The 258801-nt window shown below is 49.3% G+C and overlaps 4 protein-coding genes and 5 long non-coding RNA genes across 17 annotated transcripts; 6 read left to right on the forward strand and 3 right to left on the reverse strand.

Moving 5' to 3' along the window:
- Nucleotides 1-4142: 4142 nt before the first annotated feature.
- tlr3 (toll-like receptor 3) lies at nucleotides 4143-8949 on the forward strand. The gene is made up of 6 exons (XM_003972308.3): nucleotides 4143-4379; nucleotides 4938-5023; nucleotides 5151-5640; nucleotides 5939-6133; nucleotides 6209-8064; nucleotides 8138-8949. The coding sequence occupies exons 3-6, from the start codon at nucleotides 5182-5184 to the stop codon at nucleotides 8367-8369; spliced, it is 2742 nt and encodes a 913-aa protein (XP_003972357.2). The 5' UTR covers nucleotides 4143-4379; nucleotides 4938-5023; nucleotides 5151-5181; the 3' UTR covers nucleotides 8370-8949.
- A 135-nt stretch (nucleotides 8950-9084) lies between these two features.
- On the forward strand, nucleotides 9085-12371 carry cyp4v2a (cytochrome P450, family 4, subfamily V, member 2a). The gene is made up of 11 exons (XM_003972307.3): nucleotides 9085-9404; nucleotides 9485-9597; nucleotides 9679-9764; nucleotides 10189-10379; nucleotides 10483-10552; nucleotides 10639-10765; nucleotides 10834-11007; nucleotides 11078-11180; nucleotides 11369-11503; nucleotides 11729-11908; nucleotides 11989-12371. Exons 1-11 carry the CDS (start codon nucleotides 9212-9214, stop codon nucleotides 12165-12167), a joined length of 1551 nt encoding a protein of 516 aa, XP_003972356.1. The 5' UTR covers nucleotides 9085-9211; the 3' UTR covers nucleotides 12168-12371.
- Nucleotides 12372-36551: 24180 nt separating this feature from the next.
- On the forward strand, nucleotides 36552-45583 carry LOC115253310 (uncharacterized). The gene is made up of 3 exons (XR_003891623.1): nucleotides 36552-36646; nucleotides 42236-42329; nucleotides 44796-45583. It is a non-coding gene; the product is annotated as an uncharacterized lncRNA (long non-coding RNA).
- A 25371-nt stretch (nucleotides 45584-70954) lies between these two features.
- mtnr1aa (melatonin receptor 1A a) lies at nucleotides 70955-92653 on the reverse strand. Its single transcript, XM_003972287.2, has 2 exons — nucleotides 92186-92653; nucleotides 70955-72421 (listed from the first exon to the last, which is right to left on the reverse strand). The coding sequence occupies exons 1-2, from the start codon at nucleotides 92367-92369 to the stop codon at nucleotides 71553-71555; spliced, it is 1053 nt and encodes a 350-aa protein (XP_003972336.1). The 5' UTR covers nucleotides 92370-92653; the 3' UTR covers nucleotides 70955-71552.
- A 3771-nt stretch (nucleotides 92654-96424) lies between these two features.
- Nucleotides 96425-146118, reverse strand: fat1a (FAT atypical cadherin 1a). 9 transcript variants are annotated; one of them, XR_003891690.1, is made up of 31 exons: nucleotides 144614-144768; nucleotides 140311-143606; nucleotides 133327-133641; nucleotides 126406-126467; nucleotides 123186-123515; nucleotides 122273-122489; nucleotides 121694-121762; nucleotides 121089-121228; nucleotides 116610-116885; nucleotides 116255-116465; nucleotides 111796-115869; nucleotides 111259-111455; nucleotides 111022-111175; nucleotides 109787-110020; nucleotides 107180-107566; nucleotides 106879-107093; nucleotides 105867-106004; nucleotides 105641-105784; nucleotides 104477-104674; nucleotides 103433-104029; nucleotides 103064-103286; nucleotides 102848-102979; nucleotides 102614-102771; nucleotides 101643-102111; nucleotides 101125-101278; nucleotides 100939-101049; nucleotides 100221-100861; nucleotides 99995-100132; nucleotides 99775-99839; nucleotides 98599-98634; nucleotides 97883-97988 (listed from the first exon to the last, which is right to left on the reverse strand). XR_003891690.1 is itself a non-coding variant. In XM_029851360.1 (30 exons), the coding sequence occupies exons 2-30, from the start codon at nucleotides 143576-143578 to the stop codon at nucleotides 97330-97332; spliced, it is 13947 nt and encodes a 4648-aa protein (XP_029707220.1). In that variant the 5' UTR covers nucleotides 143579-143606; nucleotides 145984-146118; the 3' UTR covers nucleotides 96425-97329. The 9 variants fall into 9 exon arrangements, 7 of the variants coding, with proteins under 7 accessions (XP_029707220.1, XP_029707219.1, XP_029707221.1 ...); XR_003891691.1 differs by lacking the exon at nucleotides 97883-97988 and adding an exon at nucleotides 98974-99033; XM_029851360.1 differs by lacking the exons at nucleotides 99775-99839; nucleotides 144614-144768 and adding an exon at nucleotides 145984-146118 and having other exon boundaries at nucleotides 96425-97988.
- An 821-nt stretch (nucleotides 146119-146939) lies between these two features.
- LOC115253356 (uncharacterized) lies at nucleotides 146940-147559 on the forward strand. The gene is made up of 2 exons (XR_003891692.1): nucleotides 146940-147035; nucleotides 147329-147559. It is a non-coding gene; the product is annotated as an uncharacterized lncRNA (long non-coding RNA).
- Nucleotides 147560-167526: 19967 nt separating this feature from the next.
- LOC115253385 (uncharacterized) lies at nucleotides 167527-192259 on the reverse strand. Its single transcript, XR_003891725.1, has 3 exons — nucleotides 192134-192259; nucleotides 190622-190702; nucleotides 167527-167679 (listed from the first exon to the last, which is right to left on the reverse strand). It is a non-coding gene; the product is annotated as an uncharacterized lncRNA (long non-coding RNA).
- Nucleotides 192260-217906: 25647 nt separating this feature from the next.
- Nucleotides 217907-222259, forward strand: LOC115253309 (uncharacterized). The gene is made up of 3 exons (XR_003891622.1): nucleotides 217907-217999; nucleotides 221675-221912; nucleotides 222174-222259. It is a non-coding gene; the product is annotated as an uncharacterized lncRNA (long non-coding RNA).
- Nucleotides 222260-243690: 21431 nt separating this feature from the next.
- Nucleotides 243691-244514, forward strand: LOC115253326 (uncharacterized). Its single transcript, XR_003891646.1, has 3 exons — nucleotides 243691-243888; nucleotides 244067-244235; nucleotides 244316-244514. It is a non-coding gene; the product is annotated as an uncharacterized lncRNA (long non-coding RNA).
- The last annotated feature ends 14287 nt before the right edge of the window (nucleotides 244515-258801 follow it).

Below are 258801 nucleotides of genomic sequence, written 5' to 3' on the forward strand. Positions count from 1 at the left end.
TTTAACCAGCTCCTGGTGGACCAGAGAGTTTCCTGCTGAATGTTCTCAGTACCTGATTTTGCTTCTCTAATAACCTCAGAGGCCAAGAGATTCATATATAGCCATAGTTCCTTGAATGCATATTTGTATCTGTACCATTGCACATGAAACACTTGGATAACCAGGTGGATTCTAAGAGCAAGGGGTGCATTAAGACCCATCTGCTAACTGTCACTGACTGGCAGGCTGAGTTATTGGTGCTGCCAGGCCGCCCCAGCCACAGCTTAAGGAGCTGGGGAAAAGCTCGTCCTACCCTCCTGGTAATGGGACAGTGTTAGAGAGGGGGAATCTCCTCCTGAAAAGGTCAATTGTCACAATTTTCAGCTCAGTGTCAACATTTCACTGATGCTCAAGTGCTAATGCTGTCAACATTAGCATTTTTGCTATATCAAATGTGAAAAGTAGTTCCTTTGTTTCTGCCTGCACTTTTACAGAGCTCTGCTCTGGAGAATTATGAGTCCAGCTATGGATGCATGCAGCCAATTGCTCTTGAGCTTCGATTTGCTGTCAGGCTCTGGCCCCCGGGGGACACTTTCAGTGAGAAAAGAATCTGACGCGGCGCTAATTGAGCGCTCGCCAGAGATGAGACCCAGGCAGCTTCAGCAATTTCCCAAATTAAAAGAGGAGAACAATGGCAAAAATGAACAGTTGTGTTCCCCGGCACCACTGCCGAACGTCTAACCGCGTTCTGTTCTCGTCAGCCTCCGTGCAGCACGACACATGGGTGGGGGGTGTTGTTCTTCTGATGTGATCAAAGGAAACGTTGTGTTTTACATGTACCCCTGTTGTCCAGTTCCCTCAAGAATCGACATCGTCTGTTGTCCTCATCCTCTAACCTGTGTGTCTGTGACCTCTAATCATCATTACTCAGCAAATTGGGGAGCGGGAGGCGGAGGGGGAGGGGGCACTCTGGTAATACCGCAGTGCCTCTTGGCTGCACAGTGAAGAGAAGAACACGCTATACGCTGCTGCAGCCTCGTTCCCTGCATGTGTCATTGATATCTGCTTTTCTTCATCAGGAGAAGATAAAACCTGCAAATGTAGCCATCTACAAACTGCTGCCATGCTGACTGCAGGTCAGGTTCCCACGTCAGAGCATCATCAACACTGCAGTAAATTAGAGGCTAATTAGGGGGTAATTAGCATGATTTTAGTGAATATCAACCTATAGAGAGAATAGAAATGTGCTGATGGTTATTTTAGTTGCTTACCGTGCAGAGGTCCCTTCAGCAGATGAGGAAGTTGAGACGTCTCCCTGTCTGTGCGAGACAGACAGAAGAAGAAGAGTGCAGCAAACACAAGTTCATTGATGGAGTAGTTTGTTATCCCTCTCGCATGAGTGCGTGACACCACTCAGACGTGCACAGTCGCAGACCAAGTGAGGCATGAACAACGCGGCGCTGTCGTTCAGTCCAGAGCGCAGCAGGACGTCTCCCACATGCTCTTAATCTGTCCTTTCAGTGCCAGAAGATTTCTCCCCTTAGAATCTGAAGCTGGCTTCGTTAGTGGGGGCTACCATGTCTCTGTTTACACCCCTCCCCATCTCAGCTGCAGCACTCTCTGGCTCATCATCTCTCCCTATGGCCCTTTTGGTTTGCAGAGGTTCTTCATATCTTTTGCATTCTCACAGTTTACTGCCGGGCTCTTGCAGGTTCTGTTTCCTGTGCTTGATTCAGGTTCTGTTACCAAACAGCAAACAGCCCTGTAACCCTCCTCGGCTTAGTGGCCCTCTAAACCAATCAGGTGGCCTGGAGATCCCAGTAAAGAGCTGGTCCACTAATCTGATGGAAGATCAAGAGGTGAAAACAAGGTTCTAAAGGTGTGTTTGTCTGCATCTGTGTGGCTCCAGAGGATGGAGAGGTTAACTCAGTCAGCTAAGGAGGGCTGATGGAGACAGGAGAAGGGATGATGGACCTTCATAGTCCCTATATATTTTTCTGAGGCATCATCGCTAATTCAGAAATCCAAGACCACCACGTGTCTTTTAGATCCCATCCCAACACACCTGTTGAAGGATGTTTTACCATTGATAGGCAGTTCTATCCTGGACCAGATCAGTGGTTCTTTAGTGACAGGTTATGTACCCCGGTCCTACAAGGTGGCAGTGATTAAGTTGCTTAAAAAACCATCACTGGATCCTGATGTCTTAGCAAATTACAGGCCGATATCCAACCTTCCGTTTATCTCTGAAATACTTGAGAAGGTGGAGTTGACTCAGTTACTGGAGCACCTGCAGAGAAACAGCCTGTTTGAGATGTTTCAGTCAGGCTTTAGAGCTCATCACAGCACAGAAACAGCACTTCTTTAAGTTACTAATGATCTTCTTATGTTGTTGTTATGTTCATTGTTATGCTGATGACACTCAGCTTTATTTATCCATGAAACCAGATAGAGAAGATATAGAGGAGATAGAGAAGTTAGTGAAGCTTCAGACCTGTCTTAAAGACATGAAGTCTTGGATGTCTTCAAATTTCCTCCTCCTTAACCCAGGAAAAACTGAGGTCATGGTGTTTGGTACTGAACCTCTCAGGGATAGATTAGATCACATGATCACTCTAGATGGTATCTCATTAACATCTCGCCTCTGTGTGAGGAATCTGGAAGTAACTTTTGACCAAAACCTGTCCTTCAACTCAAACATTAAATTAGTCTCTAGAAGTGCCTTTTTTCACCTGAGGAACATCACAAAGATCAGGAAACTACTGATGCGGCATGATGCTGAAAAGTTAGTCCATGCATTTGTTACTTCCAGGCTGGACTACTGTAATTCTTTATTATCAGGGTGTCCAAACAACTCTTTAAGAAGCCTCCAGCTGATCCAAAATGCTGCGGCCAGAGTTCTGACAGGTATTGACAAAAGAGAACACATAACTCCTGTAATGGCATCCCTTCATTGGCTGCCCGTTAAATTTAGAATAATTTTTAAAACCCTTCTTTTGACCTACAAGGTCCTCAGAGGCCTAGCTCCATCCTACCTGGAGGAGCTAGTGATACCTTACCAGCCCAATAGACCGCTCCGCTCTCAGAATGCTGGTCTACTTGTGGTTCCCAGAGTCTCTAGGAGTAGAATGGGGGGCCGAGCATTTAGCTACCAGGCCCCCCTGCTATGGAACCAGCTCCCTGTCCAGGTACGGGAGTCTGACTCCATCGCTACTTTTAAGATTAGGCTTAAAACCTACCTCTTTGAAAAAGCTTATTGTTACTAATTCTGTAGTTCCAGTTACTATTATAGACAGACAAATTATCATACTTAGAGGGTCGTCTCATCGTTAGGTCACATCTTAGCTATGCTGTTATAGGCCAAGGCTGCCGGGGTCCGGAAACATGATCAACTGACAGGCCTCTGTCACCCCAGCTCCTCTCCTCTCCTCTCCTCTCCTCTCCTCTCCTCTCCTCTCCTCTCCTCTCCTCTCCTCTCCTCTCCTCTCCTCTCCTCTCCTCTCCCTCTCCCTCTTTCTCTCATCTCCTCTCTCTCTACCCAGCCGGCCATCAGCAGGAGGGTCCCCCTACATGAGCCTGGTCCTGCTCAAGGTTTCTTCCTGTTAAAGGGGAGTTTTTCCTTGCCACTGTTGCTTGTCTGGGGTTAGGCCCTGGGATTCTGGAAAGCGCCTTGAAACAATTTTGATTGTAAAAGATGCTATATAAATACCGGTAATGATTGACTGGATTTGATAGTGGATCATCACTTCATCTGACATTAACTCACACTAAAGTCCCCAAAAACAATCATAAAAATTGAATCATTTAAAGATACCCATAAACAGATCAGATGAAGAATATATATAATATTATATATATTGTATTATGATTACAATGAATAAATGCTAACTGGATGTTGAGGCTTTGAATGAACAGAGGTGTTTCAGGCCATGACTAAAACCTTATATTATATACAGTAACTCTTAGAAATGACACTCGTACAATGTATTTATTCTTTTGATTGAACATAAAACATTTTAATAAATCCCTTATTTCTAATGAGGAATTTATTACACAATTAACCAATAACACACATCTGGACAGAGTTTAATCCGAAACTGGTAGTAGTGTTTTACTGCCCTCTTCTGGCTATTTCATGTACCGCAACTATTCCCTTTGTGGCTCCATTTTAGTTTCACTTCTCCATATTCGTAAAGGAGGACACGTTGCGTCTGTAAACTTAGCAGATTCATCCATCAATGGCGACTTGTACGGATGAAGAAGACCTAGAAAAGTGCTTTGGACGCATCTATATTTGTGACAGATGCTTTAAAGATCACGTAAACCGTCGTAAAGGCATTACTCTCAGCTTTAAAAAAGTTTCATTTATTTTTTATAATTTCTGACTTCGTTTACTGGAGGTGAGCAACTCTATCACATTTCTATATGGTGGAAATTATAGGAACTAGGAAGTAATGTCAGAGTTTGTGATGTGAATATTTTGAAAATTGAACTTTTTGACTATATCAAACTGAACTCTGTTATGCCACAACAACAGCAATGCAGGTTACACAGTGTTGTAGATGATCTGGTATTTTAATGTTATTAGGATTGATCATATTTGGTCTAAATCAGAGGATTTTTTTAAAAAAGTTTGTGGGGTATGGAGCAGCCTGTAAGAATTCATGAAAATATGAGTCATGCAATAATGTGACATGTTGGATTGTCACCAACAACGTACAAATAAAGCTGAATTGAATTACACATGAGTTCGAACACCAACAAGGAAGGCAGATAATGAACATATGACTCATTTTGCACAGCCGGGAAGGTTCTATTTCTTAATAATTAAAAATAAACATGCTGTAGATGTTGATTACACTTTTATTCTTCTGTCATTTCATAAAATATGTGATTAATCTTCTGAGGCACCAGAGTAAACAAACACAGTCTAACCGGTTTCAACCACACCTCTCTAGATTCTCAGACATCCCGGACTGGAACGACAAACCTTCCGTGCTTTCCAACAGGCCCAAACCGATGCACCAGGAATATGAACGTGAATGTAATTTAAACATCCCTATTCTGCTACTGCTCTACAAAGCCAATATTTGCAGCCTGTGAAGCAACAGGGAAGTAAAACTGGACAAGAAAGCTTTTCATTTCCTTATTTTCTATTTTTTGGCTCAAAGTGAAAACCACACGCAACAGACCTGGTCGTTCATGATGCTCGGTGGGCCTTCCCTGTTCCTCTTTTCTCTGCTCATCACGTGGTGCTGCATGACCGGACGGCGCCACGCTGTGTATGGCCAGAAGAAGACCTCGTGTGTCGTGCAAGGCAGCAGCGCCGACTGCAGCCACCTCAGCCTGTCCTCCATCCCTCCAGACCTTCCCAGGAACCTCACCAGCCTGGACGTGTCTCACAACAGGTTACGGGGGATCCCCCCCGAGTCTCTGAGGCCGTACCCGGGCCTCCTTCACCTCAGCGTCAGCTACAACACCATCGCCAAGCTGGACGGCCGACTGTGTGAGACGCTGCCACGGCTGCAGACACTGGACGTTGCACACAACCAAGTGTTGGCGCTGAGGGAGGAGGATCTGAGCCGCTGCAGCGGGCTGACGGCGCTGATTCTGCGCAGCAATCGGCTAAAGCTGCAGGGGGAACCTTTCTCCGGCCTGCAGGTACCAAATGTCACTCACACAAAGCAGAAACCCATCACAGTGAATGTGGTGTTTGGGGAAATAACTCTGAGGTTTATCTCAACCGTCTCTATAAAAGCTATCAGGAGATTAGCTGCAAAACAAGTGAAAACAGAAGATAGGAGCAGATAAGGCAGGAGCTCATCGCGGGTAGGGAACTTTGGTAGGGATAACCTGGGAGTGTTTCACAAGCAAGTAGAAGAAAAGGTCACGGTGGCAGATCTCTCACCAGTCTTTGTGGTTTGAATCTTTGTCCTCTGTCCTCCTTTTGTCTATGTAGAAGCTGACGTATCTGGACGTTTCCTTAAACAACCTGCAGTCGGCCAGGCTGGGCTCACGGCCTCAGCTGCCCGCTCTGGTCAACCTCAGCCTGGCGCAAAATGGCATCACCGTCCTGAAGAGAGATGACTTTTCCTTCCTGAATCACTCGTCCTCTCTCCGAGTGCTCAACCTGTCATCGGTGCCCCTGAAAACGGTACATTTTAACTCTGTCCCCTGATTTGTTTCACTTCTGATGCCACGGCGTGATGATCTTTATGTTCTCTTGCAGCTGGAGCCCGGTTGCCTGAAGCCCATTTCGGGCCTGAGTACTTTAATCTTGGACGGGAGCAACATGGGCGCTCTGGTGATCGCTGGAATCTGCTCGCAGCTGTCCGGGACGGCCATCAGCAGCCTGTCTCTGCGGAACATGAAGCTGGCCTCTCTCCCAAACACCACCTTTGCAGGACTCCAGCAAACCAACCTGAGCTGCCTGGATCTGTCCCGTAACGGCCTGGGGAAAATCGAAAACGGCTCATTTCAGTGGCTGCCACGACTCGAGACCCTAATTTTAATGGAGAACAACATCAAGCATCTGACCCGAGACACGTTTCAGGGTCTCCAGAGTCTGAAAACCCTCCAGCTGACAAAGGCTCTGGTGAAAGGTCACACCTCTGCCACCCCCATTATTGACAACTTCTCCTTCCAGCCTTTAACGACCCTGGAGAGTTTGGTATTACAGAAAACTGCAATTCGGGAAATTACAACGCAGACGTTCACGGGCTTGACCAGTCTGAAGGAGCTGGACCTGAGCTGGAGTAGCTGTCTCTCACTCAAGACCATTACTAACGAGACCTTCCTGTCTCTGGCTGCTTCTCCACTCAGAAAGCTGAATCTGACGGGAGCGGCGGTAGTGCAGATCAGTCCTGGAGGCTTCTCCACCTTAAAGAGCCTCACTGTTCTTCTCTTGGATTCCAACTTCATCAAACAAACCCTGACTGGCAGAGAGTTCGAAGGCTTGGGTCAGCTGGAGGAGATTCACATGTCTCTGAACTTCCAGAAAGTCAATCTAAGCTCCGCCTCTTTTGCTGCTGTGCCCCGACTGAAGGTCCTGACTCTGGGGAAGAGCCTGACCAGCACGGCCCTGAACGTGGATCCCTCTCCGTTCAGCCCCCTGGTCAATCTCACCTTCCTGGACCTCAGCAACAACAACATCGCCAACATCAGGAGGACCTTGCTCAAAGGTCTGGTTAACCTCAGGGTGCTGAAGCTGCAGCACAACAACTTTGCCCGTTTATGGAAGAACAACAATGTGGGTGGGCCGGTAATGTTTCTGCAGGACACGCTGAAACTGAAGACCCTACTGATGGACAGCAACGGGCTGGATGAGATCCCAGCTGGGGCTCTGAGAGGACTGAGAGAGCTGCAGGAGCTGAGCCTGGGCAACAACCTCCTCAACAGCCTGCGGCCGTCTGTCTTCGATGACCTGATCTCCCTGCGCGCTTTGTTTTTACAGAAGAACGTGATCACGTCAGTGAGGCCCGAAGTGTTTGAAACGCCCTTGAGCAACCTCAGCCTGCTCGTCATGGGCAAGAATCCCTACGACTGCACGTGCGAGAGCATCCTGTGGTACGCCACTTGGCTGAACAACACCAACACCACCAGCGTGCCGGACCTGGCGGAGCAGTACACGTGCAACACCCCGCTGACCTACTTCAACCGCTCCATCATGACGTTCGACCCCCTTTCCTGCAAAGACATGACCCCCTTCCGGGCCCTGTATGTGGTGAGCAGCACCACCGTGATCTTGCTGCTGACGGTCGCGCTCTTTATGCGATTCCATGGATGGAGGATTCGGTTCTACTGGAATATCGTGGTCAACCGCACTTTGGGATTCAGCGACGCCACGGTGGAGGAGGGCCGTCAGTTTGAGTACGACGCCTACGTCATACACGCCGAGGACGACGGCGGCTGGGTGGAGAGGCGGCTGCTGCCGTTGGAGAATGGGAGGTGCAAGTTTTGCTTGGAGGTTCGAGATTCAAACCTCGGAATGTCGCAGTTGGAATCCATCGTCAACAACATAAGGAACTCCCGGAAAATCCTGTTCGTTGTCACCGAAACGCTCCTCATGGATCCCTGGTGTCGACGGTAAATCCAACGCTGACTTCAAAAGGTCTCTGTGTTTTCAGCGAAGTCGAATTATCTTCTCTCGCCTCCTCAGGTTCACGGCTCATCAGGCTCTGCACCAGGTGATCGAAGCCAGCAGGGACTCCGTGGTCCTGGTCTTCCTGCAGGACGTCCACGACTACAAGCTGTCTCGGACGCTCTTCCTCCGCAGGGGCATGCTGCGCTCCTGCTGTGTCCTGTACTGGCCCGTCCATAAAGAGAGGGTCCCAGCGTTCCACCAAAAGCTCCTCATAGCGCTCGGCATGACCAACCGCTTGCAGGACTGACCCTGTCCCAGCTGCAGGACTGACCCTGTCCCAGCTGCAGGACTGACCCTGTCCCAGCTGGGACAACGGGACCTTTCCTCTGTTAACGCTTTAGTAGCTCTTAGAGGATAGGATGCATCATTTTGGCTTAGATTTGTGTGTTTAAACAGACTTTTCTCGTGCGTATAAAGTTGCTGTAACAACTTTCCGAAACTAAAGTCATCACTTTCATTAGTGTTTGAACTCCATGTGACTGTTTACATTCTGCATCAGGTGATCCACGAGCACGATGCTCGTGCGAGAAACTGTATTCATTGCATTTAAAATATGGAAAAACAATCTCAAATCATGCACTAACCAAGTGCCAGGCTGATTAACCCGAAACGTTCCCATAGCAAACATGTTTTCCTGTTGGGAAGCAGGTCAATACTGGACCCCTGATCAGCCAGGAAGACGACACCTACGTAATTCTAGATGCAATCGGTGCCTCAGAAGTGAGAACAACCACCAAAACCCTGCTGGTTCTCTGGCACAAACATAGCCTGCTGATAAAACTGTGTCATGGGAAACATTGAATAAAACAATCTGGATAACAGTGAAACTAAGTCTCATCTGTCCTATAAAGCTGTTAATAATTAACATGTTGGATTGGACCAGATGATATGAGGTTCACAAAAGCAGGACAAAGGCCTCCATCGGCACAGCACGGTAAATAATTAACCTCTTTAAAGAAGCCCTCCTTTCACTGATCCTGTGCATGGTGTCGATCCATAAGGAGTGTGATATATGTGTGATTCTGAAAAGGGCTGGAGAGAAGACACACACAGTCCTGCTGGTCCAGACCACACGGAGGGGCCTGAACAATGGCAGATCTCCTGGGTGGCTTCACGCTGCCTCTGCTCGGAGCCAGCGTCTTCGTCGCCGCGCTCACCTGCTTCACCTACAGGATGCTTAGCGACTACCTGCACAAATGGTTCCAGATGAAGCCCATTCCCGAGCTGGAGGGGACGTATCCTCTGATTGGAAACGCCCTGCAGTTCAAGCCCAACGCCGGTGGTGAGCGACCGTTCCTTTTAGATTTCCTTCCAGCTGCCTTTTAGATTTGATCCAATTCTATAAAATCCTTCTTTTGGTAGATTTTTTTAACCAGATCGTGGAGTACACCCGTGAAAACTACCATCGTCCGCTCTTTAAGATCTGGGTGGGCCCGGTCCCCTTTGTGGTTTTGTTTCACCCTGAAACCGTCGAGGTAATTGCACTGACAGCTCCTCCAGCCCCACGTGTGCAGGAGTGTTTATGCCTTCAGATTTATACTGTTGCGTCCCGTTAGCCTGTCCTGACCAACGCTGTTCATATGGAGAAGAGCTACTCCTACAGTTTCCTCCACCCTTGGCTCGGGACAGGCCTCCTCACCAGGTGGGGCTCTCCTCACTTTACTGTTGAAAGGCAAATTAAAGATAAGTATGATGCACATAAGCTGGGACAACATTAAGATGATTTCACTTCCTCCCTTCTCTGTATGGTGAAGCCCGGGGGGATGGAATAGTGCTGGGGGGGGTTGTTTATCTGCAGCGTGGTTGATGGGAAGCTCAGTGGAGCAAAGTTGAAAAAAAACCCTGATGTCCTCACATTAAAGGTTAATCTCCAACTATATTATAAACCTAATAATGTGGGATAATGTGGGAGTGGCTTCAGTGTCTGACCCGGTCCTGACTTGGACCCAGTCAAAGAGCTTTGAAGAGCCTTGAAAGTGACCAGTTTTGTTTTTTTTAAAGATACCATCGGGGTCATAATCCAGCAGCCCTTCCTTCACCATCTCCTGTGCTCTTCACGCTCGCAGCACTGGTCCCAAGTGGCGTCGCAGGCGGAAGATGTTGACGCCCACCTTTCACTTCTCCATCCTGGCCGACTTCCTGGAGGTGATGAACGAGCAAGCAGAAATCCTGGTGGAGAAGCTGGATCAACAGGCCGGGAAGGGTCCCTTCAACTGCTTCAGCTACGTCACCCTGTGCGCCCTGGACATCATCTGTGGTCGGACACCCATCATCCTGCCACACGAAGCGTCTTATAAGCACTTCTGTTAACCTGAGTAAATGTGCTGCAACTTTACTTTGAACCCTTTTTTTCCCTACAGAAACTGCGATGGGAAAGAAAATATACGCCCAGAGTAATTCAGAGTCAGAGTATGTTAAATGCGTCTCCAAGTGAGGACTTTTCTGCTGCTTGCATGTGGACGACAGTCAAGCAGGAACCGCCTCGGTCACTGGCTTTGTTCCCTTTTCGTCCTCAGGATGAGCGACATCATCAGCCGCAGGCAGCGGACGCCCTGGTTCTGGCCCAACTTTGCGTACTACTCCATCGGAGACGGGCGGGAACACGACAGCACCCTCAAAGTCCTGCATTCCTTCACCTACAAAGTGAGTAGCGCAACTGCCGTTTTAGAGCGGCGCCTCCCGGGCTCGACTCTGTCCCGTCCTCCGTTCAGGTCATAACCGAAAGAGCGGAAAACGTCTCCTCCGTGGAGTCCGACAGCGACTCCGACCACGGCAGAAAGAAGAGACAAGCGTTCCTGGACATGCTGCTGAAGACCACGGATGAGGACGGCAACAAAATGAGCCATCGGGACATCCAGGAAGAAGTGGACACCTTCATGTTTCGGGTTGGTGGTCACGGGGGACGAGATGAACGACTGGGCTCAGAGTTAAATGTCGTCTTCCGTCACCATGCAGGGACACGACACCACGGCGGCGTCCATGAACTGGGTCCTGCATCTTATGGGTTCCCACCCAGAGGCGCAAAGCAAAGTCCATCAGGAGCTCCAGGAGGTGTTCGGTAACCAGCCTCCTTCACTGCAAACTCATTTATCAACACTCGTCCTCCATTATTATCTCCACTCTATAACAGAGCTTACGGCATCTTGACCTTTGAACGTGCATCTCATCAACCAAGTCTTGGAAATGTGGAGCAAGTCTCCGATTTACGGAACAAGAGTGAATGTTTGTGCGTTTATTGTGTCAAAGGTGAGTCCAACCGGCCGATTACCACCGAGGACCTGAAGAAGCTCAAGTACCTGGAGAGTGTGATCAAGGAGGCCCTGCGGCTCTTCCCCTCCGTGCCGTTCTTCGCCCGCAGCCTTGGCGAGGACTGCCACATCAGTGAGTGCCCCGAGGAGGGGGAAGGGCCTGGCTCGCTGAGACGTCGGTGGTTTTCAGGGAAAATAAAAGTAGAGGATTGAGTTGTGGATTTCTCTTTGGCGCCTGAGGTTTTCCTGCAAATACCTTGTTTCTGATTGAGATCTGAAGTTTCTTATGAGATCTGAAGTTTCTTATGAGTTAAATACGATCAGCAGACACCAGAACTCACCTCCTTTGCTCCTGCAGATGGTTTCAAAGTGCCCAAAGGCGCCAACGCCGTCATCATCACCTACGCTCTCCACCGCGACCCGCGCTACTTCCCCGAGCCCGAAGAGTTCCGGCCCGAGCGTTTCCTGCCTGAGAACTCGGTGGGACGGCCTCCATACGCGTACCTGCCCTTCTCCGCTGGACTGCGGAACTGTATCGGTGAGAGCTGGACGGATTCTGCCGAGAGTCCTCCGGGCGAGTCCTGGAAGACTAACGCGTCTCTCCTCGTGCCCCCTCAGGTCAGCGTTTCGCTCTGATCGAGGAAAAGGTGGTGCTGGCGTCCATCCTGCGGAAGTTCAACGTGGAGGCCTGTCAGAAGCGCGAAGAGCTGCGTCCTGTGGGAGAGCTGATTCTGCGGCCAGAGAAAGGCATCTGGATCAAGTTAGAAAAGAGGAAGCCGCTAATTCCGCCAAGCTAAATGGCTGTCAGGACGTTACTGTGGCGACCCAAAAAAAAGGATGTTATTGGGAGAAAGCGCGTCTGACACGGTCAGGTTGGCAAAACACTGAAGTGACCTTCATGTTTGGATTTGAAGATATTCTCATCGCTGCAGTTATCGTGATTAGGACATGAAAATCCCTGTGAAAATAAATGGAGGAACCTGAATATTGTCAGTTTATGGGAAAAAGACCCATGATGCACTTTGCCAAGTCTTTATATCCCAAACTGTACACGTTTGTGTCATGAGAACGACAACGGCTCCATGCAGGGCTCTCTCTGAAAATAAGTAAAAGAGTGTGTGTGTGTGTGTGTGTGTGTGTGTGTGTGTGTGTGTGTGCGTGTGTGTGTGTGTGTGACTTGGTGTTAAAGTTAGAATTGGGCTTAGGTTAGGGTTAAGGTTAGCGACTGAGCTGTGACGCTAGCTCGGGGGAATGCTTTATGTCACTGAAAGTCCTCACAAAGATAGAAGAATCACAAATGTGTGTTATCTTTGAGACCCCAAAACTAAATTTCCAGGATATGTTATGGAAATGTGTGCACAATGCACAAATTACCAGGAAATCACAAATTCCAGCTCCTTCTGGAACTCTCCAAACAAGTGAGGACATGTGCTGTTAAAAATGACTGATTTAAGTCTCCACAATCTGCTTGAACTTTCCTGATTTTTATTGTCTGTGGGAAACGTTTATTTAGACAGTCCATCGTGCTGATTAAGCCTGTGTGTTTTATGTGGGAACATCCTGTTTACTTATAGCACAATGTATATTTCATAGATAACAGATACTACACACACACAAACACGGCAGTTTCTAACACATCATATTCAGTTTTATGAATATTATGTGCTGAATGTCTGGACTTTATTGAGCCCAGACGGATCCACTGTGGCTAAAGTAGCAATCGCAGCATGACACAGTTACAAATGACCCCATCCATAATGTCAGAGGGTGATTTAGCTGGCATGCCTGTGAGGGTCGCTGCCTAACACTGGAATGACACGGCCAAAGATGGATTGCTTGCTCTTTTTCATTGCTATAAATTAAATTATTGAGGACAATCGATGGCTGATAGAGCCCATGTGCCCAGCTTCCAGATGAGCCAGGCACAGTTCATTTGTCTGTGGGTTTCTAATAAAGGACTCAGTGGCCAGGGTGGGCGGCAGCAATGGAATCACATTTACATACAATAAAAATGCATCAAGACTCAAAGTGATGCAATATTTTACCTTTAAATAATGATAAATGGAAGGTGTTGCACACTGTGGGGATTATTTGGATTAATTTTCTGTGTCAGGGTCCTCTAATGGAATATTTCAGGCTCCTTAGAGTCACAAAGTGTCCAGTTTTACATTTCTCTGAAGCAAAAAGCCTATCTGACATACAAAGCCATTCTGTTACATACACTCATGCATGTGGTAAAGCTTTACCTTCGCCAAATTACCAATTATACACCCGGACCAAAGATCTATGTACAATAAATACGGCATGTGTGATGAGCGTTAAAACAGCTTTTAACCATCTGCTATTTTTAGCTTGAACTTGCGTGAGAGATTTCCATCAACAGCTCTGATGTGTTTACATAAAACTGCTGCTTTGGCCTTAAACTCAGTTCCGCCACAGCCTCGCAAAGCCTCTGGGCTCTGTGATGAAATAAAATGAAATCACTTTGAGGTGGGAAATGATGGTAGTTTTCCCCCCTCATCTCACTTTCAAAATTGAAAATTTGTCCAATGGATTATGAAATATTAAAGCTGCGGACAAAATGAACAGAGGACTGGAAGGACAGAGTGAGGTTCTGACACGTCATTATGAAATGACAGTCATTAAAGGAGGGAACTCTTTATTTCTCGCATATCTGCCTCATGTATGACCTTTAAGGTGACCTCTGAGCCACGCCTTAGAGGTCAGCCTTTGAGAAGCGCACAAATGAGATGCAGTTCCGGTCTATGTCCAGACGGAGGCAGCAGTGGACGCCCTTTAACACAGGCTGCAGGAAGAATTCAAGTCTGAAAACCGTGCGCGTGTTTGTGCGCGTTTGTTTCCATCTGCTTCAGTGATCTCATGTCAACATGAGCCACACGAATGCGAACCTTTTACCGCTGACATTTAAGTGGGTTTCAAAAATGACAAATACATATTTTTTATAGAATTTAAAAGCAAAAATTTGGCTTATAGGTTCAAAATGTGACGTGATATCAAGACAAAAAAAAAAAAACAACAGCAACAAAACAACAAAAAGAGAGAAACAAAGTGGATTAGAAAAGCTGCCAACAGCTATTCTAACTTTAATCTACCGTCACGTTCTACAGTGGCAGTGAAAATAAGCGGGATTGTGTTGTGTTGTTTGTATTCCGAAAGGGGACGCTCTGAAAGAAAGAAAGACAAAGAAAAAAAGAACACACTTCGTTTTTAATAGGTTTAAATGATCCTTTAAATGGAAAAATTAGAAATGTCTAATTTACCCAAACTACCGTAGAGAGTGTCTTTTGCTGCTTGACCTCAAACAAAAGTCAAAGCCCTTTTAATGATGCATCAACATCAATAATCAGCCTGGAGCTGCAGTGGCCTCGGGACACAACATGGAGGTGTGGTTGGGGTGGTGTAGTATTTATGACTACATCCCCAGGATGTCTCGTGGACGTCCACGGAGGCCTGCAGAGACCCGTGCTGAGGCATACAGGATGTGACAGCAGACCTGGATCTGAGTGAGCACCATGCTGGGGCCTCATGAATGGCTGCTCCCTCCACTTTTACTCTCCTGCTCACGTGCACGCATCCGGCACACACGAGTGTGAGGAAAAACACATCAGGGACTGAGGCTTTCCACAATTTTCCACATCGAATAATTCCTCCCGTCGGAAGCTGGACTGTAATCAGGAGCGAGCGGAGAGTGACTGAAACAAATAGGTGAACAGGAAGTGGCTGAGATAAGACGAGAGGAAGCAAATGAGGTTTTGGGCGTGTGAGAAGTCAGAAGGAACCCCAAATTGAAAATGAGAATTAGTGAGACACAGTGATTACGCAAAGCGCATCATCTGTCTGTGAAAAGCATCAGCCGTGACTTTCCCGCCACAGCCAGGGAGGGATTTCTCTGCTTTAAAATAATCCCATCGCCCTGCCATCGTGGCTGTTGCCGTAGAAACATGTGAGGCGGTTAGAGGTGGACTGGGGTGCATCGCTGAAGGCGCCAAGGGCGCGCAGTCTCCTCATCCTTTGAAGTGCACCGATATTTAATCTCACAGCTAAATTGTTTGAAATGTGGGTCATGGCTCCAATTTTACTGTGCAGTTAGGCCTTAAAAGTAAAAATAAATAAACAAACAAACAAACAGGCTTGGCGGAAAAACGTGCCTCCCTTCTGTGGACGTGCTTTGTTGTCACGTTTCAATGGTGAGCAGCTGCAGGTAAACAAAGGTCTCTGATCAGGGACGGAACAGTTTGTTAAAGGTGATGATGAGGAGTCTGAATACTCTGTCCTGCCTCTTGTTCCTATTGTGTTCTTCTCCTTTCTGGGTCTCATCGCACTGTTCTTTATTTTGGAAGCTTATTTCTGCACGTGGGTCCCATTTAATGCCTGAAAAACGTCCGTCTCCTTCTGGAAATGCAGCCAGCACCAGGGTTGTCAAACCTGTGGCCGAGGGCCACACGCGGCCCTTCAGAAATGTACATGCGGCCGCCAAGTTTCATCTTTACTAAATTATGCAGGCAGCGAATCGGATTTAGATGGCTAAACTCTTCTGTCTTCTGCTGCCAGATTTTCACTTCTGTGATTCTTTTCTGCAGTTTATAAAAGTGTGACGAGAGAATAAACAAGAGTAAGATTCACATTTACCTTCTTTGATGTGAGTGAAAAGACCATAAACAATAGCAGATTATTTGAATAAATAGCCAACCAGGGCTCTGACAAATGGCACCAAAATTTTAACAAACAAGGCAATTTATTAAAAATATATTTTTTAAAAAGACCTGAGAGACTTTTGTTCAACAATAATTAAAAAAAAAAAAAGTACTGCTTGAAGCGCTGTGAAAGAATGTGTTGTATTTATGATAATTAAAGAATATTTTGGCATTGGCCCAGACAGCGACAGATCAGGAGCTCAATCCTTGACGTGCACAACAGGGGGATTATTCACATACTTTACATGTTAAAAGAACCCCCCTCCTGGTGCTGGTAATGGGGGGCGCTGTCTATTGAGGGTTGTGAAATCACATGGTTCATTCTCATTAAGCCATTGCCTGCCCCCGTCATGACCTGTGTGCCAGCCTCTCTATAGTTCTCATCACTAATGGCTGGATTAAATGACGTTACCGACTGCGGGGCTCCTGGAGACACAGAGGGGGTGGAGCTTGTTGGACTTCTGAGACCACCGCCGTGACGTTCCAAAAGCCTGTTTGGTAACTCAAGTCGAACACAGACGAGGACGGAGCCTTCGGGGCATCTGGTGCAGGAAGTGACCTTTGTGTGAGTTCCCCCCGCTGTCATGAAAGCAAAGAGGAGAGCCGGAGAAATGGAAGGACTTTACATGCTTCCGGAAGTCTTATCAGCCCCGTGATGACGGGCTACTCCGGGGGTCCCGCAGGGTCTCCGTTGGGCACAAAGAGAGGCAAAAGAGAGGGTGGGTGAAGTGCCTGCCGAAGGGGCAGAGCTGCATCCCAAAGTGCCCACAAGTAAAGAGGAGTGTGCCATTACCATTTCGAGGGGAGAGCGTGATAGGAGAAGCAAAGTGGAATAATCACACGCATCAAAGTGCCCAAGGTTAAAGCCTCCGCAAGGTCAAAGCAGAATTAAACCCTTTGTGTCTGCGGGTCCGTATTCCACGTCACGAAGACCGTTCGAACGCCAAAGATAGACGCCGAAACGTCGGCTTTAGGGTCCTTCAAAGCAGACAATTCGCTTTTCTGTCGAGCCGTTTCGGTTTTACCCTCATCGCCCAGCCGGAACGCCAGACTTCTGTCCCGAAGCTCTTTCCCTCTCCGTCCACATCATTTCGAGCTCCCTCTCTGAGTCTTTCTCGCCACTGGCTGAAATAATAAACAGGTTGTTAAAAGCTTTCATTTCGTGGAAGATGCAGGGCGGCTTGTGAAATCTGACCCCCCCCTCCCACCCCCTGTGTTTACCCTGGCGGCCATGTTTGGACAGATATTCACTGTACCTGGTGGAAAAACGCCCCTGGAATCAAACTGTGCAGTTTGAGCCGTTCTTTTTTTACGTTTTTGCACCCTCACCAGATTAACAGTGCCGATGGAAATAAAACAACAAACAGAACAAATGTGCTCGGATGTTTGCTCCGAACAAAAACGCGTCACTGACGCACAATAGCCCAAAAGGTCAAATTGACCAGTTGTAAAAAGAAAACCACCCAAAAAGCTCCCAGCTGCTGGCGACGCGACGGCTCCTCGATTTTATCTGCCGAAATCGTCAATTGATTCCGGCTGGAACGGGTTGACTGGAGCGCGACGCTGCCGTTCCGCAGAGGTGAATGCAGATGGAGGCGTTAACAGGACATTATTTAATGAATGGTAATGGACCTCTGGAGGTAATCAAATCTCCAGTGGCCCATAAACACTCTCTCGCTCGCTCTCTCCCCGTCAGACTTCGACAGTTGCAGCGCTGCATACCGAATGTACGGTCAGGCACCGGCTGAGCCGCCCCAGTGTGTGGCGGCCCCACGGCACTCTTTAATCTCTGGGGGACTTCTGGACCACATGGGGATCTGTAGCGAGGGGTGGCACTGGGATCGGGCCTTCCTGGTCTTCTGGGAACAAGCTGAGGAGGGATGGCGACGTAAATGTATGAAGACCTGCTGGTACGTGAGGTTAAAATAGTTTTATTTGTACTTTATGGGCTGTTTTGGAGGTGCAGTTCTGCCCGTATCGACCACGGGCTGAATGGCTGCACCTCATATCTGATGGACCCTGCAGGAGCTCCAGCCTGGTTGAGTCGAAGCCAACGGGCAGACTGGAAACCATCCCCCATCCCAATGAGACCAGGAGCCCACAAAATCCATACGAGGGTGATACACGTGCAACACACAACCTCTCATGCAGGTTCAGGGTGGACGGTGTGTGTAGAATGAACCAGAACAACAAAAAAAAACATTCATGTTGAATTTGTTTTCCTAAGAGGCGACCCGGGAACGACCGGCATGCTTCCTTGTGGTGCGCAGATTAAACACAGGCTTTTAAAGCAACCTGAGGAAGACAAGGATAATGTCCTCCTTTTACTGGGGTGGATGTAATTTCACTAATCGGCAGGAAGCGTCGGCATCTCCTTTGTTGAACACGTGCTAATGGTTTCCATGACATGAAAGGACTACGTTCAGGGATGAGGAGAACTGCCTGGAAGTGGAATAAAAAAAGGTGTCCATTTGATTCCCAGCTAGCTTTTGTTGTGGCTGAGTATTCTTATTTAGGAAAATTGGTTTCTTTTGATCTGCCGAATCTCAGCCGATCGCATATGCACAGTTTAGCTCTATGTGAAGTGGAAGTGCAGCGGTTTTAAGGAGGCCCCGACACGTTTTAATCGCTTAAGATTCAAACAGGAGCTCCGCGCACCCAAGGCTGGAAAAGCCGGTTTGGATCCAAGGAAGAAAGCTGAAACGATGCGCCTAAACAGACGAGATGAGAACTCCTCACCTCAGGAGTTGCAGAGTGCTCCGATGACCGCGAACGCAGCACGTGGATATCAGGCAATGAACAGAAATGACAACCCCAAAGGCACTTGATGAGCAAGAATTGAGTGTTTTTCTTGTCATGAAATTGAATAATTAAGACACGATTCAAATAAAATATAAGTCGTCTCTGAAAGCGCTATTTCATTGGGTCCAAACCTCATCGAATGACAACGGAGAGAAATGGAATCAGAAATGTGTCACATTGTCCTCTACCTAATGAATAACACAGAGATTGCTGCAATCAGTATGGAAATTGGTATCAGCACTGTTCACACATCCTTAAACATGAGCAAAAAAAGAAGTTATCTATATGCAGAAATAGTGAAATAGCATGTGCATCCGTCTGCATAATGCACTGAACCACTTTAACCACCGCAGAAGCCTGAAAATATATTTATATATGCCAATGCCATTATATATCACATAGATCACATAAATAGACCATGCCTGCAGAAAAGAGGAAGCGTTTATTAACAGATCCCGGGGGAATCTATCTCCACAGCAGGGGATCCTAACCCTAACCTAACCCTATTCTACCCTAACCTAACCCTAGCCCTAACCTAACCCTAACCCGAGTGCACCAATATTCCAGAGAACCCATGGCAACAGTCCGAACATCCCAGAGCCCCGGGGGCTCCAAACCACAGCTGAGGAATCCCAGCACCCGGAGGAGTCACACTGTTTACAGCCGAGCTTACGTGTACAGAGCGCCGTCACATGACCACCAAATGACATCATCCCCATAATTAGTGTTCAGTTCTGGGGATATGAGCTACTCAAAAGGTGCTGGGGTCCCTATTATGACACAGATTCCAGAGTGGATCCACGTTCCAGAGTGGTCCCTCTCAGCCTTATTTAACTGTTTAAAGGCCAGGGAGCTTTTCCCAGGAACCCAGAGGCTCTTCAGATGTTGTGCCCGCACAGCTCCGGCGTTTATTCCTCCCCCTGTGCCAGCCGACTCTTTGTGCCGGCCTCTCGTGCGCAGCGACGGCAGGAAAAGCTCCAGGATCTGGAGCAGAACCTGGATCCTGAGCCAGACCCTAAATCATTCCACGCACTTGTTCAGGGCTCGTTATTAAAAATCCCCCCCCCCCACACACACACACACACGCACTTCATTTCTGACAGCGTCTGTCAAGAACGGCGCCGAGGACATTGTGGTGTTTTTAGAGGTTGGGGTTAAACTGCCGTTACGGCTGCACGGAGCTTATTAAACTGGTAGCCATAGCAACAACACTGCTGCCAGAGACGGCGCCGGTGGAACAAACAGAAACGACTGACCAACAGATGACTGACTGAAATAAATGATTCCCCATTTGCTCAGAGGCCATCAGAGGTCAAGGCTGTGCCGCGACCTTTGTTGTCATAGCAATAGAGATAATCACAGCCAAGACACCTCAGCCCCAGCACGTCATTAGCACTAACGAGGTTGACAGCGGAATCATGTCATACCTTTTGTGAGTACCACCAGGTCGCTGTTGATGGCAGACCCTCCCTCTCAACACACACATTCTTCCCTGTTCAGGGAGCTTTTTTAAATCATCTGTCTTTCTTGTCATAACTATTTCCCCCTTGTGCCGCCGCTCCGGTCTCTTCTGGCTCTGCCCTCTTGCCACCGCCACATTCGGACCTTCTGTTGCCTTGTCTCGTGGTCCGGGAAATTAAAACCAAACTAACAGGGGTCATTCTGAGCCACTCTGGCTGTTTTTGTAGCCAGAGTGGGAAACCGGCCAGACCTGAGTGGATATTGATGAGGAGCGTAGACTCAGCAAAGAGCATGCTGGGAAAAAAATCCTCTTTTTCCCTTCTCCTGAATTTTAGCGGGACTGCGGCCCGAATCACAGCGGATTAGAGGAGGGGCCACGGCGGCGGTTCCATCAGAAACAATGACAGGTGGACGAGGACTTTTCCTGCTTCCAGGAGCTCAGAAAAACGCAGACCTGGACACAAGAGAACTCCCCGGAGACAGCAAGACTGCTGGATTCCTGGTCATTCAAAGTAGAAGGGAAAACCCAACTATCATCCCAATCCTCACGTTTGATAAACATCTCCTCCGTGCCTGCTCCTGTGAGCCAGCTCCTCGGCTCCTCACAGCCTCAGAACTGCCGACTGTAGCTAAAATTCCCGCTGGCAGCATGAAGCCAGAGCTGTTCTCCACACTGACCTTTAAATAAACATCTCCTGCAGCCTGGGTTGCACGGCTTCGGCCTCCCTGTCAGCACCGGCAGCGAGCTTTAGGTGAACGCGGCAGCGTTGTGGCTCGGGGGAGCTCCCGATGTAAACCCATCAATTGTTTGGATCACGCTAAGCTCCCCGGTGTCGTCTCCCTCGTGAGACCCGGCCGGGAGAGGGAGCGGTTCCCACGCCTCTGCCTTTGAACCGCTAATCTTCCTCCGACAGTTCCACGTGGCACCCGCAGGGACGTAGCGAGGTCGCTAACCACAGAATGCTAACCTTGATTATGTTTACTCCATCGAGGGATGAGGGCACTGAATCACTGATTTATCTAATTTACGTATTCAAACTTCCACTGAGTGACGAAATTCTGTGAATAAAATCACTTCTTACAGTTTCCAGAGGTTAGAAGACTTTATAAACACTGGATTTGTGGTGAAAGACAACATTAAGGTATGAACACCATCATATCCTGAACATGCTAATCCTGGTTCCCCCTGGCATAAGAGATATTGCTTCAATATAGACGCAGAGCCGCTCCAATGGTGCTGGAATATCGCTCCCCTGATCTCCAAATTCCTCCAAATCGAACCCTCATGCTGTATAAAAAGCCAACAACTTCCTGGTAACATTTAGCTGATTGATTAAGAGACCAGAGTTATTCATCCAAACGCGTCTGAAGCCTCCGTGTGGGTTTGTTGCTCGACAGGAAACTGGATTAACCACCGCTCCGGGATCTCTGTGGAGCGGCAGGAAATACCTCCTCCTTCCCTCTAGGGTCTCCTCCCTGCTGTGGGTTTGACGCGCTCACATTTGCAATCGTCACCTCTGATCACGTGATCCCATCAGACGTGAGCATCATCACTGATCTCCGCCCTCACCCGCCACTCACGGGAGGGATGTGACGCTCCCAGGGATCCGCCCCAACACACCTCTGCGTGCTCTGTGTTGTGTAACCAGGCTCGCTGATGGGACGAGACGAGACAGACGCCCGTTTGTCAGGCGGCCGTATGCTAATGGTGCAGTTTAACTGGACAGCAGAGGTGTCGTCCACGCGTCTCTGGAAAGGAGACGTCAGCATTCCCTACATGCCTCCGGCCCTCCTTTTATTCTGCCTTCGCTGAGGTTGAGCAGCTGAGGTCTCCTAGTCGTACAGAACCCCCCCCCCACACACACACACCCTTCCAGTGTGAGCTGGAGGGGAGCAGCACGGGACAAGACTGAGCCCTGCCGAGCTTAATGGCCAGATTAATAATAAATCCCTTGTCTAATTATGAAATGGTCAAAACTAATGAGACTTGTGCCGCCAGTTTTCTAATGAGCAGATCTCCACTTCGGGAGTCTCTCTGATAGCATCTGCACGTGTCGTGTTCCTGGAAGCTCACGTCGCCCACGAGACCGTTCCGGTTTGGCCCAGGAGATCCGGGTGGGGGGACGCGACGCTTTCCGGCGGTTAGTTCGCGTGCTGCTGCTGTTTTTACCGTTCGATCCTGTTGCTGCGTGATTATTACTACAAACAACTCCCCAGGGAGCCACGCTGGGATGCCGCAGTCTGCTCTTAATTATAACTTGAATGGAATCTGGATTAAATTAAATGAAAGTGGAATTTATAGTGTGCTATATTGTCTGCTTGATGTAAGGCTGCACTGTTTATGGCCTCTGTGCGAATACGCCAGCAGTTTGTCAGCAGGTTCAGAGGTGAATCTGATCGTTTAGAGAGGTTGCACAGATAATTTAAGGTGGTGCGGTGACGTGCAGGTTCCCCCGCTGAGGCGTTTTAATAATAAACTGAGAGTTACTGTGAAAAATATGCCTTTCTGCTGCTCGATTTATATATATATTTTGTTCAGCGCTACCATTTCAAGCCGTATTTAGCAGAAACACGCATCTCTTTGTCCAGCAGCTCTGAACACCGTTTGTGATGATGTTGAAGGTGCTTTTGGACTTCAGTTGATGCGTCTCTCAGGGATATGTGATGAAACCTCCCTTGGGTGTTGCTACTTCAGCTGGTGCATCCTGAAGGTGACACTAACGCTAAAGAGAAAGGAACATATGGCAGAGTCATACCAGACGAAATTGTTCTTTTCAGCAAATACACACCGGAAAAGTGTGGATGGAAACATTCGAGTGAGGTGGAAGTAAAAACTGTGTTCAGGAAGAAGGAAGAAGCATAAAAGAGCTTAAAAAGGTGCTAGGTTAACGCTCCAACTAGAGGGTCACGGTAAGAACAGTGCCATCTTGTGGCAGGCTGTCATTACAGCAGCTTCTCATTAGCGACCCGCTGCTGCACGTCACCATTTCGAGATGATTGCTGTCAGATGACACCCAAAGAAATGAGATCACAACTCAGCACTAGCTACTTTAAGAATTCAACTTTACAGAAACGATGATGTAATGTGCTATTCGGGCGATTGACTCTAAAAGGGCAGAATCCATTTGGGAAATGCCAACCACCCTCTGACATGGCTGCTCTTCAGCACTCAGTGTGACATAACATCTTGTGCCTGCAGGAGAGCCCAAAAAAGGGCTTCTGTGAGGATATTTGACCTTTAAGGCAAAGTGCGCGAGCGCTACAGAAGTGATTCAATTTAACTGGCAAAAAGGTAGCGTAAAAATATACATTTAAGCAACTAGAACCGCTTGTGTCTAACATCATAAATGTTGATGCTGCGGCGCACTGGTGGGTGGAGTCAGTTCAGGAAGGGTTGAGGGCAGAGCCGGGACACGTGACCTCTGGTTTAGGCAGCTGGAATTCATTGAGCAGCATTAGCATTTAAACCCCGGGGCTCAACTTCAGGAGATGACCTGATGCAGTAGGACGTGGCACGCACACGATCAAAAGCACATAATTAATACAATAACCACCTGTCAGCACGCTCTGATCTCTGAAATCAGATCTACGCTTGAAGACGGAAAAATTCAAAGAGAGAGTCCGGTCTTTCGTCAAGCCAAGCTAGCGGAACCGAATTTATCTCGTTAAGGGCCAGTTTAGAAGAGCGCCAAATTAGGTTCTGACTCTTCCTGACCCAATTGTGCTTCACCACAGCGTGATTCAGGCCCTATGGAGGCTAAAAACCATTGATAATGTCCTTTTGTGCGTGCAAAAAGATCACCAATTACAACAGCTTTCAAAACGAACCAGCCCGGTCATCAAATACCGTTAAGTGTGTCAGCACGGACGGAAGCGTCTCCGGCTACATCGACAGCTTCCTCTAACCTTGATTAGCTGTGACGTCACTGGTTTCCCAGAGGACGCGGCGAAAGCCCTCCCCCACCCAAATATACCGCTGAAAATCCCATCATCCTCCACTTGGGTAATTCCCTGAAAATAAATTCCATTATTTCATGCGTCCTCGTGTCTTTTGGCCTCCTTTGGGTCGTCTTCGTGTGTCCTTGTTGGAAGTGCACAGGAGAATTGTGGGTAAAATTTCCAGAAACGCAGAACTAGTTGTCGCGTGACTGATGTGGGACTATATTTGACAGCCAAGCACGGCAGAAGTAAATAGACAGGCCAGGCTCCAGTAACAAACAACCTCTGTTGGGATTATTAATGGTTCCGTTCGTACAGATCATTAGCGCTCCCGCCGAAACGGGGGCGAGGATAAAGAAAGTGAACTAGCCGGGTAATTATCCCGTTTACGTGATCAGCAGAAAAAGAAAAAAAAGACTGCTGTAACCTCAACCTTTAGGGCACAACTGGAGAAAAAATAGATAAATAAAAGAGGAGGTGCGGCAGCTCGATGAGCTCCTGGAAAGCTGCAGCCGTCAGCACGTTCGTGGCGCTTCGGTTTCAGCTTCGGTTAGCTGCTTCTCAGCCGCGACTGCAGCTGGATATTAGCCACTGGATGCTAATGCGCGACACTTCCTAAACAAAAGCAAAGGAAAAGCAAACACGTACGTTTCCAAATGTGCCACTTAGACAGAAAACTTGGATGCTCATTTTATGGCCAATTTAACATGCAAAATTAGCACCACAAAAGTAACTTATTCAAGTCGTGTTTGGGATTCTGTAAAGCGCCTAGAAGCAATTTTGATTGTAACCGTCGCTATATAAAAAAAGATTGATTGATTGATTGATGTAACTTACATCATTTTAATTAAATACTTGAATGAGCTGACATTCTATGACAAATACCAGGGCAACCCTTTGTGCTAACCGCTACTTGCTAATTGCAGGGGTGCTGGAATCCATCACAGAACACCATGCCATCCACTTAAGTGTCTCTAATCAATCTAATCCTTTTTTTTTGGGAAGGGACAACCTGGAAACTCCACAGAGGCCCAAAATCGCTGTGAGCCATTGTGCTTACGGCTCCAACGCCGTGCCACCCACAACCATTAGCTGTCGTATGAATCCACCACACTGTCACATGACTGGATGTGGGTCGGCCCACATATTTATGTCCCACGCTCGTTGCATCCATTGCTCAGCATTGTGGCTGCCGTTGCTATTAGCTGTCATTTCGCTAACATGTCTCTCGGGGTCGTGGGTTCATTGAGCAAACGTGCTAAAACCATAAACAGTGGCAGGCTGTTGGTTTGTGAGGGACGTGCACTTTAATGCGCTGCCACTTAATCTTGGCGGCGCCCTAAAGTTGCGCTCTGGTGACTCTTCCAACGTGGGCGTCCCTCCTGTGGATACTGGGCTAATTTAACAGGGAGCATATGGTTCAATTTGAGATGCATTATGTTGTTTGGAGCCCTTGACTGTTGGTGGCGCTTTAATCCCCACTTTACTCTCCGTCCGCCATCACCGCGTAACGCTCCTCCCGCTTTAGTTTCACGTGAAACCCGTGAAGTTTCTGTCGGCGCTGCCAGCTGGAGGCGCCTGAGGGCTGGGTAGATATTGGCCCGCGTGTTGGTGCAATAATTGTTTCTGGCAGCGGACGGGAACGTGGCGCGGCCGGGCCTCTCGGGGACGATGCGGCGAGCTCCACATCTCTGACACACAGGTTTTCGTGCCATTTTGACACCTTATTCCATAAGCTGAGCTTGCATACAGCAAAACATATACTCGGAGCATTAGCATAGCTTCAAATGTAAAATGACAGCGCTAACATCCTGTTATTTTCCCCTGATGAACAGATGATGTGTAGCACCGCACGGTAACACGACTGGACCTCCCCCCACAGCTACAAACACCCCTGGTATCACACTCATTTGCTCCATCTTCCCAAATTCCTTCTCGGTTGCGTCGCACTCGTTCCGACATCTGTTTCCGACCTCGTTATCAGGCGTTTGGAATGAATGTCAACCCATTTCTGCCGGCATCAAACGTGGGCTTAGACGCCAGGAGTTCCACGTTTGTGTGTGTTTAGTTGGAAAATGGGTCGTTTTGCAGCATCAAAACCGTCGTTTGAATCAGATTTGGAGAGAAAAGGTTGCTGATTCATCCTTTTCCCCTTTAGCGCCTGTTTTTCTTCAACATGAATGGAGGCAGCGCAAAACGTATCGATCTATATTTGGCCACACATTGCGGCTCAGAGCATCGTGCAGGTGGATTATGGGAATTTTCCTTGTGACATTTTAATCTTTTCCAGCCCTCGAAATTTACTATCCAAGCCAACATAAATTCAGGCGACTGTTCTCTGGGACAAGTTAGCATCAACAGTTGGATCCCACGGGGGTTAGAGTACATATATTATACTTAAAATATTTCTTTGGTGGCTCAATTGGCTGAATTCGGACATCTGTGTGTAGGAGAAGGAGAAAATATTAGAGTGAAGGATTACGAGACCAACCCAACTGTCCAAAATTAGATGATTGATGACAGCAGTGCGCTAGCAGCCTTTAGGGATCTTTCCGATGGTTTTTTCCTTCCCGCATATAAGGAAATTCCATGTGTAGCTGCAGCGGGTGATAACGGCCCACGCTAATTTTAATGATTGGTTCGGGGCTGTTCCTTTATATTCTGAACTAATGTGCGTTTAATTTTCCTCCTTTTGTTGTTGAACCAGAACAGCTTCAGCCGGGTCTTGCCGGGGGTGCGTGACGTTCATTTTAAGAATGCTTTCATTAAACGGCTGGGGCGAAGACTCTCTTCCTCGTTTCTTGTCCCAGCTAGAGAAACGTCCTGCTGACTCTAATGCGCTAACAAGAGTGTGACAGGAGAGTCCTCAGGGTCTCCGGCTGGTGCTGCTGGGCCAGAACGGAGACCTGAGATGTTAAATTTAGGTGGTGAAGGAGAGGAAAGGGAAATTAGGACTCATGTCATGATCCAGGCGGAGAGCACGGCTTAAATACAGGAGTGTGGGGCAGCGATAACGAGGCACAGGTGAGAGACGGGACACAGGTGGAAGATGTGAGGGTGATCAGGGAGAAGGACCAGAACAGACAGGAAGGACAACATGAAGTGTGCAGAGATCCTACATTTTGAAAAATAAACGGACATAAACCGCTTGTGACCTGAACCAGCGCGCCGGTTTCCATCCCTCTGACAGAGAAATCCAACCCTGGCCGCCTTTTGTAGACGCCAACACGCTGTTCAACCCTCGATTCCCACTCGTAGACCTTCAAACTAAAGTCCAAGAGAGCTCGGAACTCTTTCAGAGGTTTTATTCTGCTCAGACTGTAATAATAAAGTGATATCCAGGCCTTTAACGTGCAGCAAAAACTTTAAAGTGGGTCAGGTTTCACACCATGAAACTTTGGAACAATGTCTGCCTGCCAAAACCCAAAGAACTGGACATCAGTCAACCAGTAACGGCTGCATTTAGAGCCAGTTAAAGGAACGTGTTTCCCTCCTCCTCTTCCTCTCAAACACTAAAGCTCAGTTTTTCCATCAAGCGTCGCAGCGTTCCCTAGACGTTCCGCAGACGACGCTCCGGCACAGTGTGTTTCTACAGTTCTACAGCCCCCGTCACAATACTGTGATGGAGGAGGAGGAGGAGAACGTGGAAGCTGATTTTCCTGGTCGGCTGCTCTTGACAAGACTGGTCAAGGATCAGACAAGCCTAGTTAAACACGTGGGGGCAATCAGAGATGATCCGGACCGTCATAAGGGCGGGAAACACGTTGGGGTGTGTCAAGCACTTCCTGTAAAACAGGAAGTGAGACGGCTGTTGTGATGTTAAGACCAAGGCGATGGAGGGGAGACTAACGTAGATGAACAGACTGAACTGTGCTGTCCCTCAGGTCCCAGGTCGTCCTCTCCTTCGTTGCCCCCCCCCGAGTGTCCTTGACATCACATCTGTAAACCGTTTTGATGTGCGCGGATAAAAGCCTCCCAGGCTCCAGCCAATCAGGCTGTGGCAGCTCTGGAGTCTTCTTCGCACGCACGCAGCGCGCTCACACGCGAGCGTGGGGGGGGGGGGGGGGGGGGGTTCGCTCTCTGAAGTCGATCCATCACCCGTCCTGTGCCAGCGCCCCGGCGCCCCGAGAGATCCCGCGCTGAGGATCTGTTGGCGCGCGGCGAGCCAGCCCTTCCCGCTCCGAGGACTCACGCGCCGCTTTGAAATGAGCACAACTTGTTCACGTACGCGCCGGATCGTGGCGCCGCCGTTCCGCCTGGCGTGCAAAGACCAAAACAAATGTCACATTTGTGACGGCATTTATTCCCCTTGAATGTTGACCGCGGGCCTCATCCCACGTGCACAAACAAGGACCCCGTCATTCCCCGTCAGCAGCCCTGCATGCCTGATAATTATTGACATGCTTACCTTACACTTTCTCGCCCCTGCGGCGTGCCCTTGCCTGGCCGTCATGCCTTTAAAAAGCAGCTAGCATGTGCACGTGCGCTCGCCTCCAGAGTGACACTGGTTTGCTGACTCATGACTTCCGTGACTTTGGGAAGGACGGCAGTCATTACAACTGCCATCCTGTTAGGTGCAGGACAGCAAAGGGGCCCGAGCGGCTTCAGGGGCGGCGAAGAGCCTCGGCAGAACAAGACGGGCGTGAAGCTGCACGCTACAGAGGAGGCGGGACAGCAGCTTAGAGATTAGATTGGAGATCAGCCTTTAAATGGACCCCGGCTCATTAATGAAGCCGTCAGAATCGAAGCCTTGGGAGAAATCGGAGCGGAGGTGCAGGAAACCAGCGTTCCTTCTCAGAACTAGAGTAGCTGGAAGCTGAAAAACCGGCCACCATCATGTTTAGCTGTGTTTTCGCTCTTCTAGCCGTGTTTTCGCTCTTCTAGCCGTGTTTTCGCTCTTCTAGCCGCCACCTGGGTTCAACCGCCTGTTTAAGTCCTCCCGCCTCCCCTCGCCAACACATTAACATTTCCAGGAGACATCTCGGTGTTGTTCTCCCACCACGTCCGCCGTCTCCGTGGCTCTGCCGCGTAGGTGTGAGACTCCGCTATCACACGCTGAGATAATTGGCGACTGCTAGCGTAAACATCTCCTTGTCGCAAGTTGGACGGAAAAGCGCGCATTCACAGCCCCTTTGTTATGTTTGAAGCCTTTTTTTTTTGCTCCCTCATCTATCAAAGGAAGGATGGAGGATGTGGAAGTTAAGATTAAACAGGTGTGAGTCCTGATATTTGTGGCAGGAAGAGAAACGCTTTCATGAGCTCTACGGCTTATGAAAACTGGCAGAAGTACTTTTGTGCAATGCTCTTAAATGTGTGCATGTATTTCTCCTCAAGCGGCTTTAGTGGTAGATAACGCATTATTAAAAGGACAACTGTACACGGTTAGCCATATCAGGCCGCTAGGTTGCAGATGCAGGACTCCCCCCCTCCCCCAGCGCTGGATTTCTAAGCGTGTAGGATGGTGGCTGTCAAATTTAAAGGTGTTATTGGAGCCTTTTGCTCTCTAACCGCTCTCCCTCTCAACACTGTTAAGCTGCATTTATTGAGATACGCCAGTAATTGTTTAGAGGAAGCAGTCAGGAGCAATCTGTCGCTGTCGGCGGGGCCCCAGGATGCCGCCGGAATATTCCCCGGCTCTTTGGAGGCTTGAGTTTTGGCAGCCGGGCTGTTCAAACACGGCCCGGGTCGCCGGCTGTTCGGGGAAAGCCAATGGCGGCGCGCCTGGCCTCAGTTCAGCACGAACTCAGCTGCATCTGTCAAGCTAATGAGAGGAATGGATGAAATTTGTAGATAGCGCCTGACACCGAGCGAGGCGACGCGTTCTGACACGCTGTCGACATGTGACGAGCAGCGGAGGGAATCTGGCTGGCGTGCGGGGACCACCAGGGGCACGACACGGGCGCTTTTTACATTCCGCAGTCCAGAAACATCTGAGACACACACGGCGAAATAATTCTAATCACTCAGGATCGGCTGTGGCCACTGCCGACTCGCAGGTGCATGTGACTGAGAGGACAGCCTCTCATTGGTCCATTGGTCTCGTTGATCTTCTCAAAGATCTTTAGCAGCGACGTCTGTTGGGGCCTCGGGGTTCACCTGCGGCCAATCGCCCCTCCAGATGTGAGAAAGCTGGACTCCTCATCGGTTTTCAGACGTCGTCTCCCCGGCGACCGCGACCTTGACGTCGGACTTCCCGCACGTACGACCGGCGACTTCGCTGTGGGGACGTTTGATTTGTGAAGTTAATTTGGCATTTGGCAAATGTGGCATTTATGTTCTGCCGAACTAATTTATGGCCCTTTTCCCGCGAAATCTATCGCCCTTTTCCTCGAAATCTATCGCCCTTTTCCTCGAAATCTTCGGATTTTAATCTTCGGATTATTCTTTTTGTTTACAGGCTTTTTTCCTTCCATTCATCCACCCAGGATTGTCCTGGGATGTTCCACCCCTCCGGTGTCTCCAGGGATCCAGGGATCTACCCCTCTAAGAAGTAAAGGCCACCCAAAGAAGCATTTACCTTTATTTGATCGCCTCCTTCTGCCTCTGCCATTTCACAAACTGCCTGTAATCGAGGCAATCAGCCTGAACAGCCTCTCAGCAAATGCAAATGAATTCTCAGCGATGTTTGATGTTTGTTATGCGTCAGACAAGCTGAGCCCGCGACGGCGTCTTCAGCCAGCGAAAGTCCATCTGAAACCGCACTTATCCTCCTCGGCAGCCGCAGCAGCGCACACGCTGACATTTCTATGGATCAGTCAGATGGTTTAGCATCAGCAGTTTGTCAGGATCTTCTGTTTTGGCCTCCCTTAACGCTGATTGAGATAGCGTGACGCAGCATCCCTGTCGGGGAGAATGACAAAGAATTTGGAGACGTGCAGACTTCATCTGAAGAAGCAGCCTGTGAAGGTATCTGTGGACAGCTTCTGTGCTCTTGTTAGGGCCTCAGCTGTGCTCGGCTAAGAGGAGGACAGTTGAAATAAAGACTTGACCCTGCCTCTGAGTGACAGTTCTTCTAAATTTGCCCACTTTTACCTCAAAATCAAATGTAAAAACCTTGAACTGGGAGCCAGGGGGTTGTTTAGCATGAGATATCATCAGCTGCGTATTTTCACTCTTACTCTCTGAGTCTTTGACTGACCAACATGTTAAAGCTAGCTGCCACAGTTGTGCACGTGGCCAGAGAGATGCATCACTCCAACAGGCAGAGCAACACCAGTAGCCTGACCAGAGGGGGCGCATCAGCAGCGGGTTCTTCACCTGCTTCCAGACATCAATCCGGCACCTCGCAGCGATTTGCAAATGTGCTCCATCTGTAGGACCAGCATATGTGGAGCGGCTGGTCCAGGACGGTGCTGTAGAGTCAGGTGAGGTTCGAACAGATATCTTCTCTAACCTTCTCTGCCCTGTCTTCAACCGTATGAAGACATCCACGACAGCCCCAAAGGTCCCTGAAGTGCCTGACGAGGCTGGTTCTCCGATACATCACGTCATGCACATCATGCACCAGTTGTCAAACACCAGCAGAAGAATCCATCTGCGCTGGGCTCCAAGGTTTCCCAGACCTCCTGGAGGCTAATGGAGATAAAGGCTGCACGGAGGTCGACAGAGAGAACAGTTCAAGAACCATTAGAGGAAGCGTTCTGGCCATCTGTCACAGCAGTGCCACATTCCTACCCGAACCCACCTCCCTGAACCCACCAACCTGAACCCACTTACCTGAACCTACCTACATGCACCTATCTACCTGAACCCACCTCCCTGAACCCACCTACCTGAACCTACCTACCTGAACCGACCTCCCTGAACCCACCTACCTGAACCTACCTACCTGAACCCACCTACCTGAACCTACCTACCTGAACCCACCTACCTGAACCCACCTCCCTGAACCTACCTACCTGAACCGACCTCCCTGAACCTACCTACCTACCTGAACCCACCTCCCTGAACCTACCTCCCTGAACCCACCTACCAGAACCCACCTACATGAACCTACCTCCCTGAACCTACCTACCTGAACCCACCTCCCTGAACCTACCTACCTGAACCTACCTACCTGAACCCACCTACTTGAACCCACCTACCTGAACCTACCTACCTGAACCTACCTACCTGAACCTACCTACCTGAACCCACCTACCTGACCCCACCTACCTGAACCCACCTACCTGAACCCACCGACCTGAACCCACCTACCTGAACCCACCTACCTGAACGCGTCCTCCCTCTTTGGGGCAGCAGAGACAGAAAGTCCTGACACAGAATTAGAAAAAGGGCGGACTGCTGCCCACACTGGACACCATCAACGCTGACCTCCTGGAAACGTCATAACACAAGATTTATAAACAGTTTTATCCCGAAGCATCACCGTCCTCAAGCACATCCTCTTTTACCCACTATGCTAAACCCCCCTGAAACACTCTTTATTCAAAGGCACTTACAGCAACCGCTGGCTGCCTGTTTTATCCCTTAAATGTATGTATATTGTGGCGGGATGGTAAATGTGCATATATAAAGGATGGAAATGTTATTTATCTTCCTGGTTTAGTGTTTTTATTGAACCGAAATTGGAGTGCACTTAACCGAAATATACATTTTCAGTGCACAAAGTGCAGATTTCACACAGCCAGGTTCCACCTGAGGGATGCTGCTGTCTCTTCATTCAGGAGGCAGGAGGAGGCGCCGGGTCCTCCATTCCACCTCTCTGTAGGACGGTGCGGGCGTCGCGCCATTTACCGCTCTGCCAGGAGAAAATTGAGTTCCGCTTTCATTAACTCTCCAATTAAAGTCCAATAACTTGCAGTGTCGGTTGCATCCACGGTAGCAGCTTTCATTCAAGTCGTCCTGCGTTTTAATTTAAAGAAACCCACCACAAACTATTAACTGATAACACCAGATAAGCGCATCTGTGTTTCCCGTGTAGATCTGCGTGTGGTCATCTGCCCTCTGCCATCACAATTATGGCAGCCTGATGGAAATACCATTTAATAACACACACAAGACGTCTTAGTGCTTCATCTGCGGAATAATCTTATTACCCTCACTGTCCCAGGAGGCAGGAAACTCCAGATAAACTTTAGCTGCTGCCAGGGTTCATTAAACGGGCTTATTACAGGGTCCAGGATGAGTCAAATATGTTGAATTGTTGCTTTTTAAAAGTTAAAATACAACCAATAATTACTGATAATACCAGACAGATAGAATTGGACTTCATTCCTGTAAAAGATGCTTGCTTCCCATGATGACTCCAGCATGACACCCTGCCCCCAGAATTCCTTTTCTCTCAATCAGAGCAACATTCCAGGGACAACGGCCCAAAACAACCAAAGCACGCGGGCAACTTGATGTTCCGCTGGTGTCAGTCAACTCTGTTTTTTGCTCTTGTTTTTATTTTGCTAACATGAGCCCTCGTTAGGACCATTTCCTGATTAAAAATACCCCCCCCCCCCCCCCCCCCCCCACACACACACGTACACACGCACAGTCCGTCCTTGTGTTGTTGGTTCAACATCAAAGGGTCCAATTTGCATAGCGGCGAGCACGGCGAGCCAGCCTTGTTTAACCGATCGCTGGCATTTAATGGCGGCGAACAGATGAAAAGAAAACTCCAAACTCATAACTGCGGCCTCTTCTCTCCCACGCAGGAGAGAGTTCCCTCAATAAAAGTCAACGGCCTCACGATTGCGTACGACTCTAATGGTCTGACCTCAGATCAGTCATGTCGCTCATTTTTAATAATCGCCTGTTTTGTTCCCTTTCTTCTATAATAACAATTTACTACTTAGACCCAGAGCTTGATGACCAAACGTGGGTCGCCATGGCGTTAAGAGATTCCCGACGGCGCATTAATCACAGGCACGGGGTCAATGACAGACGCTTGTGTAAACCTGTGTTTATGAGGTCATGTGCACGATTGCTCGCCATACGTCCGTGCTTTACGTTACCTGTAATGAGATTACACTGGGCCCACGTTCATGGCAGCGCAAAGACTGGCAGCCGGCAACGCCGGCGCTTTCTGCCTTGACCTTGAAATCCTTCCCCGTGTGGGCGGGCTTGTTTAAGTGCAGCATCGCACGTTGGATATGAGCAAACGGAGAAATATCGCGCAGTGACGGACGTGTGAGCGCCAACATTCCATAATTCCCCTGACTGAGACGTTGAGGTCCGGAGCGTCGGCTTTAATTCTGCAAGAATGCACTTTAGCCGCGCGTGCCGTGGCTCGGAAGTTGATGAGCGCCCGTAATCTGCACGTGAGGACTCGGGATGTTCTCTTATCTGAGCATAATCAGGACATCAAGGCGGTTTACCAGCGCGTCTTCTCAGAGCGGTAGGAGACAGAGGACGTGCTAACTAGAGCCGCTGCTTCTCCGTCTGCCTTTACGTGTATTAAATCAGAACCAAGCAGCAGCTCTGCGCTAATGAGCCACTTACTGTTAGCATTAGCACCGCTGCAGCGTAAATTGTTGACTGAAAACACCTATGAGTTTGGGCGTTGTTACAGATACCAAATGCCCCCAAATTAGCCGTCAGTCACGATGATTCACCGTCGTTTCCAGCATCCACTGGGTAAACGGGAGCCGATCTATGATAAACAAACTCTGTGGGGTGACAGAGACCATCTGTCTCAGAAGTTTACAGTATTGGATGTCTGACGTTAAGTTCTTGGTCCCATCTGCTGAGACGGGCGGGGGAGAATTTATGACCTGTGCTGACGGATAAATCTGTTCTTTCGGGAGGATCATGCATATGTAAATACTGCTATCTGTCTTCTGGAACATCAGTTCCCACACGTGCTCTCTATAAAAAGCCTTTTTTTGTTCTCTGTGATATGTGTGTACGGCCATTTAATGCTCCCCATAAAAGACCATGTAATTAACTGCAGAGCGACCTCTGAGAAACTTCTAACCTCAGTTCCATCATTTCTATTATCTCCTTTCTCCTGATTCAGGCCTGATGATGGATTTAGAATCCACAAACTGGTTGGACGCTTCGTCTCAGTGCGGCAGATCCGCCTCCACCGCCCAACTTTGATGGTACCAAACCACTTAAGGTCTTTACTGCGTGACCTCCATCAAAATCCAGCCCCTCCTGTTAGACAGAAGGAAACCTCAGCGGGAGATGAGTTGTCACACTCTCAGCCAAAGGCGGCGCCTCCCGGGGCCGGTGTCAGGCCCTCACGACCGCCGGTGAGAGGATGGAGGCTGATATTACACCAGGGCACCTCGGAGTCGGAGTTCTAAACGGTATTGGAATGTCATCGTTGGCAGTTAACTGGGATTGCATCGGTTCTGTCCTGGGAGATTACGGGCAGGGCCATGGGGCTCCTGGGAGCCGCCTTGTAATGGAGAAAGCAGGACGAGGGTGATGGAAACGGTGTTAGTGGCTCCTGTGTGTGTGTGTGTGTGTGTGTGCGTGTGTGTGAGAGAGAGAGTGACAGGTTTTCAGGTTGTTCTCTTTGCAAGGAGGCTTGTTTTATTCCCTAAATCTTCTGTGTGGATGAATTCATGTTCCAAAACCACCCAGCAGAAAGGAAGTGGGGAAGTCATTGATTTCTCGGCTGCGCTCTTTTCTGATTATCTGGCAAATTTCCACCGGCGGCTTCAACAGAGAGAAAAGAAAAGAAAGAGGGAGAGAAGGAGCCGTTGTTCTTGTCCTGAAACGCGACAAATTGAACAATAACAGGCTGAGTAAGCTGCTGAAAACACAATTTAATCATTAAAAAGCAGAATCTGCCGAGGCTGCTGCCGGGAGTTCCCATGACTAAAATGGGATCGGGTGGCGAGAGAAGAGAAGGTGGTTGGATGTTCTTGATTTCACGGAGGGAAATTTGTTGGCTTAATGGCCGCTGCCTTAAATAAACAAGTCATCGGACTCATCAGAGAAGCACTGACAACGAGGACAAACAGAGAAGATCCAAGAGGATTGTGGGTAAACTCACTGGAGGGAAGGGAGGTGCTGTGTGTGTGTGTGTGGGGGGGGGGGGGGGGGGGCAACAGCCATAGAGGTGGATAAATCTCCCTTGTGCCCCTGGAGGAGCGATACCACACGTCTAAAAACACCCAGACGAGGGCTGGCGCACACAACATGTGGATGACGGCATACCTGACATGAGGGGTGTTGCAGAGGTCACCAGAGGTCACCCACCCCCAGAGGGACAGCAGAAAAAAAAGTGGGAACAAAGGATCAAAGCCTCAAAGAAAGAAAGAGAAGTGGAAGGCCTTTTGAGGTTGTTTCAGACGTCTGTATTAAATCCCACTCAGACAGATCTGCCCTTCGCCCCAGCAGAACGTCCTTCAGATCATTTTCTAAAAGGTTTAAGGTCACGTGATCGCTGCCGACACTCACGCCAAGAACAGCAGGTAAGATCTTTTCTTTAAAAAAGGCCCAGTCATGCATTTAATTACAACCACATGATGCAAAACTCAGACTAACAAAAAAAAAGAACCATGTTGTTAAAAGACCCCAAAAGCTCCTTCTCAGAACTCCCTTTAATCCCCTCTGATGGATTTGGTTGGACCTGAAGCGCTTTGATTCGCGTTTGCTCTGTTGCTTTCACTTTGCTGTGTTTGTGAGGCTCCCTTGTCCTCGCTGTTCCTCCGCCACGAGTCTGAGCCGCGCTGCCTTGACGCAGGCCCGGATTTGTCTTTGTGGGGGTCCTCAGGCTGCTCACCTGAAGGGCTGATTGATTCCAGAACTTACACATAAACAGCTGAAAAAGTCCTGGAATTATCCTCCACCTGTTCTGAATGCCAGCAGAGGAAACCAGAGCTTCTGTTCACAGCAGATTTATGGACTCAAGCGTGAAGCGGAGTCGACTTCGGGTCAAACGGCTTCTGGATTTCAGCGTTCTAGCTCCCTAAAGACTCCGACGGGAACCCTTCAACCTAAACTGTAGCCTCACTTTTCCATCCTCTGCGCTGATTTTGACCCGTATATTCGCCTGATGACGAAAAATGGCTTCAACAGCTAATCTGCTCGGCCTTTGGCGGCTCACACTTCACTGTGAGCCTGCATATATGAACCTACAGCAAATGGCTTCCTCGCCGCCTCCGGCTGGACACGATTGAGGCTCCCCAAAGCGTCTCACTGGGGATGGACCAGACGGGCATTGAATTTCTCCCAAGACATTGGCTGTGAAATCTAATCTGGGAAATGACGACGGTGGTGCGTTCACTGAGCCTGTGATGTGCTCTCCTGTGTACGTCTGCAGATTTTCTCCCTGCGTTTGACTGAAAGGCTGAAGGCAGCCGCTCCCGGCCAGCACAGGTGATCTGTCAGAACTGCTCAGAGAGAGTTTCTTACAGTCGGGTTCCAGCAGAGGAATCGTTCTCAGACATCCATGACCCAGGATGCATCTCTGTTTAGGCCACAACTTCCCTTAAATGAACATGTGCTTCCGACCGCTCCTCCCGAAGCCTTCGGTGGGTCTTCCTGGGGACATCCTGAGGTGAAACCAGGGCGTCTAGAGAGAGGATGAAGAGCGATAAAGAGCCCGGCCGCCTCTGACGGAGAGGACAGACGGGTGGATGCTGCTACGGAAGCTGCCTCATCGCGCCGCTGGAGGAGTCGGCCCGATGCACAGTTCAGCTCAGGAGTTTATTTTTAGCGGATGAGATTATTTCCAGCGTTTGGCTCTTTGGCACAGATGTTTGCAAAACATGCAAAGCTGGTTTCTGCTCCCAGAGACGAGGAGTAACGGCCACTGTCTCTGCGCCGCTAATTCATGTTGTCACACTTCACTCATCTCCACCCCCTCCCCCCACACACACACACATGCTGATGATGACATCATCGTACAGGAAAAATATGCAGTGTTCAACATTGTTGAGGAAAACCAAACCTCATTTTTAACCAGGACAGTTGTTAAACTTTAAACACCAAGATCTCTTCATGCTAATTAAATAGAAAAAAACCTTCCTCATTCGCTCCTCATGTTTCCAAGTCATGGCCATTTATCACAGAAAACCGCGAATACATCTGGCAGGCTGCACGGTCATGCTACATCAAACAACTGGGGCACATCCAGCATTAAACTAATTTGCTCTCCGATAGAAACGGGGCGCAGCTACATCATCTTCGACTCACATTGTCCTCGGCGGGATGGCTGCAGTTCATCTGACGCGAATGAGCCGGACAAATAAACGGAGCGGCGGGCAACGGATCGACTAAAAGGGTCAGGATTTGAGGCTATCGCAGTGGCTTTAAGCAGACAGAGGATTAACCCTGGCGCCGGTGCAGGTCCGACTCCATCCCAGCGGTGTTTCCATTAAGCATCCTGTTAGAATTTTGCCGGAGCAGACCTCAAACAGGATCCTTCATCCACACCTCAGCACCGTTGTCACCAGTGCAATCAGAATTTCTAACACAGAATTAACCAGAACAGCCACCACAGCTGAAAACGTCACTAAAAAATGTCTTCAGAAATCAACGTTGGTTCTGTTTGATAAAGAAACTCACTTGGCCTGTTAGCTTACTGTTAAGCTAGCAGGCATGAGTTGGTCCCTTAGAGACATTTTGGACAGTTGGACTTTGTTCGACTGTCCTGTGAGGAGACAGAGGGTGTGAAACAATGAGGTGAAGGATGGAGGGAGGGCAAAGGGGTGTGATACTGGTCATAAACCTGAATGACTTTGAATTATTAAACTTTCATCAGGTTGAAGGCCAAAGCTCTCAGATCTGATCTGATCATGAAGACGGCCCCCTCCCCTCCACAAAAGGCAGCAACAGGTGGATGACCAGAGAGAGAACGCGTGGACAGCTGAGGAGGGAACCACAGAGATCTTTGAAATAACCACAACACCCTGTGACCTCCCTCCTCATCGCTGGAACATTCACTTTATTTTTCCTCCTTAGTTTTAATGGATTCGCTTATTTCTCTAATGCGCCGGAGGAATTCTCTCTCTTTTCACCGCCGCTGTTGTTACAACTGTCATTCTGAAGAGTAATAACACCCCGCCTTGGTCTTCACTCCACACGTTGCCTCTCTCTCAGACACCCACACGTGCACGCACACATGCAGGAGGGGGCCGTGCCGCAAACGTCTCCTCGTATCTGTTATGATCTGCTGCATTCATGCAACTGCAGATTCAGTCTTGATGCTTTGAACGCAGCTTCACTCACCCAGGAAGATAAATCTCATCGTCCTGAATTCACAAATGAAAGCAGCCAAACCCGTCACGGCCGCCCCGATCCACAGAGGCTCAGAAAGAGAAGGATGTTCATCCGGATGAACCCGGTGACCACCTGAGGGGCGCGAGGCGGAAAAATGTCCGTGTGCTGTACAAGCCATCAACTCCCATTTTCTGTTCATGCAACCCAGTCGTTGGCGGCACATAATTTCTTCTCGTGGGCATCGGCTGAGCGAGGACACAGACTTTCCATTAGGTCCAAGCTGGCACTGGTGTCAGGTGACCTTGTTCCTACTTTGCTACTAGCGGCAGACAAGCCTTCACGCACTTACAGAACCTGCTTCGGCCTCGCGCGGTCGCCCCTTTAAAGCTTTTGCACCTGAAAAACAGGACAAAAATGGATCTGGGTTCAACGGTATGCAAGCAGGAAGGCACTTTGCCGTCACTTCTGACCAGAACCGACCTTATACCTGCCTCCAGGCGGCCGACACCCGCTCCGATCCGTCCATGTGCTCGCGCTTTATTTTATCGTTTCGGGGGGAACAGATGAAATCATTCAAACATTCAAACACCGCGACGACCACACAGATTCATCGAAGAGGGCTAAAATTGCACCTCGGTGTCGTCTGGGTGGAAGCCCCCCCGCACAGTTTCTTGACGGATGAATCCAGCGTGCCAGTTTCCTCATTTCCAATGCATTTAAAGGATCAGCCAAATCCCAGGAAGTCCGAGTGAGCACGCATTCCCGTGCTTTTGTCGGCTTTGTGAGGGATAAGGTCTGTTTATGGCGGTCAGTTTTGAGCGGGAGAACCGCAGCAGCTGCAAATTTGCATGCATATCTTAAAGGAGAATATTTAATTAACCCAATGAACAGAGTCAATAAGAGCAGCCAAACAATGGTAAGATGTTACAAAAAAACCCCGGCTTCGTTAAGAAGCTCCAGAGAGAAATATGACTTGTTAATAGCAGCCAGTAAAGACCAAAGCTGCCTTCTGTGGTCATTAAGTCTGGGGGCTGGGCTCAACTCAGTAATGCACTGGGAATTATCTCTTCCCACTTGTTTTCGAATCCCTGACACCTCTCCTTAATGACTCTAATTACATTAGTTTAATATTATTTTATAGACACTCCTGGGTGTTAATAACAACCCTGTAATAGTACTTCGGATTTGGTCGTTTTATGGTGTGAACTTATTGCATAAAAGTATCAGGAAATGAGAGAAAGATTATTAGAAGAGAGTCTCTGGGAATAGAAAATATATGAGTTCCAGCAGAAGCGGAAAGCAGAGGTTGGCTTCTCGACAACCCTCCTGACTGAGGTGGTGGAGCAGGTTTGGAAACCATTTTCTATTATAAGTGAGATTAATGACTGTTTTTGTTTTGGGGTTTTATCATATTCGGTGCTCAAGTTCTGGATCAAATGCTCATAAGTAAATTTAATTGTCCATCCATCCATTCCTGTGTGTCCCAGGAGTCCCTGGGGGAGACCAGGAGCTAAATAAATATCATATATTGGAATATTGAAAAAAAATTTAATAACCCTCTTGGCCCAAAAAATAGTCATGTGTCACGGTTCTTTCTTGCTCGTGGGAATTAAGTGAGCAGAGCCAACTCCAGCAGGGAATGAGTGAAATCAAATAAAATGATGCCCCTCCCACCCAAAAAAAAATCACAAACGTGGTGACCAGAAAAGAGGGAGGGAAGTCAGCAGTTCATTGTGGAGCGAGGATTCCAAGTGTAGCGGCTCCACAAGCACCCATACTGTATTATGGTGCATTCAAATTCTCAGTAATTATGAGCGCTCGGCAAAGGTCAGTTACATTAGCATGATGTGTTCAAATGTAAATGTTTCTTTCTGTTGTTTTCGCAGTGATATGAATGAAAAGACATCATAATAGCTGACAATAACCAAGTAAAAATGTTGGAAATGTTTTCACTGTTGCTGTTGACGGAACCAGCAACAACCAATCAAAGTGTATGAAAGTGCTGGAGCCCCGATGCTCATAGTCATTCAGGGGAACAGGGAATTCTGAGCAAATGGCTCATCTAAATGGAGACCCAGAACCATCTCGCTTCACTTCGCTGTGAGCGAGGGTACTTAAGTCATACAGAAGAAACACAGGCAACAAAAAACGATGTTAGCTAACAAACCTGCTAAGAGAGATGACTTCCAAGATAAGAGAAAAGTTGTGTTTTAACAGGATTAATTAGAAGGACACGATTTTCAAGGTCTCATATCTTCAAAGTGTGTGAAACGCCTCCAGACTGATGGAATTCTCTTCCTCTTCCCACTCCCACTGCATGTTCCTGCTACCTGGAAGTAACGGTCTGCCTTTCATAAGCAACCTTTCTAATCAGCCAAGCACAGATAACAGCCTGGGATCTAATTCTGACTGCCGCTGTGATTGATGTGCCCCCCAGTGTGATTCTGAGATTTTTGGGAATTTATCATTTATTCATCATTAATTCGGCTCCGACTCCTGCGTTTTGAGTGCAATCCCGTGTAAAGCGCCGTTACGCAGCGCTAGACATGAACACAACACGGGATGATTAGCGTGAAAAAATAAAAACGCATCTTTGGAGCCGAAGTGCACCGGTGTGATCGGGGCTCGGCAGGACGGATGAAAATGTCACTGTTAATGAGCGTGCAGGCGGTGTTGAAAGATGGTGCCTCCAAACACTCAGTGTTATTGGTTCTCTTCCAGGTTCATGTTACCTGTGGGATTTTCAGGCATTTTTTACTTGGACACATTGGTTACTGGTCCCCAGTATAAAGCTGCTCTGAGGAGGGGCTACTCATCTTCATATCTGACTATTTTAGCACATGGAGGGACACGGGTCAGGAGGTCGGAGTATCATCAGAAGCAGCCTGTCAGAAGGGATCCGTGAGGAAGTGTTCATGTAGCTGTAACTGGGTACGAGTGACTTCTGATCTTTAACTAGTTGGAAAAGGTGGGAGGAAACAATTAAAACCAGAACTCTTAGCTCTCAGGGGGTAGAGATGAAACACGGCTTCCCACAGATGCTGTGCTTCCTTTGCCTCCATTTAGGAGCTGGAAATGGTAGAAAGGGAGTTTCTGAACGTGAGGTTTAAACAGAAAGTCCACCTCGCAAATAAGCAAAGCTCTCGCCGCTTCTGTTTCGGGGCCAAAGTCATTACGGCTCAAACAGAAACGGCTATTAAAGAGGAGGCAAATTGGATCGGTCTTATTTGTGTGCAGCTTGATAAGGAACGTGGCTCCGGGCCCACGTGGCGGCGGAACCCAAGCAGCCCGGTTAAATGGCGACAGAGAGGGAGAGAAAATCTGGATGAAAGAAGACTGCTACTGTGTGCACTGAGGAGAATCTGTGTGTGCGTGCGTGCGTGCGTGCGAGTGTGTGTGTGTGTGGCAGGGGGCATGGACGGGAAACACCTCTATTTTTATCACGTCTCCTCTGAGAGCAGAAGCATGAGCTGAATGATGCCAGGCGCGGAGTGTGCGTGCGCGTGTGTTTGTGTGCGTTGTGCGTTTATTTTCGTTTTATTTTTAGCTGCGCTGCATTCATATATTTATGAATCGCACTGTTTGTTGCCTTCAGCGAATCCCATCTCTGCTCGGCTTATTTGTGAACAGTACACAGAACCGTGTTGGAACACTATCAGCTGTGGCAGGTTCGGGGCGCACGTGTGAATCGAAAGGCGCGCACGCGGCGGGCTGTGGCGCGTGTCTGCGCGCCCGCTCGTGTGCGCTCGCGTCCAGGAGAGTGACAGAGTTGGTGTGCGGCTCTGCTGTGAAATATCCTGAAATGGCTCGCCTTCAGGGGGTTCTGAAAGTAGGAAGCAAAACGTGACCGAGGAGACAGTGCACGACTGAATGGGTGTGTGTGTGTGTGTGTGTGTGTGTGTGTGTGTGGGTGAATGAGAAGGTAGAGGAAGAATGGGAGGGGGGGGGGGGGGGGGGCAAGTCAGCCAATTGAAGAGAGATTGGAAAACATGGGACAGAGTGGGGAAGGGGGGGGCTGTGAGATGTATGCACGGGAGCGGAGGCGGCGTGCACGAGCCGAGCCCGTCACGTGCAGCTGTGGCACCATTGTAGCTAAAAATAGAAGGCGTATAAATAGACCCCAGACTGACTTTTACTGTCTGAATGACAAAATGTCTGCGGCGTATTTATCACAGCGCTCACCCCGACGCTCCCACCCGCCTCAATCAGAGATTAAGAACGAGCCTCCGCCGACAGAACTTCGCTGATATTCTGGCTCTGCGAGCGTGAGCACGTGCGGCGGGGATCCATGCCACGTTGAGAGGGCGGCCATGACTGGATGTCTGCTGAGCTGTGACACACAGGAGCAAATAGAGGAGGTGTGGCGTTAAAAATATATGCTGCGTTCGGTCCATGTCCACAATTCCCAAACAGGGATGCATGGCTATAGAAGTTAGCATCTATTTATAGGACACCTTTAGGGTCCATTGATAATTAGCCATGATAATGTGACCTCTGACCTCAGGTGTGGTCGGCACGTTGCCGAGTCATGGGCTGGGCGTGCTAAATACGTTAGCATTATCCTGCTCATTCAGGCTAATCTGCACACTCCTGCGGCCGTGATGAACGCTCTCTGTGACGTGTCGGCCGGTGAAACGTGCGGCTCCAGATCGAGTCAAAGCTGCGTGACGGCCGTGGCCCCTCTGACACAAACCGCCACGCACACGTGAAGCCTGACCTCGGCGGCCTGGACGCGTCCCAGTTTGGAAATGTGCTGAGACTGGAAACAATCCCAGCGGTTGACTTGGCGAGGAAGAGCACTGACGGATGTGACGTCCACCTGACTCTTGTGGAAAAGCTGCGTGCTGCATTTTTTTTCTTCTGTTTTGTGTGTGTGTGTATGTGTGTGTGTATGTGTGTGCAGGAGGGAGGGAGGGAGGTGCTTTAGAACCATTTTATTTAATAAAACAACGTTTTTTTTATAAAACACTCAGGAGGGAAGAAGATGCTCGATGGTGATTTCGATGAATAAAAGCAGGAAACATGAGTGATGGTGAGAATTGGGAGGCGTGAGAGTGTCGGATTTAGGATCATTTATGCAAATACCAGCGCCACAAAGCTGAACATTAGATCTTCTACAAACATGGAGCCACGTGGGAGCAACAGAACCAATCATTCCTGCTCACATTCTTCCACCTCTCCCTGTCAGGAATGCAGAAACTAATGTGACCACAGGCGCAACATTACGGACAGGAAATGAGCAGCTGATTGTGAAGCGGTTTTACACCAGGAATCCAAATTAACTCGATCGACTGTAATTACAATCACACAAATTAGTGTGATTGTTGAGTTTGTGTGCAGGAGCCATTGTGTCTCCTGCTTCCTTCTATGCCCTCTCTCTCTCTCTCTCTCCCCCAGGTATCCACCTGTGATTAGGATCTGGATCTGCACCAAGAGGAAACTGAAGATGAACATCTTAAAATCCTGGTCCTGGTGGAAGGGACTGTATGCATGTTTATAATAATGATGATGATGATGATGATGTTGTTGTCCATTAGATCTTCATCCATTGTTATGACCTTTTGATGTTTTTGTGCTTCCTGATCCAAGATTTACAAGAACATGTTGTGTCTCTTTATTAAGTGACCCAGAGGTCCTCACTCTATATTCCTCACCAGTACACTCCTGAGTGTTTTCATATGTTAGTGAGGACACTGATGCTTTTCCAGAAACCATCACCTTGATCAGTCCATGAAAAAGCTGCGGTCGACAGAATTAAAGTAAAGCTGGACAAAGGTCAAGAACAATGCAAAGTCACCCACGCGACCTCGGCGCTGGGGAGGGATTTGAAACGCAATGCATTATGGGACAGCAGCAATATCTGGAATGTGAAGAGGCATCTGAAAGCGGAATGTCCTCACAGCAGCTTTGGAATATTTTGGAACACAATCAGAGGACGGCGACACGATGGTCCGAGGTGTCGCGCCTACAGAGGAGCATCCAGCAGTAACCACGGTCACCGATCCACGCCGCCGGCGTGCCCACGTTACTTCAGATGGAGAGAATGGCACAGACTCGCCACTGGAGGCCTCAGCGATGGTTTGCCAACAGCAGCGGTCCAGTTGGGATGCGATCGGTCTCTGGCAACGTTGTAGCAGAAACATCAACCAGTGCAAAGTTGAACGCATCATCATGCCAAGTGTGACGATATAAAACAGCATTAATCACGCAAAGTAAGGACAGATTTCATCTCAGTCCCCCTCCCCCCTGTCATGTGACCCACTTCTGATTCTCTCAACAGTGTAAACAGCAGATGACGAACCAAAACGGGTCTTTTCAAATCAGATTTGGGCCACTTTCGAACCGATCGGATTTCCAACCTCAGTCCCAACAACAATGGGTTCCCGTATCGGAATTCAATGTGACCTTGACGTCACTCTTGATTGACGTTCATCACAGTTATGTGCAGACGGGGTTTCCCTGGAGACGCTTCATGGAAAACAAACACGGAGGAGCGACGGTGGGGGGGGGTAACGAGGATCCGATGCAGATCTGGAAAAGAATCTAATAAAGGTGTTTGTTGTTTGCGACACCCATGACTACTATAATGAGACTGTGACTGCAGCAGCTGTTGCTGTTGTTCAAAGAGCAAATTAATCTCCAGCAGAGCTGAGCCAAAGACACACGGCACCAACTGGGAGAAGCTTCGTCAGTCTAACGAGACCAGTTTTATGGTTGGGTCAAATAAACACCGACATACATCCTCGAATTTCTGTCTTTGAGCGTTCATTGATTAACCTTGAACTAAACATGCGTATATTCTAAACATACGTATATTCCCTTACCAAAAATGTCACTGAATGTGGATTTCTATGCGCAATATATAAAAAGAACAGACAGAGAGCCACACAAATACTCACGAGTTATTTTGGTGCTTCTCTTCAGCAGGTCCCGAAAGCGTGATAAAGATATTAATAAAGTGTTAATACATGAATAAGGAATGCAGAGACCAAGGTTTTGGTTGGGGGTAATTTGTGTTTGGGCACATGAAACAATAACGCTTGCACATCTACCTGCTCTTGGCCTTTTATCCACGCCTGCAGCAACAGATGCTCTTATTTAGTGATGCTGACCTTCGCGCTGCCACAGGCAAATATTTACACAACTATTCACTGAATGATCTGCGCACAGCGACGTGAGCAAAGAAGTTCGCGAAAAGTAAATAGCAGTCAGGGATTGCTCACATGTTTGAAGAGCAAACAGGACAATGGTGTTAACATTAGCTCCGGATGTGTTTTAACACACACACACACGCACACACGCACACACACACACACACACACACACACACATGCGTGTATCTCCAAGAGCAAACTGAATAATCAGTTCAAGGGTAAGAGTTAATTTAAGATAAGGCTGCAGTCCCAGAGCGCTTGAAATCAAAATTGTGACAGAAACGCATCACCAGCCCCCCCACCCCACGGATGAGGAAACCACCTTGCCAAGCAGTCTCAACATTCTCATCATTTGCATCATAGACACAATAACCTGCAGCACGACGCCAACGCAAACAAACTTTGCAGGAAATTATCCCCATTAACCAGTGGATGTTGGTTGCTAAGCGACCACATCCATGTCTATTGTTTAAAACACTCAACTGGTTCTCCTTCTGGATGGGTCGCAGACAGCCGGTCAAAAAAAGGTTCAATATTTAATGTGCATCTGTTATCGGACATTTTATTTTGAAAAAAAGGAAGAACAACTTATTTTGAAAGGCACGCACCAGACACATGCACATGTATGTTGCTAGTAGGTTAGATGGCAAAGTGTGAATATGACCTGGGGTAATTAGTATGTGGATTTTCCTTCATTGGTGACACTGAGGGACAGTATGTTCCATGTAGACAAGCATGAAACTTGAAAACTCATCCGCACAGTTTTTTTTCCCCTGAAAAAAGAGACGCCCTGGGGAATGTAAAGATATATTACATAGTTGCAAGGGGAACAAAACAGCTGATTCCACCTGTCCGTATGGTCGTTAAACCATTGAGAGCTAGCTGGAGGCACCGTGTGTCCACATTCTCAGGTTTGTCTTAATCAAAGGCAAAAACCTTTTTAAATTAAATCAGGCGCCAAACAGTCAGTTTCACCTTACCGCAGGTACTGTGCTGAAGTGTTTAAATTGCACATACCGAGTGCGTTAAATTGGGTTTTGAACATCTGCCTGGGGAAACTTGTGCACCCATCAAGACACGGTTTCCCGTCTGTACACATTTAACGACTCGGCCTGTCACTCCCAACCTCTTCGTTCCGTTATCTGTGAATGGAGCTGCCACCTGTTGGGCCGCCGGTCACTTCATGCGCACAGAAGGAAAAAGTACATAAATGTTTCTGCAGCTGTTTCTGCAATAGACCTTTGCGGTTCCCTTGAAAAATTATAACACACACATATCTGAGAATACACAACCCAGCTCTTTACCCTAACCACTGCAACTAACTCCCTAACTCCCTAACCCCCAACGCTAACACTAACCCCAACACTAACCCCAAACCCAAGACTAACCCCAACCACAACCCAAGACTAACCCCAACCACAACCCCAAGACTAACCCCAAGACTAACCCCAACACTAACCCCAACCACAAACCCAAGACTAACCCCAACGCCAACACTAACACTAACCTCAACCCCAACCCCAACCCCAAGACTAACCCCAAGACTAACCCCAACCCCAAGACTAACCCCAAGACTAACCCCAACCCCAAGACTAACCCCAACCACAAACCCAAGACTAACCCTAACCCTAACCCTAACTCCAACCCCTACCCCAACACTAACCCCAAGACTAACCCCAACCTCAACACTAACACTAACACTAACCTCAACCCCAACCCCAACCCCAACCCCAACCGCAACCCCAAGACTAACCCCAAGACTAACCCCAAGACTAACCCCAACTCCAACACTAACCCTAACACTAACCTCAACCCCAACCCCAACCCCAACCCCAACCGCAACCCCAAGACTAACCCCAAGACTAACCCCAAGACTAACCCCAACTCCAACACTAACCCTAACCCCAACCCCAACGCCAAGGCCAACCACAACCCTGACTTCAACCCAATTTTACCTTAAAGTTGTGGGGCCCAGTGACATGGACCTGTGTTGCTTGTATAATCAGATTTTGGTCCCTCAATATACCAGGATAGAAAATTTGAGAATACAAACTCAAATGAACTTGATGAACAAAATCAGAAAAGGACAAAGACGACAAGGTCAAGGAAAGACTTTCTGAGGAAATACAAACTATTTTTGCAAAATCATTTTGCAAAATCATCCCAGTCGATCACATGCTGCCATGGAAACATCCTGACGTAGTCATAACACACTGCGTGAGGATTGAATCATTCGGCCTTCAAGCATCTTAAATCTTTCATTCTCATGTCCCTGCTGTCACAGGCGGCTCTGATTCTTGTGGGAGTTCTTGTATTGGACACCTCCTGGGGCATCCAGGGCCACAGATGACCTTCCTTGAGGTCAGGGGAAGAACCAGGAGTGCAGGTTTGCTGTTGCCCCTAAGAGAAGAGCACTCTAAGCACTAAACGTGTTCCACCTGTTTCGTCGACTCAAGAAAGCCAGTCGAACTCTTCCACCCCCCCAGGCTGAAATGAGGGGTTTGCAGTGCCGAACTAAGTCACCTCCTCAGGCTTGCCTCGAGCCCCTTCCCTCTGAAATGCCTCAGAGGTGTGTGTGTGTTCACCTGTGTGTGAAAAGAGCTTCAGCTGGGTGTTGCTAAGTGATTTGCTAGAGCAACAATGACGGTGTGGCTGCCTGACACGGCGCATCATCATCAAGCGCATCATTTCCTTTAAAATCCAATTAAACAGCAGCGACTACATGACACATTTATTATTTCCAGTCCATCATCCCTGGAGAATTAGCATTAGCCAGCCTGAGAAAACGGAAAAGGTGGGGGGGGGTTGTTTCCATAGAAAAATGTACGAGAAAGACCGCTGATTACACTTAATCAGTAATATATTGTGATTTATGAAGTGTCGCTTGGTGGTCACATGCAGGTGATTCCCAGAGTCGACCCGGAGAGAAGGGGGATTAAACTCTGCCTAATTACGTGACCAAGGCGCCGAAGCGTTTTAATTTTTAATGTTGAGATCCATAATGCATGTTGCCCTTTAACCCCCAGACGCTCTGTTTAGGTGGAGGGCGGAGCCAAAGCCCTGCATGTGTGAGCGCAGCGCAGGAGGATCATTACAGGTTATAAATCTCTCCTTTCAGAGAGAACCAACGATCTGCCCCTTAACTTTATCTCCATGTAATTTATTATAATTACGTCCAGCTACAGTTGCATGAAGTCATTGATATGGAGGATGGGTCGAGGTCAGCGACGTGAACCTGTGAGTAAAACTGGCTGCAGGGCGGGGGGGGTTGTAGTCATTTTAGATTCTCGGTTCTGGGCTGAGAGGTCCTGCTTGAGGTTTCTTCCTGTTTTACATATTGATTCACTCTGCATTTGGTTTCCATTTGTTTCTGATTCATTTTTGCCATTAAACTTTATGGCACTACTTATTTTAATAGCTCTCTCTAGCTTCGTCGTAAAGCTCGTGAGATGTTACCGATGAAACAGTCTGAAATTTCTCCTGACCAAACTGTTAATCAAATACATTCTGATCCTTTATTGCGCTGCATAAACGTGTGATGCTACAGCTAGCAGCTAAAAACGTGAACAGATGCTGCCTTCGCAGGATCCCGCAGGAACATGGAGACTCCAACATCTGTGCAGCAGCAGGTCAGGCTGTAAACGCAAACCGTGAGCAACATCGGAGGAGCTGAAGCAGCAGATCCGGCTGGGACAACTCAGGCCTCCCAACGTTCGGCTGTTAACCCTAACCCTAACCCTAACCCTTCAAACCAACGGCGACAGTCATCTGACGCCAAGAGGCGGGACCAAGGACGGAGGAACGTGGACGACGGTAGGTTATTGGCTCCAGGCTCAAGAACAGTGAAGGGCCTTGCTGGTACCGGGAACATCGCCTGGAGCACCACTGCTTTTGACCCCAGGATGCCATTTCATGGCAGGACATGGCCATCATACATCAGCTGAGGTGTGAGATGGCGGACAATGATGCCGGTCTCCATGGAGATGAAGAGTAGAGCGTTTCCGTGAGGAGGTCGTTCTATTAGGATCGTTAAAATGAGTCGGGGTTTGTGAAGAGGCTTCTTGGATGGGCAGATGATGGATGGATGGATGGATGGATGGATGGATGGATGGATGGATGGATGGATGGACGGACGGACGCATGGATGGATGGATGGATGGATGGATGGATGGATGGATGGATGGATGGACGGACAGATGGATGGATGATGGATGGATGGACGGATGATGGATGGATGCATGGATAGATGGATGGATGGATGATGGATGGATGGGCAGATGATGGATGCATGGATGGATGGATGGATGGACAGATGCATGGATGGATGGATGGATGGATGGATGGACGGATGCATGGATAGATGGATGGATGGATGGATGGATGGATGGATGGATGGATGGATGGATGGATGGATGGATGGATGGATGGATGGACGGACGGATGATGGATGGATGGATGGATGGATGGATGGATGGACGGACAGATGCATGGATAGATGGATGGATGGATGGATGGATGCATGGATGGATGGATGGATGGATGGATGGATGGATTGATGGATGGATGGATGGATGGATGATGGATGGATGGATGGATGATGGATGGATGGATGGATGGATGGATGATGGATTGATGGATGGATGGATGGATGATGGATGCATGGATGGAACTAATTCTTCATTTCCAGTAACTGTGGAACGCATCAAACATTTCATCAGTCCGAGCAGAGGGTTGTGCCAGATTCATTACATTTCCCGGGGTTCTTCCCGGGAACACGGCGTCTCCAGCTCCGCCCCCTCTGCCCCCTCCGCTCTCGGATGTAGAGGAAAGGCAATCAGCACCATTTGCATAAGCATAAAAAAAAGTGTTGGAAACCTTTGTGGTAACCTTTAGCGAGCTCAGTTAATCTGCCTCCGCATCAGCATAACAAAGATTTCCTCACTGAGGAATGAAAACTGGAGCAGCTCTTCCAGCCCGAGCTCCCAGTCTATTCCCAGTTGAATTGGGGAGCAGCGAGGCAGCCTTGTACCTTGGGCTCTCTCCGAATTAACAACAAATGACTACTGACTCGGTCTCCAATGAGACCGGGGTTGGGCAAACCCTTTCTTTTTGACAAACATTTTCATTAAAATAGAGCCCAACGGGATTATCCGATGGAAGGTGGAGCCCAGTCAGAGTTTCACCACAGTCCGGCTGTGAGTCCCGCAACATAAATCTGCGCCCCCCCGCTGGTTCAATGGCCGCTCATCTCCTCTGCAGCAGCCGCCATTACCGCTGACACACTAAACCACCAAATAGAGCATGAAAACTTACACCAGACTCGGAATTCTGAAACATGCATGTGTGCTTCTACATGTTCGTTAATAATTCATTGTTTGCCGACATGAAGCTATTTTTAAAAAGTGTGCCAACGCTAAGCCGTGCGGAGTTCCTATTCTTTAAATATTTACTATTTATGTTAAGTTTATTCCATTTACTTGCACATTTTTCCGTAAAGATAAGATATCAGGGACATGAGACCGGGGTTTCCTTATAGGCCGTGTGGACTCCAATTCATAAATCTTAGCATTCCCAATGGGGGATAAGCTAAGGCGGAGCGACCGACTCATTTCGCGTTGCTTCCTTCTGCAAACATATTAGCTCACATTTGTTCTTGTTTGACGGCGCAGAAAGAGGATGAGGCTACAGGAACATCCACGCCGTCCTCGACCGTCCCAAATCCAATGCAACGGCGATAGATGCGGAATTTAATTCCGGGAAACTTCCACAGGCCAGGAAGATTCCCTGTCTTCCGAGCGCTCGTGCCTGCCTGCGCCAAATGTGTCAGCGCTCGTTAGCTTAATGCCGAACAAAAGGTCATTGAGTTTTTTTGGGCCAACAGGTGAGAGGACCCGGGTCCAGCCTGTGATAAACGCTGACCGGGGGCTAAAACAGGAGGTGAGGAGAGCTCGGCGCCGGCGACCTCTGACCCCTGTGCATGTAAACCGATGGTACAATCGCACCCCACTGTTTGCACACACGGATACATCCGCCCGATCCCGTGCACACGGCCGAGGTGTAACGTGACAAACAAAGGAGGACAGGACAAATGAGATCATCAGCTTCCGCCCACGGCGCTCGACACCACTTTGTCTCCGAGTTCATGCTTCATTTTAGGGAAATAAATAACGTCAGCGTGCTGCGTAGCGGCTGCAGGAAAAATACCGCCGGTTCCACACGGGTGCCGACATTCACGATGATAAACAAGAGCAGTCAGAACAAAACACAGTGAAAAAGAAGCAGAATCATGCAGCAGATTAGGAATGTTGACTCTGGTGGCTTTAATGTCCTGATAGTGGACGTCCTGGTGGTGGACGTCCTCCGTCTTTAGGTGTTCCAGAGGACACCAGTAACACCAGTAGCACCATAGGACACCAGTAACACCAGTAGCACCAGTAACACTACAGGACAGCAGTAACACCAGTAGCACCAGTAGCACCAGTAACACTACAGGACACCAGTAACACCAGTAACACCAGTAACACTACAGGACACCAGTAACAGCAGTAACAGCAGTAACACACTCTCTGATGATCTAAATCTGGGGTTTCTGTGACCCTGCATCAACAGTAAACACAGATGTTGCCACGAGAACATTACAGATGGAGAAAAGGGGATTATGGATGAATAAAAGTCAAGAGAAGGCTGGAACGCACCCAAAACAAACCGTTCCCTGCCTGTGAACCGGAACGCTGCTCCGTCTCTCCACAACATCTCTCTGTTTTCAGGACTAAAGTTCCCTTTCACCTGCTTTGCAGCGTCGGCGTTTCTGTTGGGGTTTACCACCAAAGATAAAAGCTCTGACCTTTCCTTTTTTTAAGCACTCGAGCAGTTCCATGATTAATTTTAAGGCGCCGTCTGGGATCCACATCCATCCCGGAGCACATGAGGACGGAAAAGTTGGATTTTAAAAACACAACAAAACATTATCTATTGATGTCTGCCCTCTTGAAACAGGATAAAATGATGCTGACTGAATGTGGAAAGAGTTGACTGTTGGTATTTGAGCCAAAGCTGCGGCTTCAGGCTGCTGTTAGCTTACACCCGCCGATATCAGATGTTTTTGCAACTCAACACATTAGCATCATTGGCGTCTTCACGTTTTGTTGTTAATATCCAATTAACCGCCTAAAAGCAACTCCGGGTGGATTCATTTCGCTGGAATGAAGCTGGACTGGCCTTTGAATATAAATCCAGCAAGGGTGGGGGGGCAACTGGGGTCGCAGCCGCTTCAAGGACAGAGAGGTTAAAGACAGACACGCGGTAGCAATACAGATAAGAGCTATTCGACCTCCCTCCACCTCTGGCAAGGTGGGTTTGAGATGATGGACAAGCTCACGACCCATCTAGAACAATACTTTACGCTTTCTCATTATGATGAACGACGCGTAACACACGCCCCCGCTCACCCGGGTGCGCCCCTGCGGCACGCTAGCTGCGCAGCGCTTTACCAGAACTCTGATGAAATGTTTTCATCAGGGAAAATACGAGGCTCACTATGGGTTTTAATTACCGTGATGATCAAGTATTGTTGTGATGAAGTGTTGGAACATAAAATGGCCGCTTTCACGTGGATCTCTGCCACTATGCGACAATGTCAGGCAATCTCAGGTCCCAGCCCCAGCAGGGCCGCTGCGTATAGACCAGAACACGCTAGCAAGCTATCGGAACGGGAGCTACGCTGCCTCCATCTTCACCCAGGCTCGTTTATTTTGGTAGAGACACACTGAAACACTGCTGCTGTGAGCTGAATAGATTGGGAGGTGCTTGGCTCTCCTGCAGACTCCTCCAGGGCCTCCATTACTTCCCACAGCGTGCTTTCCTTCTTTTTCTAATAAATGTGCCGCGCTACAGAGATCTGGAATCTCCTCGCTGACCTCTGTTTGTTCTGATCATCTCGGTCCGTAACTCACAAAATCCTGGGATGATGATGAGGAAAAACAAATGCAGTTGGAGTTTCGGAGCGCCAAATCTAACCGTGACCCTGGTGCTGGCTGATATTCACGATAAAATGCTGCGGGTTTTAGTGCAGATTTACGGATGAACTAATCCGAATCCCTTTCCGTCAGGCACTGCATCAGTGTCAGTAGTACGAGACAGATTATTATCTCATTTCTGGGGCCGGGAGCTCTCCCAAACCAGTCAGAGTTGCTGCGTCCCTCAAAAGGAACGAAGGGGGTTTAGTAATCGCTGATCGAAGCCGAGGTGGACCGGATTCCGAGCTTGACCGGACAAATAAACAGCGAGAAACTGGCGCGCGTGCTGGGGCGGAGCAGGAAGTGGTCGCCGGTGTGCGAAAGCCTCCGTGAAATTGATCTGAACCCCAGATCGAGAGGAAAAATCCAGTTAAGTCTTCAGTTTTAAATGGAACGTGGTCCAGTGGTTTCCAGGGGCCCAGATTACAGGCCCCTCCCGTTGGTTAACGGCGTTCCGGCTGCAGCGTCACACCGTGCTCCACTGACGGAGCACACGGTGGAACACGTGGAACTGAGATTTGCTTCATCAAATTACCAGCAGACAGGTCCATTTGGAGTTCCAGCGGAGGGGGTTTATACGGATTGGACTTGTCTCCATCCGCTCCTCCGCGTCTGGGCGGGAGGGGGAATATTGATGAGCAGATTCGGGATTCTGTTTGGGGCCAGATTAGCACCTAAAGCCCCGCTGAGGTTTAACATCCTCCTCAAACATCTTTTCGTTTGTCAGGTTTTCCCCCTCTTTCTCGTTTTCCTCAATTATTTTGCTCCCATCTTTCCCCACCCCACCGTTCCTCCCCTCCACCAGCCCCCCCCCACCACCTCTTATCTCGCCGCCCTCGGCTTGCGTTCCTCCGGAGCGTTGACGGGCGCCGTGATGGAGGGATGAGTGACAGCCTGAGCTGATTTTCACACGCTAATCGTGACATCACCGCTCAGTCGATTTCACATCACATCAGATCAGGCTGATTGAAGAGAGGAACGACAGAAGATTCCCTCCGACTCCTGTACGCCGATATCAAGGTGGAGGAGGATAAATCGCAATCCTTTGAACGGAACTTTCGGATCTCTCTTGAGAGGCGGCTAATCTGGCTGCTTAGCACGCTGCTGCCGCGACAGGTCGATCTATCACACAGCGGAAGTTTGTCCAGAAGGCCTCCGGAAAGCTATGACATGACCATGGAAACCGAATAAAAAAAATCCAGATAAAGACAGGTTTTGGTAAAATCGGATTCTCTGGTGAAATTTGGAGACGATCGGAGCTTCAGGTGAACGAGGAAGACGGGATGAATAAGAGGAGGAGGTGCAATAGGGACCCCAAACAACAACCCAATGGGTGGACTGGGTAAATGCTAACACGTCCCATTCTGAGGGGACAGAATAGAGGACATTTTGGCTGGTGCACACAACCTTAAAGGACTGCAAGGACATGGTTTTAAGGTCGGGGTTAGAATTGGGTTTAGGTCAGGGTTAGGGTCAGGGTTAGGGGTTAGAAGGGATGGTTGGGGTTAGAGTAAAGGGAATGCATTATGTATATGAAGGTCCTCGCAAAGATAGAAGGACAAGGATGCATGTGTGTTTGTGTGTGTGTGACCGTTGTTGTTCCTGTCAAGGTAAAGGAAATACCAGTGGATCAATGCGTGTAACAAGAACGAGGGGTGCGACATATTGATCCACAGAAACAGCAGCTGTTAGCAGGTAACTTTGAGGAGCCACATCAGGCACAAAACCGACGGAGAACAAGACTTCAGCCCCTTTTCAGCTCCTCCTGGAGTCCAGAGGGAGTCTGTCAGCAGTAGGCAGATTACCTCCGTGTCCCCACAATGTCAGCACTCAGGCAGGAATGTTGGAAAAGTTCGGCAAAGCCGAGTTAGAAGGTTGCTGAACTTTTGAAAGTGACGCGAAGGTGCAAAAGACGCCGCAACTTAGCAGAGATAAAGCCAAATGAGCGTTCCCAATCAAGAACGTACCACTTTTATGGTTGTTTTTTACACCTTGGTGATGAAATGATCTCATTATTTCTACCTTTATGAATGCAATAAACTTTGAAGACCTCTAATGGCTCATTTCTTCCGAGTTTGTCACGTTTATACGAAGCGAGTTCCACTTTTCCATCGTAAAAGCTGATACATGGGCGGACGGCATTGGCTCAATATACCAAGCAAGGCTGGCAAAGTGGCTAAAGCACTTACCCCCATGACGCTAACTCAGCGACTCTCCCTCATCTCCCACTCTGTCCACAAGGCCGGCTAAAAATAGCATCGGCACTCCCCCCAAATCATCCTCTGGTGGCTGTAAAAAGAGTTTTAAAACTAATCAACCTCCTAGCCTGTCGCTAATCGAGGTGACGGTACATAAGCAGGAATACGCCGAGACTCTCGCAGTCATCGCTGACATTTCTTATTCTCCTGCTTGCCATCCGCAGCCTTCTGTTGACATTCCCAAAGCCTCACGTGCAGCAGCAGAAACGGGTGATGGAGGATCTAAAAATAGCCGCGTGGCTGAGCGCACCAATATGAGTGCGCACATTTTTTAATATCCCTCCCCCATTAAATATACATGAGATTAGCTAGTTTCGACGGCGGTGTTTATGGTTTTCCCGCTCTTCGTCCCTCTGCGGCCGGACCTCTGGAAGCTGTTTTCCTGCTTACACCAATAATGCCTGACGGATTGGCATGTGATTCTAAAACAGATATGGCTGAAAGCGCCGCCGCTCACGCGCCTGCACTGTAATTACTGGCGCGTGGAGAAGTGCTCGCCGCATCCACAACAATACAAAAATACATTAATCATTTCACTGAAAGTGCTAATTAAAGCATGTTTGTTTGCAGCGACTGCCTGTAATTTCTCCGATAGATGCTTAATCTCTGAGCTGCATGAGCAGACAGGCTTCTCCCGCTGCCACGGCCGTCAGACTCGTGCAATTAAATCTGTTAATGGCGGTCTGAGTGAGGGAACGTCAAAGGTTAGCCGCGGGGCCTGCGCTCGCTCATTTCCTCCCTGCAAAGCTCCTCTAAAGGGCGTCATTGGGAGGAAAACTCGACCGGCGCTAATGATCCAAGTAGACGCCGTTAATTTCGGATGGAGGTCATCGCCCGTGACTCCGGGAATCTCCGGGATGTGCGGCACGGGAGGCGACCGGGGTCGCGGCCAAACTTCCCAGGTGTACTTCAGGACGCTCCCTCTGTCAGATTTCTCCCTGATTTGCCACAGAGGTGCCGTTTCCGTGGCACCAACAGCCACAGACATCACCGGGCGGTTAAAATCCCTTCACTCCAGAGACAGCCTCGGTAATCCGTAGGGACATGTGTTGCCATGACAACGGCTCGCCCTGAGCTGAGCTGGCAAAAGCTTACAAAAACGTGATTACATGAGTGAAAAAGCCCGAGTCTCTGCCAAATACGCGGGCGCGAGTCCGAAGGTGGGCAGCGCACGTTGGGACGGGAAATGAACTTTGATCCATTAGGAGATATCCAAGAACCGTGAACGCGGCGCGGCCTCGTTGCGTTATTGGCCGAACCTGCAACTAATAATAGAGCGCGTGGATCTCACGTGGCTTTGAAACAGCAACACCAAAGGGTCGCTGGAGCGCTCCGAGCTAACGGAATCCACGAGGAGCTAAATGTTTTCTGCCGATGAGTCACAGTTCCAGCCCTCAAATTCCCATCTTGTTATCACAAAGGAAGAGGATGGCGAGCAGCCGCCAGGACCGCAGCGGGGCGCCAAACGTAGGTCGCAGTTGCTCATTGAGGTCGTCGACTTTTATCCGGTTAGCTCGTCTCACCGCGGGCTATGGCTAGCGCAGGGCTTAATTAAGAGTCTTCCCTCATTCTTCTAAATCCCTGCTCGATTGTTTGCTCTTTAGTTGTTATCAACCGGAGGACTAATCTGAGAGGAGGATAAGAACAAACGCAGCGCTGGGATCCTGTCAGAGACTGTTTATCTGCCTTTTCGGGATTTGATTTAGGGGAACGATGGCGCGTTTGATTGTGAAAAATGAGCTCAACGTGGGAGAAAGTTCAGATTTTATTGTGTTCAATGGTAAATAACTTCTCCAAAATCCCCCCACAGAGCGTCCTCATTAATACATGAAATCACCTAAGGGACACGGGTCGACCCTTTGAGCTCTGCAAGGGCCCCATCATGCCTGCTCCTGTCTACAGCTGGAGCTTTCCTGCCCTGTTAGAACCTAAACACATCAATGCAGACAAGTTGCAGGAGCTAATTGTGCTGCTGCTGCCTTTTGTTCTTCTGTCTCAGGATTGATTCTATTTTGAGGCGGAGCCGTCTGAGACCATCACGGGTGGATTGCAGGAGCAAGACCAGCATAATTCTTGAGAGCACATCATTACTACTGATGGATCCGGACGCAGCCTGAGGCCAGGCTGCAACTTGTGCATATGCATCTCTGTCGGGCTGATTCATCCCCTGTCGGCAGGATGCTAATGGTGCATTTATAGCCCAACATGGAGTCCATCAAGGGACAAGAACCTGCTCTTCTTCGAGGGTAACCAAGTGCCTTTTTGCTGTATTTACAAAAACTGTGATGATCTATTGTTTTGAAGTTAAGGATTAAAAAAATGATGAATAAATAAATTAGGCAGGAGGACGATTTAGGATTGAATTTGAGCCAATGATGACGCTAATTAGGAGGCTAATTTTCTTTGATCGGTCCATTAAGGACGTTTACTTAGACTCGATCAACAGAACGAACCGGCGTTTATCCTCACCAGTTCACTCAGATCTGGTTCTGTCATGAACTTTCTTGTTTGCACCCCCCCCCCTCACCCCCCCCCCCCCCCCCAGACATTAAAATTTAAAGGACTCGATTCCTTGTCAAACTATTTTTGGAGGCCAGAACCCACAAAAGCTACCAACTCACCGGGCAGTGCCCAGCGCCACTATAAGTCAGCATTCTAAAAACCGCTCTCCTGTTTGCACTTCTGATGGAGAGCATTAAAGCATGCAGGCATTATAAGTCCTACTCTGTTGACTCCAGCTTATATTCTGGCAGAGCTGTCTCATCCAGGAACCCTTCAAATTAGCATCTCTGCCCACAAGGCAGCGCTGGGGAAAACATTGGACTGTCTGTAACGTGGGAGCCAGGAGCTGGCTGACAAAGCCCAGAGGGGCCGAGCAGCCCTCGCTGCCTTTGGTTCAAGGTTTTAGAGAGGAGAGATGGAAGGAGTAGGTGGACAGTTCCATCAATGGGGGGAAAGGGAGGTGTGGAGGGCGGCTGCAACAAACCAGGGGAGAGTTGAGTTGATTAGCTACTGTGAGAAAAAGTCCATTTAATTACCCTTTTAAACAGCCTCTCAAACCCACACGTTCATTCCCAGGCATGCATGCGGCGCCGGAGCGGATCGCGTCCATTGAACCGCACGTTCTGCGGCGGTTCTCCACACAATTAAGGAACAAGAGCTTCGTCCTTCCGCATATTTTGTGTCAATTTTGCAGCTGAACGATTCCTCGGAGGTGGCGCGCAAATCTGATGCGGCGGGGACCAATTTCCTTTCTGACCATTCCAGCACATTTTTTAAATCACAAAAGGCTGGAAACACTCTGCTTGGGTTTCAATTAAGAGAACGCGGCGTTCCCTTCGCATCTGGGCGCACGTAAGGAATCGTTCTTGCCGCTGGGCATTATTATTCCAGAAAACTGAAGGCCTGAGCAGATTTGTTTTCAATAGCGGAGAAAGGAAAACTCATATCCCTGCGCACTCTGCTCTCTTGTTTCCAATCAAATACACAATTTGGTGCATGAAAAATCTGCTTTCGCATCTGTCTCGCAGAATCGTGCACGTGTTTGCGTACAGCAGAGGTGTGCACGTGCACTGTCTTGGTAAATATTCAATGGGAACGTTTGAAGTAAAACCAGTACGTTGGGGCTTTCCTGGTTTCCTCCAGGTGGCGCCAAAAAGCACCAAAGCCATCCATATACCACTCCGTTTGTCCTGACCACAGCGTTCCAGCTCGGAAGATCTCCCTGACTGGTCGAGAAAGGACTCTCTTGACACGTGACGTCACTCGAGGGATGATGCGGTTTTTGCCCCTCAGCTAGGATGCACGCCGGGCAGGACCAGGTCCAAACGGGGCCAGATTAATAGTGGACGAGCTCACCAGACCCGGGCCGGGTCACCATTTACAGACTTTAAGGCATCAACGCCAACCAAAGTGTGATATTATTCTCATTTCTACGACTGTGGAAACCTTAGAAAGCCCATTTCCTCTACAGCTTTCACCCCCTCCACCCCCCCGTTTCTATTTTGGGATGTGCAGCGAGTCGTCCAGCAGAGCCTTCCCTTCCAGAGGCTTGTTACTGCGAGCTGGCGGGATCTGGGCACATGTGTCCCTGTTTGTTTCCCATGTATTTTCAGAGAGGTTAATACGTGCTGACATCACATAAATGTCCTCTCATCCAACTGAAAATATGCCAGGCATGCAGCACGGCAAGTCACAACACACACTCACAGGCGCGTGCACTGCACAGGCGCGCACGTGCGCGTGCAACGTTGCATTATCTTTGTGGGGCCTTCACGGTGAATTTTCAAGTCCGACTCCGTAACCAATTTATTCCTAATCCTAAATTAATCTCATTTATCTTGCTACTTTATCATTCTTCATTTCAAGAGCCTGTTTTCTCTACCGCCCCCTGTTGATTATAACTGCTCATGTCATCGTCGGGGTATCAGTGAGAGCGTGGTAAACATGAATAAAGACAGCCTTCATTTGAAGACGGCTGACTTTTCTTTCTTTTCTTATTCTCGGCTGCTGCCGCCGTTCAGCCGCATCGACGCTGCAGAGTCACAATTAAGCCTCCAAACCTTCATCTGCTGCGACAAAGCGGAGGGCCGTCTTCCTCACAGCTCTGCAGAGACGCTTTAAAGACTTCCTGTCGCCTACAGCGCGCATTGTGCGAGGACGAGCTCACCTTGGTGCACAAAAGGACGGCGGGAAGTGCAACAGCGGAAAGTTTCCTTTAAGCTGCCTCAGAAGAGGAGCGTGCCGCTGCAGCGGCGTCGTGGCTCCGGGAGGGCGTTGGGAAACAAAGCTACCGCGCGGTGATGAATCCGTCCTGATACGTTTGAAAGGTTCCAGTGGATTTATTGAAACAACAGCGTGAGGCGCGCCCCGTTTTTACAGAAGAGATGTAAAATGATGACAGTTTGCAGGACAAATGATGCAACTCTGCCGCTTTTTCTTCACGGAAGCGACACCAAAGGGCCAGAAAAAAAGCGGTTGCGGCAGAGTCACGTAGGAGCAGATAGGAGCGGGATGACTTTGGAGCGTCGCTCCTCACAGTGGGTGATTACGGCCCGGACATTCCCACCCGGAGAAAGAGGGGAACTGTTCCCTTCCAAACAGGAGAAGACATATGTCCCAAGCACACAGTTCATTAACCCCGTATGTTGCACACAGGGAGACGCGGCACACACCAGACGCTCCTCATGGTCGCTCCAGAACAAACAGGCTGTTTCAGTGTGACATGTTGGATATGGACGGAACACACTTTAGGAACGTGTGAGGGGAAATGGGAATGTGTGTTTTTCATCTGTTGGAGTGTAACAACGCAAAGACACAAAGGCTGCTTCGGGTTTTACAAAGACAGCCGTGGGTCCTGATGTTCTGGGCTTTGTAGTGCGTGTGTGTGTGTGTGTGTGTGTGTGTGGGGGGGGGGGGTGTTAGGGAGGCATTTAGGGAGACAACTCCAAATTCCACATCTCTAGCATATCCACATAGGAGCATTCAGCGTGTTTAGCCAGTGTTCATCAGATGCGGCTGTAATCACCCTCCAGGGGGGGTTACAGGTATCACAGGGTCCAGCGACGGTTGTTTGACATTTCAGGGTCTCATCGAGCATTAGTGTTTGATGAGATGAAGTTGGGGGGGCCAGAACCTTTCACATTTACAAAGGACAGTGAGCCCAGCCCAGACTGATCAATTTTGAGCTCTCCTGAAGCTCCTTGTGACGCCGTTATTGGTTGGTAGAGCTGTGAAGGCTGCGGCTGGTTAATTATAACTATTTAATAAAGGGTTGCCCACTTAATTAATAAGGACTGAATTGTTATCAGACTGGAGGCCGCTGCTGTGGGTGATAGATGTCAGAGTAGCACCTGCACGTACAGCAGGACCCGACCAGGTTCCCCAGCAGAACATCCTCCCTCCCTCCTATAGAACAGTCTGCTGCCATCTGTTCCCCCAGGTTGATGCTGGAGATGCACCTGCCACCCAAACCATGTGATCGGACCACAGGTACCGTCCTCCCCGTCGCGCTGTGACTCTGAGGTTGGGGAGCGGCGGGGGGGGGGGGGGGGGGGGGGGGGGGGGGGGGGGGGGTCGACCTGAGGCCGCATTGACGCATCAGGACCCAGAATCTGCTTCCTCTCCTCACGCCTTCCTCAGCAGAGCGATGAGGTCATAAGGTCACACGCGACTCAAGTTGCAGTTTTGTGTCAGTTATTTTCACCAGGCTCTGGTTATTCAACCGTCACAGATCCGTGTGACACACCTGTGTCGTCCTCCGTGCTTCTGCTACGAGGCTGCCTGCATGAACTAATAAAGTGGAAAATGACAACGCTGGTCACAGTTTCATTAACTAACTTCATGTTTCATCCAGTAGACATCTGATGTAATCTTCATTATCAGCCGGCCACAGGCACACACGACTATATATGGAGACTTATATAAATAGTATGTACTTATTTATATGTAGCGAAAGTGCCGTTAGATCTAGTGCGTTCAGGATCCACCTGAACCATCGTCTAGGAGACAGATCGGTGTCGTTCTGAGGGGTGAAGCCCAGCGCCACGATTTCACTGCCCCCTCGGGATTAAGTGCCAGACGCTGGTGGAGGATTCAACCAGCCTGCCAAAGATCCTGGTGCACAGCTGTGCAGCTGGTGTGCAAGACGGATGCGAGATCCACATGAAAGCACTGGGTAACCTGCATCAAGGCAGCTCATTCTGAATGCAGAGCCATCTGTGGCGCCCTGGACAGATCTGTGAGACCTTTAGGCTCCGTTCCTGAAGGACCACTCCTCGGGTGGAACAAACGTCACCCAGACGGGTCTGGTGGCCGAACCATCGTCATTCAAGGTCGGGAAGAGCGATGAAGAACCTCACCAGGTGAGTGAAATCCTGTGTTTTCTCTTTAAATCACTTCATGGCTGCGTAAAACAACCACAGGTCGCATTAAGTCCTTTATTGGTCTGAACTTGAGGTGTTTAACTTGCTTCATGCTAACTTCAGCTAACCCCAACTTTAAAGGAGCTCTAAATGTTATTGAGTTGCATTTAAACAGCTGGTTCTGTCCGAAACAACTGCTTCTCCTTGAGTTTGTCTTTTAATCGAGTCGCCGTGGCCACAGAGCGGTGTTGGCGGTTTTTGAGGAACCCGTCACAAACTCCTGGAAGACGGCAGCGGGCTAAGCTGGGAGAAGGTGACTTTGAATTTGGCAGCCCCAATCTGGATTCGGCCCCCTAGAGAGACGCGTGTTGGAGTCTGGCGGGGGTGCAGCGCCTGCATTCCCTCCCTTAACTTTTCAAACAGATGTGCAGCCATTTGTTGCCACCTGGCTCCAGGTGTCCTCTGACTTAACTGAACCCAGAACTAAGTGCTGACCCTGAATCACAGAGACTTCAAAGGATTTTCTCTGGTATTTAGGGATTTAAAGTTCTTGAAAATCCTTATTAGACCTGGGAGAAGGTGCTGGACGGTAGTCCCATTGCTGTCCTGGTCGTCTCCGATGCTCGTGTGTGAGGACAGGGCGCTCTGACCGTGTGCAATTACCAGAAACCAACTCTTGAACTCAAGAGCTCGATTCAACTCCACTCACCTGCGGTCTCAAGCTGTGGGTGGAAAAGGTTCTGGGACGTCCTGCAGCCTCCGTGACCCAAACCTGTGAGCAGCAAGGATCCGCATTACTTTTCCACCTTTTCTTCTTCGGCTGGGACATTTTCAGGACTAATCCAATCTTTAGACCGGTGCATGTGGACGGAGCCGGCTGTCAGACACCAACCACCACTCACAGCCCAGTTGGGCCCGTTGGGGTGCCGGAGCCAATCACCAGGGGATACTGGAGCGCCCCAGGAAACAAAGATCAAAAACACGTATAATAACGTATTTTTGACATGTCAGAATGGACCAACGCTGGATATGCAACCCCAGGCTGAGGTCCTCGTGGTCTGAAAGCTAAATCGTTAAATTGTCTGTCGTCTGTCTGCAGGAGGATGGGGGAAGAGGGGTGGGGGGAGGGGGCATACCGCATATATGTGTGTGAATATAGGGTAAATATACTGTATGCTTTGTCATGGAAGTTATATGCACCCCCAGCTAGCCCAGTTAACACTGTTTAATGACTTCTCAGCATGTCCATCAGGCATCTTGCTCCCTCATTAGGAGCCAGTGTCACTGGCTGGACCTTTGCTTAAAGGGACCCCCTGCTGTGGGCTGAAAGAGAGAGTACACCGCTCTCTACGGGGGCCGCCCTTGAGCAACTCCCTTTCTTTCTTTGTCTCCATACCAATCCATCACTGCTCTGCCTGTTTTATCCAGGACACGAGGAGGGCTTCTTAATTAGCGGCGTCATTAAAAGTAAAAAATCTTTCAAAGGCGCCGTGGAGGCAAGCGTTAATTCCACATTGAGACGCCATCAGCCCTCTGCCGGTGGGATAGATCGGACGGTCTGAATCTGCCGCTACGTGATGAAAATGGCTAAAAATAACTAATGTAGTGATTTATCCCTTTGAAAATCCATCAAGTCGTCTTTTATCCTCCTATTAATCCATTACACCGTGTCTGCAGGAACATACAATGAGATGATCACTTGCAACTGCGTGGACACGATAGCTAAAGCGAGAAAAACACACTGGCTCATTTTAATAAAGAACCACTTAATAATGGCCAGAAGTTCAGAGAGCTTCATTGATTGTCATCGATCTGTTTGGAGGAGGGCTGAAATGAATCTACAGGCACGGTGGAGATGTCAAAAGGTCACGAGCGGCTTGGATAAAACCTAAAAGCGGCACCACCGCTGACGCCGCACCTCCTGTAAAGTGTCAGACGTGTCATATTATGGATAGTCATGCGCTACGGGAAAACTGAGCCCGTCCCCAAAGCAGAGGTCGTGCTTTGCAGAGGCCTTCAAAACACCGGACTTTAGAGCAGCCGACGAGAGGAGAGGACAAATGTTCGTCCACGCTGGACAATCAGAAGAAGCCTCAATAATCCAGACCATAATCACCTATAAGACCCACCACCTGTGTGCTCCCCGGGGCGTCACCCCTGACCTTAAACTACTCACACTTATCTGTCCTCATCCTCCCACCTAAATCCCATCCGCTGTCACTGGTTACCGTGGCAACAGCAGCCATTTTTACCATTTTTTCCAAAAAAAAGAGAAAAAAGATAGGGTTTTAGCCGTAACCTTTGGTCCTCCAGACCAGGACGGGATGAGATTCAGACGCGCTCGGCCGTGACGGGTGTTTTCCCGTCTAGTTATTTGTTTCTAAATAGCAGATTTGGTTCTGGCTCAGTGAACCTCACACGATCTAATAGCTGCAATTATGTTTTTGGCTTCAGCCAAATTGTGACCTTTTCCGTTCGGCTGGTTCTCAAGTCTGCTCTCTGGCACGGCGGTGGAATATTTTGAAAATATCACTGCATCATCATCATCTCTGCCACAAAATGGCCCAGTTGACTGAAAACAGCCTAAAAAGCCCAGAAACAGTCCGACGGGACCGTCTGCCTGTTGTTTTTGACGGTAGGATCGGTGATGCGTGACTAAATTCTACATGCGAAAGACATACAATCACAGCCAAGATTAGCATTTAGCTCCTGGACAGTTTTAGACAGAGGTCATAATTATCCTTCCTTTGATGTATTCCAAAATAGCCGACCTACTGGCGACTCAGCCGGAGCACATTAATAACTGATGGGCTTCATACCCAGCAGGTAACGACTACGGTCGCATCAATGGTTCCCAGGCTTCCCAGTTTGTGCTGACTAAGCATCATTTTGTTGTTCAGGTGTGTGTCTGAGAGTAAGGCAACACTTTAGAACGAGTGTCAGTGGACGACGCGTTAGATCGCAGCCGTGATCAACAGTGGATTCGCTGATAACTCAGAAACTCTTTGTGAACTCTGAATCCAAAGTGATACAAATCTCCCCCCCCACTGCTTTTTGTCACCAGTTTGCCACCGCCGCCGCCGCCACCGCCGCCGCCGCCACCTCCTGACCTTGTCCACCACCTGCAGGTTAAGCTTTTCCATTAAGCCGGTGGAGCAGAAAGTGTCATTAAATTTTAGGGTGATGACTTAAGTCCAAGGTTAAGCTGTAAGTGGAGGCGGGCTGAGCGGGAAAGTTGAGGAATAATTTGACTGGGGTCAGAGGTCAGGGTCAGATTGTACAAGTGAATGGGAAATAATAGAAGTCAAAGGTGTGTGTGTGTAGATGTGTGTGTGCGCGCGCGTGTTTGCCTTCCACATGTGATCTGAAAAAGGTTTCACAAACACAAGAGTTCCCTTTTGTGATCTCAAACAGGCGCCTTTTTATTCCCTGTAAAAACGCTCTGCTGGGATCCACGTGACCGAGAAGAATCTCTGTCCATTTTCTAATCTCGTGTCAACAAAGTTCAGAAAACACACGCTTCCGCCTGCACAGATTCCACCAGCCGCCCCCTCTAATCTGCTCCGCTGGCAAAAGTGTTCAATAATGTCCATGAGTGCTGGATTATTCCATCACAGGATATTGCCAGGAAAGGCGGCGACGTGACTCACATTTGAGGAACCGCGTTTCAGGAGACCACCCACCACCCCTCCTTTTTATCACTGAGATTTTGAATATCCTGTGCAGAGCATGTGCACAGCCGCAGGATTGATGTCTGCTGCGTGTGTCCTCGCACTCAGCAGAGAGAGAGTGGAACCCACTGGGACCCACAAGTTCATCGGACAGTTTGAGGGATAATGGTTATAATGTGAGGAATATGAGAATGTGTGTGTGTGTGTGTGCACGCACACATGCACACTCGAGAAGATGCTCAAGAACTGTCATGTGACCCACCAATCAAAGTCTTGGCTGAACTGGACACATCATGGACAGTGCTGGGTGGAGTTCCAACTGAGGAGAACTTATTTGAACTTTGACCTCTGTGTCTCTGAGCAGTGAGCAGCAGCCTGGTCTGTGATCCAAACCCAGGACTGTGCTGACCTCTGGATCGCCTGCTTGGTTCGTTCTCTCATATCGTCTTCCAGGAAGCAGAGACGCTCTTTAAATGAATCCATGACGCATTTTCGGCATCTTTTATGCATGAGCAGCGGTCTCATCCCCGCTGTCGTGTGAGGATGAAACCAAGTTTCTCCATCCTTCCTGAACAAAAGCCAGGAGCTGCGGCTTTATGCGTCGCTCCGTCAGGTGAAAGTACCGCGCTGCCACTCATCTGAGGTGGGTATTTTCAGCTGTACTGCCCCCCCCCCCCCCTGCGTTCGCCGGGCTCACCTCTCCCCCCTCTCTGAGCCCTGCAGCAGGTCCACCTCATTCCTGTGTGGTCAAGCAGAAACTGGTGCTGACATGCTTCGCTGGGAAACGCCATAAACGGCACATGTGAAAACAAATTCCATTAGTAGATCAAAGGGAAAAGGCAAAGAGCAGTTTTGTCGCTCCTCAACGGCCGCGAGCTTCAGAAAGAGGCTCAATATTTCCCCCAGAAGGTGGAATTTGAGTCAAAGTAAATGGATTGTTGTGTGGAACCGGAGTGTGACTGTCGCACTCACTGGGTAAAATGGAGCCGGGCTTCTGTGATGACAGTCTGAGGAGTCCTGGGGTCCAATAAATCCCCTCTGGATCCTGTGTGGGAGAGAACAAATGGACCAACGTGCAGCCAACTCGTGAAACCACCCGCCGAGCCCGAGTTCATCTGCGAATTTGGCGCCAGGACACACAGGAAAGGCACGAGCAGACGCTCATGTCAGTAAACTGTCGTTTCCCCGTGAGAGCAGAGGCAGGCAAATGTCCACATGTCCTGGTTCTGAACTGGGTTCTGACCGTTTGTCTGCTCTCTGCAGCATCCTCGTTGTTTTGAGCTTTTGCTTCTCTCCCTTCTGCAGTGAAACTAAACTGTCTTCATTTACTGCGTCCTCAGCTGTAACTAACGTCTGTTAGCGTCTGTTTAGCCCGACGTTAGCACGGTTACGTATGATCTGGTCACTGAGGGACTGATCGTGCGTCAGAATGTAACCTCTGGCGCGATGTCGCAACAAAGGGAGCGGCTTCGTTACTCTTAATCGCTATATGTGATTAATCAGAAATTTAGCTAATTCCTCCTGCCGCCTTTTCTTAGCCTCAATTTGAACGCCGAGTACGCTTTAATGTACTTCTAAAATGTAAACATTTACAGTTTAAGATTGATCCTACTTCATTTTGGAGCGGCTCTCGTGTCTCACGCAGCTTGTCAATCTGGGCCCGGTGGCCCGGCGCCGTGAGGGCGGGCTTAATTTGGAACAATTATAAGTGAAAGTGACAGCCTGAAAGCAAGGCACCAGGTTTGACCCAAAGTGGGAGAAAAAAAACAAAACAAGACAAAACTGTTCGTCACTGCCTGCGCGCCTCCGAGAAAAAGAGGGAAAATTGAAAATAAAAAAGCAAAATTGAAAAGTGGCTGTTTTTTTTTTTTAACGAACATGCTGGAAGGAGGGTGAAATGAAGCCCAGAGTAACTGCAAGTGTATAATTGTGCTGTTCCAGTTGCTGCTTTCTGTGTTAATTTGCAGATCTGATTATCGCCTAATAAATTCAACAGAAATGAAAAGAAAAAGTTTTTTTCCCTCCGACCCTGACGGCTGTAACAACACACCAGAGTGTAATGTCATTAAAGTCTTTCCCTACAAACACGATGAGTGCCATCGACCTCGCTGGAAACGCTCATTTTCCCACCTAAAAAAGACGTGCTGGTGACTAATTGAAGGCTGAGTTCAGCATCTGCACAAACGGGGGCGCTGCAGCCTGGAAACCAGCTCCGCCATTAAAACGGCGGCGTTTGATGATGCTTTAGAAATGATGACGGGAGCCTTAAGGATCCTCACCACTGCTGTGACGCAGAGGTGACTCACAAACGAGCTCTTCAGGAATGGCGACGTCAGGTTGCGACGATGAGTTCAGCCGTAAATTGGGGTTAGGACTAAATAGGACAAATGTGTGCTTTGTTCTTTTGGATTAAAGAGAATATCCTCTTTGATCCTGTCACAGGGAAGGACACCTTCACTTTCCTTTCTTCTCTTGGTTGTGCTGGAATGCCGACCTTTGGCCATGTGACCCGACTTTCCTCTTCCGTGTTGCCGCACACCCTCGGCTATGGAAATCTTTCTGGATTACAGCCTGTTTGGGGGCAGTGAAAATCCCCAGGATTTTTGCATTTGCTCATTCCCAACCCCATTTATTCCTCTCCTGCCACACACAGCTCTTGGGATTAAACAGATAGAGAAGGAGTGGGGGGGTGGGGGTTTTGGGGGGGCGGCCTACAGGGAGTAGGCTGCGAGCTGGCTCTTTGAGCTCTGGCTTTGAGGATGATGGTCAGAGGACATTATGTAAACCAAGTGGATTTCAATTGCACAGTTGAGTATTCCACTTTGATGCATGATTCCTTTGTCCGTGTTCCACTTACCAGGTCGCCCAAGCGTGCTTCGCGTGCACATGCAGGCGCCGATGCACAGCTGACGGCGGTCCTTTGCGGCCCAGAGTCCTTCACGCCACGAGAGGCAGCTGTCCCCACCTATGCGTTATTTGCTCACCTTGAAATTTGTTTGCTGACAGAATCCGATAGCCCGCGTATGCACACGGGGCAGATGTATGGAAAAACGCCCCGCGCGGTATTTTCACGCTTATCGGTTCAGCCGCACGGCTCGGGTGCCTTCACAGCACGCCAGGCTCGATTGTCGGTTTGCTAGCTCTGGCCCGTCAACGGCTAGTTTATCTCATACCTCTTTGATAATGAAAGCGAGCCTGTCTCGCTTTAGTTCTAACAAAAGCTCCCACTTCCTGTCCAACCCTGATCCGCCCACCTGATGTCTGCTTGGCCGCGCAGCTTTAATGTGTAGTTTAAAGGCGCCGTTTTAGTCTTGTCGATCCATCGAGACGGCTTTAATGATGGATGGTCTTGGACCTTTTTCCAAGACGTTAATAAGGGGAATGAAGATTCACATTCATAGATTTGTGACGTTGTTTTGCCTTTCTTGCTCGCGGCGTCACTCTCCAGATCACCTTGACGTTTAGGGCGTACTGTCCCTTTAACACAAGCTACTTCAGCAATTTTCAGGCCACTGGAAGATCTGCCGCTACTATCGTTTCTGCATGAATTCAAGTAATCTGCGGGTAAAATGGAGAGGAGGCAGACGCACAATTAATATCAGATTTTATTTTGCATATGAACAATTCCTGATATCCATGCATACAGTATAATGAGCTCATGAGGTGAGATTAAAATAGATTTATATATATTCCACCAAATGTATTGCAGGATATAATTAGACAGCAGCAACCCATATCGCTTGCACTTAATTACTGTAAGAGTCACATATGAGGTTATTAAAATCGGTTAACTTGGCATTTGTTAACGTCTTGTTCTGCTTTAACCCGGCCCGATAGAAATAGTCTCGTGGCCGGATAAAAAGGCGTCCTAATTCTTCTGGAACCTGATATATTTTACTATATACCTACATGACATTTTATACAAAATAAATACTCATGGTACATTTATATCATCACTGTAAACATGAAAACTAAACGGACGTCATATATTTACTGTACTACCAACACCAGGTCAAAAAAAGTGCTTGATAAAAGACAGATATGCACCCCTGCTCTTACTGTGATTGTTCAGGGGTCACGAAGCACCATGGTACAGTCCGCTCAGGTGGCGTAGGCTGCTCTATACTCATATTTGGTATTGTTTTGTTTTTTGTTTTTTTACGTCCGTCCTCTGGGTCACTGGGAGTTCTGGCTCAGACCGAGTCCACTTTCACCTGGTTGTTGTTGGTCATGAGCGGCGACGGTTTGCTCTTGAGCCTCTCCCCCGCGTCGTTTGAGCTGTCCTGGAAGAAGATGCGCGCGGTGCACACCGACACCACGATGCGCTTGTACTCGCGCCGGAAGTTCTGGTTCAGCACGCCATACACGATGGCGTTAAGGCAGCTGTTGAAGTAGGCCATGAAGTAGCTGGCCACGAATAACCACTCGGGGATGAGGGGGACCACCACCTCGGGCTTGATGGCCACAGCCAGGCCGATGAAATTGAGCGGCGCCCAGCAGACGGCGAAGAGCACGAACACCACGAACATGGTCACAAAGTTCCTCACATCGTGCGGCGTGATCTTGGGCCGATTGTCCGGCTTGACCCGCCTCCTCACCTGTATGACCAGTATCCAAATCCGCAGGTAGCAGTAGGTGACGATCATGATGGGTAATATAAAATGAAAGAAAACCACCGCGATGGTGTAGGCTGAGCTGGCCGACTGCTCGAAGGTGCAGGAGTACACCCGCGGGTCGTACTGGAGCGACCCGACAAACAGGTTGGGCACTATGGCAACCACAGTCAGCAGCCAAATCAGCATCACATAGCACACAGAGTTCTTGTCGCTGTAGAGTTTATCGTACTTGAGGCTGTGGCAAATGTAACAGTATCGGTTGATCGCGATGCCTGTGATGTTGAAAATGGAGCCGATGACGCTGACGCCCATGAGGAAGCCGCTGATTTGGCAGTGGACCGAACCCAGGTTCCAGCCATTGTGGAAGATAGAGGTGAGAACCAGAGGGTACGGATAGATGGCCACCACGAGGTCCGCCAGCGCCAGGCTCACCACAAAGATGTTCCCTGCGGACACAGGGAAGAGACACGTGAGCCACATGACCGCGGGAGCAGAGCGGAGGGGACTGCGTCTTTGACGGACGAGCCGACCCAAATCCCCAAAGTGGAAACAAGCAGAAACACGGTTGCCGCTTGTGGTTTCGTGCCAACTGTAAACGAGCTTCTCTTATATCAGGACCAACTTAACTGGGTAATGAGGTGTCATGGTCAGAGCAGGAGGGCAGAGCAGAGGGGGGAGTTCAGAGCGGGTGATGCTCCACTTCATTAAATGAAGTGGAGCATCACCTTATCTCGCGCTTCATCCCTCTTCAATTTGGCTCTGGCGCACCTCACCTCGGTTGTCTGGGAAGTAGAATGTGTGTGTGTGTGTGTGTGTGTGTGTGTGTGTGTGTGTGTGTGTGTGTGTGTGAGCCAAGGGAATCAAAGCACCTGATCCCATTTACTTTTTATCTAACATGCAAAACACTGTGTGGCAACAACGCCTTCCTGGACCCTGCAGGAACCCAGGTGACCACGCTGGGGGGGTTTAGCAAAATAAAGCCGAACTGCCGCATTCCAACACTTCATTTGCGCAGCGCTGGCTGTTATTTGCGGGTTAAATTTGGCGTGGGGGGTGGGGGGTAGCAGCTGAGAGTTCAGAGCGCTCCGGACATTTAAACAATATCTTGCATCAGCCCGAGGAAAAAGCCTGGAACTATATTTTGTTTGTGTTTGCGCATAAACACTGGCGTGAACGCCATTGCGTGCAGTTTTCCGTGATTGTTCCGCATGTGCGCACTCCGCCGTTGCATTCTTTTGTGACAAATTGATGGTAAACAATGAAAAGAGGGGCCCCTCCTTCACAGCAATGCATAGTCTAATCCTGGCAAGGTCTGTTCATGGTGCATTCAAGGTAAACGTAATTTACAGGCTGGGTGGTAATCAAGGGCACAGAAGTGGATCCTTTGTCTCCGAACTGAAAATTAGACATGGCCCGTTGGAAAAACACTGGAGCATGAAGAGGGGAGATGGTTCTCCACCTCCGAGTCAAATACATGCCACGCACATGAGGGAGACAAAAGAAGAAAACGCTCCGAAAACACCCGCGCACACTCCTTATCGCTCCGCGTCGCGCTGTACTTTTATCGTCCCACGACTGGAGGATCGAGACACCGCCCCATCCCGCATTCTCCACGACTGTCACAGATCACAGGCTGGCGGGACGTGTGCCACAGACGGCTGTGAAGGCCGCGCCGCGCCGCATAATGACAGGTCCATATCCCGCCTTTGCCTGTGACATCCCCTGTCACGGAGGATAGGATGCGCTCATATCAGATGGGAACTCGGCGCGTCATATATCTCCACAATCTCTGCAGGGCGAGAGGCAATTTCATTTCTGCGCTGACGTTTCGTCTGTCAGTATCAGACACACTCCCCCGACCTGCAGGCGGACCTGTCAGTCTTACCTGAGCATTAGAGGCACGCCACTGATCTGCCCGCTGGCCTGTTATTGCCCATAAAACATACCCACTATTCTCCTGCAAGAGCTCATATGTGGCCATTAATTTTGTCCTCTCCTATCTGCCATTCATCTGCCCTCTGAGGGGAATTAGGAACACCTGCTGTTGGACAGATCCCAGAGCAGCTGGAGAGCTTTACTGTAATGTGCCCTGCAACAGTGTGTGTGCATAATAAACCTGTAATTTCTGATGTCTTAACCCTAATCGCCTACCCTATAAACGAATATGGTTCCTGGGCGTATCTGCTGAGGCAGCGGGGACGCGTTGGACGCGTCCTGGATGGGTGGTGACGATTCCATAATGATGCCGATTTAAATGCAAACGGCATTTTTAGGTAAGGATGAACAAATGGGACATATTACCTACATGCTGCCGTGAGTGTGTCGCGTTATTAAAGCGGGAGGGGGGGGGGGGCGCGTTCAGCTGCAGGTCAAAGGTCATTTAGCATGTAGACACGGCCAAATGAGAGCGTCCCCTGTGTGTGAGACAGTATGGAAACATGGTCTTTAAAGGCTTCCCGTCCCTCCCCCGGTGCGTGTTTGCTGTAAAAACCCTGTTACTGGGGTTTAAACTGCAGTCACTCAGCTTTAACAGCCTTGACCTTGACAAGGTCGTGCTGTGAGAGGCCCACAGGCCACCGGCTGCACTCTGGCTCACTATCTCTGTCAGTGTGACCGGTGCCTCTGTTTGATGCATCGCTCCCAGATTCCATCCATCTCCACAGATACGGATGGCGTGAGCTGCCTCTTCCATTTCTGTAATCCCTCATTTTTTAAACCAATTTCTCTCCGGGATTTAGGAGCGAGCGCAGCGCCTCTGAGCGTTTTCCCGCCGTAGCCTGTAATGAATTTTGCCAACTCAAAGGACGTACAACGAATTAAGCCAGCCAGCTCGACTTGAAACTATTGTAATGAAGTCCATGGACCTTTTTTTTGGTGGGGGGGATTTTTTATTTTTTTTTAATCAGCATTTATTGATCCAGTCCCCAGAACGCTCCGCTCAAATCAGGTGTAAACACGTCAATAACACGAGGATGACTATTTTAGTGAGGCCTCCGTTGGCGGCGGTCTGATGTTTACAAATTCCAAATCAGCGTGGAGGCCTGGGGGGGGGGGGGGGGAGTAACCAGCATTTCCACCACCATCATCCTCCATATTGTTTTTTCCCCCTAAAATTAGATTTGATTCCATGACTCGCTTTGATGTCCGTGTGAGTGGCAGGTGTGTGATAGGGCGGTCCGGCGTGTGTTTTCAGAGGATTAGAAAGTTAAAATCAGCTTAAACTCTCCTCATGTCGGCGCTCGCCCAGGTTTTCAAAACGTGGTTAGAGTGGAGCTGGACAACACGTCAATACAATCGTCATTTCAGCCAATATCTCCCGGCTTCTAGTCCGAGAAGATTTACAGCAAAGCCGTGCTTTCAAATGACTTTTCATTCTCAAAATGGCCCTCGCTGCTGTAGAAATGACCCTCTGTGCACTCACGTTCACGATCTCAGCACTGACGGCTTGATTTTGCAGGCGCTAATAGTCTCAGGACCCGCTGCAGCGTGAATCTGACTGGTAGTTAGGAAGACACGAGAGTATGGCCTGGAGTGCTTTGTAAATAAAGAAGGAGCGCAGCGCCCTTCTGTCATCCATCCTGTCGTAAACAACACTTCCTGCGAGGTAATCCCACTCCTCAGCGAGTGCGTCAGAGGCCGAGGAGTGAAGTTTGCTTTTCATCCCCGTAAAGGTCGACTGGACCGTTTCTGCCGGCACACCAAATGTCTCACAGCTGCGCTGTCGTTAGCAGATAGGCTGTCCCAGATTAAAGTAGGCCTGGGTGAAAGGTCAAAGGGAAGACTCCTCTGTAACAGGAGGAAACCTTCAGCAGAACCACGCCGATAATTATTACGTGCTTGACTATTACTTCTAAAACTTGCATGCTAATGTGTCTCCACCTTGGAAAAAGTCAAGCAAAATTAATTTCTGAACGTTCCACATAGTCGTTTCTGGCAAAATATCCTTTAATATTCCCCTAAGCGGTCCACCTACCGACAGTCTGTGCAGACAGCTGTCCACCAACTGTTGGAAACAGAACCGATTTAAAGGCCTCCTTTGAAAGGGGGAAACTTATCTCCATGTGCTCGGGAGCAGCTGAGGGAACTGAGCGAACGTCAGCTGAGACGCTCGAAACGAACCCGCTGCTGCCGCAGGCACCGCCCAGGAGTCCAGTCCAACTGGAGACCAGGTAGGCCAGGGGACGGGGCAGGTGCCGGGAAAAAGGCGGGAGCGCCGGGAAAATGAAAGCACGGAAGGCCTCCGGTCTCCTGCTCGGGGGCGGCTCATTTGAATTTATGCTAATGTCTGAGAAGCTGTGGCAGGAAGGGAGTATTTCCATAGATTTCGTCCTCCCTCCATCCTCTGTAAACATCCGTTTCCACGACAACCGCTCTTTGCCTCCTATGTGGACAGAGAAGGTGAAGACTCGGTGATGCCCCGAGATCATTCCCAACTAATCCGCGGCGAAGAACACCGTTGTAATGTAATTTCTCATTAACGGGGCTTCTCCCTGAAGTCGGAGGCAACTGTGGAATCATCAAAAGGCAGCGGCGCGGATGCGCTCGCCGTCGACGCCGCAACATCCAATTTGGAGAGCGCCGCGGCGTCGAGCGTCACCCGCGCACGTTTGCATTTTCCCCAACTTCAAACAGCAACCTTCGCATTACAGCACGCATCAAAACGTGCGTTTCATTAACGCCCTACGCGGCGCGTGGTATCCCTGGAAACACGGGTCACGCTGGGAAAAGTCTTCAGATGAAACGCGGAATCTGGTACCGCGGGGTACGGAAAAATCCTGAAGGTATGTTTTCCAATCTCAAATATGAGCGTTCCTCTTTCTATTACTGAGATATGCAAATGCCGCTCCGAAGTGACGGCGCTCAGCACGTGCGGACACGGCGGCCATGTGATGAAATGTGCACCAACAGATAGTTTTCCCCACGACACCCGGAGCAGATTTCATATGTAGAAAGTGACCCCGCTAATGAGAAACTGACTGCAGCCCAGCTGCGATAGCTACCTGAACAAAAGGCAAGAAAAAACCCCAAAACAGCGCTTTTCTTTTCTATAATGTGTGTTGGAGCCTGCTCGGCTGTGCGCAGCATGTGGCCGATACCTGCTGTGGGTTCGGATAAAACAGAACCCCTGACGGGAGCGTCCGGAATCTGCAATGTTGATGAGCCAAATGCCTTTATGCAGGAAGGCTCAGTTAACGTCTTAAACAAAACGACATCTCCCTATAAAAACCCGAGGTGCAAATCTGTGCTACACCACTGTCAATGTAGATTTCTGGGTGGAAGGAAATAAAGATGCACGGTAGATTGTTGATATTTCCTCCGCTTTGATCATCAAAGGAGGAGACTTCCCCGCACAAATCCTTCAGCCCCGCGACTGACAGAACCTCAAATGTTCTGACTCAAAGAATGTGGCTGTGGTGCGTTAATGAGGTAACACACTCATCCGCCACGCCTTTATTTACATTCTTTCACGTTCCCTTTAAAAAAGAAACCCTTCCAAAACATCACTTTTCAAAGAAAGGGCTCCATTTGGGAATCCTTTTATGTCATGGGAGAGCTGATAATAATGAGTGACTGTGGCAGAGTTCCAAAAAAGAGCAAGGTATTGTGGAATTCTCTCAAAATATCCCCCAGCTAATATACGACAAGAAAAACCTAATTACCATAAGACGAGGATGACAGCTCATGGCCGCATGGACAAAAACGTGCCAAAATCCAGGCAAGAATGCCTCCGGACTGTTGTAGTTAGCTGCACGGCTAACAACATCGGAGGGGAGAAGCAGGAAAAACAGGGGGGAGGGGGGGGATAGATAGATGGAAGCAGCCGTATGAAGGGAGTGATTACATCCCCGGGTCAATATTGGATTTACGGATATTGTGTTTATGAATAAAGCCGGTGACAAGCGTGGATGATGAGACTCTTCCGTTAATCTCTTCACTTCTTGCACAGAAGCTATTTTGGGAGTCCAGGATGAGTTGAAAATACTCACCAGAACGTGGAGCATTAACAAATGCTGGGAGACAAAATCCATCAATCGGCCTTTCTGTTGCTCCGCAGACACTTTGTTTCCAGCTGCTGAGAAGAGCGGAATATAAAAGCCCTCCGGGATTTAGCTAATGTTGTTTTTTTTTCCTACCCCGGTGAGGCAAAAGGAAAGAAGGGATTTACAAACTGACCCAAAGTGCCCTCTCTGCAACGGAAGCACCAACCCGACAGAGAGGACTGGAAAGCGGCATTATGCACTGTCAACCTGATTCCCGTTTCTGTCAGGCAGAACGGCTGTTGTGTAAAACAGCTTGCTGCCTGTAGCCCCGAGACTGTTGAAATGTCAGGATGAAATTTCAATTACGGCACTTAACAGCGAACACGCAAGCCGCCGCTCCCGTTTGCAGCGCGGCGGGGACCGGCGGGTCATTTTTACACCTCCGGAACGGCTCGGCCACGTCAAACCCCCGATACGCCGACTCTGTCGGGAAAAAAAAAGACGCCATCCTTCCCGCTGAACGGCCGCGGTTCCAGTTCTGAGGCTCATGTGTTGTGAAAACACCTGTCCGCCACGCTTACTTTCCCAGGGTAGGGAGCGGGGATGACAAAACACCACGGGTGGTGTCACACTGGATGTCAGCCAGGCCCCCACAGCTGGTGGCCTGACACGGCGTGACAGGTCCAGTCACGTCTTCCAGATAAAGCCCCCCAGACAAGTTGTCCAATGTCATGTTGTCAATCTGATTTCACAGCCCTCGCCAACGAGCAGCGAAACAGCAAGGAAAAATCTGACAGCGCGGGCTAGCTAACCAACGCCGGTCGCAACTTGGATGTGTTTGAAACAATCGCAATGTCTTTCTTCCCACAACCCCCCGCCCATCCGTCTTACCATCCTACCGGCCGTGACGAGCATCGGGTCATCGTGTGGTGACTACAGTACTTTTAAATCCCCTGAGGAGCACTGGGTCGGGAGAACCATGTGGCTGTGGCTCGTGTAGCTGCTGGTGCTGCAAAGATTTAGAGCAGGCTCCAGCTGTTCCCCCAGCCAGAAACACTGTGTTTCAGCATCTGTTCCGGAGCACCATTTTACACGTGTGCCCTGGAACATATGATAAAAATCCACCGTTCCCTTTATAATGTGGCAACTACAGGTTATGAAAGCGTTACATGCGCGGCTAAATGAAGCTGTCAATCAGCCCCGAGCGAGCCGCTTACTGATGCCACGAGCTCAGGAGAACATCTATTGGACCACGTTCTGCAACTAAGCTAGCAACCCAACAGAAACTCCCAAACTCCGGCCAAGTCTTCCATTCTCCGTGGTAAATTCGAGCGGTTATAAAGGTGGGATCTCGCGGTCATCCCAACCATGTCGCGCCCATTATGGCAGTTTATCCCGAAAGAATCGATCATCCGTGTGAAAGTCCCTGCAGACACACAAAGCCGACGCCTTACGGGACAAAAACAACTTTCTGAGACGGTTATTACCCTAAATGAGCTGTTTGCCAAAATTGCCCAGTCCATCCTCCCTGAGAGGAGTGTGGCGGGGGGGCGTGGCGGGGGGGGGATGGGCTGACCCAGATAGGGCCAGACCCTACTGTTATTGTGACCATCGCTCACTGCGGATCCAAACCCCAAACCACTGCAACCGCCTGCTGACAGCTGAATCTGCCATTCAGTCGGAAACACATCCGAGCCTCTGCAGCCTCCTCGTGCGCGCTCCTACTCCTGCACCCTGAAAGGAAGGACTGGCGAGAAAGCCGACCCAAGGCAAAAGTGTTCCCAGACAGAGCGCTGCTGTATTCATGAGCATAAAGGAGTGCATGTGTGAGCGCGGTCACATGGACTCATCCAACACAGGCTCAAACTCAGCTAAAGAGCCTCCGGATATATCAGCTGAAGCGACGTGTGGCCGCAGCTTTGATGTTCAACGCAAATACAAACGTAAATACACACATCGATCAGACAGGTGATGACATATTCACACATGTAGGTGCTCAGAGGTGCACAATGCCAAGAAAACGGGGTATTCAATGGGCTGTTTCACTATCTGTTGTGCAGTTGTAGACCATCAGCCAGCACTGGACACACACACTCACACACACACACACACACACACACACACACACACACACACACACACACATTTTTAGCAACCAATTACGGGTGGCTTGGAATCCCATTTGCAATTACCAGGCAGCTTGATCCTGTCAGAAGATTGGATTGATTCCATTTATGTCGTTTAGGTCCCTGAACAGCAAGTATTTAATGAGGAGTCACTGCCACTAATTATGAAATGAGCACAGTCACCGTGCATCAAGGTTATTTAAGATATTTTACCATGGAAACCCAGCCTGAGACACATTCGGGGGGAGGACACTTGAGCAAGGGAATCATTCCCGTGTCACATCTCAGGGACTCCTGGCTGAAAAATGACCAGCGCTGCAGCTAACAGCGAGGTTCGGCGGATCTTTGACCGGAGAAACACGCTGTTCTGACCCGTGGCCCGGCCACTTCCTTCAAAAACAATGGACTCATCAGTCCTACGAACGGTGAAGACAGAAAAACCGCACGCAGCATTTATACAACCTGACTTCCAGACCTGCAAACAAAGTGAGGAACTATTGTATCAAAGTGAGAAAAGCCTGCGGGGGTGAAGCTAGCGCACGAGCTCACGTGCAAATGCGCAGGCATCGTGCGCGAGCCATAAATCTCAATTGTGCGTTCGGTGTAGAGAAAGTCGTGACTGCAGATGTTCGCTTTTCCCTCCGTGACCTGTCAGATAGGCGGATTTTGCTGCCACTTCACCCACAGAAAAAACCCGGAGTCAGATTTACGTCCAGGCATCTCGGACTGCCTTCGGAAGCAGTTTGGCACATCGCCAGCCCTCTACAGATTTATGGTTCTTTAATGCACTCGACTTGGATTTTGATTTCAGGTTTAAAGGACATCGCTGAGTGATTATTCCTCTAAATTTAGCAGGTAGCGTTTCTTTCACCTTGGACCTCAGATGGAAAAATGTAAGGCTCTATTTTTTCTCCGTCCATCACACGCTGTTCCCACTCACAGGAGCAACTTGGAGCCTCCAGCCTGCCTAACGAGCACGTTTGGGACTGTGGGTGGACCCTGGAGAACCAGGAATCTGCCCATAGAGAAGCCTCCAGTTGAAACGTGAGCTCAGAACCGGGGTCGCGTGCTGCTGAGGACTCCTCTCACCTTCTGTGGCCTTCCCCTTCGTCTTGTGTCCCCCACCCCTGGCCGGCTGCTCCACATCGCCGGTGGAGCTGCGGATGGTGGAGAAGCAAATATTGCATATGGGCCGAGTTACGTAATGTTACATAAGACATCACGTCAGACTCTTTCCCCCGACCATGAAGTCCTTTTCCTCTCTAAAGGGGCCGAGTGTTGACGCGAGACAAGAGCATTTCTTTGTCTTGAGAGCCGAAACGACCATGTGACAGGAGATGTGCAGACCCAGCACTGCACCCGTGAGAGGGAGGGAGTTACTTATGGAACTTCTATGTTGATATCGTGTCGCTCCTCCAGTGGAAAATCGGGGTCAAACTGGAGTTCAAGCATCTGTTGGGCATCTTTGTAAGGGATTAAGTCATCGTCCTAACTGACCCTGTGTGACCTGGGATAGCTCAGAGCAATCTTCCTTCTCCATAGTTTGGATTCTTCTCTGAATGTCATCCTTTCTTAAGTGTTCGCAGACATATATATAATACATATGGGGGCTTTGGATGGATGAGCCGTGTTTTATTGGAATGGTTAATGGCTTATCTCGCCCCCCCCCCCCGAATGTCACTCCGAGCTTAAGCTTTGGACACAGTCTCTAATTTCCTCTCTTGCTCGGTGAAAACGGTTCTGCTTCAAAGTCACATACAGAGCAGGCAAAAATGTCATATCCTGCCTAATCCTCATATTAAAAAGCCTCCATCTTTTTTTTTCGCGGCCAGTGGTTTTCTCGCATTCGCGCCTTCCCCGATCTCCCGTCGCAGAAATTCCCGTCGTAATTATAATGACGGGATCAAAGGTTCGCTTAAACACATGGTCACGCGCGTTCGCAGGCACGACACACAATAAGCATCAGTGTAAACACAGAGCAGCAGCAGGGATGTAGGCATCAATCGGCCGCCCACGCCTGACACGGAAACCTCCTCACATCCACTCGACGTTCCGGAAAACACGTCACATTCCGCAGCCTCTCCAACGTGCTAACATCACGGCTAATGCAGGGCAGGGATTAAAAACACGTGTCGGATGAGTTTCATACTAAAACGTTTTGTTTTTCACTTCCCAGGGTGGGATGAAAGGGTGACTCTTTCCATTTTTTCCCCTGGGAATTCTTTTCCGGCAGCAGGGGAACTATTTATCGGAGCTCTGATCAACTCTGACAGCGTCGGGACAGGCCTCGCTGGCCACACCCCCTGCTCCCGGGGAGCCGATCGGACCTAAAATCAGGCTTAAACTTGTCAAGTGTGTATCAAGGCGAACAGAAAATGGATGGCTGGAGGCATTTTGTGGACTGTACTGCAGCCATCCACCAGAGGGAGCTGGAGTTCAATGCCCTGATACGCCTCCTCAGCAAACTCCAACACCACACATGGAAAGACAGAACTTTTTTAGGTTGTTGTTGCCTGCTGGGTTCTTAACAGTCATAAGACTCCTTTTCTCTGAAAGATATAGTGTATTTTGTATCAGCTGCATTCCTTTAATATCTCCATTCATCCTGCTGATTATAATAATCTCCTTGAGTTGTAAATTAACTGTTGGAGCCATGTGTTTGTCCAGATTGGTTTTATCCTGAATGTCTTTCCTGTCTCCGTGGACCAAAAGTTGTTCGCATTTGCACAGTTTTAATAATTTTTTAGGTCATATTTATCTGTCTTGATGAAAATAATTGAATAAAAACAGACTTGATGGAGGAGCTGACAGCAGCGGGGCTGGAAGACGTTCAGGAATCGGGCTGTTGTGGGGGAAGCTCTAAATGGAAACAAATGCCTTCACGCCACCCCCATAATGGCCTTATCTGTAACATGGTCATTGGGAGCTGCTATCAGAGAGACACACATGGAGCTAACAAAGCCTGCAGTTCTGAGCCAACAGGAGGTGCAAGCGCTGAAGAATGGGTGCAGTTCCGGGAACGTTGGTTCGTTAAAGGGACGCATCTCCATCATCTTCTGCTCATGATGGCGTCAGCGGGGGAGTCGACCAAAGTTGCTGGAGAATCCAAACTTCTGACGCGGCCCGGCGAAATCTTTCCCGTATTAGCTCCCCTAGTGGCAGCAACAGGAAGTTGCGTCACAGCTGACACGTTTCAGGCCGATTCTTATCCACCTTGCGTACTCAACGACTAATTGTGCGTGCTATTAAGCCACTTTGGCCATCCCACTTCCCAGTCGCACGGACACCGCCTTGTTTTGTGGGTGGCTTGCGTCCGCCGCCTCCTCCGTTTCAGGAGAGCAACGCCAGCAAAACAGCGGTCCATAATCTGACACCGAATCACACCTAACGTTCCGAGTACAAATGGGATTTTCTGAGACGCCGGCTCACCTGCGGCAGCAGAGTCGGCAAACACAGTTTTAATAAATTTCTACGAGATCACGCGCATCGACCCACGTCTAGGGTTTTATAACAAGGCAACATTTTTCATAAAACCTATCAGGTTACTGCTTCATATTGCCGCCCGCCGCTTTTGTCTCTTCTAATATTCTCGGAGAACCGCGGGCTCCGTCTAATTCACAGTCTGCTGAGCGGCACCAACTTCCTACGGCATCATTTCCTCTTTTCTCCTGCTTTTGGACGGAGCCCAAAAAAGGCGGGCGCCAACCCAATGAGTGTTTCTGAACGCGTGACCGAACGCGCTCCTTTGGATGGCGTTGATATAGGAAGTCTGACGCTGAAGAGCGGCGCGCAGGAACCACCTAATTACTCTGTAAATGTGATGAGCAGCGAAGTAAGGTGTCATAATCTGCCTCCTGAGAGTCGGTGCACACCTCCACGCTGCTAAGTGTGGTGTGTATGGGGAGGAAACGTAAATACCAGGACAAACAAGGACAAGCGTGTTTAAATCGTCTTCCTGTCTGTGGTGGACGTCGGCTTTAACCGACTACCCGTATAATCCTCTGAGGGGACGCGCTGCTCCATTCAGTCGCAACGCCGGGCGCCTGACTGCGCCAGCGATTTCACCGGCGTCGAGATCAAATATGATTTTATAGGACAAACAAATGTGGAGGACATGTCGTCATGGGGGGGGGGGGGGGGGGAGTCCAGGGGCCCATGAATTTGGTGAAAATCCTGAGTTCGTTAACCCTGGGATGAGGGTTTTTTGGCTTCACACAGCCAGTTCAGCGTAACCCCGAGTTCAACCCAGGTTTGCTTCAACCAACCCCGAGTTTCTCCTGGTCCCTAGCGAAGCCGCAGCCTGATGGCAGTCGTGGGTATCCGTGGAGGAGAATATGATGAACTTTCACTTTCCCAGTAGCCTCCAGACAATCCCAGTTCATGAGCCGTGAACATGTGATTAAACCCAACTACACTTTCAGATTATTTCCCCCGCCACTGCCGGCCGATCGAGCTGATTTGGGTTTAATAAAATCAATATGCTTATTAAGCCTGCAGGATGTTTAACCTCGGTCATCCCTCCGTGACTAATGGAGACGTTTCCTCCGCAGATGTGCAGCTGCCGTTGGATGAGTTCTCTCTGCCGTCTTCCTGCCATTTCTAGTTATTTCCCTTCCTTTCTACACGCCTGCGATCCTGTTTTCTTTTGCGCCGCCTGTCTGTCTGGGTAGCGTCGTGGGCGTATCTTAGCAACAGCAACATGGCAGAGTAACGGTGTTCCACTGGTCAACGAGAAGCTCATTCCAGACAGGTGTCCTCAACCTAATCAGCTCAATTAGGGACGGATAGTTTAGCACTTCTTTTTTCTCTAATTACCACTCACGTGTCGACTCAGTCAGCAGTTTCCTACCACAGGAGCTCTTTTGCTGCTGCTGCAGAACAGATTTTTTATATGCTCACTTTCTGCATATGCACTCATTAATATTTCCACTGGGGAGAAGTGGGGAGGTGGGGGTGTTTTCACCTGTTGCCATGGTGAATCATGTTACTTGCATTCCATTGATAAGGCTTTTTGGAGCCGCCTGCATGCGCTTCACTCAGGGAAATGGTGACTTTGTTGGTGGAACTAAAGCTTGACACCTGTTCTGAGACCCAAAGGTGGACAGGTCAGAGTTGGATAACCTAGAGTTCAGGTTGTGAAGCAGAGTTTGCTAAAGCCGCTATCTGAAACGGGCCCCAGGTCAGAGCCATGAGGGGAGGGCTCCTGGGCGCGGGTGTGTTGGCGTTTCACTGACGCAGCCTTGAAATTATGCCACCAAGTTCACGTCACCAAAATCATCTCAGGAACTGCTGCAGCAGAAACAGGCCGCCATGACAACCTGTCATCAGAAGGGACTGAGAGAATGGCTTAAATACAGGAGGAAGGGGGCGGAGCCAACCAGACACAGGTGAGAGGCATCAAGGTGATCAGGTAATGTGGAGACCAGACCAGACCAAACAAATGTGAGCGTTCTGTTGCAGGCAGGGTACATGATTGGGTGGTTACACACACAAAGACCACAGATCACCTTTGACCTTTCAATAAAGGGTCAGCCTGGACAGGTCCAGGATCAGTCAGTGAAACCACGAAACCTACATATGGGCTAATTCTGGTTCTGGAAGCAGCGGTATCAGGCGTGCGTTTGTGATTAAAGCCCATCTGATTCTTTGATGATGGCTTTGATTCCTCTGTACTCTCTGATCCACCGCAGATCTAACAGGGATCACTTCGCTCCCCCCTAAATAATGCAAAACTCCAGGTCTTTGTTTCTGACACAACTCAAACTTGACATCCACCAAAATTAGACGACGGCATCAAACAACCAAGATGCTTCTCTATTTTGGGCTTGTTGCTAATTTTGCCAGGAATTCAGGCGCCTGTCTGACCTCCGCGTTTAAAATTAGGACCTTTCGCCCTCGGACATCCACTCCGATGTTTCTCCGATCGGTAATTTCACCTCAGAGGTGAGCCCGGTCTGAATTAAGCCGAGCTCCCGGGGTCACACCAAATGGCATTTGTGCGCCTGCCCTGTTAATCATCATTATGTCACCCGGCCGGATCCCCTGTCAGCTGATGCGGAGTGACAGGGCCGTCTTGATTGAGGTGTGCTGGAGCCCAGGACAGGGAAAAGGAGGTTGTGTAATTCTGTCTGACCTGGTTGCTGTTTGTTAACCTCCGATCTGACGCATCCACAGCTGGAAGCTGCTGAGTCCAACTGCAGGAGAACCAGGGAGGGTTCAAGGGCACCTTCTGTCTCTTCCCCAATTCTTAACTGGGATTCAAACTGGCACCCCTCTCATCACCAGCCAGTGGCGTGCACTCCTGGGCCGCGGCCACCTCGGCGGCCCCTGTGCGTGCGTAATCAAATCACTTCCGCTCTACAGTGAGCGTTCTACAGTATGCATGTGTTGTGCGCGGTTCCCCTCGGATGAGCATTTGGTTTTACTTGATCTCACAGCCTTAAGCCTCGCATGTGCGTCATCCCCGTCTCCCATCAGGCAGAAATGAGTTTTCACTGTATAATATTGTAAATGATTAAAAATAGAATGGGGGGGGTGTGTCTAAAGGGTAGGGGCGGAGCTTTATACGGCTGATCGTGTCTTTCTTTTGCAGCGAAAACACAAAGTGTGCGAGACAAAGAGACAGAATGGGAGCAAGGGAACAGAAAGATGCACGGGGGGGGGGGGGGGGGGGGGGGGGGGGGTGTCCACAGTCATGACCAGATGCCAGATGCCTCCTCTTGTTAAGTCTGACCCGGTCAGACCGGCTATTGTTTAACACTTCTCAAAATACGGGCCCGGTTCTTTCTGTCCACTTAGCCGTGATGTCATGTGGAATCCACGAGGCTCCTGTTGCCCCGCTAGCTTGACGCAAAGTGCTATTGGCAGAATCCCTCCACAGGTATGTGGCCGGACGGCACAGAGGACGGGGGGGTCGGATCAGAGCGATGCAGACTGACAGAGTGTCACGGAATATGGAGCCCCGAAGGTCAAACTTAGGGTTCTTCTTCCCCGCCCAAAGGTGCGTGTTAGTGAAGGCGCCTCGGGGGAGGAGGGATGAAAAGAGAGAGGTGAGGTGTAACAACATGGGAGAGGCGAGAAGGAAAACAATGAGAGGAAGCAAGATAAAGAAACCAAACAGAGAGATGTTTTCTCAGAGGAGGAACCAGGAGAAATAAAGCGTGCATTCCTATCAGACACCAGATGCCAATCACATATACAGAAGGCATTCTGGCCGGCGAGCTTCCCGCACCAGCAATCCTGCAGAAGTAAAAACAAAACCCATGTAGGAGGCCAGGCACCTTGTAAAGGAAGGAGCGAACTGAGCTCTTCCCTGACACATGACCCCAAAAACCCAGCAGGACGAGGTGGCACCTGCCAGGACTGTGAAAGCGCGGTCAAACAGAGTTTAACCCAGCAATTTTCCCCTGATTTTGGCTAATAATGCGACAAAAACATGAACGCCTGCGGCGGCGGCGGCAAAAGAGTTCGGCTGATTAGACGATTAAAGTCGCAGAGGAAAAAGAAAATTCCAGCCCGTGTCCCTTTATCCCCACCTTCCTCTCTGACGGTAAAACACGGCAGCAGGACCTGGTTAGCAACAAAAACAAGGATAACATCACGCACACGCTCCCAGAGGAGCGGCCAGAGCCGCACATATATCTGCTCCCTAATTAGATCCGTGTTTGATTGCTAATTCTTGCCAGAGTCCACCCCCCCCCACCCCGTCTTAAAGGAAATCTGTTGGATTAATCAAAAGGCAGAGAGTCCTTTACATGTTTCAGGACGCTGCAGGAACCCTGGAAGACGCCGTTACTGCTGACTGCAGCACAGCAGCCTTGGGGGACGTGAGCGCCGCTGCCTTTTTCCCCGTGTCCTGGCCAACAGCGGGGGCATCAACTAATCTATAGCAGCCAGTTAAATGCCCCGTGAGTAAAATAAGGAGCTCCTTATCCGTCCCCACTCCGCGTTCATTTATTCAGCCAAACTATAAATTAATTGCAGAGTCGTGACCCCGCTGGCTGTTCCGGGTCCCCAATTAGTGCCTGTTTTTCACCCAGCGAACCCTTTATTTCCCCCACTGGGTTCTGATGCCGTGAAGCTGCCCCGCCACACTGTGCCGCTCCGACGGTTATCGCGGTGATCGCCGCGGAAACTGACAAACCAAGAGAGCAGCTCGGGCTTGCGTGCCTCCGCACATCGCTCATAGAACAGCAGGAGCGTTGGGGCATGATCCGCCAGATACGGGCTTTTAATTAAAGTTGTCTTGTTTCATTAATGTTAGCGTTGGCTGGTGCTGTCGCTGCTCTCGGCCCGGCAGAACTCCGGGCCAAACGCGTCTGTCGGTGTATAAGAGACCAAATCCGACACTGTGGGCTTGACTTGGATTTATTTTGCAGGACGATCTGATAATATTTGTCTCAGAAGTGGAGCGGATACAGAGGAGTACCTCCTCTATCAACTCCAGCGCCCTCTCTGACCCGCAGCCTTCCCAGATATCGGGGGCCCCTTTCCCAACCTGAGCGCTGAGGCCCGCTTGGACTCTTGGATCTTAGATCTGCTCCATGTGTGGAGATCTAAAGCAACTTGAAAGGTCTAAATGTTGCTTTAACATCATCTAATATTTCTGCCTTTAAAGGCCTGAAGGATCTCGTATAGTCTGGTATAATGTTGACATTTATCGTCCCCCCCCCCCCCCCCCCCCCAACCCTAACCCCCCCTTCCCCCGCAACAGCCGCTCGGTTTATATAATTTCTGTAATTACGGCCAGCATTCCCACGGTGGACCCGGAGTTCACATGATGCATGTGTGTAATCCAGCATTACGGCTCTGTTCCGCTGTACATCACACTCCGGGCTGGCTCACTGTCGGAGACGTTGCTGCTAATAGAAAAACACACGTGCGCGGGATCCCGCCGCCGCCGCCGCCGCGCGGCTGCAGCCTGGCACCGAGTCAAGCAGCGGCGAAACGGAGGATCACTCAGGCGCAACACGAGGGAGCGAGGCTTCCTCGGCCGTGGAGGAATGTGCCGAAGTCGTACAAGTCCAGGAGCTAAACAGGCCTTTGAAAAATGGACGCTGCTCCCATCCAACAGGTTACTGGGAAACAAAAGGATGAAAGGAACTGTATCCCAACTGTCAGTTTTTAGCAGGTTCGGCAGCTCGAGCGCGTTTCGGAGGTTCTCTGCTCCAGATGGGAATTAGCTTCTCCTCCAATCTGCTGCAGGAACTGATCAAATAAACCCGCACGTTGGTGGACGTTCCCACTCCAATGTGCAAACGCGGCGTCTTCCCGGAACGCTGGTTTAACATCATTTGTCAGAGAAGAAAAACAACTTTCACGGTCGCAACGGGTCACCCGGTCACGGCGCTCTGTTGGGGGACACCGCGGCGGTGCGAGCCGGAGGGGGCACAGCGGGGGGCCGCCGCTGTCATCAGAGGAGGGTACACATGATAGAGCAGCCTGATACTGATCCCACTGATGCGGGATGCGTTACCGAGCGCGGGGGTTATCCTGGGCCGCCGTGTCAGGCCCGGGAATCCTCCAATTTTTCATCTGGACTTCGGCCGTGCAGGGAGGACAAATCCAGACCTGGGAGAAGAAATGAGCTCCTGCTCCGAAGATCCGACTCAAGATTTGAATAGGAGATAGAGGCTCGGGTACACGGCGTCCTCCAACTCCAAACGGATGAACTTTAATCACAATCATGCGTTCCGAGTGCGCACGTCCCCTAACGAGGCCTTCAAAGGGCTTCGCTAGTGATGAAAATCAAACAGAATGTCGCCCAAATGGGTGCACAGAAGCGGATTTGTTTGCCTTTCACACTCGTCTCTTTAAGGAGCGCCGCGGCGTCGCGCCTATTCCCACTCACAGTCTCCCAACAAAGCCTGCGGATATTTAGGAATCCTAAAATGTTCCTTTTAATTGGAAACACGCACAAATGCTGGTTAATTCTGCATTAAAATCATTATAGCCGGAGCGGTAATGCTGGAACAGATACGGTGGGGAATGACGCTCCGCCGGCACCGGGCCAGGAGGGAAGGGGGGGTGGGGGGTAAACTGTGACACGCTGAAAGGCAGACAGCACCGCTCCGGTGTGGCGCTCTTCTGCTCCGCGGAACACGGCTGTCACTCCAGAGTCAGAGCTTAAACCTCCTCTGCTGCCCAAACTGTCAGGCTTCCTGCTCCAGAGCCGCCCCGACAGGAAGGAGGCGCCGGTCCTGACGCGCTGCGCTTCCGACTTGACAAGTCAGGCTAACACGTGTAGCCGGAAGAGGCTTCCGAATGCCGCTGGAGTCAGCACGTTTTGGGATGGTTTGTGGATTCGAGCGAGCCAGAAACAATCAGCAGATAACTATTCCTCGCGCTGCGGCGTCCACGTGGCTCTGCCTTCGGAGCCTCGCGCCGCTCCTTCAGCGGGAGGCGGGAAAAGGCTTATCTTCAAGAGAGCAGCCGCGTTCAAAATGACCCCAAATTCGGTGCTGAGCGGAGCTCCAGCCGCGCGGTCCAAGCTGCTCGGTGCTGTAGGAGGGTCTGGGGGTGCAGGGCCCGCCTGGAGCAGGAGGCCGCGCTGCCCGCCAGCGCCTCCACAGAGGGATTTATATTCCTCCTTATTTCATTTTCCTCCTTCAGGTCTGACTGGAACAGCATTCCAAGCGCAGCCCGGAACAACAGCCAGTTCTATGAAAGCTGTCGGGATGCATCAGACCTGCTGGGGCCCGGTCCAAGCCGGATTTGTGGCCGCCAGCCTTTCAAACAATTATCCGAGGCATCGGATTCCCACTGTTAGCAGAGTGTCCGGTCATCCAACCGAACTGGAAAAGTTTCTCCTCAATCGATAAAGTCTGACAATCTGCATTAGATCTGCCAAGGGGATGGGGGGGGGGGGGGGGGGGGGGGATTAGAGCAGAGCTGCGTTAGACATGCACGCCCCATCCAGAGCTCTGGATCAAAGCAGCCAGCGCAGATCAAAGACACAGACGTCATCAGGAAGCATCAGTTCAGCCGGGAATCCGTGATGGAATCCAGGGAGTTCCGTGGTGACGGGAGTGAATGAAGGCGTTTAGGCGAGTCACCGAACGCAACATGAATGTTTCATGGGCAGCTAAGTCAACCAGAAGCTCAGTTTAGTTCTGTTCCCGCTTCATTTTGACCTCCTTACATGTGATTAGCCGTAATTAACAGGCAACAGCATCAAAGATGCCCCCCCATCCCTAAAAGTCTCCTTCCTCTTGTCTTTCCTTCCCATCTTCTCCAGGATGAGGATGCTCCTCCAGCCTTAAACGCTGATCATCAGAAAACAACAGGAGCCGCTCTGCATCCCGCTCGGCTCCGGATAATGTTGTTATTCCAGGCAGTGCCCCCCCCCCCCATGATGGAAACCCGTCCTGACCCCGCTTCCCCGCGCTCAGTGAAATGGGAACGTCAGGAGTGTGTTTAGCAAATCGGCCCACAAGAGCATTCAAATGATGACAGTAGTAATATGCGGAGCTGCCAGTTGGTGCGCGTGTACCTCAGCACGACAGCAGACTCCTGGGAGCGCCCCCCCCCCATCTCTCCGTCCTCTCCACTATTAAATTATTTTACCCCCGACAGGAGCGCTGCTGCAGCAAACGCGTCCGCACACTGAGGGGGCGCGCACTTCCACGCACAGCCCCGCGCCATCATTAAACTAAATCTTTACATTTAGACAGACAAACAAAACAACAACAACAAAACACGCCACCGTCCTTCTTGTGTGAGAGGAATGTGGCACCAGAGAAGAGCCGGACTTTCCTCCGCGTCCTGTCAAATTACGCACGCTCCAAAAGTAGGTTATGGTAAACGCACGGCCACGCAAACCTTTCCGACGCGTGGAAGTGTCATTAAAGCGGGGAAAGTGACGACTTTGCGGGTTGTTGTTTTTTTTTTTTGTAATGAAATAGTCCCGCCATTCACAGCAACGCGGCGCGTGAATCGGTGCGTGACGCAATTTTAATTCATAAAAGTGTAAATGCGTCGACCTACTTTAGAGTTTCGCTGCTACCCGCCGCGTCGCCGGTTCGTTTCTGTTTGTTTCGCGCACACGCACGGACATGCACTTTATCCAACCCCCCCCTCCAACAAAGCAGTCGGCCGCCCTCACCTGCGTTGCGGAGCTTCTTGTTGCGGTACACCGAGAAGATGACCAGCAGGTTGCCCAGGATGTCGACCACGATGGTGAAGATGAGGAAGCAGCCCAAAGTTGTGGTGACCCAGGGCGGGCGGTACAGGGCGGCGTCACTGGGGTCCGGCGCGGAGCTGTTCAGGTCAGACCCATTTATAACCATTGTCCACGCTCGCTGAACTTTCCTCAACGGACAGCGGATTGAACGCGCCTCGGCTCCCCCGCCGCGCCTCACCACACCGCGGTTCTGTCGGACGCCGGTGGTGGGGAACTGTCGCCTCCCGCGGGTTTCATCTTCATCTCCTCCTCATCGCCTGCGCCCCGTGGGTCTCCTCCGCGTTCCTCCTCTGAGTCTGGCCGCCTCGGTGCCGCCGACGCGCCGGTGTTCCATTCACTCCGCGGGTCTGAAGCCGCAACTTGAGAGCGTGTGATCGAAGCGTCCGGAGAGGAGCGGTTTTATCGGCGGGGGAAATACTGACACCTGGCGGCCGCGCGGCGCAAGCGCAGCCCCGCGGATCCCTGCGCGCCCTACTTCCTCTCGTTTAGCGGCTGCGCGCTCATTCATGCACTTTGCGTCCGCGTTATTTCAGCAGCCCCATTCATCGCGTTTTTGACGGATCATTCATGCTTTTTCCCCCAGGAGAAAGCGCTCGCCCCCCCCCCCTTCGCAGAGCACCGGGATTCGAACTTTGATTTGAACGGCGCACATTCGTCTCTGAAGTGAAGCTGAATCTTCTCCACCGGAAAACGCCGCGAACGTCGTGTCATTTCCACGTCTGGACACTTTTCACCTCAGCAATTAATCCGCCTTTAATGCAAACGGGTTGATAATTATTGAAGCAATAAAGTGGCTTAAATGGCGAAATGAGCGCGGATTCCGCACAAAGGACGGCCCTTATTGTCCCCTAACAGTAAATGGGTCATCCACCCCCACTATATACAGTATAGGCGCTCGGGCACACGCACACGCACTGGCACAGCTGTCGTGGGAAACGTCAGATGCGATCCTAAGACTTTACACATATTTCTCACGTATTTCTGGAGCCAATCACATCAGCCCGCCAGATGTGCGGCTCCGCTCTCGTGAGAAGAAAGTAAAGGAACAGATTACTGAGTATTTTTAGTCTTTATTTCACGAATGAGAGGCCACTTATCCTTTCTGTCTTTATTACCTTTTTACTGATTATTACGCAGATCACCAGCTTTTTACCCCCCCCCCCCCCCGGTGTTCCCACACCCCCGGCGGCCATGGGGGCTCACGGGCAGCTCTCGAGGCTCAGTAACACCTTCGCCCACTTCTCTGGATCACTGGCGGCTCTCTGGGCCCACGTGTGGTCTCGCAGGCTGAAGCGTGTGAACCCTGACGTGCTTGACCCCCCCCCCCCACGCCGCCACGTCCCCCACCGCACCTCTCTGGTGAGCCCCCTCCAGTCAGCCCAGCGCCATGGTGGCCATGTTTGGGTTCTCCCCGATCGGGTCAGTTACTGGAGCCTTTAGCTGCCCGGGTCCGATGAGCAGAAGCGCGGAAAGAATCCAGGACTCGCTGTCGGCTTGGAAACGGGCGGCTCGTTCCACTTCTGGAGGTTCTTGAGTGAACTGACCTGGAAGTGTTTGAGTGGTGGTCACAGGATCCACCGAACGGAGATGGAACCATGAATCATTGATGGTTCCTGTTATGTAGCAGATGAGCTCGTCCTCCCGGTCCTTGGCGCTGCCTTTTCAGCTAGCCGCTAGCTAGCATCCTGCACTTAGCATCTATTTGGGGTCACTATTCAGATTAGATGAGCACCTCCAGGAGGGCCAGCTTGAATCATTTGTCGTGATAGCCCCGGTAGCAGCTTGGCACATGTGATGAAGCAGAACAAAGGAAAAAATGAAACAAATGACTCTTTAATCAGACAGACAATGGTGCGGTTTATGATATCATTGCAGATCGAGTCCTTAATTAAGCTGTTTGTTTGCTCGTTGGAGACAAATTTCCTCACCCTGCGCAGGCGGCGCCGCAGCGCCATGCTAGCTCATTAGTAATCCTTTACTGCCTTTGTAAAGTTACGCCCTTTTTGGAAGCGAAGGTCAGAGAAAGTTTTCCCCTTCAACTCCAACTAATTGGAATTGAAGCTCGGAACCTTCGCCGGATGTGTTGCCTTTTACTGAGTCCGTCCGGTTCAAAAACACAATAAGCGTCTGCTCTCGTAAGTCGGGCTGTGACCGAACCACCGATGAGTCAAAGGAGTTTATTTCCTGCATGGATGATTCATAAAGGCGTCAGATTTAGGCGTGTGCTACGTCGGCGTCGTTAGCCAAACTCGCTAAATGAGCAGCTCACGTTTGCACCACCCTCCCACTTCCAGAGAGACATTTGTCCAACTGTTGCTGGACAATAAAAAGGAAGACGTGATGGAGACAAGAGGGAGACCTGGAGGGGTTTCATCACACCATCCGGACCAGAGGGTCCAGGCAGGAGGGTTGGGGGGGGGGGCGGGGGGGTGCTAAACATGTGATGGAAGGAGAGGGCAAAGGTCAGACCTGAGGAGGACCAGAAGCCACCAAAGGAAAACAGAAAGTACCCCCCCTCCACCTACCCATCCATCCACCCTCTCCCTCTCCATCCGCCTCTCTCGGGCCGTTGCTATGACAACAGCAGAGCTCCACCCAGGAAATAGATGAAGAAAGCGGATTACCGGGGTCAGCGGGCTCTGCGTGCGAGTCTCTCTGCCCGTCATCGCTCGCACGTGATCCTGCCAGCAAGCGTCAGAAGGTGGAAGCGCTTGTTGCTGCTGCCTTCAGGGCCCGATTCTTGTCTTTTGTGTGTTTTTGGCACATAAATTAGCCCCAATTCATATGGACCATATATAGATGGATGGGTTGGGTGTTCTATCGCCCCCTGGTGGTGGTCGCAATAAGCCCCGCCTCTTTTAACACTGGTTTTAAGCGCAAAGACGAGTTCTGTCACTGGAAGCTACAAACGGACTGGCTGTTGGTTCTGACTGTTGCCAGAACTCCTGTGAAACCACAGAAAAGAACCAGAGGGGATCACCCCCCCCCCCCCCCCCCCCTTCACGTGAACACCCCAGTGAAGCCTTTTCCTTAGTCTCCCCCCCAGACGTGAATCCGTCTGATCCTCCGTCCTTGGTTCCGTGTGTCGACCTGCTGTCGAGCCTCTGACGGACTCAGACTGTTCTGGGAGAAGAACTTCGATGAAGTCGGTGGAGAACGCACGATGAAAACATCCCTTTCATGTCTCCACATCAGCTGATCCATTAATCACATTTGAGCTGAGCCAGAAGGATTCCCGCAGCCAGCAGCACCATTAGTCGGTTCTGCCGCTCTGGGCCTTCAGAACTTTACCAATGCCGCCATCTTGTGGTCTTTCTGGGGAATTACACCTCAGGTATTGTTGTCAGAACAGAAACGTTTAAATGTTTGAACGCATTAAAAATGATTTGATCCTAAAAGGAACTGGAGGAACACGCTAAAACTGGAAGCCAGAAGCTCCCAGTTATTTTATTTAAAGGGGAATAAAATCCACAGAGATGAGTTTGAAAGGTTGATACTTTCGCTGCATCAGAATTACTGGTTCAAACCTCGAAATATCCACTAAAAATGAACGTTTGGTTTCACTTTTCGGTGATACTCTGGGAATGAGAACGCCAAGGTCAAAGGTCAGCTGAACAGCAAACAGTTGATGATTTCTCATGTTTAAGGAAAACATTTAAAACTAAAGCTATTTCTGACTCGACATTTTGGACTTTAATTTTAGGCTCCTGTCAGTTTCTGACATGTTGACTTTACATCTGTTGTTTTAGTTCCCATGTAAGAACAATTTACCCCATTTTCTGTCCTATTTTAGATAGATAGATAGATAGATAGATAGATAGATAGATAGATAGATTAGATAGATAGATAGATAGATAGATAGATAGATAGATAGATAGATAGATAGATAGATAGATAGATAGATAGATAGATAGATAGATAGATAGATAGATAGATAGATAGATAGATAGATAGATAGATAGATAGATAGATAGATAGATAGATAGAACCTTAGGTCACAGGGAAGCCCCGCCCACTGAGCCCAGCAGGAGTCGTGGGCGGGGCCAATGGCCTCAAACCAGGAAGTCAAGCACCATGAGGTAGGAGAGGCAGCTCCACATACGGCCGAGGGGCACGTCCGGGCTGTAAACAGGAAGTAAGTGCAGTCAGACAGCAGGAGTATTTTTTAGGAATAATTTATTGCCGTAGGAAAGCGTGAGCTCGTGGCAGTATTCAATAAAAACCTTGACAAGACCGTAGCACTGCTCACAGACACGGACACTGGAAACCACGCATCCGTGGACGATCTGCACTATAAATATACTGGGTCCCATTTTTCTCCGGTGGAAAAATAAAGAGGTTCCAAAGTCAAAATTTACAAACATAAAAAAAATAAAAAGAAAAGAAAACCCACACGAATATGCGACCGCTGATCTGAGACCCTTTTAAAATGAGCAGGAGACAGTTTTACGAGTGATCGGGAGGAGCCACGCTCGTCTTTTCTTTCAAATCTTTAGTGAATGAACGCACAGTAAGGCCGATAACGTCACACCATTTAGCTCTGGTTGAAAATAAAAGCTCAGAATATCTACAAAACCTAGCAAAATCAAAACTGTACAGTTAAATTTACACTGAAACGAAGGAACTCGTATAAAAACAGTTTGCTCGTCTTTTTTTTTCCCCATAGAAACAAAGATTTTGCATCTCGGACAACATTTTTTTTTTTCCATCATTCTTTTTTTCTCTTGTACATTAAAATGTGGATCCTTCAGACATCTACTGCGTTATTTTTTTTTGGGGGGGGGGGGGGGGGGGGGGGGGTGTATAGACACAGACAACCACACACACACACACAATTTAGTGTTGCCGATTCACCTCAGTCTTCCAAATTCATGTTTGGACCGGGCAGAACCAGGCAGACACGGAGAGAACACAGGAAAGCCCCCGGGGGCTTTGAACCCAGGACCTTCCTGCTGTGAGGCACCGCCCACTCCGTGATGTGTGTATGTGTGTGTGTGTGTGTGGGTGCTGGGTGAGCTCTAACAGGTCGGGTTTGTACTTTCAGGCACTTTTGTTTGGATCCAGTGTCAGACTTCAGTGTGCTGTTGGGAGTCCAGCCCCGGGATGACCAGACGCTCAAATTGGCCCTCGTCGCCGCTCTCGTAGTCGCTTATCATCACTTCAGACTCCTCGCAGCACGCCGACATGTCTGAGCAGGACGCCGTAGACGTGTAGAGAGACATGGACATGCTGTCCAGAGCCGAGGAGTCAAAGTCCCGACTACAGCCCAGAGGGAAGGCCCCTCTGTAGCCGCCGGTGCCCAGGGCGGAGGCGGCGGAGGCGGCGGTGGCCTCCTGCCCCTCGGCGTCGCTGGCGTAGCTGTGCTGCGGCAGGTACTTGTTAAGGCTGTAGAGCTGGGGCAAAGCTGGGCGCTGGCGGATCCCAGGGGAGCCGCCCGGACTGCCGGCAGCTGGATCCAAATTCCTGCCCAGGGGCCGCAGCGTGTCGCAGCGGTCGCCGTACTCTGGCAACGGTGGCGGCGGCAGGTCCTCGTTGGCGGGGAAGTCCTCCGGCGGGGGAGGAAAGTCGCTCTCGATGTCGAAGCCACCGGGGTAGTAGTCCGTGTCGATGGCGTTTGGGTCGCTGTACAGTGGGGCGGGCGTCTCCACAACCTCATACTGCGGAAACTCCTGGATTCCAGGAAGCTGAACACTCGGCATCCAATCAGACGTGTCCCAGTGGTATCCTGCCGGCGGAGGAGAACCATCGTTAATGTCGGCGCCGGATCGGAGGGATCCACACAGAAAGTGAGCCCACACCATGCAGTGGTAGCACAACACACCGGCGCCATGAGTTGGTTAATGAACAACAATCAGGAGAACGTGTTTAACACACTGGCGTCCTGTTATCATGCCAAATCGCTCGATTTCCAGCATCATGCACACGGAATCCTGCAGAATTACTAAAAAATCTGCTGTAAACGAGCCTTTTTAGCTTCTAGTAGAGTGAGGAGACGGTGATGTCAGTCGATAAGCCCCGCCCACCTCGTCTATCTGATACCACTACTTGACAACGTACAATAAAACAGAAAATAATAACGCCAGGAAAGAATTAACAGTATTTTAGGAAATTGTAGCAAAAAGGAACGACGGGAATTTCAACCACTTAACAAAAGATTCCACTTAGTCACCGTCAAAGCCATGCAGGGGGGAGCTTTTATGGGATTACGAGGAATCTAAGAGGACGCCGTGAGCAGCGGCGGCGGCCTTCAACCGCCGCCTCACGCAGCGCTAAGGTTAGCTGAGGTTAACGGGGTCGGTGCACACCACGCAAACACAGATGTAAAAAACAGTCACCTCTCGGGTTCTTCAGATCATGAGCCAAAAAAGACTCTTTAGGAGGAGGAGGAGGAGGAGAAAGAGAGAAAACAGGTTTAGATCTGACAGGAAAGAACAAGTCGGCCATGAATCAAAGCAACCGTGAGGATGGAGAGGACGCTGACTGATGGACACCTCTGCTCTTTTCTCAGACAGACTTCCTCAGGAATCAGCCGGCCGCCGCTCAAACTTGAACTCTGCCGGTTTCTGCTCTCGATTAAACCCAATTAAAGTCTGGCGGCTCGGCGTTTTCAAGATAAAGTCTGTGCGAGAAAACTCAAATGGCGGTTGTAGCCGCTAAACTCCCGACACCCAGGACGACAGTAGTGAGAGATGAGAGCAATAAAAGAGTACCTTCTCCTCCCACCGTGTCAACAACAGGGCTGACAAGGTGGATTACCGTCACTATGGAGGCTTGTGAGAGGCGGGGGGGGGGGGGGGGGGGGAGAGTGGGCGGGAGAGAGCTAGCATTAGCACAAATGCTTTTAGAGTTGGAAAAGCAAAAATAAAAAAAGAAACCCAACAAACAGATGAGGAGGTCATAGAGGTGGGAGTGAGACACTTCCCACCCAGCTGAGAGGCACACTTTTAGTTTGCATCAGTGTGTGTGTGTGTTGAAGGAGGGGGGGGGGGTGTTTATGGCACGACACACTGATGGAAGGCAACATGGAGTGCAGGGGGGGGGGGGGTCTGGCTGGGATTGTGTGAGATAACACCACAACAACAACAAGATACTGAGAGGCTACAGGGTGCCGCTGACCATACAGATGGAAGAACCGGCGGAATTCCCCGCGGGCAGGAGTGTGATCCGATTGGATAAGAAGGAAATACAAAGGTGAGAATACAAAGGCCCGTTTGGAGCTACAGAAACGGAGGGTTTGATGACTTCTGGAGGTTTCTCCGATAATGAGACAGGCAGAACGTAGAGAAGGTGTTTATACCCCTGTGATACGATCCTGGATGCTCGTGCTAAACATCCGTTTGAAGCTGACGGAGATGGAAACAGAGAACAAACATGCTCGTAAACAAAAGAAAAAAGAAAAAATCAAAACACGTGAACCACGACACAAGTCATCAAACTCTTGGGTTGGGATAACGCTAATCCCGGGAGAATCCCGCCGCTTCCATCCGTACCGACAGCGACTGAGGACTTACGGGCCGGTCCCCCCATATTTAAAACCTTGTTCTGGATCTGTGGACCGATTTGATCCAAATGGGAGCTGAAGCCCCGTAGCACAAGGGAAGAGAAAGAGAACAGGTGACCTCCTGAGTCTCCACGTCAGAGCCTCGGACTCAGCATGCAGAGAAACAGTGTTAGCATAAAAGCTGGCAAAGGTTGAAGGTCGAGAGCGCCCGTGGCGGCGCTGCGGCTCACCGTTATCGTCGCAGGACTCCGACTGGAAGGAGCTGAGGGACTGGACCTCGGACATGCTGCCCCGGGTGTTGTAGGGGTGACAGGCGCTGTCCTCCAGGGGCTTTTTGGTCAGGCACGGGTCCAGATCCACCACTTTAGCTGCGAGAGGAAGCGCGTTTTGGGATCATCAAAGAGATCAAAGCAGAACGGGGTGAATTCTCGACAGCAGGAGAACCTGCGGCTTTACCGTCGTAGTCGTAGTCCCAGTTTGGCTTCTGAATGGAATCGCTGTCGGAGACGGAGTTGGAGGGCGGGGGAGGGGGCAGATTGGGGGCGACGCTGCAGACGGCCACCGTCTTCCTGTGTCCGTGCACAGAGTCGGGGTTGAAGGTGCTGAACTCTGGATGCTCCGGGATGGCCGAGCCCTCGAAGGAGTTCCTGTCCAGGTTGTTCCTGGAGTCGCTGGGAATGCTGGGGGTGTAGGAGATGGGCCTCACGGGGACCTGCGGCGGGATGTCCGAGTAAATGTTCTTGTTGAGTTTGGAGTCAAAGTAGGGCCTCTGGAGGAAGGAGTGGGGCACGCTGGAGCCCCCCGGTGGCTTGTCGCCGCCGGCCGTTGACCTGCTGCGGCAGGCCCTCTTGCGGATGATGATGAAGAGGAGCACGAGGATGAAGATGCTGGAGACGAAGACCACGATGCCGATCACCTCTTCCAGGCCGATGTTCCAGGCGGTGGAGATCAATTCGTTGCGGACGTCTGTGAGGAGTTCGCACGCCTGCCCCCCGAAACCCAGCGAGCAGTTGCACCTGTAGGAGCCGTAGGTGTTCTGGCACTGGCCGCCGTTGGCGCACGGGTCCTTCACGCACTCGTCCACGTCGCTCAGACACCTGAAAGGAACACGTGCGTCTCAAGGCTGTCGCGCGGGATCGGGAATCCGCCGCAGGACGGCGCCTCGCCGACTTACCTGTCTCCTTGGAAACCGGGTTCGCACTCGCACACGGGACCGTCCAGACTGTCGATGCACTTGCCGCTGTTCTTGCAGGGGTTGTCTCTGCAGTACGGCCCCAGCTGGCACCTGAACGCAACACAACGGGCGTCACCACCTCACACGCTAACTGAAAGGCTCGCCATGCCGAGGGCGCCGCCGTACCGTTGTCCTGAGTACTGGCCCCTGCACTGGCAGTAGAAGTCCTCCGCACGGGGAACGCAGGTGCCCCCGTACAGGCACGGGTTGGAGGCACAGGGGCTGATGCCGACCTCGCAGTGGGTGCCCATGAAGGAGGCGGGACACTTGCAGAAGTAACCTGAATAATTCAGAAGAGGGCGACAAAGATTTCCAAAGGTTAACCTTCAGCCAGGGGAGGAAGCGGCGAAAACAGACGACTTCTACCTCGACGGCTCGTCTGGGAAACTGCATTATTGAAAAAGTGCAGATGTTAGAGCGGCTGCAAACATCCCGCAACAAAAAGCCCGCGGGGGAGAGGGAGCCAACCCCCTGCATGCGAAGCAGCTTTTAATGTTAAAGTCTGAGTGTGGAGAGAGTGAAGGACGGGAGCGCCGAGCCTGGGAGGTCGCTGTGTTCCAGTTGGAAAAGCAACATGATTTTTTAATACGGGAGAAAAAGGCAGCTTGAAGTTAACGAGGAGTGATCGCGGAATGATCCCGTACCTCCGTTTGGCAGCGAGGTGCAGCTCCCTCCGTTGCTGCAGGGGTTGCTGGAGCAGCTCTCGGCGGGTGCGAGCGCGCAGCCCGGAGACACGTCCACGATGTCCTCCAGCACGGCGTGGGCGCGCTGGGCTTTGGTGTTGAGAGGCAGCTCCTGGCCGTTCAGGCTGATGGCCTCCAGGCAGCCGCGCAGCCCGTTGGCGACGGGCAGGCTGCGTCCGTGCCGGACTGAGCCGTGCTGGCGCACGTGGCCGCCGAAGTAAATGCGGTTGTCCAGGTTGAGGGTCCTCAGGGTGCCCGGGGCGGTGCCCGACGCCGCGTGAACCCGGTCCAGCACCAGCTTGGCGTAGTTGCCGTCCACCTCCAGGGAGACCGTGTGCCACTCGCCGTCGTTGACCTGAGCGCTGTGCACGGACACCAGCCCGGGGCCGCTGCCGCAGTCGAACTTGTACTGCAGCCGGCCGTTCACGATCTGCCCCCAGACGATAAAAAGCAGACCGGTTTAAATCCCATCACGTCGTTTCATTATCTTAATGAGAGGAGCGGGTTCAGGTTCCAAACGAGCGCATCCTTTTATCTCCACGCGCTCATCGTTATTATTATGTAATGATGCCATCTTTAACGATGACTGACCCCTTTATTAGCTTTAAATAACAGCCGCATCTGTCTGGATGGATCAAACAAAGAGTGCCTCTGAGCAGGGCAGCCTCGGCTCCGGCGTCGGGCACCAGACGGACTCTCAGAGGAATGTTTGGAAAACTACTTTCTGTTTGCCTCCCGCTATTAAAATAGCTGCTCTTCAAGCCACCGCCACATTCCAGCCGCCTCTCATGCGAAACTGTTTGACCTTTTGAACCTGCCGCTGTCGTGGCCTAGAACAGATGGCTGCACGTGCTCGGGAGAGGCCGACGTGCACGTCCGACCCTCCTCTGAAAAGCCGGGGGATTCATTTTCCAGACTCCCCTCGGACCCACCTCCAGGATGCTGTAGTCGGTTCCTTTGGCGTACATGACGGTGGCGTGGCTGGAGAAGGTCCGGAGCCTGAGGGAGAGCTTCAGCAGCTCTTTGTTCTCGTTCTCTATCAGGTGGTACTTCACGTAGCTGCTGCCGCTGAACGTCAGAGAGTGGCCGTCTGAAGGGAGGGGCGACAACTGGGCGTTCAGACAGAGCGGGTGATGCCAGAGGTAAATATATGCGGCTGCTCTTACCGGAGCATTTGCCCTTCTTGCCCTCTGGACACACACAACTGTAATTGTTCTCTCGGAGGTCCTCCACGCACTCCATGCCCTCAGGACAGGGGTTCTTCTCACACACGTTGTTCAGAACAGGACATTTGTCGCCTGAAAGGAAAGCAGGTGACACTCAGAACGGCGCTTCCCGACGGAGACGTTGTGGCCACCGGACGGCGGGCGGGGCGGGCGTACCTTCGCACTGGCACGTTGCCGTCCTCACGTGTCGCGGGGTCACAAAGCTGAGGCGAGCCGTGCTGTGAGTGGACATGGAGCTTTTGTCCAGTGTGATCAGCTCGTCGCAGAAACGCAGAGGACACTGCAGACCTGCGCAGAGCTTCTGGACCACCCGGACGATCCGGACCCCCGTCATCTCTTCAATCACCCCGGCGGAGGAATTTAGCTTACGGAAGACAACCTGAGGATGGACAGGACAGGCGGTTAACACCGAAGACAGGTCCGGAAAGAGTGCAGTTGGACGGTCAGGCTTCCGGCCTGTCCATGTTAATCAAGCCGGCCCATTTCCACATTCCATACCGCACAGATTCCATCCCATGCACTCACCTCCTGAGACTGGTACGGACTCCCAGATCTCTCCAGAGTCATCAGCACATCGAGGTCACCTTGTTCCGAAGACTGCAGACTCACTAACTGCACTTCGTTCCTCCGAACTCCGGCGATGTTCCTAAGCGCGCGCTGAAAGTTCCGCCAGTAGTCCCCGATGAACTCCTCCGGGGCGATTCTGGCGAATCGGACTGCGATGGAATTGTGCAAAGCCTGGCGGGACGCTTGCCTGACGTGGACGTTGACGTCAGCGGCCGCCACAAAATGGCCGTCGGTCACCGTCACATTGAGAGGGTAGTGGCCCACGTCCAGCGGCCACAGGGCGATGACTTTACCATCGGAGGCGGAGACGGAGAACAGGGCGGCGCTGTCCTCGGAGGGGGAGGAAGACGACGGCACCAGGCTGTAGGTCAGGGTGTCATAGATGTCCTGGTCTGTGGCGTGGATCTTGCCCAGGACGCCGCCTGCGTATTCCTCACCAGTGGTGGTGACAAAGATGTCCAGCGGGAGGATGGCGGGAGGGTACACACTCTCCTCGATGATGCGGACGCTGATGAAGGCGGAAGAAAAGAGTTGCGGTCTGCCGCTGTCCGACACCTGCACAGAGAGGGGCAGGGACATTAGAAGGCAGACGAGCTCGTCACCGCTAAAACGCTGGGAGCTTATCAACACTCCTCATCAAAAGGGGAGCAAAACGCCAGAAGCCGACTCGAATCGGAGTGTGCCTCTTGTGCGTAACAGGACATCGCGCTTTCATTTCACATCCCATCTGTCCACTTGCTCGTCCTCCTTCTAAAGTGACACGCCGACACACTTGATCACAACGTTTTCTGGTTGTTCTCTGCTGTGAGGCGCTCACTGAGGGCACAATTATTCACAAGGTGAAAAGCTTTTTTCTCTTCTTTTTAGCGTGAACACATGCTACGAATGCTAACGCAGATGCGGGCTCTGAAACACAAATAAATCAGGTTACTCCGGCCTGACGTTAAATCAATGCGGCCTCTCGGTTGCTGTGAGAGTTTCTGCTCGGTTGCTGTGACTCACCTGCGCTTGAAGTAAGTAGTGTTCCACATTTTTCTTTTTCAGCGCCCCCGCGGCCACGAGAGCTCCCTGCTCGCTGATGTGGAAAGCGTCGCCCTCGTTCCCGTCCACGATGGCAAAGGTGAAAGGTGGGCCGTTGTGGGAAGCGTCCCGGTCCGTCACAGCGAGCTGAAGAACGCTTGTGCCCTTTGGTCGGTTCTCCTGTGGGGAACCAGAGAGGACCGTTTAACAGTTCTCTCGCCGCTCTCCTGTTTGTTTTCCCATCTTAGGCCATCGTGGACAAACTGGATGTTCAGTTTGTCCACTAGGGGGAAGCAAAACCCCAGTCATGTGTCACAGGGCGACTAGTCAAAGGGTTCTTATTTACACATGCAGCCCTTGTGCTGCTGTATTATCACGTTGTTGCTTTGACCCGTTGTGTCTGAAGGAGTTGCCTTCTCCTCTTATATTCAGGTTCCATTTCCAGCCACCCTCTGAGAAAATCTCCCTTCGCCTCAGAGCCTTAACATAAATGCAGCACGTGAACTTTGAAAGCAGATGAAATATCAGCCCTGACAGATCTGAACCTCTGCTGAGATGAAAACATCATTTCGTGGGGACGCTCCTGCTTTTCCTGATTACACTTGTTTACAGTGCAGATATAAATCCAAGGTTCTTCAACCAGCACAACCCTGTCAGTTTTAGAGGGATGATTTTGTTTTATCTGTAATTGTGTGAGCTGTGAGCAAAGTGTGCAGAGGGAAATTAATCACTGTTTTGTTTGTGTTTCCTCATTTTTGATCTCCCGCACTCGAACACAAGGGCATCGTCTTCTGCTTCTCAAGTGTTGCCTTTATTTCTGGAGCCCATCTGTCTTGAGCTCATTATTGTTTGTATTCCTATCCTCAATTAATCCTACCTTTCCTTTGTTTTCCTTTTCCCTGCATTCCATACTTAAGATTCAGCCTCCGTCTCACATTCCCTCACTCCCACCTTGTCCTTACCTCTGTTCTTTCTCCCTCTTCCAACTTGCTTTTTGAAATTCCGGTCGCACAGTCTCCCATTATTTCTCCCTGTTAATCCTTCTCTACCCCCCCCCCCCCCATCCCAATTCCCCCTGCACCTTCCCCCACTTTCTCCCACACCGTGCACTTGAGCTCAGCAGTCCACACGGACGCACACACCTACCTGGATGATAAGGCTGTAGTTGGCCTGGGAGAAAAGCGGCGGGTTGTCGTTGACGTCGGAGATGTCGATGTTGATCATGGCGCTGCTGGAAAGAGGAGGCGTGCCGCTGTCTGATGCCACCACTGTCAGGGTGTAGCCCGAAGTCTGGCGAACAGAGACAGAACACTGTGGAAAAGGAATCCTGGAATTCTGTGGACAGTCATCACAGCGGTGTTGTTGTTCTCACTCGTTCTCTGTCGAGCTGACGAGCAACTTTCAGCTCCCCTCTGGCGGCGTCGATGGTGAAGGGGCTGCCTTGGTTACCAGCCACGATGGAGTAGCGCACCTGACTGTGTGAGGGCCCGTCCAAATCCTCAGCGTTCACCTGCCAGTCAACAACAAGCCTTGAACTCACGGAGGTGCAGTCTGGTTTTCTAAATGGTCTTTAACTTTAAAACTTTAGCGTCTGCTCTTAATTCTGTGAGAGGGAACGTTTCACTTTTCCGATTTAAGTAAATGGAGTTTATGACCAATGGAAAATTAAGGTAAATTCACCTTTGACACACAAACTTCGATTATTTAGACACGAACAGGTTTGGACCGAAGGAACAAAGAGCTGGATCTCAACAATTGCCGAGTAGATCCGTGTAACCTTTTCTATTTCTACTCGCTATTTCTTCTTGCTTCAAAAACACACACACACGCGCGCGCGCACAGATTTGTGCACGCAGAGGAACACCCACAGCCTTAAAACCCACCAACCACTGCATACTGAGTGGCTCCCCCAGGGAAATCAGCAGACAAAAGAGATTTACAAGCCTGAGACAATGGCAGGTATTAAAATCTAATTTTCTGATGGACAATTTATATTCAGGTACATTAGACACTGAGATAAACGGCCATAAGCAGAAGACTTTTATGAGGCATGAAGCCAGATGAGGGCACAGACGGGAATAGATGAGGGAAAAGGCAGTGTGCAGAAGGCAGGAAGCGCCTTATCGTGGGGAGAGGCTTAATGAATCAAAGGCCTTTCAATTAAACTGTGTGAGCATGTGTGACAGATAACGCATGAGGACGGGGCAGCAATATGGATGAAGAGCGCCGGTCCTAATTTAGCTGTGCCTCCAGATGGTGACTTTCCACAGGTGCAGATATGTGATAAGTGTAAGCAGTGAGTAATGTGCAGTAAATAATGACGGAGCGAAGGTGCTGGGCCGCGGGATAAAAGGGAGAAAGTTAAAGTGCGGATGTGGCCTCACCGTTGCAACCGTCCTCCCCAGCTCGGTGTCCTCGCTGACCACCGCTGTGTACACGTCCTGGCTGAAGACGGGCCGGTTGTCGTTGACATCGGTCAGGTTGATGTTGACGGTGGCCATGTCGCTCAGCGGCGGCGAGCCGCCGTCCGTAGCCTCGATGGTGATGTAGTATTCGTGAGAGGCCTCGTAGTCCAGCGGCTCGATCACAAAGACGTCGCCTGAGGACAGATGGGTTGTGGGAGACATGTGAGGCAGGCCAAAAACAGGCGTTTGTTTACTTCCACGTCATCTAGAATTAACATACCGCTACGTGGGTCCACGCTAAAGAGGCCGTGTTCGTTCCCGCTGATGATGCCGTAGGAGATCTCTCCGTTAGCCTCGGTGTCCCGGCTGGCCGCCTGCACTCTGAGCAGCTGAGTGCCCGCGGTCACGTCCTCGGACACGGTCGCCGTGTATTCGCGGTGCTCGAACACTGGAGGGTTGTCGTTGATGTCCAGGACGGAGATCACGACCAGGCAGACTGAGGAGAAACGTGGCGAGCCCTGGTCACTGGCCAGGGCCCTGAGCTCATAGGTGGCCTGCAGCTCGCGGTCCAGGGGGCGTTCCAGGCTAATGACGCCAGTTTGCTCGTCAATAGAGAAAAAGCCATCGGCAGAATCCAGCAGAGAGTAGACGATGTCGCTGTTCAGACCTGAAATGTCAGGAAAAGCATGAATTAGGGTCTTCCAAACCATTAATCGCAACTCAAACTGCCACTCTGCAGTCCTGCAATCCACATCTCAGCAATAAAGCCGCCCCGTAAAATGTTACAGGCACCATTAAGCCTGATGGCCGCGTAAACAAAAAACAACTTTAAAGTACAGGTGTGAGCAAGCATATTGATCCTGCGATCGATGTGTTGATGCCTGAATTATTCAAGTCGAACCCTTCCTAAAGTTTTCCAGATCATCAATCATCTCCACAGCCTTGGATAAATACTTCCTGTAAACATCTCATGCCCGCCGTCCTCATAAGTCATGTGTTCCCACTTGGAAGGGGCTCCCAGCAACGAGACAGAGACGTATCACAATAATGATCCTAATGTCTTTCTGCAGGTGCCCCCGTTACAGACCCATTTATCAGGTAAGTGCCTCCATCCTCTGAGGATCTCGTTATCGTGCTGGAGAGGCTACCAGGGGGGAACCCTCCTTATATGGATTCCCATCACATTTTCCTGCTCTGATCATCCTTGAAGCAGTTGCTTAAGGGGAAATGGTGCCGACTCCTGATGATGCCTCACGCATATATGGTGTGACTGTCTGTCTTCATCCGTCCGCTGGAAAGATGCAAATATGACAGCTAATAGCCATCATGCATCTGAAACCACTGAGAGAATAACTGCATCTACAACCATCTCTTTCTTTTTCTCAACATGTTAAACAGACAAGAGCCTTCAAAAGGCCAGAGATGGCTCTCCTCTCGGGGATTGTTTCTCTACAATATCATAACCTATGGTATTGTGGAAAGAACCGATAACTCTTTCCACAAAGGAGCCCATAAAGACTTTTTTTTTAAAAAAAATCAACAATATAGTGGAATAAATATGATGCTCTGGTCAAAGTAACAAGAAAACAAACAGGATTTATGCAGAAGCAGAACAGGAATGTGTAGCGGTCCAGTGTGGAAGGCCTTGCACAGCAGTTTGGACGTGTCTCCCACGCCGAGGAGCGCTGCTTCCTACAGTAGCCTTCACTGACGAGCGGCACCGTGGCTGCGTATTGAGACAAATGGGCCTGTCCGTGGCATCGAGGACGTGACACATCGCAGTCAGGGCCAAGAATGAGTCCTGGCAGTGGTATGCACTCCCAGATCTATGAGGATAAAGCCCCTCTTTAATCTTGGAGAGGGCTCCATTAGGCTTCACATACCGACGGCAACAATCAAGTCGACAGAAGCCTAATGAATTGAGGTCAAAGCCACAATAACTATTTTTTATCTAGATGGTACAAGATGTTTGGGACTTGCCAAATGTTCAATTAGTTTAAGATTTGCTTCAATAAAAAAAAACCCACAAAAGATATTCAACAAGTGAAACCTGGATGTGAGAGCAATGGAGAAGAAGAAAAGGGACCATCTGCTTTCACTCAGTTTAAATAATTATAGCATGCAGCCAGTTTCATTCTGCAGCTCACCTTCAAGTACCCTTACACATGATACTGGAGGTCTGAAATGCATTTTGAACCAGCCAAGCCTTGGGGAGGAAGTGTCTTTTTAGCATAATTCTGTGAAGGACCCAATTCTACAATCCTTTTCAGTCTGTCAAACTGTCAGTCGAGCTAAAACAAGAGGCTGAAATAATAACTGGAAGCTGAGGGCATCATTCCGCTGATGGTAAACAGCCTATCGTGGTTCTTAAGGCGACAGTGTGTTGCCTCACCAGACTCAAAGTATAATATCGTATAATCTGGAATGGCAAGCCTGAAATAAAAGGAAACTCAAATAAGGTGGTGTGGGGGGGGGGGGGGGGGGGGGGGGCTACAGCGGTGGATGCCTCCGTTCTGGCACTCTCTAAAAAGAGAAAAGATTAACCTCAGAATAACGTGTGGCTCCGCACCAGTCGATCGGAACGTTGTGGTCAGCCTTCTCGAGGCTTGAAGGGAGGCCAGTTTAATTCAAGTGTTATGGGCCTCCGAATTATAAGGGCTGATCATTTGTGAAATTTCACATTTGTAATTCCGCCTTCTTCCCATTTAGCACCGGGAAAATTGCATAAAGATAATAAGCAATCCATTTACTGTGGTTTGTTTCAGTACAACAATCTAATGCCTTCATTAGTATGTCTGTATGGAGGGAAATAATAGGTGTAGGTTGGTGTTTTATGCCATCCTGCTGATTTCTTGCCTGTATTAAACAAACTGATGCTACAACTCACCAACATCGATGTCGCTTGCCAGCAGTTTGGCCACGTAGGTGCCGATCTCAGTGTTCTCGAAGACGGTGAAGGTGTACGGATCGGATGAGAACTGGGGCGGGTTGTCGTTGACGTCCTCCACGCTGACGTGGACGTCAGCCTCACAGTAGCGGCCTCCCCCGTCCACCGCTCGCATGGTGAACCGGTGCTCTTCCTGCTCCTCTCTGTCCAGAGGCTGCGATGTTTTCAGCTCTCCTGGAGGTGACAGACAGAAATCAGGAGTCACGACAACGAGGAGACGACGACTTCACAGCTAGAGAGGGGGAGTTAAGCTAGAAATGAAACCGAAAACTCAGCAGTTTTAAAGGGACAGAAGAGAGAAATAATTAAGCCATTAAAGCGGCACGATGGGCTGATCCATTGGAATTGGCAGCTAACAGCGATGAGAGGAAGCCAACAGGCCCACAAAGCCTCTGTAAAACTCCCTTGATAATCCTCATGTGCAATAATTCTACTGGTAACATTCCCTCCCCAGGATCGTAGCTCTGCTGCTGGAAACTCAATATTGGGGGTTGCCAGAAGACAGCTGGCTACTGTTGCTGCCTTATTGTCTGTCGGGTTTGGGTTAGTACGTCTCTCAGCAGATTTCTGTCCTTATTTTCATTGTGAGGGCACATGTGCTGTATCGCGAGTAAATCTGTTTTAAGGCCTCACTAATGCTCAACTTTATATTTGAGTTTAAAATCAGCTTTTTTGTTGATTAGAGAGAGTTTCTTGGCTTGCTCTTGCTCTGTAAGCAGCCAGATGGAATGGAGAAAAAAAGGATTGATTTAAGATGACCTCCCAGGAGAAATCTGCAGGCACGCAGCATCGCAGTCAGAAAATTCAATTTAAGCACGCAATTCTATATTTTAGTCGTGCCGAGGGTCTTTCAGGAGCCCTGCAGGGAACTGTTCTTGGCTCCTTTTAAATTGAATAAATAAATAATAACTGGGCACCAGAAGACAATAAGATTGTGTCCTACATTACTGATGATTTAGTCAGACACACACCCAAGCACACAGACACACACTGCATGGAATACTCACACCTCCACATTCTCAAATTTGAAATAAAAAAGCAGAGAAATTGTGTGTCTGTGCAGAAAACAATGTTTTTAAAAAAAAACACCAGTTAACATTCCAATACCCTGCGAATTTAAAATATTTGCATACATATGAGGACACGTGAACATGCTGGCACACACCCACACACACCTGTGTCAGAGTCAATGATGAAGAGCTCAGATCCAGCTCCCTGCAGCTCGTATGTGATGTGTGCGTTTGAGCGGATGTCAGCATCTGAAGCGGAGACTTGCAGGATGAGTCTGCCAGCAGGGGAGTTCTCTGGGACGCTCTCGCTGTAGAGCGCCTGCGGAATGAGTCGGAAAAAGGAGGCGTTATTGGGAATAACAGGGAAGGAGGGGGAGGGCTGGAATGCTAAAATGAAAGTACCTTTTCACATCTAGGGCTGTTGTCATTGGCATCCAGAACCTTGACCTCCACAGTGGCTTTGGCAGTGAAGATCCCGTCGCTGGCAGTGATGTTTAGAAGGTAATTGTCCTTCTCTTCACGGTCCAGGGGCTTTCTGACAAAGACCTTCCATTCGTTCTGAATGTGTTCGATGGCAAATTGGCCGAGCGGATCCCCGCCTGATTGGTGTTGAAAGAGACACAGCACTTTAGCATGAGCAGGCAGAGAAACCCAGGAAGTATCCTGGTTCATCAAAAGCCATCTCCTCAGAATATTGAACAGAATTTCACCGTCTAATTATTCAAACTCGCGTCTGTACATCTTGTTTAGCATCTGCCAAATTGTATTTTAGCTACCTAAATATTTGACTGGGATTTTTGCAGTCTGTCTGGTTAAAGAGACTCCCAAACAGATAATATGGTTGTTTCAAATATAAGATATTAACATATAAATGGATACTCTCTATTAATCTCGAGCAGGAAGGATCTCCCTGAACTGTGGAGGCATACGAACGCCCACCTGTGATGAAGTAGTTGACTTGTTTGTTGATGTCCTCAGAATCGTCGTCAGTGGTGCTGAGGATGGCGATGACCCCGCTGGGAGGAGGATCGTCCTCGCTCACTGTGCCCTTAAAGACCTCCGCCGTGAAGCGTGGTGGGTTGTCGTTCACGTCCGCAACAGTGACTTCCACTCTGGTACCAGTCACATGTTGGACTCGGTCGCCTTGGTCGGTGGCTAGGACGCCGATCGTGTATTTTTCCATCTTTTCACGGTCCAGCTCTTTCAAAGTAGTCACCCATCCTGTTTCGCTGTTGACGGCGAACAGTTCTGAGATCTCCTGTGAGCTCTGCCTGGCATCCAGGCTGTAAACAACATGGCCGTTAGTTCCAGAGTCCTGGTCGCTGGCTCTCACTTGGATCACCTGAGTCCCGCTAGGAAGGTTTTCCACCACCACGGCCTCGTAAGGGTCCGACTCAAACGCGGGTTTGTTGTCATTAACATCTTTTACTTGGACGTTTATGATCGCAGATGCCACGATGTCATAGTTCTCCTGCTTGGTTTGGGAATGCAACACGAACTGGTACCATTTGGTGGTCTCGTGGTCCAGACTCTTCTGCAGTTTCAGTGCCCCGCTGTCTCTGTCCACAACAAAGACTTCGTCTACGTTGCTCTCAGGAGTGCGGCCTCTTACCAAACTGTAAACGACCGGCTGCTCGCTCTCGGCCTGAATCACGTCGATCTCTGTGCCGATGGGAAGGTCTTCGGCAACGGTGTAGCGGTACTGTGCTTCACTGAATTTTGGAATTGGTGTCTCAGGAGCAACAATTCTAATGTAAACCTGAACAACGGAATGTTTGGGTGGGTTCCCCGTGTCCTTGGCTCTCACAAAGAACGCATAGAGTTCATTTTCCAATCCAATGAGACTTTCTTTGGTCACGATGACTCCCGAGGTCGGGTGGATTTCAAAGTTCTCCTCCACGTTTTCAACATCGGCCTCAATGGAAAACTCAATGTCAGCATTGCTGCCCTCATCCGTGTCTGAAGCTGCGATTCGGACCACCGAGGTTCCTCTCGGGGCATCTGATGCGATGGTGGATTTGTAGTCTGCTGCCCTGAACTGCGGAGCGTTGTCATTGACGTCGGTGAGAATAACGCTGACTACGCAAAAGCCCACTTTGCCCCCGCCGTCTCTGGCGATGAGAGAAATAGGGACAACCTTTTCGATGTTATTCTCACGGTCAAGGCTCTCCAGAGTGAAAATCTCTCCATTTTCATTGACAGAGAACTTGTCCTTTGCAAAATCATTGACTATCTGGTACGTTATTTGCCCGTAAACTCCTTCGTCGCCATCTGTGGCCTTTGCCTCGGCGACCAAAGTACCGACGGGGGAGTTTTCAACAAGCTCCACCACGTACTCCGTCTGAGTGAAGGTGGGGTTGTGAAAGTTGGCGCCGATGACTGTGACCAGGACGGCAGCTGAACCTCTGAACACACCGTCGGACACCGACACGCTGAGGTTGTAAAAGGGCTGCAGGTTGGGCCTCCGGTGGTTGGAGACGATGATGGCTCCTGTGTGTTTGTCGATGGAGAAGTTCAGATCCTCGTTGCCGGATGTGAAAAAGAAGAGCAGCTTATCTTTGTCTGAGCTGTCGGCGTCGGAGGCCTGGACTTGGGTGATGAAGTGTCCTCGGGGGGCCAGCTCACTGATGGTGCTGTTGTAAGTGTTCTGTGTGAATTCTGGGGCGTTGTCGTTCAGGTCTGTAACATCTACGGTCACCAGGACCTCACTAGTGAGGGCCGGAACGCCTCCGTCCACGGCGCGCACCCTCAGCTTGTGCTGCTGCGTCTCCTCGTAATCGAGGACCTGAGCGGTGGAGATCACGCCGGTGTCACGGTCGATGGTGAAAAGGTCAGAACTCCGCCCCTTCTCCTCCACCAGCTGAAAGAAGACGTCCTGGTTGTTGCCAGTATCGGCGTCTTTGGCGTCGACTTGCAGGATGTGCGTTCCGATGACGGAGGCCTCCGAGACGTTGGCGCGGTAGGTCTTTGACAGGAACACCGGGGCGTTGTCGTTGACGTCTTCCAATATGATGTCCACGAACACTTCGGAGTGAGCTCCGGTCAGAGAATCCGTGGCCCTCACACTCAACTTGTAGGCGGGATGCGTCTCAAAGTCCAAGGGCTGAACGACGTGAACGACACCTGTGTTGAAATCAATCGAAAACTGCTTGAAAGGATCTCCCTCAGAGATCGTGTACACAACACGGGGGCCTTCCGAGTCGTTGGCCTGTACGTGAAGGACAGGTGTGTGCAGCTGAATGTTTTCAGGAATCTCAATGGTATAAAAGGCCTTCTCGAACACAGGCATGGCTTTGTTCACCACGGTTACCGGCACCTCCGCCTCCGCCGAGAGTGCCGGCTCTCCGTTGTCCCGGGCCACGACGACAATGAAAAAGTCCGTGTTGAGCGACTCCTTCTCCAATTTCTTTTTCAGAGAGATTTCCCCAGATGGGCTTATTTGAAAGTGCTCCTGGTCTTCCTTCAGGAGATAATGGATTTCCGCATTCTGCCCGATGTCTCTGTCCACTGCTGTGACCTGTCGGATAACCTGGCCTTCCTCGGCATCCATCTGCACGAGGGCGTGATAGGGCAGGTCCACAAACATGGGCTTGTTGTCATTTGCGTCTTCCACCGTCACGGTTAAGAGCACGTGAGCGCCATCTTCAGGCTGACCCTCTCTGGTGACCTCAACGACCACTTCAAATGTGTCTTGTGTCTCACGATCAAACGGAATCCCGGTGGTTGAGACCACACCGGACGTGCGACTGATTTCAAATTTCTTGTCAGGGTTCAAAATTTTATAGAACAAAGGCTCGTTCACTTGATTGCCAACGGCAGCGATGACCTCTAGTGTTTTTCTCTCGGACGAGTTCTCTTGAACGAAGGCTCTGTAGGACTCCCTGGTGAACTTGAGCCTACTCTCTTTATTTTCTTTGACGTGTATTTTCACGCTGGCAACACTGGCAAACCTACCATCTGAAACCCTGACCTTCAGTTCATACCTGCTTCTGAGCTGTGTGACATTCTGAACAGAGATCATGCCCGTGGCGGGATCCATCCTGAACTTTTCCCCAATATTCCCTTCAGAGATTGAAAGGAGAAGTTTGGAGTTGGGCCTAGAGTCGGAGTCTGTAGCGTTGATCTGGATAACTTCCACTCCTTTGTAAGTTGGCACGATGACAGTTGCCTCGTACATTTTCTGGCTAAAAACTGGAGGACAGTCGTTAACATCTATTACTTCGACGGTCACGTTGGCGGCGGCCTCTGCGAAGAGGCGGGGCATTCCCAGATCGTGGACTTGGACCGTGAAGTGGAACGCGTTTCTCTGTTCATAATCCAAAGCTGTTGTGATTCGGATGGCTCCGGTGTTTGAGTCGATAGCGAAATAGTTGTGCGCAAAAGGTTCGACGATTTGATAGACCAGCATGGCGTTTTGGTCGCCGTCGGCATCGGAGGCTCGGATGACTAAGGGAGTGTTTTCGCGGGTCAGAACGACGCTGTTAACTGGGGCCGATTCGCTGATGATGCCCGTGAACTCCTTCTGGGTGAAGATGGGAGCGTTGTCGTTTTCATCCTTCAGGTGAACCAAGAGCGTGGTGTTGGTGCCCAGTCCGGCCATGTTGGTGCCCTGGATGATGAGCGTGTACTGCGGCGTTGCCTCGTAGTCTAAAGGTCGCTGGGTCACCACCACTCCTGAGTTTGGATTGATGTCAAAAGCGCCGTTGATGTTGCCCCCTTTTATTTGATAGAAGACAGAGGACTGGCTGCTGGCCGTGACCAGGCTGACGAAGCTTCCGGGCTGAGCCGATTCGCTGACCTCTGCAGAGAAGTCCTTCTCAGTGAACCGGGGTGCGGCATTATCGGAGACCGTGACCTCGATGTGCACGGCGGCTGTTGTCGACAGCGGCGAAGCTCCATGATCAGATGCCTTCACTGTGAGCTCATACTGGGCTTTGCTGTTACGATCCAACTCTTTGGCCACTGTAATCGTCCCGAGGACGGGGTCGATAGCAAAGGTGTTTGCGAAATTTCCTGCAAGACAAAAAAAAAAGAGATGTCTTTATTAGCATTTTCTGATGCGATTTAAACAACGTCTGCAAAGCAAACCAGGCATACTGGAGCTATTACAAATAAATTAAGAGCAGTGGGTTTCTTGTTCTGATGTGAGAGCTTATTATAGAAGAATAGCATCATGGGAAACTCTGAGCCAGCTCCCACGTCCTTGGGAGATTCTCTCAGGACAAAGTCTTCAATAGTCTCCCACTCTTTGTAAAGTATTCCATTCATGGTCAAGATGCAGTGGGCAGAATAAGTCCAGATGACTCATCTTGATGATCTCATTTGATGTAATATTTGACAAAGGCAGCTTTCTGCTGAGGGAAATCAATAGTGGCGGAGCGAGTGTAAGTGTGTTTACCTGATTCCAGGCTGTACGCGATCTCTGCGTTGTGCCCTTTGTCTTTGTCACGAGCGGTGACCTGGAGCACGGCCGACCCGACGGCGGCGGACTCGAACACGCGGCCAGAGTACGGCGTGCCTACGAACCAGGGAGCGTTATCGTTGGTGTCGTCAACATTGACGATGACACGGACCAGGTTCCGCTTCACTGGAATGTCCTGGTCGCGGACCTGAGGAACGGGAGAGAAAGAAGCGTCGGAGATGAATGAGAGAGCCTGGAAGGCACAAGTGATTCCAATCATTTCAAAATGTAAAGCGTTTAGGTTCAGATGCGCGCTTCCTGTAAAGTGTAATTAGGAAGCGTTGGTTCGCACCATAACAGTGAGGATGTGGCGGTGCATGGTCTCGTGATCCAGCTTCTCTGCTGTGTACAGCGTGCCTGTCCCCGGGTCTAAGCGGAACTTCCTCAGGCTGAAGGGATCGGTGCTGCTCAGCAGCGTGAAGGTCAGCTTGTTCTTCTCGTCCCGGTCGCTGGCGCTGATCTGCAAGACCTCCGTCCCTGGAGGTTCGTCCTCAGCCACGTTGACTTCGTAAAACTCCTCGGAGAACTGCGGCCGGTGATTGTTGGTGTCGATGACGCGGATGAGCACCTGCAAAAGACAATAAACACACACTTTAGAGAGCGTCAGGTCGTTCAGAAGCTCAATGGAAATACAGAGACCAGATCAATACAAGCGACCGCAACTGCATGAGCCCATGAAGCCACCTAGAGTTTAATACATTACAGAATCAATAAAAAGTAACAGAGTATCTTAGATTGTTTTGATCAGATTTTGGGATGTGATCGTCTAAAATGAAACTGCGCTCGGTGCTTTGGATGTGCAGCCACCGAGCGCACCAAAGACAACATCCTCAAACTGTAAAATTCCACCCAGAGCATGTTTTATCAACACCAGCCACTTGTCTACTGGACTTCCGACAGAGGATTATGGAGAGCTGCTGGAATGCCATCTTTGCTTCCCAGAGCACCGAGGGGGCTTCTACTGTTGCCAAACATGGGGAACAAAGGAATCAGCTCAGATTAGACACCTGCATACCAAACACGGGGGAACGGGGGAGAGGGGGGGGGGGGGGCTCCCATAAGAAAAGGGCTGAGGCGAGCTGTTTGGTGCGGGAACGCTGAAGTCAGAAACAGTCAGACCGGCGCACAGCCGGCTCGCTGACCAGGATTTGTTAGATCTCGGGTCAACACGAGTGTGGGTTAACATCATAATACTGTTTATCGAGCCCTATGAGCTTATATCAGAGACAAATATAGACTCAACCTGACAGCACTGATAACATTCCCAATCTGCTGTGTGCTGGGATGTTGGCAGCGATGCTCAGCCTCACACATGTCATCTTGCAGGGGTACTGGGCTGCGTGCTGCGAGATGGCTGCCTGCCACAGGTCATGTGTCCTAAACACACTGCTAATCATCACAAAATACGGAACTAAATAAATGCTATTTTCTCATTTCGATGGAAAAGACAGACTGTGGTTTGTGCCGAGCACGCAGCGTGTTGATGATCTCTCCCGTTCCGAGCAGGCCCCGACACGTCATGCCAGACATCATATTGCACCAGATCCCCCGTGTCTCCAAATCCACCTCTGACACATACGCATGTGCACATACTGGCGCGTGCACGGCTAGAATCACACAAAGAGGTAGTCCAACGTGTCTCAATCTGGCCAGTGTCAGATAACACCTCTTGTGAAAACTGAATAAGGTGCTGAGAGCTGATAGTCTTGTCAAGAAGCAGAAAGGAATGGAACTCGGTCAGACTCCGCATCTGCAATGTGCTATTACACGGGCCTTAGGGGGCAAACAAGGGGCTATTCACCCCCACAGCCCCCGTACGCTGACAAACATGCCTTTCCCTTTCCGCCGAGGCTCTGAGGAACTTCAAAGCAATTCTGCCCCCAAACATCACAAAACAGCAGGACGCCTCTTGATGCTAGCAGACGTGTTTGTAGAAGAAAAGTCTGCAGTCTTTCTATACGGCCTCCTCTGGGAGCCCAACAAGGACTCGGACCGAGAGACAGATGGAGACGCTAAAGAAAAAAGAGCGGTGATGGGAAGATGAAAGGGGAAGAGACCGAAGCGACAGCCAACAAACTGTCAACGGTCAAATTTAGGGTAAAAAGATAGTGGGTGGGAATGACAGAAACACACAAACAGCTGACAACAAGAGGCGAAACTGAGTTCACGTTTGACAAAATGAGTTTAGGGTGTTAAAGGCGATGGTGAAAGCGGCACATAAAGAGTGTCTCTGTAACATGGCGCAGAGAACACGTGACGTGGCAGACCAGGAACAGATTGCGAGCAGAACAGCTTGAGGTAGTTCTGCAAAGCCAAAGGAGGATGTCGTATAGCTGCTGGTGGGGGGAGGGGAAGGGAAGACGAGCGGCGTGCCGATCCCGCCTCGCTGGCGCAGTTCCTGGCTATAAGGTGCCTGAGTCGGAATACAGCAGCCGTTGTCTCCATCAGCTGATCCTCTTAAGACGCTTACAAACAGCCGCTATGGTTAAACTGGAAGGGAAAAAAGGTTGTTTTTTTTTATCTAGACACAAACAATAAGCTTCATGCTGATATTTCCTACTTTGATCACAAAGAGGACGCAGTTCAATCCCTTTTCAAACTCAAACAGCAGGAGGCCTCGTTTGGGAAAAACACTCAAAAATGCACTCAAGAGGTCACAAAAAGGAGCTTTTTAAAACCAAACACCTTTTTGCTCCATCCAGAACAAGACACGGGGGGCAGAAGTCTTGCTCATTGTCCTTCTGTGTGACGCGTAGAAAGGACATTCCCTGCCAGGTGGCAGGTTGTGGGCAAAGGCAGGGCACTGGCAACATGGTCCCCAAACAGGATTAACACAGCCCACCACCTATGGAGCTACAGCCCGGTTCTGCTTCATCCCCCCCCCCATACCTGGCTAACAAAGCTTTAGAGGGGGGGGTGGGAGAAGCAAGAGGGTGAGAGAGTCGGGAAGAGGGAGAAAACTTTAGAAAGGGAAAATAGGCCAGCCTGTCTGGCAGCGCAGCTTCCACATGACTTTGATTTGAGGAACAGATAAGTCTCACTTTCAGCTGTCACAGGGCGCTCGCTGCACAGCTTCAACTCTTTGCCCTGGAAGGTAGCGACACACTCCACAATCACTGTTTGTTTTCTGCTTCAGTCTTTCCTAACATCTAAACCTTTAAAGCTGGAGTGGAATCAAATCCAAAAGTGTTGACATTGTCCATTAGAAAGCCTCTACAAACTACGATATGTCAAGGAATGCCTTTAAATGGAAGACTTGTTGTATGGTATATGGCAGACAGCTGTCCTAAATCACCAGTTTTAGTTTCCAGGGTGTCCAAACCTGAGTGGTCCTTTAAAAAGCTACAAAAAGCTTACCTCATCCTCACGTTCAGGTTTTGCCTGTTAATAGACTGGAATAAAGAACTGAACCTGTTCAGAAGGTCACAGCACGTTTTATTGCAGAGATACTTCAGTTGAGTATCTGCTGGCGCTACTTTAAAAATCTGCTTCAGGAGACAAAATAAGGGGCGAAAAATAGGCTATCTGTAAGGTTCTGCTCTGAAGGACATATGGCTTCTTTAGATGTGCTGCAAAAACGCCAGTGAAGGCAGCATTTTATCCAAGGCTCAGTCAAGCGCAGCAGCCAGATGATGAAAGGCTGCATTCATACAGACTGACAACAAATAGATTCTTTTCCAGTCTTCTGTCGCTCCTCTCGGAGACAAAGGACACAACATTTTAAATGCCACCGTGCCATAAGGCCCAACTATCATGTAAAAAATGCTCAAAATCTCAAGGACAAGGCATGACCGTCGAAACAAAAAGCAAGGACAACGTCCAAGATTAAACGCGTCTCTCATGGCCGTTTAACTGGGCTGTAAATCCAAATTAACATAACAGATTAAAAATGCGAGAGTGCAGCAGAATTTTGACAAAATCTGAATTGTTGGATGGTTCATCAATAAGCCTCCGCATTTTTGGTGTATTCAAGGAACGTTTCTAGCTGAGTTGGCAGGGTTTTATGCAAAATACAGGAACATTAGACAGTAAAAAGGACAAATATCTGCTCGGATCTGAGCAAAAGTAGAGGAGCGTCCACTGGTTCAATGAGACACAGAGGAGAGGAGGAGTAGAGGGCGCTCAGGAATGCACACACACACACACACACACACACACACACGCATGCACACACAAATCTGGCTGGACCATCATCACACAGGCTCACATAAGGAATGAGACAATGGAAGATTCCGAGTGTTCAACAGTCAACTGAGAATGTGGAGAACAAAAGCAGGAGAACAATGACCGTCCACATCTTGGCCTGAAGACACATTTCACTGAGTCTTCTATAGTTTACCCCCCCACCCCCACCTTCCCCACCTCTCTTCATGAAGGATCAACGCTTTGAATCACCCCGAAACATTTGTTGACATATTTAAGACAAAAATGAACTGCCCGATTAGTTTATTGACTGTTTTAGATGGAAGTTTAGTTGCAAAACGGTAGAAAAAGAAAGGATCTTCAGTCAGAAAAGCTAAACTTCAGGCAGCCGAACAGCTGATGGGTGCAGTAATCGTGTGTCTTGTTTCAATCTGTTTTCCTGTGTGTTCCACACAGTTCCCATTCAAATGAACCTCAGAGCTACAACCTGTCATTTCCTGCCCGGTGAAAGCAGGGATATCATCACCACGTCAACAGATCCCAACAAACAGGACAATCCAGCCAGGCCGTCCCTCATTACCGTTGCTGTAGTCATCGACGCTGACCGTTTCAACGGCGTTTCATTTACCTGCGTGCTGACATTCCGTGTCCCATCCGTGGCCTCCACCGTCAGGTTGTAATTTGATTTCTGCTCGGCGTCCAGGGGCCGCGCGACAATCAAGGTTCCGCTGGCCTTGCCCACGTCAAAGCGGCTGTCATAATTACCACCTGTGGAGTTAGAGACAAAGGATCAGACACCAATCGTTGCCACGTTGTCTGCACCAAGCAACGTAGACAGAGAGACGTGGATGAAGCGCAAACATTGATTTTTTTTACAGCGCTGACGTCAAAAACAATAATGAATAGATGGGTTGTTGTTGTCACTGTCAACTCAGCAAAGTAGCTACTTATCAAACCACAATAGCAATTTCATGCAATGGGTACAAAGTGATGAATGAAGACTGTTATATAGGCCGTGATAAAGTTAATAAAGTTGATCACAAATAAACAAGATAATTAAGGTTTAAATGACACAAGGTCAAAGGGGGGGGGGGGTTCCTAATTGACACAGGTTTAAGGGGAAACACAACAGTGGTGTGATACAAATGAACCACAGCCAACAGGCAGCACCAACACACAGTGTGGGGTGATCTCTTAATACAGGAGAGCCTATTAGGAGATCCCAGCAGCTACCTTCTGCTGTACAGTTGTAGTCACAAGCCATCTGAAGGATGTAAAACATCTCAGAATCCTCTATGCCGCCTTGCAAAATCCAACCAAACAGAACATTCCAGAGAAAAGAGGGAAGCAGAAGCAAAGCACAGAGAAAGAGGGGAGAAATGTGTCAGTCAGACATTGATTAGAAGGAGGAAAGTCTGGGAGGAAGGATGAAGCGCCCAGATTTTTTTATCAGTCAAATTAGGTTCTCTCATGCATACAGAGTGCCTATAATATATTTAACACTTCAGAACAGAGCTTCCACTTAAGGCTGTAAAGGCATGGTTTCAAAGTTTGAAAAGTATCTGTTGAACAGTTAAAATTTTACTTCGTGCAGGTGCAAGTTGATTAAAAATGGACTTTCAGAGCCCAAAACACGAAAACCTACATGAATTATACAGACAAGTGAAAGAATATCTCGGTTTTTCTCTATCAAAATATGATTTTAACCTTATAGAACATTCATCCTGTTTCAAATGCAGCTCCCATAGAACCAGTAAACTCTGTTAGCTCTGATATATGGAGCATTTCACCGGGATGGCGGGGGGGTCGTACCTGTGATTTCAAACCACACGGGCACATCTGACACTTCGGTGGCAACCACGCCCACCATGTGTGCCACGGGGTCACTCTCCATGACGGAGAAGACGAAGGGGGACTCCTCGAACTGCAGAAGAGCTGCGTCGGACGGCAGCTTGGGTTTGGGGATCCACTCGATGTGCAGGCGACAGGAGGAGGATTTCTGGGGGCGCCCGTTGTCCACGGCTTTAATCTGAGAGAAGGGGGGTGGCGCATAATTAAAGGCGGTTATGCAAAGACCGTGTTATGCAATGTTCCGTTGAAAATGAGTGTACGCGCGGGCCTGTGATTGATCCTGAGCCTGAGAGGCTCCGGAGAGTTTGGACATAAAGAACAGAAGCGTAAACAACGCCTTCGCCTATACGCTGAGCCAACGTGCGCGAGGAGGAGCACAGGTTAATGCTACATATACCGTATTTTCTGGACTATATGTCGCTCCGGAGTTTAAGTCGCACTGGCCAAAAAATGCATAATAAAGAAGAAAAATTGATATAGAAGTTGCACTGGACTGGTAATAATAAAGCTTTTCAAGGCTCGGTCCTGTCCGAGTGCTCGGAGGTTCTCAAACCACCAACAACAAACCAGCTTTTGTGAGCCATTCTTTTGTGCTTCAACCTTTTGGGATGGGGGGGTGGCTTCAATTACTGGAAACTGCGGTGCGCAGTGTACTGGTGTGACAAGAAAAAGCCACTTTGGCTGTGCCGGGACACGAAATAAAAATATACGGTTGAAGTACGGTTCCTCGTAAATGTCAGCGGATTTAAAGGCCCTAGTTGTGTCGCAGGCCGGCTTGAAGATGCTGACCATCAAATTTGACCCCACATTAATTAGACCGATAATAAAAAGTATGAACAGAGAACACAGGTGACGGAGTAGTCGTATCACTTACTGTCAGAATGTTATATTCTCCAGCGGAAGAGAACTTTTTGGACGACACCAACCCGGTCTTGGGCTCGATGAAGAACTTTCCGTTTTCGTCTCCCTCCTCGATGCTGTAGGAGATCTCGGCGTTGGGCCCGTCGTCGCGGTCGGACGCGATCACCCGGTACACCGGGTCTCTTTTGGTGGCTCTTTCCTTCTCCGGCTTTTCGCGCTCCGGAAGCTTGATCTTGTAGATCTTCTCCAGGAACAGCGGCCTGTTGTCGTTCTCATCGAGCACCTGGACGATGACGCGTACGGTGGTGGACTTGGCGGGAACGCCGTGGTCGGTGACCGTGATCTGAGGAGACGGAGGGGCGAGCGAGCACATTCATCGTATCTTGCAAGGAAATGAGCATCGGTGAGTAATTCATAACACTCAAATAAGTCTTCCTCAACTTTCTTATTATCTTAGACAGCAAGGGTGCAAGACTGCCAATTAGGCTCCTTTGATTATGTCTTTGTTGATTGTACACAGCGAGCAGCTCGACAGGCTTTCATTACTATCCAATTTAATAATGATAATTAAACCATTTTAGGCCACTTTCACAGGCACCCAAATCAACCTCAATCTAAATTCTATTCACCATCCACTTGTGTGATGGGTGCGCGGGGGGAAAGGTTCATTTGTATGCGACTGTGTACTAAAAACTTCAAAAATGGGAAGTAACATTTGATTTGCTGCCTTGTGATCATGATAAAAGACGCTTGGGTGGCTGCTGCACTAACGACCCACCAGACCTAATTATTTTTAATCAAATGCACCTCTTCATTCTCGTCACTGCACCAGCTGTGCATCAAATGTGCAAAAAAGGTAAGGATTTTGCTGTATTAATAATCATGAACTCATGAATCACGGCACTGGCAGGAAAGACAAAACCGCACAACCTTATCTGAGCGGAGTGTGTGTGTGTGTGTGTGGGGGGGGGGGGTTAGTCTGCACGCTTTTCTCCCACCGGCTGAAACTGTCAGACCTGCTCTGACTCCACTCGAAGCCAAGCGTGTGTACGTTTAAGCAGAGCTGCTGCTGCTCTCTGAAACTCCACCTGAATGTTGTGGTCCTCGCCCGGAGTCTGGGGGCCCTTTCAGGAGCACTGCGCGATAAATACATAATCACACATCTGCAATCCAAACCCCGGGGCCACCTTTTGCCGTGTTTCTGTTTAATTCATAAACGTTGGCTTCGGAGTAATGGCCGCATTAGTTTTTCCCATCATGCTCTGGGAGCGTGGGCATGCATCTGATGTCCATTGCTAGATGGATCGCATCATAAAACATTAACATGTCATGTTCACCGTTTCCCGGGAGTCCAAATGGTGTCTAATCCCCAACAAATCAAAAGAATAACTGTTAAATGGCCATCGGTGTTAAAGAAACACATCACTGGCTTCAGCTTTATCTCTCTATACGGGGGGATTTGCCCTGTTATTAAAGGTTTACGCTCAGGCTCGCTGCATGCTGGGAAATGTTGCAGACAACAGATGTGAACGGCTCGTTCACCTCTGCTTTTTCATCACAATAATGCTCTCTGCAGTCCAGGCCCTGCATGCTAAGCATGTCCTGGCATGTCCCACTTTAGTTATTTACCCACCCCCTCCTCTTTCCTGGGCCGCCGGCCTCTCATCCTGCCGCTAAAGCCCACACTCAGACGATCGGGAGCGGGGCTGTCTGCTCCTCAAATTCCCCCGCCGCTTTTCCGCGTTTAGCTCTCCCACTCTCGCACACAGGCACACGACTGCCGCTCACCAACCCCCATCCGTCCCACCATAAAGAGGCCGGAGACCCCCCGTGCTCCCTCCACCTCCTCCTGGCATTTGGTGCAAACAATGCTGACACAGCCCCCACCCTAATTGCTCCACATGTTCCACATGGCCCCACATGTTTCATTTCTTCTCCTACAACAAGCTCAAACAAAAACTTTTGGGTGGATTTGCTCTGCCAGCGCCCAGTTCGCACACAAAGGCGTGTGTGTGTGTGTGTGTGTGTGTGTGTGTGTGTGCGTGCGTGCACGCTCTGTGAGTCACGGTAACTCTCGATTAGCTGCCCTGAGGACACGGCGAGGTGTGTGCGCGTGGGTGTGGGGAGGCTGAATTTTAGGGTTTAAGGGTCTGTTCTACCCTGTGAATGTTTAGCCCATTAAAGAGCTTCCTGCTGGATTCCCACTGACCAGCAGACGTTTTTTTTTTTAAATTTACCATGGTAACGCACTCCTCCTGAGGGTGTTCACTCAGTCACTCTTTGCTGATTTAGGTCAAATGTTACTTTTTCCTTGGCTCTTGCTCACATAAACGGGAACAGGCAGGAGAAACTTTTGCTTTCTCTTTACTTCTGAGTTGCAGATTTTTAAAGTTAAACCTCGGCAGGAAGAGAAAAGTGGTTTTTATTTCAAGAAGAATTTTAAGCCAATTAAACTTGTATTAAACTTGATTTCAAAGTCCCGCTTGGTCGATTGAGACGAGCAACATTGACGAAACGGTTTGTGCCTCTTTTAAACTGAATTTCCCGAGTATAAAAGTAGTTAATGGGTAGCTCGCTGCCACATTACGGGACTTCGGTAAATCAATAGCAGAGGGCTTTGCACGGGAGCCTGCACACCAACGTAAATTCCCAACGTTGCTTCATTTTATTCATCAGTTAAATGCTAAAGTTTTCTGCTACTCATCAATTTTAGTGCTGTAGGCTCAGTCCTGGAACACCATAAGGGCAGAGGATAAACTCCACTCCGCTCTGGTATGACCCGCTGATAAATGAACTGTGTGTATTCTAATAATGATTAAAAGGCATCTGATCCGCTCCCCGTCGGCCCCGGAAACGCAGTTGAAAGAGCTGTTATCAACCTCCAGTCTGTGGAGGGCAAACGCAGCCCGGCTCAATTTAAACCCACAAGTTTAGACTGTGGCTGGTTGGGGCCGACGACGCTTTCCTGTCCCGGCTTGCTGCGTCCACGAGATGGAACGGTGGAGAAGAACAAAGGAATAGTGGCCGTGATCTCCCACACACCTCCCACTTCTCCACCGCCCCGTCCGGAAATCGGAACAAGGACAAGATTTAGCCAAATGGCCTTTCTTGTGAATTCCGGTCTTGTTTTTGTGCTGCCAGAGTGGGTGTGCAGGAAATGACATGAATATTTTGTAGAGAACGCGAGAAGGCACATCTCATCCGTCCAAAGCGGAAAAAAAAGGAGCCCTCACCTCAAGAATATGCTCATCTTGTTGCTCCCTGTCCAGTTTTCTGGAGGTGGTTGTGATCAGACCTGAGGGAAACAGTGATAATATCAGTGATTAGACAGGAATATATCAAATATTTGGAAAGAGGCTTGAAAGCGGTGAACTCACTCAACTAAATTTGCAAATCAGATGGAACCGAAGACAAACCAAGACACGCAAAGAAAAGAAACAGCATTTAAATAATAAAGCCGAGGGAAAAAAACGGACCCACCCACTCACAGTTGGGTGACGCAGTCTGAACCCTGCTGCTTCTCATCAGCCCCCCCCCAGGAGGACTCTCCCTCCAGGGCTTCCTCTTGTTGGTCACGTGTGGACCCACCACACAGCTACAGACACGTGAAATATCACCAAAGTGTGCAAACTGGCGGCCAAACGGCACGGCGGCCCAACACCTCGATTCTAGCTCCTCCACAAGCTGAATAAATAAGACGGAGGCGGCCGCCAGCATCTGCACTTTTAACCCAGGAACAGGAACCTTCAGAAAAAAGAACCCCGCTGCTGCTGGAAGTGTTCTAGCTCACCTTCAGAGCCTCGTTCAGGATTGATGTTATAGGACAGTGGGGGCTTTGTTAAGGCAGGCCGGGAAGAAGTAAAAATAAAAGCAACCCCTTTGAGTTCCTCTTAAATCAAACTGGAAATCAAATTCACCAAAAAAAAAAAAAAAGATGTAGACTGGTTATGTTATAGGCAGCGTTCCCTTCTCACAACCAGTGTAATTGCAAGTTAGCAGAGAAGCTGAGTGTAGAGGAGACGTGCCAGCTCCGACCGCACCAGCGCTGTCTGCGCGCCAACTGGGACTGATTAGCATAAAGCAAAGGATTTCCGAAACCCAAACCCATCAATGGCGCATGAGCCTGCAACGAGAATAGCAGGCCACAACTTACAGTTCCTGAAATATAACCTCCCTCCCTCGGCACAGCAATCGAGGCGCCTTTTCTGCCTGGATCTTTTTTCATCCTCTCCTCTCCTTCGCAGGCTTTATTTAATCTTCAGACTGAGGCGATGTGGAGCTACTGGAGAGATCTTTGATAGCTCCTCCGACGTGACGACACGGCTGCGCGTTTAAACGTCATGGGGTTTTTTTCCCCGTAAATGATGAGACAAATGAAAAGCAGCGCATTTACTTTTGGACATTAGCGCCTGTGCTAATGGTTCAGCCCCGCCACATCAAAACAGACCCCTCCGACTAATTATTCATGCACTCCAGCCGGGCCGGGGGTTGATGGATGATAATGTTTTCAAGTTCCCCCGTGTGCTACGGCGGGCAGCTCTTTCTCTTCACGCACATTACAGAGCAGAATACAGATGACAGCATTAACCACACGGGGCTGCGTCGCCCCACAGTAATTCCCATGCAAATGAGACGCCCAATCAATGCAGGACTGCGCATCATAACAGGTACAGGGGCTTCAAACGCAATCTGTCCCACAACAGAACAACGGCAACCAAAGCATCGGAAGCCGCGCATCAATAGTTGGAGTTAGCAAACCAAGTGTGGACCCAGAGTCTGCAGACCCAAGTAGGCTGTAAGTTAATGACACTGCATAACACAGTAATGAGGACATTTTTCTTTGGGGGGCCATACGGGCCGTGTAATCAATCTCATCCTTCCCATAGCTGTGGGATATTTACGGGGCTGCAGTAATGTGCACATGCTAATCCAGAGAGCGCGCGCTCAGATTTCATGATCGACTCCCATCAGAATTTCTCTTCTTCAGTAAGGTGTCGTAAATATGCGGCTGGTTGGATAAACAAGACGCTCCCCCAGTTGGGGTTGCGCCTCGGCAGCGGCGGGACGTGGAACGTCTGCTGTTCCGTCCCACAGAGCCGGCGTCTATCCGCCATTGTGCGGCTCTGTCGGTCGTCATTCCTCTCTGCATGTTTGTTTTGCACCCGGCATTTAAGATTTAATTTCGAAATTAAAATGAGTGCAATCGACGTGACGTCTATACTTGATACATGAAAAAAGACCTTTTCCTCTTTTGCCATGAAACGCTCATAAATAGTAATCCGCCGGCTCTCTCGTCTCTGCAGCAGAATGCTAATTTTCTGCGCAACCTGTTGCTAAGCTGTGGTGTACTTTAAGTATTCATGAAAGATCTAATTACCAGCGGTTATTTCATCAAACCTGAATCATATAGAAGCTCACTGGCCCTTTCGGTCCACCCAGCAGAGGTGCATACCTCTCAAACTGCACCTAAATGTTAAGGAATGGTAAAATGATTGCTTGGCGAGCCAAACCTCACCAAAAAAAGAGTCTCGAATTCCAAACCGCGGTCTTTGTAACAACACACATACACACAAAAGCCTTCTCCAGGCGTGGGCCGAGCTGGGCCGACAGTAATTATAGCCGTGCTGTTTTGAAAAGGAGAGGAAAACAACAGCAGAGCAGCAGTGGCACTTTCAACCATATCCTTGAGTGCTGCAGCCGCTGCTCCAAAATGGAGGCCTGGGGAGCTGAGGCGTCCAGAGCATTGCTGGGGCAGTTCATGCCCTGGCATTGCTCCTGTGATTAGGAGCCTTGACAACAACACACACACACACACACACACACACACACACGCAGCATTTATGTGCCACGTATTTAGCTCCAGACAATCTGGAATGTCTGTGTCGGTGCTTAAGAAATTTAGAAAGAGTAATTTTACAGGATTACCTAATTATTCATTTCCAATCCCTTGGCTTTGCTATTCGTGGAGAGAAAAACAAGACAAAAGCAGGCACCAAATTTCAGAAGGGCAACTTTCTTTCATCCATCACATGATGAACATCATATGAGAAAGAATCAGATTTTAATGCTAATGACGCCGATGTTCTGAGAGGAAACTTAAGAAGGAGTTGTTTAAAGTGTTCTTTAAAGCTAACGCGTAAAAATTAAGTCAGTGTTCAGCGCTCGGAGAAAAAGGCGTTAACACGGGCAACAGAGGGAGCCATATATGTAGAATAATGGCAGCATCTGACCTTTGGTAAATGTGTGAAAGGCACGTAGCCGCAGAGCGTCGTTTATATTGGGATTGAGATATCTCAGCACCCCGCAGCTGCAAAGCTTATTTGTGATATGAAAACAAAACCACGCCGCGGAGGACCGGAGACGATGGGGAATTCAAGTACCCGAGCGCTGGTCCCGATCCAACACTTGGAAGTGCCGCAGCAGCCAAGGAAAAGCATTACAGACCACAGCAGCGGGAGGTTGTCTCCCTTTTTTTAAGCTTGTTGAGACAGCAGACAATTTTTGTTGCCCCCTCGTAGCCGTGATGTCAGGGCATCCCATTATAGATAGCAATAGGGGCTTATTAGCTCGGCCAAATCCATCGGCATGTTTAACTACAACAATTTGTCCGGCTTGGCTCGTGTGTTTAGCATTTAGATTGTCTATTAGAGCTGCTCTCAAAGCAGCGCAGCAACAGAAACACAACCTACAGGTCACGTATATAGTACAGCTACTACAGGATGAGCTCCACCACATGGATGCGTCGAGTCTCCGCAGCGTTCGAGTCCTGTTTGCAGAAGAATTACATCACCGAAAAGAGCTTTTCAACTGTACGGCGAGTCCAGCAGGGACATGTGGACAATGCAGCATTTAATGATTGACTACAGCTAACATGGGTGTGGAAGGCTGTATAAAATGAAGCAAACAAAGCCCCGTTTGGTGTGCCAGGCGTAGCCGTTCAGCCGTATCGTGACCGGATCCGGTTTCTTTTTAATGCCTCGGGTTTATGCACGGCCACTGACGCTGCTGCAGCAGATGTGCTGAGCCTGTGGGCCACCAACGGGGCAGGCAGGCCTGCGAGAAGCGGAAGTCACAGCTGAGAGGTGAATAAATGTTTACCTATCTGCAGCCTGACAGATAACCTCACTTTATCTGCATTTCCTCCAAAATCATTTCAAAGCTTTATTAAAAAAATGAAAACGTGCCAGGGTAATATTGTCTGCCACAAAGAGCCAGGAACCAGGAAGATAATGCCCCTGTGATCCCAGGTTGGATTACAAAGGCGCTGTCATTAAACTGAATCCCAGCCAGCAGAGGGCCGCGACCGCTCTCGGGAACGCCGCCGTTTCTCATTTCCACGTTTTTCCCCTCGCTGTGGCGACCGACCGGGCGCCGAATCACCGGAAACATCAGGAAGTTGTTGGAAGTATCTGTTTCCTAGCTCACTTCCCCTGATAGTCGTTGGGGCTATTGGCCATTGTGTGTGGCGCGTGTGTGCGCACGCCGTGGTGTTTTCTCCCGCGAAATGAGAGGATGTCAGCGAGCGCAGATGATGACGGCCCGCTGTTCTCCTCGCCGCTATTGATTAGAACCGGGCCTGACGACGGCACAAAAACTGGCTGAAGGCGCCCGAGCCTGCTGACGCGTCTCCTGGGGCTTCCTGTCCCGTCTGAGGATTGTTTAATGTCTCGGGCGAGTCTCCTTTTGGGCGTAACCGCCGAGATAACGGCTCAAGGGTTTACGGGAAAACCGGCGTGACGTAACGTTAAAAAAAAAAAGAATAGAACAGAATAATAAGGTGTGGCAAAAGGTAGTGGCTGACTTTAAGCAGTAGAACGAGGAGCGCTGAGCAGGAAGCATCGAATTTTATTTTCCTATTCTGCAGCCAAACAGCAGGAATGGAAGGATACCTGTGTCTGACCCCCCCCCCGACAGGGGAGGAGTGTCCTCACTTGTCCCTGGGTGGCGAGGACGCCCGTGCTGGATGAGATTGCGAAATCCTGCATCCACAGTCTGTTATTTTAAATCCACTCATTAACAGATTTCAGAGGTATAACTTATATCCAGCTCCCGGGTGTGTTCGTCTCCCTCTTTTTTCCCCCTCTGGAGGTCCCAAAAGCAAGGCTGCGTCAAACCGGAGCTCGCGGAGCCTCCACAGAAGCGCTGGCCTTGCACTTTAATGACAAGCTCGCCGGTCAAAAAACAGCATGACTTGTTTATTTGGCAGAAACAAAGGAATCCGGGCCTTTCATTCGAGACCTGACCGTGCCACTGGAGCTCTGCGGTGGGAAAAAAAGGACAACCAACGCCACCCAACGCGTCAACTGGAGCCCTCGAACGCGTTTGATGTCGGGCAGGCGGCTCGCGGAGGCCCTAACCCAGAAGGCTAGCTATTTAGCTCGAAACACATGACTGCGAAGTTCCCAAAGCCACAAACAAAACACAGGCCTTAACGTCTTTTCCGTCCTCCCGCCCCTTGGTAACGCTTTGTAGATACGCCAAGGCTAGGCCTGCGCTGCCTGTGCAATTTTAGAAGGTGTAATTACAGAGACGTGCATGTTGTAAATTTAAACATTTTCAAAAACCTGTAATATGCGGTGGAGCTGCCATATTGAGCTGATCATGTGGACAGATATCAGGCCTGCGTTGCTCTCATTTACCACCGCAGACCAGAATAAATAAGCCTTAGCGATCATTCCCCGGCATTTTTAATACCTCTCGTGCCGGCGCTGCTGTCTTACAAGGCAAATAAAGAGACTTAAAGCAAGAGCAGAGAACGACGGAACTTTCTTTCCGTCCTGAACCCGTCGCCGGGGGGCTGCGACGCCCCAGTGATAAAAATTTCAACGTGCTTCTATATGCATGAAAGAGCCTTACCCTTATGCTTTGGACGCCCTCATTACCATGGACTTTTTTTTATGAAAGAGTACTAAAACTCCAACAGGCAGTGCTCCTGCACAGATGGTTCTGCTCAGAGGGGACGTGGCCGTCACCCGGTAACCACAGGTGTAAGAAATAGACCTTATTCCACCGCTGTGCGGTTTTATCACGCAGTCATGTGCGGAGGAAATATGCGCCAGAAAGCATCGGATGGAATTTAAGATTAGCGAGTAACCTTTTTAGGAGCAGGACGTGCGTTTCCCCCGGCATTATAACTGGGTCGGCGTCCATAAAAGAGGAAAAACCGGAATATATCTTGGGGGAAGTCGGATTGCAGAGATAGGTTTCTTCACAGCTCATCCTTCTGTGTTGTTAAAACGGCGTTATGTATCGCTGCTCTGTCTGGAGATAACTGTTCGATTCTGCGGGACTTTCATTTTTCAGACTTCTTATCAGCAAACATGAGCCGATTCTACATGCGCGTCTTTGACTCCAGCATCTATCTCGCCCGCCAGCGCCCGCTGAGCGGTGCCCGAGCCGAGACGGAGCGTGATCAATCCTTATTTGGTCAGAATTTCTGCGCGATGCCTCTTCCAACAAAAATAACCCCATTTTGTTGACAACCTCGGGAAACAGGACCACACACATCAGCCGAGGCCCAAACGGGACAACTGCGCATTCCTCGTTTGGCTTTAACAGGCACGCGCGTGCTTAAAAATGACAAATCTGCTCGTTCGGACCATCACAGTCAGCAGCGGAGCCGCTTTAATGGCCTTCCTTTAATACCTGCACCATGACCTGAACTCCAGTCTTTCACAAGCTAACTCAACTAAATAAACATTGACTGTACATGTGGCTCGTAAATCCACCGTGACATAAAAAATAAATCTGTGCTTCTACAGTGCTACGAGTGGCCCCGCCTCCACTAAACATAGCCTGCTCCTGCAACTTTAAAAGAACCCACTAAAATATTAATAATCACACCATTTTCATGTCACCACATGAGAGCGCACTTTAGAGTGTTAGAGTGGGACAAACCCCTGTTGGCTGGGGTTAAAATATGTTCGCGCTCTCCGTGCGTCCTGTCAGCCGTGCACGACAGGACCCACTTTGCTGTAAAGCCAGTCAGGTAAGTCATGTGACGTGGTCAATCCAGCCGATTTCTAGCGGGATAAAGATTTTTAATGGGAGCTGTAAACCGTAAACGCTCGTGATCTGGGGCGAGCGTTGCTAGCTGAGGCGGCTAGCAATCGTGTCGACGCCACGTCAGCTTTCCGGTGAAGCGGAAGTCTTACCTGTCCTGCCGTTAATGGCAAAGAAGCCCTGGGGATTTCCGCTGGTGATCCTGTAGCTGAGCTTGTCGCTGGCCTTGGTGTCGGGATCAATGGCATTTATCTGGATGATTGACACGTCTTTGGGGGAGTTCTCCATGACGGAGGGGTAGTAGACGGGCTCGGAGGTCTGCGGCGCGTTGTCGTTGACGTCCTGCACTTCCACGTAGACCTCGACGAAGGTGGAGAGCGGCACCACGCCGCGGTCCATGGCGTAGACCGTGAGCCAGTAGTGAGGCGTCGTCTCATGATCCAGCAGCTCTTGCGTGCGGATGACGCCTGGGGGGCAAGAAAGAAGCGAGGGTGAGGGAACGTTTTCATGTGGAACACGTGCCAAGAGTCGGTTATTGACCGCCATAACAACCAGCCCCCGCCCCGAGGACAGACAAGGCTGTTTGATAACTGAAACATGTCAAGGTGGGACATTAGCTACAGCCAGTCAATGCTGCTGTTTACATTCACCAGCGGGGGTGGGTGGGTGGGTGGGGGGGGGTTACTGCCAAATGGGGGCTGCAGCCTTCAGCTGAGCAAACAGCAGAGCTCTCAGAGGCCTGCGAGCCGGGCGGGTTAACAATAGAACGACGGGTGGAGGATGGTGCTCCTCGGGCTCCTGCTTTTACCACAAGATAGTTTCCAAACTACCAAAAATTAAGTGTGTGTGGTTCGGTATAAAAAGGCGTTTCTGCGCCGCCAGTGCGGCTTCAAAAGAGAACATTTTCTACACCCGCGGAGGCATTTTTAAATCAGGGGAAGAGCAGAAGTGTGAGTGTCCTTGCAGGGAAAAGGCAAACAGCAAAGTTTAGAGGAGGAAATTTACTTTAGTGCTTTTTATCTCCAGCCGACCCCACTTAGAAGCACTCTCCAGGTGCTCAGTGGGCACTTTCAGCCCGACTGTAAAAAAGATGCGCGTGTGTTCCAAAAGGTGTGGAAATGTTTCTTTTGGAGGATGAGGGTGTGTGTGCGCGCATACATGCGTCAGTTTGGTGTGTGTGGATGCATTAGTGATGGGCACTTACAGAAATCTGCATATTTACTTGCATTTACTTGAGTATTACCTTGCAAACAAGCCATTTCAACTAAAAATGAGGTCTGAAACGAGCGGTGGTCGCAATTAGCGACGGCAGAATTAACCGCAGCATTCTGGAGCCGCTGAACCTAGCTGATGTAGCTCGGCCCTCCGTCGTTGGAGACATTCTTTACGACTGAAGCACATGTCATGAGGCTCCCAGGGGCCTTTGTGTCTCCGTTCAACACATCTGTGATCCTGCGGCTGATCGGCGGCCTGGAACCATCACAACAGCACATGCTTGCTAACAAGACATCACCTGATATGTGATAGCCTTGTGTTTAGACTACAAATAGTCCTTCCTTGGAGCAGCTTTGAGAAAACATCAGCACGGCCAGAGTTTCGGCTATTGCTACGAGGATGCTATCGTGATCCATCCCTCCATCCATCAATCCACCCACCCGGAGACGAGCGAAGGTTTTTCCATCAGTGTTTCCAAGTTCCTCTTTTGTCTGAACACGTTATTTCATTGGCAGCTGCTAGAACACGCGTCACACGTAAAGACATATTCCCCCCTGATGTGAGTCATGTTAGAACACAGCAACGTTTATGACGGATCATTAAGTATAATCAGATTGAAACAAACCAAATGGTGCTAATAAAGGCTGAGGGGAAATGAGGAAGTGGCTCTTGTTAATGAGTCAACCATGTTATTTGAATAACTTGCACATGATGAGTCTCCATGACAAGCTCAAAGTCCACCAGATTTCACTGTTACACTATCTGAAAATAAAATAATAAAAGTAAATCATCAGGCGGACACACCCAGAGCGTAGGTGTGCACATGTCTCATTTCCTACACGGTGCCCCAGTTCATGGAGTCCTGAACGCACCCGCATGGACACACGCGTTCAGGTTGGAAGGGTTTGTGTAAACCACCTCCGCTGACACCTTTATTCACTCGGTAATCTGATGAGGTCCAAAGAGGAAGAGAGTCCGCCTCAGGTGATCTCTGGGAGAAGATTGCGTTCCAGCAGAGGAGTCGCAGAACTTTAACGCGGGGTGGGATTTTGAGCTAATTTGTTCGGTCACCCTGCTTTATTTTAGCTCCTGTGTATTTTAGGCCCGTAGTCGCTACTCATCAATCACTCTGGCTTTCAACAGAGCTGAAGGGCGTAATAAAGAGGACAGACAGGACAGAGGAAATAAGAGTCTTCCTAACATTTCCCAAATTAACCTAACAGATAACAAGTTAGGCTAAGGTATGAGGAGGCACCTAGCAACCAAAATAAGCTTTAAAAGTCACGTAACTAACGAATTTATATGAAATGAACCAAACTACTTCGGCGTTTTCGACTTTTATGTTGACGGGAGGGGAAGAAATGTGGGAAATGTGCTCAAGAAAGCACAAATGTCTTCAATAAATAAGAAATGCAGATGCTTGTGTCAGCCATTCCGAGGAGACAGAAAAGGATTACAGGGATAAATGTTTCAGACACCGGCGGAGCGGGAATTAGGAGGGGGGAAAAAAATCTTGTTCAACACTGAATGAATAATTATTACAGCCAGAGCGGCAACATATTCACGGCACTTTGATTATTGTTTGAGGGATTCAGACTGTGACATCCCACCGAAAGAAGAAGCTTCATTTTAGTTTACAGCGCAAAACAAACGTAGTAAAGTGATCCAGTGGTGAGAGTGTAATGCTGAAAAATGGGCTGCGAAGCCACAGATCACATTGCGGCATTTATTTATGGGGTTTATTTCGGTGCGCAGGTTATTCTGGTGCTCGGGTTTCCTCCTGGTCACCGCAGGCTTCTCTGACCGTCCAGGCTCGTGGATAGCTTGCAGATGCTCGTGCCGGAATTTCTGTACGTAAAAATGATCGTTCCTCTCCATAAACAGCTGCCAAACCACACACACGTGAGCTAAGGTGTGTCGAGCAATACACACACGATACAGCCTGTGCGATATGGACTTTGGCTGAATAGATCCTAACAAAGACTGTGCCTGAAGCCTGAAGAATGTTGTTGCCCCACCTTTCCCATATACCTAACCTACCCTGGAACACAAAGGCAGAAGCTGCCCGGGGCCATAAAAACCAGCCCCTGCCAGATTTGCATTCCACTTTTCCCTCTTGCTCTTTTTTAATCCCTCTGGCTTTGTTCTTCAAAGTTAGCGGAGCACAGTGGCGTCTTCAGACAGTCCGGGGTTTTTAATTATCGGGGCATTCACCGTGCGAGTGTAGCAGGAGCCGACCCGCGTGCCGATACAGTTGCTCTTTATCAGCGGGCCCAGTCGCAGCGAGGCCGCCGTTTGAACGGTCGAATGTAGCCGTTTGAAAATGTTAAACGACTGTCACAGGTTGTCAAACGCGTACGGCCGATCCGAGACAGAACCCGCTTTGTCTCCAACCGATTTTCCAATTTCACCCGGCTGGAGGAAAAAACGCCAAGAGCCGGGCCACAAAGCTGTGATTATGCAGCCAGGATGTTCCTCCTGCAGTTGAAAAGTTGGGGCTTTGCTTTGAACTGCTCCGTTAATTCGGCTCACCCCTTCCCCGCATTCCTCAGCCTTCTCAGGCCTCTCGCTCACATGCTCGCATAAACTAACTGGGTGCCCTCTCTCTTTTCCACAGGCCTGGCAGAATTCTTTGAATTCCAGCACCGCGCTGTCAGGCCCAGTCTGAGCGGAAGAGTCCGGAACTCGGCTCGCCGCTGCCAAGCAACTCGATATCACAGCGAGGTAAGACCCCGACACGTGTAGCCGTGGCTCGGAGGCACGAGCGTCGACGTCTTCGTGTATAATCAAACCCAATCGAAAGCCCAGAAAGGCCCAGTGGGTTGGTCACCATTTACCGTGACTGTAATTGTCCCTCCGCCTTTGAAGAGCAAACGGGGGTGACCGTGAATGAAGACGAGCCTAATGATGATGCGGCGTCATGGGAAAAACTCCATCTTTCCTCCCTCCATCTCCTCGCCTACAGAGCCGCCCCCTCCTGGCGCGACAGCGTGCGCCCGAAACGGCGCTCGTGACTCCACGACGCCTTCGTATGGGCGGCGTACAAGTGCCGCGGCTTTCCTTTATGGATTACAGATGTACAACATCTGTCAGATACATGGTATAAACACATGTTTGGGGAGAGGCTGCATTGTTCTTTGATGCGGCGGCTGTTTGATCTGGAGCGTATGACTGCTTCTTTTTCTTGCTTAAATAATATTCACTTGTATTGATTCCAGTGGAGATAACTCTCGGGCCTCGGCGGGCTCCTACAAAGACTCCATTGTTCCAGTGCTGCTTCACATGCACGGAGACCGGCCCCTGAGCAGCACTTCTCCATTCAGCATCGCGGTACTATTTACGAGCAGCCGCTCCACCTCCCGGCAACAGAGATCCCTCCGCCGCTGCGTCTAATAACGACGTGGTGAGGGCTTCATTCATTTGTTCTTTGTAAACCGGCCCAGATGGGAGCTTCCTCTCCGTTACAGATGACGGCAGAGCGGCCGGAGCCGATCCGGACCTAGCAGGAACTTCCCTTCTCTGAACCCAGCCCGTCGCATCAATGTCGCCACGACAGCGACGAAAAACGACATTTGCCCAACCTCCCCCACGCGCTTCATGTTCGGTGATTTACGGTATTTCAAGCGAAAAGACGACGAATGCGCGAGTAAACATGGAACTGAACTTCCTGTCAGGTGATACAACTTGCGGCTAATTCGCTTTATGAGTTCGAAAAGCCGAGGGCGCCATTAATTCGGCGGCCTTTGATCAGCTTTGAGGTCTCAGAGACCAGAAGGTTCACGCGGAGGTTAGATCTCTCTCAAGTTCCACCGGGGCTACTGACTAAACCTGATTAAAATGTAGACGGGCGATTCGTTTGGGAAGACGGGAAACGAAAAGGCAACCCAGCAGGTATCGGGTGGGTGTGGCCTGATGTGGGGCGGGTCTCCATGACGATGGTCCAGATGTGCTCCGAGCAGTGAAGATAGCTTTATTGCACTTGTGTTTTGCTAGCACCCACAGCTGACCTCAGGCCAGCAGACTAAAGGTCTACTTCTCTGGCTATATATAAGATGTAGGCCCTACATGGGAACTTATAATCCTCCCAAGTTTCCTACTGACCCACATACAGAACAGAATGCTGTTTGGGATTATTCTCCTCCACAAAGAGAGCCATTTATATTTAAAATGAGCGATGAAGCCAAGCGCACCTGCCCCTGGGCAGAGCTGCGATGTAAACCCAAAAGTCCAGCGCCAGGGATCGATAATCCATGTTAGTTAATATTTAAACCTGCACCCCGCCACTTATGCAATGAGAGATCCAACACGTGTCTGATTTCAGTCCGGTAGAGCGTTTTAGAGGAATGAGTCAAACGTCACCACGCTGGTGGAGAGAGAACTGGCAAACTGGGCCAAAATGCTCCGCTACAACCGATCGATCCGACAGCACGGCGGTTTCCTCCAACTTAGTTAGGACGTTCAAGTACTTGTGCCAAACTTTTATAGGTCTAGGTGAAGTTTTAATGGTGCTGCCGGACCATGAGAAGCGGCTCAGACAAGAGTCTTGATGAGGAAAGTTTAAATTGAGATGGCTCGGAGCCAGTGAGCTTTTAATAACAGACTCCTCAGACTTTGGTCCAGAAAAAAGAACCGTATCTGCAGACAAAGACCAGGATGGGACGCAAATGTTTTACGTAAAGGAGAAACCTCCTAAAAATAAGTGAAACCCTGAGAAAAGCATCCGTGGACGAGCCAGAGAGGCTATCCTCAGCCATCCCAAGAATCCAACAGCTGAAGGCCTGTGGCTCCCGTCTCCTTTCCTAATTTAACATTCTGGTTCTATTCTGAAAGATTCCGGTTGAGATTCCCAATCTGCAGCTGCAGCGCGGATCGAGCGTGATGCCGCGACACCGTGCGATGTGATCCTTAAGAAGGAGGAGGTTCTAAATGCGGGTGCCGTGACGGTCAGTCAGCTAATCCACAATAACAGGACCCAGCCCAGGACAATCCTATCATTTCTCCTAATAATCACTCATTAAAGGCTTCTGGGATTAAGACAAAGATCAAACCTGGCTCTTTGATTCTGAATCCTGAGCAGGATCCCGTGTTAGAAAGGGACTAGTTGCTGGCCTGCAGGTGAGGCTATAATCTACCTGTTGGAACCACACCTGACCAAACCCAAAGAATCTTAAGAGTCAAAGCAATCCAAAGAAAGAAAACACAACTATATTTCCATTCAATCAAAGGCTCCGAAGAGAAGACAGAGCCGGCGAGCGTATTTTCACACGCTTCCTGACATCACTTCCTGTTGACTCCAAAGGCCACATTTGCCATATTTAGCTAGAAATACAAACCACAAGTGACACATTAATGTGCGTGTGGGTGCATTGTACAATGCCCTCATTTAGGGATTAATTGTGTGTTTTTATCTGGAGGAAACGTCTAATTAGCCTGCAAGACGCCATCATTACTGAGTCTGGAAGAAGAGGGCGGCAAGTCCAAAACATTCCAATCAGGTGATTGTTAGGTTTCGGCCAGGAACTCCTGGAATTTCAGACTGCTTATTTTCAGCTAATTTGAGTCAGCTGTTAAAATCCTCCAGGGGAGCTCAGCAAGCATTTACAGATTTTCTCCTAAATAATTAGAAAACCACAGAGAAATCTCCTGTAATAATGTAGAAAAATTGCAGTTGCAACTTGAAGAGAACTTTTTCCTCAATGAAAAGGCATTTGAAAGCAAATATTTACACCAAGAGAGGTGGTCGAATCACCCAGGAGCCTCCAGCAACTCCTTGAGAACGTCCATACAAACCAGAAATAAAGCAGCCTTCCCAACAGTCTCCTATTTCCTCATATCGGGACTATTTTAAGGCTGGAAAACTCAGACTGTTTGTGCAAAAGACTTCCCGATGGTGCGTGTTTAGCTTAGAAAAAGCCACTCACCGGTTTCCTCGTCAATGGTAAATGTCCCCAGGCCCGAGCCGTCTCGTATGGAGTAGCGGACCTCTCCGTCCCGACCTTTGTCTTCGTCTTCGGCCGTCAGGGTCATGACAGAAGTGCCAACCGGAGCGTCCTCTTTAATAAATCCCTTTTCCACGAAGGATCGGAACAAAGGCCTGTACAGATTCTCGTTTACATCCACCACGTGCACCTCGATGAAGCAGGTCGACGACAGGGACATGGGCTTGCCTTTGTCTTTTGCTTTAGCCGTCAGGTTGTACACTTGCTTGGTCTCGTAGTCCAGGTTCTGCACGATCCGCAGGGCGCCGCTGAGCTTGTCCACTTCGAAGTGGCCGTCGCCGTTGTCGACGAGGCTGTACCGCACCTGACTGGAGGGTCCGATGTCAGGATCGTGGGCCTCCAGCCACATGATGACAGTACCAATGGGAAGGTCTTCCCGCACCTTCACTCGATAATTAGGCGGGACGAATTTGGGCGGATTGTCATTTACGTCTTCGAGGCTGATCGTGAGAGGCACCGTGGACACCAGCTGGGGCTCATTAAAGGCTTGGTCACGTGCCGCTATCTTCAGGACATAAACTGGGTGGAGCTCGCGGTCCAGCGGCTTTGTCACGCTCACCACGCCAGTGTTTGCATCGATGGCGAAGTGATCCGTGCCTCCCAGAATAGAATACAGCACGACGCCGTTATTTCCCTGATCCTTGTCCGACGAATCCACCTGGATGATCTCGGTCCCGACGGGCGTGCCCTCGCTTATCTGCACCGAGTAGGAATCTTGCAGGAACTGAGGGCTGTTGTCGTTAGCGTCCAGGATCTTAACCCCCAACAGGCGCGAGGATGACTTCTGAGGTATGCCGAGGTCGTAAACGGTGATGTTGAGGGTGTAAGAGTCCACCGCCTCCCTGTCGAGGGGAGAGTAAACCTGAAGCCAGCCGCTTTCCATGTCCACTACAAAATGGCTTCCCGTGTTTCCTCCTGAAATAACATACACAAGTTTCCCGTTGAAGCCGCTATCTGCGTCCGTGGCGCTCAAATGGACAATCCTGGCTCCGACGGGGAGGTCCTCTTTAACCTCGATCACGTTGGCGAATGCCTCAGCGAACTGAGGAGCGTACCGGTTGACTGAGTGAAGGTCCATTAAGTTGTCATCCGGCTCGGTTTGTGTGTGGATTTTACTGCCCTGGAGGAGCTTCTCGGCCAGCATGCTAGCAACACCCGTCTCCACGCACTTTAACTGGACGGGCTTGCGGGCCGTGATGACAGTAATGTTCATGAACATGGGCCGAGTCTCGAATTCGCCGTCCGTGGCGACCACCTGTACGCTGTGCAGGGAGACTTTGGCCGCCTCGCCCTCGCTCAGTGTCTGCTTCAGCGAGAGCACGCCGGAGCTGGGGTTCAGCTCGAACAGGTCCAGGTCGTTCCCTGCTTTTATCTTGTAGCGCACCAGTTGCAGCTCGTCCGCGTCGATGGCGGACACCGTGGTGATCTGCTCTCCCACGCCGTGATCCCGGGGCACGGTCACGTCACAGTCTACGTTCTCAAACAGGGGCTTGTTGTCGTTCAGGTTGTTTAATGTGACGGTGACGTACGCTTCCACCTCCCTCCGGTACGGGGACCCCCAATCGGACGCCCTGACTTTCAGGTTATAAATCCTCGGCATCAGCTCGTAATCCAGGAGCTCGGAGGTGGTGATGACCCCGGTGAAATAGTCGATGGCGAACGGCTGCGGGCTCATGTTTGTGATGCTGTAGGTCACGTAGCCGTTCTCGCCCCTGTCGTGGTCGGTGGCCTTCACCGTTAGCACGCTGGTCCCCGTGGGGACGTTCTCATCTACGGTGGTCTTGTAGGACGTCTGCTGAAACTCGGGCGCGTTGTTATTGACGTCGATCACATCGACGATGACTTTGGTTCCTGCTTTTGCGTCAGCGGTGATCACTTCCAGCTCAATTTGAGGGGTTGAATCAGCATTGATTGGGCCCGCGGTGCTAATTAAGCCCGTATCTGGATTGATGGCGAATCTGTTCTGGTTGTGGCCAGATTTGTACTTAAAAGCATATTTCTGCTGTGGGTACTTTGGTACAGCCGTTACCATAGTGACAGGCGTGTGGAGGGGGGCAAATTCACTCAAATTGACTCTGTAAATGGCCTTTTCAAAGACAGGAGGGCCCGCTTTGAACTGGGCAGGAGTGACATGTACCAATTTAACTGATGAAAATTGAGGAGGGCTGCCTTTGTCCTTGGCCTGCAGAGTGAGGTTATATCCAAAAGGCTGCCCGTCCCAGTCCACGTCTTTGACCGCTTTAATCTTGTACTCCTTGCTGCCCGGACTGCTTCTCACAGCCTTGAACTGCTGAAGAGGGTCACCAGCCACGATGCTCAGCGAAGCTATCTCTCCGTTCGGCCCGTGGTCGCCGTCCTCCACCGTCACAATCACATAAGTGGGGTCAGGGTCCATGTCCGAGGGGACCAGCGTGACAGCGGCGATGACAGGGGCGTGCTCGTTGGCCTGCTCCACCCTCACGGTGAGTTTGGCCATGCTGCTGAAGCCGCTGCTGCCGTACAGCTTCATCCCTCTGTCCACCGCCAGGATCTCCAGCTCGTACAGCCTCGTCTCCGAGAAGTCCAGTTTCCCGGTCAGCGTCACCACTCCGCTGGTCGGATGAACGGCGAACATGTCGGACCACTCCCTGAAACTGTAGTAGTATTCTCCATTCGTACCGATGTCCGCATCCGTAGCCGTGACCTTAGCCACGCTGGTGCGTATGGCCGTGTTCTCGGGGAGGGAAACGCTGTAGGACGTTGGCGAGAAGAGCGGCCTCAAGTCGTTGGTGTCCAGTACCTGCACCTTAACTCTAGTGCGGGACTCCACGTTCGTGTTCCTCTCTGACGCTTTAACGGTCAGCACGTAGTGATCTTTGACCTCCCGGTTCAGGATGGCGGTGCTTCCTCCTTTGGTCCTTATCCGCAAAAAGCTGAAATCTCCGACCAGGTAGTCCTCTGCTTTGAACAGGTTTTCGTTGTCTCCGGAGATGATTTTGTACCGTACCTCCCAGGCTGGATCGGAGATATAGATCCCCATCTTGGTGTGACTCTCCAAGTAGGTCTTAGCAGCAGAGTTCTCGTATATGGTTGCATTGTAAACAGGCTGCGTAAACTGCATGGAGGCGGCCCTCGGCACCCTTTGGTCCCCCACACAACCACAAAGGAGCTGCAGGAGCAGCACGAGCAGCGTCACAAAGTGCTTCCCCATTATCGTACCGTGATCTTCAGAGAGTCACCTGCAAATGCACAGAACACTGATGTTAAAATACATTAAAAATGCGCCCAACCCTTTAATGTTAAAGCAACTGATGGTCCGCCTGATCACTGGTGCAAATCTTTTCAGTTTGGTGCACGTTTAATATTATTTCTGCAAAGAAAAGACAAATCTGGCCACCCAGAGAGAATTTAGACAACAAAACTGCGCAGCCAACAAGTTATTGGATCATTTTAAGGCATGAATGTGACGAAACTGTACAGTGAGCTGCAACCACGAGTGAAAACGCTTCAGATCGCGGATTCTCTGCCCCCCCCGGACGTTTTTTCCCTCAGTCAGAGCCGCACAAAGACAATAAAAAGCGAGATGTCTGAGCAGGAGTCTCCAGAAAGCTGCAACATTTACTTTTGCAGCGTAAAGGTGGAATTATTCAGGCTTTCCGAGGGGTTCCTGAGTGACAAAGCTTAAATCAGAAACCATCACCTGCAGCCAACTCACAAAAGAACCATCTGCTTTAGACTATTGTTGCCCCCCCCCCCCTCCAAAAAAAAGTGCAGACTAAAACTTTATTCCACATTTACAAGCAGGCGTTTTTAATATCTCCGGTTCTGTCTGCTGACGCAAAGAAATGACCCGTTTTGCTGGGATGAAAGAGAATATTTGAAGAAGAGAAGTTAGAATTCCTGGAGACTTCGCTCTCCCCATCCCCCAACCGGAGCCATTCACTTCGGCAAGGCGATGAAAAAACACCCCGCACTTTCAAATAAGACGACAATAAAGAACCAATTAAACTGTTATGGGCACGCACAACAAACAGCACAGCCACCGTTTCTTTTTTTTAAAGAGATCCAGCCCGGACGTGTGTCTTCTTTTGATCCTTTGCTGGGTCTAAACTTGCCCGGAGATGTGAAGCAGGCAGCGGCTTCTTCCACAATAGTCGCCCGAAGCCCCTCGAACTTTTCCAAGCCTCGAAAAGATGCCCAATTCAAACCCCGGCGGGCCGTTATGGTGAGATAAACCTTCACCTACCTTTTCTTTTATTCGTCACATGTGTTTGGGGGGTTTTCGCGTAGTTTGAGAGGTCCAAATCTCGGCATGGTCATACGTGGACTCGTCTCCTCTCCGTTACTCCATGGAGCAGCAGCGGGCAGACTCTCTCTCTCACTGCTGCCCTCTCTCTCTCCACCACGGACGACCTGCTCCGTATCTCTCCGCGCTGCGCAGTTCCGGATCTACTTTACGGGCTGGCAGCGGGATAGATATCTTTCCGCCGCGAACCTGGGATCGCTGAACTACTTTCGCTCAACTCTGACCGCGCGTAATCTGATCAACAATATCACGAAAACGGCAAAAGGACGTTGAAGCCAGATTGGTTTATTTTACTTGTACGGTCTGATTAACATATACGCACAAGAGAAGGTTTATTTTGCTTGATCACGCACACCTGCAGAAATTAACCTGTCACCTCTATTTAATGCGCAATTTCTGAGTCACCCTGATAAATCAATAGCAAGCTGCCCTTGGAGATACCCTTAGAGAGAGTAAAACCTTATTCTCCTTAAATTAGTCGACCCTTAATTAAATATGAACCTCCTCATCTGCACCATTGATGTGTCGTGACGAGGTGGTTGATGGTACTGAAGAAACAGTAATTACTGTTTCATTGAGACGACAAATTACCTTTGATTCGATGAGGGCAAAAAACTGTTCAACAAAATAAGATCAAATATTTGTAGTTTGGACATCTATTATAATCCATTTATATTTAACGGCTTGCAAATACATGGTATTCCAGCGCGTAGTACCGCTTGACGTAATGTAATAACTAGGTTATAGTGGAATTAATGTGCGCTCCGGGGTTTGAACTTTGGCATTGGTGAGACTGATGGCGAAGGCAGAGTCGCCATGAAGTCGCTGATTCCACCTCCCCCCACCTCCTCTTCAGCCCTCAAAGCCATGCTGACTGCCTCTCACCGCATTCCCTCCCGGGAGTGTGGCTGCTACTCGATTGATGGCGCTGTCTCCCTGCTCTTGCCCGGCCTGCAGCGATCCGATCGTGCGCCGTGAGAGGTCCCGTGGTGCCGCGGCTGCATGCAGCCTGACGCCTGACCTGGTCAACTGGTCAACTTATACTGCTCGTGTGTGTGTGTGTGTGTGTGTGTGTGTGTGTGTGTGTGTGTGTGTGTGTGTGTGTGTGTGTGTGTGTGATACCCGCGCGCGTAGTCCGGGATGCGTGCGTATTTACGCACCGGTTGGCTGCTTGGCACAAAAATCATCACATTTTCCTTACAGCGTCATTAAAAACGCTTCAAGTTTAGGAGCTCCAAAGTTGGAACAGTTAAATTTGGAGCATGAATCAAGCTCCACACTGCTTCTAATTTTACTCAAAGCCCACTCACCGCAGCAGCTGAGAGACCGCCGGCTATCGCTCCAAACTTCACTTCACATAAATCCCGACAGTTTTCTTGCAAACATGTTTTCGGGCATGTCTCGCACCAGCGAAGCGCCTCGTCTGTGAGAGAATCCGCCACCTTCTTCCTCGGCTTTCAGCTCCTTCTATTCCGATCCTCCCAGTCTCAACTCACTCGGAGCCTTGATGCGCTTCAGCTGAGCTGCGGGCTGGTGTGCGTCGCTCTTCTCCGGTTCAGGTGAAGTTGCATGGTGTTGCCGCCTTCAGGTGATGTCGGAAATATTGACGCTTTATTCAGAGCGCCCGAGAATATCGGAAAATCTCTACAAAGAAATATTTTGTTGGTTGTTAAAACAAACAAAAAAAAATGCTGTCTGCAGCCACTCGCCCAAGTGACAGAGAGAAAAAAGAGGGAGGCGGAGTGAAATGGAGCCGCATGGAGAAGTGTTTTACTATATTATTCATGATACTGTCAAGTAAATCTGAGCTCCTCAAATGCAGCCAGGATCTGAGCTGAGATATCCAAGTCTCACCAACCACCTTATATGTTTTAAAGACCATTCTCACTCCTTTATCTTTTATTTTTATCAGTTGTGCCCCTCTGCTCTCTTCAGAAACCAGGCACACGGAGCAGCAGAGAGAGGTGAAATGTCTTCCTTCAGCTCCTCAAACATGTGGTTAACAGCTAAACTCGACACCAGGCTGTGAAGTGGCTGCCAAAAAATGCCTGAGCGGAGAGCCTGTTAGAGCCAGCAGACCAGCGTGAGAACCGTGTGTCCATTCAGCAGCGGCTCATTAAAGTCACATTTGCCTGCAGGCAAGTAAATGAACGAGACCTGTGGGTTCACTTCCCCTCTGATGGCTTTCGGTTCTGTTCCGACATCGGCCATCTTTCTATCTCCCAGAATCCCCTCTGATCTGCCTCTAAAGCTATAATTGAATTCAGGTCAGGTGATGCCCAGGGCTGCTTCCAGTGCTTTGATCTCACCAAATGTTTGCAGCGGTGGCCGCGGTGGGTCAGCTCGCTACCAGATGGGACGGGTGGGTAGTGTTTGCACAAGGGAATCTCCGGCCCTTAATAACCTTTTATCAATTGCTGCAACGCGGGGAGGGTTGGACAGGCTGGTGATGTCACAAATGTTGGGAAAATGCAGTTAAAAGCTATTTCTGCGTTCGTTCTATATAATTAATCAGCAGATGATTATGATGGGAAGTGGCCTGTATGCTGTATTGTGCTAATTAGCATCGCCACCACAGATCTGCACTCGCTGTATATCAATGGCATCTGGAGCCAATTAAAATTTCTGGTTTTTTTTCTTTGGTTTTTACATCAGGATCAGGCACCAGGTGGCTTTTGTTTGCCGCCATACCTCCATTACTGCGATTCCAGCCTGCGCTGAATAAAATGCAAATTGACCGGCAGATCATCCACTTTCACGCCGACACCCTGACATTTCTTCGGTGATGCCGCAATTTTTCCGCCGTGCTACAGATCCATAATGGCAGCGCGGCGGCTAAAAAAAACCCTCACATGTACCGGTATATTAAAAAAGGTCATGAAAGTACACTTTGTGCAGCTGCTTATTTCTGAATCTCAATGTCCCCCAAGGGGCTCTACTTTCTTCATCACCTTCTGTCCACAATAAAGAAAAAAACCCTCTTAAACTAGCCCGCAACCAGATGCTGCTGATACAAGGAGGATAATAAAAGTCTACAAATTGTAGATTATAGGAGGCAGACGTGGAAGGCAGCATCCGCACCGAAGAGGTGAAGGAGCCATCGCCAAAACCAGGAGGGGCGAGCGATGAGCCCTCATTTTTAACAGCAGTCTGCATATTTACACTCAGGTTACCCACTCCGGGCTCAATTTCCTCTTCAAATCGCTCTAATCCACCTCAGATTGTCCTCATATTGACGCGAGATGATACGAACCGGCACGAACCTGTGTGTCAAGTGAGTTCTGGTTTCCCCGTGACTAATGTCTTAAGCGGAAGCTACAATTGAATACGAGCTGAACTGCAACTTGAAGCTGTATCTGGAAAGATACAGATGATTTGTCAGGGGCCTGCGGCGACGAGGCGCCCGGGTGTCAGCTTCCCCCACCTCCCCGTCAGTGGAGGATCGGAATCCCGGGGGCACAGCTTAACTGTAAGAGATTAAAATGATTTAATATCCACCCTGCTGTGGCGTCCCCAAAGTCAAGACGCTGACCCTCCTCTGTTGTCAAGATGGGCCCCGCGCACAGGAGAATCTTTGGGCTTTTTTCTCGCACTCCTGACGGTGTTTAATATTCCAGGATGTTCAAATAGATAATAACACCAGCAATTTATGGAAATAGTCACAGACATTATCTACCTGCAGCTGGATACAAACTGCTGCGCTCTGGAAATAAAGTCTTCTGGTGCCTCAAGCAAAGCAGGAGATTAGCTCAGCTTTAGCCCCACGGTTGCGCAGGAGCTTCCGTAATTACCTAAGAAAATGACACCAGAAATGCGCCGCGCTACATCTGGAGCGACCTGAGTTAACGCTGCATTGTTTATTCTACGCTGATACCCGTAAGAGGAAAATAATACCTGCGAAACACATTGGAGGTCTGTGGTGGTGCAACCTTCGTGAGAACCTGTGCGGCGTTCCTGGGGAAATCAAGAGCCACTCCTGTTCTCCCGCTAATGAAGCGCGCATTTGACTGCGGCTGAGCTTCATTCTGAAGCGTTTTGCTCATTTAAAGTCTTGTCCAGAGATAGTTCATTAGCCCTGATAAATACAGGGGATAATATGTCACCTAATCTAAATGCAAAGATCTTGATACTGTGTTTGTTTACCTTCTCACTGAGCGTTGTCTTAGCTTAGCATGAAGATCAGAGTGATTACAACAACTAGCCCAAAGCTATTTTAAGAGGTAACAAACTCTGCAGCACACGCTACCAATGCAGCTAAAGCTATGTTGAATTAAAAGAGAGCTGGCAGGTATTTTTTCTTATCTCATCTGAGCAACACAATCCAAACAAATGGACAAATTGCATTGAAATTGGAAGAATTGGCTATTGTTTAGCTGGTGTGAGTGGCTAGCTATGCTCCAGAGCGACAGAATGAGGGGTTTGGTGACACCTAGAGTGAGAATATCGCTTTAGAGAAGTGAAAATATCCTAAAACACTGAGTGAAGCCGCATTTCATGTCCTCGGAACTCAAAAAGGCTTCTAAAACATGGAGCTATATTCCAGTTTAATTGCTCGTGTGTGACCGTGCGCGGCACAGCTGCAGTGAAATATTTATTTGCCAAATCGCCGTTTCCTGCCGCGGCCTCCAGAGTGCTGATGGACAGGCTGCTCACTGTGGCTCGGGGAAGATAACATCTTTGAAGCGTGCGTGCTGAATGTATCCTGATGTCTTGATATATGAAGGAAGACCTTGAATGATGAAGAATTAAGGGGCGGTTTTGAGGGAATGCTTTTTGCTTGGACAGGCAGATTAACAGCCCATTTCTGTGTGTTCTCCATAGCTACTGTACAGTTGGATGATGTATTACCTACAGGTGGAGAGGGATTAAAAACAACTTGAACACAACTCTGATTTATATTTTTGACCTACTGGATCCCCCCCCGGCTAAATCCTAATCCCGCAGAAATTGTGTCGGGATTATACACAAAAGGCGCATTTTGGACATGGATTTGCACGGATGGATTAGCAAAGCCTTGTAATGGAGACTCGTGCCGGTCGAGGAACCTCCTTGTTGTCGGACGTTAAAACGATGCTGAATTCCTCTTCATGTTACGCGCCTTACTCGCCTCTCACCCTGGGAGCGCCGATAATTCCTCGCTGCCATAAAAAGTCGCGAATTTGCTTCTATCAGCAAAAACCAGACGCGAAAGTCGGGACCGCGTGTGCATTACAAGGACGTTTGCACGTGTCAACAAGCCAGTCACGACAACAGAGCCTTTGCAAAACAGCTCAGGGCTTTGAGGACAGGGCTCGCTTTGAAACCCCCTCGAGGATGACGTCGCCTTCCGCTCTCATCCGGGGCCACGTTCGCCTTTCAACCCGCCACCAGCGCTGAGAGACAGAAAAACGGGAAATTAAAGGAAACCAGTAAGTGCATCCGCGTGTATTCAGTCAGGCTGCTTGGCTATTCAGTCCCTGCTCGCCTGCTTCGGAGGAGAACGAGCCAATCAGAGAGATCAGACAGTCATGTATAATGTATTTAGTGACACATTTGGTTATCTAATAGGAGCCGTATCATGCCTCAGATTTAGTCAGCTTAGGAAACACCCCTGGGGCCGGGAAACTGCTTCCTAATCCTCAGATCTGGAGGATGTTATATTACTCTGGGTAGTGAATAAAAGACCAAAGTTTCCCTTGTTTCCTCGCATTATTGAGGCCACAAAGCAAACAAGGGTTTGATTAAATACGGGAATGACGCAGGAGCGTCCGCGGCTCGGAGGATGTTTGCTGAACAACACAGACCCTTAATGCTCAGCCAGTGTCCAGCTACAAATTAAAACTCCGCTCCGGCTCTCCGGTGCAGGTGAGCCGAAGCTCCGGGACTCTGGATCCACCGTTTGTTAGACGGCAGTCATTGTGAGGCAAATGCCAGCAGCCACCACAGACACGGCAGCTAGCTTTTGTTTTTATGAGAGTGCAGCGAACACCATAATAAACTGCGTCTCTGCTCTGCTCTGGAAAGGTTGCGCCCATGTCTGGAGAACAGAGCTGTCTGGTTATCGTAGATATATGGGTTGACCTGGCAGGAGGGGCTACAGCCAGCGGTAACTGCCAATCCAAGCAGAGGACAATCCGGAGCACCAACAGGATAAATCCTGCTCTTTTAACGTCTTTAGGATTTTATCCAACACAATCGACAAAGAGAAAACCATCATCTGCATAGAAACACAGCTGCCTCATCAATTGCACCAAGAGTCAAATACTTCTTCCAAGAGAAGGATCCCCGTCCATGTTTGAGCGTCAAACAGGAAAACAAACAGGCACAACCCTGTTTGTCCAACCTTTGGGACTGTTTTCATCTCAAACTTTACACATCAGGGACAAGGCAACGCGTTTACAGCGCCGATCTCCGAGTCCCCCGGGCCGTTACAGTTCTGGAACATGACAGCTCCTGACACTGACATGGACTTTGTCCGTCCTCACAGACCGGGAGTGACGCGCAGCAGGGACATTACAAAGTGCTTCTATGGCAATAATCTGCCCTGTGGACAGCTGGGAGGGGCCTCAGCAGCATGTCCAGTGTAATAAAGCGGTTTGTTCCTCCTTCTTTGTGTGCCTGTGTGTTTTTTTGACAAATGCACAGTTGGAGTTGGCTTAAAGACACTGATGTTACTCACAACCCCCCCAAAACACCCCGCACCCAGCTTTCCGGACTGGAAATCAATGCCTGCTAGGACAGAGATGCAAATCAGCGGAGCAGCCGGCAAAGACTGGCACTCACCAGTGTTTGATGGGATTCTTTTTGCCGCTCTGGCAAACCCAGACAGACAAGCAGGAGGCGCGCTGACTGGACCAAAGCACAGCGGGTCAGCGCCACACCAGGTTCTGTTGAATCAACCTTCTGAACACACCACGGAATCCCAACCACCCTCATGGAAGCGACTGCTGTGTCTCCTCTGAGTGCAAACCTCTCCATTCCTGCCACTCCATTAAGTGCAATGGGAGAAAATGGGCCCGTTGGCGGCGCTCCGGGTTATTTTTAATACCCGACTTCCCATTTCTTGACCTCAGAGAACGACTGCCCGCATAATACTTGCTGACATTTTGACGCTTGCTGCTGAAAAGGCTCGTCCCTGCGACTCATTAATCCAACAAAGTTTCTGATTAGTGGAACAGAAGTGTGGAAGTGGCGGCGCTCGCGGCACACTTCTGTTCCTCATTTGGATGCTCGCATTCAACCGGACATTTAAGGTTAAATCCGTTGATTTTAATTGGACAAATGCCCCCTGGTGACATCACACCTCTACATAGCAGATTCCTGATTTCAGGGGTGCTGGGCGGCGACAGGTTTTACAAGACCACAGGTGTTCGTCGTGTTGGTGACAGACAAGTCGACATCAGACACGGGCGCGGATGGCACGGCGAAGCATTTGTGGCAGATTATCTGGGAGGAGGCGAAATTAATTGGATCCAAATTGAATTAGATCCAAATGTGATTCATATTAGACAGCGTTGGTTCGTTTCTGGGTAGGAAGGAAGTGGAAGGGTGAGGAAGAACCCCTGGCCCGTTTATATTTCCTGCTAACTGATTTAGCTGCAGGTAGCTAGCATCGAAGTCTATAGGCTCCTCAGAGGAAGGTGGTCCCAGGACAGGGTCTCTGTGTCTTACTGGTTTTCTCCCACTTCCATCCCGACCGACCGGGCTGAACAATGCTGGCGCCACTCAACAACGAGTGAGGGTGTCGAGTGCAGGCTATAAATACACCCCACATCATTATTCCCAACATTGGTGATGCAACCATGAAACGCCGCGTCTTCTAAAAGGAACAAGAATAAATACATTTGCTGCCTTTTTGGATTTTTTCTAGGAAAATCAGGAGCGTTCACCTATTTTGCCGCCCTGCTTATTTATACGGATCTCCTCTCCAGTGCGTGACCTTTTCTGGGAACGGGAATCGATACAGCGCGCCGTGATGCAGCAAACGGGCCGCTGTTTACTTTACCTCAGCGAATCTCTCGCTCATTTGAAAAGGTCAAGCGACTGTGTTATACTGACGGGACCAGGACTTTGCCCTTTCCTTTTGCGGATTGACTTGAAGCTTCCCGCAAAAATGGACTGCACCCGAGCCGCGTCCCCGCGCACACGTGCGGCGCGAGGTTCTAGTGCGCACGTGTGCTGGGGCCTCTCCGTCACACCTCGCCTCTCTTCAAAGAGATGGGCCGAAACAGCGTTTTATCATGGAGCAGGTCCACTTCCTCTTTGAAGGCCTGACAAACGGCGCCGGCCGCTCGGGCCCTCTCGCTCTGTTTGTGTGCAAAACATTACACAGGCTGTTGTTGTGGGGGAAGTGGCCACGGCGGCCGCTATTGAAGTCCGGGAAGAACGAGGGCTGAGGATTAGAGGCGTTCAAAAGCGGCTGTCCTGAGCCAGCCTTGATGCGACTGCACCTGGGAACAGGCTGTTCCGCAGCGGCGCTTTCCCAGAGTCCACCAGCGGCACAACAAAAACGGTGTGGAAAGAGCTCAGACCCTGAAATGTGGAGTGTGTCATTCCTGCGAGCCGCTCCAGCTCAGGAAAGAGAGGAACGATTCTTCACCGCGGGCATTTCAGCAGCTTCGCCACAGACGTTTGCACACTTATCGCCTCCGTTGGGTCTGAAAATGATAATTCCCTTGTTTTGTCTGAGGATATTCGGCCATTTCATGAAATTGCCAGAGACCTTTGACCTTTGCGGTGTCAAGAGGCTGACGCGCGGAGCAGGAGAAAACACCAGAGGTGTAATAGGAGCCGTTTGTGCTGCAGCGTCATGATAGCGTCGCTATGCCGAACATTATCTCGGCAATATTAGCGACCTATGGCCTCACGCCATCCCACTTTTGGAACTGGAATGAGATCCTTCTATAATCATTAACTAGTCCTCCTCCAAAACCAGGTGGTCAAGAATAGATCCGGTTTAAAAACCATAGTGAACTTAAAAGAATCCAATTTTTCCGGGATCTTGTATTCCTGTTTAAGAAGAACTCCAATTGCCTACTTGCTGCCTGCCTGCTGCCTGCTGCCTACTTGCTGCCTGCCTGCTGCCTGCCTGCCTGCTTACTTGCTGCCTGCCTGCCTGCTGCCTACTTGCTGCCTGCCTGCCTACTTGCTGCCTGCCTACTTGCTGCCTCCCTGCCTGCCTACTTGCTGCCTGCCTACTTGCTGCCTCCCTGCCTGCCTACTTGCTGCCTGCCTGCCTGCCTGCCTACTTGCTGCCTGGCTACTTGCTGCCTGCCTGCTGCCTACTTGCTGCCTGCCTACTTGCTGCCTGCCTACTTGCTGCCTCCCTGCCTGCCTACTTGCTGCCTGCCTACTTGCTGCCTCCCTGCCTGCCTACTTGCTGCCTGCCTACTTGCTGCCTGCCTGCCTGCCTGCCTACTTGCTGCCTGGCTACTTGCTGCCTGCCTGCTGCCTACTTGCTGCCTGCCTACTTGCTGCCTGCCTGCCTGCCTGCCTGCCTGCCTGCCTACTTGCTGCCTGCCTACTTGCTGCCTGCCTACTTGCTGCCTGCCTGCCTGCCTGCCTGCCTGCCTACTTGCTGCCTGCCTCTCCAGGAAAGCGTCTTCTGTCTTCTGTTTGACGGCTGCAGCGCCTCTGATCTGAGAGCGTCTGTGCTGTGATATAGATGCACAATAACATGAATTAACACACGGCTGCCTGTTTAGCGCCCGTTTATAATTGATAAGCTGCTTGTTGCCGCCGCAGATGGAGCCGTTTGATGTTCCGCTGGTACAGTAACGACGGCGGTCTGGACCCCCTGGCAGGGAGACGTTGATGTATTGATGTCATGGTAACAAAACAGCCATTTTTGTGGGGGGTTTTTGCCACTGACTGAAAATAATGGTGGGGGGGTGTAGTGGGGTAGTGGGGTATTCCATTACTTGTCTTTTTTTCCCGGCTGTCCCCCCTTTAGGAAAATGCCACTAGGAGAATCTGGCACAACAGTCGATGCGGGTGTTGCTCCCGCGAGGAGCCTGTGACATTACGTCGCTTCTGAGGGTGGAAAATCCAATCATACGGTGAGTCTCCCCAGACTCAAAGGGCCCCACGGAGCGGTGCATTCAAATGGTGTGATCAGATGAGCCCCCCCATCCCGACTCCCCTGGGACTGTAGACAAACCCAGGAGTGGAGCTGCAGTCAGACTGGGACGGTGTCGTACCGAGGAGAAGTTCCCCGAGTCATCACAATAATCACCCTGTGAGAAGTGGGCCGTCCTTAAAATATTGATGCAGAATAAAATGAACATTTTTATCTTAACCAGTAAAGAAACCATTAAAAATTCATCGCATTTGCAAAGATAGAGAAATTGAAGTTAATATTTCTTTCCTGGGCTGATAATATGCAACAAGCTGAGCGGCGGAGACCAGAGAGCCTTTGGTCATGGTTGATAATAGAGAATAAAAAATGCATGATGGGAATATTCCACGGACCTGCAGGGGCGGCCTGGCCCGCCATCATCATCATCATCATCATCATCATGAGTTACTTTATCAAAGTTCCAACCTCCGACCTTCAGAAAAAGATCAGACGGCTTTTCAGACCGCATGTTTTGGCTTTTTTAAAATTCAAATCTCTCATCAAAAGCAAACAATTTATTGCATTTCCGGCTCAATGTGTACCCTCAGATCCGAGCCGGCGCCCCGGTGACCTCTTCCGAGCAGGCGTTTTGCGCTCGCTAGCGTCTACAAGCGCTCGCTGACGACTTTGATGTGCCGCATCACATACGTGGTGACGTGCACGGCTGTCGAAAAAAGATTTTTGCAGGAAAACCTCGGATCGTTCCGGAAATGGATCATTGATATGCAGGTTTCAAGGTGAGGAAGGTTCTGGTTCCTATTCCAGCTGGTAGTTTTTCCATTTGGAGATAGCTGGTTCTCACCTTCAGCTCTACGGGGACGTTACCCCGTAACAACAAAAACTAGTGCCACCCACTGGCCAAGACTGACCAAGGAAAAGGTTAAAAATAGGATCAGTTTTTACTGGTTGGTGTTTTCCTTTTTAAGCAAACAGGCTCGTTTGTCTCTTAAACTGGATTCTTTTTCTCTAGTTTATTGAGTTCATCCGCAGAGTCTGAGTGTTGCCGGCTGATTTTCTTCTTTTTTTTTACAATTAGACTTTTCGCCTCGTTGATAAGAATCTGAAATTGCGACATTCTATTTCCGTCAAGACAAGACAAACTGGTGCCGTTAGCTGGCGGGGCTAGAAAATTACCCCGGTACGATTCCATCGTCACCAGCACCAAATAGGCTTCCACACCCGGCCCATTAATTCGTAGGGCTCTGCTCCCTCCATAACCTCCGTCAGGCGTTTTCCCCTTATTGATCAGTTAAAGTTGTAAAGGAGCATGTTGCTGCCCAGATGCTGTACCATAAAATCCCCAATTTGTGCGGCGGCCATTGTTGATCCATCGGCGCGATAGAATGCAGATAGGATGTTTTATACAACAGGAAAAATAAAAGATATGAATGAAATATCAACCACATTCGTAGAGCAGCTGAGCTACTATTCTCCGCTCAGCAGCTCCAAGCCAATTTAACTTGTTTGCTTGTTTGTCTGGGCCGAACAGATACGGTGGAGCCACTTAATCAAAGCTTGTTTGTTGGAACTGGTTTGGCTGCCGCCACTGGCGACGGCTTTGAGGGGAGCGCTGCTCGGCAAAGAGCAGACAGAACACAGAAAAAGCAAGAGGTGGCCATAAATTACCAGAGGATTCGTCATTACCGGCAACTTATTCCGAATCCCCGTAGCTGTTCATAAAAAAAACATGCCGAGTCATTAAGCTTTCAATTATCATCACATATAGGCACAGCGTGTAATCTGTTCAGTTGTGTCTCGGATGGCTCCCAGCAGCCTCTCTGTTTGCGAACGCCTCGGCCGCTAATGAAATACATGTCGAAATTGCTCTTTTTTCCCGCCAGCGCAGTTAGCTCATTAAGCCGCCGCTGTAGCTAAATGGGAATGCCCTTCGGTTGAGGCGGCCGACCACCCAATCTGGCCCCCGGTGAATTTACGACGGCTTCCTCCTCCGAACGTCTGAGCAGTTGTGCCCCGAGGTGGCAGCCGCGTCACCATTATTTACCCTCACGCCACCGGCAACTGGCTAAAAGGTCAGCTCGCCGTGTCCGCCCGCGCCTCGGCCACCAGGCGCTCGCTCTTTTCTGGGCTCGACGGCGACTCTGGGGAAATCTGACACCCCCACAGCTGCAGGTAGAGGAAGCAGCCGCTGGTGGTCCTCCTCAAATCACTGGCAATGACATATAGACCTCATTAATTACTGCTTCATTCTAATCGGATCCCCGACCAGCACCTTAATGCAAACTACAGAGAATAGGCAGACATCGGCCGGGTCAACAGAAAATTCCACGAAAATCCCCTCGCCTTAATCACCGCTGTGGCTAGCGTTAGCATATAGCATACAGTAATCAGAGGTCCTGCTTGACTGTGCAGGTGTGTTTGTGTATGCAGAGGCAAATGTTCATTCAGGGGGAAAAATAGAGAGAAATCAGGAAAAAAAACTCGACTGCTCAGAGGAAAAAGCCGAACGAAGGTATAAGGAGTCTGCTGATGTATTGAGCTTCACCCCTCTCATTTCCTCTGGAAGGCTGACAGCTTGAGACGGCCTCCCTCAGGCCTCCCACTTCCTCCTCCTCCTCTCTTCCTGTTAAAACACCGTCTGTTAAAACCATCCTCTGCCTCTCGTGCTCGTCCCCGCTATGTTCTTCCCATATTTTCTAGCTTCTTATACAGTTGGGATCTTGACCTGGTGCGAGTAAACCCGGCGAAAGAAACCGTCCTCAAACATCTTCACGTTAGAAGAGCGAAGCCAAAAATCTGATTTCCGGAGGCGACTGACTCATCCCAGCTCATATTTATATTGATGAAATGTGTCTTCACTGGAGGGATGAAAGGACAGAGGATGAGTGTCGGCAGCCTCTCAGTGGGACGCGGCGGCGCCGAGCTCGTCCAAGGAGTGTGTCAGACCAACTTCTGCTGACATCACATTAAAACACACGGAAAGGTTCGCGTCGAGATGGTGGGAATGTCGGCTTCTCGCCTTCAGCGAGTGTCGACGAGCTACGTTGTGGGTGCATCCATCATGTGCAGCGGGAGCCCGGAGGGAGAGCGGAAACACACGCAGCTGTTCAGCACACACACTCTTTTTCTCTGTGTGTGTGTGTGTGTGTGAATATATGGCTTATTATCAATGTTGTACCTAGATAAATCTATACACACCCCTGCTGTTGTTGACAAAATGCAAAAATCCTATTAAGCAAAGTCATTAAAAATGTGTGTGTTTAGTTTATGACTGCAGAAGTTGGTGGGTAATCAATGTCCCCCGCAGTGGGGGAAGCGTGTATGTGTGTGTGTGTGTGTGTGTGTGTGTGTGTGGTGATACAAACGATGATGGGAGAAAATGAAGTCCTGGGAAACGGCGACTCCCACATGAAGACCGTGTTCCACTCTGGTGAGGGCAGTGATGTCACAGCCAATTGCACCAGATTATCGCTGCCACAGCAATTCCCCCCCCCCCCCCCCCGCCTGCACGTGTGATTACGCCGGTATAACCACAGTTACGGCGCTGTTGACACCATCTCTATGACTTCCCCTCCTCACGCCAAATCTGATCACCGCCACGGGCCATTAATGTGCCGTGTAGCCCAACAGGAGCGCAGACAGAAAATTAGATTTGGAGCCTGGAGGCGGAGGAGCAGGGATGACGATTCTCCAGCTAATGGAGGATACGCACGGAGGACACGTTGGGGAGATGTTCTCGTCCTGGAACTGCTCATTATTTAAGGAATGGATGAAGGAAACACACACAAGTGTCCAGGCACTTGACAACATGGAAATGGGAATCTGGCGAGTTTCTGCTTCCGGTTTCCTTCGTCTTTTGAAGGGGACAAACTTCTCGGAGCAAACATGGAATTCCCCACGGGTGACATCACGGGCCGGCAGAGTTCCCAGTTTAGAGATACACAAATCTGTCCAAATCATTCCAGCACCACCGCTCTGTGTGTGTGTGTGTGTGTGTGTGTGTGTAATATTGGCTCGTAGATAGAGGTGGTCCCCCCCCCCCTTCATTAACAGAAGCAATGGCGGTAAATGAGCCTGGGTCTCTTCGCAGATGTATCGTAGAGTCGTGGGAATTTGCATCCCTACACATGTTTGGTGGGTTTGGAGAGGATCAACATCTGTGTGGGAGGGGCGGCGGTGCTGCTGTGGTCGTTTGTGGGACCCGGGGCCGTTATTACGGACTCATCCGGTGAGAGCTGGGTTCACATTCACAGCAAACACATTCGGCAAGGGTGTTGGACTCCACCACCGTCACCCTCAGTCTCCAATTAGGATATTCCGGGCCCCGACTCCCAGAGCACAGCTGGGGCACAGGGAGCGTCTGGGTCGGCAGCGTCGGATCTTTTTTTTTTGTGCAGACGATGCGGTCGAGTTTGGCTTCAACGCACTGCAGGGGAGCGTCGAGAGCAGCTGGTGAGAGCCAGCGCCTCCGGTTCTGAGGCTGCGGGTTTGTCGGAGCTGCACCCTCTGGGTTTGGGCTGGATGCAACTGGAGGGGAAGCATTCCCCTCGACATTTGCTTGGTTATTCCTTCCATCGGAAAGGAGAAAAACGTGCGAAACAGATGTGGGCGTATACCTTTAATGCTGAACTAGGAAGCTAGCTTGGATATAGCACGGATTAGCTGCACCGAGGTCCACCAGAGTGTCGGAACGGGTCGGACCTGTTTCACCATTACAATGGATTCCAGAGCTTTTCCCATTGTTCCCAGTCGCCTTACATGTCGCAATCACGAGGCGGAGCGAGGTGGCGTCCAGGCGTGCCGTATCGGCGCTTCTTGATGAAACCTGATTAAACCCGTGTGTCTGCGTGAAGGTCGTGGCGAGATAACGGTATGTGTGTTCTGTGGACATGTGGACGACCCAGCTGCCGGCTTATATAAGGTGGGGGGGGGGGGTGGGGGAGTAGTGTAAACACACTTTCACGGTCGGAGAGGTGTCAAACCCATTCTTTTCCTGCCTTACCTTCACAGCTCATTTACTCACACGCCGGACTCGGATAACAGCTCAGGTCAGACCGAAGAAGGAGGAGGAGGAATAAAAACAGTTTCCTTTCTTCTTAGGGGGGGGGCCAGGGGGGGGCAATTACTTCCTGAGGCAATAATGTTGCATCTGCCGTAGAACTGCCTCTTTATTTGGACGCTGATATTGTTCTGGCGGAATATCTGTAAATCCCTCCAGTTTATTTTAGGCACCGAATCTAATATGAGAGGTCACGTGGGGCTGGAGCGATTGGGGGGGGGGGGGGGGGGGTAGTCACGTCTCAGGCCTGTAAAAGTTATTCAGTAGCTGTCCAGGAAGTGTGTTTACGGTGAAAGATATATGATAGCGCTTCTGCAGGTTTCACTTGATTAATGACTCCGAATGAGCGCGTTGTGTTTGTGCAGCGGTGGACGCAGCTGTTTCAACGCCCGGTGGGGGGGTGGGAGGGTTGGAGGGGGGGTTAAAGCCGTGCTTCACCTCTTTTATGTGGGCTGCATATGCTCGTGTTACCTCAGATTGCGTTGGGAAGTGGAGCTGAAGTGGGCGAGAATGTGTCTGTTTCCCTGTTTCAGCTTTCAGGCCACGACTTTGCTAATTCCAGCTAATATATAAATTATTGGACCAAATGTAGCAGAAGAGCTTCATTGTTGCCACTATTGTGATGCTGAAATCCCTCAGAGCATCTTCATTGCTAGCATAAATGTGCTTAAATTGTGATGACAGTTGGAGAGAAAGCTAATGAAAGAGCGCAGCTCAGCTGCCCATCACGTTTAGATTTATGTTCAGACAAAATGATCATGCGATGATGGAAGTCTGTCGGTGCCGGTCGTCAATTTTCCGCTGGTATTAGCACGCCTCGCTAACGCCTCGCTAACGTCTCACTTACGTCTCCACCCACCCTCTGTGGTCAGGATAACCCCTTAAACAGCCACGATAATGAATTGTTTTATTGATATATTGATCTCTTCGTTAGCATCAGGACACTAGGATATTGACAACACCTGACAACCAGCTAAATACTCTTCTTTTTTAATTAGAACGCCTCCCAAAAAGAGCTTCTAAAAACCTTTTACCTCGCTCCACTTAGCTAAAGCTAAAAGACATTTGGAAACATGCTAAATAAAACCTTTATCTGCCATATTAACCTGAAGTGCTTCCATTAGGAAGGTTTACTGTTACTCCGGTCTCCGCAATAACGTTCACCGACTCGATTAGACGCCATAAAAAGCTCCATCCCTGAATGAGGGCTCTGCTTTTCCCGATCCATACCGGGTTACGTAACTCCTAAAGCACTTTATGAGGGGCGTCTCACTGATAAATAAAACCACCGACTGCTACATAAATTTCAGGATTTACCCAAATGGCGTCTCCAAACTCACCCGTTCTCTCCATCTCAGTGCTGCACCCCCACCTCGCCGCCCCCCGCCACCATTTATCTCTGACTAATAAATTGGAAGTTGAGATGATGGACTCTGACTTGGTCATGACTCGTAGCCCCCCCCCCCCCCCCCCCCCCCCCCCTCCTTTCCCGGGCCGTCAATTGGCCCATCCGTCAGTCAAGCGGAGGCGTGATTCTCATGTGCCGCCCATCATCCCTCGTTCATCATCTCGGCTCATCCGAACCCTTGAAACTGTTCATCATTTACCGCCGTCATCTCTCCCTCTCTGAGATCTCATCCGTCTCGTCTAGATTACAGGATCCCCTCCCATCCTTCACTTTTTTTCACTGTGGTGGACAAACGAGAACATCCAGCCCTTCGCTCTCCCCCCTTCCTTCATATTTCTTCTTTTAGGGTTAATTGGAGGCCAGAAAAAGCCCCTTTTCTCAATCAGCCAGAGTTTTGGAAAAGTCTGGGCGTGTTTCTACTGAAATTACCCATGAAAATTCCCTCAACCCCTAAACGTTGCCTGAAAAAAGGATCTACTCAAGCAATCGATCCTCCTCCTCCTCCTCCTCCTCCTCCTCCTCCTCCTCCTCCTCCTCCTCCTCCAGGAATAAAGGAGCAAAAGGAAGCCTTGTTCTGTGTCGACTCAACCCAAACTAACACATATCAGTTCGTAAAGAAAGGACTGATGGAGAAATAAATAAACCTCAACGTGACAAACACAATGAACAACAACAACAACAACACCCATCAGGAAGATAATCCAGCCCCGGCCGGCTCCGTGCGGGGGCAGCTGCTTTTATGTGGACCCCGTGACCCGCGTCGGGACGAGTCAACCGTGAATGATAGTTTTGCTTGTGCTCGGTGACCCGTGAGGAAGCTCCACCTTGAGATCAGGGTCCCAGCACGCCGTTTCATGAGGTCATTCAATGGGGGAAAAAAAGGGCGTTGATGTGAAACCTGGAGCGAAGTGGCTGATTTACAGTCTGTCAAAGTAAAGGTGAGTTTTGGGGGACGAGGAGAAGATCAAAGGATCAACAAATCCCGACATCCACTCTGCCAGGTTTCATCAGTGGCAATATTTGAGCACCCCTGTTAAAGGAAGAGCAGCAGTTATCTGAGTAGCTAGCTTTAGCCTTTAGCCAACTGGCTACAGTCTAATCAACTGAGAAGCACAAATATGATCAATATTCGCCCTCGCGTCTCCTGTTCAAGTGTTCATGGCTATTGGCAGATAATAGACAGAAAATTCGCACGTGGCGAGGGCCGTTCGCCTTTGGAACCGGCGGAATAAACGTAGCAATAACGGTGAAATCGATCAGCCGCGCCAGAGCCCGTCTGCCTAGGCTTCGCCGCACACCCACGGAATGAGCTGAGAGGTTTCCCGTCCCAGCTCGGATTGGATTGCTTCTCCCACTCGGCCTGTCATAACAAATAAACGCACCAGCTAATAGGCCGCGGCGGCGAGGCCCCATAACCGAACCCCGGAGGAGCGTCTCTGGCAACGGTTCAGGCTCACCGGAGGGCGGATGTCGCGGACCAGGAGGTGCGTAAGAGGCTTTGATGTGTCGGCGCCGGCGTGAGTAAATGCAGATGGTTCCGGGAGCGGGAGATCAATGAGGGGAGGTGTGAGACATTAGTGCCATGACGACGGAATTAACAACGAAAATGGACTCAGCTCAGAGCGCACCACTCAATATGACTTCACTCAAACAGCGTCTGAAACTTGGAGCACGTAGCAGGAAGAAACCCAGAGCCAGGACCAGTTCACGTATGCTAATGCTAATGTGACCTTTGGTGTTGTCACAGTACCAGACCAGGTTTCTGCATCTCATAGTCACCGCTAACGGTTTTAAATGAGTTAAACTTGCTGTTAAATGGTCGTCCATGACCTCAACGGACTCATCTTTGTCTTTACAGGTTTACCGGCTGCTGACCGGAGGAGACAAACACCCCCCCGAACAAACACGGGCAGTTTTATTCCGCTCGCTCCAAAAGGACTCGCTTCTGAGAATCGGCTGTTTTTCTCCACTTCTCTTTGGTGTAAATGGGTTTTTCCACCTGACGTCTGCCTTTGTCCAGCCTGGGGGCGCTGAAAAAAGAACCCTTTTAGTGCGGTGAGGTTGATGTGACCCAGGACCGAGATGACCTCATGTCAGCCAGAACTGTGGTGGTGTGTTTGGGGGGGGGCAGCCTAAAACATCAGAAATATAGACATATTCTTCGAGCAACCACAGCTGCAGAGTCGTACTGCTTAATTGATCGATCGCAGCATAGCAACAGAGTAAACAGTAGACTCCGCCCCCCCCCCTCCCACACACACACACACACACGGACACACACACACCTTCCCTAAATCTATCAAGCACTGAAAAATTCCAGTCCAGTCCAAAGGCGGCAGCGCGGCCCACAGCTACGGCGGAGCGAAGAAGAGTGGATGGATCTGAAGGTCCGATCGATAAAATCAATTTCAATTTCATCACTGGGTGCTGAGCTGGGGGGGAAGGGGGGGGGGGGGGGGGGAGGGCGGGGGGGGGGGCGGTTTGAAGAAGGTCCATGTAAATAACAACTTTCTCTAAAATTGTCGACCACAGGGAAGTGAAGTATTGCATGGCTCTCTTGTATGCTGCACCCCCCCTTCACACACACACACACACACACACACACACACACACACACACGCGCACACACACACACACTCTCTCCTTGCCAGTTTCTTCGCTTCAGTCATTCCGACCTCACAGTTCTACTGGGTTCCTCACTGCAGCGTGGAGTTTATTAAAGAAAAGGAAGAGGTCCTAACTCCCCCTCAGAGGAGCGTCTCTCCTGCTTGGAGTTCATTTCCGTTTCACGGCTCCTTCAGCGGGAACCCCCCCCCACACACACACCCCCACCACCCCCACCACCGGCCCCCTCGTCCACATTTGGAACTCCCGCGACACGATCAATGAGGATTTCATTTGCACTTATTCAGCGCTAATAAAGAAGCGGCCATTGGAGGAATCCCCCATCAGGTAAACGGCGCTAGCTTGAAGAGTTTCACGCTCTTTTATGGGCTTAAAGCTGCTCCAGGAATCCGATTGTGTCGTTTAACAGGAACCTCCGAGGCCCCGCTTTTATGTCGGAATGATCCAGTGCCGCCGGCTCTCTTTACAGTGTCCTAAAAACAACGGGTTGATTACAGCGTAGATCAAACAGCCGCGGCCATATTCGGCTGAATAATGACCCTTAAAAGGCCGAGTTTAAAGCGCATCAATACCGCGGAACGGCGGCTCGGTGGCCTAATAAATCTTCCCTGGAGGGCGGAGAAGGAACGAAACAACAATGGTGTGGAAATAAAGAATTGCTCCTGGCGTAACTCACAGCTAGCCGGTCGAAACACGTCTCCGTGAATAGCTTTGCTAATGGGGCTACCCACCATTCCATGATGTCACTGGCAGAAACCTTTTTTTCAACCTTTTTTTCAAGAATTCCTGCTGATTCTGCTGGCAATTCCGAGCATCCTGCCAGCGCTCGGCGATGACACCGTGGTCTCGCCGGTCGGTCTGCTCTCCTGCCTCTTCCCACCCTAAAACCTATATCATCCTTGTCTTCCTCAAGCTTAGCACTTACCAACCACAGGAAGCTCCCGTTTCCTGCCCGGAGCAGTTAGCTGTAGCCGGTATGAACGCGGTAATCGCTCCTTCTTCCCTGCTGGCTGCAGAACAACCTCCGGTGAAAGCCGAAAGGAAGTCAGAGCAGCAGGAGGAAGGCTCGTTAATGCTTTAGAAGATAAGAACGGCTGCCGAGTGCTAGCTGCAGGATTTACCGTCCCACAGGGGACGGAGAGGAACCGACAAGGAGCAGATGTTCTGATGATATATGCTAACGTCCTGTAGCATCTACGGCAGGAATCACGCAGTGTACTAGACTGAGCGGGACATTACGGAATTATCTCCAGAGACTTGTTCTGGTCGCGGTTTCTTTCTCCCCTTACTTGAGTTTCCCTTCCCCAAACTGCCGCAGCAGACGGTGACTCCCGAAAGGAACGGCGGCGCGAGGATGAAAAGAGCGCCTTGTAAAAAAAGAGAAGACGATAACGTGAGCTTAATTAAACCCACGACTGCTCGTTTGAGGCGTTGTATAAAGAATTTCCGCAGGTCTGGAAGTGAGTGACAGGCGGCTAAAAGAAAAAAAGTTCAGATGTGCGTGCGAATTTATGCGGCTAACAAACACAAAACAGAATGTTTTGAAATACGCTTTGTTAATTTTAGACACGGCGGACGCCACCATTCCCATTGTGATTCAAATACGTTTAAATTGAAGCACAAAGGGAGGAGATGCTATCTGTTATCACCGGAGAACAGCCCACGTCTTGGAATATGGATACAATAAGCACCAAACAACTGGCTTATTCCTTCTGTAGCAGCCAATTGGTCCCGCTGGATCCGTCATTGTCCTGATGTCGCAGCGGAATTGAATCACAAATCGGACAAAACGCCGTACCTGCGCTGCATCACAGCTCCCGACAAAACCTGACAGTCCTAAAGAAGGGAAAATGATTTTCCATTACCAGGAATTGGTCAGGATTTCATAACCATTGCTAGCACAGCTAGCTAGGCCGTGCCAGCGGACATCAGCTCCGATCTTCCGATGTGGACCCAGCGGGAGGTTTATGTTGCATAAGCGCTTCTGCCGCCCTTTTTTTCCCGTATTTCGACTTCCCTCTATCCGGTTTCCCTCGTTAGGCTCCTCTGACCGTCGCGCTCATGTTCATTCCTGTAGTCGCGGAAAGGTGAGTTTTCCTCTGTGGGCCGGCGGAGCCTTTGAGGTTTGTTCCACTCGGGGCTTATCAAGTGTGGAACTGAGCGTTGACCTTCAGACATAACCCCCCCCCCCCCCCCACCATCAAAGCTATAGGGGCGATAAGAACTGGCCAGCGATGGAAACCTTTCACTGCTGTCCCTGTTTCTGCCCCTCCTCCTCCCCCGCTCCAAAGGCCAGTTGGCTGTGCTGCGGGAACTCCGGGATTTGCTGCACTTACTGGGGGGGGGGGGGGGGTCCTTCAGAGCTCCATATCAAACATTACACACAACCTTGAGGTCAAAGACACAGGAGACAGACTCTCTTTTGGCTTCCCGTCAGGCTCGTTTAGCTCCGACTGACGGGCTGGGAAAAAGGCCGCTGCACCTTTTTGTGTGGTGCGTTTGCAGCACCTGGTGTTTGTGCACGTCCTGTGTGAGCGGGACGCACGATGGCGGGACGCACAATGGCGGGACGTGCTTGTTGGCCCGCCTGCGCAATTATAATCCGTTTTACCTCGACAACACATCCTAATCCCTCTTCTGACACCATTTCGGATATTATTTACATGATTCCATTGGTGTGTTAGTCTCAGGTCAGGGTGAGAGTATCGACGGACCCCGTGGTGCGTTCAGGTACCAGAGCCGCCATCACAGTGAGGTCAAAGAGAAAGATCTTTATTTATTCATGTTCCGGCCACAGCAGGAAGTTCATCAGCGCATCGGTTCGGAGCTCCGGCACGCTGGGAAAAGCTTGACCTCAGACTGCCGGATCAAAAGGGACACGGGACACGGAGACAGCAGGACGTCGTCATTGGAGCCGCCTCACACGGCTGACGCTGGGGGAGCTCCGGCGCGGGGGATCCGTAGCTGTCAGTCCGCTTCCCCGGCTTTAAGATAAGGAGCCGGGCGGATTCAGCCATCAGCAGCAGAGAGATGAAGGCTGGGGGGGGGGGGGGGGGGGGGGGGCGGAGGATGAGCTGTGAGGATCTCTGGGGGGGTAAATCCTGAACGATGGAGGTGCACGTGTTGATATCTGCCCATCAAAGCTGATCAGCATCTAAACTTGACAGGAATCCACTGTTTGTTGGGGGGGAAACGCTTTTGATTCCATCTCCGTCCCTCCAGGGCGGCGCCGTCTCCTGTCTTCATCCCCGACAGAGCCTGAGGGGAGTTTGGACCTGTCCAAGACGAGATGGGCCGGTGCTGACCCACACGTGATTCCTGGGGTATTAAAGGGGCAGAGATGAGGAACACGATTCCTGGGGTATTAAAGGGGCAGGGATGGATTCCGGCCCGACGCTCCGGTGATGAACGATGGTGGTCGGGCGTCTCGCCTGCATCTCTGACCCCTACAGAATGTGGATGGTGGGGCAGAACCCTGTGACAGTTTATCAGAGAGACATGTTTGGGTCACCGAGCACCCCCACAGTCCTGACCCCCCCCCCCCCCCCCCCCCCACACACACACACACACACACACACACACACACACACAGAACCCCTTTCCCCACAGACCATTCCATCACCATCATGGATCACTGCTCCCAGTCAGTCCAGTTTCAGATGAGAAAACTTTATTCCAACCTTCCCAAACCTCCAAGTTCTTGAAAACAAACCAGCTTTTGTTCCTGTGGGCTGGAAGTTTGGACCTGGTTGCTCTTCTGTCCTTCACCTCGATCCATTTATTAACACCTCAGAGTCCGATCAGGGACGGGATCGGAGCCGCTCGGGTCTGAAGAAGTGATCCGCTCGACCTTGAGCAGACTGGAGAGACAACGCAGATCATTAATTCCTGAGACGGGCTTCACGTCTCGTCTTTGAACAGATAATTACGACGCTTCCACACCGTCCTGTTCAAGCCTGTTCACCGCGGTGGTACAGGTGAGCGGCGGCATCAGTTAGAGGTTCATCAGGAGCGTTGAAGGCCTCGTTGTTCTCCAGGATCCCTGAGTGACTGTATTTGAGGCTTCGGGTCTGTTTTTCTCAGCTTTTCTCGCTCTGAAGCTGCAGATTCGCCCCTGCTGAAGTGGATTCCGAGCCAACGCGCCGCGGAGCAGCGGGATTTGTGGTGAGAAACCTCTGAATGACGTGTTTTCCTTCTCGGAGAGGCTGTTGTTCCAAAGAAATAAAAGTAACCCCTTTTCCACCGAAGAACAACTGACTCGAGTGCAGTTTCCTGCAGAGAAACACGCTTGAAGTGGTGAGTGAAGTGATTTTGTCAGGGGCTAATTACGCGTTGCCATGGAAATACATGTTACTCTTTTAATGCTTTATTCTTCCTGGCTGTGATTTCTTCTTCCATGTGTTCCTGCTCCAGGTGGAAGACTTTTTATTTGGTTTTTTTTATGCTTTGATTGCTTCATTTGCATTCGTGCTTCTACCGGGTCGCTCAAACGGCCTCAAACCCCAACTGGGCCGCCTGAGGACGGCGCCGGCGCCGTCCCTCTGCAGCGTCAGCAGCGATGGATTCTGATGTTTCTGTCTCAGGAACGCCGGGTTTTTGCCCCCGACTCAGACGAGATTATCGAGTTTTGCAAAATTCGAAGCTGTTCTTTGGAAAACATTACCTGAAAATGTTTTGAAGAGCAATAAATCGCATCATAACCTCACGCCATGAGATATTTGCAAGCTAAAGCTAAAGCTAACATGTGTTCCTAAATGCAAGGGAATAAATTAGCGACAAACTTTCAAATATCCTTTTATATACAGTATGTCCTAATCCCGTAGCATTCCAATTATTCCCAAACGAATGACTGACAATATCGTCCTTTTTTCCCCCCAACATTTAAATGTGAAACTCAACCATTCCAGTCGGACCGGTTTGCCTCTCCAGGTTGGACCAGACTGTCTCACGTCTGCCCTTTTAAAGTGTTTTGGACAGACTGAGGACGCTGGCGGCCGCTCTCAGGAGAGCTGCGCGTCTCTTCACAAGGATGTCTGCCAACTTTGGGGAGTTCCTGTCCTTGAGCTCGTCAACATCTGAAGGATTTATTCAGCCAGGATGAGTGTGCTGCCGTAAACATTCATCTGGAAATGTGAGGCTGATGTAAAGAGGTGAGGCTAATCCAGCGGGGACGCCGCCGAGTGAAGGCGGTTATTAAAGGTCAGCGTTTGGCTCCGACAGCTGAGTCTCTTCTAATCTTCCAAACTTCAGCAGAAGATCAGCAGCAGCATCAGCTGGAGGCTGAAACTCCATCAGCATTCCCAGAAGCCAGTATCTTCAACGGCCAGGGGCACTAGTGCACAACAAACCAGAGCACACCTACAAAACTTTGGCAGCTGCCATTTTAGGTCTCGACATGTGAACCCGGAGCGGGAAGCTGTCAGAGGAGCCAGGTCCAAAGTCCAGGATTTAGCAAACTTTGTACAGCCTGGAGGAAGCTTCCAGATCAGAAGTTGTTCTGACATCAGAAAGTTGCTAATACTCCCGCTACCGAGGCGTTTTTAGCTAACGTCCATGTCAAACGGCACCTGAATGCAGCATTGTTTCCAACAGGCAACTTCGACTTCCCAGGAGCGAGGAGAGTGTGAGCGTAGACACTCCCACAGGGGGTCCACCACATCCTGATAGAGGGTGGACACATCTGTCCTGGTGGTAAATCTCTTTTCATCCAAACAGCTGCCAGAAAGGTGAATCCGGAATTTATTGTAGCCGCTGATTGATTGTGTTTTTCTGTTGCAAATGGGTACAAATATTTGAGCATCATGGTGGAAAAATCACAGCGAGGAACGATGACAAATAAGCCGGAGTTCAGAGTCAGGTTAGAAACACAAAGCTGGCAGCAAATGTGTGGAAGAGGAGGAGGAGGAGGAGGAGGAGGAGGAGGAGGAGGAGGAGGAGGAGGAGGAGGAGGAAGAGGGCCGGCGGGGAAGCCAGAGAGCAGACCAGCGCCTGCAGCACGGCGGCAAAAAGAGCCAGGAACCGTCGGTGGACTCCATCTGTGGCGGTGAAAACAAATGAACCGTGGCTTTAAAGCTTTATTCTGCTGAGCTGGAACAGTCCACGCCGCCAGCGGATGGAGGAGGAGTTACTGCTGAAGGTAGGGAAAGAAGAAGACAGTTCAAAAAGCTTCAACTAGCAGAGCGAAGCTGTCCCTCTTAGAGCCGAGGGCCCGGAAGATCACCAGGGAATCTGATGGGAGCGGGAGGGTCCTGAAAGAGCCCAAACTCCTTCTGTGGTGTTGCCAATAGCGACCCAGATGTGAAGCTCTGGAAGCTGTTCTTTTGCTACCTGTCCTGGACGGAGCTTCCAGAGCTGGAGTCCAAACCGCATCCTCAAGCTGACGGTTGATGATTCTCTTTGAGCCGGGCTGCTTGAAACTAAAAGTGTGGAAAATCTTTGAAGCAGCTCCCTAAATGATTCACAAATGTTGTCCCGGAAGCTTCAGTGACCCAGACACTTCTGAGCCGGCGAGAGTTCCAACTTCCAAACCTCAAGAATGTTCAGAAACTCTTTTTTGAACCTTTTTTAAGGATTTCTGACTGGGTACTGCTCCTTTTCCGTGTCCGTGCCGGCCTGGTAGGTGCATCCGCTAAGCTAGCCGTGCAGAGGGGCGGGGCATGTTGGGACACGCCCCCCTTAAAATAAGAAATCCCACCTGATGCAGCAGGTGAGCTTGATTTTAACGCCTCCACATCCCTCCTTCCCTCTAAAACTCATCACTTCTGTCAGCCTCCCGTGAGGGAACGTCCCCGCTGTGTTTGTGTCGTTAAATCTCTGTCGAGTCGCTCGGCTCACCTTGCCGCTGCTAACTGCACACCTGCGGAGTTCAGATTAGACCCGTATCCTGTGAGGAGGGAGCCGCCACTGCCACCTCTCCTCCCTTAATCTGGCCCCTCATCTGAGTCTCGTTAGTGCTGCTCCTGCTGAAGGAACCTCTTCTCCCAGAATGCTTCTGACGAGGATGGGATGCAGGAGGACATGTTAGCATGTTTGTGTAGCGCCGATATCGATTCACCGGCTCCACCCATAGGGACGATGGTTTATTGAACAATTCAGTAAATGCTAATGCTAACAGAGACAGCATGCTGCAGATGAGGACCTTCCAGTTGTGTGACAAGTTGTGTTTGACCAGCAGCGCTTCATTCCAACCCTCTACGTAGACGCTAAAGCCTGCAATTAGCTTCATTCTGCTCTGTACTGTGATGTTTGCTGCCTTCCCGGTATGGACGGTCGTGTCCACCGCTGCGGCTAATTAGCCACTGAAAACACACATATCTACACTGTTCTATGTGTTCTGGTGCTGGGTGGAGGTCACCTGACAAGTAATTGGACCCAAAGGATGTCTCTGGACCGGGGGCAGGTGTGGCTAACAGCCTCCCTCCAGAGGACACACGGCGAGATCGACTTTGTAGTGAAATCGGTCAGGAATTCTGAGACACACACACACACACACACACACACACATACAGAGGGTGTATGAGCAGTTCACAACACGCGGCTTATGAAGGCAAATAATGGACTAATTGGGATTATCTGGACAGGGGATTACAACTGCTGAGCAGGAAGAATCAGCCTGTTGGCAGGTGAGCAGCACAGAATTCTGGTCCGGCTAAACGTCAGCAACATTCAGCAGAAGCAAACGTCGTCCTCCCAGGTGAAAAGGTCAAACACCAGGCTGCTGAAGGCTTAGGGTCCATCAGAAATCACTGGATCTCCCGGTCCTGGTGTGTAGTTTAACTGGGAGCATGTCTCCTCAGGCCGCACAGCTGTCGTAGCACCTGAGTGCTGTGGAGCATCTCCAGACTCAGCAGGGGGCCACCACGCTTCTTGAATGTGCACCTGAGCGGAGGAGGTGGCGGCTGGTCGGGGAGCCGGTGTGTTTTCACCCCGTTTAACATGTTTCCTCTAACCGTGTGAACAGTTCTCAGTGATAAAAGTTAGCGATAGAGCGCAAAGGCTCCTTTTAGCTCCTCATCTGTTTGGGTGTCTGGAGGGGAGATGGTTACATAAACTCAGTAGGTGGTCCTTTAAATGTGGCCCGGGACACATTTGGGTCCTCACTCCTGGAGGAATGCGGTCACAAGTGTTCCAGACCACCTGGGATCGTGGTTTCTGTGAACGGATGTCAGGACGAGCGTCACGTAGGTGAAACCGCTAACGTCTGGTAGCTCGGTGTGTTGCTCAGAGAGGCCGGGGGGGGGGGTGTCTGGAAGAGAAGAGACGGAGAAGCAGCTTCTGTAGGACAGGATGCGGCAGAGACCAACATGCTGGTAGAAACAGACGGAGTTTAGCCCTGAAAAGCTCTTTTATGCAGACAACCATGTATTCTATGTCAACAAGTTGACCAGCTGTTAGCCGTGACAGTTATCAGTATTTCTCAGTCCCAACAGTGAACCCAGGACCCGGCACGGCCCTGGGAGCCTTTTCAACAGGAACACGATTCCTCCTTCTCTCCTTCCCCTGCTAATTAGAAGGGAGAAAGGCTCAGATGGATGATGACAAATGAACTTCACCAGAGACACGAGCGCCCTGAGTGGAGCTTCCACGCTTCCATTGTTAACAGGCTTCAAAGCCTTTTTTTCTTTTTTGTTCTTTTCAGTCACCCGGTTGATCCACATCCCAGCCCGAAAAGGGAGGAAAAAGTGACAAAATCACCCTCGTATTTATAGAACATCACACCGGAGAAGCAGCCAAGGCTGATTACCAACGCAGAGATTACGCTCTGGAGTCTTTCCTGACTCAGAGCCCAGCAGCTTTCTGACTGTTTGTCCTTCTAATTATGCATGTTGAAGATATAACGTGACAAAGGGGCTTTGTTCTGGTATCACAGCCTCCATCTAATTAGTCCTTGAATCAAACCCACAGCAGGTAGAAGCCTCCGATTATTACTGTTTTATAGCGATATATCACGTCTTTCCCTCAATACGCGACAAACTGCAGGTTTTTCCCTTTATGGTACTTTTGCTTCTTTTGCTTTGATCATCAAAGGAACATTTTAAGAGGATGCGTTGAAGGAGTCGCTAGTATCTTTAGTCGTGACCTGTTTTCTACTAGATGTTTTGAATAGACTCTGCTGGCAGATGTATATATTCAAAGCTAGCTTGATTTAATGGGCTCTCCTTCCTTTTCTCGTGGTTTAGCCGGTAGTACGATCGGCGGTCCGACCTTCTACTGATCCGTCCTCCCTCTCGGTCTTTATTTGATCTTGTGACAGGAAATTGGGCATCTCCAGTAATCTCATTTTGGGTTTTTGCCTTTTTCCCATGTCAAGTATCAACATTGCTCGTGTTTCTCTCGCTAATCACTTCGGAAACCTTCCATCCTCCACTGCGCAGCGAGACTTGTAGCGTCGGAACGCATCGACATGATAATGAATGATTTCTGCCGTCTCTGCTGGTTTAGTGTCCTTGGGGAGCATCTAATCGCTGACACACACCAGGAGCCAAGCTCTCTGCTGAGGGGACGATCCTGGTGATCGTTAGCGCTTATCTTTACCTGTCGATAGATTAACCCAACCCAGGGCTGATCAAATCCTCTTTGGTTTCCAGGTTTGTGGATTTGCCGACGGGGAGCAGCAGGCGCGTGCCTCCGAGGCATCAGCCAGAGGGACTTACGGGAGGTAATCGGGGCTGAGAGCAACGCTGAGCTACCGATCCATTAGCTTAGCCAGATTTGCACCTGTCGCTCTCTTAGAGTCACTCGAACGACAGCGCCTCCCTCTGCCGGTGCAGGGAACAGCCGCCGTCGCCGCCAGCAGCAGTTAATTATGCGAGATGTTTGGTGATTAATCACTAAAAGAGATCAACGTTGACTTCATTAGGGCTGAATTCATTAGGGACAATCTCGGTGGTTAAACAAACCATCCCGGTGGAGCTAACAAGGCGCTCTGTTTGGATCACTTCCTTGTTCTTGTCCCAAACGGAAGAAGGAAAACTAGATTTCTGGACTGCAGGTCGGAGAACGCCAGACTAACACCGAAAAACACACCCGTCAAGGCCTCATCAACTCTTCCTCTCAGCGGCCTCGTTCGAGAGCCTCTCTAGCGCGCCGCCGCTGATGCTAGCACGTAGACAGTAGTTGCGTTACCCTCCAGGGCTGTTCGGAGGCAGCCGAACCTCCGGCGGCTCTCAACACATCTATTGTCAGCCAGCCGAGGGTAATAAACAACTTTAGAAACGGAAGTTCCGCTCAGCCACGCTTGCAAAGAAAAAAAAGGGGAATTTGAAAGAGAGAAAGAGTCTGTCGACGACAAAATGACAAAAAGAAAGCGGGGTTTTTTTTACCCGTTTTAATGGCTCAATAAGGGATTAAACTACTAAAATCACCTGCACACAGATTTTTTAAAAAAAGGTTTTGTTGTTTCGGCACTCCTCTTTTTAAAATCTAATTTTCATAAACTGGGAGTTCTCACAATGCCGACGCATAAAGAACACTTAATAGCATTTCTGTTTTGAGAGGACTATAAGTAAATCCATTTTCTTAAGCGAGTGCAGAGGAGTTTAATGGTTTGTGTTATAGCCCAGCCAGAATTAACGTCCAACACAATAAGAGAATCACTTAAGAGCCATTAGCCTGTTTTGACAATCGCCTCCGAAGACGTAAAACGCTCATAGTTTGACTCCAGACACGTTTTAAGCTTCCAATTAGCCTCTAAAATTGAGCCATTTCTCCAGCTTTCTGTTTGACTCCTGACAGGCGCCGAGCTGAACGTCTGGAGGACAGAAGAAAGGAAATACAAAGGGAGCAAAGTGAATCGTCTAGTGGGGATCAAAGGAAAATAGCTGGCCGGCTGCTTTGATTTAGGAGGAGTTTTATCAAATCAAAGGGACCTGAGAGGGAGGTTCTGACCGTCTGCTGGTACCGTGGGAGGAACCCGCTGCTGCGGGACTCTCACGGTGATCAGGATTAACGCCAGGCTGACAGCAGCAGCCGGGTTCACAGGCAGATTGGATTTGATAAGATACATCGGCGATGACAGTTAATTTAGTTTTGGAATTGCGCGTTTCGCTCGATGGCGCCGCCGACGCCGCTGCGTCTTGTGTCGCCGTCCCTGATTTGACCACACGGGGTTGGAGCGTTTAGCCTTACGGGGACCTAAATAGGTGATTAAATCACGTCCGTTAATAATCCACGGCTCAATAATCGAGCACCTTATCAGGAGCTGTTCATTAAACGTTCTTGTTACCTTAAGCATTTTGAGAGGAGCTGCTAAATGCTGATCCTCGGCCAGAACTTTATCGTGAAGTCTTCTGGAGCTCATTAGCTCATTTAATCAACTCTTTGTGCTGGATTTTTATTGTCAGGCGATACAAAAGCAATGGTTTAATCCAAATGGGGCCTGACTCGATGCTTTTGCCGCAGTGAGATTATTATCTGAGTGGAAAAGGGCGATGACGCAGCCAGAGGGAGCCGGGAGATCTTGGCTCTGCAGCGCACCATATGCCTGAACCGGACAGAGACCAAAATAACCCTTGGAAACCGCTAAACCACTTGGCCCTGCTCGCCGAGTCCAAGCTTAGTCGCGTAATCACAGGCTAACAATGCCGCGATCTGCTAGATTAGTATTAAATCACGCTAATCTGCGCGCCAGTGTCACTTCTTTACCTGCCATCCGGCTGCTGTTTGAGCAGAAATATTACTGGGGGGGTTCTTGTTGCTGACTCAGGCTGATTTTGGTCTCTGAGCTGAGTCAGAGGCTCAAGACAGACGAGGGATGCTGGAGCTGCTGAGGAGTTTCTGATTCCACAGAAAACCGGTGATGTGGAAAGGCTACCGATGCTACGCTAGCTAGCACTAGCCTGAAATCTCCGTGTAGTTCCCGCCATGTGCAGTAGGGGGCGTTACCAGGCTCAAGGCGCCAAACTCGAGCCGTCAAAATTCACCAGGAACAGAAATTTGGCTAAAGCTCAACTGAAACTTGGCTAACTGTCCTCCCGGCCGTCGCCTAATCTAAATTAGCATCACGGGGCACAGAGACGAGGAGAGGTCACCAGGCCATCGCAGGGCAGAACCCCAGAGGGTTTAATCACGAGCCAATATTTTCATATCAAAAAGGGACGAAGATTCATTTGCTGGCGGCTCGACAGCGAAGCTCATTCATCATCCATGAGCTTTCAGCGGCCCCCATTAGCCAGTCTGGACGAAGACTAACGTAACAAACACAAGGTTTTACGTTACTTTAGCCTCAATAGTGGAAGCAGCGGCGGCGGCGGCCTGGGTTCAGTTTCTCTCCCGGCGCTGCAGAAAGGCTCTAATCTGAACTCTGGCTCGTCTTTTTGGGACAAACTGGCTCGTCCGCTTTCCTCCGCCTGACGAGCGTCTCATCCATCATCCCTCGGCGGACATGTCAGAGTGAAGCGCTGCCAGGAGGCGTTCTGCGGGGGTGTTCGGTCTGCTCCGCTCTCACCATATCTGGGATACAGATATTCGCCCCCCCGTCCCTGTCCTCGTCGCGCAGGTCCAGTTTTCGCTCTGACGAGAGCAACAAAAGCCGCTCGGGTCGTTCATTATGCTAACTCAATTTGTGTGCGCGAACAGGCTATTTGTGGCGCACGCTCAAACATCTGGAGCGGCTCGTCTCAAATGACACGTCCGCTCCGTGGATGGTAATTAAGATGTAGCGGTCGGAGGAGGGACATTTGGGAACTTTCTGAAGCCGGGGTAATGAAAGCGTTCGGGCCAGCAACAGCCTGGTTTGGAACGCGGCGCATTTCATCAAAAATGATCATATTTAGACTAAATTATACGGAGCGCGGCGGTCGGGCCGATCCCAGGAGAGCCGGGGGCTGGTGGGTACACGCCGTTATTGAGCCCCACGTTCACGGGAATCAGCCTTCTGCTCAAAGCTGTTGAAGTGTCGGGTCGTTTTCGTTTCTCTGGACGGACCGTCCATCCGTCGCTCGCCGCTCGGCCCAGAGGTGCTGACAGGCTTTGATCTTGTGTTTGTCCCCCTCGCTCCGCCACCGGCAGTCTGGGTCCGACTCGCTTGTGGGGCCATGATGCGTCACCATGGAGACATTGAGAGTAAGGACGTTAAAGGATGCGGCCCGTTGGCCGCTATCAGCTGCAGGTATATCCAGGTGGTTTATCCCAGCACAGATCAAAGCGAAGATCAAAGCAAAGGTGTGAAATGTTACCTGTGTTCCGACGTCACGTGATCAGTTCAAACCTAAAGCGCTGTCTGGTTACGCAGCTGTAGCAGTAACGTAAGGTCATAGTATGTATTTGTGCTAATGGCATAAAGCAGCTAAAGCGCTAGCTAGAGGCTTCGGCAGTTCAATCAAAGAAACCAAAATCCATCTACAGGGCCCGGAACAGACGTGCCGTTTGGAGACGAACTACACCTCTAATCCTCAGATTCAGCACCGGCGTCGCTTGTTTGTGAGCCGCAGAAACGCATCATTACCCTCCGAGCCAATAAAGCGCAGTAATGGCAATCACATGCTTCCCAAACACCCCGAACGCACCGCCGTGCCTGACAAACTCCCGACTGGAGGACGGATTAGAGGCTGCAGACGGATGTTTACGTTGCACCGAAGCTTGTAAAAGCATGAAAATGCTGTTTTGATGTCTTGGCAGGACGGGTTTAGAAAAATCCAACTGAGTTTATAGCACCTGAACGCATCACCGGGTTATTTTTCCGAACCTTTGAACCTTAAACAGTTCGTACCGGTGAACTCCGTCTTCAGGTTCTGTAAATATCCACAAACTGGTAGAAACACAGCTTTGCTGTGGCAGCTCAAAAGAAAAACAACACGTTGAAGCGGGTTACCGTCGTGTGCAGCAGCTAGCTGGCAGCCATGGCGACAGCGGGAAGGAAAGTAATTTAATAACTGTCCAAACAACTCAAGCACAACGGCAAACATCGGCGCCGTATCAAAGGAACAACGTCAAATTGCTTTTATCTCCCACGGCGATTCGAAGTCGCACAATCAGGTTGTGACCGAATACTGAGAATAATTACAGCAGTTTTTAACTCACAGGCGTTAGAGCTTTGTTTAATGCTAAAGTTTCACGATGAGAGGACGGAAAGGGAGGAGCCTCGGTCGCGGCGGTCCAGGCCGCGGCCTCACTGGACAGAGCTGAACGTCCCACGGTCGCTAAAGGAAACCAGCGTTGGCATCTCGGAGTTGCTTCTGCAGGCGAATCCTAGCGACGGGTCCCCAACATGGCCGCCCATCAACGTCCCCCCGACGCTCCAGACGGTGCATTCATGAACCTGTGTCCAGAAGCTGCTTCCATCTGCATCACAGCGCGTGTAAATGTGACGGGACCGAGCCGGATCCAGCTGACACGATAGCACAGCTAACACCATGGCACAGCTAACATGATAGCACAGCTAACACGATAGCACAGCTAATACAATAGCATAGCTAACACGATAGCAACGACCGCTCTTCAGCAATCAGCGTCTGGTGGCTCAAAGTGTCGTATCTGCCTCCTGCTGCAACAATCAGTGGCTGCTCCATGACTCCTAATTACATCAATCATCACCCACAGATGGGAAATGGTACGTTCCGCTTGATCCGGTTGGATTCTGTAGTTTCCTTCAAGGCGATTTCACTATAATTCCTGCCTCTCGGACACCGAAACGCCGTCTTTGATGCTGTCAGGAGGTCAGAGCCAAGAACGCCGTCACGGCGAGAGGGATGGAAAGTGGATTCTTTGAATTCTAAATCAGCGAGGAATCGAGCAAATCTATTGACGGATGGGACAATCCTGTCCGAGAGCCCCGGGAAGTTCATCCACATGTCCTTGTAGAGACGGGCTCCAGGATCAAAGAAGAGCCCGGGACGGTTGCTGGCATGCTAACTGCTAACATTTGCTGACAATTAAGATAGCGAGAGCGGCGGAGCCAATCAGACGCTCCGGTGTTTAAAGAGGGATTTCCTCAGCAGGAAACATCCCATTTCTGCTGGTCCTTGTGTCCTGGGGAGGGAGGGGGGAGGGGGGCGGAGCCATGCAGACGCGGGGTGAATGTGGGATTGGTTTTTACCCGACGTCCCTGGGGCTGTTTTTGTTGGACAGGTGGACGCTAGCCTAATTACCCCTCCCCCCCAATCCCCTTTCTGTCTATTCAGACGACTCTGGAAGTTTTTGGCGTTGCGGCATCAAGCTGCTCCGCCCTCGTGCGCGTTGCCGGCATTGTTTGCGCACGAGGTCGCCTCATTAAATGAGCGGCGGCGCCGCAGCGTTTAATGTGTTTACACATTTCATTTGGATCAGATTAAGCAGGATTGGGAGCATTAATCATCCAGGAGAGGGAGGCGTTCCCCATACGCCCCCCCCCCCCCACACACACACACACATCTTCTGAATAAAATTCCGAACTGACTGCGGAACCTCCTGGACTCGTCTCCGGCCTTTTCAGTTTCAGCCAACTGAAGCAGAACCTGGTGGGGATGGAACAGAACCGTCCTGACGAGGAAGGTCGGGGTTAAAACCCGTGAAGTTCTGATCTTCTAGTGCTCCACTCCTTCCTCCTCAGCGTTTCCTGTGTTTGGGTTTAGTCCCGCTCAGGTCACGCCGAGAGCAGCAGGAGGAGAGAAGCCACGACACCATGTAGGAGCGGCATGGAGACGAACTCTGACACACGCACACACACACACGCACACACACACACGCCGCTCATCTTGCCGTGTTTGTATTGTCTGATCTCATTGTTCAAAGATCACACATGGATCATATTATTGGAAGACACCAACTATTCAGGCTTCCCTTCATCACATGCTACGTAGCGCAGCCACGGTTAGCTTAGCTTAGCTTAGCTTAGCCATCCAAATGTGCAGAAAAGCCCTTTTTGTTCTTTATTTGGCTTCAATTTCTCCTCCAGTTCCCATAATTATGTGGATCTGGTGCATGTTTTATCACTAGAGGATGCGGTGGGTTTGTTTATGGGGGGGACAGGGGGGCGAGGGGGGGGGGCGATTAGCTCTGATAGGCTGACATTAAACCGAATTGCTCGTCGCTGCTTCTCCCGCTCTGATACCAGGCTGATGAGCTTCTGCCTGGTCCAGCAGATGAACGTAGCCCCCTCCGTATTTAAAGTGATAACATTTAGCAACTGTTGGGCCGTAAAGGCAACAACCCCCCCCCACACTCCACCCCCCACTGTTGTTTGCCTTTTAAAAACGTGCGACATCGATCTGTTCACCCGCTGGAAACACTGAACCCTGTTACATTCCTGAAACACTGGAAAATTCTAATTTAGAAGGAACACACACAAACACACACACACACAAACACAAACACACACACACACAAACACACACACACACACACGCGCGCGCACACCTGTGTGAGCAATGATTTCTACTATTGCCCAGTTTCGTGTTACAAGGCACCCCCCCCCCCCCCCCCCCCAGGAGTCTGAGTGTCTGCTCTCTAAATAGAATTGACCTCTGAGCAAACCTGATGCTGCTACTGTCTTTAGCTCTGCATCAGAGGCATGTGCGTGCGTGTGTGTGTGTGTTTGTGTGTGTGTGTGAGGGAGAGAGAGATGAAAATCCTCCCTGCTTATTTGGGATGGGGGGGGGGGGTGTTCAGGAAGCTGTAATTTTACTGGATTTTGATTCAACACAACAGCAGAGCTGCTGTGTTTCTGTGTTAGCTGGCAAATATCAAGAGAAGCAAATCCAAAACACCAGAACCAGAACATCACTCACACACACACACACACACACACATTTTACCATCACAAAAATCACATCAGGATGAAGAAGAAAAGAAAGGCAGGAGACAGAGTTTCAGCAGGAGGCTGGTGTTCCGGTTCCTCGGTGGTTTCTGGTGCAGAAGGTTTCGGGTCCGTCTCTCCTGTGTTCTGGATGGATTCTGTCAGGGTGTTTTTCCCCTCCAGGAAATATCCTGGTGAATCCCTGAATCATCTGTTGTCTCCAGACTTTATGTTTTACACCAAACATGAAAGAGAACCTGTTGTTTTCATCTTAAATGCTGAAGAACCTTCAGAGAGCTTCTCTAACCCGCCGTCCCCGAGCACCAGGAACCTTCCTGTGAGACGGTCCAGAACTTCTAACATCTCTGGTCCCGATGCTACGATGCTACGATGCTACGCGGCCCAGCCCCTGAGGAGGCGGCTGCAAATGGCCGCCAGCTGGCGCGGTGCAGAGGTCACGGCGAGAGAGCAGCCCTGGGGCTTCATAATTAGCAGGTCTTCACCTGGAACTCTCCATCCCTTTTGGCTGTCGTGCCGGAGCTTTGGCGGATCAAAGCCGGGGGAGCGGACTCCCTCCAGCACCTTTTAAATATTCACCCAACACATGTTCGCAATTACAGGCGTTTGGAGGCTGAAGAAGCATCAAAATAAAGGAGGTCTCCTGACCGAGGTCGCCAGTTAATGACGGCTGGAGCGCTAGCGCCGTTAGCTTAGCAGCAGTGTTCCAGCTCCTCAGGCCGACCGCGCCGCCTCTGTTGCTGTTCACTCGTGCAGCCCCACGGCGAACGTGCAAATCCGACCGCCGCACTTTCCGCTCCGGCGTCCAATAAGACAGAACGGGGTTCAGGACGCTAACAATAACAGCGGCGAGGCTGGAAAATGGAATCGGGGGGCAGAGAACCCAAAGTGAGCGAGTCCGGTCGAGCCTGCGCCAGGCACGGGCCCAGAGGACTTGGCCGACAGGAGGTTTGTGGGCGGAGCCGCCGCCGCCGAGGTGGTCGGCGGGACAGATTTGAGGGCGGCCGCAGATGCTGAGGAGAAGAAAAGTGATTGTGGGAAAGCAGCAGTTTCCAGTGGTGAGCTGGGCTCCAGTCAGGATCCGACTGGCAGACTGACTGTCTCTGGAAGCTGCGGGTCAACGTCGGAGCAGGAGGATCTCTGAAGCTCCGGAGACGACCCCCCCCCCCCTTCCCCGCTTTGTCCTTCTGCGTCGCCGCGGAAACTGTAAACAACCCTGGAGAGTTGGCGAAGGACCTGGTGGAAAGAAGGAGAGCTGGGAGATGTCCTATTGGACTCTGGAAGTCTGGCAGCAGATCCGCTCCGGCCTTTAGATCACGTCACACATGCTCCTTCAATCAACCTGGCTCAGGGATCCGCTGCTCCGTACGTCCAGCACCAAGGTTCTATAGTAGATCCCATGGCTGTAAAACAACCTAGCGTCCATCCCGTCACTTGTTCGATGATATTACAGTAGCAACGCCAACGAGCTAGTCAGGATGTTATTGCTACATCGTCCAATTGTAAGAATCCTCAATAAAGTTTCTAGATAAATACGATAGGTTGATCATTTTTGACGTGGTCATTTCATGGTCCAGAGGGGGGTGTTGTAGCCCCCCCAGATCGTGGCCTCAGCAGGATCCTGAGGTCATTGAGCTCTTCTGCCCTCGTGTGGCTGTTTTTTTTTACTCGAGTATCTTCAATCAGTTGTTGCTGTCCTGCTCCTGAATGTAGCATCATTAGCTGGTCGCTGCTAGCGAGCGGTTAGATGAAAGCGGCTCGTCATTGAAGGACCTTTGAAACCGTCGACCAGGTTATTCCGCTTCAACCTGGATCATATTTATGTGGGTATCCAGCGTCTGCATCAGCAATGAGGAAAACAGGAAAAAATTGCTCCGGATCCCACCGGATCCCCAGGTTTCCTGTCTATTTACTGAATTATTGCTAGTTTTCTCCCCCTCGGTCGTACAGTAGGTATATTCTTTAGTTCCCTGCAGCTCATTACAGGTTCGCCGGTTATTCTGGAACCCAAAAACGGGGGAGGAACCCGGGAAAGGTGACGCATCCATCGGGTCTGATATCGGCTCCCTCAGACGTTTGATTAAGGATAAAACACCTGATCGCGTTCACCAAAAACACCCGCCTCCACTTCCTGTTCTGGAAGAGTTTTCTAAGTCTCGTGCGCCCGATCAACGTCGCAGCCTTTGAAGCCAAACATCTGACGCCTAGCACATTGAACGCGCGTGCTAATTGAGACATTACAGACGAGCTGTAAATTTAAAAAAAGCAGCTGTTTATCTCTGTTAGCTCCTCTGATGCCACGGCGGGCTAATTAAGAAAGTGTTAGATTTATTGACAGAAACGTCCTCAGAACAAAGTTGAATCGTTAGCCGAGGGAAGCAGCACATCCAGGGGAAAGAAATGCTACAGCTTTATTGCTAATAAAAAAGAGGCCTCTTTCTGTTAGCATTGTTGCTACATGGTCATTTCCTGAGGATGATACATATTAGATTAATATATTAGCAACAAATAAGCAGCTAAAGTGTGGGATGCTATCGCTAATACCAAAGTTAACCTTCAACAACAGGGCTCTCAGTCCAGAAACCGGATCCCCAACGATGGCGACACGCGTTCTTTGCGTAAACTTAAATATCGGCGTTTATTTGCCTGTTTCTGAAGTGGCTGCTGTCCTAAATATCCAACCAGCTACTCCTCCGAGCGACTTCGCGCCGGTTGTTCGCCGCAAACGAAAGCGATAAAAGACAAGCAGTGAATTATCGGCCACCCGTCATGTCGGCGGCCGTATCTCGCCGCCGCAGGTGCTTTGACTCAAGGTCACCTGCGTCTGTCCACTCGTTAATCTGCTTCAGAAGCACCGCGGCGCTTCTTTTGTTCGACCCGACTCCGGAGCGAACCCGCGGCTGCCACCTGGACCGGCTTTGTCCGGTTCGATCCGGCCGTTTCCGTCAAACGCCTTCGTTTTGAGGACATTATGCTTTTATTAGCGGAGCAGCGCCGCTGGCTGAGAGCGACCTTTAGCCGCCGGTTTCATTTCTAAGGAAACTTTAATTTGCCGTCGTCTTCTGCTCTTGGAAGGCTGCGTAATATCGCACAGCTGTTGACCTTCGAGGATCCCGGCGCTGGCTAACGATGATTCCTGGAGGATTTCCTTAAATCGAGGCTCTTCCGAATGGAAGGTGAATTCCAGATGGAAAAAAGTGTTCCCTTTCTTTTTTCAGCCCTCCTCAATGAGCAGTGAGGGGAAGAGAGCGAGATGGCGTCAGTGACGTCCTTGACCTTTGACCTCGCCAGGAGGTCCGTGGAAGAGGCAAACCGACCGAATCGCCATTTACTTCCTCTACTTTCACTCCCATTTCTTGATTTTCCACTTTCAGTATCCATTTTTCTTCGTCACAGCCCCCCCAAATTAAACTGGGCACATTTTCAACAGCGATCAGTTGAAATTCAACCGTCCGACCATGCGGAATATTGCCGATGGTGCCGGGGAAATTAGGGAAACGGGGCCGATTCCTCCGATAACGAAGGCGAACATACTTTTGCTCCCCCATCCCCAGCAGAAAAATATGTTGGCGGCACTAAATTAGTTTTCTCATCAAACGCTCCGGTGTCAACGGTAACAATCTGCTCCAAACGCGGCCGGAAAAGACCGAACGGGGGCTTGTGAGAGAAGCGCTACCAACTCCAATCAGAACGTCTCCACTTGGATTGAAAATTCTGCTGGAACGGTTTGAAAATGATCTGAAATCACGTCGGAGCCCAAAATAAGAACAAGCGCCAGTTCTGTTGATTTGGGCCTAATCAGGGAGGCCATTCCTGCGTTTAGGATGGATTATCCCAGAAGGACACAGTGGGAATGACGGGAATGATGATGTCTGGATCACGCCCTCAGGCCCCCCCGGTATAAAAGCCTCATTGTTATTCAGTGGTGCCGCAGCCTCCGAAGATAAGAACCACTTTTATCGCAGCCACATTTAATAGTTTGAGCAGAACGGACTGACATTTTAAAGAACATAAACAAATAACCTGCCCCCACACACACACACATACATACACACACACACACACACTTGTGCATCTGTCTGCCTGATGTACGAGCCGTCGCTGCGCAAAGGTCAAAAGTATATAAAAAAACACAAAAAAACGCAACAGTGTTGTTCAGAAGTGCTGTGTTTGATCCGAGGCTCAGCGTCGTGTTGAGGTCGACGCACCCGCAGCAGCGAGCGCTTGTGAAGCCTGAGTTTGTTGCTACGGTTACACGTCAGCCGACAGACCTGATGTTATCACGCGTGAGCCGGTCACGGATCACATAACCTGAGTTTTTAAATCAGAAGGCAGCCAAATGCTAGCATATGAGTAAAAGAGAGATTTATTAGCCGGCAGAGATGCTAAAGGCAATAGCAACGGTTCCATCATCAAAGAGGGACAGAAAAAAGCTGTTTGAGAGGGTTTCTTCTTCTTTTATTAAAGAAAGGGGCCCTGCGCTGGTTCACAAAGTGCGTTAGCAGCTAGCAACATTCAAGCTAATAAAGCAGAGGCTGATGTGAAATATGTAAATTATAGAGTTTTAATGTTTTTTCGCCTGTAACATCGGTCAATCTTTGCGTGTTTTGCTGTGATTTACCAAGAAAACTACGAAATAACCTTCTGCATTTTGAGGAACTTGTTCAGATGACGCCACGACCGCGTTAGCATGTTTCCAGTCAAGCAACTCAGCGTCTGTCACAGAGCAAATAAAAATCCACTTTTGAACTCAACCAGTCCGCTTTAATGACCTCTGTTCTTTATTAATCTTTTAATTTAAAACGCGGCGATCAAAAGAATAATGACAAATCCAAACAAACCCGAACAGCCTGGAGATATCCTGGCCTCTTTCTCTGTCACAACCGTACGATTTTGATTAAACGAGGAGTTACGGGACTCAACTTAATGAGAATTTGGTTTTGTTTCTCCCTCGCTAATTAGGTCTGTCAAAGCAGAACAAATTGGGCTTGTACGCAAATGAAAAATTGAATATTAATTAAATCATGTATAGAAGAATCTTGCTCGAATGCTAAAAGCCGCCGGGCTGCGGTTAGCCGTCGCTATGGAAACCGCAGTCGCAAACAAATCAGGATGAAGTGAAAGTTTTCCAACGTCTCTGATGGGGCGGGAGAGGCTGCTGGTGGGAATAAAGCTGATCATTTTAAAATGGAAACCAGCTGCCCTCAGTGTGATTCTATCGTCTGCTCACACACACACACACACACACACACACACATACACACACACACAGTGGTAAATAAACAGTATAAACCAGGTGAAGTTCTCCAGCAGGAGCGTTTATGTGTTTATCAGATTTATCCTAATCAGATCAGCCGTTATCTGATGTCACATCTCGCCGTTTCCATAATCACTGAAAAGGTCTGATAACGGGAGAAATCTGGTAATTATCTGATTTCCACGGACTCGTAAACAAGCTGTGAACAGGCTGTAAACAGGTTGTGAACAGGCTCCATTGGGAAAAAGTGTCACTTTTCTTATTTTGCCATTTTTGGAATCTCATCTCCAGGTTTCCGATCTCATCTCATCTCTCACACAGGCCCCGCCCTCCAGGCCGACCCGGGTCACACCGGTATCCCCCCCCAAGAACAACCTGACCTGACCGCAGGGGTCTGAGCTGGAGGAGCCGAGGACAGGAAAGGATAACGGGGGGGGGCAGAGGAGACTTGTGCAGACTGCCAAACAGACGGTGGCGTCAGCAGCGGGGGGGGGGGGGGGACTGTTGCAACACTAATGCGACAGACAAACACAAACGCACCATCGTGCACGCACACCTCCCTCCTTCCATGCAGATGAGCCGAACACCCTCCTCTCCGGTCTGGACCCGCCATTAATGTCCCGCGCTAACGTTCATCAAGGCTGACGCTAATGAGGTGCTGCTGCTTATCAAATGGGGGAGGGTCACATGATCACACAGGCCGCCACAGGCCGCTGTTGCAGGATGTGAAGACGGGAGCCGGGAACGTTCGGGACAATCCGTCAGCTGAAGAACAGCCAGAAATGATCGGCCTTTGGAGGCTAAAATACCACAAACGGCATCCACGCTGCCTGACGGGACAAAAACAGGCTTTTTTGGTCACATGGTTGTCATTCCGGAGTCTTTCCGCGGACTTCTTGGCCCGCTTTTATGACACCGGCATAGCTGCGGCTGTACATGACGGAGTTACGGAGGGATTCATTAGAGGCTCCCCGAAGACGACCACGCAAACAAAGACGGCGCTCCTTTGCAAATCCACCAGAGATGCCCAGACATCACTGCTTCTTCTGCTCTTTGTTTACTTGTTTGTTGTTGTTTCTGACAGCGCGTCAACGCCGCACGTTCTGCCGCAAAGCTCCCGGCAGAAGGATCAGAGCGGGATCGCTTCAGGAGCCTGCTCGTCTTTGAGGTCTTTATGTTCAAGAACCGCGTCGGCATGAGACAGTGAACGCACCGCCGCCACCGTTAGCGTAGCTGCTGCACTGTTAGCGTAGCTGCGGCTGTAGCGGCAAAATGAGCAAATGTTTGGACGAATTTGAGAAGGATTCTACCCTTTGACCCAGTTCTGACTCGTCTGACCCGAGGCTGTTCGAGGGTTTGTAGAAGTACGCCTGGAATTACAGGTTTGGGCTTTAGGGGTCATTACTTCTTGGAACTTCTCGGAAAAACCACATAACCCAGCTCAACACGGCCCAAACAGCCCCCCCCCACGGTGGGTGAATCTTGTCCAGGATCCCCTCCCACCCCGCTAATGGTGGCGGGCACTTCCCTCACCAGGGACTGTTGTTGGTGGTTCCACCAACTTCCCAGAAGGATGGGGGGGGTAATTCACAATTTCTGCTTATTTCAAGAGAAAAGCTTAAGATTGTCCAAAAAAAGCCCTAAAAAACCCAATCTTTTTTGCTTTGGAAAACTTTTTCTTGTTATTTAATTCTTGTTTGATTTTTACGGGAAATTCCAGCTCAGCATTGATGGTGGGGGTGGGGGGGGGACCTGTGGTTTTGGTTTGTGAAGAAGTCTTCAGACTCTCACCCAACCAAACAAGAAAAGCTGCAGTGAGTTCGACAGTCGAGGTACGCCGACCTTTGACCTCTGACTGTAACAAACAGCAGGACGGCTTCGTGTGGTGGGTGCTTGAAGGCCGGAAACCTTCTGAGACCGGAGGAGGGACCAGTTTTATAACCTCAGGAGGGATCAGGGGGACACCTGGGTCAGGGCGTGACCTCATTAGGCTCCGTTAGGGTAATCGCCCACATCCTGAGTGACCCGAATGGAGGCGTGAAACGGGCTTTTCCCCTTCAATCCCCCACAAACTTTCACCATTTTTGACTGCAAAGGTGTTTTAGAGGACGTTAAAGGGTCTCCTCTAAAACATCAAAGCATTTGCTTTGATTCAAAGCAAATGTCCGACTGTTCCGGCCAAGTCGGGCTTCCGATGTCTGTCCGATGACGTAAAGAACCTCCCGGATACACAGAAATCAGGCAGGAATAGACTTCAGAAGGAGATGATGTGGAGGAAGCAGATCAAAGGGAATTGGACGCAGGTGGAGCACGTTGAGGCAGGAGGACAGAGGAAACATCCCATCCAGGAAAAACTAAACCCAGATGGAACAAACTCGACCAACCCCCCCGTCTCTTGCAGCTCTGCTGACAGCAACCCCTCACCAACAGAGATTACCTTCCTGGCTGATTCCCTTTGGATTACAGTCCCTATCAGCACAGAGAGCCGGGTATCCGTGTCAGCGTGGCGGGAACCTGATGGCAGCTCCGGCTCAAAGCGTTCGTCCATGAAATATGTTTGCCCGCAGAGAGATTAAAGGGACAGGAAAACGTTGACGTGCCCCCCCCCATCGGTGTCCCGTCGCTGCCAGATTTGACAGATACGACAGCGTTAGCAGATACCGAACCCTGTTCCAGTGACGAGACGCTTCCGAAACACTGATCTGCTGAGGAAACCAGGCCGGAAGCTTTGGGAAGAGGCCACAGCGCCACATTTGTCCCCGTTATTCCGAGTGTTAGAAAGGCGGATTTCCCTCAACCTTCGGCGTGTTCACTCATCCGGCTCATGACGGCGACGTGCTCCGGGATCCAGGATTGAACTGATCTCATTCCTGCGTCGCTCCGGGTCGGCCGGCATCAATCATCCCCCGTAAGAGAGGACGGGAAATAAATAAATGATGGGATGTAGAAAGGTGGCACGTGCGAATGTGAAGCAGGGGAGGAAGAGAGTCGCGTTAAAAAAGGGTCTTTAATCTGTGACGCACGGCAGGAAGTGACTGGAGCTCCGGGGAGGGTCGTCCCCGGCAACCTCGACGGCATCTGGTCATGTGGGAAACATTTAGGAACGAGACAACGAGCTTGGAAGAGCAACGGAGCGACAGCGGAATATCACATATTGCTTTTTGGGGCGTTTCCCTCTTTCCTTCTGTCCGTGCGTCTGTTCGTCCTCCTCCTCGTCACTCTGATGCTTCCCACCTGTGTCTAATTAGCTCCGCCCCTTCTGCTGTGCACATTAGCTGGCTGCTCCCACTGCCTGCGCGGTTGAGTCTCCGTGCACGTCTTGACAGTAACGAACCCTTTTGACCTCCTCCAGTCATGTGCCGCCCGTAGCTGACTGGTCTGGGGTCTGTTAGATTAACTGGGATCAGCCTCCACCTCTTTAATTCCATGAATACAATATTTATTCCATTAAAATTCCTGCAGATTCAGGATGACGCCCACACGTGTCACCTTGGAACTGGTTTTCACACTGATTAAATCATCTGGGAGTGTGGAACCGGTTTTTGCTGGACGGCACCAGAATCAGCGCAGGATTTCACTAGAATTTCATCACTCTGTCCACATGCGACCCCCCCCCCCCCCCCCCCCCCTCCTATTCCTGTTTAATTGGATGCCAGCCGGTCCGTCCCACACTCCTCGGGGTGACGCTCGCCCAACAACCTCCCTGACCATCGGCTGTTTCTGGTAAACACAAACCCGGCATCAGCGTTTCTGGGTCCACAAGATGGCCGACCAGGCCAAAACACGACATCGTGAAGAAACGGCGAACAAACGCCCCCTTTGTGGATCCGCCCGGATCTCAGCCGCACTCCTGGAGATGCACGCGTTAAATGACATCCATGCTAATGGTTTTCCCTCCCCACCACACAGAACGAGGGTTCACGGTTACGAGGCGGAGATGATTGAAGCTGTTTGGGAAGATTGAGCAGAGATGGAAACGTTGCTTTTGGACTCGTTGTTCCAGAAGGCAGGAAGACGGGAGGAGCTCCAGAACATCACAGCGGATCATAAAACGGGATGTTTTCTCCCGGGCGGCACTAAAATACCTGCCGCTACATGCAAGCACGGTCGTGCCGGCACAGATATCTCTGCTTTCATCAGTCGAGGAATGTTGCGTTTCCATATCAGACGTCGTATAAAGCGGAACGACGCGCTGCTGCCGATGTTTCCAGGAGCACAGAAGCACGAGAGCGTGGCGAACGCCCCATTCTAACGCCGTTATCAGCTTAGACACGCGGCAGCCATCAAACCCACATTTCCATGGAGATCTGAGCGCTGGTCACCTGACATCAGACACTTTGCTTCTCCAGATCCAAGCAAATCTCGCCGGAAAGGAACGTTTTTGATTCCTGGTTCTGTTTGCTTGATACTTTGGAACTTCGACGCGTTTGAAGCCCATGAGACCCACATCGGCCACCCAAATCTCCCTGAAATCTCCTCAAAACACAAGACTTGAGTCTGTTTTCACATGTTTCTGCCTAAAATGAGGTCCAGGCGGCTGATTAAACAGCTCAGTAAAGTTTTGCCTCGACGTCCGCGATCCGTCTCTGATGTACATCACTCCCCAGCATCAACCGCTGGAGCAATTAACCCGCAGTTAATTAGAAAGCGTTCCCTCCTCTAATTCACTTGGGGGGGCCGGGGGTGCGGGATGGTACAGTGGGTGATTCATGGCCCACTGGTAATCACGCAGGAGCAGGAACCAGAATACTTCAATTCATCAGACCTTCGCACAAATTGCCCAGCGCAGCTCCATGATTTAGCTGTGTTTACTCACCCAACGTATATCTCGCCCGAACATCCTCCTCCTCAAGTCGGGTTTGGGTTTTCCGGACGGTTTCAGCGCAGTTTTCCGTACCTGTGAAGAGCATTTGATGCTATTTCAGTGACTCTGGGATCCAAACAAGGTCAATTAGCTTCAAAATTAAAGCATGGTCATGCCTGTCAACTCCATGTTCAGAAGAGAATTCCTGACCTCAGGTACAGTCTGGACGAGCCAATTATTTCCCATGATGGACTGGTAACCCCCCCTCCCCCACATGGAGTAGTCCTGCCAAGTGAAGCTGGGACAGACTTCAGCACCCCCAGAGTTCGGAGAGATTGATGGAGGGGCTGATGTTTGGTGGCCACTTGTGCGGATTACAAAGACGTCCCACATCCTGAAATCTGATTAGGATCAATCAAACTGGGAAAAGGCCCCCGCAGGAGTCCCACTTGAGGGATTATATCCCATCTGTTCTCTGGATCCCCCACAAGGAGCTGCTAAAAGTGCCTGGGAAAGAAGAGTCTCATGAGCTAATCCCAGATTAGTAGATTTGTCAGTAGAAATGTATGGATGCAGAGACTGACTCAGCGATAAAAGTAAAGAGATGACGGGGATGAATAAGAGAAGCAGAGGTCAAAAGATTCTTTTAGTTTAGGCTCTTCGTGAGGGCTCCACCAGGCAGGGGTGAACACACCTGGAATGTCGGAAAATGGAATTTTCTCAAGGGAAAATCTTCCCCTTTGACTTCTAAGTCTGATTGGAAAAGAGAAGAAATGAGGGCCTGAAGAATCAGAATTCCTGATGCGAGGTGGTCGGGAAGCTCTCATGCCTCTTTAGATCCTCTTTTAATCGGTATTACCGCCTTGATGACATCATCCACCAGTTCAAGAGTTGGTTTCCTGACTAAAAAAGGAGCACCTGACTGGGACATCTGTTCCTCTCCAATCACAGCGGACCTCAGCTGTCATTTTTCATTAGAACTCTAAACACGTTCTCCAAACCCCTCCCAGAACCTGCTGCCACTGCTGCCATCGTCGCCATGGTTCCTCATTAGTTCAGCCTTGAATCCACTCCGGAGCTTCCAGCCCATATTCCCGTTGTGCACCTATTTGCATGAGTATCTGATGCCCGATGAGGGTATCGGATCCTGGCTGCGAGTTTGTAGAGCTCAAATTCGAGGCCGGGCTCACGTATTTGCAGCTAACAAAGCAGGCAGGAAGCCGCAGTGTCTGCTTCTCATGAATAAGAATTGGGCGTCCGGATCTACGGTGAAAAATCCCATTTGAAGCGCCTGCACAAATGCAGCGCATCAATTTACTGGCAGCGCGTGAACCGGTCCTGGCAGAACCGCCGCAACACCGACTCCCACCTGAAGCTGCGAAATGGCGGCCGAGCGCGTCGCTCCCGCCTTAACCTCCCCCCCCCTCCCCCTCCTGCAGAACTCGCTTATAATGCATCAATTTCTCGCGGTGCTGACAGCATAAGGAAAAATGATGTAGCGTGGGATTGGTGAAGATGTCACACCTGAAAGATTGGACTTGTCTCGTTTCGATGGGTACGGGATGACCTTCTTGTCGGAGCGCTGTGCAGATACGGAGCCGGACTGTCGTGAATGTAACCCCCCCGGGTGGGTCGGACGCCAGCTGGCAGCTCAATTACCACTCGGCTGGAGAGGGAGAGGAAGAGGGAGGGAGTCGCTCTTCAGCTGTTCGCCCATGCACATGACTCCCAGTGATCTCTGCCAGTAAAACGGGAATCTCCAATTATCCACCTGAAAAACAACCCAGCCTGGCTCTGCCCCCCCCAAACGCAGAGACGTCTGTGCATCTGTAACGTGGGCTTTATCTCCAGGTCCATGTTTTTAATAGGTGCTGCTGCTGAGTCGATGCTAACAATAATAAAGTTATGCGGTCTGAACTGCTAAATCTTGCTATATCATAAGATGAAAACACTCTTTGTGGCTTCCACCATTTTATTTTTTCCCCATACTTCTTATTCAACTATACTCTAGTCACTTCCGCATGTGTCCACAGGAGGCAGCAGAACTCCTCCCAGCCAATCACGGACGATCAGGCTACGTCAAGTAAAGACGCCTGACCAATCAGGAGTGACTTAAATGTTTCAAACTATGGTTCCACGTACACACCAAAGAGTTCCTCTAAGCTGTACAGAGGTGACCTCTCTTCTCTTCAGGGAAAATTCTAGCCCAGCGTCGCTCATCCAAGTCCTTTGGGGGCCCCCACAGGGACCTGAATGATGTTCACGCTTTAAGGAACGGCCCGATGAGCGCTAACAAAGTCAGACGGTCGCTCCGACGATTATAGCTGTAATACGGTGGAATCGAGGGTTTGGAATGATGCTAAAGTGACTGAGATTACCCAAAAGTGGGCCATTAATCCTCACCATTCTTCCTGTTGGATGTAAAACACCCACAAACGTACCAGATTAATTACAACTTAAATCCATGTTGGGCTAGCATCATCCGGAATATTCCATTTCAGTGGTTTCTGTGGTTAGTTATTAAAACGATTCAAAATCACCGATTTTACATGATTGGGAAACAAAATGCAACAGACCTGTATGCAGTTGCATCTTTTTCTTGTTTTTCATGCCGTTTATGTTGACATGTCTGTGATTCACCTGTCCCACCAGGTGGCCACTCCCCTCTCATTCCAGCCACGCCCACAGACACCTTTGGATATTAGCATAAAAATGATGTAATGTCCCAGGGTGGTTCAGGGTGGGTGGGCGTGGCTAATATGATGGTACACACGGCCGTGTAACTTGTGCATATACAAGGAAAATTCCTTTGACAGGATTTTCCTGTAAACCCACCCTCTCCTGAAAGGATGAGCTAAATCCAGGCCAGACCGCTACACCGCCGGTGACTCGGCGCTGGGATCGTATCTCTGGATTTCATCACTCCAGTGCCGAATGCTGCATATAAGCTATAATAGAATCCTTCAGAAAATACCCAAAAGACACAATTATTACCTCCTGAAATCGCTGGTCTGTGTTCCCCTGCAGTACACCATGTCTTCTGCTTTTATCTTCACAGTTCAGAGATTATCGTATTACAGAGCAACGGTTGGCTTTGTTCTTTCATGGCATGACAAGAATGGCTGGGATTAGGATTCAGGATCCTAATTTAGATGATGAATTGGCACATGAAGCAGTTGGAGCTGAAGAAAACTTTCACCAAAAAACATTGTTTTAGCAACTAAGTTAATGCCGGGTCAACAGTGAGGATCTCTCTGGCCAGATGCACTTTTTCCTCTTAAATCTGGATTAAAATGTTTGCATGTGCAAGTTAAAGTGTTGCTCTACCTCTGTCACTCTGTAAAATCCAGAAACACAACAAAATGTAAGACAACTACCATATTTTCTGGACTATATGTCGCTCTGGAGTTTAGGTCACACTAGCCAAAAAATGCATAATAAAGAAGAAAAATAGATATATAAGTCGCACTGCACTATAAGTCGCATTTTGATAAAATCCGAGACCAAGAACATATATTTAATCTTGAAAGGCATATAGCAATCCATTAGCATGGATTAGCAATAGGTTTATGGTATGCTAATGTAACAAATTCAGCTACATGACCCACAACAAAAAGAGTACGTGTTTGCTTTGTTAACACAGTTATTCACTATAGCATAAAGAACATCCGAGCAAGTTTACCAAACAATCAAGTCTAACTCCATAGACGAAGCGCCGCTTCTTCTTCTGCGTCGCTAAAGGAACTCGTTCCTCAGGTACACACACCTAGAGCGCCCTCTTGTGGTTGTCAGTGTGAAAATAACGAACATGTGAAATTCAGTAATAATGTATTTATTTAACATATAAGTCGTTTCGGAGTACAAGTCGCACCCCCTGACAAACTATGAAAAAAAAGTGCGACTTATAGTCCGGAAAATATGGTACATGAGAAAATATACAAATGCTACGCTAGTAAATTACAACGCTAACCATGTTTTTATGAATCTACTTGCACCGAGGTGCTCGTACTCTGTGTAACCTTGGATTCAAGGTGACAGAATAAACTCGGCTTAACTAAGGCTGCCAGATCAACACATCTACAAAGGCTACAAGAATACGCAGCATTGATAAATCGGTTCAGACTCGACCTTATATTTTAGCCGAACATATAAGGCATTCCAACACAAATTTCTTGTGCTGTTGTTGCAAATGTTTCAGACCTTGAAAGCGGAGAATGCCAAATAATTTGGGTCAGTCGGTGGCTTTAATCGGATAAAACCAAATCACCATTATGTTTCAAAGCAGGTCAGTCCTAATCTGGCAAACGGCGTGTATCCTTCATCGTTCTCTTCTCTTCTCTAATCCTCAGCGTGACGGGCGCCGACGTTAGAAAGACGGGAGCGTGCCGTAAAAACAGACGCTGACACCCACCGCCAGCATCCATATCCAGTGTGGAATTTACTGCAGGGATTTAAGGAGGATGCTTGGTCAGCTGGTATGTTAAGTGCATCCTGGGTAAATGAGAAGAAAACAGAGGATTACATCTGGAAATGTAGAATAGGCGTGTGTTTTTATATATGCTGAGCGAGCGCAACCTATGAGCTGACCTTAAAGATTGCAAACTGTGACGTAAATGACTTAACCCAGCAAAACTTGCACTGTGAAGGAAGCACAACCCTCCTGATATTTGGCTTCTTTACTGAGAAACCAGCGTGGGCGGAGCTAGACGCATTGCTGTCTCCTGATTGGTCTCAATACCTCCTTTTTATTGGTTTACTCGATGGCTGAAATTGATGTTTGCATGAAAAGAAAACCCTCAAATGTCTGGTTAATCCTCCTGTGCTGTCTTAAGAATGCCTGGAATGCCGTTATTACACCGACTTTGACGGTAAATAGTTGCTGGCACAAAACCACATGGCGGCCTAACAAACCCATAGCTGCCAGGTTAAAATAGGATATTACACAAAATCCCCTGAATAGCAGAGCAGAGTCGCATGTCAAAGTCCCAGATGTGACTGGAAGACTCTGATTTTCTTCTGCAAATGACCACATCTGAAACTGGCCTCTTATGTTCCTCCAGCACAGGTGGTTGCTATGACAACGCAGGTGAGCAGCAGGGCAAACAGGACTAACGTGGTGGTGGTGAAGCGTCTGTGTCTTTGTAATCTGACGTCTGTGGAGATTTCACTGTTGTTGTAGGGTCCCACAGCCTTAAACTTATAAGAAATATACCGGAATTAACCGTGTGTGTGTGTGTGTGTGTGTGTGTGTGTTCTTGTTCACGCTACATAGTGAGGACCGGGATACAGAGTGGGGACATGCTGGTCCTCAAACATTTTTAATTCTGTCTGATAGTCAAGATTTAGTTTTAAGGTTACAATCAGGTTTAGGTTAGGGGACAAGAAAGTGCTGCATCAATGAAAGTTCTCACAAAGATAGAAATCATGTGTGTACTGTGTAATATTGTGAAGGAAACCAAAGAAATTGAATTATTATTGCTCATTTTTTTAATAGATTTGGTGATCAATGACTTATTACTGGCAATGCTACATGAATCAGTAGCATTGTGCTCAGTCCTGACCCATTTCCTGTCGATCCCTCATTATCGATCATCATGTTTGATCAACTTCCTCCAGCGGTCAACAGAACTGATGAAATGGGCCCGAATCGGCTCCATCTTCAGCATATTTATGAGACACATTCATCTGTTCCTGGATCTGTCGCGATGACTCTGACGTATTGACTCTCTCTCGCCTCCAGCTGGTCTGCGGCTCAGCTTTGAAATCACGTTTGTCGTCCTGATTTTGGTGCCGTGGTTCGTGCGAATGGAGCGGGAAGTGCGTGTGTCAGAACCGGAGTCAATTCGCCGTGCTTCCATTGAGGATATAAATGGAGCGTAAGAGGATAATCCCTTTTTCTTGAAAATCCATCATCAAAGGTCCTTCAATATTCCCAAAATGATGTAATTCCCTTTAACTGGTCTCTTATGCCGAACTGAGTGCAGTCGGGACGGCCCGACATAAGAAACCAGTAAAGGTCCCAATATGGATCACCTCAAATGTCCGGCCTCCCGTTTATTTAGCATGAATCCCAGTGGGACGCTCCATCCAGCGAGGAAGGACAGAGCCGTTCAGACATGGATGATCTGTTTTAAATTTTTCCCTGTTTGTTAACAAAGGTGACGCATGTAATAGTTGTTTTACTGGCACACAACACCGATACGACGGCAATTTAATTAACTGCAGAGCTCGTGAAGATGTCGCTATGGAAACAAAGACTCGTTACCTTGTGACAGGTAGACTGTGCCTGACGTTCGGATAAAGGAGACTTTTTTTTGGTTTCGCCCCGGTTTATTTAACCAACAGCGTAGTTTCATCTTGACAAAATGCGATTTTGGTAAAATAACGTTACACTGGGGGACGGACCCGTGGACCCGTCAACACGTCTGAAAGCAGCAGAAAGACAAGACGACTGTTCACGTGACAACGACGCCTCTGAAGAAAAGAAGCAAGAGAAGCGACAGACTTACCTAAAGCACGTCACCAAGGTCAAACAGGTCGGCCGGTTTGCGTCCGTGACAATACGTGTACGGGTTACCTGACAAATGACGTGTGGGGAAATTACAGAAGTTTTCACAGATGAATCGCTTAAAAGAATTCTTGATCGGCACGTGGTCTCCTGATCTAATGAAGACCGAAAGAGACGTGGGAGAAGCTGATAATTCTGCTACACCCCTGATTTTCCATGTCACAGCGTGACCTCATCACGTCATGGTTGTTTACTAAGCGAGCTACAAAAATAGAAAATCATTGCTGAAACAAACCTCTCGCTAACTGTTAGCGCCGCTCCAGCTCTCTCGATAAAGAAATCGACTAAACCACGCTTGGGTTTTAACAAGAAGGACACTGGGAGATCTCCGAGGTCAGGTGAGATCTATAATCGAGAGGGTATCCTAAATAAATGCTTCCTCCAAATATGACACAATGTGAGCAAAGATCAAAGCATTCACAAAGGCGGACTTTTGCTGAGGCCTCACCCATCTTTCCATCTGTTTGGGTGGCCCGGGCCCTCGTCTCACTACGGCACCAGTCTCAAATGGTCCATTTCACCCCCAAACGTGCCTTTTTATGACCAGATCCCAACATGCAGACGAGGTTTCCCTCACTGATCATTTGGAAAGTGAAATAAGTCGACCCAAACACGTGTTAACTGAAACATTCGGATCCACGGGGGACCGGCTGCCGATAGAACGGTTCCGTCCAGATTATCATGGACACGCTGCAGAGCATCGATTAGCTTCCAGAAGGTTTGAGGAGATGCTCTCCTCCACCTCGTCCAATGCCCGATTATTCTGCCCCGACGCCACTGCGAACGGGACAAAGATGGCCTCGCACAGTAACTCGCCGCTGACACACTTCAGCTAGCAAATAAAAAAGGCGCTGTTGAAAAACCGCAGGAATGCTGCTGTTTCCCCTCCGAAACGCTTTAATGACTGCACGTCAAATCGAGCATCCGACGCCGCCGCGCGCTCGGCTGCGTCGGGAACATTTGTGACATCCAACCAAAACAAATAAGCTGCTGTTTTAAAATGGTAAACGGAGACAGAATGTTCCCTGTGCACAATACCGCCGATGCCTGTTTGCCCCCCAGTTGACAGAAATAGCACGGTAAAATACAATAAAGAGGCAAAATGAGTCGTTAAAATAATAATTATGTGAGTATGAGCTGTAATGAAGGTTTATCTGGTGATCAGACAGGTCGTGCTGAGACCTCCAACGGGCTGAAAACGGCAAACCTTATCTCGCGGGTGGCAGATGAGGATAAAGTGGAGCGATAAGGACTGGCTCGAGACGCAGAGCAGCCAAAGGCAGGCTGTGAAGTGATCTTCAACACACAGCAGCATCTGGAATCAGCCCCTCGTTAAACGCACGAGCCACGGCGTGCCAGTAAAAACGGAGGCTGCAGTCGGGAATTTATTTGCGTACGCATCTGGGGAGGGGGTCGGAAAAGTCTTCGTCTCCATCACACGAGTCGGAGCAAGAGAAATAATCTGTGGAGATGGGACTGTGCTCCATCATCTAGCCGGGTTTTCTGGACTACCAGGATCCCGGGTCAATCAACCTGGTAGGACGGAAAACCTGGATGGACTTCCGGCCTTGCAGGACTGGGTTGATGACCACTGCTCGTTAACATAAAACTGTGGGATTTGAACTGAGTTTAAGGGTTTCCTACTAGACCAGGGTCGGCAACCCGCGGCTCTGGAGCCGCATGCGACTCTTTAGCGCCGCCCTAGTGGCTCCCTGGAGCTTTTTCAAAAATATGACAATGGAAATTGTTTTAATATAATTTCTGTAGGAGGAAAAACGTGACAAACATTCTTAAAGTTTTCCAATGCTGCATAAATATGTACAATAAATATTTAATTTCATCATCTCGTTATAATGGAAGTTAAACTTAAAGCGCCATCGTACAGCAGAGCGGTCACGTGGTGCGTCATTCTCTCTAGGGTGCTCATTATGTATTTGTAGCCCACTTATCATTTGGAAAGTAGGCTAATACAGCTAATATAGACACTAACAACACGTGTTGCCTTCATTATAAGCCCTATATAAGGCTTTTAATTTTTTGCGGCTCCAGACAGACTGGTTTCTGGTTTTTTGGTCCAATATGGCTCTTTTAACATTTTGAGTTGCCGACCCCTGTTCTAGACTTTTTAGTCTTTAAGAGGGTCCGAGTGGCGGGATTGTAGTCAACCCCCCCCCCTCCCTTACCGGACAAACCATTCACTCCATCGGGGAGAACTTGGAAAAGTCCTGACGCAAAGGCCAAAAGATGCGGTTTCTCCGGCGAGACGCTGCAGTCTGCAGAGCACGCACCGCTCCGGTGGCCAGTTCCTGTTTACATTAGAGCCGCCGACTCTCTGGGTGGCGCAGGCCCCCGTGTGATGTGCAACGCCTTTAATTTAGGCCCCTCAAATGAGAGAGCGCGTCATGCTGGAGAAGGGGGGTGTGAGATGAAGACGGCAGGTTCAGATTAATGGCACAACACTCGTTAAAGTTTCTCTTTAGATCTGGCAGTCTCCTTCTCATTTAGCTGCTTTGTCAGTGTTTAAGACTGGCTAATGTGCCGTAATGAGAGCCATAAATCAGCACCGTCTCATGCAGATAGCGTATCCTCTGTACTGGATTTATCCAGTTGTTTGCGTGGAAAATGAACACCATGAAATATCAACCTTGAAACTAATTAACGCCGTTACCAGATAATTACAGTAATCAGTAACTGCAAGTTTGAGTTGTAGGTTATTTTCTAACGGTAAATAAAGCTGCTCTGGTATTGTCCTCAGCCAAAATATTATGCCAAACATACCCAAAAAATAAGGTAAATTTTGATGGCTGCCATGTAGAATTATGACATTGAAAATATCTTTAAAGTGGTTTTTGAATGGTCCTTGAAAATCTGGATCCAAGGTCACCCTTTAAAACATGTTTTCTAGTGCACCCTAAAGAACAGATCATTGTAGCTGATCCTGAAAAGCAACTTTGATTTCATGAACTTTTCTTTTATTTCTATACTTATTATAACAGAGAAAACATAATTATATATATATATATACATATATGTATTTTTAACCAGCAAATCCTTTAAGATGAATCTGTAAGAAGAAATATTCCTGATTATGTTGGACGATTGAGGCTGCCAGCACTTAATTACTGAGCAGAACTTAACACTAACGGCCTCTCGGAAGTTAATATAAGAGCAGGCGCAAGTATCAGCTGCTAAAATGAGCTCTTTGTGGAGTTTTTATGGCCTTGCTGTTAATTACCAGCTCCCAGTAAAATGACCCAACCAGTATTTAAATTACCATGCATATGGGGAGTTATTAACATCAACTGGGGGCGAGCGTCTGCTTCTGCCAGCTTTCAGGTGCCAAACTGCGTACAAAGGCCAGCCACAGTGTCATTTCCCCACAGGGCGAAGTAAAAGTTAGCTAGAAGGTCAGCTGACTCGGCTCAGCCAATAGGAGGAAGGCCCCGCCTCCCTCTGCTATTGTCCCCATGAATGATGCTAAGCAGCAAAGCAGCGCGACGTCGCGGTTCTTGATGCAAACAGAACCACCAAAGTAAACAAAGATAATTCTCCTCTCAATTGAAACCAGGAAGTGAAGAGATTCCCTGCTTGATCCACCGACGTGTGTGAGGAAAATCTCCAACCGGCACTTTTCCATTCAGGGAACTTTGGGTGACCGTGTCCTGCATCCGCCAGAAGCAGCTGAGCTGTGAAACCATTTATATCAGCACCTCCAATAAGTGGCCTCATGGCGGAAGATCCGTCTGTCGTTCGGTCCTTTTTTAAATGTTCATCTGGCAGAAGTGGTGGGGGGGGTGGTTGCATATGGAAGTGCAGCATGAATTCAAGAAATTGGAGCCTGGTACCCAGCGCCAGCACTCTCTGTCCCTCTGGGTTACACTGGCCTATAATTTACTCAAACTCATGCTGATACATTAGCAGCTAGTATGTCATTAAAGTTGAGGTACACTTTCAAGTTGCTTTTCAAGTTGCCATCAGAAGCGCTGCTACTTTACAGAGTGAGTCATTATAAATGCATTAGCAGGACGCCGCACCAGGAAGGAGCTGCGTTCCGAACAGTCGGCGAGGTTAGAGAGTCTGTAACGCATCAGACTGGTGGATTGGTGAAAGCGGGAGCCTTTTAAAAAGAGTCATGCTAGAGGTGTCGTAGGGGAAGCAACAACAGCCGGCGTCAGTACGTCACCGGTCCGCTACGATTCCAAACTGCGGCGTGTCTAAACAAATCTGCGGCGGTGCCTCTGTGGACGGTCCTGAAAATAGAATAGCTGACTTTTTCATTAGCTGTCCAGAAAACAAATCAAATATTCCTGCACTCTGGTTTTGCCCCTGCAGCCTGTCATTAACATAGTTATGAAAAAACATGAGGGCCGTAAACGGCGCCTTGTGGCACCCCACAGGTTTTATTCTAATTATGTTTGGGGGGGTTTTGGCGCCTTAAAAAATCACAAACTGGAGCTGATTTTTTTTTTTCAGTCCTGTGCAGATTTAACATATTTAATATCTCTTATCCTTGTGCTTCTATTATCAGTGTCAGAACTTCGGGGGTGTAATAACAGTGTAATAAGTGTCTGTAGTCTGTCAGTGGGCATTAGTGATAATTCTTGGGAGAAATTGCATCAGTGACGGATCAGGGGATTTATTTCTTCCTCAGAGTGTAATAAACTGAAAGATTTCCCCCTCACTTCCTTAGAATGCATGAATAATAAATGTCCGCCCATCATAAACCCGACTTCCTGCTTTGCGTAAGATGATGGATGGGAACGTCACCGACGAGCTCCTCCTCTGAATTCTGCCGCTTTGAGATTTAATCCAGCAAATGGGAGAACAGGGAAGGATTGACCTTTTCCTTCTCTGCTTCCTCTCCATTCATGGGCCATCAGGAGACAATCGCTCGTTTATCCCACTCAAACGTTTACATTGTAAACAGGCTCGTCTGGAATTCTTCAGCGTTTTCTGAAACCTTTCAACCAAAATCTGGCATTGTAAAAAACCACATTGGTCGCGAAGATGCCATTTTCCATGCTTTCCCCATTTAAATCAGTCCAGCCAGATTTACGACATGCTAACGTGCTAAAGCTGAAGCTCTGGAGGTGGAGTGGGCGCCTTCCCCGCTGTCAGAACTAATAAAAACCTTCATCGTCCTCCACAGAGGAAAAACGTGCTGACGTGCATTTTTACACACTTTCCTGAGTTTGTGAGTGACCAAGAAGGATATTTGATTCAATTTCCTGTCGCCTTTAAACCTGATCCACCGGCCGATGCTACGAACGCTCTTCTCAATATATTTTTGTGTTCATTATTGGACATTCTTGAGTTCACAAAGAACATTAGCCAGTTCATTGTGATACAATTACCCATAAATCACAGCATTTAATTTGCTTGCTCATGCTGGCTCCTCGGTTCAGTGATAGGAATTATCTCCGCCGATGCTCACGATTGGCAAACACGCTGTCAAATTTCAGTTTTCACGTTGCTCGCGATGCTGATATGATCCGTAAAATCCATCGACTTTGCTCGTCTGACCTAAACGGCTTCCAACGAGTCTCAATCAAATATTTATTCTTCTTCAACTCCATAAAGTCTCTCCTTGTAATGGCCGAGGAAACACTCCAAGCTGGGAGCTCACACTGCGTGAATGGCTCATTATTGATCTGTCCACAGGAGAGGTGGGACTTAAATGGGGCTCAGCCTTTTGTCAGCGTCACCCTCCAGTTGGTTGAACAAGCAGAGTGGTTGCAAAGCCTCACTGGCAGACAAAGCAGCCTTAAAATGGCCAAAATCCCGGCAGAGCAGCATCCCCCATGAACAGGCATCGCACAAAAGGAATTATACTGGTGAGCTGTGGTTCTTCTAACTGGTTTAGATCATTTGTCTTCTGGCGGTTTGCAGTGTCACTCAAGTCCAAACATTCCCCGATTGTGTTTCCCGCTGATCTCTTTTTCTGATTACGCAACACAAACATCAGTTTAGAACCCCAGCTCACCTCAAGCTCGGATCCGTTTCTCTTTTCTGCTGCGTGAGAGGAACTGGACCGTTCCCCAGCAGTGTGTGTTTGCTCACCCAAACCTGGAGATCCCGTCAGCCCGGCTGCATGCTGATTTTCTGTGTGGTTTCTGCAGCCCTGGATTCCCACTTAATGAAATCACGGCCGTGCGAGCCCTCGGTCGGATTCTGTCGTTGGGCTGTATCCCGGCACGCGCCTCACCTCACCCTCAGGTAATATAAACACGGCTGGAATGTGCAACTCTAACAGCTCGTGGATTCCAGGCTGAGAATTGCAGCAGCAGCCCGTCTGAAACGCTGCAAATCTGGCTTTCCATCAGGCAGCAGAATGTCTACCTTAAGTCCTCCATGCTAATCAGCACAGGCAATTTGCAGTTGTCTAATCAGGAACGTTCTCAGGCTGGATCAGGAAAAATGAACGACTCCAGACGCCCCCTCACGTTATTAGGATCCTGCCAGAGGCAGAAAGGTGTCACAAAAGTGCTCATCTCTTAATCTGTGACAACCTGTCACTCACGTATGTGTGTGTGTGTGTGTGTGTGGGTGTGTGTGTGTGTGTGAATTTCCCAGCTGTCCATCAAGCCTCCGTGTTAATCTGCCTCAGATTAGAATTGTCTTCGTTAACTACACACATTCTTACACATTAAATTTGCAGAAACTGAACTGACACATACACACACATACACACACACACACACACACCACACCCTCCTCATGTCACCCCTGTCTGTGACCTCACTGGCGCCGCCTGCTGGCCAGGAGGAACACAACCAATCACGTGGGAGGAATGTGAGATTCTATAACGGGACAGAACGCGACAGATGCTTCTTTGGTCGGCCGCTGTAATTAAATACAGGTTATAACACCGAGAAAAACACTGACTAACAATGAAGCGGGAGAAGCTGCGCTCCGTTTATTTGATGAAGCTGCCTCCTGACTTAATTATGCCCCAGCTAAATTGGTGAAAAGCCGTTTGCGATAAAATGAATAGATCATCTTTACGGTGGTAAACGAAGCGCTGGATTCGGGCAGGAAGTGAGGGACTGTGACAGAAAAGTTGTGGCCTGGCGAAGTTTTCAAAACCGGAACCGGATCGCTGGGATGGAACCTGGATGGAAAGATGGCACGGCAGAGTTCCAAAGGCCAAGAGGTCATTTATTATTAATGCCACCTGGGTGAGAAGATTGGCTCCCCTTAACACGACCATCACCATGGCGCCGCCTTCTCTCTGAGGGGATTGGACCCACTCTCGACCCCCGCCCGCCCCACACACACACACACACACTCACATGTACACGTGTGTGGAAGATGGAAGCCGTCCTCTTTCTCAGCCAAGGCAAACGGCAGCGGCATTAAGACGTCTCAGTCAGCTTGCTTTGAAGAGGAGCAGCGACGAGCACGCGCTGCTAATGAGGACGAGCTCTAAAACGAAGCCGCCCCGGAATTCTCCTCCTCCGAAATGTGCACTGGCCAGAGCGAACCTCGTGCACGCCGGGGCCTGAATTCCCAATGGAAATTGAGATAATATGTTTGACTTTGGCTTCCCGGTGCTTTATCTCGCCTGGCAATGTGGGATTTTCTATTACTGGGAGGAAGCGGGAGCAGCCAACCTCAGACCCATAATCCCTGTGGCTTTGCTCGGTAAGATGGACAGATGGATTCCCAGCACTTCTTTCAGGAAGAGCAGAGGAACAAACACTGCCTTTCTTTTATAAGCAGCCAGGGCGACACAATATGTTGAATGTAAAAGGTGGCGCTGGCCCTTCGCCTGCTCCTCATTCCTCACTTGTGCTGCTCTGTGTGAATGGAACGCCGCCACGCTGCACCACTGCCTTCATAGATCGTAAATCAGGTCCAGCACCGAGACAAAACTGTTGGTTCTGCTTCCTGGACGGAACCTCATCTGGCTTTTCCTCTTCTCAGTTTCTAATGCCCCCCCCCCCCCCCCCCACAACCCTCCTATTGTTGGAAGATTGGCACCGACTTTGTTTTTAATGTACAAGCGGTGAAATGTGGTGCTCAGACCAGCTTGACATGTGAGATCCTGTTACCTTGGCAACCTCACAATGATGGTCAGAAAGTCTCTACTTAGTGGGGGAGAGCTTGCGTTTTTATCTCTGGCGGATTAGCATGGTTTGTGTGTTGTGTAGAAAAGAATTCTCTGGACTGAACCGTGCAGCTGAGGTAACTGTACATGTGAATCGTGCACGTTTGCCCAGCACCTGTGACATTTGCTCCAAGGAAGGAGGATTCCAAGCTATTAGCGTTAGCAGCATTGTGGCGGACTCATTTTAGGAAGCTAGTCTTTGATTAAAGGTCTTTTTTTAAATGCAGTCCAACTTTATAAACGTAGCATTTCTAAACACAGTCTGGCCACCCAGGAAGGGAAGAAAACTCCTTCCAAACAGGACGGAACCTCACGTGTGACCAGGCTCACATTGCTGATCCTGCCCCTGGTGGCCAGAGGGGTAAATTGTGTTTGGACTTATTTTGGGCTCGGAACATTTATTTACCGTAAACGATGAGCCAAATTTGGAAAGTTGGACTGCGTTGATGTTTTTTGATGAGCTATAGATCATTTATGATGAAATTGCTTTTCAATCTTTTATGTGGCTTTGATGCTTTGACCTAACAAAAAAAAACCAAGTCTAATTATATGGATGTCATTAAGTGGACACAAGCTTTACTCAACAGCCTTAAAAGGATGGATGCATTTTGTTCCAACAAAAACTGGCGGAAACTCACTGACGAGTTCCCCTTAGAACATGCAGAACATGAGGGTGGAACCCCAGACGACCGCGACTGGGCCAAGGTGTATATTGACTATTTTACTAGGCTGGTGGTTCTACGTGTGTGTCAGCAGATCATGGTCAAGCGTTCCAACACAGAAGAACTCATTTTCCGACTGACGAGAGCCATCTCGGCTAAACTGGAGGGTGAAGAGTTTAATACCAACCCCAAAGTCTTTAAAAACCTAAACAGGACCATCACAAGGGTTCTGCACAAGAACTTCGGCTCCATGGAGTCGGCGCTGTTCTACCTGATATGCGAGGACCCACTCGTGGTGGAGTCGATCATCTCCGTGATCAGAAAACAAGTCATGGTTCCACCGAAGAAACTCAACGCTGCCCAAAAGTTATTCCACAATTTGAGGGAAGTCCTGAATAAACCCCTGTCCTGTTCCCTCCTGAATTACGGACTATGCGGCCTCAAAGACTGCCCACACCTCGGAGCGCCGCGGCTTCTACCCAGGTGGTAAACCCTGATCCAGCTCCCGCCACACTGGCTTCCACCCACAGACTAAATGGACTGGGCTGAGCGGAGACTCTGACGTGCCCCTCAGTGTGAGCGTGTGAGGGAACGACTGCCCTGATTGGGAATTAAGGAAAATGGCCGGTTGGAAAGGTCATAAAGCACTTGTATTTGGAATTATCCCTCTGACCATGAAAGGTCATCCTCCATCTCCCGCATGGAGCCCCGCGGCCTCGAAGATATGCACAAATCCAGAGGTCGGAAGGAAATATCACCCCATTCCCAGAAACAACGGGATCAAACCATTAAAGGGAAGATTGATTTCTGATGAACTCTGGAAGAATTTGTCCAGCGTCTGGAGACACGATCGGAGAGAGGTGCTTCATTAAAATCATTCATAAAACCAAATCAATCATCTGAGACATGTTTCCAACCCCAGAGTAGCCAACGTGAAGCCGTGTGTGTGTGTGTGTGTGTGTGTGTGTGTGTGTGTGTGTGTGTGTGTGTGTGTGCGCGCTGAAGTCGATTATTACCAAATGTCCGACGGTTTTTAAAAGTCCGGTTTTGTCCGGTTGGTAAATGTGGCAAGAGAGAGCAAAAAATGGCCTTGTGTAGAGAGACGCTTTGATGTTCAGGACAAAGGTTTTCTGAGGACACTGGAGACTGAAACATCAAAGACAAAATACACAAAATAGTAGCAATTCAGAGTGGGAATTCTTCAAACTGTGGTTTTTACCGCAAACGCTGAAGCGAACACGTCCCGGCCGGCTGGAGAGTGTTTTGGGTGAACGCCGCTAATGGGGGTGAGGTTGCTGGTTTAGCAGCCCGGGCGAGTCTCGTTTAATCCCACAGATGTGTCTTATCGGTGTTTTCCAGTGTTTATGACTTCGTCTCCTCAGTATTCTGAGCCTAAACCCCCTCAAACCCAAACACACACACACAAACGCGTGTGCCCTGGCTGATGATGATGGTGGCGGTTACACCTGCACCATCATTCATTAAATGTTGCCCTTTTAAAGAAACATTTTTCCCTTTTTTTTGTCTGGCGGATTAGACGAGATCAGACTGGGACAGAAGCCTACAGAAGCGGCTAAAGTTCAGGTTTTGCAACTTTCATTTGACGATGATTCAGTTCAACGGCCCGATTGGGACCTAATCACAGCCACAGGGGGGCCACAGTGGAGGTGAAGGTCTTGATCTGCCGCACAAGAGAAGAAGAGTAATCGGTCACAGGTGGGAGATGCAGGGACGTTATTCCCACAGCAGGTTGAAGGAGACCTTTTCCATCTTTTTCACTGGAGCTTGTTGGAGTTGTTGATTAAAAACCTACTCAGACTGCAAATAAAAACAGTCCACTTGGCATTGAGATGACTAAGTTCAAGCTTTATTGACATGCACACAGACAAAACCCACGAAAAAGAACCACTGGAGTCACATCGGTGTAATGCAAACTCCAACAAAAGGAGCCTTTGAAAGGTTCTCAAAGGTGCTCTTGCTATGCTATTAATGCTCTCAGTTGTTAAATTGCTGGTTCACTGCCGCACAGTCATATTTATTCCAAAAAAAAAGATTGAAATGTGTTTCCACGTGTCCGGACATGTTAGAGGGGAAAACGTGGAGGGAAACGTGGGTTGAGATCATCACACGCAGTGTTTGATAATTACGTTTTTTTGGGTTTTTTTCCTTCTCTGCCAAACTTGCCAAGCTAATTCTGTATCAAAAGCTTTTTCAAGGGCATTTTTCAGCACCAATGGCAGCGTGGCTCAAAAAGTGGGGCCCGTGTTTCGAGACACGCTAATTATTTTGCCCGTGTTTTTGCAACATGTTTAAAACAAACACACATATGAACACGTATGAAAGGTAAGATCAAAGCTAGTTTCCTTGATAAAAGGTGATAAAAGCTCTGTCCTTGTCAAGGTGAGATCTTAAATGATTCTTCCATTAGTACAGCTAAATAAATCTTTGTAGCAGAGACTCTGACTTTTTTCCCCATTTTAAATGGCAGTAGATGTAAATCTAGTGTGAAAACAGTTTGGCTACTACTTTTATGAACCATTGTATTGGAACCACAACTACGATAGATGCAAGTTAAGCATATAAGATGCAAGTTTTACTATGTACTAACCAACAAATATACTAACCGGGCTTTTATCCCATATTTTCCATATTAGCATCTTGTGGTTATTGTTCGTGTTGGTGTTTGCGGACGAACATCATCACATCATCTGCAAACAGCCGCCGCGTGAGTAACACTAGCTGTTTAGCACAGCTGTCCGCGGCTGAACGCACGCCAGCGAGCCCACCGACAGCGACGTTTCCCGCAATTACCCGCCATGTTACGCCATTTAAACGTTGGCTAACAGGAAGTACAGCTGCTTTTACCTGCGGTTAAACAATGTTAAACGTGTTGCTGTACTTCCTCACTCAAAGACTGTAGCCATACCAGGAAATATCGGGGGAAAGCTGAGCTTTTGTTTAATAACGTGATTTACCGGTGGCTTAACTGACCTCTTTTCTCTGCTTTCCATGTGACTGCACTTTAAAATGTTCCATCTTGAATGTCTAGATATAATTAGTGTCTCTTCTTCTCCTCTTATATGCTGTAGATGAACATACGTGAATTACATTTTCCTTCTCTGCTTATTTGATTGTCTGCTCTCCTCTCTTCTCTCCAGCTGGGTAATAAATCATTCAGTCCAGTTGATGCAGCTCGGAGCGCTCCTCACACGGTCTCTCTGACCCAGAAAGAGAGGCAGATTTCTTCCCGGCTAATAGACAGAGCTGGTTCCCATCGGCCCTTGTCTTCGAAACGCCGCCTTCATCTGTTGGCTGATATTGGGTTAATGTCATTGCTGTCATCGTGGGGTCGGCGGCGGCGTTTTCTGAAAGGCCTCGAGGGTTTCAGGCTCTCACAAAATGTAAAGTTCAGGCCAGTTCTTTCAGAAAAATAGTTCTATAAGTGGAAATGGTCGCTACTGCAACCACGGCTTGTGTGAAGTCACATGCTGGAATCCACAGAGGGTGTGTGTCAGTGACCAGAACACACACTCCGCGGCTGGCGTCCACCTCAGCGGGGGACATCTGCGCCTACACACTTTTTCCTTTACGTCGAACCGGTGGAGGAGGTGCGAGGAGGTTTGGGAGAAAGTTGCTTCAAAATGCTGAAAGTTTCCAGGGAAGTTGGCCGCAGTTCAGCTACGGAGTCACGAAGGATCAATTGTGTATTTAACGTGCGGAACGTGGATGAGGACGGTGCAGGAGGACGGAGTCCAGCGTGGTGACGTCTTCATCCACAGAGACGAGGGGAATAAAAAGAGGATTCAGGCTGTTTGTCGAGATGAAGCGTTGGTCCTCCAGGAGAGGAGGGAGGCTCTCTTCATCCAGATCAAACATCTAGCTGAAAGGGGACTAAATAGGACGCCATTGAAGCATTTTCATAAGAGGCGTCGACTTTAAAACTCCTCAAACTGCGACAAACGAGCAGGAGCCAGCAGGCTTTGGCACGGCCGGCATCACAAGTCTTACAGTACTTGTGCTTCCACTTCTTAGCCAGGAATAAAACCAGGGAGGCGATCAGGTTTTTGAAGAGGGATCCTTACATCCGGGTCTATAAAAGCAGCTGGCACAGCGAGGATGCGCTCGGCTGCCCCCCCCCCACCTCTGACAGGAGGGAGTTTGAGCGAGAGGAGATCCAGTGTCAGATTAAACTCAAGTCTTTGTGTTCTACCGCAGTCACGACTGCACTCGGAGCACTTAATAACACGGATTTATCGGGCAAAACAATGGTGCTGATGGGCTGACACCGGCAGGGGGGGTGGTGGGGGGGGGTCGGCACGATTACCAGCAACAATAGAAGTTCTTCAGTGTTTCCGGTCCCACGGGCTCGCTGGGTGGAACCTTTAATACGCACATAACCGTTTGTTGTGTCCTGTCCTGCCCTCAGCCGATGGACCTTTTCACGTGTTCAGTGTTGAATCGGACTTCGTGTATTCATGCGTAAAAGGGGCTGAAGGTTGAATTCTGTCGGAGGAGAAATCGCCAACTCATTAACCAAGGAAATGTAAAAGCGGAGCCTTGTGTTGCTGCGAGTGTGAACGTCTGAGTAAAAATGTTGGCATTTTTAGAGGCGTTTGCTTTCCTTGCGCATCGGTCCAATAAAAACACAATAAAAGAGACAATCTGGTGAACACACAGCGTAGCAGCGGCGCGGCCGCGGCTAATGTACATTTGATGACCTGTGTCCTGCTGCTCTAATAACCCTTTGTGACGTTGGAGCCCAGAGTTTGTCGCCTCCGTTTATGCTACATCATCCTGCTGTCGCTGTCTGTCTGTCCTGATTACAGACCATAACGATGCCCCTGAACTGGCCCATCGTGCTTCATAACACCAGAGCAAATAACAAAAGCGTATCATTACTTTCATTTATATCTCGTAAAAATTTCAAGACACTTAAATAAAGCTATACCAAATCTACTGCCAATGGAGCACAAATGCTAGTGAAAAAACTGTTTTATGGATTTACTGTAAAGCTAAAGAAAATAACCAAAAAGGTTTCAGTAGAGCCTCTTCTTCAGCCTGTGATACACTGATTAGAGTGACTGCATACATCCGGACCACCAGGGGGCAGCAGTCGAGCTACCTCAAGACATGAAGTGGCTGGTTTCAAAAGGAGGAATGAAAGAGAGAAAAACTAACCCTAACCCTACGAGCAGCTGACCCGCACTCTTTTTTCCAGGTTTTTGTTTTTTCCACCTGTCTTCCAGTCGCTTTACTGGTTCCGACACACATGATTGAGTTACGACTGACTGGGGGGGTGATGGGAGCTCTGTCTGATCAGATTCACTCAGGACTCCTCCTGTGCGGGACCCGACGCCACATCATAAATGGTTATTGCCTGCACAAAGGTCGCGACCTCATCTCTGCTGAAAACGACCTTGTTGTTTCCCAGGATGCCGAGGGGCTCCTGATTGATTATCCAGCTGTAGCCCGGAGTTTCTCCGATGGGGGGGGGGGGGGAGCACTGTCTTCTCATACAGTTGAACGGATGTCCACCTGCAGGAAGGTCACGGGCCGACCCCTGGTACAGGGGAGGACGATCGGTCGTGTGTGTAAGAAGAATGTTTTTTTGAGTGTTTGACTGCATAAAAAGGCATAAAAGCGCGCCGCTGCATAAACACACACCGGCTGGAGGCCGCCGTCATCCTCCAGCGTCGCTGTTCACCCGGCGCGAAGCCGCCAAGCCTGAAACTAAAGCACGCGGGGATAAACACAACGGTTTGACAATATGATCCCACAAAAACATCCCAGGAGGGACTCCAAGCGGGAGCGGGTGACTGCGTGGCGATGCTGGTCCACAGGAGCTGGATTTTGGATTTTCTTTTTTTGCTAGATGGCTTTTACGGAGACTAAATGGGCGCCGACCCTGAACACATCTGCCGCAGCTGCTCTCGTCTTCATACACAAAGTCGAACCCGATGGTTTTACATCGTTACCTTTTCTCCTTCCTCCACTCGGTCCTGCTAGAGCCTCACGCACAGCGTAAGCCACACCCACCGGACCGCCCACACAGGGGAAAAGACACGCCCACAAATGTGGCCTTTGCACAATGCTAGCTACAGGGGGTGGGTCGCTCCACGCTGCCATCTACAGCCAAGAGAGCGTAGCTAGTTGCTAGCATGTGTCGCTGAGAGTTCCATTTACTCCTCCTCCACTCCTTTTCTGTTAAAATGCACCTTTACGCCAGATTTTTTGAATTCTATAACCTGATCAAGCGCAGAAGGCGTAATCCTCTTAAATAAATCTCAGCAGGAGGGGAACGTGGGGCGTAAACATCTTTTGTATGAGGAGCTTTATGCTTCAACCTGTGCGCGCCGCACTGATGAAATGTTTGTGCAGATTTAATCAGAGAATACGGCGACTCGGCAGTGGGCCGGCTTATGTAATCAGCTTTTGTTTTATTCAAGGATGCTCCATCTAAACGCCAACATGAATTAAAGGTTTCAAGGCCAAATGATGTTTGTGTTGCAAGAAGCCGGAGTTGGACCCTGTTGTCAGGAGGGGGGTTAATGAGGTGTTTGTGTGTCTTTTGTGTTAGTTAAAGGACTTTGTTATGTTGTTTAGCGCTCTGACCTCCTTCCTTCTGTAATAGAAGATGTTGGGACAACCAAAAGGTTCTCAGTAGGAGACCAAACAGCCAATGTTCAGCCTCCAGAGATGCTGTGTGTAGGTGTGAGGTGTGTGTAGCACAGACGCTTCTGCCCAGCTAACGGGTCACCTGGAGCACCACGTTCACCTGCTCAGCCCCACTTCTGGGGCCTTGGGACTGGAAAAGCTCATCCGGCACTCGCAGGACCTCCAATCGGGCTGAAGGTTCATGTTTCAGCCGCTTGATATCAAGTTCACCGGGCGCCACCTTTGCACCGTACCTGCTGCAACTGGTTTTAAAGTTCCTAACTCGGGGAACTATTTTATCGCGCTAGAATTTGCCAAAGCAGCTTTAAGGCTTACTGAGATGGATTAGAGGAGCTGTGTCAATATTTAAGTCTGGCAGCAGCAGCAGCAGCAAAACCTTCTTTTGCCTCTAAAACCATCCAGAGATCTTCTGAGTACCGACACAGTGCAGACAAACGGCCCGGAAAACAGGAAGCAACTAAGCTAACAAAGACAGCGATTCGGCTGCACGCAGAAGTCTGTTTGAGATCTATATGCGTGTTTTCCTAAGATGACCTCGCGTTTGTTGTTGCCTCTCCAAGTGTGTCGGCTGTATTACGGAGGCGGCCAGACGGGAGTCGGAGAAGGATGCGTCTCCACCCTCCGTAATCCTAAATGTCAGCGCTCACATCCCTAGCGCCATAAACACTGATGAGACGCCGCTAAAGGAAATCATTTCACACTTTGCACCCCCCCCCCCGAGTCATGTGCAACGTCATCCAGATAATGTGTTAATCTTCTCCACGGTCGGGAAGACGGCGTCCCTGGAGATGGCTCGTCTATTTCATGGGTGGCATCCCGCAGAAATAAAAGCACCCGTCGGAAACGAAAGTGCTGAGACGCTTTCATTTACAGTAGATGTGAGCGCACGTGTAGGTGTGCGCGCACGTGTCGGATCAACAACACGAGACGACGTGATTCCACGATTCCTGTGATCCAGCAAGAAAAAACACATATATTCCGGTGACATTTAGGAGATTCTTAATAAGGGAAATTAGCAGCCATCCGAGCTAATGCTAAAGCAGGTTCTTTTGTAATTACAATGACCTTTGAACTCTTGTCTGTGGTTGTCAGGTTAATAACTTTTATTTTCTTCAGAGGGGGAAAAGACTGCAGGCTAGCCCTGGAAAGTAGGGCCTCTTTTTTCCTGCTTTCTTCACATTTAAGAGGTTCAAATGCTCTCTGGATGACAGCGGTGACGGAAGTGGATCTTCCTTTTCTCTTTTTTGATCTAATTTTGTCTCTCTGCGTATTGTATTTTCTTAAAGCCGTCTGAAAAATGTTCCGGCTGAGGAAAGCTATGCTAACTCAAGATGCGTGAGCATGTTTTAAATCATATTAGAAAACTGTCCCGTTAGCGGGAACGTAGCAGTCCTCTGCTAATTCGTCCTCCGAGTGTCGTGTTGTACATAAATTGCTGATTTATTTTAAGTCTAATGAAGCGTGAATGCAAGTTTAAGCACGTGCATCCATTTTCTCCCGCTAATTCCCAATTAGGGCCACGAGGGGTGCTGAAGTCTATCCCAGCAGTCACTGGGGGAGGCAGGAATTCCCCCAGGACTGTGCTAACGGGCTGCATTAGCATCCAGTCAATATGAATGGAGAAAGTGTTCTATCTATTAAACTCTTTTTGTCTCTAAAGCAGAGCTTGGTGGAGCAAAACCACCCTTACATTATAAAACCAACAATGAAAAGCGCCGGCACCGAAATCCATCATCATTTTAAAAAGCTCCTGTGTGAGATGGCGAGGACAACGCTGGCGTTATCTGAGCGCGTTATTCCCACGGGCCCTGTCCCATTAACCTAAGCCAACATGGCGCAGTCTGTAATGCCGCTAATGTGTATTTAGCTGGGGGCTGTTTGAGAGAAACATGTGCTGCTGCTATATTTGTCCTTTCCTCCCAAGAAGATGAGAAAAAAAAGTCGAAATGTGTTGATGCGCGATGGAGGATCAACCTGAAATGGTGCTTTATTAGGAGCGGCAGAGGCTCTTCTTCTTCGCTGGTGTTTCTCGGCGAATTTCCTGTTTTCAGTTGCTTATTTCCAGCAAAAGAGAGTTCCGGTTCATCGTTGTTCCGCAGCACTGCCCACCTTTTATCCGAGGCCCCTGCTGAAATCCGGCCGAATCCCACCATTCGTTGCAGCGTTTTACGTCAGACGGCCTTTCGGGGCTTTGAGCCGAGGCGATCTGTTGAGCGCGCCACCAAACTTCAGCGGTGCTTGAAGGAATTTCCCACTAAACGGAAGCAAAAGTCCCGCAAACACCCTCAGAAAGTTTGAATTACGAGCCTGTTGCGTTTGCCCTCCGGAGGGAAGCGTTTAATTAAAGCCTGGCGCCGGCGGTGGAGCGGACGGTGAGCTGTGGTGATCGTCTCTGTAACCATCACGACAAAGAAGCTAACGACGCTAATCAGCATTGATCAGATCAGATTGATTTCTGCCGCTCAGCTGGATTTCAAACCCGCCGCTTTTTTCCCTCAAGTTTTCCAGACGGGCCGTCTCCTCCATTTTCGCTTCGCTCCCCGTATTCTGAGTTTCGCCTACAGAGCCCCCCCCCCCCCAAAACCAAACCGTGTTCCCAGCGAGTGCGGTGCAGCGCTTTCATCAATAGATGTGAAAACAGATCTTTACTGACAGACGGCGCTGCAGAGCGGCGCCCAAGCGTTCGGCCGTGCCGTGAGTGAAGATGAAGAACACTTTTTGGACCAAAGCGGGGGGGGGAGGGGGGCACTCCGTGGGTCATTTTTACAAATGCGTTCGAATCTTACTGCTAATCTGCACAATCTGCCACCCACAAATGTTTGATTGGCAGGTTCGGATGCCTGTAAATGGAAGTTAGAGCGAGAAGCTAACGTTAGCTGTTGGGTATTTTAGAGGCCTGCTTAGGTTAGTAGGAGTTGAACGAGGTGTGGACGACGGTTTAAAAGGGACAAAGACGCTGCTGAGAAATAACCTCTGAAACACTTTTAATGTCTCCACCGTCGACCTGGAGGGGCCGGGTCATTGCTAGCTGTAGCCAGGAACAGGAGATCAGGAGTTCTGCTGGTTTTCTCTTCATCTTTGTGTTCAAAGCTCATTTATGGACGTGTCCCCGCCCGTCTCAAGGTCGTCCCCCGCCTCCTCTCTGCTTCTAAGATCCTCATGTTGGACCAAGTGTTCAGGAGTCGGCAGCTCTGGGGGTCACGGGGGGGGCGGCGTAGAGAAACATTATCGCCTGTGATAAGACGCCTGCTTCGAGTGGAGGTTTTAGATTTGGCTCTTTTTTTTCCGAATCCCTTGAATTTCCTGCCTCCACGCAGAGAAAGAGGCTTTTAAACAGGAAAGCTAATCCGAAGAGAGTGAATCCCACGACTGCAGGAGATCTGAATCTCCTCGGTGATCTGGCACAACTTAGTTCGACCCAGATTGGGGGGGAAATGATCTAATAGAGGTGCGAACGCAGGTACTTCAGGTGCACATTATTGTTTGTTTGTTTGCTTGTTTGTTTGTTTATCAGGCTTGAAAACAGCCAGAGGGAAAAACCCATTCAGATCATAAATGATTCATCCAGCAGATGGGGCCTGATACCAGGTTCCTGACACCCAAACGGAGGTTTTTGTGTGTCGACGCCTTCCTGGGAGATGAGTGCGACGTTATGCTGTTGGACACAGTCGTGTCGGTATTTACGTTGTTTCTCGTCCACTTTGACAGTGACCGTCTCGTCCTTCCTTTAACAGGAAGAATCCCCGTGCAGGGCCAGGCTCATATGATGGGAGCGTTTAAAAAAAAAAGTTACGAAAAGAATCTCCGGTCGAGTGGTGAACAATGAAATCGCACAATCTCCAAAATAAATCCCAAAGGCTTTTATAAAAATGTCAGCTTCTGGTTTGTGACATTTAAGATGAAACTATGACTACTGAATATAAATCAGAGCGAATCTCACCGAGGCTCTGGTCACATGACGGTTGGATTCCGGGTCGATAACCTGATCAGGAGAGTCGGCGTGTGTTAGCCAACACACCTTCACCACACCTTTGTAAAGAACAACTGTCCTGCTGAAGCACTACACAATAAAAGGCAGAAATGCCCCCCCCCTCTTGTGTTTTTACTCGGAGGGAAAATGTGTGTTGCAAGCAGGAGCAGCGTCAGTCTTCGCTTAAAGCTGCAGCAACGGGCTCCTGCTAACTCAGCGTTCTTAGATAAAAGCTTGATCAGAAATAAACATTTAGATCTGTGTTGTGTGTCAAATGGACCAAAACCTGTGTGCTCACTGATGACATGGTTAGCATTGCTAGCATATGCTGCATCAACCTGCTGCGAGCATCTGAGCCGCTCAGGTTTGTTATTTTATTTCGTTTTTACAGTTATGAGCGATTTGAAGCTAATTGATTAGCTCTAGTAGTTAACATGGTAACTAACAAGTGGTAACATTGATACAGAGCTTGTTTTTTTTTACTTTTGGTTCTCTTAATTCATGGCTTGTTTTTCCTGTTCGGGCGGTGAGAAAACTTCTGGCTCCACGTACGGAACGATTCTGCCCAGCGAGTCGATTCCAGCAGCAGTTTTTCAGAAGTGGAGTCGCGGGCAGAGTTTATCAGCGGGGATCGCTGCCAGGCGCGTCTCAGCTATTGAATTTCTGGTGGAGAGTAAATCGAGAACCAGACACACCTCCTGACACACACACACACACACACACACACACACACACACACACACACACACACACACAGAGCTGCTGTGTTCTGGACAGATTAACTAAATTCTATCCATCATTTTGATGCATTATTGGAATAAATGTCTATTAATTCAGGTGATATGATGTAGGCGCCTATAAGGTTTGTGAGTTTCCACCTCCTCTTAGGATCCCTTCACTTCAGCTTCTGTTCCACAGGCAGCTGATTTACTCCTCTAGGTGCAGAAAACCTGCGGGATTTATCTTATTTTATGTAAATAACAGCGAGCCCAAGCTGCAACGCCTCCTGGAATCGCCCCTGAGAGAACTGTAATGATTTTTATTCCACTCCTTTTCATTTCAAACAGTCTCACTTTTCTGCCAAATGACTCTGAACCTTAAAACATGTTTAGCTTTGCTTTTAATATCTATAAAAGGGCCAGCAATGATTCTTCCAGGCAAGGGAGCATTAAACGGCCATGTGACGCCCATGTGAACCTCATCAAGTTATTTTTGCTCATGGCCATCAAAGCACAACCTGATCCCTTTGTTATTAAAGCGGTGGGGCTAATTTGTAGTTTGTCGACATTAGCGGTGATTCTTTCGGGGGCCAGTCAAAGTTCAGAGAAAATTCCAATCAGCGTTAATTATCTGAAGCGGCAGAAAATCAAAGCAACGCTGCTTCTGAATAAAATTAATGTCAAAGGTTAGTGAGTTTTGGGTGGCTTTAATTAGCATTTAGCTCAATTAAGGCTTGACGGCTGTCTATGAGAACGTGAAATCAGGTTGATACAAAAGCCGTTTGACAGTCTGCTAATTCGGGGGCCAGTTTATCTGTCACACGTCGGCATTAATTAATTAACCGAGTCTGAATGTTTTTAAGCACAAATCTGACTAAACCTGGCGTTTACCTTGTTCGCCGGCTCCCAGTGGGACTCTAAAATGGATCGGACACACGAACATGGCGGTGTGTGTGAGTCGGTCATATCTCAACACGGAAGCAGACGACCTGCAGACCTGCTCCCTGCTGTGGATGAGATGGTCTTTTTATCTCCTCAGAAGAGGCATAAACCCGTCTTATCCCAGAACCTGTGAGCTACATCATGCTATAAACTCCATGCTAGCCCCCGCTGGTGCTTGTTTACACTTCCAAGAGGCGTCCAGGATGATAGACCGGATCAAACTTGTTGGAGATCAGTTGTGCGACTTCCTTGGTCGTCCTCCTTCCTCCCCTCCTCAGCTGCACCCTCAGACAGATAAAAAGAAAAGCCGGGCCGCCTTTTTTATCGCCCGCCTCGCCACCCAGGTGCTGCCCGTGTTACCGATTTCCCCCCGTTTCTGCGTCGCTTCCCACGGGCTCCGGGAAGCCACTTCCCTGATAGGGACGGCCTTATCTTCAGTTGCAGGTCCCCCTGCCGCCGGCCGCCGCCGCCACCACTCCAAAACAGACTCCAACCGACTGGTGGGCGGTGCTAAACTCATTTTTAGCATCTGTGTGTGTTTGGTGGCGATCAGATGGCAGCATGTGTCACAAAAGCTTTGCAAAATAATACATCATCCACTCCACCTGCTAATTCTTATTAAGAGTCCGAAATTGGCCAGATGTTCCTAAAATGAATCTACTTTTCCCTCCCAAGCGTCTCGCTCTCTCTCTCTCTCTCGCTCTCTCTCTCTCTCTCTCTCCCTCTCTCTCTCTCTCTCTCTCGCCCTGCTGCACTTATTCCAGGACTAAAGGAGACGGAAGCGCCTGGAAGAGCCGAACTTTGAACCCCCTCACAACACGACACCAGCCTGTAAAATGTCAGGCCACAGTCGGGACTTGGAGTCACTCTTTGTGTGTGAGAGGGGGGTTGAATATTTTATCCTCTCCTCCTGACTTCACCCCACTAAACTTCTATTTACATCCATTTAAAGAGACCCACCGTTCACGGGCTCTGACCACAGCGCTTGGCCAGCCTTAATAGCCGTTTCCACCATTACACGCGGTGCCTCCCATCTGTGTAATTTCACAAAAGCGGTTACGTGTTTTGTGTTTTTTATTAACCCCGAGCTTTTGAAACGGAACGCTGCGATGCCATAGTCGACCTAAAACCAAAGACTGGGAGCGCACGCAGGTTTTGAAACTAGAAATGTAAGATGTGAAATCTTCTTTCCAGCTCATAATTACGGCACCGCATGAAAGGTGCTAGCCACCTTAAGCAAAGAGCGGCGCGCAGCATGGGCGTGAGTCGCTCACCTCGTTTCTTGTTTGACTGAGTGGAAAATTGAATTAAAGTGGCTTAACTTGGGAAAGGTCGCCGCTTTAGTGGCGCGGTGGTTTATGTGAGCTACAGACAAAAATCTGACAGCGGCGGAGGGGCGGGTTGCGTAATTATATCATCTTTGAAAATTTTATAAGAGAAACGAGGGAGCCGATATTTCAGGCAGCTGTAGGCAGGCTATCGCAGCGAGACACGGGCCGTATTGTGCCGGGCATTAATAATTCATCAACTCCCGCCGCCGCCCTTTTATTCTCCATTTTCCTGCTCCGCGGCTGAGCCGAGTTCGTGTCAATACCCGATGCTGGAACGCGCCGCCATCCATCAGCTCGCTGCTTTTCTGGGTCTGATGGGGGAAAATGAAAGACAAAAACCAAAGAAGGAAAGAGGTTGGGAATACGACTTCAAGAGAACAAAGAAATCTGAGATGTCACGACATAATTAGCGGTTGTAGCGCGTAGGAAGGAATCTTTTCCCGAAAGCTGCTACTTGCTTGTGAAACAAACCACTTTTGTTGTGAAGTTCACACTGTTAGACTTCATTTACAGCCAAATCTGTCCAGAACCAACCATAAACTTCCTTTTTCAGACGATGTCGTCATAGGTGAGCGTTGGTCAAACAAAGGCACGCGTCCCAAAAACTGACCGCTGCAGCAGAATCACCGGAACGCTTGAATCTGCGTGTTTGTGTGTGTGTGTGGGGGGGGGGGCATGTCATGGCCAACTTCTGACATCTGTGTATATGACCTTTGAACCCCTTTCTGTGTAAACTCACCGAGGCTCCGCGGAAGAAGCATCTCGATTTTTAGGCGCACTGGTGTGCGGAGGCTGCGGAAATGAATTTACGATGACCTCGGACATAAATTCTTGGCGGTCGCCCCTTCATAATTGATCCCAGCTCAACAACGTAGCACAAAATCGTTATCTCGGCCTTCTAATCACCAACGACAGGCCGCTGGTTTCGCCTGTAATGGAGAGCAGCTGTGAACACGTTTGCCTAAGCCGACATTACCGCTGACAAACGAGCAGGAGCAAGCTCTGAGGAACTGACGCGAAAATTATCGTTAGCATCCAGAAAGAAAGACTCAAAGTTCCTCCAGGTTATGGGTTCCTCCACCCCTCCTGCTTTAATGTTAATGAAGGTGTTGTGTTTTGGGGATGTGGAGGAAAGCTGGAGGAAATAAAATTTTTATAGCGTCGTCGGGAGCCACGTGTAGGTATTGTTCTCATTTAGCATTGCCAACAGCCGTTTCTCAGCGAGACGCAGACGGAGGAGACGGTTTATTTTGAGCCTCCTCTCGGGTGAAGGGTTGCTTTTATTGTGCGTATGTGCACAAGTCGGCACAATGAAGCCTCCAGCTCAGGTAGAACGCCTTCATATCCGCAGCTTCCCGCCTGAGCTGTCACCCAATCACTTCCTGTTCCTGGACCGTTAAGTCTTTCAGATGGGATATGGGACTGAATCAGACTTGATTCCAGCGTCGCCGCGGATGAAATTCAATTTATTTGTTTATGTAAAATGTAATTTCCGACCGCATATCTGCTCGGAGAGGAAAGCCGCAGTGTTCTTCCTCTCGCCATCGAGCCTTTCGTTCCATTTTTTGTGTCAATCACAAAAAAAACCTCTCTGACATTTGTATTTTTTATGCATCTCCTGTTGTATTGGAGCGAAGCTACACCCGCTATTAGACATGATGAAACTTTAAGCCAGCGAGAACATCGTGTTCCTCTCTGTCATGATTGGTGCGGATGAAAACAAAATACAAATGCCGCAAACTGACAAATGGAGGCTGTTTAAGTGCACGCTGACCCGGGTCTGCAGGGGCTGGGGAAGCAGGCGGAGCGGCGGCTTATTTATGCATTAGCGTTCCTGTTGTTGTCGTTCTGGAGTGTATTTTGATCTCAGCCGGGTTAATGCGCTCTGGGGACTGAACAGCGGCCCAGAGGTCACAGAGGTCACCGTCGGGACCCCAAGGCCTGTTATCAGAACGCCGGCGTCAACGCAGCGACCTGCTATGTTAGCATGACTGTTAGCCTAGCGCTTCCTGTTCCTTTCCTCTCTACTTTGGATGAAGTTTATTTAAATTTATGAAATCAATTATGTGTTTGTATCTGATTCTGGAGGAACTGGGAATCTGCTGCCGGAAGATTGCGTCGGAGGAACGGGCAGTGAGGATCCGGAGGTGAGCAGGAGCGGAACAAATGAAGCAGGAGATGGCCCAGAGGCAGACAAAAAGGCCCAACGGAAACACTGAAACTGGGGAAAAGAGAGTCTGGCAGTGTGAAACTGGGCAGATAATAAGCAGAAGCTTTTTCTTTTTCATTGAGCCAATGAGGAAGCGAAGGCTCACAGCACCTGGAGGTAACATCAGAAACGCTGATCTTATTTAGGGGATTCCCCTTAAATAAGATAAAACTGACCTAAAGGCAAAGTTTTGTCTTGTTTACTGCGCTGGGATCAGATTACTTTTTTCATTTCTCCCCATTAATCTCTCCTGTCACCTCTTTTATTTGACATTGTTGTTTGAGGTGGCTTGTTCAATTATCCAACCAATTACAATTCTAATTAATTTGAAAAATTAATTATAAACTAATCTCATTTAATTTCATTATATTCCCCCAGGGGCGTGTGTCTGCTTGGACTCTGTAAATTGACAGAAGATCTGAGTCTTCCGTCATTTGAGAACGGAGCAGGTTTCATTAAAATAAGTGTATTTCCTGCGCGTGTCAGAGCAACGCCTCCCAAATCCTGGCTATCAGTACTATTTAAAGCCCGGACGAATATGTCAGATCATCCCAGACTTTCTTTAAAGGGACATTCCTCCTCCATTTTGTTTAGCATATAGCATAAATTCCTCTTGATATTCTCCGCTCGTATATTATCTTGACAATTGGACTCGTTGCCTGCACGTCTGACCTCTGACATGGCAGCCTTCACCACGTTATTATAGGAGACATTAAGCGTTTTCCTGCCCGTTCAGAAGGTTAATATCGCCATTAGAAGATCATTACGCGCCGGCAGGGCCGCGGGTTTGTGTCGGGCCATGCAGGAACACACGGAAGTCATCTCAGTACAGATATTTATCATGAGAAAGGTAGAGAACTGATATTCATGGCTAAAGAACGACCGGCTCCGTTTAGCACGTCTGGGTGTTGGTTTATGTGGGTGGAAGGCCATTTTAATTAACAAGGATGCTCTTTTAAATCTTTGGGATCTTCTCAGACGTTCTCAGACGTTTATTAATCGGTAAGCTGACAGTAAAAGCTCGTAGCATGGAAGTAAAGATTCCCACACTGTTAGCTGTGTTCCATAGCCGTCCCCACGCCAGCTGATGACGTCATTGCCCCCCCACCCCACCCGGGACAGGAGACGGCTGGACCGAGATGGTGCTGATGAAATACCGAGGCTTTGATTTTGAGCTTTAACTTGGTTCATATTGTTCAGGCTGAAATGTGCTCAGAGAGTAATTAAAGGTACAATTTCACCGCAGCTTTTGAATCGTACTAACGAGGCTCTGAAGGCCTAATTAAGGCTCGGCGTTGAGCAAAGTCTAATGCATGAGGAACATCGTTCCGCCACCGCGCTCACTGCATCAGCAATGTTTTCTCTGAGTTTACGTACGTCAACACGCGTCTTGACAACAGAACAGTCAGTTCTCTGACCGACCAGAGGGGGCAGCGGTGCAACCATATCGGATTCTTCTGTTCTGACATCAACATTAGTGTTGCCTTTGGTCACCTGTACCTACTGCCAGTTACACCACAGGTGCCTGGATGTGTACTTGCCCCACCCTTTTACCCTGTACATGTCAGCTGGGCCTGTGGAGTTGGGGCAGCTAAATACCCACAATGCATTTCGCCAACAGCAAGCAATGGCGGTAAAGTACTTCAAGTACATGCTGCTGAGCATCGAGAAAACAATTTGAGACCTTCCCACTGTCTATGGATGGGAAGATAACATCTAATTTAGCATAATTAGCCATGTTATTAATTCTGCTGTAGATCGTGAAGGCATGAGGAATCTGAAAAGCATTTGTGTAGCGATAAAGAGGGTCATGTGACACATGGGGTTTGGTTTTTTGCTTCATTCTGAGCTCATTTCATTTTGGTGATGTTCTGGATTCCGGGAGTTTGACCTTTGATCTTCCAAAGATCGTAGGTGATCAAAGCTAGGTTTGTATATGAGATTTAAGGGCCTTTGATCATAAAGCATCCTACTGATGGGCGGAGGTCTGCGCTCTCTTTCTAGTAGCTGTAATGGCACTATTCATGGCTAGCTGCTACAGTTAGCTGCTGGTTATGGGTTCACACAGAACCCAGAAGTTCTCACTGATGTGAAATGAACCCAATAAGGTTCCAAGGTTCTGGGACTCCCTCCATGTGCCATATAATTAATAATGTAGTCATTCTTCAACGATCGCCGTGGAAACCAGCAGGTTCGGGCTCTGATGTGCTCTGCTGCCGGCCCCTGACCCCGCGGCTACACAACCCTGTACATCACCGCTAATGTTGACATTCCGCCGTCAGCGAGCACCTCCGCTGGCGCTGCTGTGGGCGGTTGCATCATGACAGCCTCAGCTGTTTGGAGTTATGTACAGCAGATGTAAGTCAGTAAAAAGCCTCCGCGCTGGTGCTTAATGGCTGCCTTGTCAACAAGCTTTGAGTCCATCTGACAGCTTTGTTTACGATACCTTAATATCTCATCCGACGATGCTCCAACTCCCAGTTAAACAATGCGAACATCACACGTCCAGATGAAACCCACTTTAAACAAAATGAGTCACTGAGAAGCTAATTAAGCAGATTTCTCATAACAATATTTGCAACCTTGTTTACCCTGACTGCCTGATTAAAAACAGCGGATGTTTCAGTCCCGAAACAACCATATCTGGCCTAAACAACGACGGTCTGATATAAATTCGGGATTTGGATCTTGATAGCATATTAGCATGGTTTAGCAGCTGCAGCACTGGATTGGCCCCAGTTTTTGAAGGTTATTGATGTGAAGCACTTTATTCATCATGGCTCTATTGCTGTTTATACTTTAGATAAACTTTCACAAATACTGGCGATCAAATGGCTGGATATAATTAGCTTTGTTAGTGTTCACTGGGAACGTTGGTACAGCGGCCTGGATACATCTGAAGGTTATCTCTGACCACTAGGGGCACTACACTGTTAAAGCGGTCCTCTGGGTCATATTTTTTTTCAGTAATTGGTATGACTAAGTAGTCGTTGCCTAAAAATAGGCAGCAATGTGGGCGTGGCTGTGTATAAATGCTCAGAATGCAGCAAAAGTCAGTGTTTTGTCAGGAATTGAGAAAGCTCAGACAGAAATTTCCGGCACCGGCCAACAGAAACTGGTTCAGTTTGTTATTTATCAGGCCGTGTAAAACAAGTGCCAGCAAAAAAGCTGCGGCAGATGCTTGGAGCAGCTCTGAGAGTCCTTCAGTGACCAGCAGAGGCTCAGAGCTGCTGTCCTTTGTGGGGGGGTGGCTCAGCCGTGTGAAGTTCCCCCTCAAAGACGATCCCGCCGAGGGTGGCATCTGATGGGAGCCGCCTCCGAAGCTGCTTCCATGCAAAGCATGGGTCCAAATCAACAGCTGGAGGCGGAACTTTAAACGCTGGTTGAGAACGCTGCTTGTTACTGCGCAGCTCTGCAGCTCTTTAATCTTCTCACTGTGTCTTTCATTTAGATTTTTAAAAGAAAAAAAAGCAGAAAGAATGAAATCACTGGAACTAAAAACAAATACAGCGAGCTCAGAGTGAGAGCTGCTTACACTGATTTAATCTGTCCTCGCTCCCTCTGAAAGGCTGAGTGTCCTGCAGGGGAGGGCTGTGCTGTGGTGGTGGGGGGGGGGGGGGGGGGGGGCACACGGCACTGCAGCTCATACTGAGAGGGTCTGGATGGTCTTAGAGGTAAAGCTCTGTGCAGCAGAAGGAGGTGAGATGCCTTCATCTTCCAGTCAGTTCAGCTGTCGGCTTCTGCTGTTCTGCAGTGCCTCCGTCACTGGGGGGCGGAGGGAGGGAGGAGATGGATGGGTGGAAGGATCAAGGAGAACACTAATTGTGAGGCTGAAAGGGTGACTTACATGAGAGTTTGAGCAGAAATAAAGGAAAAAATTATGAAATTCAACGTCTCCATCAAATGTTCCCCGATACCAATTATGGAGCCTTTCGGCAACCATGGAAACACCTTTCTTGGAACCCTCATGGAAGATGGAGGCTAAGATTTCCGTCTCTATAATCTCTACCTGCAGGTTCCTGTGCTATTTCTAACGAGGGGCTCCCTGCCCCCCATTTAAGATGTATTGCTCAGCGGTTGAGCTGTTTAATCGCCGTGGTTGCCGGCGTAGAAAGGTTAGTTGTCCTTGTGTTGGGTGCTGTGTGATGGACAACCGGTGCTGTCCAGCCTGAAGTAGGTGACCAATGGGGACGTCACCTGCTTAACGGTGGCGATGTTTGTGCACCTGCAGGAAGGTCAGACCTTCCAGACGCGCAACCTGCTGCTTTCCTGCTAAAGTCCAGCGCTGCTGTTGGGGTCCTCACCGCTGATGAACTCGCCAGCTCTCTGCAGTGTCTCTGTCCTTGCAGGACCTTCCAAAGGTGTTCCTCCATTTTCCCACAGGTTGTTTGTCACCTCTGAAGCCGTCCCCTCTCGGGATTCCTCACACGGTTGCCGTTATCAACAATTTTAGCAGTGATTTCGCTCAGAGAAGAGGGAGATAAGGCTCCAGTATTTCTCCTGTTCGTTAATCAGGCCCAGGCAGCCTCTCCTCCTCCCCCACCTTCACAGCTGCCTCGGCGACACCTCTGGATGTTCGACTTCACCAACAGGCAACATTTGCATACAGGACAGGGCGGCTCTGAGAAGCATCCTAAATTTATTTTACTAATAGTGGCCTTACGAAGCTTTTGGCTAAAAAAAAACAGCGAATATAAAGACTTGTGTCTCTCAAGGATGGAGAACCGAGACGTAGGACAACAGCAACGGAGGACGCCTGCAGTCTGTGGAGACCGTCGAGGCTTCAGAAGTTTCTCCACCACAGGAGCTAATAGTGACGCACATTTAGCGTCAGGCTAGTAGCTGGCGTGCTAATCTTCAATCTAAATGTTTCCTCAGATATTTCGTCATGTTTCATGTTATCTGATAACTCGTTGGTTTGTTCCTGCACAACCGAAGAGCCTCAATCATTCCGAAAATCTGCAAGCTTTGATTTTTCACAGCAAGTGTGAGATAATTCTACCGATTTTATCAAGACGCTGACTGCTTTAACCTTGGCTGAGGATGGGGGGGGTGGTTAAGTGTCCTTCTATCATATTTCTTTAACTAGGATTTAAAAAGCAGGGTCACGGGTTTCGGTCTGTAGGATGTTGATCGCTGTTGCGCATTTCTGCAGACGGATGAAGGGAAGAGCATCTCAGACGTGCACGGAGGGTGATGGAGCGTGTGGCCCGGGTAGCGTGGCGGGGGTGCGGAGCCCTGAGACGCAGCGCTCCCACACAGTTCCTGACAGTTAGAGCAGAAGTTGGCATTTGCCTCATCAAACCAACTGCTGCATCAGCTGCCTGGGCTTCAGGGAATAGGGGGAGGGGCTTGTTTTAAGCTTTTTTATACCTGCAGAACTAAAAAAATATATATACCTATATATGTATTTAGGTCTCAATCATTTTCAGGATGTACCACTTTTATTTTGTGGTGACTAAAGAGTCCATTTTGCCATCAAAGCCGGGCAAGTGAAGCACTGGCGTGAACTTTCCTTCTCCCCCTCCCAGGTTGGTGGCTCACAAAAGCCCTCTTGTGTGCCCTTGAGATCCATCAGCTCCGCCTCTGATAGTTCCGCTGGGGTGAGGACGCGAGGGATCGCACAAATTAAAGCCATTCATGTGTTAAGACAAAGGCTGACACCATTTCATTCCAGCAGGTCGCTAATGCTACCTTTTAGAACCTGCGTTCCGTTTCAGAGCGCTGTCTGTGGGGAGGGGGGGTGGGGGCAAAGTCACCTCCTTTTCCACGTACTGCTGAACAAACGTCTCCCCAGGTAATAAGCAACACCTTGGAAATGTAATTAGCCGTCGAGGGTGAATGCGATAGCGAGAACTGGGTGGCGATGCTAATTATTCACGCTAAAATATCAGAGAAAACTCAAAGATAGGAGTCATGAGTGGCATTAATGGCCTTTCACGCATCATAAATATTAATAAAAATGAGTTTATTCTGCAGGGAACCTCTCAGGGATGGCGACACATGACCACTGGAGGTTAATTTACAACACTGCCATCACGCTAATTACTAAATGCATAAACCCCCCCCCCCCCCCCCCCCCCCCCCCCACCCTCAAATTTAAGGACAACCCTTCAAAACTGTTGCTGTTTCCTCGTACTTGTGAGGGTCTTGCTGTTAATTCTGGACACACAGCCTGTGGCACAATCACACCCGCTGTATCAGACCCGTAGATACGTCATTATTGGGCCGTGATGATTCAGCTCTTCCTCAGCCTCGAGGTTTGGGCCCAGAGAGTTTTCATGCTCGCTCTGGACTGCATTCCCCCCCCCCACCCCACCCCAGCGCTTTTAGTCCCCCTCTCTGCTGCTTCCACCCTTCGCCTTATCAATGGGACACAGATGAAGTAAACACATTTAATTCTATGGCAATCCCCCCGCCACCAGCAAGCTTATGGAGTAAATTTTGGATGGCGGGCTCCAACTTTTTGATTCACCTCAGTGGAGGATGGCTAACAGGATCTGTCTTAGCGAAGCTTATGTCCAGGCTGCACAGCGGCATGCATTATTCATCGAGTAAACACTATTTTGGAGACATTTATGCTCAATCACACGTGGACGCGCTAAATCGGAGCTCCCTCTTTTGCAGCCGTGGCGGCGACGCGTTGCTGAGCAGGTGGAAGCCTTAAAAACTCGCACAAGCGCGACCGCAGGAACGTCGTTTTTGCTGTGATTTAAAAGTTTCTGTGATGCTCAAACCCAGCGAGGAAGCGTGCGCTTGTTGGGGAGCACATGGGCTGTGATGATTTTCTCAGGGCGTTTGTGTCGCGTAGATCTGCGGAATTGGGCGATTAAACGTGATTCACTCTGTTCATTTCGCCTCTGCAGTCGTTGTTTACTCGTTGCGTCACAGAGGGGCCGTTTAGCATCCATTTTCTAACACATGTAACTGTTTTAAGACGCACTGCAGTGATTTAAATGACAAGAAAAGGCCTAAACGATGAGCTCTTTGTAGCCACGACTGTACCGAGCCAAACATATACTTTGCCTTCAAAAATAAAACCTCAGCAGGTACCTCATTAATGAGGTAATCCTGATTGGACAGTTTGTTCAGATCGTGATCAATTTTGTCAGAGTGGATCGTAAGAGAGGCGCCACAGATGAGACAGTCGCCCAACCTTCATTCTGTCCTGCTGATTTACTGACGGGCCTCGTCGGCCCAGCTGCAGGTCCAGATTTCAACCCTGCTGATGTCCACGTGACAAATACAACTTCAGGAATCTCCAAATTCCCCAACTTCAATGCGAGTCTGGTGAAAACACAGCAGATTGGAGGAAGCTAGAGGCAGGCTGTGAGCTGCCAGCGTGATTATTCCCTCCATAAGGAGTCTGAGGTGGGCGTGATTGCACAGCTGGGGCATGCAGCAAAGGAAAGCTCTGCCGGTTGGACCGCCCCTCTTGATGTGAGCTGTTGATTTCAGGTCTGAATCATTAAGTACGGAATCATTAAGAGAACAGCTGATGTGTCTACTTGATATGGGGTAAAGGTCAGTTTCCTCCAGCTCCTTTCCCCAATCATCCAATCAAATCCTACAAAGATGGTTTTTGCAGCTATTTTTTTGGAGCAACAGGATGACAACCAATAAAAAGAGGACTATATTTCATTGAGGAGGCATTAAATTTCAGATATCTGGTGGGGCAGCATATGCGGCTGCAGGCAAAGTGCCCGTCCCCAACGGAAAAGGCCGTCGAGGGCCGGAGTGGTGGCGAAGTCTTTGCTGAGGTCACGCCTATTTAAGGAGCAGACTGGCTGACTCCTACAGAGACCAGGAGGAGGAAATGACAGACTAACAGGGCAGAAGAGTGAAATGTTCTGCGAAACGACGTGACGCACACGAACATGACTACTGGTGTGTGTGTGTACGTGCACGTGGGGCGATAGAGTAGCTCACATCCAACCAGGAAGCAGACTGTATTCGTCCTGCATTGTTGTGCAACCTAAACTATTCCCCAAACATCTTTGCTTTGTGGCAGCGCGATTTATCCTTCCGCCAACGACTGAAATGTTCTTGGAAGTGTCCGGACCCAGTCCTCACCATCCTCAAGGGCCACGATCCAGCTGGGATTTCTCCTGGGATGACACTGTCTTTGGTAAAAGGATTTCCTGCCTGGTAGGACAGAAACCCAGGCTGGATCGGGGCCCTCGTGGACTGGGACCGAACACCCCTTGTGTAGCGGGTCTGCAGCCGTGCTTTGGTAGATGGTACAGGTCAGAGTCACACTCAGTGCTGCCATGTGTCCCCAGGTAAACTAGGCCATCCATGTGATCTCAGAGAAACCTGTCATCTTTGTGGTCCTGTTCATGTGTATCCATCAATAAATAGAGGATAACCCCTGGGATAGACCCACAAGATGCCCACTTCCGACCGTCACCATCCAGCCCCTCCTTAATCCCGCCCAGATCCGTCTTCCAACCCATTTTCCTGCTTCCAGCACATCAGGAGTGACAAACTGCTCGTTGCTGAAGCGGTATTGTTTGGTGTTTTCCACCTAACGTCATTATTATCTTAATCTGGACGGAATTAGGTGCACGTGTCTGCAAACAGTCCCCGGTGCGTTTCCATTGCTGAGTACAAGAGCTGAAACCCAGTCGTGCAAATGGATCCACATTCACTGCTGCGAATTGGAACATTTTAGAAAATTGCAGGCTTGACAGATGTTGTTTCATTGATTTTTGTCACAATAAAGTAGCGAAAGTGCCGCTCTGCCATCGGCTTTGTTGGCTGGTTTAATTCCTGGGCAGTGATGGCATGTGGGCTATTGTATCTACAACAGGACCAAAGGTACGTGGCAGCTGGAACGCCAGCACGTATTGTGATTTATTGCTCACTCGAGTGCACGTTAATGGTTTTTGGATCTCGCCGAATAAAATTGCACCCCTCCCGCCTTTAGCGAGGTGTCTCTCCCAGCTATTTCCCCTTTTAAGGTGGCCCTGGAGGTGGGAAGAACAGACGTGTTATTGTGTAAAATTTAAACTCAAGATGTTCTTATCGTCAGCTCCGAGCCGACACCTCAGCCTGGAGTGCTGATGGGAAGGAGGCGGCAGTCGGAGACGCTGATTATGAAAACAATCTGTTCTTCCTGGTGTGATGTGACGTGTTTATTCAGTTGGCAGAAAATAACACAGCGATACTTTATGAATTCAATTTAAAGCTCCGACATCTGTATCACACCAGGGATTAATCCTTTTTATCCCTGTTACTATTCTACTGGGATGGATCATAACGGCAACCTTTGTTTCAATAATTAGAACTTTTATGATATATTAACGAAATTATCAGTGGGATTAAGATAGAGGTTGAAAAAGACATGTTTCTGTACCACAATTGGAGTCCATCTGTGCCAAATTCCCAGGACTCTTCCCAGGAGGGGGCTTGGACAAGTGACCAAGACTCCATTGGTCCCTCTGGCTGAGCTGGGAGAACATTCCGGATGATGCACCGTTACTGCAGAAATCCATCAATCTGAGTGTCCAGACAGAAGTTTCTCCTCCATTAAAGACTCATTAAAGTCCACCTGGAGTCTATGAGAAGCACCTAAAGGACTCTCAGAGTGTGAGAAACAAGATTTTCTGCTCTGATGGAACCAAGATTGAACCTTTTGGCCTTGACGCTCAGCATCACCTAATCAGCACCATCTTTACTGTGAGGATCCGTGTTGTCGCCCCTTCCTGCACTGATGTTGAGTCACTGTCGTGAAACAGAACCGCGAGCCCCCCCCGCCCCTCCTGTTCCCGTGTTCCTGTTCTGGGGTGAATCCAGGAGAGCTTCGTCAGGGTTTGCGTTTCTGAATTTGGCATCGGCAAAGTCAAAGACAGAGTTGTTTGTCATGGATGAGAGAGTGTTGATTCTCTGGCCCCAGTCTGTTCCGACGCCTTCTCAGTCATTAGTGACACCCCGACCCTTCACCCCCCCGCCTATTAAAGAGCTCGGTTTCCCTCGGGCCTCTCTGTGGATTACTTCACATGGCCGCTGAATTATGCAGGAGCACGAAGACGCCGTGTTTGCCTAAGAGGAGCGCTCGGCCCCACTCTGTGAAGTCTTGAAAATAGGAATGGAAATGAATGCGAGGGCATGGAGCCGCCCTCGGAGAGACTCCGCTTCCACAAACACAGTTTGAGTCTTGGAAGGAAGAAACCCTCTAATCATCGGAGCATTCATTTGTCTCCATTATAACCCCCCCACGCTCTCCCCCTCTGCCTCTGTATTAATTTGCATCCTCGTCTTTGAGGACGTTTGTCGAGGATCGTTCTGGCGGTAATTAAAACGGGGGAATCACAGATTGGCAGCCTGGCTCTCGTCCCCGTTGTTCACGTAAACGGCCAATATGGCTGCTGGGGAAGGACAAAAAAAATCAATTTGTTTAGAAGTGCGATGAAAACTGGGTGGTTCATGGGTCAAATGGGGTTTGGGGGGGTGACACGTGCTTTTATTGTTTGATAAATGTAAAAACACAATTACCCGAGGTTTCTATCGACTGACTCGTGCAGAACTCGCAATAATCACCACATGACATATGAGGTCGGCAGGATTCTGCGTACGCATACATCATCCACACGTCTGAAATGGAATTCATATTTACTATAGTGGCCCCATGAGTGTAAAGCTGACCTCAGGGGGCACCGTGGCCGCCGCTGCGCGCAGCCCAAGGCGGCCCCCGCCCCTGAGAGAGAACGCGTTGATATTGCAAACCTGTAATGGGTTTTTTACCCCCACCGCCATCGCGTTCTCATTCCTGACTCGCCAAATAATGGAGGCTGGCGACAGATTACGGGCCAGGCGATGATGCGTTTAGTGTCACTGCAGCCTCACATTTTGCCCCAACAGTTGTTTATGAGCCTGTAATTGTCGAAGACAACATTTCAACGCTGGTAAAGGAGCTATAATGACATTTTTAGGTCATTATTTTCGGAAATATAGTCGTAACCGTAGCCTTTAAGTAGGCAAACCTGTGACGGTAGTGACGCGCTTGGAATTGCATCAAGGGTGATCAAAGATCTGAGCTTTGACTTTAATTTGAACTCTTCCTAATCTAAATGAATCATGCGCAGAGTATAATGGGGGAACACAGAGCTCAAAGCTTCAGTGCAAGTGTAGGTTTGCATTTAAATCCACCAAAGAGAAAGACACTAGCTGCCACAGTTGACGGCTCCTTTAGGTTGCATGTCACGATGCGCAGCCTCCAGCCATCAATCATCCTCAGCGACACCGGCAAGAGTGATGGGTTGACAGCACAGAATTGTATATCTATGTAATATATATAATCGGTTAGCCAGATACGAAGAAAACTGCATCAAAAACTCAAAAAAAGACCAAATTAGACTAGCGAGGGGTAAACTCCAGCCTCTGCTCTGGTCTCTTTGGTCTGATGTAAATGGGCTAAGCGGTCTCCCTGCAGGTAAGGATGTAGCCGCGTTAGCCCAGACTGCCTCCTCTTCTGATGTCTACTTAATATCTGACCCCAAGCGCTGGCGTCCCACAGGTTGGGCTCGTGGAAGAGGATCCATTTTGAGTTGAATATGCAAAGATCAGAGGACATCCGAGCATGATAACATCTTTATTCTCCCTCCAAACCCATGTAGCGTGTCCAAAAAAAGGGAAAGAAATCGACCGCTCACCTCAGGAAATGTGACTGGAGACATTAGCATGCCAGCAGAGCAGACAACGTTAACTTTGAAGGCCTTTTCAGCCGGGGAGCATAAATCCAGACGCCAGACAGGATGATGGTCCAGGAGATCAAAGGAAGGGGGGGGTTGGGGGGGCAAACGAAAGCTGACAAAGATGTTCAACATTCAGAGAATTAGAAACTGCAAACGTCATCAGAATATAGTTCTTTTCGAAGGTGAGATGTTTACTACAGGTGATGTATATTATAACCCACTGCTGTGAGTCACCTCTGCACTGGATGGGTTTGGGAGGGGTAGGTTGCCTCTGGTGTCTCCCAAGGCAACCTGATCCAAGCAGGGTTTGTTCTAAAGCAACGTTCTTTAGTTCCCTACAAAAGATTAATGCTGCCAGTGTGGGGGCGAAAAAAACAAACAAAAAACCTCCTTTCCTCTGGTCCTGGAACTGGAGGCCAGGCATTACATTATGCTGGGAGCACTGGGAAGCCAAGTCTGTGTTCATCAGGCAGTCAGACAGTTTGGACCGCTGCAGTGTGAAGCTGCATAAACAGCCCAAAGCCCTGGGGTGGGGGTGGGGGTGGGGGTGGGGGTGTTTAGGTTCAGTCCAAATACATAAAGTCCAGTTCCTCCCTATATTATAACTCACTGATGTGTTGCGACACGGACGGAGGGATGTAATTACCATTGTGGAGCCGGCGCACAGAGTTTTTTCTCTGAGAAAAGGGCGGCGAAAATGCAGCGAGCAGCTCCCGGATTGCTCCAAGGACATGAAAACTGGTCTCGCGGGGGCTGTTTAGCAGTCACGGTCGGGCACTGAAGACAGACAGTGGTCAGAGATTAAGGCCTTTGCCGGGCGCGACCTTTGCCTCGTTAATTCGCCCGCGTGCGCTGACGCGGCATTCTCCAATAAGCGCTTCAGCACTGAATTAACAACTTTAATGCCCAGATAGCAGAAAATGGCGTGCGTAGCGTTTCCCATTTGTAGTTAAAGCTGCCAGTTACTCCATGGGTGTCAACCAACTTTTTTTTTTTAACTGGATCTCAGCGGATCTAAAAGCTAATAAGGATTAAAAGCGCTGACATTTTGTGCAAGAAAACAGATGCAGAAAAGGAAATGCTTGACTGTTCTTTCCTTTGTGTTCTACATTTAGTTTAGGGTCTCTATGGGGACATTTTATGATCTTTTTTTCTCACTGTTTGTTGAACTACTGTACAAATTCTTCCAATTTTTCCTCAATAAACAGCATAAGACAGATGGAGTCCCTTCATCTACTCAGCAAATCATGTTGGGTAAGATTGATGTTCCCTTACTTTTTTCTTACACACATTTTGTCATTTCTCCAGGGTCCTGTGTTTGTGTGTGTGTGTGTGTGTGCGTGCGTGCGTGCGTGCGTGCGTGTGTGTGTGTTTTCAGAGGCAGCCACTCTAAATTGGCAATCCTGTGAAAACTCTGCCACTGAAATCCGCAGCCTTTCTATAATAATCACACCACTGAGCCCCAGAAAGCAAATACTAGCTAGATAAAAACTAATTTTGTGCTAACTAAATCATCCTCGTCACTCTCTATAGTACTCTCAGCCTCGCTGCCATTTGAAATCATCCATTCACTTTAAAGAAGATGGGTTTGGACATAAAAACAGTTGTCAAAATGTCACCTTGACCCTGTGCACACACGTATATATAAATAACTGCATTTTCTGAAGCTCTGTTCAGTCCATTTGATGCTACAGCAGGTCCTCTGGGTAATACAATCGTTCTTCTGTTGTATTTTGGTGACGGCTAGCTAGCAATCGCCAAAGCTGGTTCCTTCAGCTGCGGGTGTCCGTGATCCCCGCTCGATCCTCCACATCCCGGCTTTGGTAATGAATTCTGTGGAGGTCAAAGAGCTTTGGCTGTCAGGGGTGCACAGCTCTTCTGGAAATAGAAGGCTGGAAGGTCCACAGAGGTTTATGGATACGAGACAAGAAGGAGAGCAGAGGGAAATCTGCAGAGACCTTTGTTTCTATACAGGAAACATGGCCGCCATTTCTTTGATCCTTGCGAGACAGATGAGTGTGTGTGCTGTGCTGTTGTTTGGTTGTTTCTGTGCGTGGGCCTGACCTTGGTGCTAATCTTTTCATGAAATTAAGCTAACTACTAAGCTAACTACAGCCCGCGTAGAGCCAGTACCGTTCTAGGCTGGTCCAAAAAGGCTCCAAACAGTTTCAGAGGAGATGTGGCTTCGTGCACGTGCTTTAAGGTCACAGCATCAAGTAATATTTAGTAAATACGAGCGTCAATCGCAACATGACCTGCTTTGAGTGTTGTGAGCGACCCCTGCAGGTCAGTGTAGTGGGAAAACCAGCTTTCCCATTGGGAAACAATTAAGAGGAGCCCGCTCCCCCGTTTCATCTCTGACGAATCTTCACTTAATCTGTTTGCAGGTTCCTTTGTGGCTGCCTGATTCGCATTCCGAGCGGCGCGGATCTATCGCCAGCCGGCTTTCTTGTGAAAACTCTAATATGGATCTTTGTTTTTGACTGACTCTGTGCTTCGGGAGGTCAGCGGCGGGTTGGGATCGACGGCGTTTGGAGAGAAAACCTCAGATAGCTCCGCGCTCGTTATCCTCAACTGAGACTCCCAAAGAGAGTTTTAGGAAGAGGGTGTTTTGAAATTGCTAGTCAAAACACGGATTCGCTGTTTCACGTGGACGCCTTTTATTCCCTTACAGGTGACAGGAACAGCTCCTCAGTTTGTTCCTCACAGAGGAGACGTTCCTCCTCCACCAAATCCTTCTCACCAGACCTTTAATCATCGTAGGATCCCTCCACCGCAGCGTATCGTTTTGAACTTTTAGACCAGGAAGTTGAGCATTACAGCCCATAAATCTTTAATGGGTTGGAGATCATCGAGTATTAGCCTGAGGAATGTTTAATCCACCTGTATCATTTCGTTTTAGTCATCAGTTTGAAAGGGCAATAAATGATATCACCCTGAAGGCAGTTTGCATCACTCTTACACCGTGGGGGGATTTTCCTGACAATGAAACAAGGGTTGCACCTTTGACCTTTTTGTCAAAAGGTCACACCAAGAGGCTCCTGAGGCCTTTGTGAGTCTCCTTCACTGATGTTCACCTTTGGATTGGTGGAACTCCCAACTTCAGCCAGGCTTCTCTCTGTCTTCATCATTTCTAACTCCACCATCGCTTTGTTTTTCTGGGTTCGCCGCGGCGAAATCCCGGAGTGTATTTGTAAACATGAGGATTATGGGGTCGGCCTCAATAACCTCCCCTTATCCAATGTAGCATCGCTGCTAACAACCCGCGATTGTCTGCAGATAACAACGACCTATGGTGGCTTCAGAGAAGCCTGGTTTAACCTCATCTTTTGGCAGAAGAGCCGGTTCTTCTTTGATGTGAATCTCCGAGGAGGGAGGGAGGGGTTGCCTGAAGTCGTCGGAGACACTTGCCAACACAGCATAAAGCAGAGTTGGGGGGGGGGGGGGGGGGGGGGACATAAAGTACAGTGAAACAGCACAAATGATGCTGGTGTCATGCTGGGAAAAGCTCCGCTGCTCAGTTCCCCTAAGCCCAGAAGAAACGGATAAAGCCGGGAGAAAGGCTTTGTGTCAAGCTCTATTAATCCGCGGCTACGCTTAAGAACTGGCTGTTAAATCATCTGTGGGGGTGCAGCCAGCTAGCTCAGCGCTGATGTTGCACCTCATTCCACAAATAGGAAAACACCCAAGCAGCCGCCTTTCCCCACGACTGAGCTTTCATTTCCCAGAGCACAATCTCTGCTGCCTTTCCACTCCGACTTTAACTTCCACCCAGACACACACACACACACATCTCCGACTTCCTCCAGACGTGCGACACAGGTAAAAAACTGGCGTCTGTTAGCATGTTAGCTTCCACCAGAATGATCTCAGGGTGCTAAAATAGCTGATGTTTATTAGCAGTCAAGATGCAACTAAATTTAAGTATATGCTGAAATGGACTGGTTAAACTGGTAGAGATAAGCTAAACTGACTGGTTACAGTGGGACAGATAGGCTAAATTGACTGGTTACAGAGGGTTAGAGAGGCTAAATTGACTGGTTGCAGTGAGTTAGAGAGGCTAAATTGACTGGTTACAAGGGTTAGAGAGGCTAAATTGACTGGTTGCAGTGGGACACATATGTTGGGGTCCTGGGTTCCAGGTCGTGTGCTGTTGTGGTCCTGCTTGCTTCTTCCTGCAGGGGGCGTGGAGGAGCTGATAATTTGCTACAGCTGGCGCTGCAGGCAGACACACCTGTCTGCAATTTACATGTCCACCTATTTGAGGACGGAGTGTCTGTCTGCCAGCGTCGGAGAGTTGTTGTAGCTCAATGGTAAATCTGACTCCTGTTTCTTCATTTTGGTTCGAGGTCTCCAGCCGCCCTGCTGGAGGGAAGAACGCGCTGGACCGGACTCCCATGTTTGCTCCGCACTGGAGCTCTCTGTGCGTCCCGGAAAGCTGGACGAGAGCTTTCCCTGCAGTCCAGGAGGACTTTTGAGTTGAACTTTTGTTTTGGACACTAACCCAACTGGAGAAAACCCAGGCCCAACAAGAGAGGCTGAATGGACTGGATATAGTAGGTTAGAGAGGCTGAATGGACTGGTTATAGTGGGTTAGAGAGGCTGAATGGACTGGTTATAGTGGGTTAGAGAGGCTGAATGGACTGGTTATAGTGGGTTAGAGAGGCTGAATGGACTGGTTATAGTGGGTTAGAGAGGCTGAATGGACTGGTTATAGTGGGTTAGAGAGGCTGAATGGACTGGTTATAGTGGGTTAGAGGGGCTGAATGGACTGGTTATAGTGGGTTAGAGGGGCTGAATGGACTGGTTATAGTGGGTTAGAGGGGCTGAATGGACTGGTTACAGTGGGTTAGAGAGGCTGAATGGACTGGTTACAGTGGGTTAGAGAGGCTGAATGGACTGGATATAGTAGGTTAGAGAGGCTGAATGGACTGGTTATAGTGGGTTAGAGGGGCTGAATGGACTGGTTACAGTGGGTTAGAGAGGCTGAATGGAGCAGTGTGTGTATTCCACCCTCCAACTGTCTAATATTCTCTTTTCTGCCTTAATTGGTCAAAAGAATAAAGGATGTAGAAAACCCAACCAAGGAGAGACCAGGCTGGGAGCAAACAGCTAACTGACAGAACAGTTCTGGACTGATTCCACTGGTGTAACTGGTATTAGAACTGAAACTAAATGCTGCATCTGCCAGAGGACGGATGAAGACGCTCCTGGACACGATGTCCTGTCCGGGTTTGTTCCCCACTGGATGTCCGTAGTCGACTGTTGTATAAAGAGCCTCCGGGACCGATAAAGGTCTTTTGAATCTTAACTCCTCACATCTGCTGCACAGCAGGTTTGTGAGGAGAGGGAAGGGCTTTCTGCAAGAATGGAGAGGAATCTGAATTCATAACCAGCCGTCCATCAACCGGGAACCCGTGAAAGAGAATTAACATATTTAAAAATCCAGACCAATTTCCCACAGGTCCTTCTTCTGCCTTCTAAATCTGTGAATGCCTGATTGGGAGGAAGCTTGCTCCCAAATTAAGAGATAAATGAGTTACTTTGTGATTTGAGGAGGGGATGAGCCTGTTTGTCTGTCGGTGAAGACATAATTCATGTGCCTTTAAACTGAAACGAGCCGGCGTAAATAATTCATGACGACAAGATCAGTGACAGCCGAAGAATATTCCATCTGATTTTGAGTTATTTCAAGGTCTGGTCCTGTCAATCAAATAAAGAGTCATAGAAGAGCCTTCTGGTGTGGCGTGGGCGGGGCTACACGCCGCAGCCCTCTGATTGGACGGCACTCTCCTCAGGTTGTTCTCACATTTATCACCGGCATTGCTGAAACCTTTTGCTTAGATTTAAAACCTGTAAAAACAGCAGGACGTGGGAAGCACTTTTAGCACTTAGCATGTGTATTTCTGGGAGTGTTCATCTGTCACCTGGACAGCAGGTAAAAAGACGCTGTTGTCCTGCAGCTGGCTGAGAATCCACATTCCAGCTCTACCTCTGGGTTTGCTCTCTTCCTCCCACTAACCAAGACTGTAATCAGATTAATTACCCCTCTTCTGCTCTCCCCAGATTACTTAACTGAAACAACAGGATTTGTCTTAATTCCTCATTAATGTGTTGCCTGTTTGTCCCTCTGATGGGGTTAAAATGGAAATATTTAGTTTTACGTTCCCTGTAAAAGGCAGGAGACGATGCGGAGAACGCTGCCGAGGGGCCGGAATGGGAGCAGATAATCCATTTTTGAGCTGTTTCAGATACACAAGCCGAGTTGCGCTGCCGCTCTGAGTCATTTTGACATCAGATATTCTCAGCTGAGCATTTAGCATTTTTATGGACGGCCTCTGGCGCGCTGGTGGTTTAATTCAGCCCCAACCAACACAGTCTCTCAACTCACCCCCCTCACAGAAGTGCATAATGTTGTTTAAAAATGAAGTCTGATAATTACAAAGGGTTTAATTTTCTAGTCGCAACTCTCAGATGTTAGCAAAACACTCGGAGGCTAATCTCTGAGCTAATGCTTCTCTAGATGCAGATGAACATTTTAAAAATGGAGAAATATTGTTAAACGTTTGTATAATAAACACAAAGATGTCCTTGGGAGTGTATAATGTCTTTTTTGATGTATTCTGCTGGGCCACTGTAGCACCACAGATGCTACAGTGGCCCTGAATGGACAAACTTCACCACAGTTAGCGTTCGTTCACATCTATCAACACAGGCAGTGAGATTTCAAGCATTTCCTGACCTCCCAAATCCTGAGATTTAATCAAGTTGAGCTTGTTTCAATAGATATTTTTAATTATTTTATTTTATGGGCTATATGTCATTTGATGGAGGGACTACATGCACAAATGTTTGTTGGTAATTCAGGATATGTTTGCACCTGAAAAGCAGCACTTTATGTTGACAAGGCTCCGACAGCAGACTCTTAAAACCTGCACCCATGAGAGGAGCCCGTCGCGGCTGTCTGAGAGTCATTCAGGATGATTCTCTGTCACAACGCCGCCTCTGTTTTTCTTCCTAAAAGCATCTCCGAAGTCCACATTCTATCCTGACTGAAGATGGTGACGGTGTAACCGGTTAAGATTAATATCCAGCACTAGCGAGTGTCTGGCTGCATCAGCTCAAACATGGACCCCCCCCACCCCCCTTCCCCCATTGAGCTCAGTCCTCTGGGAAGGTCTCTTCTCTGCTGACTTATTAAATATTGACAAGAGTGTGGATACACGATGAATGTCGAGCAAGGAGTCGACCGGGGAGGCTTTTGTTCGCAACAACAGCGACGTCTAATGGTTCATGAAAGCCTGCGGTTGTTTCCCTCGGGTGGCAGAAACACGCACATCACGCCATCCATCAGAAATCACGTGCGCTTCATGTTTCATTCAAACGGGCTTCATGGAACCACCGCTGGTTTCCAGCTGATACGAGGGCGGAGAGACCGCCGGGCGCAGCGGGAGGTCACGTTTGCTCCCGCGGAGAAAACAACAACAGCAAAACGCAGCGGCAATAAAAGAGCAGAGGTGGGGAAAGACGAGATGCATGAACACATCGTGATGCGTTCATGGAGGCAGAAGCCATAACTTATTCATACAAGGGGGATGGTTTCAGGAGTTCTGCACCCTGGAACGGGTGTCAATCAGATATACAGCCACTGAGACAAATGAAGACTCCTCAGAACTGGAATTTCCATCTTCTCCTTTCTCTGAATCCCTCATTTTCTTGTTTTTTTTTCTTTAAATCTCTATTCTTAATGCCATGTGTGTTGATTTACTGAAAGGGAAAAGTGTAGCGTCAGTGATAATTACATTAAAAGTAAAGATCATTGCTCCTAATTGTAGCAAACAACCTATGGAAAGCTTCGGAATGTGTGGTAACCTTATTACACACCAGAGGGAAACTGATTTGAGGCGTTTATTATTAGTTCAGAAGTATTGAAACGTTGGGGTGATTCGTAACATTTCCTCCTGGGAAACTTAAAAAGTTCTGAATTCAGACGGCTCCCTTCGTATCTGCCCGTATAATCCCAAATGTCATCCCATCCACAGACGTTTGTGCGAGGCTGGCGCAGATACGGACTCAGCGGCGGCGATAATGTGACAATGAATAAGCTAAAGTGTACAAAGGCGTTGTCGTCTCACGCTAGCGCGGAGTGGCAGGTTTCCGGGGAGACGCGGACTTCTTTCTCCAACAACAGCCGACAGATAAACGCGTCTGATTAAGGAGGAGGAAGCAGAAGGCAATTCCTGCACTGATAACTCCAGTTTAATCTCAGCTCTGCAGACACACACACACACACACACACACACATCTAAACCAAACGTTATCGAGCCACAGCAAACGTACTCGCACAGCTCTGACGGATAATTACATTCATTCTCCAAAAAAAGTTTCTCTCGATAAGGAGGAAATTCGTGGACATGCTGCATGCTGACAAAATACCATAATAGTTTGAACGAATTCCGACGGGGAGGAAAACTGAGAAGAGCTCCATTCACGCAGGTGAGTCTGGGACATTTAAAAACCAAGACACACATCCAGAGATGGAATAAAACGATCCCTTCTTCTGATCAAACCAAAGTTTTCCTTGTGACTGACGTCTTTCTTCCTACTTCCCGGAGAGGGTTGGCGTTCCCAGGAGAACCAGCTGGAAGTCTCCAGCTTTCCTTCATCTTTTTCCTCCAGGAACAATATTGAGACAAAGTCTCCTCACAAATGTTCCGACAGATGGACGTAAGCGTTCTTCTCTAATCAGGTGTTTCCACCTGGTCAGGGGTCCTTCAGCTTTACTCGGCGGCGGCGCCGGCACGGCGGCTAACGCTAACAGCGGTGGTTACAGCTACAAACAACTTGGAGGCTCAAACTTCAGAACCTTCAAAGGTTCCACCCTCACGGCTAATGGCCACACCTTCAGTCAAGAGGAACTAGTTGTCATAATGGAAAGTTATGAAGCGTTTAAAACAAATACATCACGGCTAATCAGGAATAAAGCGGCAACCAAATGCCAGTGGAAAGTCGCTGATGATACAAGATTGTAATATCTTTTAGCGCGATGGGCTAATCACACGCCTGCTTTTACGGGCAGCTGCTGACCACAGAGCTCTTAAACTTTCTACCTGATCCAGCAGATTTCAGCTTTATGGGCCAACTGGAAGTAGGTCTGAGACGCTCCCTTTAATGGGGAAGAAATGGTGCATTCGGCTCACTTCAGTGGGGTTGTTTTAAAAGATGGAGCGGACTGGTAGAATCAAAGAAGAGCTTCTGTCCGCGTCAGGGTTGTTACACACATTAGCGGCTAATGCTAATGGCAAACGCACGCACACGCTCACAGCCTCCATTCAACCTATTGTGCCTGCGTTTGAACTATGGGAGGAAACTGGAGAACCTAGAGACACTCCGCATGTACCAAGAACCTTTTTGTTGCCATGAGAAGGTTCTCCCGCTCATAGAATTCATCAGATGGAATCTCAGAAGTTTAAATTTAAGATCCTTTATGTGTACAAGGGTGAACCTCTGGACTGGGAGTGCTTGGGGATGCAGTCATGGAAGACACTCTTGAGAACAGGAGGAGCCAAACTCACCAGGACCTTTAAAAACGAGAACTTCCTCTTAAGCAGATCTCCCTCCACTCCAGGTTGCCATGGTGATCTGACTGGAAGAAGTGTAATGGTGAGAATAGAGTCCTTTAAATTGAGTTTGCACATATTGTCACGTACTTTATAAATAAAACGCAAATTCCATTTGAAGTTCCGCCACCACATGAACTCCACGGGAGTCTCTATCAATCGAATCTGCCTCTGTTACCGTGGTTACCTGGGGAATGTTATTAAGGAGACAAATCCTGTTCTTGTGGTGCTGAAATGGCAGACGTGCTTAGTTTGTCATGGAAATTAAACAATCTTTCCTGGAAGCATCCAAGTTGTCGGCAGGATGTCTAACACGCTGAAGCAATTCTGGGATGGAATCAATGAAGGCAGAGATGGGTTTATGTCGCTATTAAAGCTTGGAAACGGGTTTTTTCTTTGACGTTTCAAAATGAAGCGCTCTATTTCTTTAACACTGTGGCCAGCTGTTTAAGAAGACGATCTTAATGTTTGATTCCAATGTCTTAACGTTAAGAAAAGTTCTTAATCGACAATATTAACAGTAATGGCTTTTGTAGGGCACCTTTTAAGCAACCCAAGGACACTTAACAATGAGCGAGATGGGGGAGGCAGCTTTAGGGAGGCGGGATTCAGGATTCAGGACTTGATCTGAGTCCAGCGGAGGTGGATGGGGATTGGGTTGTTGGGAAGTGGGTACTGAGGCTGCTGAATTGAATGCAGAGGTTTTAGGACTCTTCCCCAAGCGGATCTCGGTGGTACTGCAAGTAAAAGCACTTCTGCGTTGGCTTCACTCTTCAGGTGGGAAGATGACGTCAGTCTTTTATAGAGTGTTTGATTTGTACCAAAAATAAATGATCAATGTCACAGCACCGCTGAAGCCCTTTAAATGGGCTGGTTCTAGACATCCCGACTCAATTAGCGGCTGTTTTAACTCTAAGAGCTAATAACATTCTCTTTGCCCTTGAATTTATGTCAGGCAGCAGATGCAGCTCGAATCGGTCCTGGTGCTTCCGAACGATCGAGGTAAAACGTTCCTCCTCAGGGATGCCATCCATTGCGCCCATCAGATGTCATCATTCCGGGAGGTGGTGTTGTCTTTCCCTGCGAGGGGTCAAGCACCACTTCAGACCGTCAACATGCAAATGGTAATTAGCCACAGCCCGTTTGCATGCTAACCCTTCTAAGTGAGCTAGCTTTTCTTTTTATGTCCTCACACTCACAACAGCCTCCACTATTGCCGTTATTTTGGTCGACGCCCCTGTGAAAAACGCCCAGTGGGCTGTGCTGACCGGCAGAAAGATCACTGAGAGTTCGAATCGTCCTTCATTTATCGGCCGGATCGTTCAGGAATCCTTTCAGGGTGTCTCTTCAAACCCGCTCAGAGAAGGAGAAAAAACCACTCACACTCAAAGATTAAAGTAAAAATTCACTCGTCACTTTGATGTACAGTCTCACATTTACTGGGTTTTTTTTAGTATTTTAGATCAGACATTTTCCAAGTACAGTTTTGCTGATAGGCCGCTGATACTTGGGGGCGGGGGGCTTTAAAGAAACAAATATAATTCTCCTAAAAGATGAGCGTAGCACAAGTACAGTATTATATAAGGATATCCTGGCAGGATGTGGGAAATATATGCCGGGGTATTAGTCTCAAACTTCTTAAGTCCCAGGAAGGGATTCTCCACGAGGACTCTATCTGGCAGCTTATTCCACCAAATGTCAGGCTTACGTCCTCCTGTAGAGGAGCTCATCACTTTCCACCGCGGACTCCCAACCTGCCAGATTAGTTTTAAAATGCACAAAACTTTAAGACTTACACAAGGGGCCGGTGATAATGAACACCCACAAGCTGTGTTGTTATCTTTATTTATTTAATTTTATCTGATTCCTGCCGACTGTGCAGCAGGAAGCGATTTGCATATTTTACCGCTGGGCAGTGAACGTCTCTTTGGTTTCCTCGGCGAAAACATCTCTCACCAATTTCCTTCTAAAGAAGGTGTGACTCTTTTTTGTTTACCACCCTTTTTTTTCTTGTCGCTACAACAGCTGCAGGCTGCTACTAGTCGGCCGTTTATAAGGCTGTTTGAGAAGCTCCGGGACTGCAACTGGATTGAGGTATGACACGAGGATGATGGGCCGCGTCGCCACGTGGGAAACCAAACCAAAGTCATGGGATCGATGCCAGGACCCTGTAGTCAACGTGCCCAGATTCTCTTGTGTGTTTGGATAGTAATTAGCATGTGGGGGTAAATGGATGAACGCAGACTAGTGCGATTTCTTAATAGGCAAACTTCTCGCCTACTTCTGAGACGTCGTCAGTTACTCAAGTACTGGTCCGATTCTAAGTACGCACATGTTACCAAGTATCACCTGTGCATAAGTGACTCGTTTGAATTGGGGTCAAGCTAGCTATCCCATGATGCATTTCAGGATGGCCAGCAGCAAAAGCAGAAAGCACGTACGTCCAAGCATGAGCTCCAATTATGTGTGTGCTCAGTGCTGGCTAATGGATCTGGCTGAAGACGGCAAGAAAAAAATATTTTGGTTAGCATTAGTGTAGCTTCAGTGCAGCAGGAGCAGCTCATTGAGGGTTGGCAGGACGATGTCAGCTTTATTTCTTAAATATCTCTTGATTTGGGATTCCAAATTGTAACATATTTGTTTCACTAGTTGTGAGGCAGCTACCAGACCTGCTGCCTAACTCCAGTTGTCGTTATCAGGAGCCCATAAACATTTTTCAGGGAATTCATCTACAGTAAAAAGCTTTTGCCCAAAGGAGATACTGTAATTCTGTGGGGGTGGTAATGAAAAACATCGGTTACAGTCGGAGCTGCACTGAAGTAGAGAAAAAGCCACGAAAAGCAAAGTTTGTTCTTTTATTTTCTTCAACAGAAAAACCCAGTTTACCGTTACAACCATGTGATCTTGCTAGCAGGAAGAGGAAACTGGAAAAAAGCTTAAAACCATTGTGCAGGGTGGTTAGAACCAGTCACCCCAAGAAGGTTCTGGATCCTATCGCAGTCTTCTTGCTAATGTGGGTTAGCTTGCGGTGGCCCGGTGACCTGTCCAGGTGTTCTTGCCTCTCGCTGGGGTAGAACCCAAAATCTCCCGTGAGGCTGATTAGGAATGACAAACTGATGATGCATGGAGCGACGTCGTTGTCCCAGTTTGCCCCTGACAGCAGCTGTCCTGATGTGTTCATCCGGAGCCGTATCTGTCCTGGCAGCTTATCCTTTCATTTCTGATTTCCTCCTCGGTTCGAGGAAGCCTCGGCGAGTCCCCCCTGAACTTCACAGATCAGAGGCGGGATTGCACAAACGACACTTGACTTAAAAAGGATGCGAATGAAATAAACCCACAACGGACCCGGGTCCCTGCAGAGGCTGCGATTATCCAACAGCCTCCGACAAACCGGCGTCGCGCTGAGGCTTTGGAGGCAGAGGAAGGTGACTGTGCGTGTTTGAGATCTGCTGACTCAGCAGAAACACTAAAAAAAAGGTGCCAAATGTTTCACGGTTTCCTGCAGGCATCCTGCTCTAAACCCTGGAATTAGATCATTATTTATTTAAAATAAATACCTTCAAAGGAGCCACTCTTTTTTTCCCCTGTTAAATCTGTGCAAACCTTTTTAATCGGAACACGTGGATTAGGCTTTAAAGTGGTGCTGTTTAAAGACAAAAGGATTTGTCTTCCACAGTTTCTCTTTAAAGTTTATCTTGTGAATCCAGCTGTTGTCCAAAAAAAAGCGCCTGTCTTTACAACATTATGTTAATTCCACGGTTGCCAGAACTAACTTATTAATGCGGGAGGAGCCACTTTTGAAACGAATGCAGTTTATTTTTCAGGGCATGTTTACCCCGTCATGCTAACGTAGCTGATGGGTGGTATGACAACGCTAAAGTACCGCGCCAATGCTAACAAAGCCTGATCAAGAGGAGATTGTCATTTTCAAAGCAGTTCATGCTTCTTTAGCATACTATGCACAGCTAATAGGGGGAAGGTAGAAAAAACACTGATGCGCACACACACATTCATGTATTTGTATCTTTGTGGGACCTTCACAGACATACTGCATCGCTCATCTCCCTACCTGAACTCTACCCAACCCAAATGCTCCCCCCTAACCCTCAACTTGATCTTAACCTTTATCTTAATCTCAACCTGAAAATCAAGTCTAAACCCTCAGTCCTTTGAAGTTGTGAGGACCAACAAAAATGTCCTCATTTTGCAAACATGTCCTCACTGTGCTAGAGGAATGAGCATGTTGGTACCCAATATGTGGCAAGTATAGGCACACACACACACACACAGTTCTGTTCATGCCACACCTCAGGTGATTGTAAAAACAACATTTATTTGGTGAAATTTGGCACCCCCCCCCCCCCCCCCCCCCCCCCTCTCTGATTTTGATGCTTCCCTGCATAAACAGCAAACTCACAAAACACATAACAACACATAACAAGTGCCTCAGAAACCGGCTCAAAATGCTGCATGAGGGTGAGTTTTCCTTTCTGTGCGGAGTGGCTTAGCGCGCTAGCCGAGCTGTCACACGAAGCACTCCACGTTCTCCTTGAACCATTCTTAAAGTGCTGTTGTGTCAGAGAAAGAATAACCTTCCTTGTACCTGTCGGAGCTCTGCGGCGATTGTTCACTTGCGCTCAAGACGAGGAGGTTAGGACGTGATGTACTGAGCCTCTGCTAACCTCTGGGCTTTAGCTCTTGTCAATAACAATACTAAAACACTATTATACGCTCAATATTCGGCCTCTTCCCCCCTTTTTTTCCTCTTAATTTTGTCATTAACTTGGATGTTTGTCACGTTTTCTTCTTCTTCATTTTCCGGGCTCTTAGGTGTTTAGGATTTAGCAATTCCAATCGGTTTAATTGTTGTTTGTCTCCGAGCCGGCGCCATTTACCGCTGAAATCCTTCACGTTAATAGATTCCGTTATTCCCACAGCATCACTAACATTCCAATTCAGCCGGTAGAAGCAACAGAACCTCAAAATGAAGATTAAAGGAGTCGAGATCAAATGTCTGTCCTGGTGAAATAGCTGGATCGTAGGTGGGGGAATAAAGCACCAACCAGATACGGACTAAACCTCCCTCGGGAACAGTCTCTCCTTTTTTCCATCCCATGGTGAGTGACGCCGGACATCAAAGCTAAATCCAATTAAGAGCTGTTGGCTAATTTTAATAGCGCCGCTTTCTTCTTTAGCCGTCCCCTTGATGCTGAACACAGTCTAAAAAGTTCTGCCAGCAGTTCTTCTGACTTTGGAAGGACTTGAACAAACGTTCAACCCTGTTCATAAAAACTGGAAATGAAGAACTGGCTCCCCCATCCGGACCCGCTGATTTCTTTCCCCGGCTGCAACACGGAACGTCAAAGGTGTTCCTGCCAGACGCGTGAGCAGCACGTGGAGAGCGCTCGTCCCCCACGAACCAGAACATTTGTCAGAATATTCTAGACACCGTCCTCTTTTACCCGCCAAGAGCGGTCTTCTGCCTTAATGTTGGTTCTGACAGGTCAGGACGACTCTCTGGAATCTCATGAATACACAGGACTATTTAGCCATTCCTAAAAAGCTATTTCGCGTGCATGGGGCCTCATCATTAGAATGCAAATTATCCCGGCGCCATGCTAAATAAGGTGTGAAAGAGAGAATGGAAATGGACGGCTTAAAACCCTGGCAGCAGGCCCGCGGTGGCGTGTTTGGATGCCCTTTGTCATCATCTTCTTCCTCTGTGGTGTCATGATTCGCTGCATAGCCAGGCTAGGTAAAAGTTAGCTGTTAGCTGCATCCCAGCATGGTGTTTTTGTACTTTCCAGTGGTTTTAGCTCGGACGCGCTGTCATTAGAAACCATCAGCGGCCCGATGAGGTGTTAAGAGAACCGCCGCTCTGATTGTGATTCATGTCGGGGGGGGGTAAACTACAGCAATGTAAATATGAGTGTAAGGATTTGTGGTCTGTGGTTTATTGATGCACATGCTAATAAATGAGAGTTATAGACCTGCCTGTAAGGAGACACGAATAAACAACCTCTGCGATAAACAATGGGGGGGGGGGGGGTTACGACTCCCTGGTGGTGCACACGGAGAACAGGTTCACGATCATCATGTAATTATTGCGTGTGGCTGTAGTTAACTGAAAAGTAAGTGTGTTTAAGGGTCGATAGCAGCACGGCGGAGGCTCAGGTCCAACCAGCATCGGCTTTAATGAAGATGGTTGTGTCCTACTGAGCGTACTGGAGATATCCCATAATGCTCACATCGAAACACGATCATGAGGCTCTATTCTGAACGCTCGTACATCGATAAACAAACCACCAAACCCTCATTAATTAGCAGAAGAAAATGAAAATGGGAAAAACATTTCACAAATTGGTCCCATATTATACAAAAAAAAGTCATTTCTTTTAATGAGTTTATTCATTAATTCACTTACTTCCAAATGGAGAAAAAAACACACAAAACTATAATAGTGAATGCAGTAAAAGTGAGTATTTGAACACAAACAAACATGCTGATTATGGGCCATTTTGGTGCTCTATAGTGCATTTTAAGGCCCAAGTGAAGGTTGATCTCAGCGCTAATAATGCCAATAACACCACATTGAAATGTTTAGAAGGCCGTTAGTATAAGTTCATGTTAAAAATAAACAGAAATAAAAAAGACTTTAGTCTTATAAATCAAACATGTCAGAGAGAAAACATTTAGTGATTAATCAGCAGCAAGTTTCAAACATCATTAATTGCCTCTCTCATGTGGAACGACGGCCTCTGGTTTCATAAACACACACCTGCATTTGAAGGCAGTTGTGTGTGAATAACTCGCTTCAGCAGCATCACTTGTGCCGGCGGCCATTACAGAGGAGTTTTGGTACATTTGTTCTGATCATATTATAAATACCATCAACATTAGGCAACAAGATACATCTATTGTTTTTATTCAGTTAGCTAAATAAATAGCAAACAGACGTGTTTGTGATGAATGTATCATTCAGTCATCGAAAACTTAAATAAAACGCAGATTTTAGCGTAAAGTGAGTGTTGCGTTCAGGCCCCCACCATCACAAGGCTAGCAATGCTAGCTAGGTCTGATAAAATGCTAAAGAAACACTAAAATAATCACTTTTTCAGTTATTTTTCAGTATTCTGAGTCTCTCATTGCAAGACTCTGACACGCTAGCTGTTCTCTGCCGTACGGCTCTGTAGCTCCATCTGCATCTCCATCAGGATGCAAAGGCACGTTCCTACACAAATAACCCGCTGCAGTCGGCGCTCACCTCTGACACCTCCGCCGACTCCCTCCGCTCCCACCTCCACAGCAAAACTCCGCTTTCAACGTCTCTTCAAACCCGGCGAAGCAGAAGTCCTGAGATGATCAAAGGGTTGAAATCATTCACTCCTGGTCTCTTCATTGTTCTGCATAGCAGATTTGCAGCCTGATTGAATTTCCCGCCCACGCGCTCACCTCTGCGCTAATGTCACCCTCACCTCCCTAACGCAGCGCTGTCACAGTCTGTTATCCGGCTCTCTATTCCCGATTTGCCGCTTTTATTCCAGCAGGAGCGGGAAAATCTGATGACATAGCTGCGAGGGTGGATTTTTCTCATCATTTGAACGACCCGGTGTTTCGATGAGGCGGGAGGAAAGACAACAGCGGCCTTTTCCCTGCTGGGGAGACGGCCGACGTAGCATTTGGTTGCAAACTGTCGCATTACGCCACAGCAAGCAGCCATCAATTATCCCTCATCTCTCGACAGCACCGGGGTGTATCTGCTCTCCTGAGAACCCTCCAAATGGAGTGCTCGTTCACTTCCTGTAATTCCCTGTTGGCTCTACCTGCAGCTGGGGGCCTTTTTATGCGTCCATATGTGGGAGGAGGTATATTGTCCCAACTTTCGTATTCAGATGAGTTCATAATACTCTGAAGATGCCAACTTCGCCAGCTCCTCTTTACCTCCTCGCCTTCAACTGAGGGCTTCCTGTGAGAAATAAGCCGATTTTAGGTGCGCGCGGCTAATGCGCTGCTAGCATTTACCTCTTCTGGAGGTGCTGTTGTTGCCAGGGTTTGGATTTTTGTAGCTTTTCTGGGATGAAGGTAACTCAAGAGTTAGGAATCGCCTTTAAACTTCGCCTTTAGAGTGGCCCACGAGCCAGAAGAGGAGGATCCTGAACAGATGAATCAGATGATTGTGGGATGAATCCTGATGTGGGATGAATTCTGATGTGATGGGACTTTTCCAGGCTGGCTCTCGAAGGCCACGTCTTCCCCCACTCATACAGTTGTTTTGGACATTTTTCAGGTGCATCCACGTTCAAATAGACCCGAGGGAATGATCTTCATGGCGGCTGGATTCCATATCCAGTGTAGACACCCGGGAGCACTCAGGAGGAGTTGAGGGCCTGGGCTACCCTGCTACCCTGCTACCCTTCAGTCCTTGATATGGGGCAATCAAGCATTGATTCTGCCCCTGAGTGTCCTAAAAATGATGAAGGAAGCCGTCATATTTTCAGTGCCCGTTGTTAAACTATCGCAGCACAAATAAATTTGTCACTTTTAGGTTAATTTTTAGCATAAAGGACCTCCGGTGCGTTAAAGATAATGTCACCTTGAGTTGTCTTGAGCTTTCTTAAACCGAGTGAAGCTGTTTCTTTTCCCCTTTTTATCTCCATCTGTACATTCATCACAGTTTTAAAAAGGTGGATCCTCCTGTTGATAAAACACTGCCTAAATTCTGCTGGGCTCCTTTGAAGGATGATACTGGCTGATGGCGAGGGCAGGGGAAATAATTCATCCGCGCACCGCTACACTTTAGCTCATGCTAAACTTTCTTTTATTGCCTTCCTCTTCCTCGCCTCAGCCTGCCGCGTCTCACTTTACTGCGCACATTTCTCCTCTGTACACACTCGCACCATCAATCCTCCTCCCTGCTCCTTCTTTCCCGTCTCGTCTTTGATGTGTGACGGCCTAATCGGACCGATCGGAGCCGCCTGAGACAGGGAAGACGAGAGAAAGCCGAGCACAGCTGGAGTCTCGTCGATCATTTCTTTAAAGAGGAAGATGAAGTCGCCATTATGTGGTGATTAAAATACATTTGAAGGGAGAGAATCTTCCTCGGCCCTCTTAAACATCTGAAATAATTTTTTCCTGAAGAATAATGACCTTCTAAATGGAAAATCCCCACTTAGCTTAGCTTAGTTTAGCTTAGCTTAGCTTAGCTTATCTTAGCAGGGGAAACAAGTCATGCCAGAGGCAGCAGTTTACACTTGTCTCTAAACTTGGAAAAACAATGAATTCATCTATCAATTCACACAGAAATAACCAGTTTATTGACAATAATTCAACTAGAAACAGCAAAAACTGTTGTTGCCTGTATAATTACTATCTGAAATAACCTGATGTTTTACCAGCAAATTCCCTTTTTGTGTGTAAAACCATCTTTCCTGCTCTCATTTCTCACTCTTTTTCTCTTCTCTTATCATGTTTAAAGCACCGCAGGCGCTGCTGCTGCTCGGCAAAATGCCTTCTCACAAAATCAGCCCACTTGAAGCTGGAGGGAAGGAGGGAGCGACCTGAAAATAAGCCCCGCATGATAATCACCGCTGACCCTCGTCCTCGAGCCCGATTGGCTCCCCTGCAGCCCCCTGGGTGTCCTGCGAGCAAGGTCCCGACCGGTCGCCACGCGGCACCTGACGAGAATATTCATGATGGCGCCTGTTGGAAAGAGAGGAGGCTCCCATCGATCCGTCTAAACAAGCCAGGGTGCTGCAGCCAGCAGAGAAACAAGGTTAAAGCGAGCGAGTCCAGCATCAGACCGACGTTACGCTCCAAAAGCCAGACAGAGCATCGACAAACGAATCGTCACGGGATATTTCCTGAAGATGCTAACTTCGCCCGCGCTCTCCAGCCTTGGTCTCCTCTACGCCTGCAGAACGCCGGTTGGAGGCTGCGTTCCTCTCTGGATGACGTGGGTGGGGACGGCCTTCCCAGGCTGAAGCGTGCCAGCTGTGCGACAGATCTGACACGTGCCTCGCGGCTAATCGAACAGAAACTCCAGGCTGCATATCAAGAATCGCACCGCTGCCGAATAACCACTTCCTCAGCCTGGTGATCCTTCTTCCTGCTGTCACTCTTAATTCCAGCCACAGCAGGAAATAGATCAATAAACCACCTCCATATTTCCTCTATGCTACTAGCTTAGGAACTTTAGGAAGGCTTGTGGCGCCACTGCAGAGCGTCTTAAATGTAAATGAGTGCATCTGATCCGGTGCAGACGAGGCTGCCGCGCTTGATAATTAAAATCGGGGACTCCGCAGCTGTTTCCCTCGTTTGTTCGAGCAAATTTCTCCAGGCGAGAAATATGTTGGCGTGTAGACGGGCTAACGTCTGGTTGTTAGGGGGGATCGGTTTACCGATGTCACAGCGCTACCTTGGCGGCGTTCCTTGCATTTAACAATTAAACAGAAACAAATTATTTCAATGCATTTTCTCAGCGGTTTGACTCCGCCCCCCCACCCCCAGCCCCCACCCCCCTGTTGATGAGAGCAAGAAATCGGCAAGAAATTGAGCATCGATTTTCTGTTTGACCTGTGAGAGGGTTAATGATGCTCCTCCAGCCCGATGCTCCTCTCATCAGCGCTCCGTTTGGGCCTTACGTTCTTCAGGGGCCCAAACAGGAGACGGGAGCATCATTTTGAATCGCTTCAACGCTCCGTAGCTGAGCTAATGCAGGGCTAACGCCTGGAAGAACACAGCCTCTCTGCTTCCTTTATGGGGAACGCAACGGGTCAAGGACAGATGTCAAGGTCGTTTAAGGAGAGATGCTGGAAAGTCCCGACGGAGCGTCTGTGCCGGGGCCAGATGTTCCCGATGCTGCGCGCCCGCCTTCAGGACGGCGCTGCTGTGTAAACGCAGAAGCCCCCGAAGGTCACAGCGGCAGCCGAAAGCATTGGCCCGGCCTGCTCGGCGTTGGGGGGCCGTTTGCTGAATTTTCTGCGTTATTGGAAGCCAAAACAGACACATTTCAACACTGCTGGGCCCGGCGCCCATCAGCGCGTGGAGAAACGTTTGAGTTTATTCATCTGAGCAGTGGAATGAAAGCCCGGGCTGGATCGCCTCGGAGACTTTGGAAGAAACAATCAACATTTATATCGAATTGATCTGAATGCAGATGGCGTCATCACGCTACAGTCGCTCCATCAACAATCATTACGGCACATTAAATCTAAATTTGCCTCAGGTGACGTTTGCGGGGCCCAGAGAAGCGACGCGCCAGGTTCCAGGTCTGCGTTTCTCTTCTGTGTGATTTGGTAAAACAATCATTCGCCTGCGCGTTCGCCGTCACGCCGGCAATATGCGGAGGTGGAGAGCGGACGGCGGACAGGAGTTCATTACTGCGTGATTAGCATGTGCTTCTGAGGCTGTGGGTTCAAACCTGGTTCACATCCAGCTGCTGGTTCAAGTCCTGCTCCAGTCCAGCTCCTCTCTGCTGCAGGAGAAGCAGCGGTGACCTCCTGTGACCTTCAAGCTGTTGGGGATTTGAGATCATATTGAGTCTCTATGCTGGTCAGTTCACCCTGTTTTAAGTTGCTGCCTCCTCCACCCCCCCCACCGCTAGCAGGTGATGTCAGATCTTAGAGTTTGAAATGAGGAGAAGACGCCATCTGCGCACAGGGGAGAGGAACAGACGCGAACAAACCTCTGCAAACTGACGGGGATTCTCCGAGATGTGCGGGAAGAGCGTCGGTCCCACACGAGTCAAACTTCTCTGCATTATGGATGCAAAGATGAGTTTAAAAATACACAAGAATGTGAATTATTCAGCCCCTCCCCTCACACTCCGACTGATGCAGCTACAGGGAGCAGTGTGGGAAATAAAGAGCGGAGCTGTTTTGAATTTGTTCTTGGGTGTAAGCACCATGAAACTTCCACAGCAATTAGATATAAAAACATAAAGAGGATGCCATTAGCTGCTTATGAATGGTGGAGTAATTAGGGAGGGGAATATGCTGTGCCACCCATGGAGTGTTTATGGGCAATTTATTAGCCAATTTACAGTTAAAATCACTCTTGTGGCCACGCTGTTGATAAGTAATGGTTAATAATAATAAAAAAGAAAAACACCCCAAGCGCACCTGCATTTTTACTACATAAGGATGGTTTTGGGACAGCGTTGCTTGGATTTTTTAGGCAGAGTCATAGCTTGCAGAACATCATGCATATATTCATGGCTCCAAAACTAATTTTAATTTATTATAAAAAGCTGCCTAAAAGCCACAAATCTGCAGGGAACACGTCCTGGGATTTAGCTTGGTGCGCGTGTATGCTGCCACCTGGCGGATGTGCGCAGAATTGCACCCCTCGGCCCCCGCAGCCTTAATCTGCCCCGCTGCAGAGGAGCCAGAGCTGCTCAATAAATTAGTTTCTTTTAACATTCACGACTGATGGAAAGAAAACTCGGAGCTGCTGAGCTCAGAGTGGGGGGAGTGCATGGGGGTTGGGGGGTGCAGGGAGACCCAGCGTGAACCACAGAGGTGCATTTCAGGTGCTATTTCAGGAGATGTTTTGTTTGCAGTGGCTCGCAAAATTACAGGTTTGACAGAGTTCACAGTGACAGAATTCAGCACAATGTTTCCACAAAGTTGGGCCAGAGTTGGAGTCCTGCGAGGAAATGACTGTTATTTCCAATACATTTCCTCCTTAGAATCCTGACTAAATTACCACAATTGATTAGCTTAATGATGAAGGAGGTAAAATTCCAGGGGCAGAGCAGGAGCAGGTCTGGAATAAGCACACGTCCAAGCGCAAATGGCCTTTTTCCATTAAATAAAAGATCAGAATAAATATTTGATCAATAACTGGAGCTGAACTTTAATTGCCTTCCAAGATGTGAGTCAATATCTGCACCTTTTAGCCAGCTAGCGGCAACAGCTAAATGGATTATTGGGAAAGAAAAACAATGACATGTGATTTTGTTCCCTCCAAGGAGGAATTAAAACAAGAGCATCCGATCCAAATGGGAGTTGTTACCTTGACGGCAGAGCAGAAAGGAAATGTCACAGGTGTTTATCCGCCGGCTGAACTCCCCTCTTCCATAACCTGCAGCAAAATTGCCAGAAGACCCCTAAACGACTGTAGACTGTAGTCAATTTCCAGAGCCAGAGCTCCATGAAGTGAGGTAATACCACACTCCAGTCCACCATGAAACCCATTTAGGTGGGCGCTCCATCCATCCAAGGATAAATAGTCCTCCTCTAGTTAATCTCTCTGAGTCTTTTTCCTAACGTGTCCTTCATGTAGTAATAACAATAACGTGCGTGCTGCTTCCTCTGAAGAGCGTCCCCTTTCACTGCGACGCAATTACAGCGGTGACAGGTCATTTTATTCAAGCGGAGTTTGGCGGCGTTATTAAAGAGCTGCTGTTGCGGGATGATAAATATGATTTAATAACTGTCATTAATTAATCGCGGTCTCTCGCCAACTTTATTCCACATCTGTTAAATATTACCATCAATTCAGATGAAGAACTCGGAGAAAAACCACCGCGGGCTGCATAAATTACACCTGCAGAAACAGGCCGCGCATATTTAAAGCATCCACCTTCCACTCCTGCCATCAGCGCAAATGATTTTAATTCCCCCGCCGCGAGGCTGCCTGATCCACGATTATCTGTTGGCAGCCCGAACAAACAATCAGGGAAGAGGAGGAGGAGGAGGAGGAGGAGGAGGAGGAAGAGGAGGAGGAGGAAGATGAGGTGTCAAATGAAGAAGCGGTGACATTGACAAAGTGAAGAGGGCAGCCGCCGAGTAGCGGAACACACGCCACTTATGAAAACACCTGCTCCATACTGTCAGCAACTTAACCTTGTAGCACCTAAATCCCCATCGGAGGATTATTTATGACAGATGTAGGACAGCAGAGGAATGGGGGGGGTATGGGGGGGGGTACAAGATTCTGGGATGAAAATAATAAGAGCTTAAAGAGCTGGAAGGAAAAACGAGGCAAACGCGCAGGGCGTAATTAGAAAAGGCAGGGAAAGAAAGTGTCCAAAACAGGCATTTATTCAGGGTCAAAGGTCAAACGCTGTTGACAGACAGGAAAATTCCAAAGTTCTGACCACAAATATGTTCAGAAACCCCAAAATCTGCACACCAGAAGCCTTCTGCGCTTATTTTAGGGCCGCTGACAGGAGACTGGGAGAGGCTGGAAACATCACGCAGGAAGGTCGCGACAGCGTTAGCATTACTCTGCCTCCGGGGTCAAAGAGTCACGTGTACATCAATTAATCACCATTTCGTGCAGGGGGAAACTGACGGCAGGGTTACACGGTGAACTGGCGATGCTGGTTTGGAAATAAAGAGCCGTGCGTGTTGTTCAGTCCAAGGCTGCAGCGGAGTGTCAGTCACAATCGCTAAGCAACAAGCGGTCCGATCGATCATTCGCCAGCTGGGAGCCGCGCAGGGATTTGCTTGTTTCTCTTAACGCAGCCACTATAATATCAGATTTGCTGACTCTGATCCTGGCAAATTTAAATCCTGCGCCCCCCCCCCCCTCCCCTGGAGTGGTCAGGGAGGTCAGGGGGGCCGATGGAGCCGCTTGGAATGAACCCAGAAGCAGTTCTGAGGATTCCCAAAACTCTTCCCAGGCTCAGACGCTATCAGCTAAGGCCTCAAACCTCTGACTGCCGCAAGGCTCGACTGGAGACGCCGTCCCAGTTCACCCCCCTCCCACTGACCCCCCTCCCAGGGGCCACCAGGCGTTATCAGTGTAAGCTCTCGGGAGGTCATCAGAGGCTACCCGCACATCAGTAAAAGTGCATATGTATATTTAAGGTGGGAAGGGGGGGGAAATGATTGAGTTGCTTCCGCCTTAGCGAGCAGGATTCAGTTCCCTGTCAGCACTGCTGGGTTTTCATAAGGAATGATGAATGTGCTTTTCCACACTGTGAAAGGCAGCTAATGGGGCGGGCAGATATGTTAGACAAAAGCTCTTTAACAAGAACAGGAAAGACACAAAGGAGGTGCGCGGATCCCGTCCCTCTCCGGATGAGGTGTGGAGCGTCGGTGCTGGAGGAGAGCTGTTGGTGTTACTGTTCAATCATTCCCACGGGGGGAATAAGCGGATATGTCGGCTCGGGTTTGTCTTAATGCCAACATTGATATTGTATTTCATCAGAGAGGCAATAACCGTGCCGATGTCAGGAAGTTTACAGCATAAACACAGCGACAGCGTATTTGATTATATTTCTCATAAACCCAAAGCTGAATAACTAAAAATACGCTATTATCCGAGCGGCGCTCTTACGTAACCTGCGGGATCTCGTCAGGTTTGGTTCGGTGTGTTGTCATTTTTCCCGACACTGTATGTTCGCATCTCTTTTTAAGCACTGACGGGCTTAAGCACTCAGCTGAGAGTCACCGCCGTTTAATCCCATCAACGTGGACGACTGGCAGAGTCTGACTGGGTTTGACGAATAACAGAGGGCGTCCGCGAGGGGCCAGGCTCTGCCAGGGCAAAATGTTGATTCGTGACTTCTGGAAACCCCACAGGCAAACATCCTCCCAGCCTACGTGACTATACCGGATTAATCCACAATCTTTTCCTCCCAGGCAGCAGTGTAGGAGTAATAGGGTGACTGAGTTTAGTTGGTTTTAGGAATCACGTCACTGTAATTGATTGAGATAATTGAGTTTTACTGTAGTGTGG

The sequence above is a fragment of the Takifugu rubripes genome, chromosome 17, assembly GCF_901000725.2.
Source record: "Takifugu rubripes chromosome 17, fTakRub1.2, whole genome shotgun sequence".
Lineage (NCBI taxonomy): Eukaryota > Metazoa > Chordata > Actinopteri > Tetraodontiformes > Tetraodontidae > Takifugu > Takifugu rubripes.

Excerpts from the sequence above, each read along its gene's own strand:
- tlr3 (XM_003972308.3), top strand. The coding sequence starts at position 5,182 with ATGATGCTCGGTGGGCCTTCCCTGTTCCTCTTTTCTCTGCTCATCACG. Across the intron at positions 5,641-5,938 it reads AACCTTTCTCCGGCCTGCAG|AAGCTGACGTATCTGGACGT; the intron begins GTACCAAATGTC and ends TTGTCTATGTAG. Across the intron at positions 8,065-8,137 it reads ATGGATCCCTGGTGTCGACG|GTTCACGGCTCATCAGGCTC; the intron begins GTAAATCCAACG and ends TCGCCTCCTCAG.
- cyp4v2a (XM_003972307.3), top strand. The coding sequence starts at position 9,212 with ATGGCAGATCTCCTGGGTGGCTTCACGCTGCCTCTGCTCGGAGCCAGC. Across the intron at positions 9,765-10,188 it reads GGGACAGGCCTCCTCACCAG|CACTGGTCCCAAGTGGCGTC; the intron begins GTGGGGCTCTCC and ends TCACGCTCGCAG. Across the intron at positions 10,553-10,638 it reads TATGTTAAATGCGTCTCCAA|GATGAGCGACATCATCAGCC; the intron begins GTGAGGACTTTT and ends TTTCGTCCTCAG.
- mtnr1aa (XM_003972287.2), bottom strand. The coding sequence starts at position 92,369 with ATGGTTATAAATGGGTCTGACCTGAACAGCTCCGCGCCGGACCCCAGT. Across the intron at positions 72,422-92,185 it reads CAAGAAGCTCCGCAACGCAG|GGAACATCTTTGTGGTGAGC; the intron begins GTGAGGGCGGCC and ends CTGTGTCCGCAG.
- fat1a (XM_029851360.1), bottom strand. The coding sequence starts at position 143,578 with ATGGGGAAGCACTTTGTGACGCTGCTCGTGCTGCTCCTGCAGCTCCTT. Across the intron at positions 102,112-102,613 it reads CCGACTACAGCATCCTGGAG|ATCGTGAACGGCCGGCTGCA; the intron begins GTGGGTCCGAGG and ends GTCTGGGGGCAG. Across the intron at positions 101,279-101,642 it reads CACCTCGCTGCCAAACGGAG|GTTACTTCTGCAAGTGTCCC; the intron begins GTACGGGATCAT and ends TGAATTATTCAG.